At 41.4% G+C, this 243,793-nt stretch overlaps 1 protein-coding gene across 2 annotated transcripts; it reads left to right on the plus strand.

Annotated features, from left to right (window-relative positions):
• Positions 1-29,938: 29,938 nt before the first annotated feature.
• LOC126428239 (plectin) lies at positions 29,939-243,224 on the plus strand. Of its 2 annotated transcripts, none has more exons than XM_050090154.1 (18): positions 29,939-30,098; positions 77,004-77,101; positions 90,887-91,281; positions 96,402-96,699; positions 105,356-105,595; positions 113,701-113,895; positions 128,965-129,117; positions 143,420-144,243; positions 157,083-157,230; positions 164,849-165,136; positions 182,822-182,996; positions 194,976-195,202; positions 199,051-199,365; positions 211,212-211,481; positions 217,130-217,297; positions 228,218-228,684; positions 236,421-236,594; positions 240,803-243,224. In XM_050090154.1, the coding sequence occupies exons 2-18, from the start codon at positions 77,012-77,014 to the stop codon at positions 241,095-241,097; spliced, it is 4,722 nt and encodes a 1,573-aa protein (XP_049946111.1). In that variant the 5' UTR covers positions 29,939-30,098; positions 77,004-77,011; the 3' UTR covers positions 241,098-243,224. The 2 variants fall into 2 exon arrangements, with proteins under 2 accessions (XP_049946111.1, XP_049946112.1); XM_050090155.1 differs by having other exon boundaries at positions 96,405-96,699.
• Positions 243,225-243,793: the final 569 nt, after the last annotated feature.

Below are 243,793 nucleotides of genomic sequence, written 5' to 3' on the forward strand. Positions count from 1 at the left end.
TTGAAAGCTCTGATTTCTATCGCATCTCTTTCTTTAGCATCCCTTTCCCTAGAGAAGTTACTACGAACTTCACTGATGGATATATTAGTGCATGTTGCGCTAATGCTTATTATGTTTTCATCCAAGAACAAATACAGAATTTCTATTTCTGTCTTTTTTATACGAGCTTGCTTGTGTGGTCGAGGCAAATGCGTAATAATATTACAAGATCTGCTTCTAACACTGGTAGGATATTTATTTTTCCTCCGTTTACTTATTCCATCTTTCCCTAAAAGAAATGCATTCTCTTAAGTTACTTCTTCCAGTGACTCAAATCCAACATTCTCTGGCACTTCTTGGCCTGTTCCTGAATCATGACCGCTTTCATGAACACAGTCCTCAGTCTCTGAGTCAGCGCTATCGCTGTGAGCATCTTCATCACTCAGCTCATTGAAGCATTCCAACCATACCCCTTGTGGGCTCTGCCAGAAATATCGACTCTTAGACAATGTGTCTAATAGTGTATTTTAATACGACAGTATGCCATTTCACGCAATTTATAACACTTAAAACACTTGATAATGGCACTTTGAGGCAGAAATCATGATTGTGTAAGTGTAAATGTAACACTGTAAATAACCAACAGTCTAATGGCGGTACTGACTTTCAAGAGATATAAGACAAGTCTCTGGTGCAATTCTTAAATCTGCTACTGCTGCTACAATGACAAGTTATTAACATTTAGGTGAGTTTGTACGTGGTGTTACAGTCGGCGCACGACTGATGGGACACAACATCTCGGAGGTAGCGATGAAGTGGGGATTTTCCAGTGCGACCATTTTACGAGTGTACCGTGAATATCTGGAATCCAGTAAAACTTCAGTTGTGCTATGGCCGAAATAAGACTCTGCAAGAACACGATCAACGAGTACTGAAGAGAGTCGTTCAACAGACAGAAGTGCAACCCTTCCGCAAATTGCTGCAGCTTTCAGTGCTGGGCCATTAACAACTGTCAGTGTGCGCACCATTCAACGAAACATCATCGATATGGGCTTTCGGAGCCGAAGGCCCACTCGTGTACCCTTGATGATTGCACGACACAAAGCTTTACGCCTCGCCTGGGCCCGTCGACGCTGACAATGGATTGTTGGTGACTGGTAACATGTTGCCTGGTCGGGCGAGTCTTATTTCGAATTGTATCGAGCCTATGGACATCTATGGATATGGAGACAACCTCATGACTCCATGAACCCCGCATGTCAGCAGGGGACTGGTAGCTCTGGAATGGTATGGGGCGTGTGCAATTGGGGTGATATGGGATCCCTAAAACCTCAAGATACAGGTGACATGTACGTAAGCATCCTGTCTGATCACCTGCATCCATTCATGTCCATTGTGCATTCCGACGGACTTGGGCAATTCCAGCACGACAATGCGACATCCCACACATCCACGATTGCTTCAGAGCGGCTCGAAGATCACTCTTCCTAGTTTAAACACCTCTGCTGGCCACCAAACTCCCCAGACATGATCGTTATTGGGCATATCTGGGATGTCTTGCATCGTGCTGCACAGAAGAGATCTCCACCCCTCGAGCTCTTACGGATTTATCGTTAGCCCTGCAGGATTTCTTGATGTCAGTTCCCTTCAGCACATTTTCAGACATTAGTCGCGTCCATTCCACGTCGTGTTGTGGCACTTTTGCTTGTACCAGTTTCGTTTCATCTTCAGTGTACAACAAGCATTGCTAAATTACATTCAAAAGAAAACTTACCACTGAATAATTAGTAACTGCCTTGGGACTGAGTGGATCCTTTAGGAAACGTGAACACGTTAACCTTATTTGCTGCTGTGTAATTTACAATGACTTTTGGCGCCCAATGCTTTATAATGGAAACGAAGATGAAACTGCATAAAAATATTGTTGCGTTAAATTCATACTAACACAACAACACACAATATGACTCCTGTGCACTTAAATAACAACCTCGTAACGATCACATCGTACACCAAGTTTTTGTACCCAAACGCGGTGTGATGCACCACAAGACGGCTGTTAACTTTCGCCGCTTCTCGCTAACGCCATAACTTCTCGCAGTTGTTCAGCCTTTACATCTAGGTGGTACTGGTCTCAGCCGATTCCAACTACTGCTTTGCTGGCGGGCCTCGCGCTTCTGTCTATACACTTGTACACACGAACTACCGCGAGTCAGTTGAATTGTTACAAAAATGCACTGAAAATGGCTATTTATAGCCGAAATCTATATTTGCAAGAATAATAAAAGCTAATGGAATTGCGACTGACTGTTGTGTGCCTCTCCTTCCGTTGCTATGATAAATGCTGGAAGGGGACCACAGTAATGTTGCGAGTTGTCCTTCCACTATGTTGTTGTGGTTTTCAGTCCTGAGACTGGTTTGAAGCAGCTCTCCATGCTACTCTAACGTGGCAAGCTTCTTCATCTCCCAGTACCTACTGCAACCTACATCCTTCTAAATCTGCTTAGTGTATTTCTCTCTTGGTCTCCCTCTACTATTTTTACCCTCCACGCTGCCCTCCAGTACTAAATTGGTGATCCCTCGGTGCCTCAGAATATGCCCTACCAACCGATCCCTTCTTCTAGTTAAGTTGTGCCACAAACTTCTCTTCTCCCCAATCCTATTCAATACCTCCTCATTAGTCATATGATCTACCCATCTAATCTTCAGCATCCTTCTGTAGCACCACATTTCGAAAGCTTCTATTCTCTTCTTGTCCAAACTAGTTATCGTCCATGTTTCACTTCCATACATGGCTACGCTCCATACAAATGCTTTCAGAAACGACTTCCTGACACTTAAATCTATACTCGATGTTAACAAATTTCTCTTCTTCAGAAACGCTTTCCTTGTCATTGCCAGTCTACATTTTATATCCTCTCTACTTCGACCATCTTCAGTTATTTTCCTCGCCAAATAGCAAAACTCATTTACTACTCTAAGCGTCTCATTTCCTAATCTAATACCCTCAGAATCACCCGATTTAATTCGACTACATTCCATTATCCTCGTTTAGCTTTTGTTGATGTTCATCTTATATCCTCCTTTCAAGGCACTGTCCATTCTGTTTAGCTGCTCTTCCAGGTGCTTTGCTGTCTCTGACAGAATTACAATGTCATCGGCGAACCTCAAAGTTTTTACTTCTTCTCAATGGATTTTAAATCCTACTCCGAATTTTTCTTTTGTTTCCTTTACTGCTTGCTCAATTACAGATTGAATAACATCAGAGAGAGGCTACAACCCTGTCTTACTCACTTCTCAGCCAATGTTTCCCTTTCATGCCCCTCGACTCTTTATAACTGCCATCTGGTTTCTGTACAAATTGTAAATAGCCTTTCGCTCCCTGTATTTGACCCCTGCCACCTTCAGAATTAGAGTATTCCAGTCAACATTGTCAAAAGCGTTCCCTAAGTCTACTAATGCTAGAAATGTAGGTTTGCCTTTCTTTAATCTATTTTCTAAGATAAGTCGTAGGGTCAATATTGTCTCACGTGTTCCAACATTTCTACGGAATCCAAACTGATATTCCCCGAGGTTGGCTTCTACCAGTTTTCCCATTGGTCTGTAAAGAATTCGTGTTAGTATTTTGCAGCCTTGGCTTATTAAACTTGGGATTAGAATTATTATATTCTTGTTGAAGTCTGAGGGTATTTCGCCTGTCTCATACATCTTGCTCACCAGATGGTAGAGTTTTGTCAGGTCTGGCTCTCCCAAGGCTATCAGTAGTTCTAATGGAATATTGTCTACTCCCGGGGCCTTGTTTCGGCTTACGTCTTTCAGTCCTCTGTCAAACTCGTCACGCAGTATAATATCTCCCATTTCATCTTGATCTACATTCTCTTCCATTTCCATAATATTGTTCTCAAGAACATCTCCCTTGTATAGACCCTCTATATACTCCTTCCACCTTTCTGCTTTCTCTTCTTTGCTTAGAACTGGGTTTCCATCTGAGCTCTTGATATTCATGCAAGTGGTTCTCTTTTCTCCAAAATTCTCTTTTAATTTTCCTGTAGGCAGTATCTATCTTACCCCTAGTGATATGCACCTCTACATCCTTACATCTGTCCTCTAGCCATCCCTGATTAGCTATTTTCACTTCCTGTCGATATCATTTTTGAGGCGTTTGTGTTCCTTTTTGCCTGCTTCATTTACTGCATTTTTATATTTTCTCCTTTCATCAATTAAACGTCATGTTTAGTACATGACGCAATGTTTTGTGGAAATTCACGTCCTGAAGCTGGCGTAACCTGTCGAGCGTTAGCTCATTTGCCGGCGTCTCGGAAGAGTGAAGAATCTCGCCACGGCGGGTGTCAAGCTGTCGGCGAGTGTCGAAAAATAGCCTCCGCGAAACAACCATAAAGCAAGCAGTGGACGTGGCTAGGCGAGCCGTAAGCTGTTAGCTAAAGCGTGGGCAGCATCGTGCCTCAGACAAAGTTCCTGGCCATTAAAATTACACAGCAAATACAGAAAATAATGAAATAAGCCCACCAGACAATAAATTAGTCGCCCCAACAGGATCCATTACATGCGTCATTTAGCACCGTGTAATTTAGCTCCTGGACTTTATAACCGCCTGGATTCAGTTAGGTACAGGGGTTCCAAATCTTTTTTAGTCCATTACCTGTGAGTGCAATGAGACATTAGCTTAGTAACCCCACCCTCCTGCCCCCCTCCCTGCGATCTGAGGTATCCCTCCCCCACATTATCACTAACTTCAGCACCTAATTAAACTGTAGAATGAAAGACTTTTCATGGAACACTGTTATTTTTAAAATGATGAAAGAGGAATGATGTGTGTGTTTGTGTGTGTGTGGGTGTGTGTGTGCCGGCTGCGATGGTCGAGCGGTTCGCGGCGCTTCAGTCCGGAACCACGCGGCTGCTACGATCGCAGTTTCGAATTCTGCCTCGGCCATGGATGTGTGTGATGTCCTTAGGTTAGGTTTAAGTAGAAGACTAGGGGGCTGATGACCTTAGATGTTAAGTCCCATAGTGCTCAGAGCCATGAACCATTTTGCGTGTGCGTGTTAGTATGAAGGAATTCGTGGTGCACTGCAAATGCTATCCACAATTCTTTCTCGGATAAGAACGTTAACTATCCACAGTGAGGGTAGATACTTATTACAAAACATGCTTCTGCCTAATTTCTGTCCATTGCGGCACTTCCTTGACCTACTCACTGCAACCTCATTTAAAATCAAAGAAGGTCAGATGTGTGCATTATACTAACTGTTCGTAAATGATTTGATTGCTGCACTCCTTACTTCTGAACTGGCAGCCAGTAATAGTAATAATATACTGTTTTATTTACTGAGATTTTCCTCTCTACAAAGGTCTTTCTCCAACATAATAAATAACCGAAAATTATTGAATCTGTTACATAGGATCTTAATTTATCTCTTCATGGTGTCTCTCCAGGTGTTCCGATCTTGTATGTCTTCTTCCTCTGCGCCAAGTCTTCGCATTGTCAATCGTACACTTTGGGCCGGGTGGTCACAGAGTGTCCTCTTCTCTTTTTCCCCTTCGGTTCTCATTGCAGGATCATTTTCGGAATTCCGGTTTTCTCCATTCTTCTTACCATTGTAACTTTTACCATTGTAACTTCCTTCTATCCATCACGTCATGTATTCGTTCTCTTACTTCCATTCTCTTTGTTATTTTGTCGTTTCTTACTTTCTCTTTTCCAGAAATTCTTGCTGATATTCTCCTGACGTCTATTTCCACTGCTAGCAGTTTTTTTTTGTGTTTCTGATCAGTAGTCCAAGTCTCCACTCCATACATAACTATGCTGTCTAGTATCGATTTATATATGACTTTTTTGGTTCGTTTTATTACATTTCTGCTCCATAAGACTGAGTTCAGCATCCCAATGACCTACCTGCCACTGCTAATTCTTTTGTCAATTTCTCCCTCTGATTTTCCCTTCATCCCTAAAATGCATCCCAAATAACAGAAAGTATTGACCTTCTTAATTTTCTTTCCCTCTGTGTATGGATCATTAGTGGGGTATTCTGTTTTCTGGTAATTAATCTTCAATCACCCGTTTCTGTACTCCTTTGCTGATTGATTACATATATGATTTGCATCCTCCCCGTCTTGTGCTATAACTACTTGATCATCAGCAAATAGTAGGTGATGTAAATAAACCCCATTTTTAATTTCTAGCCCCATCCCATTGCATTTACCAGACCATGTCTTAAGAATGATGTCTATATAGATTTTAAATAATGTTGGTAACATAGGGCAGCCCAGTAACAGACTCTTGCTTGTTCTAAATTTCTATGAAAGTGTCCTACCAATTTTCGCATGACATCTGTTATCTTTCTATATTTGTTGTATTATTTTAATTAAAGGATCCTTTATGTTTGCCACATGTAATGCTCTCCAAAATAGTTTCCTCGGGACAGTATCATATGATTTTTCTAAAGCTATGAAAATTAATCCTACGTTTTTTGATTTTTGCCTAAGTTTCTCTAACAAGGGAACCTCCCCATCGCACCCCCCTCAGATTTAGTTATAAGTTGGCACAGTGGATAGGCCTTGAAAAACTGAACACAGATAAATTGAGAAAACAGGAAGAAGTTGTGTGGAACTGTGAAAAAATAAGCAAAATATACAAAACGAGTAGTATATTTTGCTAATTTTTTCACAGTTCCACACAACTTCTTCCTGTTTTCTCAATTGATCTGTGTTCAGTTTATCAAGGCCTATCCACTGTGGCAAGTTATAACTAAATCTGACGGGGGTGCGATGGGGAGGTTCCCTTGTAAGATATGTCGTAATGTGAAAATATCTTCCACGCATGATCAACCAGCTGTGAAACCACATTGTTCTTTCTGGGTTTTAAAATTTCTTTCCAACTTATTTTTAATTATTTTCTCAAAATTCTCATTAATGTGTTTATAACACAAATTCCTCGATAGTTCAGGCAGATTTTACGATTCCCTTTCTTAAATATAGTAGTAATATAGCCCAGCAACGTGTACAGCACAATGCTGCCCTTACTTGTGTCGTGCTGTCAGTTAATTCATTTATCTGCTACTGCAGGTACAATCTATACTTGGAAAAGACATTTTCTTGAGATATCTAGCATTTGTTACGTATATGGCTCAATTTATCATCAGCACTCCTGAAAGAAAGGATATTCCGGAGACATGGCTTAGCCACAGCCCGGGGGATGTTTCCAGAATGAGATTTTCACTCTGCAGCAGAGTGTGCGCTGATATGAAACTTCCTGGCAGATCAAAGTTCTGCAAGGTTCGCAGGAGAGCTTCTGTAAAGTTTGGAAGGCAGGGGGCGAGGTACTGGCAGAAGTAAAGCTGTGGGGACGGGGCGTGAGTCGTGCTTGGGTACTCAGTTGGTAGAGCGCTTCCCCGCGAAAGGCAAAGATCCCGAGTTCGAGTCTCGGTCCGGCACACAGTTTTAATCTGCCAGGAAGTTTCATATTACTCCACTGCAGAGTGAAAATCTCATTCTGGATGTTCGACTGCTGCCCTGGCCAGCATGTTTTCCAGATCTCTCACTGATTGAAAAAGTCTGCTCAATGGTGGCCGAGCAACTGGCTCGTCACAATACGCCAGTCACTACTCTTGATGAACTGTAGTATGGTGTTGAAGCTGCGTGGGCAGCTGTACCTGTACACGCCATCCAAGCTCTGCTGACTCAATGCCCAGGTGTATGAAGGCCGTTATTACGGCCAGAGGTGGTTGTTCAGGGTACTGATTTCTCAGGATCTATGCACTCAAACTGCGTGAAAATGTAATCACCTGTCGGTTCTAGTATAATATATTTGTCCAATGAAGTCCGCAGCTCGTGGTCGTGCGGTAGCGTTCTCGCTTCCCGCGCCCGGGTTCGATTCCCGGCGGGGTCAGGGATTTTCTCTGCCTCGTGATGACTGGGTGTTGTGTGATGTCCTTATGTTAGTTAGGTTTAAGTAGTTCTAAGTTCTAGGAGACTGATGACCAAAGAAGTTAAGTCCCATTGCACTCAGAGCTATTTGAACCATTATTTTTGTCCAATGAATACCCGTTTATCATCTACATTTCTTCGTGGTGTAGCAGTTTTAATGGTCAGTAGTGTATATTACGGTGAGGGCACTAGTGAAACGCGCCTCCGGTCTCTCTCAGTCAGGATCTTTTTCCAACCACAATTCTGACATATTCGTGGCCATGCGTGTTACACAACTGCTTGTAGACACGTCAAACAATCCGCCGCGAAACAGCAACAAGTCCAGCAACTTCACACATCGTATGGCCATGGCTACGGCCAAACACGACCGTCGCTTTTTGCCACACTGCCACGTCCTTGCATTTACCCACGTTTACGTACGATGTGCGCTTGAAACATAAATGTGTCGCTGATCTCTACTGCCTTTAAGCTCTTTTACACGAGCGACTTTCTTGTCTCAGTGGACTACACGAGATAAGTGAGTCTATTGCAGGCCCCTGGCGTTTAATTTCTGTACTGAGTCTCTGCTGTTTCGAGTGGTCATTTTCGTTTACAAGTCAGCGCCAAGACAACATGTGGTCTGCTGTGCAGTTTGGCATCTTAACGGCGTAAGTGAGCTTATGAGGGACTATATTTTTTACGAAAAAGTCTAAATATAGGAACAAGCAATATTAATAAGAGTTTATTAATGACAAAATCAGCATTCATAGTGGAAGTTCTAGCCAAGGGCGGTATAAATTCCCTAATTCATGATAAAATGCTACCCTCAATGGTGAGAGGAGGTAAGCACTTTAACTACCACTGACGCTGAGTGAGAAAAATAAAAAGTTTCTCAAGTTCTGACTATAGTTGGAAATTGGTAATAATGAATACCATGGAGCATCTTAACCCTCCGTTACTCGCGCGAAAATTCGTGACATAGTCACTCGCGTGGATGACAGGTGTCATCCACAAAGCAAGCGGTGTATTTGTATACTTTGAACGGTCTTTATGACTGATTTTATGACTGTTTTATTTAATCTAAATATAATACATTTAATATTCGTACACAGGATAATGTATTCTAACGTCTGAAACAGTTCGACCATTCGAAGAACAATATCTTCAGGTGAGTTACTGAGTTTCTTACCGACGTACGGTAGTAAATTCAAAGTGTAAGCTGTTTTCACATCAACCAAAGCAAACACTTTTAACCCAAACTTTTCTGGTTTGCTAGGGATATATTGCCTGAATGGAATGGGCAGTTTCCTCTAAATGCCAAAAGCTGTTCGTCAACAGTAAGATATTCACTAGATGAGAAATATTTTTGGCAGTCGTTCGTGAATAGTTCAAGTACCTCTCTGATAGGAGCCAACTTGTCAGTCTCTCTGCGAACACCTCTATTACGGATATTATCAAGCCTAACACATCTCAACAGAAACCTGAATCAGTTTCCACTTATGCATATATAACATGATTCAAGTCCGTTTCCTTTGAGTTATTCCACAATTTCGATATACCCTTCCTAGAACACCTCAAAGATCCACACAGAAGTAACAAACCAGTGAAAGCACTGATTTCTTTCGCATCTGTTTATTTAGCATCCCTTTCCTGAGAGAAGTTACCCTTCCTGCACTTCACTGATGGATATATTAGTGCATGTTTTCATCCAAGAACAAATTCAGAATTTCTATTTCTGTCTTTTTTATACGAGCCTGATTTTTTGGTCCAGGCAAATGCGTAATAATATTACAAGATCTGCTTCTAACACTGGTAGGATATTTATTTTTCCTCCGTTTCGTTATTCCATCTTTCCCTAAAAGAAATTCATCCTCTTGAGTTACTTCTTCCTGTGACTCATATTCATCGTTCTCTGGCACTTCTTGTTCTGTTCCTGAATCATGACCGCTTTCATGAACACAGTCCTCAGTCTCTGAGTCAGCGCTATCACTGCGAGCATCTTCATCACTCAGCTCATTGGAGCATTCCAACCATACATTAGGATCTCTCCTAAACTCTGTCAGAGGTTTATTTGCTTTTGACATTTCTTCCACAATCTATAAATTATGAGAATACTAGATAACACGGAAGGTAACTGCCGTCAGTTTCAAGAAGTCCAAATTTACGCACATGAAAGATCGATTGAATCTAGGAAAGCACTAAAGTAACACAGACTTACTTCGTGTCAGATTGTGGCAGCAGAGCTCGCGCGGATGACAAATGTCCTCCAGACCAGGCCTTGCCAACGTGTGGTCCGCGGACCTCTTAGGGGTCCGCCCGTTCTTTCTAGAGGGTCCGCGGCCACCTTTCACCAGATCGTGTAAAATAATGAGTAAAATTATTGAATAAAAATGTGAAAATCAAATTCATCACTATTTCTTTCTTTGAAAATCATATGTATAGCACTCGAAAGTTGGCAATAACATTCGATCTTTGGCAATAATATTTGACAGTCGGCAACACAAACCAAAACATTGGTGCGGCTCCCGCTGTCGGAGGTTCGAGTCCTCCCTCGGGCATGTGTGTGTGTGTGTGTGTGTGTGTGTGTGTGTGTGTGTTGCTCCTTACACAACAGTTGCCAAACAGTGGAAGTGAACAGACCACAGGCGGTAGTTTGTCAACAGCTCCAACGTGTGAAATGTCAATTACCAAGTAATATTAATCAGGCTATAGTGTGTTGAACAAAGGGAGTAAATCCACTACTAAGTGTTTGGATACAGTGGGAATTCAAATTGGATCGTTAATTTCAAGTTGTTTTCATTCATCTCTAAACCAAAGACTATTGATACTTCGGGGGGGGGGGGGGGGGGGGGGAAGGGGGGGTCATTGGGAACATCTTATTAAGAAGCTTTCAGTTCCCATGGGTTTTGCTCTGAAATTTAAAGTTACTGTGCTCTTGACTGACGAGGCGACCGCCATGGATAAGGGGTCCACCAGCTGAAAAGGTTGGGAGGCCCTGCTCCAGACTATAATACTGTTTCATAAACAATATATCTTTCGTAACCGAAAGGCAACAATGATTGGAGCTAACTGCTGGAGCGTCAACAGAAAGGTACTGAAAATGGCGCGATCTCAATCCTGCCCTGTCAGACAACACTGAGCAGGAAAGTCATCTGGATGAGGAGTGTCATCCGCGCGAGCGACGGAGGGTTAATAATTTGGGCCTCTGTCATTCACAAGTACGAAGACTAGTGGAACTATAAAATGAAAGTTCACATAATAACTTAGCTGCTCCATATGATGAGATACTCAACTTCGATATCCTCGGCGGTTGTTGCTTCAGAAAGTCCTCGATCCTTGCATCGGGATAGTACTAATTTTGAAACAAAACACGAAGTCTAATACTTACCTGGTCATAAATTGTGACTGATTGCCAAGTACATAGATGGAGTATACACTGGCCGTCTGACAGGCTCCGAAAGACTCTCAAACAGCTTTCGGAAGACAATAATATATATATATATATATATATATATATATATATATATATATATATATATATATATATATATATAAGATTTACAAAACAGTAATTAAAGTCATGAGATAATTTTTGTTACATGCATCAAAAAATGGGCTACATATTGCCAAATGATTTCTGATATATAATTAGGAAAAGTTTATTTAGTTCCACAAGTAGTTACAAACGATTTTAAGTACAATAATATAAATTATATTTTAGTTAGTTACAATCCAATTACTTAGAATAAAATATTACTGACAGTACTTCGGTTTCCTCTCAAGTAGAGCTATAATTTTAGATGATCATAATGGATACACATCGTAGCTTTTCAGAAATAGGAGAGAGCTAAATTTTCAAGAATATGTGGTGCAACAGGTCTGCACAGTTCGTATCACGAAATTTCAAAGTTGGATTATTAACAAACGGTTTATTCCCCTTAGTTGCTAATGTAAGTCGGGTAGTATATTAATGTGAAATTTAACCTGAGATAATAACTCTTTTGTACTAATTTTTTAAAGGACACTTTACTACTGGAACTGGGTATAGACATAACAGTATGAAGTTCAGGAAGTTAAAAATTCGAGTAACCGTGACCTCTTCAGAGGATGCCAACATGAGGAAGGAATTTCAGATAGGAATGAGAAGGTAGTCTCATTTCACTTGGAGCTGATAGAACAGAAAATATGTCATGCAGACAGGTCAGAAGACATAGATATATTTGTTCAGGGAAGTATGTACTTGTAAACACACCAAACAGTGTCTTGAACAAAGTAAACAGCGCAACTTTGGTTCATCGTTTGTATCTTTTTTTCTTGCTAAGTGCCAAATAAGGTCGAAAATTATTTTTCTCGTCAAATAATTGTGACATTTTTCACTGTTGAATTTTAATGGAAGACGTTTATCTATTTACGTTCTTATTTTTGCACAGTGTAGCCCGCTGGTCTGTGGCTTGGGTCGCCGTTACCTCAGTAATGTTTGATCAGATTTCACACATGTTATGTCGCTGAAGACCTCTTCGAGGTATTGAGCCATGCTGCCTCTAGAGCCGTACATAACTGCCAAAATGTTGCCGGTGCAAGATTTTGTGCACAAACAGACTTCTTGATTACGTCCCACAAATGTTCGATGGGATTCATGTCGAGCGATCTGGGTGGCCGAATCATTGCCTCAAATTATCCAGAATGTTTCTCAATTATGTCCTGGTGACATGGCACATTGTCACCCATAAAAATTCCATTGTTATTTGACAACATCAAATCCTTAAATAATTGCAAATGGTCTCCAAGTAGCCGAACATAATCATTTCCATTCACTGCTCGGTTCAGTTGGACCCAATCCATTCCATGTAAACAGCCCACACCATTATGGAGCCACCATAGCTTGCGCATTGCCTTGTTGACAACTTGGGTCCATGGATTCGTGGGACTGTGCCACACACTAACCATACCATCAGCTCTTACCAAATCGTGACTCATCTACATCTACATCCATACTCCGCAAGCCACCTGATGGTGCGTGGCGGAGGGTACCCTGAGTACCTCTATCGGTTCTCCCTTCTATTCCAGTCTCGTATTGTTCGTGGAAAGAAGGATTGTCGGTATGCCGGTGTGTGGGCTCTAATCTCTCTGATTTTATCCTCATGGTCTCTTCGCGAGATATACGTAGGAGGGAGCAATATACTGCTTGACTCCTCGGTGAAGGTATGTTCTCGAAACTTCAACAAAAGCCCGTACCGAGCTACTGAGCGTCTCTCTCGCAGAGTCTTCCACTGGAGTTTATCTATTATCTCCGTACGCTTTCGCGATTACTAAATGATCCTGTAACGAAACGTGCTGCTCTCCGTTGGATCTTCTCTATCTCTTCTATCAACCCTATCTGGTACGATTCCCACACTGGTGAGCAGTATGCAAGCAGTGGGCGAACATGTGTACTGTAACCTACTTCCTTTGTTTTCGGACTGCATTTCCTTAGGATTCTTCCAATGAATCTCAGTCTGGCAATTGCTTTACCGACGATTAATTTTATATGGTCATTCCATTTTAAATCACTCGTAATGCCTAGTCCCAGATAATTTATGGAATTAACTGCTTCCAGTTGCTGACCTGCTATATTGTAGCTAAATGATAAAGGATCTTTCTTTCTATGTATTCGCAGCACATTACACTTGTCTACATTGAGATTCAATTTCCATTCCCTGCACCATACGTCAATTCGTTGCAGATCCTCCTGCATTTCAGTACAATTTTCCATTGTTACAACCTCTCGATATACTACAGCATCATCCGCAAATAGCCTCAGTGAACTTCCGATGTTATCCACAAGGTCATTTACATATATTGTGAATAGCAACGGTCCTACGACATTCTCCTGCAGCACACCTGAAATCATTCTTACTTCGGAAGACTTCTCTCCATTGAGAATGACATGCTGTGTTCTGTTATCTAGGAATTCTTCAATCCAATCACACAATTGGTCTCATAGTCCATATGCTCTTACTTTGTTCATTAAACGACTGTGGGGAACTGTATCAAACGCCTTGCGGAAGTCAAGAAACACGGCATCCACCCGGAAACCCGTATCTATGGCCCTCTGAGTCTCGTGGACGAACAGCGCGAGCTGGGTTTCACACGACCGTCTTTTTCGAAACTCATGCTGATTCCTACAGAGTAGATTTCTAGTCTCCAGAAAAGTCATTACACTCGAACATAATACGTGTTCCAAAATTCTACAACTGATCGACGTTAGAGATATAGGTCTATAGTTCTGCACATCTGTTCGACGTCCCTTCTTGAAAACGGGGATGACCTGTGCCCTTTTGCAATCTTTTGGAACGCTACGCTCTTCTAGAGACCTACAGTACACCGCTGCAAGAAGGGGGGCAATTTCCTTCGTGTACTTTATGTAAAATCGAACTGGTATCGCATCAGGTCCGGCGGCCTTTCCTCTTTTGAGTGATTTTCATTGTTTTTCTATCCCTCTGTCATCTATTTCGATATCTACCATTTTGTCACCCGTGTGACAATCCAGAGAAGGAACTACAGTGCAAAAAAAAAAAAAAAAAAAAAAAGGGTTCAAATGGCTCTGAGCATTATGGGACTTAATATCGGAGGCCATCAGTCCCCTAGACCTTAGAACTACTTAAACCTAACTAACCTAAGGACATCACACACATCCATGCCCGAGGCAGGATTCGAACCTGCGACCGTAGCGGTCTCGCGGTTCCAGACTGAAGCGGCTAGAACCGCTCGGCCACACCGGCCGGCAACTACAGTGCAGTCTTCCTCTGTGAAACAGCTTTGGAAAAAGACATTTAGTATTTCGGCCTGTAGTCTGTCATCCTCTGTTTCAGTACCATTTTGGTCACTGACCAGGCCATGGTTTTCTAGTCGTCAGTGGTCCAACTATGGTCACGAATCTAGGAGCGGCGCTACAGACGATGTCGTGCTGTTAGCAAATCTACTCGCGTCGGTCGTCTGCTGCAACAGCCCATTAACACCAGATTTCACCTCACTTTCCTAATGTTCGTCATACAGCCCACGTTGATTTCTGCGGTTATTTCACTCAGGGTTGCTCGTCTGTTAGCACTGACAACTCTTCGAAACGCCGCTGCTCTCGGTTGTTAAGTGAAGACCGTCGGCCACTGCGTTGTCCGTGGTGAGAGGTAATGCTTGAAATTTATTGTTCTCGGCACATACTTGATACTGTGTATCACGGAATACTGAATTCCTTACCAATTTCTGAAATGGAATATCCGATGTATCTAGCTCCAACTACCATTCCGCGGTCAAAGTCTGATAATTCCCATTGTGCGACCATAACCACGTCGGAAACACTTTCATCACAGGAGTCACCTTAGAACAAATGACAGATCCGCCAATGCACTGCCCTTTTGTACCATTACCTCGAAGAAAACGGTCTATTGACACACAGTCAACATGGGTTTAGAAAAAATCGTTCCTGTGAGACACAACTAGCTCTTCATTCACAAGAAGTGTAGAGTGCTGTTGACAAGGGATTTCAGATCGATTCCGTATTTCTGGATTTCCGGAAGGCTTTTGACACTGTACCACACAAGCGGCTCGTAGTGAAATTGCGTGCTTATGGAATATCGTGTCAGTTATGTGACTGGATTTGTAATTTCCTGTCAGAGAGGACACAGTTCGTAGTAATTGACGGAAAGTCATCGAGTGAAACAGAAGTGATTTCTGGCTTTCCCAAAGATAGTGTTATAGGCCCTTTCCTGTTCCTTATCTATATAAACGATTCTGGAGACAATCTGAGCAGCCATCTTCGGTTGTTTGCAGATGTCGCTCTCGTTTATCGACTAATAAAGTCATCAAAAGATCAAAACAAACTGCAAAATGATTTAGAAAAGATATCTGAATGGTGCGAAGAGTGGCAGATGGCCCTAAATAACGAAAAGTGTGAGGTCATCCACATGTGTGCTAAAAGGAACTCGTTAAACTTCGGTTACACGATAAATCAGTCTAATCTAGAAGCCGTAAATTCAACTAAATACCCAGGTATTACAATTACGAACAACTTAAATTGGAAGGAACACACAGAAAAAGTTTGTGGGGAAGGCTAACCAAAGACTGCGTTTTATTGGCAGAACACTTAGAAAATATAACAGACCTTCTGAGGAGACTGCCTATACTACGCTTGCCCGTCCTCTTAAGGCTACTGCAGCTCGGTGTGGGATCCTTACCAGACAGGACTGACGGAGTACATAGAAAAAGTTCAAAGAAAGGCAGCACGTTTTGTATTATCGCGAAATATGGGAGAGAGTGTCACAGAAATGATACAGGATTTGGGCTGGAAATCATTAAAAGAAAGGCGTTTTTTCGTTGCGACGGAATCTTCTCACGAAATTCCCATCACCAATTTTCTCCTCCGAATGCGAAAATATTTTGTTGGCACCGACCTACATGGGGAGGAACGATCACCACGATAAAATAAAGGAAATCCGAGCTAGTACGGAAAGATATAGGTGTTCATTCTTTCCGCGCGCTATACGATATTGGAATAATAGAGAATTGTGAAGGTGGTTCGATGAACCCTCTGCAGAGTATCCATTTAGATAGATAGATAGAGGTGTACGCGATACTACAGCCATATGTATATGCGTATATTGTATTCCCATGACTCCAGGGACAATTGTTATCCCATGACTCCAGGGACAATTGTTATCCCATGACTCCAGGGGAAATTGCTATCCCATGACTCCAGGAGTAATTGCTATACCTGACTCCAGGGACAACAAAAATTTGAATTTCAATATTTCGAATAATTATTGACCGAAATAAAAATTTTTAAATGGTCATAATCTACTTATTAAATATTATAATCTTAGGTTAAATGTTTAATACAGAACAAGTATTCCAGTTAAAAACTATGTGCACGTCTTGAGGCAATCCAGCTCGCTCCGGGCAAATTACCCACCCCAAGGGCAAGAGAGTGCCCTAAACCTCTGTCTGCTTCTCGTCCACTGAGACAAGGCCGTTGACAGAATGAGGGTGACTTCTTATACAAGATGTCTTCGGCCGCCAATGCTATTACACTACTGGCCACTAAAATTGCTACACCAAGAAGAAATGCAGTGATAAACGGGTATTCATTGCACAAATATATTATACTAGAACTGATATGTGATTACATTTTCACGCAATTTGGGTGCATAGATCCTGAGAAATCAGTACACAGAACAGCCACCTCTGGCCGTAATAACGGCCTTGATACGCCTGGGCATTCAGTCAAACAGAGCTTGGATGGCGTGTACAGGTACAGCTGCTCATGCAGCTTCAACACGACACCACAATTCATCAAGAGTAGTGACTGGCGTGTTGTGACTGGCGTGTTGTGACGAGCCAGTTGCTCGGCCACCATTGACCAGACGTTTTCAATTGGTGAGAGATCTGGAGAATGTGCTGGCCAGGACAGTAGTCGAACATTTTCTGTATCCAGAAAGGCCCGTACAGGACCTGCAACATGCGGTCGTGCATTATCCTGCTGAAATGTAGGGTTTCGCAGGGATCGAATGAAGGATAGAGCCAGGGGTCATAACACATCTCAAATGTAACGTCCACTGTTCAAAGTGGCGTCAAAGCCAACAAGAGGTGACCGAGACGTGTAACCAATGGCACCCCATACCATCACGCCGGGTGATACGCCAGTATGGCGATGACAAATACACGCTCCCAGTGTGCGTTCACCTCGATGTCGACAAACACGGATGTGACCGTCATGATGCTGTGAACAGAACCTGGATTCATCCAAAAAAATAATGTTTTGCCATTCGTGCACCCAGATTCGTCGTTGAGTACACCATTGCAGGCGCTCCTGTCTGTGATGCAGCGTCAAGGGTAACCGCAGCCATGGTCTCCGAGCTGATAGTCCATGCTGCTGCAAACGTCGTCGAACTGTTCGTGCAGATGGTTGTTGTCTTGCAAACGTCCCCATCTGTTGACTCAAGGATCGAGACGTGGCTGCACGATCCGTTACAGCCATGCGGATAAGATACCTGTCATCTCGACTGCTAGTGATACTAGGCCGTTGGGATCCAGCACGGCGTTCCGTATTACCCTCGTGAACCCACCGATTCCATATTGTGCTAACAGTCATTGGATCTCGACCAACGCGAGTAGCAATGTCGCGATACGGTAAACCGCAATCGCGATAGGCTACAATCCGACCTTTATCAAAGTCGGAAACGTGATGGTACGCATTTCTCCTCCTTACACGAGGCATCACAACAACGTTTCACCAGGTAACGGCGGTCAACTGCTATTTGTCTATGAGAAATCGGTTGGAAACTTTCCTTATGTCAGCACGTTGTAGGTGTCGCCACGGGTGCCAACCTTGTGTGAATGCTCTGAAAAGCAAATCATTTGCGTATCACAGCATCTTCTTCCTGGGAGTTAAATTTCGCGTCTGTAGCACATCATCTTGGTGGTGTAGCAATTTTAATGGCTAGTAGTGCAATTCTATTCTCCAGAAAGGACTGTGTGTGTAAATTAGCCTATTTCAACATAACAATTACAACCTTTCTCTCAACACAACTACTACAGTTCGATATCGAGTTAACACAGGCTTCCCTTGATGGTAGCACTATGTAGAGTTGATGCCTAGTAAGTTCGTTCGAGAATGGAATCTTTGAGAGCTAGAAAAAAATTGAGTTGAATGAGAGTGGACAGTGGAATGGAAAAGATAAATCTCAATGTCGATTGCAATTCGCCGTTGGAGTGGAAAGGTTTAAAGTTTGTTGGAAGTTGGTAAATTCTCTCATTTCTTTCTTTCTTTCGCTTACGCCAGTCCCACAGCGATCGCAGTGCCGGCGTGGTTACAATGGATTTGCCAGTGCTAGTGTTAGGGATGGCCGGATGCCCTTCCTGCCACTACCCCGTACCCCCCTAGGACGGGATCAGTGTACCCCAACTGCCTGTGTCTAGTGTAAATCGTGAAATAGTGTGGACGTGTTTCAAATGTCTGCAACGCGTGTAACTGAAGCGGAACGTGGACCAAAACGGTATTCACCTAGTGAGATGTGGAAAACCGCCTAAAAACCACATCCAGGCTGGCCGGCACACTGGCCCTCGTCGTTAATCCGCCGGGTGGATTCAATCCGGAGCCGGCGCGCCTACCCGAGTCCAGGAACCAGTGCATTAGCCTCTCGGCTACCTTGGCGGGTTTTGCTAAGTGCTCTCATTATCTAACATTATTTGAACATAGTCGGGGTGAATCCACCTGTGGTCTAGGGGTGGTTCGGTCAGAGAGCTGGCTTGTCTCTGCAATAAAAAAACTGAGTGAACGGATCAACAACGACCTTCAACGGATGTCATGTGACGTCCGCTACGACCAAATACGATGAACAATAACGAACAAAATGCAGAAAAGGGGGGGGGGAGGAGAGGGGTAGTGTCTTTGATTCATAATCAAAACGTCCTCGGTCCCGGTTTCGAAACCCGCCACCTCTTAAATTTTGATTAAAACATTACTGGCCATTAAAATTGCTACACCACGAAGATGACTTTCTACAGACGCGAAATTTAACCGACAGGAAGAAGATGCTGTGAATGCAAATGATTAGCTTTTCAGAGCATTCACACAAGTATGGCGCCAGTGGCGACACCAACAACGTGCTGACATGAGGAAAGTTTCCAACCGATTACTCATACGCAAATAGCAGTTGACCGCCGTTGCCTGGTGAAACGTTGTTGTGATGCCTCGTGTAAGGAGGAGAAATGCGTACCATCACGTTTCCGACTTTGATGAAGGTCGGATTGTAGCCTATCGCGATTGCGGTTTACCGTATCACGACATTGCTGCTCGCGTTGGTCGAGATCCAATGACTGTTAGCAGAATATGGAATCGGTGGGTTCAGAAGGGTAATACGAAACGCCGCGCTGGATCCCAACGGCCTCGTATCACTAGCAGTCGAGATGACAGGCTTCTTATCCGCATGGCTGTAACGGATCGTGCAGTCACGTCTCGATCCGTGAGTCAACAGATGGGGACGTTTGCAAGACAACAACCATCTGCACGAACAGTTCGACGACGTTTTCAGCAACATGGACTATCAGCTCGGAGACCGTGGCTCCAGTTACCCCTGACGCTGCATCACAGACGAGTTACTCGACGATGAATTGTCAGATTTAAGTGATTTTGAGTCAGATCATACAGAAGTAGAAAAAGATTCCAGTGAAGAAGCGGAAGACAATGAAGAAGAAACTAACCATGCAGGTAACGCTCCAAATAAATATGTTACAAGTTCTCGCAGAGTGTATCTTGCAGAAGCTCCGAGACATAGTAAAAGGGAATTTGGTAACATAGTACGTGAACGTCAAGGAATAACCAGTGCTGGGCAAGTAACAAGCATATGTGAATCATTTTAAAAAAATTTCACTCCTGAATTAGTACGGAAAATACTTGACCATGTAAATGAAGAAGCTGAAAGAGAAAACGTATCTCACGTTATCGATTCTGAAATAAATGCATTGATGGGAATTTTAATTCTAATGGGAGTTTACCAGGACACCAATATTTCTTTATCTGATTTATGGTCAAATTTATTGGGAAGAGCGATTTATAGAGGATCTATGGGTAAGAAAATAGCGTATCAGCTACTGAAAATTCTTCGCTTTCATGATAAAAGACGTGTATGTGACAAATTTGCCGCTGCGTGAAGTATTTGCAGCATTGAATGGAATATTCCCACGGTACTTCAGAAGTGGACCTGACAATACAATTGATGAAATGTTGTGTATTTTCAGAGGTCATTGTCCTTTCAAAGTTTTCCTCAAAGACAAACCTGGAAAATATGGAATATTAGTCAGAATGCTTTGTAGTGCAACTGAACGATACATAATAAAAATGGAAGTGTATGCTGGAAAGGGCAGTAGACCTGCTAGTGAACAAGGTCCTCTTCAGATTGTGAAGAGACTGGTGGAGCCAATAAAGAATACAGGCTACAATGTCACTACTGACCGCTTCTACACTTCTCTATCAAGACTACAAACTTACATCGGTCGGGACACTCAAATCTAACAGAAAACATGTACCGCAGGAACTTACGACGACAGCAGGCAGAGAGCTGTATTCCTCCAGATTCGCATTCACAGACCCATCTTCTAAGAAGCCGCCAGTAACAATTGTCTCTTACATCAAAAAGGAAAAACCAAAGAAAAATCTGTTGATGTTGTCTACACAACATCGTAATGCAGGAGTAGAAGTTGATACACCAAAAAGAAAACACCTGTACTATAATGCAGGCGTAGAAGTTGATACACCAAAAAAGAAAATACCTGTACTGTAATTTCACTAAGGGAGGAGTGGATGCCATAGATCAAATGGTTAGGACATACTCTACAAAAAGGGGTACGAGAGGCTCGCCACTGTCAATGTTCTACAATCTACAGCCTACTTGATGTAGCTGCAGCTAACTCATACACACTGTTCAAGATGAATGCGCCTAAATGGAATGAAGGGAAACCAAACGCCAGAAAACTGTATCTCCATGAATTAGGCCACGAACGTTTGAAACCATACGTAGAAGAGCGAGCGGGCCATAGATTTGCAAGGACTCCAGTTGCCTATTATTTGTACGATGGGGGAGATCCTAGGAAAGAAACTAGAGGTAAACAAAATTGCTACAAATGAAGAACCAACTAGGAAAGCAAGGTGCTACTTATTCTTGAAGAATGCAAGTAACCAGAGAGCAAGAGACAACATCACAAAAACCAAGTTAACATGGGGACGCTGTGGGCACCATCTGTGTAAGACTCATTGAGAATCAACCATTTTGTGTGCAGGAGGTAAATGTCATCTGTAAGCGAAAATATTCTCTCCAAGTGAAAAGTGTTTTCCGAGAGTTTTCAATGTACAATAACATGTATTTTAGCAATTGTTTTCAATTCTGTTTTTGAAACTTTCTCTCAATGACAATGCTGTATCATTCAGTTAATAGATTAAAGAGTGTATAGAAACTTTAGACAGCCTTTGTATTCAATTACAAACCTTCTTATCTTGTTTACACAAACTTTCGTTGACCAAGATTTGACCATTTTTTGTTGTTATATTCACCCTACGAGTGTTAAAAAATTAAGCTTTCAATTATGTTGTCACTATTTCCTGTTAAATTAATATCTCAATGGAAACAGAATTACATAAAATAAATACATATTACAACAAATTACAAGATTTACAACTTATTGTAACATGGGAAAAATTTGCCCTTGGTTGGTGCTCCGTGTAACCTAAAGTACCTTGGTGTTTCTAGGGTTAATGGCCAGTAGTGTAGATTGTAGAGCTTTTAAAGGAATGTCTAAGTGAAAATGAGAGTGACAATGATTATGATGACGATGATATTCATGATGACACTGATTCGTTCGTAAACAATTCGCGTGAAATGATGTTTTGTGTTGCAATGCTTATGTAAATGTATTTGAATGAAAGCACTCTTCCTGTTTCAATATATACCGTAATTGTTGGCGTGGCCTCATTGTTTCCACAAAGAGACTTGCTCATTTGTGTGCCACCACCTGGGCGGCGGCGATTTAAATAAGAGCGTATAGAGATGCCTTATGTCTGCATTACGGAGTGCAAAGTGTTAAACCCAATTTCAAACCAATATGAAACTTTTTCTCGCTGACACCGGCCACATGATGAAGAAAAAAATTTTTATCGGTTACTATGGTACAGTTTGGCTATGTTTGCAGTAAAACTAAAGCATCAGTTATGACGTTTTAATTTACTTCTTTGCAACTAACTCTATTCGCAACACACTTTGCAGGCAGTATCTACTTAAATAATTGACTATACCTGCAATAAGTAGTATATCGTTGTACGACGTATAGTTCAGGAGTTATGGCGTCAATGCGTTGAGATCAAAGAGATAGTGAATACTACCACACAGTCTAATACATAGTCAAGTTGTTATTGTTTGACGACTGGAGCGACAGTAGCGCACCAAGCGGGCAGTCACATGCGTCGTTAGAATGGTGTTTGCTTCTCAATTATCTTCAGTTTAATTAGCAAAATAATAGTGATGTTTCTCTGTTCGGTGCGTTAGTAAATTACCAAGAGATATGAAGTATCGTGAAATACAAGTAAAATAGCCGATCCACACTGATGAAATAACACAAGCTACAACTTATTCGTGAAAAAATTCTTTCGAATTGTGTGTATTTGCAGCTAACTCCGCTGAAAGGAAGACATTATAAACACATATTCCATGCATGGAAAGCATATATTTCTGTTGTTATTACCATTGGCACTTTCCTCGACACTTAATTTTTTTCATTGAGTCTATTGATTACCCCATTATTACACTTCACTCGAGTGTCTGGTACACGCATATTTTTGTAAATGAAATTATTTTTGCCTCAAAAGCGAATGTGTTGAAGATTCTTGCCGTTTGTGTACAGATTTAGCAACAACTGTTTTATTGTTTCTGACGGTTTATCATCACGTCTGTGTTCTTTCCATTTGAGCTGCAGTTGTGGTAGCTTATGTGGTATGTTAAATAATGCAGGCACCACATACTATATAGGTTTCCTACGTCCCACATTCACTGATTTGGCTGAAAGTATAGCGAAAAAAACTCCGTTTTGTTGGGTATATGTACGATGGCTTCCTGCACAAGGTCAGGTTTTCTGGAGTTTATTGGCAATTTCTTACTATTGAAGGAAAACGACATGACTCAATAAATATCTGTACGTTACAAATGAACTGTAAATAAACTGCCCTGTAATGTACCGTTTCATACCTCCCAGGGTGCTTAGGAAACTAAAGGAAGACATTTTGTAGTTATTGTCGATTTTTATGGCACTACATGCACCTGCTATTGTGAAAACTATGTTATAAATAAATATAAACGTTATTACTCGCACTCATCCGACACTGGATTCAGAAATGTCGATTGCTCGCCGGTTGGGGCGCTGCTATTGCAATGGGTAACAAAAACGAGGCGGTTGGTCGTGGCTGTTTTGTTGGATTGTGATACTATATCTATGGTTGAGGTACTTGAAAAGCTAGCTTCTGCGTACAATGTGCGCAGATCTCCCAGACTGTATTCCTGCAGTGTTTCATAATGAAAGCACTTAGCGACTTCCAACGTACTTCATAAATAATTTTAAACCTTTTTGAACTTTTTCTCGCTTGCATACGTAACGTCAGATATTTAAAACAGTAACTCATAAGTAAACTGACGCTTGAAGCTATTCTATAGATCGGAGATAGGAGTTCAATTCTTTAAAGAATCGGGGTTTACTGGTAGATGTTTCCTGCATTCAAACGCGATTCAAATAGAAGAACCCATAACATGTGACTCCATGCTAAGTACATTCTGCAATGTGCTTTGCATGCAGACGTGACCTTTTATACATTACGTTACTATATTTGCGGACGTGTTTGGAGATCTCCGTGTGTTCTAATAAATTACGCAAGTGGCTAAAGAAGTGTCTTGATTGTTTCTTAATTATATCAGCCTTTTTTTGTTATGTGCATGAAATCCACCAAAAATTAGTTATCGACTTTTTGGATTATAAACAGCTGCCTTCTTATACTGACTACTGTATTCCTTTGCACAGGCTTGTGTAACTACTGTATATTTCTATACATTCAGCACTGAACACTCTACAGCACTGACGCGCATCAGCCATTTTAGAATTCAGCGTACTACATTGAACAAACAGCTGACTCAGACACCTTTCTCGCGCCAGATTGGCGGCGATTTCCAGTACACACTCTAACATGTATCTGCGCTGATGTAATTTGCACCCACAGATTTGAGTAATTCATCTCATACCTCCAACTTCAACTTTTAATTTTTCGCACATCTCATACATGTACGCGTAAATTCATTCCGTACACTATAATTTGTCTAGACAAGTATGCTGTGTGCTGGAAAATCGTTGCGTGTGACCAGCCTTCAATGCAAGCTTTCACTGTTATAACACGATTGTTGTCAAACTTCGAAAACTCGTTCTCTTTCTTGGTTGGTCATAATACTAAATAAATGGTTCAAATGGCTCTGAGCACTATAGGACTTAACGTCTGAGGTCCTTAGTCCCCTAGAACTTAGAACTACTTAAACCTAACTAACCTAAGGACATCACACACTTCCATGCCCGAGGCAGGATTCGAACCTGCGATCGTAGCGGTCGCGCGGTTCCAGACAAGCGCCTAGAACTGTTCGGCCACCTAGGCCGGCGGTCATATACTATACTCCAATAACAGCGCAAGAACTGATCAAATTATTTTTTGTTAAGGAAACATGGTGTCAGAGATGAGTTCTTAATTATGTACCTTGCAAAGGCTTTTTAAGGTACTACGAATGTTTACGCTAATGTATCTGTAATTAGTCAGTCAGCCTTTTTTCAAATGGTCTAAAATACAATTATAATACAAGGCGAAATTTTTTTCCCATCCTACCAGTAACGAAAATACCGGGCAAAAAAATATTAATGTGAAGGATTAGACAGATAAAACAAACGCTGTTTCATCTGCATTACCGCAAAGATCACAACATTAAAAAAACTTCTAGGCAACCACACCCTAAAAACAAATCTTGCAATGGTTCCAATATAATGATTAACCAAGAAACCAATACACCGTTAATATTAATTCATCTTAATATATCACAGAATCCAAACAGATGCAGCAAAAATTGACCTTATTCCGCCCGTGTATATATGCCCTATAGTGTAAAATGTCCACCAGCTTTTCAGTAAGCAATTGATCAAATATTTCGTAATGATTTGCACACGTCGTCACGTGGTGTATTCTTGTCCTTGCAGCGTTCCACACTCCTGGATGTTCTCTTTTTTTTATGGTGTTTAGAGAACATGTCTATTGAGAGAGAGAGAGAGAGAGAGAGGGAGGATGTGTGTGTGTGTGTGTGTGTGTGTGAGAGAGAGAGAGAGAGAGAGAGCATGCGTACCTGTGTGATGAGTGGTGTAACCTGATTACGTAATAAATAATAAACTACGCGAGCAGATTAAAGAGATAGTTACAATGCAATGAGAGCTTTTAATGAACAACAAGTGATCAACAGCAATTGTTACATAAACGATTTATATAACCAGACTGCACAATGTGTTTCATTAATACCAAGATACCATAAAAAAAAAAGAAAAGAAAATAATAAGAATAATGGAAGGGGTAGATAATCGGAAATCATGTAGACCATTGTTTCAAAAAAGGATGATCCTGCCACTTCCTTGCATATATATACTTGAAAATATAATGTATTTAAAACAAAACTTACATACAAAAAGACAACTCATCAGTAAAAATCACACAATATACAACTATGATACAAGACAAAAATCAGATGTACATGTTCAAAGTGCCAACACAAAGTTATTTCAAAACAGCCTTATACATCCTAGTATCAAACTATACAATGCCTTACCAGATACCATTAAACACATACAAAACATTGGTCACTTCAAATCTAAACTGAAGTCATACTTGGTTGATCACTGCTTTTACACAGTAAATGAATACCTACAAAACTAAATTTTTGTGTGTTTACCCAATGCAGTCTCATTCAGAAGAACATTTGCATTTTATCTCTCTGTACGTAGCGTAACAACAATTATTTAAGTATTCCTCATTAATTGATATATTATTGTGTGTTATTATGTACAAAGGTATATTATATGTAAAACTGTTAATATTAACAAAAGAATCCAAATATCTCTTGCACATTGTGCAGCTGTATATGAAAATGAATATAATAGAGGGAAACATTCCACATGGGAAAAATATGTATATGTATATGAAAATGGATCAATAAATCAATCAAAAATAATAAAGTAATAGTAAAAATAAAAAATTATGTTTTCGTATAAGTTTCTCAAAAGTGCCTGTAATTAGGATGTTTCACTTATAAAAGTACAGAAAAGGACGTTTCATGAATGTCATCCGAATAGCTATTATTTTTGTTTGCATACAGTCACCAAGCTGTTAACTTATACAAACGCTATAATTAAGTGTAACATTGATTTTAGAGTACTGGTACTCAGGAGATCAGCTTCATCTTATACACTATTAAGACAATGAATTTACAATTACATATTTAAAATTCTTTGAAGAAACACAAGCATTTTAATTCTATTGAGAAAAACTTAAATATAAAATGTAGAAGAAAATGTTATTACAATGTGACCAGCAACTTCTTGTATCATACATGACCATCAGTATATGGTCCTTGCTGTGTTATTTTTAAATTTTTTCAATGGCTGAACAATTTGTCCATACGTCTCATGTTGTAATTATCTGCATCACTGCACGTAATTTGGATATGACCAAGAATGACCAGTTCATACAATAGAAGAAATATCTTGCAGCTCTTCATACTCTACAAAATATTTATAACAAGAGTGTTTCTAAACGCATCAGTCAAATTTTTTCAATGTTTGAATGCTAGACTCCCAGGCTACAGACACAGATTGCAGTAAATGTGCCCATATGTTGAGACAGTGATGGCACTTGAAGGCCCTGATGGTGTGTGCTTTAAAGCCTGAGAGGCTGCTGGCTGTGGTTCACCTTTCCCCACTGCTGGGATGCAGCTATTCTGGTAGCAGAGTGCGGGCTCCAGAAATAGCTGCGGCGTCTGGCAGCTCTCGCCGGCTGTGCACGACGTGTTCCGTCCGTCCAGTGTCGGGGTCTGCACTGACGTCGCTCTGAGTAACGTGACAGAGCATCGGGACAGGCACTGACTCACAGGCACGAGGTCATTTCTTCTGTGACTCGGCATAGCTGCCTTGACTTGAGTTACCACCACCTAATTCACTTGTATAAACAACGTTTTAACCTTTATCTGACTCCTGTTCTACAATTAACTCTCCTCTCATTTACTGTCAGGCTCCCTAACAGCATTTTAACATCTTATTTGCCAGTGTTCTCAGAAATATCAAGCCTTGGTAAACAGTGACCTTAATGTCTCACTGAGATCTTTCTAGAATGTTATTTCTAGTGCTAACTGGCAGCTTCCTGATATGAGATAAATTTTCAGTATTTTCACACTTTTGAGGCTTTCTTTCTTTCTTTTTTTTTTTTTTTTTTTTTTTTTTTTTAAAAAGAAAGACCACACCACCAGGTTTCACTACTTTGAAATACATCTTTTCTGCTGAACAAGTGCTCATAGTTTTTAAGGTGCGCATTTTAGAGCCCATGTTTAGCAGATTCTTTTTCTTCTTTTTTTTGGTCCTTACTACCACCTCTGGAGTTCTGGTTCACCCTGTGTTATCATACCCAATAAATGTACATAGCTATGGAATTTATAATATGGCAATTTGTAATACAATGACCAGCAAGAATAAAAAAATGGAATGTACTCACTTGCTAACGTGACACACGAAAGAAGTTATTGATTATAATTTTCCTGCAGTATTTCATATTATGAAATCTATTCCTTTGAGCTAATTACTTCCAACTTATTATGAAAGGAAAATTCACAAAATGTGTGAATAGCAGTATGTGGTGATCCAGTGTTAACAAACTCTCACATCTTTTTCCGATTTCTTTCCCTCTGTTTATGTTTCAGTTTTTAACGCAGAAAAGTAATAATTTGTTCAAGCATATATACATGTATTATTTAGGGAAATTAATGTTGTTTGTAGCATTGACTATTGTGGTATGGAAGTCATACCTTTACTCATTAATTATGTTCCATAAATTCATTCACAAAGAAAAAATCTTTGAGGATGTAGAAAAGTCAAGCTACGCATTAACAGAAATAAGTAATGATTTGAAATAAACACTGTGCTGCACTGAATTGACAATTAATTATAATTAAACTGGAGTGTTAATTTTGTGCTTTCACAGACTATGAATTGATGTAAAACAATTAACAGGGAACCACTAGTTCTAAAGAAAGCTGCTACTTCATCAGTTATGACAATCAGCTTCTGTTTTTCTCCTACAGCTGGCCTAATGTTTATGTGATTATAGTGATAATTATCAAAGAATAGCTGTTCCGGTTGCTTGAAGAATAGTAGCATTTTAACAATGAGCTTCATTACTTGCTATGTTGTGAATAGAACTTTTCAGTCCTTGTTACTGGACAGTATGATAAAGTGTAGAGAGTAAGATTATAAGATATGTTTCTCGCTTTTTTTGGAACTTGCTAAGGTTTCTAGTTTTTTTTTTTTTTTTGTTTCTGACAGCTGTCAACTTTTTAAAGATAACTGTGATAAAATATTGATATCTCTAGAGATTGATATCTAGATAAGGAGGCAAAGTCTACATGGAGTTCATTTTTTTTTGCCTTGTAGTGTGATTAGTGTAAATAACAGTTAATCTGAAACAGATTTTTTGTTACTAACAAAATATGGAGTAAATGCTCTAAGAACTGAGTAGAAGAATTTCAGGAACTTCAAAGAGCTCTCTACAAGATGTGCAGTTATCTCCTTCAAACAGCATTTTTACTGCTTGCATTTCCTGATTAAATATTTTATCATCATTAAATGTGTTACCCCACCCCCTCCCACCAAAAGGAAAGTAGGTTCTGGAAGTACACAAGAAAGCCATACCCTAGTTTTCAAGACAGCAGTGGTTAGCTACTGCTTCTGAGAGGAAAGTATATCAAAAGATGCTGGACACTAAGGAATTTTATACACAGTGTCTAATTTAGTGCAAGAATATTAATGACTATTTCTGGTTGCAGCTACCTGTACACAGCAAAATACAAGCCGACAGTTTTTGAGAATGTTCATATTTAATTTTCTTCAGTAAATGGTTAAAGCAATAATGTGACCTCAAATATGCCTTTTCACTGAGTAGCAATCTGACAGTATACAGGCATATTCCTAGCTTAATTCTGAATAATTCTGCTAGTAAGTTATGTCATGCAAAATTTGTTTCGTTTCAGAGCTGTTTGAATGAAAGACAAAGCAAGAGCTATAAATATATTAGGAGTGCTGGTGGGAGTAAAAGTGGGGGCACAGCGGTAGGGGGGGGGGGTGGAAGGGTGGGGAATGGGTGGGGGAGGAAGAGAGAAGGACAGGCTGAGAAGTGAGCAAGACAAGAGAGAGACAAGGAGAATGCAGCGGCGAGCTGAGTTCTGTGATGACGTCGTGTTGGCACGGTCGAGTGTAGAGTTGGCTCCACGCTATGACCACCAGTGACCAGCATTTAGCGAGCAAACACGAACGAAGGTTGAACGTGATTTGCTTCTGAAACTCTGTTCACAGTGAGTACTACCACAATTATTAGTTTAGTCAATTTTATGTCATTCAGTTTATTCAGCCTCATGTCTGTCAGTTGAATTTTTAATTTCAAACGAAACAGAAATTTTGATTTCCATGGCATTTTTCTCCTTGAATGAATGTGTTTATCATGGTAATGTACTATTAAGCAGTGTTTCCATGTGTGTTGACTGGTAACTTTTGTGAACGTTTGGTGCAGTGGACATGTTCACAGAAATATCTGCATTTTTATTACATGCTTGAACACCGTTTGATTTGAGATACCAGTGCAGTGAAATCTCCATATTTACATCTGCTTAATGTGTGACCTGACATGCTCAACATAGTGATAAAAAAAGGACAGTTAGAAGTGTTGTACCTGTTGTGCAACTGTACCTTGAACTCTGTCCATTGTTTCAGTGCCAAAACTGTTGATTCTACTGCCCTAGCCTCACACAATTAACAGAATCGTAGTTTCTGTGAGGTTTTTTATTGCAGTGTTGTATTGCTACTCTTTAATCATCTTAAGTACAAGGAACAGCTAGATATGGGACAAATCAGTTACAAAATGATATGCTGAGTTTTTTTGGTGATATTATGGGTACATATTTTATAGTTAAATAACATGAAACACTTTAGAATGATAATACAGTGCATGATATTCAGTTTTAATTAAGTTATTAAACGTACATAAGCACCAGAAAATGGACACCGTATGTCCATTGGATTCGTAAAAATACCGTGAAGTTTGAGACTGTTCAAAAGTCCTTTATTATTTATATGTGTCACTTCCTGAGGAATTCCTCTAGGCTGTAGAAGCAGTGGTCAGTCAAATATACCCTCAATGTTACTTTAAGACATGAGGAGTATCTTACCATTTAATTTTTTGGGCTAAACTGCTGCAAAACTTTCTACCATTATGTAATACTTCTCTCTGACCTAGACTAGTGTTTACTTGTTGAGAACTGAAATTTGTTTTTAGCCATGTGTTATAACAATCTCAGAATTGTACATACAAGGCAGGGGAAGAATTTCTGTTTTACTAAATAGTGTGTTACAGAACTTCCCTTTTCATACTCTTTCCACTATTCTTAAAAATTTTTTTTCAGCCCTAAATATTTTACACTGCATTACCCTAAAATATCGAACCCTATTTTAACACAATGGGCAAAAGCAGGCAGTGTGTGTTACAGCAAGTTCTGCGGATTCTCTCTATATAGCGTTTTGTAATTATATTCGTTGGGACTGTTCAGTGTGTATGTCTCATCTAAAATCATCCTGGAGCTAGATTCCAAGGTATTTTGTGATCTTTACTAATCAAATAGTCTTTTCATTCCACTGTATATTTATATCATACTTATTCTTATTTCTTGAGTCACGGAAATTTAGTGCTATAGTTTTGTTTTCATTCGCAATCAGTTTACTTTTGTTAAACCAGTTCTACATATTACTCACAGCACATTTGAAAGTATTGTAGGGTGTTTCTTCATTATTACCACTGCTTAAAATGCTAATGTACCTGCAACTGGATAATATTTTAAGATGAAACTGGTGTCCTGGCGTGCTTTTTTAAAAACTCAGTACAGTAACAAGGGGCCCAGGAGAACTTTTCAGAAATTCAGATGTATTTATGGACAGTGAAAACTGCTTACAAAATGAGGAAGACCATTAGTGTATTTGAAAATTCTGTAGAGGAAAAATGATGCTTTTAGATAATTGCACTGAAGCACCAAAGAAACTGATATAGGATGAGTATTGAAATACAGAGGTATGTAAACAGGCAGAATATGACCCTGCAGTTGGCAACGCCTTTATAAGACAAGTGTCCACTGCAGTTGTTAGATCGGTTACTTCTGCTAGAATGTCAGGTTATCAAGATTTAATTGAGTTTGAACGTGGTGTTACAGTCAGCGTGTGAGTGATGGGACACAGCATCTCTGAGGTAGCGATGAGGTGGGGATTTTCCCATACGACCATTTCACGACTGTACCATGAATATCAGGAATCTGGTAAAACATCAAATCTCCGACATCACTGCGGCTGGAAAAAGATCCTGCAAGAATGGGACCAACGACAACTGAAGAGACTTGTTCAAAATGACAGAAGTACAACCCTTGCGCAAATTGCTGCAGCTTTCAATGGTGGGCCATCAACAAGTGTCAGCATGTGAACCATTCAACGAAACATCATTGATATGGTCTTTCTGAGCCGAAGGCGCATTCATGAACACTTGATAACTGGATAACACAAAGTTTTATGCCTCTCCTGGGCCCATCAACACTGACGTTGGAATGTTGACAGATGTTGCCTTGTCAGATGAGTCTCAAATTGTATCAAGCAGATGGACTTGTATGGGTATGGAGACAGCCTCATGAATCCATGGACTTTGCATGTCAACAAGGGGCTCTTCAAGCTGGTGGAGGCTCCATAATGGTATGGAGTGAGTGCAGTTGGAGTGATATGGGACCGCTGATATGTCTCAATACGACTTCGACAGGTGACAAGTACGTAAGCATCCTGTCTGATCTCCTGTGTCCATTCATGTCGATTATGCATTTCGACAGACTTGGGCAAATCAGTTGGACAATGCGGCACCCCACATGTCCAGAATTGCTACAGAGTGGCTCCAGGAACACTCTTCTGAGTTTAAACACTTCTGCTGACCACCAAACTCCACAGACATGACCATTAATGAGCAAATCTGCGATAGCGATTTATGGACAGCCCTGCGGGATTCATTGTGTCAATTCCCTCCAGCACTATTTCAGACATTTGTCGCGTCATGCCCCATCATGCTGCAGCACTTCTGCATGCTCGCAGGGCCCCTACATGATATTAGGCAGGTTTACCAGTTTCTTTGGCTTTTCAGTATATTTTAAGAATCCTTTGTGTGGTGGGTAAGACAACAGAATCTGCAACCTGTCTGGATGCACCAGAAAAACACCTGCAATAAAAAATTTCGTTTTTTTTAAGAAAAGTGACACTTTCTGAATTTTTAAAGAATACATCAACAGTTGACTAACATAAAAAAAAAACCATGAGGTCAACTTGTATTTGAAAACACACGAATAAATAAGTAACAGGGTAATGTTTTGGCGCAGACCAAATATTTCATTCTGTGAATTTCAACATGCTTAGTCTATAAGTAGCAATCATTCATCTGTCAAACTGGAATCATGCTGTTCAAATAGGACAGTGTTAATGGGATTATATTAACCCTCTGGTACAGTTGTCCACTGCAGCAGACATCAGTTAATATCTCTTCTTTGGTGTTTTTAATCGGTCCTGAGGCTGCAAATGGACAGAGGGCACAGCACCAATAGCAGTGTCCACCGGAGTGGACTGTGTGCATTTGCAGTGACAGGACTGATAAAAAATGCCAAAGAAGCAACATTAACAGCTGTCCACTGCAGTGGACAACTGTACCACAGAGTTAAGTATTAATTCACCAACAGGAAGTTGAAAATATGTCTTGGTATACTGTTAATGCATTTGAGGGTTTTACAAAGTTCTAAAATATAAGATACATGGGCAAAAAATAAAATATAAAAAAATAAAATGACAGTCACAGTAATACTAATATTTTTTAAATGATAATTGGGACTTTTTGTTTGAATGACTGTAGCAAATAACTTGTGAATTGTTACTATATTTTATGAAAATACATTCTACATTATACTCTGCAAACCACCATGAGGAGCATGGCAAAGGGTTGGTCCCATTGAACCACTTATTAGGGTTTCTTTCTGTTCCATTCACTTAAGGAGCACAGGAAGAATAATTGTTTGAATGCATCTGTGTGTGCAGTAATTATTCTAATCTTATCCTTGTGGTCCCTATGTGAGCGATACATAGGGGGTTGTAGTAATTTAAAGCTGGTTCTTGAAATGTTTAATAGGCTTTTTCAGGGTAGTTTATGTCTATCTTCAAGAGTCTTTCAGGTCAGTTCCTTCAGTATCTCTATAACACTCTCCCATGGAGTAAACAAATCTGTGACCATTCGTGCTGCCCTTCTCTGTATACGTTCAATATCCCTTGTTAGTCCTATCTGGTACAGGTCCCACACATGTGAGCAATATTCTAGAACCAGTCACATGAGCGATTTGTAAGCAATCTCCTTTGTAGACTGATTTCCCTTTCCCGATATTCTACCAATAAAACATTCCAGTTTATATCCCTACTAAGTATTGCACCAGGTATTTGGTTGAGTTAGCTGATTCCAGCAGTGGCTCACTGATATTATGGTCATAGGATACTACATAGTTTCATTTTGTGAAGTGCAAAATTTTACATTTCTGAACATTTAGAGCAAGTTGCCAATCTCTGCGCCACATTGAAATCTGAATAATTATGCAGTTTCTTTCAGATAATAGTTCCTTATAAATAACTGCTTCATCTGCAAAAAGCCTGATGTTACTATTAATATTGTCTGCAAGATCATTAATATGCAACATGAACAGCAAGGGTCCCAACACACTTCCCGGGGTCACACCAGAAATTACTTCTACATCTGACAATGACTCTCCACCCAGGATAACATGCTGTGTCCTCCCTAACGAAAAGTCCTCAGTCCATTCACAAATTTCACTTGGTACCCTATATGATCATACTTTTGACAATAAGTATAGGTGTGGCACTGACTCAAATGCTTTTTGGAAATCAAGAAATACTGCATCTGCCTGGTTGCCTTGATCCACAGCTCTCAGTATGTCATGTGAGAAAAGTGTGAGCTGGGTTTCACATGACTGATGGTTTCGAAATCCTTGCTGGTTGGCACTGAGGAGGTCATTCTGTTCAAGATACCTCATTATGTTTGAACTCAGAATATGTTCTAAAATTCTACAACAAATCAATGTCAAGGATATTGGATGGTAGTTTTGTGGATCACTTCTATTACCCTTCTTGGTTTTTTGTTTGACAAATCTACAATACATTATATGTAGAAGAGGAGCTAACTCAGCTGGAAAGTAATTATAGAATCTAACATGGATTTCATCAGGGTCTGGAGCTTTGTTCAGTTTTAATGATTTCAGCTGTTTCTCAACACCATTGACACTAATATTTATTTCATTCATCTTTTCAGTGGTACGAGGATTGAATTGGGGCAATTCTCCTGGGGGAGCATTTGAAAATAGAGTTAAGCAGTTCAGCTTTTGCTTTGGTACCATAATTTCAGTTCCTGTCTCATTCGCTAGGGACTGGACACTAACTTTGGTGCCACTGACAACCTTTACATACAAACAGAATTTCTTTGAGTTCTGTGAAAGATCATTTGACAATATTCTGTTCTGGTAGTCATTGATGGCATCATTCATTACTCTCCTGACAGTGTGGTTGGGGAACTTATGTACAAGTGACCTGGAGTTTTCTCTAAAGTTTTCAAACCACATTTTCAGATTTATGAATTTATGAATTTAGTATTGTAGCCTAATGTTTTTTCAAGTAGAAAGCAACACATATTTTACAATGGTTTTGTGCAAGACTGATTGTAAAATGCAGAAAAGTTTCAGCATTCACATTCAATTTTAAAATTCGGTTGAGGACTTTCAAAGCACAGTCTGACAAAACTGTGAATTTGTCTCACACTTTAGTTTAGTTATTTGCATATTTTATCCTTTTAAATGTAAATACTTTTTTTGACCAATTCCACATCTATAAGGGCAATTTCATTTGGGCTCTATGGAAGGTGCATTAACATGTCTGTTCTTATTTTGTAAATAATTATTGTGTATTCTTTTTTTCCAACACGTTACACATCCCAGAGGATATCCTCACTAGGGATAAATTGGAATGGAAAGTAAAGCTAATCTAGTCTATCCATAATTGCAACATGTCTCTATGGTGTGGAATGAGTCGGCATTACAATTGTATTACACTAGCTGAGGGAAAAATGTGGCAACATGCTGACCATTTACATGACTGCACACACACACACACACACACACACACACACACACACACACACACACATTATCATTACCCATCCATAAATTCTTCTGTGGAGTAAGATGAGTTGTCAAACAGTTATGATTTCAGTTTGTGTTTGTAGCTCATTTCATTGTCATTAAATTCTTTACCTCACTGGGTAGGTGGTCAAAGTTTTTGTGTCTGCATGCCTCAATTCTTTCTGTGCCACACTAAGACTGAGTGGTGGATAGCATAAATCATATTTAGTTTCAGTATTACATTTCCAAATATTACTCTTGTTTTTGAACTGTAATTGTTTGCAGAGAACAAATTTCGTAATAGAACAAATATACTGTATGGCTGTTGCATGTGTGCCCAAATTTTTAAAGAGCTGTCTACAAAGGTTCGATATTAGACACTTCATGTTTTCCTTATTACACAATTCCATGTAACCAAAATGTTCTTTTACAGTAATGACTCACAACAGAACATGGTGCGATGTGACATTAGTGAATGAAAATGGGAGGAGCAAGTCAACTTTGACATTTTCGTCTCCAAAATCTCATATTTGTGACACAAAAGTTGCAGAGCTTAGATGTTTAAGATGATATAAAACCTGTAACGTTTAGTTCAGATAGTTATATGCTTAAGAATTTTGAATATTTCATTTATCCAGTAGCGTAGTCTGGCCTTTTGAGGTCCATCTTAATTTGATATAAGAAAAAAGTACAATGGTTGGACATGTTGAAGTGGGAGTAATGATCTTGATTATTATCACATTTTATTTATCTCTGAAGTTTTTCATCATTCTGGGATTTATGGGATGCAATGGATGTACATCTGTTGAATAATCCTTGAGACAACTGGATAGTTTGTGTAAAATAATGCTATTCCATTTTTATTCTAATACTGACTAGTTGTTCAAAATACACACATTAAAAAAAGTTTTGCATCACCCCGGTTCCCAGAACTTCTGAAGACAGACGTTGACTGTGGATATTGTATCACCGACACAGTCCCTTTGACTGTTCAGAGAGGTCACTAAACTTGCCAAAAGATGTAAACAACCATGTATGAGCAGTGCCTATTAGACGGAAGGGGTCTGACAGCCGATCAGTTCCAGTCATTCCACCAGGAAGGAGATACACGGCTCGTGTTGTCTGTGGTTCGACTATGCCTAGACAGTCAATACCGTGCTTAGATTGCGTCTGCATTGTTACTTTGTGCCAGGAAGGGCTCTCAAGAAGGGAACTGTCCAGGCATCTTGAAGTGGACCACAGCGATGTTGTTTGCACATGGAGGAGATACAGAGGGACAGGAACTGTCGATACATGCCTTGCCCAGGCCACCTGAGGGCTACTACTGTAGTGGATGACCAACACCTACAGATTATGACTCTGAGGAACCCTGGAAGCAACACCACCATGTTGAATAATGTGTTTTGTGCAGCCACAGGACGTCGTGTTACAACTGAAACTGTGTGCAATAGGCTATATGATGCGTAACTTCACTCCTGACGTCCATGATGATGTCCATCTTTGCAACCATGACACCATGCAGTGCGGTACAGGTGGGCCCAACAACATGCCAAATGGACTGCTCAGGACTGGCATCATGTTCTATTCACTGCTGAGTGTCGCACATGTCTTCAACCAGACAACTGTCGGAGACATGTTTGGAGGCAACCTGGTCATTCCAAACGCCTTAGACACACTGTCCAGCAAGTGCAGCTAGGTGGAGGTTCCCTGCTGTTTTGGGGTGGCATTATGTGGAGCTGACATACACCACTGGTGGTCATGGAAGGTGCCGTAACAGCTGTACGATTTGTAAAAGCCATCCTCCTACCGATATTGCAATCCTTTCGGCAGCACATTGGCAAGGCATTTGTCCTCGTGGACAACAGTTCGTGCCCCCATCATGCACATCTTGTGAATGACTTCCTTCCGGATAATGACATCGCTCAACTAGAATGGCCAGCATGTTCTCCAGACATGAACCCTATCGACCATGCCTGGGATAGATTGAAAAGGGCTGTTTATGGATGACGTGACCCACCAACTACTCTGAGGGATCTACGCCGAATCGCCATTGAGGAGTGGGACAATCTGGACCAACAGTGCCTTGATGAACTTGTGGATAGTGTGCCACGATGAATACAGGCATGCATCAATGCAAGAGGACGTGCTACTGGGTATTAGAGGTACCGGTGTGTACAGCCATGTGGACCACCACGTCTGAAGGTCTCGCTGTATGGTGGTACAACATGCAATGTGTAATTTTCATGAGCAATAAAAAGGGCAGAAATGATGTATATGTTGATCTCTATTCAAATTTTCTGTACAGGTTCTGGAACTCTCAGAACCAAGGTGATGCAAAACATTTTTTTATGTGTGTATATGGCCTCTCTCAAAACTGTCATTGTTATAGGTGTGCATGATAGTTGTATCTCAGTTATGACATTTACTTGATCCTGTGACTGATTGAACATCTCTTGGTTGGCGTGTTCTTAAAAATGAATATGCAGAAATGAGAGATTTTTCATGACTTTGTTTATAATGTCATTCTTTATACAGCCTTGATGAAATTAGCATGTCATGTGTCAAGGAACTCTCATGGGGATATGTGTGATGGTAGAATTTCCTGGCGTGTACCACTGATGTAAAGCACTCGGATTTCCAACTGGGTGGCAATGTCAAGATACTGTGATATTTCAACAAGAGTCAGACTTGTCATCTTCTGGACTTCACCAGAAGATGTGGAGAATGACACTTACCAACACCACAGTATCTGAACACTGTCACCCATTTGAAAACCCTCTCATGCAGATAGCTTGTTCCACTGCTAAAGATGTTTGCCTGTTGCAGATTTTGATTCTTGAAATTTATGAAGTACGTGGGCTGCATTTAAAAGGATCATCCCAGCTAGTGACTTACTGTAGTTGTTATAATTTTCCACTGATATCAATATAATGTGGGCCATGTCATCTGGTTTACATACATTCATTTTCTCAGCGAAAATACTGCTGAATAGTGACTACATGTGTGAGTAATTTTAAAATATATTTACATCTCATTGGGATACTAGGTTGCTCAAAGACATGTCTACAAGAGGCCTGAGGGTGCATCATAGATACAATCTTGTTTATAGTTTCACTTCTTCTCTGGCCTGAAGATAGTCCCCTTTTAGGTCACTTTTCAAAGATGAACAACAGGAAGAATGGCAATGTGCCATAATGTACTATAGACTACTTGAACAAAATACTGCACCCAGTAGCTGAAAGGAAGCACAGATCACACTGTCAACAAGAAGGGTAGCTGAAGCGATGTGTAAGACTGCTGTCCAAATACTTGACATCCATCAGTGGCAGAATCCTATAACATATTCTGAGCTCAAATGTAAGTAGATATCTCAAATAAATGGCCTGCTCCATGCCAGTCAGCATGGACTCTGAAAGCACCAGTAATTGTGAAATCCAGTTCACAGTTTTCTCACATGATGCCTTCAGTAATAGATCGAGGTAATTAGATGCAGTATTTATTTACTCCCAAAAATTATTTAACTCAGTACCATTCCAACACTTATTAATGAAAGTGTTAAACAACATTTGTGTTTGAATTGAGGTGTTCCTGGTAGGCTGTATGCATCATGTTATCTTGGACAGCGAGTCATCGACAGATGTAGAAGTAGCTTAAGGCTTGACTCAAGGAATTATGTTGGGGACCCTTCTGTTCTTGTCACTTATTAATGACTTGACAGACAGTATTAATAACGTCCTCAGAGTTTTTGCAGGAGATACTATTAATTACAATGAAATACTAGCTGAAAAAAATTGTAGGATGATCTTTATAAGATTGCATAGTAGTGCAAAGACTGACAAATTCCTTTAAATAACCAGAACTGCAAAATTGCACTCTTGAAAAGTACAAAAATGTAATACTGATACGCTAAGGAAAGTTCTAGCAGAATGTAAATAATCGAAAGATAAAGGAGACCTTTCAGTCAACAGGTGCACAAGAAACAATGAGAACTTTGCCAACAAACCCTGCAGAGAGCTTGTACACTCACAAACACACACACACACACACACACACACACACACACACACACACACACACACACACACGTGACACCTGTTTTTTTTGTGTGTGTGTGTGTGTGTGTGTGTGTGTGTGTGTGTGTGTGTGTGTGTGTGTGTATGTAGGTGTGCATGCGTGCACTTACACTGTTTGTCCATTTTTTCTGTGCCTGTCAATGACTCAAAGCTTCCATTAATCGGTGAGATATCACCTTTACTCCTAAATTATTTAGAAACATAGTAAATGGTACTCCATGACTACAACATTGATAAGTCAGAGTTGAAATCAGTTGACTCATACAAATATGTGAGGTTCTGTGTTTTTCCACAAGTTTAATAAACAGAACAGATACACATAACAGAGATTTTATTCATCAATAATGTATTCTCCTTTATTATTTACAACAATCTGCCAATGCTGTAGTAACTTGTTGATTCTGTAACTGTAGAAAATCCCATGATTTCGAGGTGAAGAACTCCTCAACACAGGTTTGGAGCACATTCTCATCAGGAAATGAAGTTCCTTGAAGGTTGTTTGACAGAGAGCATGAAAGATGAAAATCTGAGGGCATGAGATCAGGTGCATAAGGTGGTTGTGGAATAACTTTGCAACCCAACTCCTCTATAGTGTCTTTTGTTAGTCTATCAGAATGCGGGTGGGCATTATTGTGGAGTAGCATCACTTTGTGCAGTCTTCATGGTTGTTGTTCTTAGATTGTGTCTGCAAGATGTCACTGTTGTTAACAATAAGTGTTAGCTGTGATGGTTACACCTTAGGGAAGCAATTTTTAGTACACCCCCAGATGCACAACATTATCTTTTGTGGATGTGTGCAAGTTTTTGTACACACAGGCTCTAGTTTGTTTGCACTGGGCCATTCCTTTCATTCCTTATGTTAACATAAAGGAACAGTTTCTTGTCACTGGTAATGATACAGGATGGGAATGGTTGGCATTGATCACGAGCCAATTGATGACGACCAAGCAGAGATGCACATATGGCTACTCTCCATGCATTAGAGCATGTGGTACCAACACACCCAATTTTTTTAACCTTCCCCATTGCTTGCAATTGTTGCATGAAGGTGGAATGATCACAGCTCATCACATTTGTCAGTTCTTGAGTACACTGACATGGATCATTGTGGATTAACGCATTTAAGCAATCTTTATCAATCCATGAAGGTCTTCGTGAATGTGGAAAGTCGCTAATGTCAAAATGATCCTTTTTAAAACAAGAAAACTATTTTCTTGCCTTGATCTGTCTAATGATATTATGCCCATACATGGAACAAATGTTTCTTGCTTCCTCTGCTGCTGTCACCCCTCTGTTGAACTCAAACAGAAGAATATGTCAGAAATGTTCTGAGTTCCCAGTTGGCACTCCCATTTTATAGCACCCACAGCTCCACTCACTACTTCCAAATGACAATATGCAAACTCAAATAGCAACAGTGAACAACAAATAAAAAATGACAATTGACAATTAAAGCCATAGCAACCAGAATACCAACATGCAAAACAGGAATACTACAAACTTATTCACCAACCTAACACAAAGATGGATAGGATAAATGGTCACAGGTTTGTTAGATTCATGGGGTAGTGTTAGGGAAATGCTGAAAAACCAGAATTGGTAATCATGTGCAGACAGACATCAGCTATCCCTCAAAAGCCTACTAAAAAGTTTCAGGAACCATTACTGTGTACAGAATCTATGAATATTCTGCAACCCCCTGTTTATTGCTCCTATAGGAATTGTGAAGATGAGATTAGACTAATTATAAGCAGGACCATTTAAGCAGACATTCTTCCCACTTTCCATAAGTGAATGAACAGAACAAAACCCTAGTAGGTGTCCACTGCCATGCACTTCACAAAATGAAGTATAATTGTTGGAACTAAAATCCAGCAAATGAGTTGGGACTGTAACATACATTTGGGTTTACTCAAAAACTGTGTTTAGGATCATAGTGGAGCATGGTGTAACAGTCATCCTGTGATTATAACTTAGTTGTTTCTAAAGTGTAAGGGACAGCTATTTTCAGACACTGGTGAACAGTCTAATTTTGGGGAACAAATTCACAGTGGAATATCCCTTTGATGCCGAGATAAACAAATATGATGAGATAAGCACCAGCATGAGAAAGTCTTCTGGCCCTTATCATTTTACTTCCTTCAGTCACAGCACTGAAGTCTTCCCTAGGCTAATTTCTGGGTAGTACCCCTAATACAATGTCCTCTTGCCTACAGCGATGTTTTCTGGCACAACTTGATGTGATAAAATTACACAGAGCTGACCAGTACATACTGATGCTAGGTGAAATCCCAGTGCTACCATTAGGCACATACAGGTTGCGGCATGGAAACTTCCTTATTTTAAAAAAAATCATAAAACAGAAAGTATTGGAGATATCAGTTTAATTTAATTTTCTGCATGTAGAGATACATTTAAAGATTTGTTTCATAAGGTTTTGAAAAAGATATCCCATTCTGCTCATAAAGTCAAAATCAGATGTTTCATTCCACTTTGTTCTGCATATCTCTGTCTGTGTTGGCAATAGCAGCACAAATATTGTTTCACATCTCATCCAGGGCTAGTGTGTGGTTGGTATACACTGAGGATTTAAGATAGCCCCATAAGAAAAAGTCCATTAATATATGGAGTGTGGCACAATTTTTAACTTAATTGTTTCTGTGTAATAGCCTAATCTTGTCTTTGTGGGTCCTACAGGTGTGATACATAGAAGGCTGTGTATTTTCCTAGGTTTCACATTCCATACTGGTTCTTGAAACTCTGTGGGTAGGCTTTCATAGGATAGTTGACATCTTCTATCTTAAAGTGTCATCCAGTTCACAGTTTTCAAGATTTATATGAACCCTGTTGTGGGTCAAACAGAATTATATGACCATTCATACAGCACTTTTTTTTATACCATCAGTATCACCTGTTAGTCCTATTTGGTACAGGTACCACACATTTGAGTGGTATTCTAAGATGGGATGTAGTAGAGTGCTCTGTAAGTAATCTTCTTTGTAAGTAGACTGAACTTCCCCAGTTTACTGTCAGTGAAGGAGAGTCTGACATGTGCTTTACTTATAGCTGAAGCTATGTGATCCTTCTGCTTCAAATCCATGCAGACAGAACACCTTGGTATTTGTATGAGTTTACTGATCACAGTTGTGACTTACTGATAATGTGGTCATAGGGTATTATGTTTTTGCATTTGGGAAGTGCACAAATTTATGTTACTGAACATTTAAAGTAAGCTGTCAAATTATGAAACAAGGGCTTGTAGGTTATTGGTCAATGGCTGGGATTATATCAGAATTTTTCCTTTCTGTATTCTCAGTTTGTTGTTGTAAATGCATCTTTCAGGATGGACAAGTTTTCCATTACATGGCATTTACACAAAAGAAGTTTTAAAAGCCAAATAGATGGATACAAACATAATAAAAAAAGAAACAACATTTTGTTGTAAAGTGAAATAGAGTCTTGAGACTACATTTCAACATTTTTGTTATAAGCAGACAACATGCTTTGTATCCCTTTATTGAAGAATAATAACACATGTAATGACAGCCAAGTGATAACAGGTTGTGTGACAGTGCCATTCTCCTGTCATATCTTACCAGCAAAGGAGCTTTCAGTGTAAAACATGAAAAAAAGATAAGACATGGTTGTAGCTGTATGTGGGCCTGTTTCCCAGTGGAGGTTTCTCATGAGTTATTTCATTGAAATGATCATAAATGGCCAAATGTAGTTTTGGATAAAAACAATGATAATCTCTAAACAAGGCACATGGCTCATTTGGAATTGCAGAAAGCAATTGGGATAGATAGGGTGATAGAGATAGCAGTTGTCATTGATTGTTGCACTTCATTCCCAAAAGTCAATCAATAATGCACTTTACATGTCATTAAACATCCTTCTCAGTAACTTTCAAGTGACTGTTCATCGATTTATTCTGTCACACATCATGTTCGATCAATCCTATCATTAAGGTGAACATTTAGGAATGTGGAACAAACCAAGTTATACATTAACAGTTAGAAGCAACCACTGCTGACCTCCTTGGAAACTATACCAACAACAGATTATGACTAGCACTAATCTACACAAACTGGTAATTATAGTAATGACTTCTAGTATTACTGTATATAGGCTGAACCAGAACTCCATTGACAAACTTTCAAAGGTGGTAGTATGGACTGTTGTTGTGGTCTTAAGTCCAGAGACTAGTTTGGTGCAGCTCTCCATGCTACTCTATCCTGTGCAAGCTTCTTCATCTCCCAGTACCTACTGCAACTGACATCATTTTGAATCTGCTTAGTGTATTCATCTATTCATCTCCCTTGCAATTTTTACCCTACAGGAGCCCTCCAATACTAAATTGGTAATCCCTTGATGCCTCAGAACATGTCCTACCAACTGATCCCTTCTTCTAGTCAAGTTGTGCCACAAATTCCTCTCCTCCCCAGTTCAATTCAGTACCTCCTCATTAGTTACATGATCTACTCATCTAATCTTCAGCATTCTTCTGTAGCACCACATTCTTGTTTAAACTATTTATCATCCATGTTTCACTTCAATACGCGACTACACTCCATACAAATACTTTCGGTAAGGGTTTCCTGACACTTAAATCTATACTCAATGCTAACGAACTTTTCTTCTTCAGAAATGCTTTCCTTGCCATTGCCAGCCTACATTTTATATCCTCTCTACTTTGACCATCGTTAGTTATTTTTCTCCCCAAATAGCAAAATTCATTTACTGCTTCAATTGCGTCATTTCATAATCTAATTCCCTCAGCAACACCTAACTTAATTAAACTACATACCATTATCCTCATTTTGCTTTTGTTGATGTTCATCTTATATCCTCCTTTCAAGACACTGTCCATTCTGTTCAACTGCTGTTCCAAGTCCTTTCCTGTCTCTTGACAGAATTACAATGTCATTAGAAAACCTCAAAGTTTTTATTACTTGTCCATGGATTTTAACTCCTACTCCAAATTTTTCTTTTGTTTCCTTTACTGCTTGCTCAATATATAGATTGAATAACATCGGGAATAGGCTACAACCCTGTCTCACTCCATTCCCAACCACTGCTTCCCTTTCATGGCTCTTGACTCTTACAACTGCCATCTCATTTCTGTACAAATTGTAAATAGCGTTTCACTCTCTGTATTTGATCCCTGCCATCTTCAGAATTTGAAAGAGAGTATTCCAGTCAACATTGTCAAAAGCTTTCTCTAAATCTACGAATACCACAAATGTAGGTTTGCCTTTCCTTAATCTATCTTCTAAGATTAGTCATAGGGTCAATATTGCCTCATGTGTTCCAGCATTTCTATGGAATCCACACTGATCTTCCCCAAGGTTGGCTTCTGCCAGATTTTCCATTCATCTGTAAAGAATTTGTGCTATTATTTTGCATGTGACTTATTAATCTGATAGTTCGATAATTTTCAAATCAGTCAATACCTGCTTTCTTTGGAATTGGAATTATTATATTCTTCTTGAAGTCTCAGGGTATTTCGCCTGTCTCATACATCTTGCTCACCAGATGGTAGAGTTTTGTCATGGCTGGCTCTCTCAAGGCTATTAGTAGTTCTAATGGAATGTTGTCTACTCCTGGGACCTTGTTTTGGCTTAGGTCTTTCAGTGCTCTGTCAGAGTCTTCAGGACTAAAACAAGAAAACAAGAAAAAAATGTTTAGTAAACATGGGCTCCAAAGTGAATACCTTAAGCATTATAAGCACTTGCCCATCTTCGATACTGTGACACACATCTCTTCTACTGCAAGCTCTTAGCTTTCCATATTTTGGGAGGAGGTAGTGTGTACCAAAGTATGACAAAAATGTACAGTAAACACAAACTCTGAAATGCATACCTTAAGGGCTATGAGTGTTCATGTCTTACAGTATTTAAAGCAATAGACAACATTTCTTTTACTACCAATAATTACATAGGTGCCCAAGTCATCTTGCAAGGGCCATCAGTGTTTTGCAGTTGTAATGCACCTCTTTCTCCAGGGGACAAATATTAATTATTATCAGTAGTAGTATATTAAGCTACAAATTATCATTTTAAACCTGTGTGATCTCCCTGGTGTGTCTAGTCAACCACAGGTCCCCGTCATGCTATTTGCTCTAACAACAGAGTTCATGCAGGGTTGAAGACATGGAGAAAGAAAGGTATCATCACAATTTGAATTTAGAGTAATATAACTTTCTTACCTTTATCGGTCGTTGTTGCATGCTCGTGGTCCAGTGATGAATCTCGCCATCTGCTGTTTTTTAAATCAATTTGAGGTCCAGGGTGTGTATTCTGCTGCACAAGAACTGACACATATTTAAACTTCCAACTTTTATTTTATGAATGCTGATTGTGACGAAATTCAATAATTTTCAATGTAACAGCTTTTCCAATCAATCATTTCATTCCCTCTATCCTTGACCTTCTCAAAGCAAGCGTATACAAGACGTCTAAACACCAACCGCCCATTATCTCTACACCTGCCAACAACTGGGTCCTGTTCACAGAGCTTATAAACTGTGTAGTACTGCCAACCTGGGTTACACATTGCATGTATACATATATGAAAAACATAGTATGAAAAATGAAAAGTGTTTATAATATAGTTCTATGGCAATATACCTCATGATTGTCCTCAGATTAACAGTTTTGTAACAAAATAATAATATTTCACTTTACGTTTGCGTAGTTAAAGTTCACTTGTTCCTTCAAGTTGATTGACGGCACCGCGCACCTCGCCAGCCGGGGTATCGGTAGTTTCAGTAGTCCGTTACATTACACAGTGCAGTTTTGAACTTCACTCTCACTAGCAAGGATATGAATGAACACGGTAATAGCTGGGTCACCGTTGCTCTTGTACGTGGACCAAAAGTCGATAAAGTAAAAAGGCTAGATAATTTCAATTCATGTGATGTCATCGCTTATCCGACATTTCAGATTTGTGAAGCTTACAACAGAGACAAGGGTTCATTGTATTACATGTCGACTATGCCTTTGGTTCTCAGGACCAGGAATCATCGTAAAATAAATGAATCGGAATCTATCTCAGTGTGGGTGAAAGGTGTTGACAACTGTAAAAAGATTGCACTCGTTGGTGATCAGACTCATTATTATAGAAGAGATGTGTTTTACAGTAGCAGAGATGAACAGCTGCTCATAACTCTTAAGACATGCAATTTACAGCCCATGCTTACTGCATATTTACCTCATTTCAGGGCATCATCCTAGGAAGTCCATTCTGTCTGACATATTGCCCACCACACCTCGAATAGCTTTTTGGCAGACCCACCCACAACCCATCAACCTAAATCTCTGCAATATCCTGATAAGACCCTATGCTCCTTTTGCACCCATTTCCCTACAGTGTGGCCCCTACCCCTGTGACCTTCCCTGCTGTAAGACTTGCCCCATGTAACCTCCTACCACCTCCTGTACTGGTCCTGCAGCTTTGTTCTGCATCATTCGGTCACTTTGCCGATCGGTTCGGTGGGTGAACACACAGAGTGGTAGAGTTACGCAATCGAGCCTGCGTGCAAAATCCGTAAAGCCATTTGGTAGCAAGCCGGCACAGCTTTCAAGGTACAAAGGTGGACCTGTGTCACATTGCCAACTCTCCTCATGCCAGCAAATCAAAGACAAGTGACCACAGCTGCAAACATGACAGCATGCACAACACCCCACATCCAGAGTGGCCTGCTGACTTAACTGCCAGACATGCTATTCCCATTATTGTTTTCAAAAAGTGTGTTTACAATTAATAGTGTGAACAAGATATCATTGGGTGTGGTGGAAGAAAATGAAAAGCTTACTATGTTCAGTTGCAAAGGGATGACTAGTTCTTTGATGAGATCTCATGTACAGCCGCAGCTCCTCAGCCAAATTACAGGCTGCCTTGCTGCTCGGTCAGTTCCTCGACACCAAGTTGCCCTCAGGCATTTCAAAAGGGTTTGTCGCATCCTGCAGCTTAGGTTGGTTAATCACATGGCGCCACATTTCCGCAAACTGCTTGCCTGACTTCTTTGTTCTTGCCCTCTCCTTAACAGTACTGAGTGCACCATGTCCATTTGCATGATTCTCAGTTGAAATGCATGCATTATACAAGGGCTATTCAGAAGGTAGGGAATGTTTTGGCATTAAAAAAATACTAAGTACAAGAAATAATTGTATTATATGCATCTGAATGAGCGACTGACATGCTACGAGGGTCACTCCTATAGAAATGCACACTATTTTTGTAAAAATACAGTTTTAATTCTGCATGTGTGAAAGTTTTACAGTGTGTAGACACATCCTTCCCACTTGTTTTCAAACTTAGTTCAACCTATTCCCGTGAGTGGTGCTGTCACAGCATGTCTTCAAGATGGCTGCTACACTTGACGTTCGTCAGAAGCAACATGCTGTCATAGAATTCCTGTGCTGTGAAAACGAGACAGTGGGAAACATCCACAAGAGGTTGAAAAAGGTATACAGAGATGTGCTGTCGATTGCAGTCAGTCGGCAAGCAGGTTATGTGATGAAAGCAGGCACGGCAAAATTGAGGATTGTCCTCGCAGTGGCAGGCCTCGTACTGCACACACTCCAGACAATGTGCAGAGAGTTAACGAATTGGTGACTGCTGACAGACGCATCACAGTGAACGAATTGTCACGCTATGTTGGGAGAGGGGAAGGAAGTTTTTGCAGAATACTGAAAGTGTTGGCATTAAAAAAAGGTTTGTGCCAGGTGGGTTCCCAGGATGTTGACAGTGGCTCACAAAGAAACAAGAAAAACGGTATGCAGCGAACTTTTGTAACAGTACGAGAATGGTGGAGATGAACTTCTTGGAAGAATTGTGACAGGTGATGAAACATGGCTCCATCATTTTTCACGAGAGATGAAGAAGCAATCAATGGAGTGGCATCATGCAAATTCACACAAGAAAACAAAATTCAAAACCACACCTTCTGCTGGAAAAGTTATGGCTATGGTGTTTTTCGATTCCGAAGGACTCTTGCTTGTGGACATCGTGTCAAGTGGAACCACAATAAATTCTGATGCATATGTGATAACACTGAAGAAACTTCAAGCTCTACTGAGTTGTGTTAGACCACATAGGCAAAAGCAGGATGTTTTGCTGTTGCATGACAATGCACGGCCACATGTCAGTCAAAAAACCATGGAAGTAATCAGAAAACTTGGATGGACAACACTGAAACACCCGCCTTACAGTCCTGACCTGGCTTCATGTGACTATCATCTCTTTGGGAAACTGAAAGACTCTCTTTGTGGAACAAGGTTTGAAGATGATAACTCCCTTGTGCATGCTGCCAAACAGTGGCTCCAACAGGTTGGTCCAGAATTTTACCGTGCGGGTATACAGGCGCTGGTTCCAAGATGGCGTAAGGCAGTTGAGAGGGATGGAAATTATGTGGAGAAATGAAAATATTGCTCCTAAAGGATGTATCTACTCGCTGTAAAACTTTCAAACATGTAGAATAAAAGATGGATTTTTTAAAAAAATTGTGTGTATTTCTTTTGCAGTGACCCTCGTACTTTTCCACATAGCTATAAACACAGTGAGGCACTTATCGTAGTGGTGGACAAGGTTTGAAATACCTTTGTTGTAAAATTCTGCTACCTGAGACTTCAGCAAATGGGTCACGCCTGCCTGGAGTTCCTCGTCATCATCAAAGCGCTGCTTCACAAGCCGGTTCTTCAGCTTGGGAAACAAGTGGAAGTTGCTTGGTGCAAGATAGGGACTGTGGGGCAGGTGAGGGAAATTTTCCCATTTGAATGACTTAAGGAGTTCTTTAGTGCAGTTTACCATGTGAGGCTGGGAACTGTCATGCAAAAACAAAATTTTGGACGTCAGCTTTCCTCGTCATTTGTTTTGAACTGCTCTTCTAAGACTGTGCGAAGTTTCACAGTACTGGGCAGAATTTATGGTTGGTCCACGTTCGAGAAAATCGATAAGAAGCACACCTTGCCTATCCCAAAACACTGTCACCATCAACTTCCTTGCTGACAGGTTTGCAAACATTTTCTATGTTTTTTAGGGGGGGGGGGGGGGGACCTTGTGTGCCCCCACTCCATGGATTGTAATTTTGTCTCGGAATTGACGTGTTTCACCCAAGTCTTGTCAGCGGTTATGATTCAATCCAGTAATGAATCACCATGTTTGTGGTAGGCCTCCAGAGATGTCAATGTTGGCCCCATTCACTGTTCTTGATGGTGCTCTGTAAGTACTTTGGCCACCCACATGCACAAAATTTGGGGTAGCCTAGCTTTCGAGTGACAATTTCAAACAACAAAGTCTGTGAAACTTGCAGAAAAGAAAGTGAAAGCTCTGTTATTGTGAAGCGATGGTTTTCACGAATTGTTTCATCAACTTTTGCGACAAGATCTTCAGTCACAATGCTCGGGTGTCCACTCTTCTGTTCACCAAGAATGTTGGTTCGTCCATTTTTAAACTGAATGCACCATTTCCAGATGGGACATTCACTCATTATTTTGTTTCCATACACTTCGCACAGTTGATGATAAATTTCTATGGGTTTTAGATTTTTTGCCAACAAGAACCATATCACAGACCGAAGCTCACAACTGGCGGGATTTTCAATTGCAGTGCACATTTTAAATTCGAATATCGAAAAAACCAGATGTGCAAAGATGTTCCCACTGTCACAAATGGATGCCAACTGAGCTGCTGAGCATGCACATACCAAAGTATATGTGATTTATTGCAAACAAAGTTACTACTAACTTTTATCCCTTCAGCATACTCCCCTCCCCTATCTATATATGGCTGCATTGTTCAACAGCTCTTCCATTTTGCTTTTAACTCTTCAACAGTCTGAAAGAATGTCCTCTTCAATGCACTTCTCATTTTTGGTAACAGATAAAAGTCACAGGGAGCCAGATCTGCTGAATATGAAGGGTATCCAAAGAGAGAAATGTGCTTGTCCTTAAAAATTGTTTCATAGGTGGGGCATTGTGGACTGGTGTGTTATCCTGATGCACAATCCGTATGTCGTCCTTCCACAGATTCATTTTATTCTTCCTTACTCTTTCCCTTAACTTGGTTAGGACTTCATTGTAGTATTACTGTGTTGAATAATTCGACTCTCAGGCACCCATTCAGTCACAATAACACACATAATATTGGAAAATGGGCAGGGGGGGGGGGGGGGACAAAAACAACAACAATTGACCAGTTTTGACTAGCTCATGTGTGTTTCTTTTCATTCTTGACAATTTGGCAGTCTTCCAGTGCATTGATTGACACTTTGTTTCTTTGTTGTATTGGAAGGTCCATGTTTCATCATATATGATGACATGTGTGTGCAGATCCAGTACTTCATTGAGTTGTCCTAGAATGTTAGAGTGGATGTTCTTCTGATGGCCTTTTTGTTCCTGAGAGAGCTTTTTCGGAACCAGTTTTGTACAAAGTTTTATCATGTTTAATCCCTCATGCAAAATTTTTATTACTGTGTCTTTGTTCTGTTCATCATGTCTGCACTCATCAGAATGCTCAGGTGTCAGTCTTTACACAGTTTTATTAATTTTCTGAATGTTTGCTTCAGTTCGGAAACTTATATATCGACCACGATGTTCATCATCTTCAGTTTCTTCCCAACCTTCTGACAACCATTTGTGCCATTCAAAAACATGTGCAAATGACAAATGAAAACATTCTGTTGGTGACTTTCATAATTTCATAAGGAATTAGAGGTTAATGTGCTGTTCAGTTTTCAAGTTCACTGTGCTCGCAGCACTACTGCAGGACAACATCCTCTACAACTGAGGTGCAAAAGCAAAGTAAAGCAGATAGACAGATGAAACTAACAAAGGGTGCTCTCGAAGGTTCAAGGTCAACTGCAATCCAATAGCAACCTCTCCCTATGTGGCTGCACAATGGGAGATGCACAGTCTTATTATTTGTTTGCCACCTCATATATGCATATTAAGAAAAAATATAGCATCTTTGAAAAAATCCACTATTCCTTCTATTATGCTGTTCAGCTGCTGTTTCTATCTAATATCTCAAACAAAGTGTTCACTTTACAAAGACCGCTATTAACTGTCTGTTTACTGATGGTATCAAGATCTGTTTAATACTGACTTATAACCAAACTAAACTCCACCCAAACGGGCCATGAAGGCCCAACAGTACTGACTGCCCCCATGTCATCCTCAGCCCACAGGCGTCACTGGATATGAATATGGAGGGACAAGGGGTCAGCACATTGCTCTTCCAGCTGTATGTCAGTTTACAAGACCGGAACCGCTACATCTCATTCAAGTAGCTCCTCAGTTTGCCTCACAAGGGCTGAGTGCACCCTCTTTCCCGCAGTGCTTGGCAGACCAGATGGTCACCCACCCAAGTGCTAGCTCAGCCCAACAGCAATTAGATTTTGTGATATGACAAGACATGGAACAGTTTCCAAACTCTCATGCACCCCATCCTAGAATATTGCTCAAATGTGTGGGACCCATATGAAATAGGACTATAGGGATATTGACATATAAAAGGGATGGCAGTGAGAGGGGTAACAGGTTTGTTTGGCACACAGGAGAGTGTTGCAGAATTTCAGGAAAACCTCAGGTGGCAGACACTGTGCCGTGCTGACTATTCTGTGGAAGCCTAGTTACAAAGTTTCAGGAGCCAGTACTACATAAGGAATCTACTATGATCCCCCCCCAGCCCCACTACAAAATTGCTTCCACAGTGACCACAAAGACAAGGTTAGACTAATTACAGTGCACACAGAAGCTTCAAGCAGTCATTCTTCCAGTGGAATGAGAACAAACCCTAATGTGTGCTACAGTTGAAAGTACCCTGTGCCATGCACATATAGTGGTTCGCAGAGTAGAGTGTGGATGTAGATATATATACTTCCCTCATCATAGGCTTCCATACCTCAAAACAGAACCATTATAGCATCACTTTATTGTCCCTGTCTGTCTATCAAGACCCCTTTTTCCCACGAGTGAGTAGAGGTATCAGTTTGATATTTATCTCACATACTTAACGTCAGTGGTTCCAGGGAGGTGTAAAAATTTAAGATTCTGACTCAATGCAGTCAAAAGATACAACCATTTATGTCACATATTTTGATACTTGCAAACTCACTAATCAAAAACCATAGGGTACTTCCCACTGATCTAGAATTATAATATTTGGCGTGAAGCAAGGCTTTACAGTAAAAGAAAAAGAAAAAGATCTGAAAATTGTTAATTTGTAGTTATATCACATAAAAAATTTTCTTGTGCCATTTGTTGTCCACCTGTCCATATGTCTGTCTGCTAAGATCCCTTTTGTTGCAGTAGTGGGTAGATGTATCAACTTGAAATTTATGTAAAATACTAAGATCTAAGGTCCCTTGGCTGTGCAAAAAATTTAAGCTTGTAAGTCAACACAAACAAAAGATACAGCCATTTATAAAGATCCATATTTCTCAAGAACAGGCCAAGGTATCAAGCTGAAAATTATGTCAAATACTATGGTCTACAGGACATTGACAGTTTAAATAAAGTAAGCTTCTAACTTGGTGCACTCAAATTATATGGCCATATATGCCACATATTTTGAGACAAAGTCACACATCAAAACCTATAGATGAACTATCAAAATACGAGGGTTATTCCAAAAGTAAGGTCCGATTCGCCGTAACTATTGAAATTTGATGCCAATGACAAAACACGCATGCGCGCCGACTCCCGGCAAGCCTTGCGCGTCAAACGCCGCCATTCGCTTTGTTACTGTTGCTGAGTGTAGTTCACAGTGTCACTTTACAATGTTTAAGACAATTGATCAGCCCGCCGATTGTGAAGTAAGGGCAGTGATACGGTTTTTGTCTGCAAGAAACAATTCAGCGGCGGAAATCCATCGGCAGATTACTGAAGTGTACGGTCCTAACATAATGAGCGACAGTAAAGTGCGCAAGTGGGTGCGAGCTTTTAATGAAGGACGGGATAATGTGCACAATGAACCACGGTGTGGCCGACCATCAGTGATTTCAGACGATTTGGTCAATGCGGTTGACAAAAAAATTCGTGAAGATCGCCGATTCACTATTACAGACGTAGACATGCATTTTCCGAATGTGAGTAGAACAACTTTGTACAGAATTGTGTCTGAACATTTGAAGTTTCACAAATTGTGTGCCCGTTGGGTTCCCAGGCTGCTTACTGAGCCCCAACGAATGAAAAGAATGGCTTTTGCTCTTGATTTTTTGGAGCGATATCATAAGGAAGGTGACAGTCTTTTAGACAATGTTGTCACAGGGGATGAGACATGGGTTTCTCACATCACTCCAGAGTCTAAACGTCAGTCAATGCAATGGTGTCACACGTCATCGCCAGTCAAGGTCAAGGCAAAGCAGACAATCTCAACACGTAAGGTTATGGCGACTGTGTTCTGGGATAGACGTGGAGTATTGTTAGTCGACTTTATGGAGAGAGGAACAACGATTAATAAAGCCGCCTACTGCGCTACCATGACTAAACTTCGACGTGCAATCCAGAATAAGCGACGTGGTCTTTTGTCGTCTGGAATCTTGTTGTTGCATGACAATGCCAGACCCCACACTGCAAATGAAACGCAAGCTCTGATCAAGAAATTTGGATGGGAACAGATGGACCATCCTCCTTACAGTCCGGACCTGGCGCCAAGTGATTTCCACCTGTTCCGTTACTTAAAGGAGTTTCTCGGCGGCAAGCGCTTCGACACAGATGATGAAGTGAAAGAAGCAGTTAAGGACTGGTTATCGTCACAGGCGGCCGATTTCTATAACATGGGCATTCAAAAGCTTGTTGAACGATGTGACAAATGTTTAAATAAGTATGGAAGTTATGTAGAAAAATAGATAAAGATGTAAGGAATGTAAATAAAACAATTGTTTTGAAAAAACATTTTAGTTTTGATTTTTTTTTATAACCGGACCTTACTTTTGGAATAACCCTCGTATATGGTGGGCCTGATAGCCTACTGGTGCATGGCTCAAGAGTGACAGATCATGGGGTTGAATCTTGGTCAGATTGCGGATTTTTAAGTCTTCATGATGAGAGGAGTTGCCAGAAACAACATATGGTTTGGATTCCACATTAAATTGTAGGTTCCCCTTTCCACAGTTGGAACTTCATCTCTTTAATACCCTCCTGATGCTGTCAGGGAGTCAAGTGCGTCTTCCCTATTGTGCCAGCGGAAGTTTCTCACAAACTCTGTATGCTCTCAAGAAACTAAGTAACTAACCCTCGCTCTTTGTGACTATTTTCATGGTAACACCAGCTGAATGGTATTCAACAACTGAAGAATGCTCGTGAATAATGCCGTATGTCACATTTGTTGGAGATGAGATTTATTGTCGAGTAATGCTGTTTGCAAATAAGATAGATGGAGCAGAGAGATGATCAGAAACAAAAAAGTATACTACCTCTCTTACTCATCATAGTGTTGATGGACGATACAATGACATGTGCAACAGGAGAGGGTGACAGCACTGTCTTTTGCTGGTCATTTCTTGGTGTGGAGTAGCTAAGAGGGTGATGTACAGTAGCAGTTAGATGTTTATAAAGAGGTTGTGCAAGGCCATGGTCTAAAGTTTAATGTAACTAAGTCAGAGTTGGAATTCACAATAAGAAAAAAGGGTAGACTTATAGTGAACATGACAATGGGTCGGGAACAGCTTTTGCAAGTTATATTACATTTCTCATAAGGCTATCAGATTCCCTTTGCATATTCATTTATCACTCTGTTAATTCTTCCATTTACAAGTTTTGATGCTAAAGTCGCATTACATGATACAACCAACTACCTTGTGAAAAACGTAAAGGTTATTAACTACTGATCTGTTTACAATTTTAATAATTGGTCTCAACATTACACAGTGTTTTCCTAGAACTTTCTATTCAGTAATTTTCAACATTCCATTCGAGTGAGTAATTAACTTTCTGGGTTTGAAATTACTGTTTTAAGAGATTGGAAATGTGAATACCAAAATTACAAATTATCCAGCTTTGTAATCGTCAAATGAAGTAGTATATTCATCTTTATATTTAGAGGACATTCAATCATTCCAAATAGAGTTAGATAATGAATATAAATTGGAAATGAATGAACACAATCATAAATATATGATAACATAACAAAAGTTACAACATGTTGAGTAAGTTACTAAACATTGTGTATTGTCTACTCCTGTATGAAATCTAAGATATTTCCATTACAAGTGCAAAAAGATGATTGCTTAAACACCACTGTGTATGCTGTAATTAGTCTAATCATATCATTGTGGCCCATATGGGAACAGTACATTGTTGTATGTAGTAAACTCCTAGATTCTTCACTTAATACTGGTTCTTGAAACTTTGTAATTAGGCTTTTGTGGGATAATTGACATCTATGTTCAAGATTCTATCAATTCAGGTTTTTCAGCATTTCCTTTCCACTCCGCAATTGTTGGTGCAACTATTTTTTGCATATGTTCAATATCCCCTGTTAGTCCTATTTGGTATACTCATCATAGTCTTGACCAATATTCTAAGATTGAGCATACTGGTTACTAGAAGCAATCTCTTTTGTACAAGGTGTACAACTTTGCTTCCGCCATTTTTTCCCCAACATTTGAGGCTGTAATGAAACAAATTGGTTCCACGTGTATCATTCAAAGTATTTTCCATCACTGGCCAGTACTTTCTTCCATCTTTCAGGCAGTGTATGAATCCCACGTCGAAAAAATTGTTCATCCTTTGGAGCGATCCACGAATCGATCCAGTTTGTGACTTCTTCATGAGATCGGAAGTGGTGGTCAGCCAGGCCATGTGTCATTGATCTAAACAGGTGATAGTCAGAGGGAGCAATGTCTGGAGAATATGGCAGGTAGGGTAGGACTTCCGATTTCCAAGTATGTTTTGACCTCTTTTGCAACGTGGGGTCGAGCATTGTCTTGCCGCAAAATCACTTTATCATGCCTCTCACTGCATTGTGGCCATTTGTCTTTTAATGCTCTGCTCAAATGCAGTAATTGCATTCAACAATAAGCACCTGTGATTGTTTCACTTGATTTTAACACCTCATAGTACACGACGCCGAGCTGGTCCCACCAAATGCAGAGCATGATCTTGGAGCCGTGAATATTTAGTTTGGCCATTGACGTGGAAGCATGGCCGCGATATCCCCATGATTTTTTGCATTTAGGGTTATCGTAATGAATCCATTTTTCGTCCCCGGTCACAGTGCGATGCAGAAATCCCTTTCGTTTTTGCCTCTGAAGCAACTGTTCACAAACACACAAATGCCGTTCAACGTCTCTTGGTTTCAGCTCACAAGGGACCCAAGTTCCTCCTTTCTGGATCATGTCCATAGCCTTGAGACATTTTGAAATGGCTTGCTGTGTCACTCCCACTAATTGTGCCAATTCTTCTTGAGTTTGACAAGAGTCTTCACTCAGCAATGTCTCCAGTTCTGCATCTTCGAAAACATTCTCTCTTCTACCACTATATCAGGCTATGACGTTAAATCACCATTCTTGAAGCATTGAAACCACTCACGACATGTTCTTTCAGTTATAGCATCCTTACCATACACACTTGAGAGCATTTGATGAGACTCAGCCCCTGTTTTCTTCATATGAAACAAAACAGTAACACCTGCAAATTATGAGAATTAGACTTGTGAACTGACGTTTTCAATAAAGAACAACTTTATGGTGCAGACACAAATTGGCTAATGTTTGAATGAGATTATGTTGACCAAGGTCCAAGCTAACTGCGTGATATCCATGATCTGTTTCTTTCAACTGCTACTTACCGTTATCGCTCCCTATTGGCAAACGGTAGAAGCAAAGTTGTACACCTTGTAGATGGACTGCGTTTTCCCAGTATCTTACCAAAGAACTGAAGTCTGCATTACCTGTAACTGAGCCCATGTGATCAATCCATTTCATGTTACTTTAAGTTGTTACATCCATGTATTTGCATGAGTTTACTGATTCTGGTTGTGAAAAACTGATATTGACTCTACATTTAGGGCAATATGCTGTGGTCTCACTACACAGAAATTCTCACTCCAGTAACGAATTATATTTGATATCCAGTATAATAAGTTAATAAGTGGTGGTGTGGTATTGAGACAAATGCTTTTTGGGACACGACTCACACTCTGAGTGTTCTGTACAAACTTAATTATGTATAAGCAGTGTGCAGCACTGCCTCCCATTGCAAAACATATGTTTGCAATTTAGCTTAATGGTGTGTACAACCTTGCTGCGTGATGGTGCAAATGTGTGGCACCCTGCACCTTCATCCTCACGCTTGATGATGCTTAAAACAGCAAGGCATTGACACGTGCAAAGAAAAGGCCACAGCTCAGAAGTTCCTGTGAGCTGTAAGGTGGGTTAATGATGTCACATTGGTACCAAATTTCACCATGAATCTGCCCAATGGCACAGTGGATGTGTCAGAATGAAAAGGTCATTGTACACCTTCTTACCTACATTTCACCCCTCCTTTTGATGTCTCAGCAATGGAGGTCAGAACTGCAAGGCCCATGGTTGAAGTGATGCAGTTTCCTGGTGGGTGGGCAAGTTAAACATTCCAGACACACCATCGCTCAAAATTGGCATGAAAAGGCTACAGCGTGTGGCATAAAGGTCATCAGTAAAACTACTTCTTTCCCTGCAGCATTGATTCCCACACATTTTGCAGTTGAAAACAATAGTTCACAGTGCAGTGTGCAACAGGAAGATGTCCTTGACAACCTTCGACCTGCTGACACCATTGAGCATTTCAGTCTTTCTCTAAGGACATTGGGGGGCTGTGTCCCCATTGAACATGATAGCATCCATTTGGAGTACAGCACAATTGCAAATTTTGTTGTCATGTACAGGTTAGAGCTGTTAGGGTCTGTTAGAAACCATTTGACAAAATTTGAACGTGATGTGAAGCAGTAATGGGTGCTTATGCTTTTCCACCTCTCCTGTTTTGTGTCCTCCTGTGGCGTGACCACGGAGGAGGGGGAGGAGGGTGGGTAAGAGGGTGCAACTTAGATACATATGTGAATAAAATGGATGGCAAAGAGTCCCTCTACAACCCCCCACCCCCAACCAGTTTGGAAAAACCCTTGGTGGCACCCACCAACCTTTACTGAGAATTTTAAAAATGAATGCGTACAGAGACAACTAAGGCACCTGCACCTGCAGATAGGCAACCCATTGATGCCCCTGCCATTCCAATTACCACCCCTGTGGCCATTTTGTGCCAATTCTGAATGGAGGTTGTAATCTTCCCCCTCATTTCTTCCTCCATCTATTGTCAACATTAAACAATGTCCAATCCAAGTAATCAATAAGTAGTCTTTTATGAAGCTCTGAGAGGACTGAAGCTTACAGTAAACTTCCAAGTTTACTTAGCTTGTCATGGTGAAATGGCTCCAGTTCTTCTTGTCTAGGGGTCTGATTCTTGAAGCTGAAAATCAGGTCCTCGCAGTTGGTTTGAACTAAATAAATCTGAAGATTGTTGTTGCAGCATTTTCTACATAAATATATTTTCTCACATTTTAGTATATCATACAGCATTTTGATTTTCACATTAGCAAAGCTGAAATTACATTGTTTGCACAAAAATGCAAAAAATATGTCTGATCACATCAGAGGTAAGCTTACGATTCCCACATTCTGCAGAAATAACAATATTCCAAAGGGTTTACAATTTTTCTTAACAAATGTATTTCTAATAGTTCCTGTTACATTATTATTTTTGATTACTATTTCATAAATTAATTCAGAAATAAATATAGTAAACAGCACAGGATTGCGTAATTAATTATAGAAATTTTAAGTGTGCCAATAGTTTGTAATTTCAAATGTTCCTAAAAAGAAACAATTGTAATTCTACATTCAGAACTAGTACTTATTGATTATAACATTGAAACTAAAATATTGTATAAAGTAATTCCTTTTCATAAATTTTAGCTTGAAATATAACATACTGTGTATAAAATTATATGAAAGATTTCAGAAAAGCAACTGAGATAATATTGATGTGTCCAAAATTCGAAAAATAATACTGGTATTGACAACCACTGTTGAGGAAAAGTAATGTTAGGGGAGGATGTCCTGTTACACAGTGCATCTGGAATGTTTTGCTTGGCCATTCATAAGAAAACCATATGATTCCAACCCTGGATGTCACGGTTGTGACTATTGCAGAGATGTCAAATGCAGGTGTGAAATGTCAGTAACCGAGGGTGTGACAACCTTCCCATCATGTGGCATGTACATGGAGGCAATGGGCAGAATTATGGTGAAATTTCATGGCAGTGTGATATCATTAACCTACCTTAGACATCACATGAACTTCTGAACTGTGGGCTTTTTTACACGTATCCACATCTACATCTACATCTACATCCATACTCCGCAAGCCACATGATGGTGTGTGGCGGAGGGTACCTCTATCGGTTCTCCCTTCTACTCCAGTCTCGTATTGTTCGTGGAAAGAAGGATTGTCGGTATGCTTTTTGAAGTGCCATTGATCTGGAGGGTGACATCGCAGGGTGATATACTTTTGCACCCTTACAGATGACCATTGTATGCACCTTTGAGCCAAATTTAGACTTACTTGTCTGAATTAAAGTCAGTTATGGAATTTTGAAAAAGTGATCCGTTAATTCTGTTGTGCAGTGTAGATACTTCATCCCTCTCAATAATTGAGACTGATGATTTTTGCCTGTTATAAATATCTATACTGGTGAGATATTGGTCCTGGAAATTCCAAGACTTTCAAAAATGTTTTAATTTTAAATTTCAATTTTTTGAGTAATTTAACATTTGCTTTTGTAATTCCTGAGCAAAAGAGGTCTCAATAGAAGGACAAAGAGACACTTGAATAACAAATGACAAAAATAAATTTTTTTCATGTGATATAACTACAAATTAATAATTTTCATATTTCTTCCTTTACTGGTGCTGTGAAACCTCGCTGCTTGGCAAATGTCATTAGTCTAGGTCAGTGGAAACTACCCTATAGGGTCTGATGAGGAGTTTGCGAGTATCAAAACATATGACATAAGTGGCTGTATCTATTGACTGCATTAATTTAGAAGATTAAATTATTTACACCGCCAAGGGACTGTAGTCCTTAGTATAAGACATAAATTTGAACTTGATATGTCTACCTGTTCCTGCAAAAAAGTGTTCTTAAAGTCAACAAAGAGACAGACAGACAACAAAGTGATCTTATAGGGCTTCCAAGGTACGGAACTCTAAAAATACTGCATCTACCTGATTTCTCTGATGCATGGATTTCAGTATGTCAAGTGAAGAAAGAGTAACTTGGTTTTTGCACAACTGATGTTTTTGGAATTTGGGGTGGTAGGTGTGGAGGAGTCCATCCTTTTCGAGATACCTCAGTATGTTTAAGCTCAGAATACATTTTAGGATTGTACAAGAGATGCACATCTGTGAGATTAGACTGAAGTTTTGTGTATCATTTCTGTTAGCCTTCTTGTACACACATGTAACCTGTTCTTTGGTATATTATTGTCAAAATGGGAGCTAACTCAGCTGCATATTCTGTTTAGAATCTGACATAGATCCCATTGGGCCCTGGAGCTTTGTTTAATTTTAGTGATTTTAGCTGTTTCTAAATGCTGCTGACACTAATATCTTTGCAGTGGGACTGTATATCTGTTGCTTCATTAGTATGGGAACATTTGAAAGTGAAGTTTGCTTTGTTACCCTCAGTTTCAATTCCTGTGTCATACACAAATGTCTGGACACTAGCTACAGTGTCACATGCAGTCTTTGCATATGACCAGAATTTCTTTGAGTTTTGATTAGATTAGATGTACTTTTGTTCCAAAATATCCATTGTGAGGAGATCCCGCAGGATGTAGAACATGTCAGAAAAGCAAGGATACACTGTGTATTTACAAAGAAAAACAATTATGCTAATGTGCCTTCCATAGATTCCAAGTGAAATGGCCATCATGGATATGCAACAAGCGAAAAAAGAAAGAAAAATTAAAACATCAAATGAAACTGTACGGTTCCAGAGATCTTTTCAAGTTTAAATTGTCTGTGGCATATACATGCAGACTGTGTTTGAGACTTGAAAAGACCTCTGGAACCATATACAGTAGAGTCCTGTTAATCTGATTTAATTGGGACCAGACCTTGTTCGGATTACTGATTTGTTCAGATTAGCCGGAATTACGGTGACGAGCAGATAAGTAGGTACACCATGGTAACAAATGGGAATAAGTGTGGGAACAATGGCTCACTCTCACTCCCTGCCCTTGTTGTTGTGCATTGTTTAGACCTTTGTAGTATCCGAGGGCTTGCAATGTGCTTGGTTATGTTAGTTATTGATTGCTGGAATGTGTAACAGTTGTATTGTATTCGTTCAAGTGTGGTGGTGTACATATTTTCGTCATGAGTAAACGGAAACATACAGCGTTAACAGTCAGAGAACGATTTGAAGCGGATAGACAATGGTGAGAATTTATCTAAACTGGCAATGGAACTGGGTGTTGGTAGAGCAACCATTTGTGATTGGAAGAAGAACTCAGTGAAGCTTGAATAGTCCTGTGCAACGTCTTCGGGAAAACACTCAAAATTCAGCAGACTTTGAAACAGTCCCAGTATGATAAAGTGGATGAAGGTCTTTTCCTTTGGTTTACGCAGTGAAGAGAAATGGGAACTCCTTTGAGTGGAGCACTGGTTCGGGAGAAGGCTGTTTACCTGAATGGGTTAATGAATGGTGATGAGTCTCTTAGTGCGAGAACGGGTTGGTTGGACAGATTCAAAAAATGTCATGGAATCGGTCAGCTAACAATTACTTTAGAGAAGCTTTCTTCTGACCATGATGCAGTGAAGGAATATTTGGGTGAGTTTGAAAAATGATAAGAGAGGGAAAGTATTCTCCCCAACAAATTTATAATGCTGATGAGACTGGCCTTAATTTTAGGGCATTGCCAACACGAAGCCTGGCATCAGAAGCAGACCATGCTCCTGGTTTTAAAATGTGCAAAGATCGTGTGACTTTATTAATGTGCAGCAATGTTGCTGGTAATCGTAAGCTGCCTTTAATGCTGATCAGCAAATCTGATGGATGGTAAGCAGTTCAAAGAATGGTTTCACAGCCAGCTTGTTCCCTCTGTTTGACAGTTTTCTAAGGAAAACCATTTGTCTCCCCATGCAGTCCTTTTCATTGATAATGCACCATCTCACCCCAGCACTGAGGAATTATGTGAGGGAGAAATTGTGGCTAAGTTTTTGCTGCCAAATGTTACACCACTTCTACAGCCAATGGACCAGGACGTACTGCAAACATTAAAAGTGATTTACAGAAAACAATTTTTAAGAATGCTGATCCAAGATGATAGCATTCCTTTAGTGGACAAAATAAGAAAGACCAATGTGAAGGATGTTGTTTATTGGGCTACTGAGGCATGGAAGAATATTTCAGGAAATACTCTGAGACAATGCGTCACAACAGACTGTCTTCATTCCACCAAAAAACAATGACTGAGTTTTTGTCATCAAAAAAGTAGGGATAAAATATCTGTTGTATTTTAGTAAGTTTGACAGCTTTTCTTTCATTGTTATGCCTTGTTTAAACCTAATGTTTTTTGCCAGTTTTTCTAATACATGTTTACTGTACTGTGTAAATTAAAATAGTGTGTATGTACAGCAGTTTACTGCACAGCTTTCCATACTTAGACTAACATTTTTCATGTTCAGATTAACCAAACATTCGAATTCTACATCTACTTTTATACTCTGGAAGCCACCCAATGGTGTGTGGCGGAGGGCACTTTATGTGCCACTGTCATTACCTCCCTTTCCTGTTCCAGTTGCATATGGTTCACGGGAAGAACGACTGCTGGAAAGCCTCCATGCGTGCTCGAATCTCTCTAATTTTACATTCGTGATCTCCAAAAACACACCCTCTTGAAACCTGGACAGCAAACTACACCACAATGCAGACTACATTTTCTAAGGACTCTCCCAATGAATCTCAACCTGGCACCTGCCTTACCAACAATTAATGTTATATGATCATTCCACTTTAAATCATTCCGTACGCATACTCCCAGATATTTTACAGAAGTAACTGCTAGCAGTGTTTGTTCCGCTATCATATAATCATACAATAAAGGATCATTCTTTCTACGTATTCGCAATATATTACATTTGTCTATGTTAAGGGTCAGTTGCCACTCCCTGCACCAAGTGCCTATCCGCTGCAGATCTTCCTGCATTTTGCTGCAATTTTCTAATGCTGCAGCTTCTCTGTATACTACAGCATCATCCACAAAAAGCCCCATGGAACTTCCAACACAATCTGCTAGGTCATTTATATATATATTGTGAAAAGCAATGGTCCCATAACACTCCCCTGTGGCACAACAGAGGTTACTTTAATGTCTGTAGATGTCTCTCCATTGAGAACAACATGCTGTGTTCTGTTTGCTAAAAACTCTTCAATCCAGCCACACAGCTGGTCTGATATTCCGGATTACCAGGTTTTGGATTAGTGTTACTCTGCTGTAGTCCCATTTCGCTGCTATTTTCTAATGCTGCAACTTCTCTGTATACTACAGCATCATCCACAAAAAGCCCCATGGAACTTCCAACACAATCTGCTAGGTCATTTATATATATATTGTGAAAAGCAATGGTCCCATAACACTCCCCTGTGGCACAACAGAGGTTACTTTAATGTCTGTAGAGGTCTCTCCATTGAGAACAACATGCTGTGTTCTGTTTGCTAAAAACTCTTCAATCCAGCCACACAGCTGGTCTGATATTCCGGATTACCAGGTTTTGGATTAGTGTTACTCTGCTGTAGTCCCATTTGATTAAAGCACATTATGCCTGAGTTTCAGGCACGTTCCCCGATTCCATTCTATGCTGAGGTGCTAATCCAGTACTGTTGGAGATCCTCTGCAGTGCTGTTTGAGCTTAGGGGGAGTACTAAGTTAGCTGAGGTGTGAGTGGAAATGTGGGCTGAGGAGGAAGGCGTGCTAAGGTAGTCTATACAGTTGTGCAAAGCCACTGTGCCGGGGTGGCATAGCATTTAATGCATCTGCCTAGTGAGCAGGAGACATGGGTTCAAATCCTGGCCTTGGTTCAAATTTTCATTTTTCTTTTCAGTTTGTAAATGTCCTTCAGTCTTAAACACATTTTCAGATAAAAGGTAATAATTAACTTATCAAAAGACATGTAAATGTTCAGTACAGTCAGGTCCACATGATAATTCATATGCTATTGTAGCCACACATCATCAAATAGAAAAATAATTATATGACACTTATTTACAATTATCACATTGAAACTTCCTGGCAGATTAAAACTGTTTGCCGGACTGAGATTTGAACTCGGGACCTTTGCCTTATGTGGGAAAGTGTTCTACTGACTGAACTACCCAGCATGACTCACTACCCATACTCACAGCTTCAGTTCTGCCAGTACCTCGTCTCCTACCTTTAGTAAGTTTGACAGCTTTTCTTTCATTGTTATGCATTGTTTAAACCTAATGTTTTTGCCAATTTTTCTAATACATGTTTACTGTACCGTGTAAATTAAAATAGTGTGTATGTACAGCAGTTTATCGCACAGTTTTCCATACTTAGACTAACATTTTCATGTTCAGATTAACCAAACAGCAGCTCTTCACAGAAGCTCTTCTGCAAACTTTGCAGAACTAGCACTCCTGGAAGAAAGGAAATTGAAAAGACATGACTTAGCTAGAGCCTGGGGGTGTTTCCACGATGAAATTTCCACTGTGCAGCAGAGTGTGTGCTGACATGTCAATAGAGCACCTTGCCTGTGAAAGGCAAAGGTCCTGAGTTTGAGTTTCGGCCCAGCATACAGTTTTAATCTGCCAGGAAGTTTCATATCAGCGCACACACCACAGCAGAGTAAAAATTTCATTCTGGAAACATCCCTGGGGCTCTGGCTAAGCCATGTCTCAGCAATATCTTTTCTTGCAGGAGTGCTAGTTCTGCAAGTTTCGCAGAAGTGCATCTGTGTCATTTGGAAAGTAGGTGACGAGGTACTGGTGGAACTAAAACTGTGAGGACAGGTCGTAAGTTATGCTTGGGTAGCTCAGTTGTTAGAGCACTTGCCTGCAAAGGCATAGGTCCTGAGTTTGAGTCTCAGTCTGGCACACAGTTTTAATCTGTCAGGAAGTTTCATATCAGCACACACTCCACTGAATAGTGAAAATTTCTTTCTGTAATGATCATATTACAGCACTGAATTTGTACAGAAGTCAGATTTACTACTTATATTATTTGGTATTATTATACACATCAGCTGGTTATACTAAGAAATTCAGTGGTGGAGTAGGAGTTGGCCATAAAGAAATCGTTTACACTCCTCTTATACTGAATAATATGAGAGATCTTAAAATAAGATTATGCTGCGATTGTCACTGAAAGATTTGTGTTGCCCTCTTGACCCACAAACATGATTTATTCAGCATCTATGTATCTACAGCCTTATATTTTGGATTACACCTATTCTGCAAAAATTGTGAGTTCTTTCAAAGATTCTTTACAGTGATTATGCAGAAAGTGCCCCACATCATGGACAATATTACTGAGTACATGTCTATCTAGTTTACGGTCAGATATAGAGCTAATAACTTACAGTAGAGCTAATAACTTACAGAATCCATACATATTATATAATGTATGTTTATATGTACATATCAATTCCTTTCGTCTTCCCCTCTTCTCCCTTTCCTGATGAGGCAACAGTTTGTTGTGAAAGCTTGAATTTTGTGTGTATGTTTGTGTTTGTTTGTGTGTCTATCGACCTGCCGGCGCTTTCGTTCGGTAAGTCACCTCATCTTTGTTTTTTATATGTGGTTTATATGTACATATGTATATATGATCCACATCTCCTCCCAAACCAATGAACTGATTTCAACCAAACTTGGTCACATATCACTTACTGCCTGGAAAGAATCACTGTGAATAAGAACAGCCTACCTATAAAAGGTGTGGGGGTGAAAAAGAAGTGTAGCTCATAACACACGAAGAGCCAGACTATATTCATCCAACATTTGAGAATTAGAGCACTTAATGATTTAAAGTGAACTTTACACATAATTTCAAACATTTAAAAACATTTTCTCACTGGCAATCCCTGAAAAATTATTTATTGCTTACCACGTTCTTGCTCTTCATGCACTAAAACTGCTGTATCAAGCATATCATTTTAATTTATTACTTCTTTATCCCTAACTGCCTTCACAACACATTTTTGCAGGCAGCATTCACATATACCACTGAATGTACCAGCAAAATTATATCATTGTTTGACACATAATTCAGGAGATGTGACATCATAAGTACCAAGATGTGTGAATAACTGTCACATAATGCATTACATGTAAATTTATTACTTCTTGCTGCTAATGCTATTTGCAACACATTTCGCAGACAATATCCACATATGCTACTGAATGTACTTACATAAATGTATCATTGTAAAACAGACAGTTCTGAAGATATGACATCAAATACAGAGATGCATGAATTTTTACTTCTTTACTACTAATTCTTTTTGCAACAAATTTCGTGGACAGTATCCACATATGCTACTGAATGCACCTACAAAAATACAGGGTGTCCCACTCAAAAGAGATCCCACAGATATGTGTACTAATTCCACTGAAATTGCACTGTGTAATTTGTAATGTTTGATGTGGCAACGCTGCACCCTGCAACATCGTTTGATGCAACAGTGTGTTTCCATGCATCACTCTGGTGAGAGCTCAGAATTCAATGTTTAGTGACAATTTATCGCTATTGTGTCGAAGAGTACATGTTTCTTGTGAAACAATACTGGATTACTGGTTCCATTAAGACATGTCAGCAGATGTTTGTTGAACAGTTTGGTGGCGAGCATATACTGTCTAAAGACTGCAGCCAAAAGTTAGTGAACAAGATGGAGAGCAGTGGGACAGTGCTGAATCTTCATAGCGGGGGACGGCTGCCATTATTGGAAGAAAAAATGACTGGCATGAAACAATGATTGTTGGCCTCTCTTGCAAAGTCTGTTGGATGTTTATCTCAGGAACGTGGAGTATCACGAAGCACATGTTACAGAGCTGTGAAGAAAGCCAATATGTATCCATACAGGTTTACAGTTTTTCAGGAACTGAATGTCAATGACAGAGACTAAAACATCATATTTTTCTGTTGCTTTCAGCAATTTATTGCTCAGAGGAAAGAAATATTGCAGTATACATGGTTCAGTGATGAGGCATGGTTCCACCTCACTGGCTGTGTAAACTCTCAGAGTACACATTTCTGGCGTAATGAAAATCGACATGCACTGGTAGAGCAACCTCTGCATTCACAAAAGATTGGCAATATCAAAATTTCGTATCATCAGACCAATTTTTTTTAGTCTGCTTTGACAAGTGCAGTTTACGTTAAAATGTTTTGGGAATTTGTGAAACAGTTGGTTGATGAAGACCTTACCCTTGGCTAGAACCAACAGCATGGCATCACATGCCACATGTCTCGAGTGATCATGGCCGAGGTCAAATCATTTTTCCCTGACAGAGTGATTTCAAAAGCACTGTGGCGACCGAGGTGACCCGATGTAACACCACATGACGTTTTCATCTGGGGTGGCCTAAAAGGCAAGGTCTACAGGAACAAACACAGAGCTTGGAAGACTTATGAGAGAACATCATCTATGAAATCTGCAGCGTCATGTTCAATAGGATTTACAAGTCAACAGTGGCCCCTTCCATCACCTTTTGTGGCTCACCTTTATTTCCCCACGAACAAGGTGTGACATGTTCATTTCATTTCACTTCCTGATTTGTTTGCAAAGCCTTTAAGTGTAATTTAAGCAAATGTTTGTTTGTGGGGCCTCTTTCATGTGGGACACCCTGTATGTCATTCTATGACACATAGATCAAGAGACATGACATCATAAACAGTGAAATGCATGGAAAACTGCCGCAGCATGCTTGATATTTTAATTTATTACTTTTTTCCAAAGTACTGTATTTACATCACATTTTACAGACACTATCCACATATACCACTGAATGTATGTGCAAAATTATGGTGTATGACACATAGTGTAGGAGATATGACATCGTGGACATGTCGTCAAAACCAGCGCCAATAAACTGGTAATGAAATTATAGCTGACAGTAGTATTGAAAGTTGTAATATTCCTATTGGCTGTGGTCCTCTCTTCCCATTTAACAATGATGGATATATTGAATTCATAAACACTGAGCTGTGTGAAACAATACTGGCGGATGATTTTCAACATAGGTACAGGTGAAATATGCATACAGATGTGTGTAAAATATGCTAAATATGTGTGTAATATGAGGTCTGTTCAAAAAACTCTGGAATTTTTGTGCCAGTGATGTGTTTGAATGAAATGGGGTTGGTATCCCTACACACACATGTGTTTAATGTGTAACAGCTGTTTTAAGTTTCGTTGTTGTATGTAGTATGAAAAGGGAAGTTGCTACTCACCATATAGTGGAGATGCTGAGTCTCAGATAGGCGCAATGAAAAGACTGTCGCAAATAAAGCTTTTGGCCAGTAAGACATTTGTCATACACACACACACACACACACACACACACACACACACTCTCATGCAAACAAAACTCACACACATTTGCGTGAGTGTGTGCCTGTCATCTATTTTTGATGAAGGCCTTACCGGCTGAAAGCTTTATTTGTGACAGTCTTTTTGTTGTGCCTATATGCGACACAGCATCTCCATTATTGGTGAGTAGCAACTTTACTTTTCATAATATTATTACATTCCATCCTTGATTTTCCATTGTTTGATTGTTGTATGCATGTTAGTTATTGTTCAGTGCTGCATTAAGTAGAATGATGTATTGCATGGTTTGTAAATTTCTAGATCGCAGAGTTAGAGGAGGAATGCATCTGCATTAAAGTTTGTGTGAAACTCAAGAAAACCTTTACAGAGACACACCAAATGATGCAGGAAGCCTATAGTGATGCCTACTTAAGCCATAGTCAGTGTTACAAATAGTACCCATTGTTTAAAAATGGCTGGTTGGAAGTTAAAGATAGCCCTTGTTCAGGGCGCCCTTTGACATCTACTGACAAAGCTCATGTCAGGAACATCAATGAAATTGTGTGTGCCAATAGAACTGGCTGTCAGGTGTTGCAGAAGAATGTAACATTTCAATTGGATCATGTCACAAAATGTTGACACAGCATCGTGTTGCCACCAAGTTTGTCCCACAGCTCATAAGCCAAGACCAGAGAGACTTTCGCCTTGCGATCTGTGAAGAGCTTTTGGATCGCACAAATGAGAATGAGATGTTTCTTAAGAGAATCATAACTGGTGATGAGATGTGGGTCTATGGTTATGATATTAACACCAAGGTTCAATCTTCACAATGTGTCGGGAAAGGTTCTCCGAGGCCAACAAAAGCTCATCATGTCAGGTTAAATGTCAAAGCTACGATGATAGTTTTTTTTACTTTGAAGGATTAGTTCATCATGAATTTGTGCCACAGGAAAGCTTTTGGATCGCACAAATGAGAATGAGATGTTTCTTAAGAGAAGCATAACTGGTGATGAGACGTGGGTCTACGGTTATGATATTAACACCAAGGTTCAATCTTCACAATGGGTCAGGAAAGGTTCTCCGAGGCCAACAAAAGCTCATCAGGTCAGGTTAAATGTCAAAGCTACGATGATAGTTTTTTTTACTTTGAAGGATTAGTTCATCATGAATTTGTGCCACAGGAAAACTTTGTTAATCAATGGTACTTTCAGGGCATTTTGTGACACCTGCGAGAAAATGTGAGAAGGAAACAACATGAAATGTAGTGAGATAATTCGCAGCTCTTGCATCACCATACTGCTCCGACACATGCATCCCTGTTGGTATATGACTGTTGTACAGAAATCTCTGTGCTGCCTCATCCTGCATACTCTCCAGACCTGTCCACTGTGGACTTTTTTGTATTTACAAAGCTGAAAACCACACTGAAAGAGTGAAGATATGCAATGATAGATGATATAAAAGAAAATTCACAGACGGTGCTTTGTATGATCTGGCGAGAGGCGTTCTGAGACTGCTTTTGGATGTGGAAACGTTATTTACAAAGCTAAAGACCACACTGAAAGAGCAAAGATTTGCAACGATAGATGAGATAAAAGAAAATTCACAGATGGTGCTTTGCATGATCCAGTGAGAGGCGTTCCGAGACTGCTTTAGAATGTGGAAATGGTGTTGAGAGAGGTGTATGAATTGTGGAGCAGAGCATTTTGAAGTAGATTGTGCACAATAAGTAAAAGGTAAATGTAGAAAAATTTAGTGGACAAAGACCCAGAGTTTTTTTAACAGATCTCGTATATGTGACGCATGTGTATGCAGGCGAGGCCCTGAGTAAAAAGCTCCTCCTAAACTACTAGACTGGTATCAACCAAATTTGGTACACATATTACTTACTGCCTGGAAAGAAATGCTGTGGGGTTAAGAATCAGCAGCTTTCTATTGGGGTGGGGGTGATAAGTTGGAGAGAAAAGAGGTGAAGAGGAGATGGACAAACAGAGAGGGGGGAGATGGACAAAGATAGGGGGAGAAGAAGATGGACAGAGAAAGGAAAGAGGAGGAGGTGGACAAGAGAGGGGAGTGGAGGAGATGTGGAAAAGTAGGGAAAGAGGAGGAGATAAACAGGAACAGGTGGAGGAAGAGATGTGTGGAGAGAGGGGCAGGAGGAAATGGACAGTGAGTAGTGGGTAGAGGAGATTCACAGAAGGGGGGGGAGGGGGGTGATGGAGATGGGCTTAGAGGGGAGGGGCAGATGGGCAGGAGGAGGGGAAGGAGAAGATGGGCCAAGAGAGGGGGAAGCAGGAGATGAACTAATAGAAGAGTGGAATAAGTGCATACCCAGGCAGTACTGGGTACTCAGATAGTTGTTGGTAAAACTTAAATAATCACAGCTGAACTTGGAATAATAACTAGTAAGTGATGATGCAGCAACTGGAAGCATTTTATTAGTAGTCAAGAAAATTAGGAAAGTAAAACTTACTGTCACATAAAACAAAAATAGGTTCTGGAAAATTTGGAATTTTAATTTGGAAAGTCAGGAAAATATTTTCATGAAAAAAAGTTGCCACACTGATAAGAGAGAAATTTTTTTGGCAAAAATACACGTAGAATCTATTATTAAGTTCAGTTCTGTCATTTTCTACAGACAGTATGTGCAACAACTTGTTAACAATTGCATTGTAATTACTTTTCAGCACCAGGCATATGTTGCCATTCCTATAAATTTGGTGAAATGCATTGTATCGTGTTATTCACATGTATGCTTCAATTTGCATTCATGAGCACTTATTGTCTAAAGTGTTGATTACACCACATGACCACAGACTCAGTGGGGATTCAAAATAATTGCAGGGAGGTTACGGTACATGGAAAAAATATATTGTACCACCTTCTCTGGCCATAAAAATGACTTTGATGCTCAAGAAAGGGGATGTAAAATTATACTGCAAAGTTCATTTTAATCACATTATTGTAATTACTTTTCAATGCCAGGCATATGTTGCCATTCCTGTACATTTGGTGAAATGCGTTGTTTCGTGTTATCCACATGCATGCTTCAATTTGCCTTCATGAGCACTTATTGTCTAAAGTGTTGACCACACCACATGACCACAAACTCACTGGGGGTTCAGAATAATTGCAGGAATGTTACGGTACATGGAAAAAATATAATGTACCTCCTTCTCTAGCCATAACAATAACTTTGATGCTCAAGAAAGGAAATGTAAAATTGTACTACAAAGTGCATTGTAATTACATTATTGTAATTACTTTTCAGCACCAGGCATATGTTGCCATTCCTGTAAATTTGGTGAAATGCGTTGTATCGTGTTATCCACATGCATGCTTCATTTTGCCTTCATGAGCACTTATTGTCTAAAGTGTTGACCACACCACATGACCACAAACTTGCTGGGGGTTCAGAATAATTGCAGGGATGTTAAAATACATGGAAAAAATATAATGTATCGCCTTCTCTATCCATAACAATAACTTTGATGCTCAAGAAAGCAAATGTAAAATTGTACTGCAAAGTGCATTTTAATCACAGTATTTGCAACATATCTTTGGCACCACATTCACTAGAGGATGTACATTACAATTTTATAATAGCAATTCTTTCCATTTCCAGAAGATGTCAGTAAAGACAGACAAAGAACAATATACTCATCTTAGCCTTTATTAGTGATGGTGCAGAAGTTTTTAAAAAATGAGACAGTTTATAGGTTATTGACGATGCTTATTTCACAATTGTCCCGTCCATCACTGAGGCATCCTACGGTTCCTGAAATGCAGACCTCAGAACCCTTTGCCACATGTCATTATATAAAGTTTTAAAAATCAAATCAGGATAAAGTGTAAACTTTTGTGGTTGGGAATGTCACACTTATTAAAATATTATCTACTGTTGTTCGTTGTTGAATGACTTTCTTGGAGAAACTTGATGTTTTGGCCCCATCTGCAGAGGATATCTTCAGGGGGGTTTTAGATTAGGAGAAGGTCTAGTGCACACACTGACCCATTACTGACTGAAATAAAACTGACTGAAAACATGATACATGATGCTTCTGTGTAGGAAATTTTAGTTTAGTTAGAAGGAAGTCAGGGTGTGAATTGGACCTTCATTTGAGCTACAACCTCCTCGAAAATGGCCTCACATGTGGGCTCAAATCACTGGATTCCCATGAGAAGTTCATTTGATAGCAGCACAATAACCCAGAAATATTGTAATAATTTCGAATCAAGTCATTACATTACACAATTACAAAATCAGTTGCAATTGACTTTAATACACTACAGTAATTTGATGCAGTTCTTCAGATAGCAAATGTTTGTTTAATTCTGGATATCTTACATACATTTTTCTACTGATATTGGACTCCAACAGTTACTCACATTCAAAATGTTGTTTTGTCTCTGTGCAAATTTATTTTACTAAATGTAGCCAGTTTTTTTAATAAAAGATATAGAATTGATGTCTTTAAATAATGGTCTATATATTATTAGTGTAGTATTGTTGGCTGTATACACTCATGCTCATGAATTAAGCATAATACTGATACATCATGAAACAATGCTCTGGTGGGTGGTTTGTGGGTTTAAATCACCTCAGCGTATGACCATGCGGTGCATTTGACCACATATGCAGAGGTTTGTTGGTGCATGTCAGAGTACGGTGCAGCGAGTAACTTTGCAGATGTGCTAATGGTGACTGTGTGTTGAAAATGGCTCAAAGAACACATACAGATGACGTTATGAGGGGTAGAATACTAGGGCGACTGGAGGCTGGTCAAACACAGCAGATCGAAGCACAGGCCCTACGTTTCCCACAAAGTGTGATCTCAAGATTATGGCAATGATTCCCGCAGACAGGAAACGTGTCCAGGCACTACAGTATGGAATGTCCACAGTGTACAACACCACAAGAAGACCCATATCTCACCATCAATGCCTGCAGACGGCCACGGAGTACTGATGGTAGCATTGATCGGGAACTTACCGTAGTCACTGGAACAGTTGTCTCCAGACACACAGTCTACAGACAACTGAACAGACATAGTTTATTCTCCCGGAGACCTGCAAGGTGCATTCCACTGACCTCTGGTCAGAGGAGAGCTCGTAAGGCCTCGTGTCAAGAACACAGTACATGGTCTTTGGAACAGTGGTCCCAGGTTATGTTCACAGATGAATCCATGTATAGTCTGGACAGTGATTCTCACTGGGTTTTCATCTGGTGTGAACCAGGGGCCAGATACCAACCCGTTAATGTCCTTGAAAGAGACCTGTATGGAGGTCATGGTTTTATGGTGTGAGGTGGGATTACAATTGGCGCATGTACACCCCTGCATGTCTTTGACAGAGGAACTGTAACAGGTCAGGTGTATCGGGACGTCATTTTGCACCAGTATGTCTGCCTTTTCAGGGGTGCAGTCGGTCCCACATTTCTCCAGATGGATGATAACGCATGGCCCCACCGAGCTGCCATTGTGGAGGAGTACCTTGAAACAGAAGATATCAAGCGAATGGGGTGGCCTGCCTGTTCTCCAGACCTAAACCCCATCGAGCTGTCTGGGACGCTCTCAGTCAATGTATCACTGCACGTCTTCAAACCCCAATGACACTTCAGGAACTCCGACAGGCACTGGTGCAAGAATGGGAGGCTATACCCCAGCAGTTGCTTGACCACCTGATCCAGAGTATGCCAACCCATTGTGCGGCCTGTGTACGTGTGTATGGTGATCATATACCGTATTGATGTTGGGGTACATAAGCAGGAAGCAGTGGTGTTTTGTAGCATGTGTGTTTTGGGACAGTTTTCTCAACTTACCACAAATACTGTCGACTTACAGACCTGTGTTGTGTGTGTTCCCTATGTGCCTATGCTATTAGCGCCAGTTTTGTGTAGTGCCGTGTTCTGTGGCACCACATTCTGCAATTATCCTTAACACTTAGACGCTGACACCCATAAAAATATGGGCTTGCGCGGCCTGCCCTAAAGTGCGGCGCCCGTAATTTTACGGGCGCGTGTTCTCGTTCTTCCCCTTCCTTCCTTTGTGTGTTCTTATGGCTCCCACTTGCCTGGGAGGTGCTGCATGGACTGTAGTTCGAGTATTGGTCACTAGATGGTGCGGGCATGCTGTGGAAGGGTGTGCTTCCCTTTTCATTTGTTGGGTTTTGTGAGCGGCGATTTTTTCTCGCGCGGTCTCAGTAGTGTCGACATGGTGAAGTGTGGCTTGATGGACGAAGAAACCGCTCGCGAGTTATATTGTGATTTAGAAGAAAGTGACGTTGATTTGTCAGATATACTGTATCCATCATAATTACAATTTTTGTGTAAAATAAAAAAATTTCCTCCTAGAAAATACAGTGAATATACCTTTGACCAATTTTTCCTCTTTTCAAAAACAATGCTATAATAATAATGCTTGTCAAAAGTATGTATTAATTCAAGAGAAAGATATTATATATTGTTTTAAACAAGAAAGTCTAGGTTTTTCAATAAGAGTAATTTTATTGATATCAATATAATAGAAGGAAACATTCCACGTGGGAAAAATTATATATAAAAGCAAAGATGAGGTGACTTACCGAACAAAAGCGCTGGCAGGTCGATAGACACACAAACAAACACAAACATACACACAAAATTCAAGCTTTTGCAACAAACTGTTGCCTCATCAGGAAAGAGGGAAGGAGAGGGGAAGACGAAAGGAAGTGGGTTTTAAGGGAGAGGGTAAGGAGTCATTCCAATCCCGGGAGCGGAAAGACTTACCTTAGGGGGAAAAAAGGACAGGTATACACTCACACACACGCACATATCCATCCACACATACAGACACAAGCAGACATATTTTATTGCTATAACTGAAACCTTTCATGAGTTGTAGTAGTTTAAAATATGTTAAAATCAGCCAGTCTTTATGGCAGACACCTGCGCGCAATGGCTCAGGACTCAAAGTGTTAATTTATGAGCATGAGTGTATATTATGAGAAATGTGTTTTCAGTCCCTAAATCTGACTGATGCTCATTAATTGTCTGGTAATTACTATTTTTAGACATAATACTCTTTCTATGTTTTGCGAAATATGTCTAAAAAAAAGCAATGTTCGTATTATGCGCACTCAAGTATGCAGACTTCACAATACACCAGCATCAAAGGTTTTCTTACTCACTATCACGTCAGTTACATCTGGAAACAAAGGCATCTGTAGCAATCTGTGGGTATCCAGAAAGCAGCCTACAGAAATGAGAACTTTGTGAGTGGTATGCACTGATGGCAGCTGTTCTGGTGGTGTCTGCAGGTGGCGACATGGGAGCCGTGGAGAGCAGCCAGCAGAGGAGGGGGCAGTTTGTGGAGGACCCCTGGTGGAACCCTCCCCCACAGACCGTGAGGCAACAGGTACGTCTGGTGCACGTAGTGATGTTTGCAGTGTTCTGCTTTTAATCCTAGCTATACCAATGCATTTTCCGTAATATATATTACCAACAGAAGGATACTTAAAAAGAACCAAGTTAATTGTTCAAATGGTTCAAATGACTCTGAGCACTATGGGACTTAACATATGTGGTCATCAGTCACCTAGAACTTAGAACTACTTAAACCTAACTAACCTAAGGACATCACACACATCCATGCCTGAGGCAGGATTCGAACCTGCGACCGTAGCAGTCGCGCGGTTCCGGACTGAGTGCCTAGAACCGCTAGACCACCACGGCCGGCAAGTTAATTGTTGTTGATTTATATTAACAACATATTTTAAAGAGGTACTGATGTGCAAGTAGGGCCCAAAAACTGAAAATACCTTTTAGCACACTCTTAACAGTACCAATGTACTTTCAGTAACATGTACTAGTGAGGGAGGGGGTGGGGGGGGGGGGCAGTAATTTTCACTACTGGCCATTAAAATTGCCACACTAAGAAGAAATGCAGATGATAAATGGGTATTCATTGGACAAATATATTATACTAGAACTGACATGTGATTACACTGTCACGCAGTTTGGGTGCATAGATCCTGAGAAATCAGTACCCAGAACAACCACCTCTGGCCGTAATAATGGCCTTGATATGCCTGGGCATTGAGTCAAACAGAGCTTGGATGGCGTGTACAGGTACAGCTGCCCATGCAGGTTCAACACGATACCACAGTTCATTAAGAGTAGTGACTGACATATTGTGATGAGCCAGTTGCTCGGCCACCATTGACCAGACGTTTTCAATTGGTGAGAGATCTGGAGAATGTGCTGGCCAGGGCAGCAGTGGAACATTTTCTGTATCCAAAAAGGCCCGTACAGGACCTGCAACATGTGGTCGTGCATTATCCTGCTGAAATGTAGGGTTTCGCAGGGATCGAATGAAGGGTAGAGCCACGGGTCGTAACACATCTGAAATGTAACGTCCACTGTTCAAAGTGCCATCAGCGCAAACAAAAGGTGACCGAGACGTGTAACCAATGGCACCCCATACCATCACACCGGGTGATACGCCAGTATGGTGATGACGAATACACGCTTCCAATGTGCGTTCAGTGTGATGTCGCCAAACACAGATGCGACCATAATGATGCTGTAAACAGAACCTGCATTCATCCGAAAAAATGACGTTTTGCCATTCGTGCACCCAGATTCGTCGTTGAGCACACCATCACAGGCGCTCCTGTCTGTGAAGCACCATCAAGGGTAACCGCAGCCACGGTCTCCGAGCTGATAGTCCATTCTGTTGCAAACGTCGTCGAACTGTTCATGCAGATGGTTGTCTTGCAAACATCCCCATCTGTTGACTCAGGGATCGATATGTGGCTGCACGATCCATTACAGGCATGCGGATAAGATGCCTGTCATCTCGACTGCTAGTGATACGAGGCCGTTGGGATCCAGCACGGTGTTCCGTATTACCCTCCTGAACCCACTGATTTCATATTCTGCTAACAGTCATTGGATCTCGACCAACGCGAGCAGCAATGTCGCAATATGATAAACCGAAATCGTGATAGGCTACAATCCGGCCTTTATCAAAGACGTAAACGTGATGGTACGCATTTCTCCTCCTTACGTGAGGCATCACAGCAACGTTTCAGCAGGCAATGCCGGTCAACTGCTGTTTGTGTATGGGAAATCGGTTGGAAACTTTCCTCATGTTAGCAGTTTGTAGGTGTCCCCACTGGCACCAACCTTGTGTGAATACTCTGAAAAGCTAATCATTTGCATATCACAGCATCTTCTTCCTGTCGGTTAAATTTCGCGTTTGTAGCACGTCATCTTCGTGGTGTAGCAATTTTAATGGCCAGTAGTGTAGAACAATAACAAAAAATTTCAAAAATAAATATTTCATTAATTGTTGTTGACTTTTATTCACAACATACTTTTTAGAGAGATACTGATTTGTAAGGAGGGTCCGAAACCTGAAAATATTGAATGACATTCATTATCAATGAGTCTCATCACAAGGTGTATTCACCCTACAAACACACGCTGGCTGCCGCACACGGGCTACTGGTACTTCAGTCATATTCCACCACTATCCATAAGAAGATCATAGCCATTGCTGAACGTGTGGACAAGAATAAAAAACAAGCTGGACTTACCAATTCATTTAGAAATTTCATCAGAATCGTAGCGCCTGTGGTCCAGAAAAGCATAATAGCACACAGCAATCAGCCTGCACAGCAGTAACTTTGCAATGCAAGAAACCTGGGATAAACAATGGCAGGAGCAATCTTCCATGATGCAACACTAGTTAATCAAAACTCCCTGGGTGTAACGAGCATGTTTTCATCTACCCTGACAACACTACTGGAAGCTTAATCTGATCACAACAGACAGGGGCAGATGTGCTGCATTGGTGCACCAAATGGGGATGGAAGTTCTCCCTTGAATGTGATTGCAGTGAAGATTTTGACAGCCAAAAGTCCTCAAGTGTTTGCTAATGTGTTCAGGAGATGTCAGGTTGCTCTTACCAAAGAGGAACATCATTTTGAGCACCTACTGTAAATAAAGGTAAGCTTCAGTTACTCAGATGGCAACATTGTTTATGCTTGACTCAGGGGAAGTGTATGTGCGGCTGACTACCAGGAGATTAATGTCCAAGAGTAGGGTGTGGCGGCAACCGTTGGATGTAGTGGTGGTGGGATGTGGTGGTGGTGGTGGCCATGCTGCACAACCCATGGACCCCTCCCAGGCATCTTTCATGAGACATTCTGTATTAAGTAATGCACCACTGAAGGCTTCTTGGTGGCATCACTATGTGGGTGTGTTATATGGCCACACAGTACAGAAGAGCTTTGTAGATGCCAAATTTCTGAAATGAAAATATCCCAAAATGAACATCATCTTGAAGATAGAGCATGAGGTTGGTTACCATTCCTAGATGTATTTGTCTGTAGAAGATCTGACACTACTCTAGCCAGAAAACCAAAAAATATATTTAGGTGACATTTTGCACTGCCATATAGCCCAAAAGCAAGCAGTGCTTTTATTGGGCCTTCCTTATCTGTGACAATAATAGCTTGGTATTAGAGTGGAATTACTTAATTGGCACATTGAATGGCAATGGCTGTGATGGCTTACCCATAGATAGTGATTTCAAATGAAATATTATTTGTTATGCTAATAGAACGTATGCAGAACTGCCTTCTCACTGTGTTAGTTTACTGTTTTTTCTGGAGTTATTGACCACATGAGTAGAATTCTTCACAGAATGGTAAAAATACCACATTTTTCAGTCAGGATAAAATGAAAGACTTTATCTGACGCTAAACATACATACCTAATCAACTATACACTGTGACAGTCTATGAAGTGATGTGAGTCTGTGCCAAAGTATATGTGGACAAAACTGAAAGAACACTAAAAGAGTGTACTAAAGAACATAAATGCCACATATGGCTATAACAAAGAGAGAAATCTACAGTAGGAGAACATCAGTGGATCTGCACCCAAGATATAAATTTCATCAGTGTATGAGCACTAAAGGAAGGCAACATTTTTACAAAGGAATTCTAAGAAGCAGTTGAGACTTCTTAGGACAAAAATAACTGCTATAGAGATGATGACTATATGCTTCCAGCTTCACAGCTTCCCACCATCAAGGAAGTAAGTATGAAACCATGGCACATTAGGAATACAAACAATTACTGGGAAGCTGTCTGTGTGTCATGACAATAATATTTTGATTAACATTCCACATCCCAAATCAACTGTTTCAGTTAGGTTCATTCCTCAATGAGTTTAGTATTATTATTATTGATTTTAAAGGCAACTTCCAATATTTGTTCTGTTAAGTTTTTCCATTCCTTGTTGACGTTTCCCTCCACTGGAGGCAAGCAGTAGAATGTTATCAGCAAACTAAGGGTCAGACATGCCCCATTATCATGTATTGCTTCTCCAGCTTCCTAATTTATAGGGCTAATGCTTTCGTCTAGAGTCTGAGCCTTCTCAGAACAGAGTGGTTAATGTGGAATCTGCTTCATTGACTCATCTTTCAACTCTGAATTTCTCACTATACTAATAAAATCCATTGCAAGATGTACAAGTGACATTCACCTGGTGTTTCAAGTAACATGTGTTTCTCTGTAACTTACTAAATAATAATATAATGGAAGGAAACATTCCACGTAGGAAAAATTATATATAAAAACAAAGATGAGGTGACTTACCGAACAAAAGCGCTGGCAGGTCGATAGACACACAAACAAACACAAACATACACACAAAATTCAAGCTTTCGCAACAAACTGTTGCCTCATCAGGAAAGAGGGAAGGAGAGGGGAAGACGAAAGGAAGTGGGTTTTAAGGGAGAGACATATGTCTGCTTGTGTCTGTACGTGTGGATGGATATGTGCATGTGTGCGAGTGTATACCTGTCCTTTTTTCCCCCTAAGGTAAGTCTTTCCGCTCCCGGGATTGGAATGACTCCTTACCCTCTCCCTTAAAACCCACTTCCTTTCGTCTTCCCCTCTCCTTCCCTCTTTCCTGATGAGGCAACAGTTTGTTGCGAAAGCTTGAATTTTGTGTGTATGTTTGTGTTTGTTTGTGTGTCTATTGACCTGCCAGCGCTTTTGTTCAGTAAGTCACCTCATCTTTGTTTTTATATATAATTACTAAATAATAAGTTACAGGAATATTTATTTAGATAGGTAAAAGTAAGAAACATTACTCTTTCTGCATAGTTATGAACATGATTTATTTAGTTATTTTTGAGGGTTATAGCAACAAGTTATATTTGTTAATAACAAAACATAATTTTCTTTTATCATGTAGTTGAGGTATGAGGGCTGATCTGCATAGACTGACACTGATTTTTTTCAAAGATGTTTATTACACCATTTCATTGTTTTCATGATCTTTTTAAAGTTCTCCCATCCTTTTTAAATGCACTTTTGCACTTTTTGTAGTGTCTCTACCAGTCCTCAAACACATGGTGCTGTCAGGTCCTTGAGAATCACTTCACTTTTCTTGAGCACTGCTTCAGAGTTCTCAGTTTTCTTTCAGGATAATAATGATGCCACCATGACTCATAACCAGTGATAATCAATTCCAGAAATGCATCCACTCTATCAGCAGAGAGATGCAGCACCTCACAACTTGTCTCTATGCACATAGCCTTTTCTTCAGGACTCAACAGACATGGCACCCATTGGACACAAACATGGGTCATATGGTGATGATCGTGCATAATTGCATCTCTTCCCTGTGTTATGTAATGCTCTCCACTGATTCTCACATACAATCACAGCAGCTGTGTTGATGTTGACCTCAGTTACAGCAGAAGCCAAAACACCAGGCCCACCTTGCCTAAAACAAACTATCTGGCCTTCTTTGATGTCCTCCAACAACCTAACTCTGTTGCACAAGGTAGTGCATCTTCACCATATACTTGCTGCAGCTTTTCATAAGTCTTGTAAGTTTGATTTAAACAACTACAGAATGGTACTGCGCCATACTGCTCCTCTCACATCACCTCCATTGTTTGGTATGTAAAATGTAAAGAGTGTCTACAGGATAGAGCATTACTACCAATCTACCAATACAAGAGTGCTGCCACCTTTGGACATTATACATAAGAACTCTCTCTTTTCAATTATTCATGGGACAGATAGGAAACTATCACAGCTACAGGCAAAATTCAGTCTCAGTCTTTGTTGATCAGTGCTCATATTTAAAACAACCATGTACAAATAAATTTAAATCAAATTTCTATCAATTTTAGTTAGGAGCTAGAAACATTGAAAGTTTTGTGTGTGTCTGTAACATGTTGTACATAAATCTGCTGGTGTCACTGACTGACAAGCTTCCTCACTGCACTGTTTGAAGTGAAAGGAGGTTGTGAGTTCAATGAGATAAACATGATTCCTTAGATAGTCCCACAAAAAGAAATCCACTGATGGTAAATTGGGCAACAGTGCAATCCATTCCTGAGGACCAAGGTGTCCTAACCATCTTTCTGGAAATCAAGTGTTCAATTCCTGCACGTGATCATGTGCAATATGGGCTGGGTGACCATCATGCTACATTACCTAATGTCTAAGCTGGCGCTTTTGAGGAGAGGACCTAAATTGTCAATGATAAAAACTATAAAATTTCTCATCAAACATTCTCAGGTTTATATACGTCACACTTTTCTGTACTGATCTCTCCCCTCATATTTAATTTTAATTTAATAATAGGGCTTCAACTGATTTACATTAACTTTCTTCTGCTTATTCCTAGGCATCCATATTGTCACATTTGGTAGATCTGCTGCAATCACTTCATATGGTCTTTGGCATTGTGAATGTATCTTCTTAGAAACACCCCTCCTTACAATCTCATCTCCTATCCTAAATATTTTTGGATTCTCCATCATGTCATATTGAGCCTTACTGATTTCTTTTAGCCCTTATTTTCCTTTACTTGTGTTACTTGGTATGCTTCTTGCATTCTAGTGTGCAACTGATATACTTATTTATCATAATTATACCAAACTTTGTTTTCCTTGTTTACTTTTCTCCCAAACACTAACTCAGTGCTAATATGTGGCTATTGTATTAAAAAGTAAAATATGATATGGTACTCACAGATCACAGTTACTATGGTCCTCTCTTATGAAGTGTCACAAATATTCCACTGGTGTCTTGTAAGTTATCTCGAGTGCCCCTTACATCTGTGGGTGAAACACTGTATCTGGACCTCCGGAACCTTAATAATTTGCATACTTCATTGAACACTTTACATTAAAAATTTGACACCTGGTTTGTCAATAGCACTGATAGAATTCTGCACCTTAACACAATTTCTCTTACAAATTCCTGTCCCACTGTTCCAGTGTTCTGTCTCTTGATGGGCACTGCTAGTGTGAACTTACTCAGGTCATCTTGGAATATCAGGATGTATCAATTGCCACTTGTTGTTTTATCTAATGGCCCTATGATGCCTATGTTACATTTCTTGAATACTGCCATTATTCTATCTGTAATTACTAGAGGTGCCTTTATTCTGCTCTGGATGGAATTTGTTTGTTGCACTTCCTAATCTTTTCTTCTACCTCTCTTTTCATGCTTTCTGGTGCTTATAATTCTCTTTTCAGTCTGAGGTTCTGTGCATCCCTTGATGCAATGGGTTGTAGTGCATTTCCTTCATAATTCTGTCCTTTCCCTCTGTGCCAAATTCCTCATTTTCTTCCTCTTGTTTTTCATTTACCTAACCACTCTCGCACTGAAGTGCAAAAGAAACTGATATAGGCATGTGTATTCACATACAGAGACAAGTAAACAGGAAGAATACAGTGCTGCTGTCAGCAACAGCTATATAATACAACAAGTGTCTGGCTCAGTTGTTAGATCAGTTACTGTTGCTAAAATGGCAGGTTATGAAGATTTAAATGAGTTTGAACATTGTGTTTTAGACTACACATGAATGATGGTACACAGCATCTCTGAGGTAGCGATGAAGTGGGGATTTTCCCATGTGACCATTTCACAAGTGTACCATAAATATAAGTAAACCAGTAAAACATCAACTCTCCAACATTGCTGTGGCTGGAAAAAGATCCTTCAAGAATGGGACCAAAGACAATTGAAGAGAAGTGTTCAGTATGACACAACCTGCAGATTTCAATGCCGGGCCATCAGCGAGTATCAGCGTGTGAATCATTCAACAAAACATCATTGATACGGGCTTTTGGAGCTGCAGGCCCACTCATGTACCCCTGTTGACTGCTTTATTCCTTGCCTGGGCCCATCAACACTGACAGCTGGACTGTTGATGACTGGAAACATGTTGCCTGGTCGGATGAGTTTCATTTCAAATTGTATCGAGCAGATGGACATGTACGGGTATGGAGAGAACTTCATGAATATGTGGACCCTGCATGTTAGCAGGGCACTGTTCAAGCTGGTGGAGGCTCTGTAATGGTGTGAGGCATGTGCAACTGGAGTGATATGAGATGCCTGATACGTCTAGATATGACTGTGACAGGTGACATGCATGTAAGCATCCTGCCTGATCACCTTCATCCAGTCATGTCCTTTGTGCATTCCAATGGACTTGGGCAATTCCAGTAGGACAAAGCAACACCTCACATGTCAAGGATTGCTACAGCATGGCCCCTGGAAACTTTCTAAGTTTAAACAGTTCCACTGGCCACCAAACTCATCAGACATGAATGTTATTGAGCATATCAGGGATGCCTTGCAACATGCTGTTCAGAAGAGATCTCCATCCCCTCATACTCTTATGAATTTGTGGACAGCCTTGCAGAATTCATAGTGTCAGTTCCCTGCAGCACTATTTCAGACATTAGTCGAGTCCTTGGCACATCATGTTGTGGAACATCTGCATGCTCGCGGGGGCTCTACACAATATTAGGCAGCTGTATCAGTTTCTTTGAGTCTTCATTGTATAAGGCCTGTATGTTTAATTATATCATATATATCATCAGACTGCATTCAATTTAATGCACCTGCATTTGTACTGAGTTTTCTTGGTTTACACACAATGCCAGAAGAATACTCCTCTAGTTTCAACTTCCATTTTAGTACAAGTCCACACCAATGACTTATGATCTGTTATTAAGGCGAAATGCCTCTCATAGGCACATTGCCTGAACTGCTTTGTTGTTCACATGATTGCTAAGCATTCTAGCTCAGCTGGAGAATAGTTCCTTTCAACCGTATCAGTGACCTTGAAGCTTAGGTGACTGGTAAATTGGCACCTATCTTCATTTGTCACAGAACTGTTTCCAACACCTCTTCAATTGTGCGTGTTGTTACTATAAACAATTTCTCAAAATCTTGGGAGTTCAATATCTGACGATTTACTAATCTCTCACTCAATTTTTCAAATGCTCCTTGTTGTTGATCTTTCCATTCATATGGCACTTTGGTCTTCTGCAGTTTTACGCAATGGATTTGCAATTTTACTGAACTTTGGAATGAACTGATGGTAATGTCCACCCCAGCCCCATATACTCTTCTTAATTCCTTTGCGTATTGCAGAACTGAGAAGTATTCTACCTGTTCCACTTAACACTTGTCTTGCTCTACACCTTCATCCGGTGTTTCATATGATAAAAATATTACTTCCTTTCTCAGTAATTCAGACTTATCTGGTTGTAACTTTGACCTATGTGCCCTTAAAACATCCAACATTTGCTGCAGCTTTTCATTATGTTCCATTGATGAACCTCTGTAGCAGATAATGTCATCCAAATACACTAAACACATGCAATCCTTCCATGGCTACATTCATTAGTTTCTGGAATGTGCATTCTTTGGCAGCCTTTTATACTCATAGTGCTGACAATTTGCACTATACCCTGTCTTTTCTCTGTCTGTTGGATCTATCAAACTCTGATAGTACCCATTGATTAAATCCAAAACGTCCAATATCTCAATTCTCGTAGAAATGGAAAAGGCTTCCCCGACTGAAATTTTGACCAGTTTTCTATAGTTGGTTGTGAATCTGTATTTCATACTGGCATCTTTTTTTCCCTTATTAATGGTTTCGTTGATTTGCTCCTGTAATACCACCATTTGTCACCTTTTAAATAAAAAAAAAAAGTTGCAGTATGCAATATGAAGTTTGTCCAACTTGTGTTGATCCTTTTTGTTCAAATGATCAGATTGGCTGCTTCTCTAACCTGGGTGATACAATTTCTGTTCAGGTCCAAACCATTTGATACTGTCTGGATTGATGTCACTTTCTCTATTGGTACCCCTAATACTTATGTAGCTCTGAGATCATACCCTGTCTCATTCATATTCAGTACGCTGAGAATACATACCTGTCATTACTTCCTGTTTGGCGGTAGTAACTTATTTTTCATTACAGGAATTTGATCTTGTTTCTATGCATGTCCTTTAATTTTTTTTCTTCCTTAGGGCCGATTCTCATGTCACTTTCTGACACCACACTACCTTGCCTTAAAGATAACTCATCACTTTTTGTCTCACAACTTACCTTTGATTTGCATAGCTTATTTTTTACTTCACCACTTTGTGATGTACGCTGTTTTGTCGTATTTCCCTCACATGTGTGACTTACCTTTTTATTCATAGATTCTTTTAGACATCTACCAAAACTGTTCATTTACACCTTCTTTGCAGTCTGACTCACAGACTGCCACAAAGCTTGCCTTCTTTGATTATGTATCAATTTTATGAGTTATCTTTTAATTTGTTTTCCATTACCTGTGATTGTTACCTGCCCATAGATTTCATAGAAATTTGAAGTGTTACTTCTGTCTCTGCCAGTGTCAGCAGTGGGATATTTTGACCGTGTCTACTAATTGCCCTGTCTCCATAATTAATCAAAATCTTTTGCTTCCTCAAGAATTCACATCCTACTAGACTGCCTAAGGAATATTCAACCTTTTTCATATGACTTGGAACCCGCACTTCACTGGCACTTTCCCTTCTATTAATAAAAGCAGATCTGTAGATCCTAACAGCCCACTGTACTTTTCAATCTATCGACATCTTTCCTGCTATTTAAGGCTCCTTTTGTGAGTCTCTCTTCCTTTATAAGTCTTGTATGTGCTCTGATATCTATTAATAACTTAACTGCCTTCCTAATTCATTAATTAAAACTTCTGGGCTGAATTGCCATGGTCCATATACAAAACTTCTTCTCCTTCCTGACGTTTCGTTGCCTACTATAGGCAACATCTTCCAAGGTGAGTCAGCAACTCACCTCGGAAGATGTTGCCTGCAGTAGGCAACAAAATGTCAGGAAGGAGAAGAAGTTTTATATATGGACCACGGCAATTCAGCCCAGAAGTTTTAATTAATGAAGATGCTGGCCATGAAAGCTTATATGTTATGATTTGCCTTCCTAATTCCTAGTAATATACCATCATAATTTCATTTCATGCTTCACAGTCAGTGACTCTAACTTTTGGCCATTTTGTCATGGTAATGTGCGACTGCATATCCAAACCATTAGTTTCCCTTAATACTTGTTGGTACAGTCCCTAAATTCTCATTGCATTGGGTTCTAATGTGTTATGTGTTTTACGATCCTGTGTTTGATGCTTGTGCCTTTTGCAATTTTCACATATCGTTATCTTTTTACATTCAATGTCAATGTGCCCTTGTTTATCACAGTGATGACAAAAGTTCTGGAAGCTCCTATCGTCTTGCACCTTCACGGCTGTCGCTAGTCAATGTACCCTTGTGCTCCTCTTTGACTTCTCACTATCTCTATCCATGTGACCCCTCTGCCCACAGTTATAACATTGTGTTCCAATTCCTTACAAACTATTCCTGGGAAGTGACCCTTTTCTTCGATGGATAAAACATGCTTTCCTCTTGCAGTGTGCCACCTAAGCAAATTTGTCCACCCTGCTTTCTTCAGTTGTCTGAATGCTGTCACTTGCTAGGCCCTGTATGAAGGAAGACCATCCTAGTGCACATACCAATTCTAGTTCACTGTATGGTTGTGCTGTCTCATACTCTTGATCAGGTGGTCGAGCAGCTGGTGGGGTATAGCCTCCCATTCTTGCACCAGTGCCTGTCAGAGCTCCTGAAGTGTTGTAGGAGTTTGAACACATGCAGCGATACGTCGACCAAGAGCATCCCAGACGTGCTCGATGGAGTTTAGGTCTGGAGAACAGGCAGGCCACTCCATTTGCCTGATATCTTCTGTTTCAAGGTACTCCTCCATGATGGCAGCTCACTGGCGCCATGAGTTATCATCTGTAAGGAGGAAGGTGGGACCCACTGCACCCCTGAAAAGGCGGACACACTGGTGCAAAATGATGTCCTGATACACCTGACCTGTTACAGTTCCTCTGTCAAAGACATGCAGGGGTGTTTGTGCACCTATCATAATCCCACCCCATGCCATAAAACCATGACCTCCATACAGGTCCCTTTCAAGGACATTAAGGGGTTGGTATCTGGTTCACACTAGATGAAATCACTGTTCCGACTATACCTGGACTCGTCTGTGAACATAACCTGGGACCACTGTTCCAATGACCATGTACTGTGTTCTTGACGCCAGGTTTTACGCGCTGTCCTATGACCAGGGGTCAGTGGAATGCACCTTGCATGTCTCCGGGCGAATAAACCATGTCTGTTCAGTCGTCTGTAGTCTGAGTGTCTGGAGACAGCTGTTCCAGTGGCTGCAGTAAGGTCCTGAGCAAGGCAACCTGCAGTACTCAGTGGCTGTCTGCGGGCACTGATGGTGAGATATCGGACTTCTTGTGGTGATGTACACTGTGGACGTCCTGTACTGTAGCGCCTGGACATGTTTAATGTCTGCTGGAATCGTTGCCATAATCGTGATATCACACATTGTTCTATGACCTGCTGTGTTTGACCAGCCTCCAGTCACCCTAGTATTCTATCCCTCATAACATCATCAATATGTGTTCTTTGAGCCATTTTCAACACACAGTCACCATTAGCACATCTGAAAACATCTGAACACTTACTCGCTGCACCATACTTTGACATGCACCAACACACCTTTGTGTATGTGGACTGCTGCCAGCGCCACTGTGTGATGACCGCAGGTCAAATGCACCACATGGTCATACCCTGAGGTGATTTAAACCCACAAACCGCCCACCAGAGTGTTGTTTCATCATGTATCAACATTACCCTTAATTTATGAGCGTGAGTGTATGTTACCTACATAAATGTATTCTGAAAATTTCATATATTAATAATTTTTGGTATTGTGACTTTCTTTCTGTATATGTAACATCACAGTAGTTAATGATAGGCTCAAGATTTGTTGAAGTGAAAGTTCAGCACCCGTAGCTCTACACAGCTCAGATTTTTGGGAATTTATGAATTGTTGCACCACCAGAGCATTGTGCCCTCATGTATATTACTACTACTACGTGATCAGGCCCAGTGGACCGCACGCATCTACAACTTTCCTCCTCCACTGCATTCTGTCCATTGCTGCTATCAGCCATTCGTCCACAGCTATTGACACTTGGTTTAAATCTTCATGGAGTCCATCCCTCCAATGCTTCTTGGGTCTCCCTGGCGGTCTCTTTCCTGTAGGTGTGAAATCCAGGAGCTTCCGAGGCCATCTGTGATCCTCCATCCGGGCCACATGGCCGGCCCAGTGCATTTGTTTGGCTTTGACAGTTCCTGCTGTGTTGGGCTGCTGGTATAGTTCCTCAAGGTCTTGGTTGTATCTGATCCTCCATTCCCCTGCATCTGCATCCAGAACCAGACCGAAGATCTTCTGAAGCACTTTTCTCTCAAAAACAAGGAGCTTATGGAAGTCCTGTTTCTGGATACTCCATGTCTCACAGCCATATAGAACAACAGGCTGGATCAGGGTTTTGTACAGTCGAATCTTGAACTGTCTGGAGAAAGATTTGGACCAAAGCAGTTGTGCTAGGCTGTGGTAAGATCAGTTTCCTGCTTGTATTCTGAAATTTATCTCTGCTTCACATGACGAGTTCTCAGTGAAAAGTGCCCCTAGGTATTTGAATTCTTGCACTCCCTTGTAGGAATGGTTCCCAACCTGCAGTGATTGTAGATGATCAGCAGTCTGACAATGGCCACATGTCATAATGAGGTACTCTGTCTTGGCTTCGTTTATGCTTAGCCCAAATTTGCTGGCAGCCTCCTTTAGTGCTTTGATCATTGCTTACAGATTTATGAAACAGTAGCTGAGCAGCAACTTAGAATACTAAATGTGTATGGAGTGAGATACACTCACATTTACTGCCACGCAGGGTTCCAGTGTAGCAGTGAAGGAGCTACAGGAGAAGCTAGAGGCAGCAGAGGCCGCGCGGAAGAAAGCGGAGGCAGAGCTGTCATCTTCCAGGGCGGAGTCCGCGAGGCTGGAGGAGGAGGTGCACGACCTGGAGCAGCAGCTGGGCGAGGGTGAGGAGGAGAGGGAGCAGTTGGTGCGCAAGTTGGAGCTTGCGGAGCGCGGCCGGCGGGAAGCGGAGGTGGAGCAGCGCCGGCTGCGGCAGCTGCTGCAGGAAGCCGAGGAGCAGCGCCGCCAGATGGAGGCGCGTGTCGCCACCCTGGAGAGGCGACTCACCATGGCGCAGGACAGTGCACCGGCACCACGGGCCGCAGCGGGGGCGTTTGTCACCATGGAGACGAGGGCTGCAGCTGACAGGTGTGTTACTGTACTGGCAGCTACTTGTACCACCACCACTAATACCCTTTGTACTAATATGGATATTAGTAACAAAACACGTAATAAAGAAATACATGACCCCAACACCAGAGATAGAGAGAGACCTCATGATATCTCTCATAGGACAACACTTTGTGAGAAAAGCACTCACTATGGAGGCATAAAACTACTGAATTGCTTCCATCCTCATACCGTATTTACTCAAATCTAAGCCACACTCGAATCTAAGCTGCACCTGAAAAATCAGACTCGAAATCAAGGGAAAAAAAATTTCCCAAATCTAAGCCGCACCTGAAATTTGAGACTCGAAATTCAAGTGGAGAGAAAAGTTTTAGACCGCACCTCCAAATCAAAACAAAGTTGGTCTATTGTAACATGAGATACAATTTAGGTTGAATGGATAAAGATACAGCTACAGTAGTTTGGTTCGAGTCGTAAACTTAGCAGTTAAGCTTTCCAGGTACCCATTGCTACACGTCAGGCGCTTCGTCTGTATTTATACGGGTACCCTTCCTTTTTCATGTGCTTCTTCTGGTTTGAATTGGTTGCTTATTTTGCTTTGATCTGATAACTGCCATTATCTTTGTTATAGGTGTTTACGTCACTCTAAGCTTAAAATGCATTATCGTACTTCTTCATGCATTGTTTGTCGCATTTTGATAATGAGTGTTTAGGACCTGTCACCGCTTGCGGCGCGGCTTGCTTCTGTGTGTGCTACCGCCTCTTACAATAAAAAAAAAAAAAAAAAAAAAAAGAGAAATTGTCTCATTAGTGAAACAATGGCAAGAGACTGCTATTTGTTGTTACTTACAATGCTGCTTTCTTAGATAATGATCAACAAGAACCAAATAATAGACTTCGTATGATGGAAGGTGTTCTGAACGAGAGTTTAGCGAAAATTTTTCTCCGTTTGAAAATCTTTGCAGACGCCTCTTTAGTACGTTATATTCTGCACAGAAATTAGATTCATCTTAGATTTAAAAATCTAGTCATGTGCCGTGCTTCATTTCTGACTGTATCACTGTTCAGCATAAGAATAATACTAATATAAACATGACATGATATGTATATCCTTCCAGGTTTGCTGTTGTCTCACTCTAGTTTTGTAGTTTATTAGGCAGACAGGATTTAAATGAGATAGCAGCAAACGTGAAAGAATACATGGCAAATGTTTACATTCTTCTACCTTTTCTTTTAATTTATTTACTGACGCAGAGGTTTTGGCGCCAGTATTTATCTTTGTGCCTGGAAAGCATGCCTGTATAGCACTACATATAGTTGATGGCAGAAGTTAGTTGTGGCGGCACCTACCAACATTTTTCAGAACTTCTGCTTACTTTGCACGTGATTCTAAGCCGCGGCCAGTTTTTGGATTACAGAAACTGGAAAAAAAGTGTGGCTTAGATTTGAGTAAGTACAGTATCTCCAAATTGCCCATTACAGAAATAAAAAAGAAATTAAAATTATGGCTCCTAAATAATCCTGTGTATTCAGTAGATGAGTTTCTACATTTAGTACACTTGTTTGGTGGAAGACCCTTTTTCTAAAAATATATGTATCTCAGATCATAGACTGTGTCACAAACTGTAAATACATGAATCTCAGATCTGAAGGCTGTGTCACAAACTGTAAATTTCCTAATCTATGTATTGCAATAGCAAGTTAATTTTATATATAGTCCATATATGAAGGGCTTATTTCAGTAGTGGTACAAGTCCATTTTTGTTCATTCTGAGATACAGAGTCCTAAAGTTAAATGAGCATTGAAAAATCTGCAGTTGAGATACCAGAAATATTCAAGCATATGGCTTCTTGCTAGAATGAACCTTTCTTTCTGTTTGTTTGGATCATTAATTTCAGAAGCATTATAGGCAGAAAAGTGGAGGTAATGGACTTGTACCACTATTGAAATAAGCCCTTCATATGTAACATTGTCGTCTCAACTAAATTTAGAAAAAATTGCATAGATAATAATACCAGGCAATAATATGTAACTCTTGTAAGTAAAACTCTGACTTATCCAGAAGACTGGGTGGAAAAAAAAGAAAATTTGCAATCAGTTGATTTTGGATCAAAAATAAATAAATAAATTGTAATAACACTTAATGGCAACAGGAAATGTAATGGGCAGTCAAATGAAAACCAAACACCTATCACAACAGAGCCATGGAATGGTTCCTTTCAAAAGTAATCAACACACATGTTAAGATATTTATCCCTCTGGGGGATGAGATGATAAATGCAGAATGCAGCCAGCTGCTAATGGATCCACAATGTCACCCATTTTTGTTTTCTTTCGTCTGACTGAAACTGATGTCCACACACATCTTTCTTCTGGTCACAAAATATGAGGAAATCCAAAGGTGAAAGATTCAATTTGTATGGAGGATTTTGCATTGTTTCCCAACCAATCACTAAAGTGTAGCCTCCATACAGTTGGCAGTGTGGGGTGGGCATTGTCTTCTAAAAGAATGATTCCGTCTGACAGCATTCCTTGGCATTTTGACTTTATGGCAGGTCACTATACCTGCAAAGTTTCTTAATAGCAGTATGCATTAATTGTGCTCCCACACTCAAGGAACTGTACAAGCAGAGGGCACCTGCAGTTGAAGAAGGAGGTCACCGTAACCTTTACTAGAATGTGCGTGAAGAGCTTTGAATTTCTTTGGCAGAAGATGTGGGATGTTTCCATTGAAGACTTGGGTAAAGCATGTCAACTGCGAAACAAAAAGGCAGTTGATGGAATGGGGTCACACAAACTCCCCTAAGAAACCAAGGAAGTGTTTGCAAATACTGTCAGCAAGAGAGATCATAGCTACTGTGTTTTGGGACTGAATTTTGAGAGTGATTCTCGATGAGTTTGTTGAACATGGCGCAACGATTACCTCAGAGAGGTATTGTCAGACACTGATTAAGTGAAAGTGGGTGATACAAAACAAGCATTGGGGGAAACTTAGCACAAAAGTTTTGTTTTTTCACAACACACATGGCCAATTGTACATGAGAACTCCTATGGGGTTTTGGATGGGAGATGTTTGATTATCCACCAAACAGTCCAGATATGGTGCTGAGTGACTACCACCTCTTCCCAGCAATGAAGGTATGGTTCGTAATATAACACTTTGATACTGACACTGAACAGCATGCTGGTGCAAACCGGTGGTTGCAATTTGCAAGTGGCAGATTTCTACCAAGAAGGTATTCAGAAACTTGTGCCATGGTATTATAAGTATGTCAGTTTGAATAGCAATTATGTAGGAAGTTGTTTAAGAGTATGTCTTTAAAATGTATATAATAAAATTTGGTTTTTGCATACTATTAATTTTTTATTTAAAAATGTCTGTTACTTTCTGGATAGCCCTTCTACGACCATTGAAACATACCATTGCTGACAGGTAGCTATCTCAGTGGGTTACTTCTCTAAGAGATGACGTGCCACTTCTACTACTAGTAATGCTAATACTAATTATAATACAAATATGGTGACCCCTGGCAGCAACAACTAATATAAACACCAAAGGTAGAATGTTGGGCGATGCAGGAATCAAATACTCTTGCAGCTGTAAACATTTAGGCTTTCTGTGATCTTCTAAAATAACTTCACTTAACACCACAGCAGAGGCTCTTTCCCATCCCTATCCATTTGAGTCAGTGCACCATCCTTAATTCACTCATTGTCAGTGAGATGTTAAATATTGATCTGTTAGCTACCTGAATAACTACTAAATATCTACAGCAGTACATTCTACTTTATTTCAGTATTACCCAACTGTGTATGATATCTGAGTGAGATGAGTAGCTTACATTCTTCAACATCTACTAATTGAGATATGTGGCAGGGATGAGGTGAGAAATAGATGTCCAACTCTTTCACACGTAAAACTTGTCTGAGCTGTTTTGTCTCGTTCCAGTCACACTGTCTGTGATGGAATGTTGAAAGATAATCTGCTTCTTTCCTTCCTTCTATATTTTGTACCTCATCATGCTTCTAAATGTTATTGGCTAATTTATATGTTAAAAGGAGATTCGTTGCCTGTAAAATGTAACCTCTGTGGGTACAGCTTTCTCCTGGCTCACCATCTTCTGCTGCTGAGTGAGGTGGCAAAAAGGGTATGCCAGTGGGCTTGTATTTAAGATCTGTAGATTTGAAATTCAGTGGAGTGATCCCAGTCTTTATTTGGAGTCACTTTGGTCAGAATTATTGCTCAACTGTGGCTATCAGTTTATAACTGAGATTTTGTCCAATTTAAAATGTCCTGAATGTTGACAAGGCATCTTTTTAGTCAGTCACTCACTGTTCCTGTAATGAGTGTGCCCTTCTGTAATGGAGTGTATTTTGCGGTCAAGCTTTGTGGTAATCCTCACTATTTCATGTTTTTCATACTTCTTTTCCATATAAATATCACATGATATACATATAGAGTTATGTTCATTTTAATATAAAAGCATTGTTACATAGCAGTTAATATTATTGTTAGCATTATTATTATAGTTACTAAGATGTACTTTTTTCATTAAATGAATATTTACTCGTGAATAAATGACAGTAGCAAAATAACGTATGTGTATGAAGAGTGTCACAGTACTCAGAAATTGCAGATACACAACCAAAATTTGACTTTGTGGAGGCTGGCTGGAGTGGCCGAGTGGTTCTAGGCACTTCAGTCTGGAACCGCCTGACCGCTAGAGTCACAGGTTTGAGTCCTGCCTCAGGCATGGATGTGTGTGATGTCCTTAGGATAGTTAGGTTTAAGTAGCTCTAAGTTCTAGGGGACTGATGATCTCAGACGTTAAGTCCCATAGTGCTCAGAGCCATTTGAACCATTTGACTTTGTGGATCGTGTTCTACGCAAAAGTGGTGGATCAGAATCTGCAAAAAGAAGGGAATCAAATTGTACACTAAACTGAATGTGACACATTATTAAGTTTAATTATACCATGGAAGCTGATGAATGAAATTAAGAGATAGCAGATTGCTGGTGAACTCTGTTGGTGAGCAGCTGTGACAGTGGAAAGGACGTCACTGATGAGTTCATGGTCATTCCATGATTAAATCCCAATCTTTCTCCCACTCTCACCACTACGGACGGTGTTGTCAGCAGCATCAGCCGGTCTCCGTCCCGCGAGGAGGAGTCGCGTGCCAGGCAGAACCGGCCATGGCTGCAGCAGACATCTGTCACGCAACAGGCTGCTCCGTCGCAGAGGTCGCCCCCTGCCGCTGAGGGAGACAGCAGCTCCAGTGGTGACCAGAGGCAGCAGCAGGAGAAAGGACAGCAGCAGGAGAAGGGACAGCAGCGCGAACAGCAGCAGGGACAGCAGCGCGCGGACGGTGTCGCGGACGAGCGCCGCACTCTCAGTGCCAGCAAGGCCGCCGAACTGGAACTCTTCAAGCGTGAGGTGAGATCCCGTGTCGATGTGGAATGTGTGTCCGGGTTCGTGTCTAGTCGAGGCACCCACCTGTGCATTCATTTCAATGTCTTTAATGGTATTAGAAGTTGAAGGAATCCAGAGTGTGCCCACACGGTAACAGCATTTGCAGAATGGGGAAAAAGCACTACAAGTATACAGAGAAGGGTAGCATGAATGGTCACAGGTTTGTTTGATCCATGGTAGAGTTTCACAGAGATTCTGAAGGAACTGAACTGGAAGAATCTTGAAGACAGACATAAACTATCACAAGAGAGTCTATTAATAAAGTTTCAAGAACCAGCTTCAAATGATGATTCTAGGAATATACTATAATCTATGTATCACTCACATAGGGATTGTGAGTATAAGATTAGAATAATTACTACATGCACAGAAGCATTCAGACATTCATTCTTGCTGCACTCTATACGTGAAAGGAACGGAAAGAAACCATAATAATTGGTACAGTGGAATGTACCCTCTGCCGTGCACTTCAGGGTGGTTTGTAGAGTATAGATGAAGATGCAAATGTAGATACTGAAACAAATCTCTTTGACTGCGTGGTCTTTGCTTTCCATGTTTTGGGAAGAGGTAGTACGGACCAAAACAAGAAAAGAATTTCCAGTAAGCATGGCTTTAAAACATTCAACTCAAGAGCTAGTAGCACTTGTCCATTAGAATAAATGTGTTTGACGGCAGTGAAGATGAACAAATGCACATAGCTTTTAAGATATGTGCCTTAGAACATTCTCTTGCTGGCCTTTTTTTTCTATTTTTGGTCTATCCTACCGGATCACAAAATGTGGAAAGCAAAGAGCTTGCTGTAGAAGAGATTTGTTTCACAGTATTGAAAATGAAGAAGTGCTCATAACTCTTAAGGTAAATATTTTAGAGCCCATGTTTACTAGACTTTCTTGCTTTGAATGATTGTTCTTGTCATCTCTCTTAATACTCATCATTCCTCCTGCGACACCATGCACAATTTTATAATAATCACTGTGGTACCTTTAAGTACCACAAACTTGGTCCCAGTTAACTCTATTACATCATAGTGTTTCTACAAAGTTTCTGACCTTACAAATTATTCAGTTTTTTCTATTTGTAATTCATAATATTACCACATCAATGTATACTTCTTGCACTAGTGACATTTTGGATTTCTTTTACACATTTTGTTTCTGATATTGAGCTGTAACATTTGCTCACATTTATACATTACTTACTTAATAAAATGTATTTAGTTTTGCGAGAAACATAAATTTTTGGATAAAACACAGAATTTCATGACATTGAACTATTTCCTACATATTATCAAATCACCATCACTGCAGTTATAAATATGAAATTATGCCCACAGATTTGAAATAGACTAATAAACTCTCATTTATCTATATTTGTCAGCTGCCTAACAACCAATATTCTCAAATGGAATATTGTTTCTCTATTACAGAAAAATCAGTATTTTGAATCAGTCATGTGGGTGGTATCGATCAGTTTATAGTATGTTGGTATTGGCAGTTCATTAACTTCCTATTTCATTAGTTACATCTTAAAGTGTACAAATATATTAATACTGGGTCCTCCTGGTTCTTGTTATATATTAATGATCTACTATCATCCAGCTGATACACTTCCCACCCCACCTCAAACATCTAGAACACCTTTGCCTCTCCTTCACCTCCTGTAAACTTGAATCCCAGTACCCCATAGTCTCCTCCATACTTAAGAGTCTGGCCTATTACTGTGTGCCTAGCAACATGCCCACATTCCCCCCATCTCAAAACGCTCCATGTCCTTTACCTGTGTAATTTCTACTGCCTTCCCCAACCACATTGTCATGTCTACTGTGTTATCTCCGCTTTCTTCCTGCCATGACCTACTCTACCCTACCCATCACATCCCAAATGGTAGCTCCAACCCACATAGACATCCCACATCTTTTCCATATACATACACCCCAGTCACCATCCACAGCTACCAGCAGCATCCCACATACCATCCTCATAACCAATACAGTGCTGAGGGTTGAGAATATGACAGTGTGAAAGCTACAAGACACACAAAGAGAGACATACACTCCTGGAAATTGAAATAAGAACACCGTGAATTCATTGTCCCAGGAAGGGGAAACTTTATTGACACATTCCTGGGGTCAGATACATCACATGATCACACTGACAGAACCACAGGCACATAGACACAGGCAACAGAGCATGCATAATGTCGGCACTAGTACAGTGTATATCCACCTTTCGCAGCAATGCAGGCTGCTATTCTCCCATGGAGACGATCGTAGAGATGCTGGATGTAGTCCTGTGGAACGGCTTGCCATGCCATTTCCACCTGGCGCCTCAGTTGGACCAGCGTTCGTGCTGGACATGCAGACCGCGTGAGACGACGCTTCATCCAGTCACAAACATGCTCAATGGGGGACAGATCCGGAGATCTTGCTGGCCAGGGTAGTTGACGTACACCTTCTAGAGCACGTTGGGTGGCACGGGATACATGCGGACGTGCATTGTCCTGTTGGAACAGCAAGTTCCCTTGCCGGTCTAGGAATGGTAGAACGATGGGTTCGATGACGGTTTGGATGTACCGTGCACTATTCAGTGTCCCCTCGACGATCACCAGTGGTGTACGGCCAGTGTAGGAGATCGCTCCCCACACCATGATGCCGGGTGTTGGCCCTGTGTGCCTCGGTCGTATGCAGTCCTGATTGTGGCGCTCACCTGCACGGTGCCAAACACGCATACGACCATCATTGGCACCAAGGCAGAAGCGACTCTCATCGCTGAAGACGACACGTCTCCATTCGTCCCTCCATTCACGCCTGTCGCGACACCACTGGAGACGGGCTGCACGATGTTGGGGCGTGAGCGGAAGATGGCCTAACGGTGTGCGGGACCGTAGCCCAGCTTCATGGAGACGGTTGCGAATGGTCCTCGCCGATACCCCAGGAGCAACAGTGTCCCTAATTTGCTGGGAAGTGGCGGTGCGGTCCCCTACGGCACTGCGTAGGATCCTACGGTCTTGGCGTGCATCCGTGCGTCGCTGCGGTCCGGTCCCAGGTCGACGGGCACGTGCACCTTCCGCCGACCACTGGCGACAACATCGATGTACTGTGGAGACCTCACGCCCCACGTGTTGAGCAATTCGGCGGTACGTCTACCTGGCCTCCCGCATGCCCACTATACGCCCTCGCTCAAAGTCCGTCAACTGCACATACGGTTCACGTCCACGCTGTCGCGGCATGCTACCAGTGTTAAAGACTGCGATGGAGCTCCGTATGCCACGGCAAACTGGCTGACACTGACTGCGGCGGTGCACAAATGCTGCGCAGCTAGCGCCATTCGACGGCCAACACCGCGGTTCCTGGTGTGTCCGCTGTGCCGTGCGTGTGATCATTGCTTGTACAGCCCTCTCGCAGTGTCCGGAGCAAGTATGGTGGGTCTGACACACCGGTGTCAATGTGTTCTTTTTTCCATTTCCAGGAGTGTAGATCAGTGGACAGAGTAACTCTCCAAGTTTTTAACTTACATTACATATGCACAACATGGACACCATTTGTTTCATGGCAAATGCTGGTATCTGCATGCAGTTAATTGTAGCTGCCTGGGAAGGCATAATGACAGCCCCTCACTTTGGAAATTGTTCATTGAGTTGCCTGTCTGCAGGTGTAAACTACTTTGATGTGACAACATGGAATCAATGATAAGTTTACAGGGGTCCATGAAGCAAGCCATCAATCTTTTGAAAGCTAGAATACCTGGTTCAGTACAACACATGAAGGTAAAAACAGTCTCTGTTCAAGAAATTGAAAGAGTTATTAAATCCCTGAAAAGTAAAAACTCTGCTGGAATTGACAACATTTCTAACAAATTATTAAAATACTGCTCCAGCCATGTAAGTAAAGTCCTTTGCCACATTTTTGATGCGTCACTTAAGCAAGGAATAATTCCTGAGAGCCTTAAGTATGCAGTTGTAAAACTGCTGTATTAGAAGGGGGATAAGACGGATACTGCTCACTATAGGCCAATATCACTACTGACAAGCTTTTCAAAGGTTTTAGAGAAACTAATGCATGCCAGCATAGTTAAGCATCTCAGTGAACACAATACCTTCAGCAAAAGTCAGTTTGGATTTCAGAAAGGTTTGTCAACAGAAGACGCAATATTTGTATTTACTGGCAAACTCTTGGAGTCCATCAACAAAAAACTGAAAGTGATTGGCATATTTTGTGACCTAACAAAAGCATTTGAATGTGTAAATCACCAAATTCTTTTACAAAAAGCTGCACATGTCGGTATAAGTGGTGCAGCAGGGAAATGGCTTGACTCATATCTGTCAAACAGGAAACAAAAAGTTGTAGTAGATAGTCAAGATGGTGTCCCAGTATCTTCAGAATGAGGTACCATCACATGTGGAGTGCCGTAGGGCTCAGTTCTGGGCCCCCTACTTTTTATTATATTTATAAATGATGTCCCTCTCTGTATGGAATATTCTAGATTCACCATTTTTGCTGATGACACTACACTATTTATTGATAATTCAGTAGATAAACTTGAGGTTACAGCAAATAAGGTTTTAAATGAAATGGTGAACTGGTTGAACATTAATGGTCTTTCTTTAAATTACTGTAAAACAAACTACATTCAGTTCCACACAACATCCAAAGATGAGGAAATAGTAGTAAAAATAGGTGAGCAGACAATAACCAGGGTAGATTCCTCAAAATATGTAGGCTTGCATATTGATAGCAAACTGAATAGGTCAAACCACATCCTGGATCTATGCAAAAGACTAAGTTCAGCAACATACACATTGCGCAGTGTTTCTTCTGATAGAAATATGGAAACCATGAAGTCAGCATATTATGGTTACTTTCATGCAATTATGGCATTTGGAATTATATTTTGGGGAAATCAGCCACAGGCTAAAAAAGTACTGTGTGTACAAAAAAGAGCCATAAGGATGATGTGTGGAGTCCATCCTAGAGCCACATGCAGGAATCTTTTTAAGAAGCTTGAAATACTTACATCCACTGTGCAATATATATTCTCTTTGATGTGCTTCGTAAGGAAAGAAAAATCCATCTTTAAGCTGAATAGTGCATATCACAGTCACAATACTAGAATGAAACATGATATCCACTATGAACAGCCAAATCTAAGTATGGTGCAGAAAGGAGTCCATTTCAGTGGCTCTAAGATTTTTAATGTCCTCCCTTCAAGAATTAAGTGTTTGGTAGATGGTGATCTCTTGTTTAAAAAAACCTTAAGGCAGTTCCTATTGCAAGGACCATTTTATACAATAGAAGAGTTCATGAACTACAGTGTTTAACATTTCTTGTATTGTAAATCACAAATGTATGTCCAAATTTGTATTTGTAATACCGAATACTTTTGTTGTAAACATATATTTTGCAATATTTATTTCGGTGTAACACTTATTATTTTGTAACCTTTATCTCTAAAATGTATTTTTTGTAGTGGGACCTAAGTTACTGTTTACTGTTTTTGTTTTGTAATCTCTATCTATCTCTAAAATGTATTTTTTGCAGTGGGACCTAAGTTACTGTTTACTGTTCTTGTTTTGTTTTATGTATTACCATAAATTCTGGCCAAAAGCTTGTAAAATTGACACATTCCATATCCTGTGATAGTGTCACAACATGGATCACTGGAACAAGAGACAAATAAATAATAAAAAAATAAGAAATTAATAAAAATATCTACAAGCTCCAACATGTCTGCCCACTAGTGCTAGTAGAGTATTTTTGCTGGAAAGAACAGATAAGCAGTTGTTGGTATCCCAGTTAGACTCTGAATTGATATCAGCTACAAGGCATATTCCAGAACTAAGGTCCGGTGACCAATTTGTAACTGATGGTAGGTCTGAATGAAGTTTCACTCATGCAGCCCCGTCTGCCGACTCGTTAGGAAACTACTGCTGTGTTATTTTGATTCAGTTGTTTGCCAGTCAGTAAGAGCAGATCACAATGGTTGAGACAATCATAGATCCTACGAGCAGTGAAGTGTGCTGTGTGCTTAGATATTTGCTGGTAAAAGGATCTTCAGCTGCTGAAATCTTTCATGTGTAGTGCCTAATGTATGGACCTGAAATAATGAGTTCAAACAAGTTTGAAAATGGTGTCGAGAATCTCAAAATGGCCGAACAAACATTCACAGTGAATAGTGGAGTGGCACGCCCAGTATTCAGACCGATGACATCATTGATCAGCCAAAAAATTTGAAGTGATTGGCAGTTGACAATTGGTAGTCTGAGTAATGAATTCAAAAATGTTGCTCAAACCCCAATTTACAGGATAGTCACTGAACAGCATGGATATCACAAACTGTGTGCGAGGTGGGTTCCAAAAATGCTTACAGATCAGCACAGGGAGCAAAGAATGCATGCCGTGTGAAAGTTTTTGGAGTGCTATAGACAGGATGGAGATGATTTGTTTTCTCACATTGTTACAGGCAATGAGATGTGGATGTAGTACACCAGCACACAAATCCAAAAAATGGTCAACAGACTGATGCAATTCGAGTTCACCCAACTCAAAAAAGTTTAAGCAATTTCTGTTTGCAAACTGAAAAATGATGGCTACTATTTTTTGGGATGAAAAAGGTGTCCTTTTGTTTGATTTCATGGAGTATGGATTAGCAATTACTGCTGACATATACTGTCAAACACTAACCAAACTGAGATGTGCAGTCCAAAATCAATGCCACAGGAAACTGTCATCTGGCTTAATTCTTCACAAAACCACACACCCTCACATCACTGGCTGCCAAAACTGAGGGGAAGATTCCAGCTTTACAGTGAGAACTTCTTGAGCACCCTCTGTACAGCTTTGATCTTGAACTACATGATTTTTTCGCCGTCTTCCATTTGAAAAAGTCTCTGGGTGGACAATTTCAAAATGATGAACTTAAGACTGTTGTTACCAATTGGTTTAATTCCCAGGTTGCAGACTACTATGCAGAGAGGTTAAAAAAGCTGGTGCAGCATTACAGAAAGTGTATGGATGTGGAAGAGTAAAGCAGATATATAGCAAAATATTACTTTCAATCCTTTCCTCATGGGCTTATTCTTTTTATCACCAAATGGACCTTAGTTTTCGAATACTTCTGGTGGTTCCAGTGTGATGGACTTAGAGAAATTATGGCCGAAGTTTAAAAGTATTGTAAATCGTGTTCTGGAGAAGTATGAGGTGCTGAGTAAGTGGATTAAAGAGGGCAAAGACTCGATGGTTTAACAACAATATTCAGAAAATACTGAGGAATCAAAGACAGGGTTGCACTCTCAGTTCAAAAGAGAATTCGCAAAGACACCCTGGAGGAGCTTATGAATAGCCGTGAACACATCACATCACCCTCATTGTGACATAAGCATCACCACCTATTTTAACTTCTGAAATTATTGCATATTAACACTTTGACAGGTACTGACCCCTTAACTCATGATTCTTCGCTGTTCCCCAGGTGCTGCTGACAAGTTCAAGCGCAGCCTCCAGATTTTGCCTCAGTGCTATTGACTCATTATTTCAGGCCTCCCCGCTGCACCTGAGCACTAATGATGAGTCTAGATGTGCCACCACACAGGAATCTGACTGCCCTTGATGAACTTACATATATGGCAAACTTTTTGCCCCATGTTTTAGTAACACTTCACAGTTCTAACCACTAACTTTTATCAGGAAAATTTATGTCTTGTGAGCCCATTTTGCTGCATTCAACTCTGCTTTTCATTTTCCTGTTCCATAAAGAAAATGAGGAGATGTCACAACTGCACTGAGGAAGAGATTATGGAGATACAAAGGCTGAAAGTGAGGATGAATTACTCAGTGTTGATATAAGTGATAATTTCTCCACAGTCTGAAAGCAGCAATTTGAAGCTGTCTTAAGTCAGCAGGTGTAATATCACACTCTTATGTTTCAACACAATATGTGATTGATAGTTCTTTCACATCTGAAGAATGTGAAAGTGATAGTAACTTCCATTCAAAAACTATTGAAGCAAAAGCTGTCGTTACATCTCTGTGGATTTCTAACAACAGCAAATTCACAGAAAAGCTTCAAAGTCAAAAATTAAATTTTACACCCACTATTATTTACATTTGGTATGCTGACAAATCTTTGATCGACAGAAGGAGATATCACAAGAAGCACTCCACAGCTATTCAGCAGATGGCTAGGGAAGCTGTTTGGCTAAACCCGGGTCAGGTAGAACCCCAAATGCAGCCTACTTAGCACAGGTGGATGTGTTAGGTGATAATGATGCTGTGTTTGGCTGATCATGTTGCAAGCACATCTGCAGCAGACAATGGGTTAAGTCTTAAAGGTGTTTAATCAAAAGGAATCTTAAAGGTGTTTAATTAAAAGGCTGAAGAGCATCAATTTGCCCCTCCACTCTCCCCTCTCCAACCCCCCCCCTCCCCCCCCCCCCCACCTCAACCTTCCCCACCAGTAAGGTGAATGTAAACAATGCTTAAACAAAAATAAGGATGATTCAGACTATTATGCAAACAAAATGTGGTGTGGCACCACATTAGGTAGGCATTCGTATTAGTTTATTTCAGCACCTGTAATTTATATACTTATGAATATTCTGTAGGCTGATGTTTCTTGTGAAACAGGTGAACGTGAAGAGGGAAGCAAGGCACCGCGCCATGGCGGCTGTCTCTGCCGAGCTGGAGCGCCTGCGGCGTGAACTGCAGCGTGAACGACGCGCGAGACAGCGCTTGGAGGTGCGCCTCGGCCAGCACGGCGAAGAGATAGATGCAGACGCAGAGGAACGGAGCCAGGGAGATGAGGACCATGAGGATGAGGAGCTGCCGGAAGGTGACAGTGAAGGGGAGGCCGAGCGGCGCTGCCAGGTGAGTGGGGGCGGTGTGGGCACAGAAAGCGAGCCTACTCGGCTGGAAATGATACAGCTATCAAAATGGTCTGAGCTCCAATCAAATTAATTTTTTTGATACACATAATGTTTCATCCCCATCTGTGGATGGCCTTTTCAGTGGAAGTCATAGCTTTGTTCCACAATATGAGGTGTGATCAAAAAGTAGTTGGAATGTTTTAATTTTGCAAGTTTTATACATCTGATTTACAAACTTTTTTATCTTGTTGGTACACTTGTTCCTGGTGTCTGTTTTGAATATTTGGTTTATTGTTGACAGTTGAAAAGGCTATACATGTTTTCCAGTGCTCAGCGAATTTTTACTTTAAAAAAAGATAGATCAAAGAGTTTATATGAAATTTTGCTTTAAAAATGGATTAACGTGTAGCAACACATTCAAAATATTGGTTTTGGGTTTTTGCAAATCTACCATGAATAAGACAAGAATTCATAAGTGGTAAAAACATTTCAAAGAGGGTCAAGAAGATGTTGAAGACAATGATCACCCTGGATGCCCTAGCATATAAATTACTGACAACAGTGTGGAAGAAGTGAAGAAAATGATTCTGCCAAGCAATTTTTGGGATGTTTTGGGCATGAAATGTGTAGCAGCAAATTTTTTTTCCAATTTTGTTGAATTTCGGCCAAAAATGACATCACAGAGACAACGATTGAGAATTGCTGAATGAAGTCAACAGCAGCCAAGAACTTCTAAAGAACAGGTGATAAAACATGGGTGTGCAGGTATGACATTGAAACTGAAGCCCACACATCCCAATAAAAACTGCCTGAAGAGCCAAGGCTGCAAAAAATTCGACAAGTTTGATCAAATGTGAAGGTTCTTCTCACTGTTTTCTTCGATTGCAATGAGATAGTGCATTATGAGTTCCTGCCTTATGGTCATACAGTCAGTAAAGAATACTACCTGGAAGTTACACACTGTTTGCATGAAACATTACAAAGAAAACAACCAGAATTGTGGCAAAAACAACTGCATCACATTAATGCTCCCACTCACACCTCAATTCTCGTTTGTGATTTTTTGGCAAAAAAGAGAGCAGTTATGTTGCCTCAGTCACTGTTCACCATGTATGACCCCCTGTGGCTTCTTTCTATTTCTGAGACTGAAGAGAACCAGGAAAGGGCATTGTTCTGCTACAATTGAAGAGGTAAAAATGGACTCTCTGAAGCAGACGAACACCATAGCAAAAAGTGAGTTCCAGAAGTGCTTCCAAGATTGTAAAAGGTACTGGCACAGGAGTGTTATATCTGAGGGGGTTACTTTGAAGGGGACAAAGTTAATTTTTATTACACTCCATGTTCAGGGAACACCATACCTGTGAGGGGAATTCCAAAACAGATGCCTCCTACTGTTTTGTTTTGGCTTTGAATGTTTGAGCAAGAATATGTTGAGATAGTTCTAATTTCTGAATCTACTTACTAATGTCCTGTTGGTTTTGCTGTCCTTTAGCAAATACTGGCAGTAAGGGAGCATTTCAAACTGGCATCTGACATCAAGGCCCATGTGTTCCGTTGTTGCAGAATTCCTTATTGCTGAACGTATTGCACTAACTGAAACCTGGCCTGAAAATGATCTACATGACAAGTCCTGCCCCAGTCAACACTGATCAGCTGCCATTCCCTGTAAAGATTAGTGCTTAGATGAACTTGTGTGTGATGATTGGTGGATTATGACTGAACTGCACAGTTGAATGCCAGGTGCAGTGCCTTTGACGAGATGTTATGCGACCTTGAATATTGTCAAGTGTGTGTGAAATAGCTCCAGTGGATGCTTACACAAGACCAGAAAAAAATGTAGAAGAGGAATATGTCTTGATCTGCTGGACCAATATGAGGCTGAACAATACAGTTTTCTGAACTCCATCATCACCAGGAATGAGACACGATGTCACTATTACAATTCAGAACCCAACAGAAAGTTGACAGAGTGGCAACATGTAAATTCTGCAACAAACAAGGAGTTTGAGACATATTCATCTGCAGGCAAAGTGATGTGCACAGTATCCTGAAATGGAAAGGGCATAGTTCTTCAATATTTTGTGTACCGTGGAGCCTAAAGTAACTGTCAGTTCAGAACATTACAAGGTTACACTGACTAGGCGGAAAATGCAAATTTCAAAAGACAGGCCAGTGAAGAAGACAAACTTCTGCTCACAGCCTGACCATACCAAGCCCCACAACACTTTTGCAAGTGTGGAACTCATTGCCAAATTTGGTTGAATTGTCTTATCACATCAAACGTACATTCTTGATTTGACACCATCAGACTTCCTGTGAACGGTGGAGTAGCTGACTCAATATTAGCTTCAAGGCTATAAAAGAGTGACTAGCCTCAGCTGGTTCATGTCCTGATGAGCACAGCATGGAAGCTCTTGTTCATTGTCGTGAAAAGTGGATAACAAAAGGTGGAAACAATGTTGGAAAAGACAGTATGTAGCTGAAATTGTGCTGTATTTAACTGCATTATTGTGCTTTCTGTATCTGCTGTAGTTACCATGAGAGCAAATGGGAGACATTAGCTTTGGGGTGGCTCTCATAATACCGAAAACTGACACAACTGAAAGTATACAATAATAAGTGCAAAAATATTCTGGTAAACATGGCCCAAAAACAAGACATTTGTGAGGTATTTGCAAATGTGTGGTTACAGGTCATCCTATTCCGTAGAAATGTATAAGGGGACATCAAATGAAAACAGGAATGGTAAGAAGAACATAAATAAGCTGTGTATTATTTCAAAAATAATCACCATAACATTGATACATTTATCTCACTGTGAGATGAGACAGATAATACATTCATGGAAAAATGTTTGCAGTTGACTAAAGAAGCACAATCATACCAAGGATTGCACCACTTCACCCAAAACCATCGACAGCCACAAATGTCTTTTTTCAGAGCCCCAAGAATATGGAAACCACACGGGGAAAGATTAGGAATGTATGAAGGATATGTAAGTGCTTCCAAGTGAAAATTCTGCAGCATAGTCGAAACAAACAGGCATACCAGCTGTGGGAAAGTGATGGTGACGTTTCTCTTTGGCTCCAAAACACCCTGCTCATTGACTTTCTGGAACATGGTGCCACAATTAACACACAGCGGTACATGGGCGCTTTGCAAAAGTTGGAGTGTGCTATCAAGTCCAAATACCCAGGAATGTTGATGGATGGCATCATTCCATTGGAAGATAATGCTCATCCATAGGTTGTCAAGATTATTTCAAGTACGCTGCAGAAGCTTCGCTGGGAAGCCCTTACACATCCTCCGTACAGTCCTGATATCTCTCCATGCGATTTTCATATTTTTGGAGCCCTGAAGGAAGATATTCCTGACTGTCAATTTGCTTTGGACAAAGAGGTGCTCACCTGGATACACTCATGGTTCCGTAGGCAACCACAAACATTTTTCTATGATGACATTGATCGTATTATCTCACAGTGAGATAAATGTGTTAACAGTTATGACAATTACTTTTGAAATAATAAACAGTTTACTTGCATTTTTCCATCTGTCTTGTTTTCATTTGACTGCCCCCTATATTACCCATTATCTGTTACCAGTTGCTCATTACCATTTCCCTTTACTTATTACACATTCCTATTACATGTCACCCATTACTAGTTTCCAGTTGCCTCTTTCTCTTTTACTGTTATTGGATATACACTACCTGTAACCTGATCCCTGTTACCCACTTCCTGTTACCTGGTACACATTTTCTTTTTGCCACTACTCAATATGCATTAAACATTACCCATTATCAACTGTCTGTTACTCGTGGGCCATTCTGCATTACCAAATACCTGTTACACATTCTCTTTTACCCGCTTTCCTTTGGCCTCTTACCCATAGCTCATTATCCACTTGTTGCTATCCATAGGTCATTACCCATTTCCCAATTCCCATTACCACTTATCCATAATCTGTTACGCATTACTCATTACATTTGGCATATGTGAAATTCTGTTTGCTATAAGCCATTTGCTGGTAGCCATTTGCTATTTGCTCTTAACACATTAGCTGTTAACTGTTAGCCATTAGACATGTGATATTAGCTATTACATGTTACCATTATGTGTTAAACATTGGCCATGTGCTGTTAGCCATTACATGTTGCTTGTTGTTATGATACATCCAGTTGTCATCACCCTTTCAGTCACTTGTGATATGTCCCACACTGGTGGAGGTGCAATGAGAACACAGCCCAGATAAACAAAGCAGAACAATTTTATTAAAGAATACATAAACAAAAAAGCTCCTTTCTGGAGTGAGTTTTTACAAGAACCGTTCATAAAGTTTTGTTTATCAGTTGATTGATGTAAGTCCGTAACTGGGCAGATATCCATAAATAACAAAGTCCGAGCTCACTTTGGAGTTGAAGAGCTACGAGGATGAGTAAAATGAAAACCTTAAATTTGTAATAACAAATCGAAATTTCACGCCGTTATCCTGTAAGTTGGTAAGCGTGCTACAAACAGCGTGCAGAATGGCCTGTAGGTGGCAGCATAGTGCAGATGCACACATACCGTCACAGTATCAGTATAAAGATGGCTGCCCCACTTGTGACTTGCACCAGGGAAGAACAGCGTTCTGTTATTTGGTTTTTGCATAGTGAAGGTGTGAAACCTATTGAAATTCATCGACAAATGAAGGTTCAGTATGGTGATGCATGTTTGTCACAGCACCAAGTCTACAAATGGAGGAAGTTCGCAAATGGTGTGACTTCAGTGGAAGATACTCCTCGTCCAGGTCAGGCACAATGAGTTGTGACTCCACAGAACATTGCAGTAGTTGAAGCCATAGTGAAGGAAAACTGCTGAGTGACACTGAATGTCATTGCAGTATGTTTACAGATTAGTCATGGGTCAGCACATCGCATTGTACATGATGTGGTCCAGTTTCACAAAGTGTCTGCAGGATGGGTGCCACGGCAGCTGACTCCTGAAATGAGAGAATGACATTTTGATGCTTGTGAAGGACTTTTTTGGTGCTTTGAACGAGAAGGTTATGGCTTCCTTGCAAGAATCGTTACTGGGGACAAAACCTGGGTTCACTTCCATCAACCGGAAATGAAGAGAGCGAGCAAGGGTGGCGCCATTCCTCATCACCAAAACCAAAGAAGTTTCGAACAGAACCATCAGCAGGGAAGGTTATGCTGACTCTCTTTTGGGATGAAAAAGGTGCCATTTTGGAGCATTACATGCCTAGAGGGACCACTGTCACCAGTGAATCATACACAGATCTCTTAAAAAATCATCTGTGGCCTGTGGATTGCTGTCAGCAGGTGTCTTTTTGCAACATGACAGTGCAAGGCCCCACACTGTCCATACAACAGTTGCAACAATCACAGACCTGCATTTTGAGTGTCTTCCTCATCCACCATACTCACCAGACATTGCCTCAAGTGATTTCCATATGTTTGAGCCCACTCAAAGACGCAATGAGAGGAAAGAAGTTCCATTCTGATGAAGAGGTGCACCAGGTGGTGGAGGTGTGGTTGTGTGGACTACCAAAAGAATTTTTTTCTAAAGAAATTTATGCACTTTGTAAGTGCTGGAGGACTTGCATTGAGTGTGGGGGAGATTATGTTGAATAGTGATACAGCTTTGTACCACTTCTGCACAATAAATAATATTTTAAAAAATATTTAAGGTTTTCATTTGAATCACCCTCATACAACACAGAGTAAGGATGATGGGCAGTATTTAAGTCCACTGCAGTCTCCAGCATAGAGGCCACTTCCTGGCAATGCCTGAGTTACCCAATGGTTGCATCACAGGCAGTATCATGGGAGCGGAGATTGAGAGAAGTCTGGACCACTACAGTGGTTGGTTCCTCATCCAGAAGACTCAAAGGAATGAACTGGCCTGGCTCAGCTTGGCACTAGTGGAAATGCCCTACTTGTGGCTGGGTTTATTGATGGCACATGACCCCACAGAAGCAAGCAGCTCCATGAGGCCACTGATCTCTGGTGGCACTAATGTTGATGTCTGTTGGCCCGGCAGGAATTTGAGGTCTTCTGGCTGTCATCCGCAGGTGTGACCCCAGTGGCTCCAATGTGCAGGCCACTTACATGACTGGTAAGGTGGAGATTGTTGGTAACAAAGGTGAATGGCTCATACACAGCAATTCGCTGTGTATCTAATCTGTCAGAGATTATTATGAAAAGAATAGATTGCTGATCACCATATAGAGATGCTGAGTCATAGACAGGCACAACAAAAAGACTGCTTAACATGTGGGCTTTCAGCCAAAAGGCCTTCTTGTAAAGTAGACGAAACACACACACACACACACACACACACACACACACACACACACACACACAAACATATAACCACAACTCACACATACATGACCAGTGTCTCAGATTTTCCATTGTTTAATCTGTCAGAAAGATTAGTAAACATATTACACTACTGGCCATTAAAACTGCAACACCAAGAAGAAATGCCGGTGGTAAATGGGTATTCATTGGACAAATATATTATACTAGAACTGACATGTGATTACATTTTCATGCAATTTGAGTGCACAGATCCTGAGAAATCAGTTCCCAGAACAATCATCTCTGGCTGTAATAATGGCCTTGATATGCCTGGGCATTCAGTCAAACAGAGCTTGGATAGTGTGTACAGGTACAACTGCCCATGCAGCTTCAACACGATACGACAGTTCATCAAGATTAGTGACTGGCCTATTGTGACAAGCCAGTAGCTCGGCCACCATTGACCAGATGTTTTCAATTGGTGAGAGATCTGGAGAATGTACTGGCCAGGGCAGCAGTTGAACATTTTCTGTATCCAGAAAGGCCTGTACAGGACCTGCAACATGCGGTCGTGCATTATCCTGCTGAGATGTAGGATTTCACAGGGATTGAATGAAGGTTACAGCCATGGATCGTAACACATCTGAAATGTAATGTCCACTGTTCAAAGTGCCGTCAATGCGAACAATAGGTGACCGAGACGTGTAACTGATGGCACCCCATACCATCACGCCAGTAGAGCAATGACGAATACACACTTCCAACGTGCATTCACCGCGACGTCACCAAACATGGATGCGACCATCATGATGCTGTAAACAAAACCTGGATTCATCCGAAAAAATGACAGTTTGCCATTCGTGCAACCAGGTTCGTCGTTGAGTACACCATCGCAGGCGCTCCTGTCTGTGATGCAGTGTCAAGGGTAACCGCAGCCACAATCTCCGAGCTGATAGTCCACGCTGCTGCAAACGTCGTCGAACTGTTCATGCAGATGGTTGTTGTCTTGCAAAGGTCCCCATCTGTTGATTCAGTATTCAAGACCTAGCTGCATGATGCGTTACAGCCATGCAGATAAGATGCTTGTCATCTCGACTGCTAGTAATACATGGCCATTGGGATCCAGCACGGCATTCTGTATTACCTTCCTGAACCCACCGATTCCATATTCTGCTAATAGTCATTGGATATCGACCAACATGAGCAGCAATGTCACGATACGATACACCGCAATTGCGATATGCTACAATCCAACCTTTATCAAAGTCGGAAACGTGATGGTACACATTTATCCTCCTTACTTGAGGCATCACAACAACGTTTCACCAGGCAACACTGGTCAACTTCTGTTTACGTATGAGAAATCGGTTGGAAACTTTCCTCATGTCATCATGTTGTAGGTCTCACAACCGGTGCCAACCTTGTGTGAATGCTCTGAAAAGCTAATAATTTGCATATCACAGCATCTTCTTCCTGTTGGTTAAATTTTGCGTCTGTAGCACGTCATCTTCGTGGTGTAGCAATTTTAATGGCCAGTAGTGTATATTACTACCACATTCTGTCTGATGTTGGCTAGGCACTGTGGCTGAGAGGTTCTAGGTGCTTCAGTCTGGAACCGCATGACCGCTATGGTCGCAGGTTTGAATCCTGCCTCGGGCATGGATGTGTGTGATGTCTGTCCTTAGGTTAGTTAGTTTTAAGTAGTTCTAAGTTCTAGGGGACTGATGACCTCAGATGTTAAGTCCCATAGTGCTCAGAGCCATTTGATCCGTTTGTCTGATGTCGTATCTGGTATTTAGGTGTCACTGGAGGAAGACATGCATCTGAAGCTGGAGCAAATGAAGAATGAGCTGGAGACAGAACGTGAGCTGAGGAGGGCTCTGGAGGACTCAGTGGAGCAGCTGAGGTGCCAGCTGGAGGCAGAGGAGCGTCGGAGACTGGAGGCAGAGGAACTCCGTGCAGATCTGGACAGGGAGAGGCAGAGGAGGGCAGAGGTATGGGCAATGCATTAGCTGCTTGGAGCAGGCAGCACTTGTACGAGTGCGGCCTTCTGCCCCTGGAGCATGTTTCATTAGCAATGTCCTGTGCATCAACTGTGTCTTGGGGGTCTCTGTGGTTATTATGTGAGTGATGCTCCAATGCTAAATTTGTGATCCCTTGATGCCTCACAACATGTCCTGCCCACCGGTCCCTTCTTCTTGTCAAGTTGTGCCACAAACTCCTCTTCTCCCCAATTCTGTTCAATACCTCCTCATTAGTTATGTGATCTACCCATCTAATCTTCAGAATTCTTCTGTAGCACCACATTTCAAAAGCTTCTATCCTCTTCTTGTCCAAACTATTTATTGTCCATGTTTCACTTCCATACATGGCTACACTCCATACAAATACTTTCAGAAAAGACTTCCTGACACTGCAGTCCATACTCGATGTTAACAAATTTCTCTTCCTCAGAAACACTTTCCTTGCCATTGCCAGTCTACATTTTATATCCTCTCTACTTCAACCATCATTAGTTATTTTGCTCCCCAAATAGCAAAACTCATTAACTACTTAAGTGACTCATTTCCTAATCTAATTCCCTCAGCATCGCCCGACTTAATTTGACTACATTCCATTATCCTCATTTTGCTTTTGTTGATGTTCATCTTATATCCTCCCTTCAAGACACTGTCCATTCCGTTCAACTGCTCTTCCAAGTCCTTTGCTGTTTCTGACAGAATTACAATGTCATCGGCGAACCTCAAAATTTTTATTTCTTCTCCATGGATTTTAACACCTACTCCGAATTTTTCTTTTGTTTCGTTTACTGCTTGCTCAATATACAGATTGAATAACATTGGGGAGAGGCTACAACCCTGTCTCACTCCCTTCCCAACCACTGCTTCCCTTTCATGCCCCTCGACTCTTATAACTGCCATCTGGTTTCTATACATATTGTAAACAGCCTTTCGCTCCCTGTATTTTACCCCTGCCACCCTTAGAATTTGAAAGAGAGTATTCCAGTCAACATTGTCAAAAGCTTTCTCTAAGTCTACAAATGCTAGAAACATAAGTTTGCCTTTCCTTAATCTATTTTTAAGATAAGTCATAGGGTCAGTATTGCCTCACGTGTTCCAAGATTTCTACGGAATCCAAACTGATCTTCCCCGAGGTCGGCTTCTACCAGTTTTTCCATTCGTCTGTAAAGAATTTGCGTTAGTATTTTGCAGCTGTGACTTATTAAAGTGATAGTTCAGTAATTTTCACATCTGTCAACATCTGCTTTCTTTGGGATTGGAATTATTGTATTCTTCTTGAAGTCTGAGGGTATTTCGCCTGTCTCATACATCTTGCTCACCAGATGGTAGAGTTTTGTCAGGACTGGCTCTCCCAAGGCCATCAGTAATTCCAGTGGAATGTTGTCTACTCCTGGCGCCTTGTTTCGGCTCAGGTCTTTCAGTGCTCTGTCAAACTCTTCACGCAGTATCGTATCTCTCATTTCATCTTCATCTACATCCTCTTCCATTTTCCATAATATTGTCCTCAAGTACATCGCCCTTGTATAGACCCTCTATATACTCCTTCCACCTTTCTACTTTCCCTTCTTTGCTTAGAACTGGGTTTCCATCTGAGCTCTTGATATTCATACAAGTGGCTCTATGTTCCTCAAAGGTCTCTTTAATTTTCCTGTAGGCAGTATCTATCTTACCCCTAGTGAGATAAGCCTCTACATCCTTACATTTGTCCTCTAGCCATCCCTGCTTAGCCATTTTGCACTTCCTGACAATATAATTTTTGAAACGTTTGTACTCCTTTTTATTTTTTATCTACCACAGTTTTTATTTTTTGTTTTTTTAAGCAATAATATTGTTCATTTCAAAGTAGTTCCCTTTGACAGCTATGTACCAGTGGAGTTTTTGTTTCTGGTCTTGGCAGCAGCATTGAGAGGCTTCAATTGGTAGGGCCTTTAACGTGTTGGTTACATTCTTTTGAATGTTCTCCAGAGTCCCAAAACGACATCCTTTTAAGACTTTTTCAATTTTGGGAAAAGAAAAAAGTCATAAAAACTCAGATCAGGTGAATAGGGGGGCTATGGAACAACAGGAATGCCTTTTGAGGTCAAAAATTTCATGATAGAAATGGCCATTTGGCACGTGGTGTTGACATGATGCAGCATCTACTTGTTTGTAATGGTGGGTCTCACTTGATTCACCCTTTTATGAGCCTTTCAAGGACATCTTTATAAAACACTTGGTTTACAGTTTGTCTTGGAGAAGAAAATCCCTTATGCACAATAGCTCTACTGTCAAAAAAACAAATCAGCATTGTTTTGATTTCCTTATTCAAGCATTTTTCAGTCCAGGAGACGCCTCAGTGTGCCACTTCTCGTTTCACCACTTTGCCTCAGGATTGTACTCAGAAATCCAGGATTTGTCACCTGTGATCATACAGCTGAACCATTTGTGGTCATAGGCAATCCTCTCAAGAAGATCAATGCACAGGTTTCTTGTATCATCCTTGTGCTCAGGTGTAAGGTTTTTCAGCACCATTTTGGGACAAATCTCTTGCATATGCAAAGTTCAGTCGAAATTTGATGTAGGTGAAAGTGTTTAACAGGTCACCCATCATCCTTATTATTAAATGTTGATCTGATCAAGCATGCATACATTTGATGCTTTCATCAGTTTTTGAAGTTGGAGGTCTTGCTGAGTGAGGTTCATGTTCAATGTGTTCTCAGGGTTAATCTTCAATGTGTTCTTGGCCTTCGCTCTTCAAAGGTCACATTCACGGATTGTCCAGGTTTAACACAAAACTTGATGGCATAACATTGTTCTGAGTTCTGCTCTTCCATTTTCATAATACACTATGCAAACACAGCTTCAGTGATTTGCTTTCTAAAAAATCGCATTAGGGCTGTATGGAGCTGACACTTGGACTGAGAATCTGGAAGAGATGAACACACCGATCTACACAAATAGAACAGTACAGCATTGCCAAATTGCTCACAGTGTTGCGCGTCATTACTTTTCTCACACACCTCGTATATTCCATTCTTGTCTTGTTCCTCAGAGATTTTCATGTTATTCCACATTTCTGACTGAAACCATTAGCATTTTTCATTGACTCAGTATCTCAATTGGGATTTAAATTGCACCCAAAATGCAAAGATAAATTAAAAAGTATCTGCACAACATGTTTTAATTTATTAAAAAAAATTCTGACCTAGTCCCTCTACTTTTCAATGCACTTGGTCTGTCATAGCACAAACTTTTCAATACTCTCAGAAAAATGTTTTTCAGTTGAGCAGAGAGTCATGAGTGCCTCAGTTCCTTCACCTCTTTTCTCATCTTTAAGTGACCCAAGCAGATCAATATTTGACAGGTGAAATCTGGACTGTACACACAATGCTCCAACACTTTGAAATACATATTCTGAAGAGTTTGAACGGTGTATGTGGTCATATGTGGCCATGCATTCTTATGCAAACAAATTGGCCAAGTGTGAACAGGACTTGTGCACTGAAGGTCCTGTACAAATTTAATTATATATGTAGTTCGCCCATCCTGGAAATCGAGAGTCTCAACAATTTTTGCCTGTTTTTGATACAGATACTGGCAAGATATCGGTCCCAGATATGCCAAAACCATGGAGCAGTTCCTCAGACTAGCCTGAACATACAGAAAGCAGTGCAAAAACATGACTACAAGTTACATTTTATGTTTGCATGTAGTAAAGCTTTTGTCCATTATGCTTTTGATGGGTGATGAATTCAGTGTATGTCCTAATGGCAAAAATATATTTTTTATACGATATTATTACAATTTAACAGTTTTCAGATTTTTTTACCTTACTTGTACAGTGAAACATTGCTTCTTGCTAAATTTAATGATTCTGCATCAACAGGAAAGTACCCTATATGTTTTGATGAATGAGCTTGTGAATATCAAAATATGTGACCTAAGTGGCCATATCTTTTGACTGCATTGACTAAGAAGCTTAAATTTGTTATAGTGCCAAGGAACCATAGACCTTAGTATGTGACATAAATTTGAACTTGATATGCCAATCTGTTCAAGAGAAAGAGGGTGTCATGGGTGACAGACAGAAAAAGGGATGAAAAATGAAACAAAAATTTTCGTGTATATAATTACAAAATAACAATTTTCAGACTTTTTCCTTTGCTTTCCTTTGCTTGTATTGTAAAACCTAGAGTCTTGCCAAATTTCATGATTCTAGATCAACGGGAGGTACCCCGTAGGTTTTGATGAGTGAGTTTTCGATGAACAAAATGTGTGACATAAATTGTCATATCTTTTGACTGTATTGACTTAGAAACTTAAAACACTGCCAAGAGACCATAGTATGTAATGTTAATTTGAATGTGATATGCAAACATGTTGAAGAGAAAATGAGTCTTAACAGACAAACAGACAAATGGATAAAAAATGACAAACAAAATATTTTGTCATGTTATATAATTAGAAATCAACAATTTTAAGGATTTTTTCCTTCACTTGAACTGTAACACCTTGCTTCTTGCCAACTTTCATGATTCTGTGTCAATGGGGAGTACCCTATAGTTTATTATGAGTAAGTTTTGAGTGTATCAAAATATGTAATGTACATGGCAGTATCTTTAGATTGAATTGACATACAAACTTACAATTTGTACACTACCATGGGACCATAGACCTTAATATGTAACATGTCCTCCCATTCTGGAGAAAAAGGGTTCTTAACAGTCTGACAGACAGACAGAATGAGATTTTCACTCTGCAGTGGAGTGTGCGCTGATTTGAAACTTCCTGGCAGATTAAAACTGTGTGCCAGACCAAGACTCGAACTTGGGACCTTTGCCCTTCACAGGTAAGTGCTTTAGCACTTGAAATATCCAAACACGACTCACGCCCCATCCTCACAGCTTTACTTCAACCAGTACCTCATCTCCTACCTTCCAAACTTCACAGACCTGTGGACCTTGCAGAGCACTTGCCCGCAAAAGGCAAAGGTCCTGAGTTCGAGTCTCGGTCTGGCACACAGTTTTAATCTGCCAGGAAGTTTCAGATAGTCAGACAGGTGGAGGGACAAGAAAGCAATCCTCTAAGGGTTCTGTTTTTACTGTTTGAGGCATGGAACCCTAAAAAGGATGCCATTTAACAACAGACCTCAGCATTTGTTTCAAATTGCAGGCTTCAGCTCATTGCGAAGCATATCACTGTAGTATTGAGTATTTACCATTGACCCCGAGAGTTGGCTCTTGAATTTTTTTTTACCAAGGTTGTTTCTGTTTTGTGCTCTGGTGTTTACTTTCTGGTTCCAAGAGATGAACCTGTGTATCACCTCCAGTGATGATCTGTTTCAAAAACATTTCATTTTCATTAGCAAGGTGCAGTACTTGCTGACAGATTATCATATGACTGCACATGTGGTCTCAATCCAATTGTTTTGAGACCTATCTTGCACAAACTTATGAAACATGAGCCTGTTGTGCACAATTTCATGTGCAGAACTGTGACTAATGTGCATCAATAATTAGTCATTGGTTATTCAAAATTGGGTCACAGGCATGCTCAATGTTGGTATCAACAATAGATGTGACAGGATGTTCTGTTATTTCCTTGTTCTACACTCTTGTTTGGTCATTTTTAAATTGTTAAATCTACTGGTAACTGATGTCGATATTGCAATGCATGTGTTGTTAAGAAGAACCAGCCATTATGAAATATATGAAATGTATTCACAGTTGTGAGTATGAACAGCGGTCAGTTGTATAAGGGAATGACGGCAATGAAAATCAGTGCTGGGCCAGGACTCAAACCCAGATTTCCTGCTTTATGCAAACAGTCACCTTAACTGCTCTGCCTATCCATGCATGACATGTGACCAGATCCAAGCTTTCATATGTTGATGTTCCTGTGTTACAACCTGTACTCGTATACACGTTATTTAATTTCTGTACAGGGGAAGATATATTAATTGAAATTTACTGTGTACAAGTACAAGTTGTGATGCAAGAATGATGACATATAGAAGTTTGGGTATGGTCGTGGATTGTTCTCGAATAGCCAGTGTGATTAAGGTGGCTGCTCACATAAAATGGGAAATCTGGGTTCGAGTCCCAACCAGCACAGATTTTCATTGACAGCATTTCCTTATACAGCTGATGGTTGTTTGTATTCACAACTGTGAATACATTCATGTATTTCGTAATGACTGTAGTCACTGCAGTGACTGTTGTTACAGGCATCCATGTCTGAAGGTACATTGCATTATTCTTCTTAATGACACTGTGATATTGTGTTTATCTGCTGATTACAGGCATTAATTTTCAATTGAAATGTCCTCACCTACATGGGAGTTACATAATGTGTGTTCGAGTACAGGTTGTGATGAAGGAATGATGACATATGGAAGTTTTGGTGGGGCCATGGGTTGTGCATTGATAGCCAAAGTGGCTAAGCTAACTGCTTGCGTAAAGTTGGAAATCTGCATTTGAGTGTCAGTCCAGCACAGATTTTCATTTTCATCATTCCATTATACAGCTGAGGGTTTTTGGGTATACATTTCATGTTGCTGGTGAACACTTTCTGTGCTGAAATATTTCCCCTATATTGTGCTGAAAGTCTTCTACAGCTTTGAGTTTCTGGTACCTCTTCAGATCACAAGACATGGATAACATAATGCTGTTGTTCACTGATGCAGATGGAGAGTGGTGCAACAATGTTTATTTCACAAGACGGACAGATGTAACAATGCTGAAATGAGTCACAAGCAAAGAGAATAACGCCATCTGGGGCTACTGGGTGCACTAAGCAGTACTGCCAACTTAAAGACAGTTACAAAATAAGTGCAGAATCTTATTGATTTACCCTCGTATTTGAAGTCCAGCATTCACTCTAGGACACCATCTTTGAGCACTGGTTTTCAAAACTGCATCACTGGATTTGACAAATCACTTCTTTTTCCTGAACATCAATGAATTAATTCTCTTTGCATGGTGATTTCATTTAAATAGAATTATTTTCTCTGAAAAAACTGAAAGCAATTAGAGGCCAATTCTTACAAAAAGTAGAAACAGTGACCGGCCACTGTTAATAATACTATTTATTCAGATCAAATAATGCCATTACAGGTTTAAAACTGACAGTTTGATTGTCAGTCAGCTGTTGACATTTAAAATTACATTTAGGTTATGCTTTACATGTGAAGTTGGCTGTTTTTGAAGTGGGAAAAATTCCTTGGGGTGGTCGTGGCATCAAAATTTCTCTATTATTATATGTCAACAGTGCTGATAAATAATGCAGAATTTTTGGCACCACCACCAGTGCAAGGAATGAAAACAGGAATGTACCACACACCAAACCTTGCAGGTGACAAAACCAAGTTACCCCCTTACGTTTGCGTTTAGTAATATTGGTCTAGTATTTTTGTTACAGAATTTCTAATGGAAAAAAAGAAAAAAAGATTATAGTAGTTTCCACAATAAAACTTTGTGTCGAAACCTGGCAGAAAATCCAAAGAGACTCTGGTTGTATGTGAAATACATTAGCAGCAAGAAACAATCAATGCCTTCTCTGCACGATAGCAATGTAGATACTATCAAAGACAGTGCTGCCAAAGCAGAGTTACTAAGCACAACCTTCCAAAATGCCTTCACAAAATAAGACAAAGTAAATACTCCAGAATTCAATCAAGAACAGCGGCCAACATGAGTACTGTAGAAGTAAATATCCTCGGAGCAGTGAAGCAACTTAACCACTTAATAAAAGCAAGTCTTCTGGTCCAGACTATATACAGTTTAGATTCCCCTCTGAGTATGCTGATGCAATAGCTCCTTACTTAGCAATCATATACAATCGTTCACTCGATGAAAGATCCATACCCAAAGACTGGAAAGTTGCACAGGTCACACCAATATTCAAGAATGGTAGTAGGAGTAATCCACTAAATTACAGACCCACATTATTAATGTCAATATGCAGCAGGATTGTGGAACATATATTGTGTTTAAACATTATGGATTATTTAGAAGAAAACGGTCTATTGACACACAGTCAACATGGATTTAGAATACATCATTCTTGTGAAACACAACTAGCTCTTTACTCGCATGAAGTGTTGAGTGCTATTGACAAGGGATTCCAGATTGATTCCATATTTCTAGATTTCTGGGAGGCTTTTGACACTGTACCACACAAGCGGCTTGTAGTGAAATTGCTTGCTTTTGGAATATCGTCTCAGTTATGTGACTGGATTCGTGATTTCCTGTCAGGGAAGTCACAGTTCGTAGTAATTGACGGAAAGTCATTGAGTAAAACAGAAGTGATTTCTGGTGTTCCTTATCTACACACATCAAAGAAAGTTTTGCATCACCTCGGTTCCGAGGGTCCTGGGACCTGTACAGAAAATTGGAATAGAGATCAACATAAACATCATTTCTGCCCTTTTTATTGCTCAGCAAAACCACACATTGCCCATTGTACCACCATACAGCGAGACCTTCAGAGGTGGTGGTCCAGATTGCTGTACACACCGGTACCTCCAGTACCCAGTAGCACATCCTCTTGCACTGATGCATGCCTGTATTTGTCATGGCATACTATCCACAAGTTCATCAAGGCACTGTTGGTGCAGATTGTCCCACTCCTCAACGGCTATTCGGCATAGATCCCTCAGAGTGGTTGATGAGTCACGTTGTTCATAAACAGCCCTTTTCAATCTATCTCAGGCATGTTCGATAGGGTTCATGTCTGAAGAACATGCTGGCCATTCTAGTCGAGCAATGTCATTATCCTGAAGGAAGTCATTCACAAGATGTGCACAATGGGGGTCCAAACTGTCGTCCATGAAGATGAAAGCCCCGCCAATATGCTGCTAATAAAGTTGCATTATTGGTTGGAGGAGGCATTAACGTATCATACAGCCATGACCATCAGCAGCATATGTCGCACGGAGCAGTCCCTTCGGCATGTTGTTGTGTCCATCTGTACCACACTGCATGGTGTTGTGGCTTGCAAAGATGGACCTCACCATGGACGTCGGGAGTGAAGTTGCACATTATGCAGCCTATTGCATACAGTGTGAATCATAACATAATGTCATGTGGCTGCATGAAAAGCATCATTCAACATGGAGGCATTACTGTCAGGGTTCCTCTGAGCTATAATCCATAGGTAGCGGTCATCCACTGCAGTAGTAACCCTTGGGTGGCCTGAGCGAGACATGTCATTGTCAGTTCCTGTCCCTCTGTATCTCCTCCATGTCTGAAAAACATTGTTTTGGTTCACTCTGAGATGCCTGGAAACTTCCTTTGTTGAGAGCCCTTCCTGGCACAAAGTAACAATGCAGACGTGTTCGACCACAGTATTGACCGTCTAGGCGTGATTGAACTACAGACAACATGAGCCATGTACATCCTTCCTGGTGGATTGACTGGAACTGATTGGCTGTCAGACCCCTCAGTCTAATAGGCGGTGCTCATGCATGGTTGTTTACACCTTTGGGCAGGTTGAGTGACATCTCTGAACAGTCAAAGGGACTGTGTCTGTGATACAATATTCACAGTCAACATCTATCTTCAGGAGTTCCGGAAATCAGGTTGTTGCAAAACTTTTTTTTGATGTGTGTATATAAATGATTTGGGATACAATCTGAGCGGCCATCTTAGGTTGTTTTCAGATGATGTTGTCGTTTGTCAACTAATAAAGTCATCAGAAGATCAAAACAAATTGAAAAATGATTTAGAAAAGATATCTGTGTGATGTGAAGTTGGCAGTTGACTCTGAATAACAAAAAGTTTGAGGTCATCCACATGAGAGCTAAAAGGAATCCACTAAACTTCGGTTGCACTGTAAATCAGTCAAATCTAAAGGCCATAAATTCAACTAAATACCTAGGAAGTACAATTACGAACAACTTAAATTGGAAGGAATACATAGAAAATGTTGTGGGGAAGGCTAACCAATGACTGTAGTTTACTGGCAGGACACTTAGAAAATGCAACAGATGTACAGATCTACTAAGGAGACTGCCTACACTACACTTGTCTGTCCTCTTTTAGAATACTGCTGCTGGTATCCTTACCATATAGGATTGATGGAGTACATCAAGAAAGTTAAAAGAAAGGCAGCACGTTTTGTATTATTGCGAAATAGGGGAGAGAGTGTCACTGAAATGATACAGTATTTGGGGTGGACATCATTAAAACAAAGGTGTTTTTCATTGCAGCAGAATTTCAATCACCAACGTTGTCCTCCAAATGGGAAAATATTTTGTTGACACCATCCTACATAGGGAGAAACAATCACCATGATAATATAAGGGGAATCAGAGCTTGTACAGAAAGATATAGTTGTTTATTCTTTCCACATGCTATACGAGATTGGAATAATAGAGAATTGTAAAAGCGGTTAGATGAACTCTCTGACAGACACTTAAATGTGATTTGCAGGGTATCTATGTAGATGTAGATGTAAATATGTGATATAATTTCAGTGTTTGGAGTTTTTTTTTTTTTTTTACTTGTGGTACGAAACCTTGCTTCTTGCCAAACTTCATGATTCTAGGGTCATCAAGAAGTACCCTATAGGTTGTGATGAGTGATTTTTCAAGTATCAAAATATGTGACATAAATGGTCAATTCTTTTAAATGCATTGATTTAGAAGATTAAACTTTTTATACCACCAAGGGATCATAGACATTAGTAAATGACACAAGTGTCACCTTGATAGATCTGGACAAATTGGTCTTAACAGATAGACAGACAATTACAAATGACAAAGGTTTTTTTGTGTGATATAATACTAATTAACAGTTTTTGGATTTTATTCCTTTACTTGTACTTTGAAACCATGCTTCTTGACAAATTTCATGATTATAATTCAACAGAAAGTTTGATGTAGGTTTTGATGAGTGAGTTTGCGAGCATCAAAATGTGTGAAATAAGTGGCAGTATCTTTTGATTCCATTGACTTAGAAGCTTAAATGTTTTTACATTGTCAAGGTACCACAGACCTCAGTATGTGACATAAATTTAATCTTGATATATGTACACATGTTTGAGAAAAAGGGGTCTTAACAGTCAGAAAGAGAGGCAGACAACAAAGCAATACTGTAAGGGTTCCATTTTTACCGATTGAGTCACAGAACCCTAAGTACCAGTCACGTCCCAATGTTTCTTTCTGCCATTCTGTTACATCATCACATCGACCCATTTGACTGTGCTAGTGATAGTCATTTAGTGTGGCACCATGTCCTGGCGCAAGTCTTCCAATGGGATCCAAAATGAGATTTTCACTTTGCAGCGGAGTGTGCACTGATATGAAACTTCCTGGCAGATTAAAACTGTGTGCCAACCCGAGACTCAAACTCAGGACCTTTGCCTTTCGTGGGCAAGTGCTCTAACCGAGCTACCCAAGCACGACTCACGACCCATGCTCACAGCTTTAATTACGCCAGTACCTCGTCTCCTACCTTCCAAACTTTACAGAAGCTCTCTTGCGAACCTTGCAGAACTAGCACCCCCGAAAGAAAGGATATTGCGGAGACATGGCTTAGCCACAGCCTTGGGGATGTTTGCAGAATGAGATTTTCACTCTGCAGCGGAGTGTGCACAGATATGAAACATCCTGGCATTCGTGCTTGGGTAGCTCAGTTGGTAGAGTACTTGCCCGCAAAAGGCGAAGGTCCTGAGTTCAAGTGTCCATCCGGCACACAGTTTTAATCTGCAAGGAAGTTTCATATCAGTGCACACTCTGCTGCAGAGTGAAAATCTCATTCTGGAAACATCCCCAAGGCTGTGGCTAAGCCATGTCTCCTCAATATCCTTTCTTTCAGGAGTGCTAGTTCTGCAAGGTTCACAGGAGAGCTTCTGTAAAGTTTGGAAGGTAGAAGACAAGGTACTGGTGGAAGTAAAGCTGTGAGGATGGGGCATGATTCGTGCTTGGGTAGCTCAGTTGGTAGAGCACTTGCCCATGAAAGGCAAAGGTCCCGAGTTCGAGTCTCAGTCCGGCACACAGTTTTAATATGCCAGGAAGTTTCCTTCCAATTGGATGCCAATTTGGTGATTAGCATTTCCCTGACCTATGCCAGCTATCCAACTTGGCAGAAAGGGAACCTACAGTTTCAAGTGCAATCTGAATGGATGTCATTTCTGATGAAACTTCACATGACTGAGAGTTGAATTCTAGATAAACAGCTGATTGAAATTTTCCAGGATTTAGCCAAGATTTAGTCCCACAACTTTTCAGTTTCTAGGGACGTGCTTTATCGGTAGGCCACCAGGTCTGATTGATCCTATGCAGTTGACTGGTACATATGTGCATGCGGGCACACACATACACACACAGACACACAGAGTGCAGTGTTACGTGGCTTTATGCTTAATTACAGACTTACTATTTTATCAGTTGATTTGTTTTCATTGTGTAACGCCCGCTGTTTACGTCCTTCTTCATTGCTGAGCGATGTATCACTTTTCGTTCTGACACCACAACTCTTCCTTTCCTATATCTTTATTACTTTTTATCTATATAAATGATGAATTATTGGTTTTGCCGTTTAACAACTTTTTAATAACTGTGTAAGTGTTACAGGCATCAGGTCCCACCTAATGTGTCACCAGCCTATACGTTTTAATGAACCTTTCAAGACTCGATCGATCTGTTTACAAAGAGTAAGCAGAATATCTCTTCCTTTGACGTTGTCCAACAATGTCCTAGGAAGCTCGATGCCCTCGTGGCCCAGGTTCTTCCATGGCTCGCAGTAGTTTGCAGCATTCGTTTTATTCCTTGCCCACTTGCCGCTACGTCGAACTTTCGTGGTGATCGTTGGGCAACGTCTTCCATGTTATCTGCAACATAAATAAACTTTCTTCCCACAGTATATCTGAAAACCCAAATACAAACTTAAAGAACATAATAATAATAACTGTTCTTACAATTAATGATATGAATATAATAGAAAGAAACATTCCACATGGGAAAAATATATTAAAAAAAGGATGCTGTGACTTACCAAACGGGAAAGTGCTGGCAGATAGACACAATAAATGTCTGCTTGTGTCTGTACATGCGTGGATGGATATGTGTGTGTGTGTGTGTGTGTGTGTGTGTGTGTGTGTGTGCGAGTGTATACCTGTCCCTTTTCCCCCCTAAGGTGAGTCTTTCCACTCCCGGGATTGGAGTGACTCCTTACCCTCTCCCTTAAAACCCACATCCTTTCGTCTTTCCCTCTTTCCTGATGAAGCAACCGTGGGTTGCGAAAGCTTGATATTTGTGTGTGTGTTTGTATGTTTTTTGTTGTGTCTATCTACCAGCGCTTTCCCGTTTGGTAAGTCACAGCATTCTTTTTTTTTAAGTCACAGCATTCTTTTTTTTAATATGTTCTTACAATTATTCATATACCGTATTTACTCAAATCTAAGCCGCACTTTTTTTCCTGTTTTTGTAATCCAAAAAACCATCTGCAGCTTAGAATCGAGTGCAAAGCAAGCAGAAGTTCTGTAAAATGTTGGTGGGTGCCGCCACAACTAACTTCTGCCGTCGAATATATGTAGCGCTACACAGGCATGCCTTGTAGGCACAAAGATAAATTCTGGCGCCAAAACCTCTGTGTCAGTAAATAAATTTAAAAAAAGGTGGAAGACGAGCTTTTTTCTCCACCCCGAGTTTCGACCACTGCATTTTCATACATTATCCAACGAAGTAAATACAAATTCTTTATTGTTCATCTTCGAATGTAGCAGCATTTCACTGTACTATGAAAATCTGACTGGCAAGACTGTTTGGGATGTTTGTCAATATGGCCAACTCTACGTTCTGAATTTTTTCCTACCTGTGAGAAGAGATGGTTGCTAATAGGAACTTTTATGAATTGTGAATCACACGCAGCATTCTCTTCACCATAGGAATAATACGAATATAAACATTTTTCCATGTATTGTTTCGTGTTTGCTGCTATCTCATTTAAATCCTGTCTGCCTAATAAACTACGAAACTAGAGTGAGACAACAGCAAATGCGGAAGAATATACATATCATGTCATGTTTATATTCATATAATTCTTATGCCTAATAGTGATACAGTCAGAAATGAAGCACGGCAATTGACTAGATTTTTAAATCTAAGATGACTCTAATTTTTGTGCAGAATGCAATGTACTAAAGAGGCGCCTGCAAAGATTTTCAAACGGAGAAAAATTTTTGCTAAACTCTCGTTCAGAACATCTTCTATCATACGCAGTGTATTATTTGGTTCTTGTTAATCATTATCAAAGAAAGCAGCAGTGTAAGTAACAACAAATAGAAGTCTCTCACCATTGTTCCACTAGTGAGACGATTCCTCTCTTTTTTTTTAAATTGTAAGCAGTGGTAGTGCGCACAAAAGCAAGCCATGCCGCGAACGGTGACAGGCCGTAAACATGCACTGTCAGAATGCGACAAACAATGCGTGACACAGTACAGTAATGGATTTTCAGCTTAGAGTGACATAAACACCTATAACAAAGAAAACGGCGCTTATCAGATCAAAGAAGAATAAGCAATAGTTCAAACCAGAAGAAGCACGTGAAAAAGGAAGGGTACCCGTATAAAAACGGACGGAGTGCCTGGCGCATAGCAATGGCTACCTGGTAAAGCTTAACTGCTAAGCTTACGACTCGAACCAAACTACTGTAGCTGTATCGTCATTCATTCAACATAAATTGTGTCTCATATTACAGTGGACCAACTTCATTTCGAATTTTTTTCCCTTTGATTTCGAGTCTCATTTTTCAGGTGCGGCTTAGATTCGAGTAAATATGGTAAGTCTTGGTCGATTTAATGAGGAGTGGGACAGACCTAAGCCTTGTGACACCACAACACACACACACACACACACACACACACACACACACACACACACACACACACACCACTTCACTGGCATAACTTACGTTGGTGGTGGAGTGTCAACCAGTTCTATGCCATCTGTAGCACTCCAAAGTGACTGGTGTGCAGTTTTAAAGGAGTTCCTATCATTCCCTCACTGGACTGATGAGAGATATCTCTCAACTAACACTGGTTCTTGACACTGTGGTGCAGGTGGAGAGTGAAGTGGAGAAGCTGCGTGCCAAAGCAGCCTCTCCAGCGGATGGAGGAGACCACACGTCCCAGGCAGTGGCGGAGTGCCTGCGGGGCCAGCTGGACGGCGAGCGCAGCGTGCGGAGGCGGCTGGAGCAGCAGCTGCAGGCAATGGTAGGTGCGGGGGCGGCGGCTGTGGCCGGAGCTGGGAGCGTGGCTGTCTCTGGAGCCGGGAGCCGGCCCTGCCGCCATGCCGTGCTCGCCTTCTAGGGCTCCTCTCTGGAGCTCTGCCGTAGTTTGTCGCTTTCTGTCTCCGTGTACGTCCCCGCATCTGTCGCCCGATCAGAGTCGACCTTTTGTGATGGCATAATGAATATGAACGTGTACTGTACTAGCAGCTTCTAGACATGGCCACATCTAGAGATTGTACTTTAGTATTCATTACTTCCTCCCATCTGTACCCTGCCCAGTCTCCCTCCATCAGCTTTTTTTCTTTTTTTAAATGTCCGGAACTTGTAGTTTCCAGTAATACATAGCTCTTACTAGAAATCATGAGCAGCCCACTGTTATGAGTACCAACCGTTATCATTTAAACAAACTGTGCTTAACATCTTAGTCTACTACTCTTTTGTCACTTTTCAGTATGGTCTCCAGCTCTCTGCAGATCGTTAACTATACTTGCTATGATGTATATCTTTAATTATGCTTGTTATATTTATATAACAGCTTTCAAAAATGTTGTGAATGGTTCTGTAAATTGATCAGTGGGGGGGGGGGGGGCTGTGTACATAAGATTTGAAAACAAACATGAAAAAGCGAGCTTCTACCAGAAAATGAAGATATATAACACATCTGGAAACTATAGAAACAGGACATTCACAGTTTCAAAATTTTTGTGATACAAACTAGTAGTTGCAGAACAGTAAAGAATTTTTTTCTGCAGTGGTCTGGAACATCTCTTTTAGTAGTAGTCATGTCAGGCTGCTGAAAGATAGTGACACACGTCTTTCCGGATACCTTCCAGGGCCTCGTAGTGATGGCCTCCCGACTTCACATTTTCGGAAGTGAAAAAATTATAGTGTGTGCTGAGTTGGGACTATAAGGAGGGAAGACATTCCCACCCAAAGATGTGACAGTTTTGTCCACAGTGACGTGGGCAGTGTGATGCTGTGTATTATTGTGCTGCTGATTTGTCTTTATTGGGAGTTTATCATACAGTGCACAGTGGAGCTCCAAAAGTGCCAAGTTGTAGCAGATAGCATTTATGCTTCCTGTAACTTCACTAGCACATTACTCTGCCCTTGCTTCCATTTCTAATGGTGAATCCAAATGGTGCCATTTATTTCAGACTCATAATTACAGTCCCAGCTTTCATCAAAAAGTTGTTATCTTAATCTCAACCCTCATGGGTTCTTTTCTTAATTTTGTGGTCATTGGTCAATAAATGTCAGACCCAACAGGCACAAACATATGATAACTCAAGCTTTGAATCATTTCCTGCGCTTCTTATATCCTGCTGCAAGTTTTATTGTGAATTCAGTCACAGTGAGACTTCTGTCTCTTGTAATACAGTTGACTACTCTTTACTTGTCATGTACTGTGAAGGCAGTTGGAGGGCAACAACAGTGAGGATCACCTCAGATACTTGTTTTTCTATCTTTGGAGTTAATGTTAATAACATCCACTACAGCTGGATTAAGGTACGTTTACTATGTCCAACTGGTATTGTTCAGTGAACATCAGGTGGCACTGCCAATAGTCTTCATGACAAATTCTCACCGAACTGGGCTGATATCATAACTCAAGAAGTCTAATCATCTTACATAAAGTTGTAGGCACATTCTAGTCTAGTGTGCACACCATGCCATATTTCCTGCACTTAACTGTGCTCTGTAGTTCTGCCAGGTTATCAGTGTGTGTGTGTGTATGTGTGTGTGTGTGTGTCATCATGTTCCAGAAAGTGTATTCAATGTTACTTGAGATAATTAGACCTTCCAGGTCATCATATTGGCTCAGTTCTGTGAGAATTTGTTACAAGGACTGTTGACAGTCTATGTTCACTGAATGAAACTGGTTGTGACATAACTGTGATGTTTCTTAATGACATTAATGTGAACTAACTGTGGTGCACAGGATGATTGAGATGATCTATGAACTTTTGCATCCATCTCCTAAGACTATTCGCACACATTCACACATCTCCAAAGGGATATTAACGTCTGAGGTGAATTCCAGCAACAGATTTGTTCTCTTCAGCAACGAATTTAAGACCAAATTGATGTTTACAAGAAACAATTATGTCAGCCATTTTGTAAATTCAGCCTATGGTCACAGCATTAAAGTTAATGAATGACATCACAGTATGTCAACATATAGTGTAAAGTCTGCAGATTATTGTAATGTCATCAGTTTATTAAAACATTTTAACAGCAGTTGTAACAAGAATTGCTCATGATTTTCTTAACAACTCTCGTACTACTTCTCATTTGAACATCAGATCTCTACAAGCCCATCAGAATTACTTTGTTTTCACTTTGCCTGTTTTCTCCTGGATTGCCTGTTCAGTGGCCTTATTTTGTAATAATATGATGGTCACAAGACATTGACTGTTACAGTTTTCTTGTAACTCTTAGACATGGTTGTACTTAGAAATGACACTTAAATTAACCCCCACTGCTGCCAACAAAATGAACATTTATTGATTAGTTTTTAGAAGAACGATGTTACGGTAACCAAGTTGTACAGCTCTCTCATAGGGTACCAGCTCTGGTAACTTGCAGTCCATGGAAGTTCAGCTGATCTGATAGGTGCGCTTTCCAAATATGGATGCTAGATGGCAATAGGTGGTATCAAAATATTCATCCTGAAACACTATATGTGAACCTGTACATATTTTGTCAGTGAGTGATCTCTGTGTTGGGGACATGGTTGCTGCATGTCAAAAGTAATATACACTTTATATGGAACAATAAATATTTCTGCTCCTGAATTCTGCACATTTTATTATTTTTTAGCGGTGGGACATGATGTAGGATATACCACTGTTACCATAGTGCTATTAGACATGCATCATACTTCACAGGGTTTTTGAAGGTGTGCTTGTTTCACACAAGGTGGAAGGGCAGGACATTGCTCATATTCTAGGCACCTATGACGCTGTTATGAAAAGGGCTGTGGAAACGTCATGATGCTTTCCAGATTTATTTTGTGCTTTTTGGCTTTTATTACAAAGTTTCTGCATTTAAATTCTTTCTTTATTTATTTTATCTGGTTGTACAGTCTTGACAATTTGGATTTACAACATTCTTTTGTTCCAAACCATGTGAGATCAATGAAAACATGCAAGCTTTCAACAGAGTTCCTCTCACCCACTGTCATGTGACTGACTACTATGGAATTATATTGATCACAGCTGTCAGTCATGATTAGGTCAGTGATGAAATCGTGCCACCACCATATATGGTCACACTTCTTTATGATTTGTGCTGCATCCTTTTAAAGTCTGCAACACAAAATACAAAACATGGCTGTACTTGATGGTGACATAGTCATTGTCATCAGTGTCATTGGAGTAGCAGTTTGCTTCTGAGCACTGTGAGAATGATGACTGTTATCATATGCCTCTCAATTAGTTGAGACTTTCAGGGAAGAAGTTTGCCTAGATCTCATAGGGGTTAAACTAATATACATGGCCTGCATATTAAGAATGTTTTATAAATTTTTGATTTTTTTACTAGTAAATCTCACAGTAGTTCAAGTTTTTACGTAGGAGAATTTATATTCCTATGCATGAACCTGGCAATTCTTAACCACTGTGAAGAAATAAGTACCATGTTCCTCTATAAAAAAAAATCCCCTCCACCCTCCCTCTGTGGCTTCCGACATCAATGTTAGCAAGTCTGTTAGAGAATAATTAGGCAGAATCAGATTTCAGTAACAATATTTGAAATGTTTTCTCAATTCTTCATATACATTGTTGCTTTCTGTTATTAAAGTGTGTGAGAGTACTTGGACAGGAAGCTTTGGAGATCACATTAGTAGTCTTTATGCTGCAGTAGATATTTCTTAGAACTCTGACCGTAAGAGTTTGTTATTTTTGCACTTTCTGGTCCATTGATTCTCCTCCTTCATCTTCTTGCTGCAAATCTCTCAATATCATGAAATATTTTCTGAATCCATTGTAACTATTGTGCTTCACACTGAGCAGCTACTGAGTTATTAAGAAATATGTGGTCACTGTACATATCAAATTCAGGTTTACTGATGGTGCTAGAAAGTGTTATCGAGCTACATCTGGAATTACATCCCATTTGAGCAAAAGACGTTTAGTGGTCTTAATGTATTAGTAAATACCTTCTGTAGATATGTTAGACATAAACTGATTCTTTAGTAATCCATTATACATTACTACTGTAGATAAATCAGATACAATTGAATACTTTGTTAGTTAATTTATGCATGGCTTTGAAGTAAATAAAGATTTATTACACATCAATGCGTTCATTATTAACACTTCCCTGAACGTACAAAACAATTTTCTAACAAGACTGATTAATTTGAAAAATTGTTTTGGCGTTTAGGTCCCGACCTGCATCCACATTTCCTTTCATCTTTCATCTTTATCATGAGCTCACTGGACAAGTAATTAGACAACATTTCCTTACTAGCTAGCAACAAACTAGTAATGTGAGAGGGTGTTTGTGGCATAGGAATTTCTCCAACATCAAATTCTTTCTGGGGCTCACGAGAAGGTCTGAGGCAGCAGTCATGACACTTGCCACTATTTGCACTGTCCTGGTTACAGGAAAGATCACACAACACATCAAGGACATTATTGGCTTGTTACAGGGTAGTTACTTGTGTGGAAAACCTGGAAGATCAGGACTTTTCAGGGAATTTGAATTTACTGGAAAAGTAATGGAATCTTGAAAGGCTCAGGGAATTCTGAGAGACTCAAGGGGAAATTGAAATGTTAGCTGACAGAATTCCGACTCTCTTTGTAATGAATCACACTGAGATTTGTTGCCTACCTCGGGCTGTTCATTACGTTCCACCGGTTGCCAGGTTCCATGTTTCCCACTGCATGATTGTGTGTGAGAATTTGTCATGCAATTCTAAATTTTTCATTCACACAAAAGAAAATGTGTTTCTTTTTAATTTTATAGAGAGTATAAGTACTGGTCCACTTATGAATGCACATACTTTTTAGACCAGCATTGAATATTCAAGCTTCAGCTCTTTTTCAGTAATTTCAGTGAAATGATATACTTTGCAGATTTACTCCCAGTGTCATGCTTAAGGTCAACAGAGACCAAGTCATGAGGCTTCACCACTACAGATATTACATTTGAGTGACAACAGTTCAAAGTATCTCCCTGTGAGGATTTCTCACACACTTGAGGCTGTTGAAAATGAGATGGCATGGCACAGATTGGTAATGAATGATGGTACTGAAGGAATTTACAGGAGTGTCAGCAGCTTAACACTTACAAAATTATTGGTAAAACAGATTGTTGATCCTACTTGAACTTAGAAATACTACTAAGAAGTGACATGGCAAGTCAAAAAATTTCATTTTGCAGCCTTGAGAACTAGTAAAGTAAAACTTACCTTCGTGTGCAATAGCAACTAGTTTAGGGAAAATCAGGATTTCAGTGTGGAAATTTCAGGAAAATCTTTCGATGAAACAAAGTTGCCACCCTGTGTTGGTAGGTACTACACTTTACAGATGTATTCAGCATGGTCCGCTTCTGACTGTTAATGAATTACTTGACTCGTTATACATCCCTCACCGGTCTCCTTTGCAGCGGAATTTATGATAAACAATCCCTGGATGAAATCAAACAATGGAAATACCATCTTCATATTTTCATGGTGTAAAGACTGCACCATAAAATTTCGGGCATGCAGCTGCATGAATTCAGATTCTTCTTCTAATATTTCAGCTGAATACCGCCCAGCCATCTTCAGAGTGAGCCGAGGTCACTAACGCTCCAGCACTTGCTTCATCCTTTCATACTCGAGGACCGAACCATTGCATATGCGTAAAAGGACAGAGCAACTGCTGGAGCGTTAGTCACCTCAACTCACTCTGAAGATGGATGGATGGTATTCAGCCAAAATATTAGAAGAAGAAATTGAATTTATGCAGCTGCACATGCAAAATTTTACGGAACAATGGAAAGACCAGATTAGAATATCAAAAATTATGGAAAGGATAGATTGCTACTCAACATAAAGTTGAAATGTTGAGTTACGGACAGGCACAGTGAAAAGAACATCATACATTAATCTTTTGGCCACAGCCTTCATCAGAGCAGCCTGAGGTAGCGGTTATGTGTGTGTGTGTCTGACTGATGTAACCTTTGGCCAAAAGCTTAATGTGTAACAATCTTTCATTGTACCTGTCTGTAATTCAACGTTTCATCTTTATGGTGAGCCCTCTAATGAATGAATGAATGAATTTATGTTGTGGCGTTGTGGTGTACTGTTTCCATTCTTGGTGCACGGATTAAGCTGTAGAACTTTTGGGATCAGGTCTTGTATACTGAATTACTTACCGTCGTATACCTCCGTAAATCAGATTCATTGTGAAAAATTATTTTTTTGCTTTCCCCAGTTTATCCAACAGTGACTCTCCTTACCTCTGAATGACCATTCAATCTGTTTCCAAGCACAAATAAAAGTATTTGCCTCTGAATAGATTTATTAATTGCATCAAAATGCAAAAGTAAGAAAATGTAGCATTATAGAATTTGCCATATTTCAGGGTGAAGGGAGATGATGTTTGTGCAGTATTTTTGTATTAGTCAGGTAAAATTAAACAATGGAAAATCTGTGATGAAATAACTACAATGAAGTGGAGAGGTTACCACTCGCCATACAGAGTGGCAGATATACACACAGAAAATTATCTAGCAGTTTTTCTTCAATGTGGCTGCCTACCACTCCACTCCTTCTCTATGTGGTGAGCAGAAATCTTGGTAGAATTCCTAGATTCTAAGAAAATCTTTTATTAAACTGTACTTGAGCCCACCTGGCTAGCTGCGCGGTCTAACATGCTGCTTCCCGAGTGGGAAGGCGAGCTAGTCCCCGGCACGGATCCACTCTGCAGATTAGTGTCGATGTCCAGTGTGCCGGCCAGCCTGTGGATGGTTTTTAAGGCAGTTTTCCATCTGCCTTGGTGAATGCGAGCTGTTTCCCTTTATTCCGCCATAGTTACACTATGTCGGCGATTGCTGTGCAAACACAGTCTCCACGGGTACGCGTACACCATAATTACTCTACCATGCACACATTTAGGGTTACACTCGTCTGGTATGAGACATTCCCAGGGGGGTGTTCACTGGGGCCGAACCGCACAATAACCCTGGGTTCGGTGTGGGGCGGTGGCGGCGTGGGTGGACTGCTGTGGCCTGTTGTTTGGTTGTAAACCACTGAGGGCTATGGTGGGACGAAGCCTCTCTGTCGTTTCTAAGTCCCAGGTTTCATACACATTACACAAACTACCTGCCAATTTGCAGGTTGTCTTGTTGTAAGACAGATTGTCTTGCTGTAAGATACTCCATCACAATTTCGTTTCACATGTACATCCAGATAGTGAACGACTCTCGATATTTTTTTGAAGAATATTGAGAACAAATTCACCAAGCTTAACAACTTAAAATTGCCATGTATTAGGGTGCAATAGGTCTGAATTTAGAAGATATAAGTGTCTAGGAATGATTTTCACATATGGCATATTGTTCCACCCTACCTTAGAGCTTCTCAGTGAATTTTAAAATCCGGGGAATAGAAGCCTATTTGCATATGTGATACAACCCGAATATTTCTTATGGTATATCGAATAACTGAATACATAAAAAAATCTACTCAGCAAGCAGGAGAACACACAATAAAGGTATTTGAATTTGCAAGCTTACAGAGTCAGTGTCTCCTTGTTCTGGCAGAAGAGCTGAAGGTGAAGGAAGAAGGGTGAAGGAAAAGAACCTCCAGTCATGGATAACTTACCAGACAGAGTGATTTTTCATTGTTATAATTTTTTGTTGTGTTTTATTGTTATGATGTATTCCATTTTTGAGATGAAACATCTTTCTTTTTAGTCATTATTCTTATTGCCATTATTCTATCATTGATGTTCCATTATTTGATTTTTTTATTGCAGGCTGCTGACACTGAATGACTGAAATGAAAATTGCAAGTAACTTATGAGTGATCATATGATGCTTCCACATCAGTTTTTGTTTTATGAATTTTAGGCCATGGTCCAAGGCATATTTCTCTGCCTCATGATATATTTTACAGAAGCTGTAAAGATTCAGATAACAGTTTGGAACATAAACATGTAAATATTTTGTCTTGCTGAGCTTGTTCAACTTTGAAGCTGTTATCTGAGTGAGTATAGACTCTTATGAGTCTATAACATTAGAAAATGAAACATTAGGCAGACGAATATGTCTTGGACCACATCCTAATGCCCATAAAACAAAAATTACCAAGGATATAATTTTTGTGTGTTGTATCTCATAAATATAAATCATCAGAGAGTAGACCATACACCAAATTAGAGATGAATGGTTAAAAATTTCATCATGCAACAAAAAGGCAGAAAAATAAACATTTCCTACGACATCACAGCTCAGCTGAAATGTTCACCAAACTAAAAAAGTAGTTTTGTTATCATGTTTCATGAAAATTGTTACTACTAGTGAACTTGTGGACATATCTTCAGAAGAAACATGTTATTTTGATGCATATAGTGTATTCTCCAAAGTAACTTGTGATTCATGAACTGTGGCGTATTGATTTTTGATTTAGTGTAGCAACAAGAAATGTTTGGGTAAAATTTTCAGGATTTTATAAGATGTCAAAGTCATGTGTCTATTCAAATGTATAGCATGGGTTATGAGAAACATCTTACATATGAGCAGAGAACCACATTCTGAAGACATTAGTACCACAAACATGAAGCCACTATGTAAGAGTGGTGCTCAGTGAATTTGAGACTATAAGCAGTATAGATGCATTTTCCCACCTGCAGCGTGGGGGTTCCCAGATTGATGTGGGACACTGTTTATAGGAGCTCAAACATGAAATGGAAGTTGTCAAATCTGAATGAAAATACACTCAAAACTGCTTAATTGTATATGGGAACTGCATTCATGCAATGGTGGTTGCATGTTCAGGTTGATGCTTTGAGACAACCAATTTGACATCATATAATGTCTGTGAGCATTTATAATTTAAAAATGATTTGAAGCAACCAAAAAAAAATATTTCATAAACTGTACAACTGTTATATTGATACGTTAAGATAAAGTAGGCATTCCTTACATTGTCTGCACACATTTTTTACCCCTCTAAGACAAAAAAATTATCTTCACAGGTGTTCCTCATTAAGATGAGTGCAAATAGTAGAACATGGTTGTTTCATGGATTGATGTAATCATTCATCCTCATTAAAGGTACCTTCCCCCCATTTTTTCCTCACTGCCAACCTACAAACTGGTTTGATGCATCACCCCACAACATATTGCCCTGTGCCAACTTCTCAGAGTAGCGTTCACACCCTATGTTCTCAAATATTTGTTGTGCATATTCCAGTCCCTACTTTCACCTACAGTTTTGCTATCTACATCTCCCTCTAGCACCACAGATATTATTCCCTGATGTCTTATTACAAGTCCTACCATGCAGTCCCTTCTTCTTGTCAGTGTTTTCCACACAGCCCTTTCTGCATCGATTCTGTGGAGAACCTCCTCATATCTTATCTCACCAGGCCACTTCATTTTCAACATCTTGTTATAACAACACATCCCAGACTCTTTGATTCTCTTCTTTCCTGGGTTTCCCAATGTCCATGATACCCATTTATTTGACCAAAGCAACCATTTTTACATAAGCAAGAATTTCATTGTCAGTGTGTTGGGCCACAGCTGCCTGTATTACAGGTTCACAGTGTTTAGAAGAGTGGGAAAGTACGCTGAGTTTACCTTAATGATAATCACAATCTGATGATAGTGATTCTAGTAGCAATCTTCTTTCTGCTCATTGTGTTGTATTACGATAGCTATAATTTAATTTCTCCATCATTTATACAGATAAACACCACTTTTGAAGGCAGTCATCTCTATAATGAGCTTTCATGAATCGTTCTTACCTCCACATGAAATTTGCTAATCTGTACTAGGTGAGCAGTCTTAGGTTGATATGATCTGATGTCAGATGTACACATTCCTCCTCAAGGTGCTCTGTAATGTAACAGTTTTTGTGCTCTTTCTTACCTAAGACATCCCTGAACCAAGTGGCCTCTTTGTTGGCAGCAAGCTATAGATTTCATGCCTATTGCCCTCTGTTGACAAAGGCTGCCAACTTTACTGTTTTAATCAATGTTGTGTTACAAGTTTTATTTATCTTAGTTTTGTAATGAATGTCAATAATAAGTCTCACATTAGAACGTGAATATCTTTTTGATATGGTTTTACAAAAGACTTTTGTTTTCATGTTTTATTTACACGATTGGGCATGATTGAAAGTAAGAGGGAAACCCACACATGTGTTTGTGTGTGTCAGCACTCAGCCACTGCCTTTGTGTTTATCTTGAAGGCAGTGGTAACACAGATACATGCATTTCCTTCTTCATTCCAATCATGCCCAATGGTGTAAATAAAACATGGAAGCAAAAGTCTTACCTGATATGACATTAAAAAGATGTTTGTGTTAAGCAAATAACACTTGCAACACAATCTTTATTAAAACACGGATGTTGGCAGAGAACAATACAGAACAGAATACAGAGCTGGCAGATTTCTATAATCTTATCCAGAACAAGTGTATCAGAAATTTACTATGGTTTGATGGCAAATCTGTAACTGCTGTTATCAATCTGTAGATCTATACTTCATAATTTGCAGGATAATGAGTAGCAGAGAGCATGTCAGGATTCAATATATGAGGTACTGTTTGGAAAAATCTACACAAATAGGCAGATCTTGATGAGATTCCAAAGTGGTGCATGACTGGCAACTTCTATAAATGTACAGATATTTTAAACTGTGCACTCCATAAAATGGAAAAAAAGCTTTGTATCCTATGACTACCATATCAACGAGTCACAATTTGAATTGGCTAACTCATAAAATACCCGACTGAACAGTTTTAAAATGTACAAAATAGAATTCTAGTGAATGATTTGGACATGAATCCCTCCAACAATAATGTGACATAATTGAGAGGTCAGTTCACACACAAAATGCTGCACCGACAACACTTTCGCAATTATGGACAGCTATAGAGGCAGCATACGTCAATATTTCTTCCAACAACTTGTTGAGTCCGTGCCATGTCATGTTGCTGCACTACTCTAGGCATAAGGAGGACCAACATGATATTAGGCGGTGTCTTGTGGCTTTTGTTACCTCAGTGTATTTCAGACAGAAGAAACAGGGCAATGAGCGGAAAGACGTGGTAATCAGGTAAGTACTGTCCGTAGACTAAAATATGAGGGAAACAATTTTCTGCATAGATATTGCTGCTAAAGTTTACTTAATGCCCAAGTGTAGCTCACAACTTACTGTGGAATACATTGTGCAAAAACGCTCGTAAGTGTCTGAAAAACTATAAAAAATTTACCTTTTATCACCTGAATGTACAATGGAATGATGTAAAGATTATTTTTAAATAATGTTCTGTTGCCAAAGACACCTAAGGAGCACAAATGTAGTTTACAATTTTGTAATATACATATATATGTATGGCATATAGTACAAATTTTACGTCACACTCATAGATGTTTGAAAATGCACAAAATATAGTGATACACACAAAATGTGATACAGTCAATGAAAGTTTATGGAAAAACGACCTGAACAGTGCAAATATTAGAATCTAGAACTGGATTTACCTGGCGCAGAGGTCGGTTAATAGATGTGCTTAAATGTATGAAATGCATGGATTTTTTTTATGTAGCTGAATTTGTAATATCTTCTACACTAGCAAGCCAAAGATGAACACTATAATGTCAATTAAACACATTCACAATAGAGAAAATTGTGGAGCACCAACAAAGCACATCTTCCACGTGGGGCAACTAACAATGCATACTGATATATTAGTTGGTTGGTTGTTTTGGGGAAGGAGACCAGACAGTGTGGTCATCGGTCTCATTGGATCAGGGAAGGATGGGGAAGGAAGTCAGTCGTGCCCTTTCAGAGGAACCATCCCAGCATTTGCCTGGAGTGATTTAGGGAAATCACGGAAAACCTAAATCAGGATGGCCGGACGCGGGATTGAACCGTCGTCCTCCCGAATGCGAGTCCAGTGTCTAACCACTGCGCCACCTCGCTCGGTAATATATTAGTGATTATATGTGACCACAACATATTATTTTACTTCAAGGCACATGATCAGGATAAGAAAGCATTGTAATTTTACTTTCATTTAATGATTTGTAGCATAGAAATTATTTTATATGGTTTTACTACATACACTGATAAGACAAAACATTATTACCACTGATCTAATACTGATATAGACCCATCCAGGTGACAGCAGAATCACTTGGTGAGGAATGAATGCTAGTCAGACACACTCATGGTGCTGTCCATGTATATAGCGAGGCAGGGGTGCGGTCTATCTGAGTTTGACTGAGATCAGATTTTGGTGGCTCAGAGGCTCAGAACAAGCATTTTGGAAACAGCAAGACTTGTCGAGAGTTCCAGAAGTGCTGCGGTGAGTGTCTTCAAGACCTGGCGAAACCAAGACAAAACCACAAAAAAATGGTTCAAATGGCTCTGAGCATTATGGGACTTGACATCTGAGGTTATAAGTCCCCTAGAACTTAGAACTACTTGAACCTAACTAACCTAAGGACATCGCACACATCCATGCCCGAGGCAGGATTTGAATCTGTGACCATAGCAGCAGCGCAGTTCCATACTGAAGTGTCTAGAACCACTCGGCCACACCGGCCAGCGGTGAAACCACGCCTAGACATTGTGGAATTGGGTGGCCACACCTCATTACGGATGTTGGACATTGTAGGCTGGGGAGACTGCTGAAATAGAACAGGCGGTGAACTGTTGCTATAATAGAACAGGCGGTGAACTGTGGCAGAAGTAATGTCAGACTTTAATGCTGGGCAGAGTACAAGTATGTCTGAACATGAAGTGCACAGAACACTCCTAATGGTGGGAATCTGCAGCTGACATCCCATGCATGTGCCAATGTTAACACCACAACTATGGCTGAAATGGGCATGTGACCATTGGCACTGGACATTGGTGCAGTGGCAAAGCGTTGTATGGTCTGATAAATCCTGGTACTTTCTTTATCATGCCAATTGGAGGGCACAAATCAGTAGTCTTCCAGTGGAACACCTACTTGACACCTGTACTGCAGGATAGCAACAACTGCATTATGCTCTGGGGAACATTCATGTGGGCATCAGTGGGTCTAGCGGATCTCGTGCAAGGCCCCATGACAGCCAAAGAGTATCGTACACTGGTTGCAGACCATGTACACCCGTCCATGACGATTGTTTTCCAGTGACATTGGTATTTTTCAACAAGATAATGCGCCATGTCATAATACCAGCAGTGTTATGGAGTGGTTCGAGCAACATGGAGGATAATTCCAATTGAAGTGCTGCCTCCCAACTCGCCAGATATGAAGCCAATCACTGATTGAACTTGGTGTCAGACCTCATGGTCCCCCTCCCTGAAATTTACGGGAATTACGTTACTCGTATGTGCAGATGTGATGTGAACTCCCTCCAGCAACCTACCCAAAGCCTCATTGCTTCCATGATAACACGTGTTGCCACTGTTATATGTGCCAAAGGTGGTCATACCGGCTATTAGGTAGGTGTTCACAATGTTCTGACTGATCAGTGATTACCTTTACATGTTTGTGACAAACTAAGCTGTTCTATTACTCTGTGAAAACTTAATTACCTCTTTGAGAACCATTTCAATAAGCATCTGTGGGATGAACAACGAATTTTAGTACATTAGTTTTTGTGTAAATTTCTATTTTTTATGATTTTATGAGATCATCTCCAACTATGGATACTGTGTCTCTACACTTTGTGTCTATGGAATGGTTGGTTGGTTGGTTGGTTTGGGGAAGGAGACCAGACAGCGTGGTCATCGGTCTCATCGGATTAGGGAAGGATGGGGAAGGAAGTCGGCCGTGCCCTTTGAGAGGAACCATCCCGGCATTTGCCTGGAGTGATTTAGGGAAATCACGGAAAACCTAAATCATGTCTATGGAATGAATGACATATGTAATCTAACTTAGTATCAATCTAAAGACCATGCTGTTGTTATAGTCTCTTAATTACTAGATACACTATATAAAATATCTTTAAGTAATTACATTTACTCCAAAAGAATCATTCTGTCTGTGAAAAAGATGCCTCTGATTCACTTCTCTGTATATTTTCTCAGCTTATTAATGTTGCTAACCGATTACACAGGTGGAGGGCCAGCTGAAACGTGACCGCAAGGAGGCCACTGGAATCTCCAGGCTGGAGGAGCAGCTGGAGAGAGAGAAGAGTGCACGGCAGGAACTGGAGAGAAAGTTGGCAGCTATGTCGCAAGAGGTCAGTCAGGACAAGGCAGCTGAAAACTGCAGGTTTGAGGAGCAACTGGAGAAAGAGAGGAGTGCACGGCTGGACCTGGAGAGAAAGTTGGCAGCTGTGTCACAAGAGGAACGTCAGAGCAAGGCTGCTGAAAAATCCAGGCTTGAGGAGCAGCTGGAAGCAGAGAAGGGTGCACGACTGGAACTGGAGAGAAAGTTGGCAACTTTATCACAAGAGAATCAGGACAAGGCAGCTGGAATCTCTGGGCTTGAAGAGCAGCTGGAGAAAGAGAAGAGCATACGACTCGAGCTAGAAAAGCAGCTGACAGCAGTGTCCCAAGAAGTGAAGCAGGTTGAGGTGTCCGGAATCTCCAGGCTCAAAGAGCAGCTGGAGGAAGAGAAGAGAACACGTCTCGAGCTGGAACGACAACTGGAGGCGGCTCATCAGGAGGTGAAGCAGGCGGAGGCAGCAGCCGCGCCCAGGCTGAACGAGAGACTGGAGAAGGATAGAGCCAAACGTCCAGAGCCGGAGAGACGACAGGCAGCCGAGGGAGTGGAAGACGTCTCCAAGCTGAAGGAACAACTGGAGAAGGAGAGGAGCACACGTCTGGAGCTGGAACGGCAGCTAGCGGCTGTTCGCCAGGAGGCCAGGAGGGAGGAAGCGGCACTGCTCAGGGACCTGGACCGCTTGCGTGACGAGCTGGACACCGAGAGGGACAGGTGAGTCCAAGACTGCCAGTGCTGCTGGCGTATGGGATGTATCCGCTAAATTAATGGACAGGCTAGACAAACGTGTGGTTCCTGAAGAGGGGCAGCAGCCTTTTCAGTAGTTGCAGGGACAGCAGTCTGGATGACTGACTGATCTGGCCTTGTAACACTGACCAAAACGGCCTTTCTGTGCTGGTACTGCGAACAGCTGAAAGCAAGGGGAAACTACAGCTGTAACTTTTTCCGAGGGCATGCAGCTTTACTATATGGTTAAATGATGATGGCGTCTTCTTGGGTAAAATATTCTAGAGGTAAAACAGTTCCCCATTTGGATCTCCGGGCAGGGACTACTCAGGAGAACGAGACAGGTGAGTCTGAGACTGCCAGAGCTGCTGGCGTATACCATGTGTCCACTAAATTAATAGACAGGCCAGACAAACGTGTGGTTCCTGAAGAGGGGCAGCAGCCATTTCAGTAGCTGCAGGGGCAACAGTCTGGATGATTCACTAATCTGGCCTTGTAACACTAACCAAAACGGCCTTTCTGTGCTGGTACTGCGAACAGCTGAAAGCAAGGGGAAACTACAGCCGCAACTTTTCCCGAGGGCATACAGCTTTACTGTATGGTTAAATGATGATGACGTCTTCTGCACACGCCCCACACCGTTACAGAGTCTCCACCAGCTTGAACAGTTCCCATATGACATGCAGGGTCTATGGATTCATGACGTTGTCTCCACACCAATACACGTCCAACCACTCGATACAATTTGAAACGAAACTCGTCCGACAAGGTAACATGTTTCCAGTCATCAACAGTCTAATGTCGTTCTTGGCGGGCCCAGGCAACGAGTAAAGCTTTGTGTCGTGCAGTTATCAAGGGTACATGAGTGGCTCTTTGGCTCCTAAAGCCCATATCGATGATGTTTCGTTGAATGGTTCTCACGCTGACACTAGTTGATCGCCCATCATTGAAATCTGCAGCAGTTTTAGGAAGTGTTGCACTTCTATCACGCTGAACGATTCTCTTCAGTCGTCGTCGATCCATTTCTTGCAGGATCTTTTTCCGGCCGCAGCGATGTCGGAGATTTGATGTTTTACCGGATTCCTGATATTCACGGTAATCTCGTGAAATATTCGTACGAAAAAATCCACACTTCATCGTTACTGATGTGTCGACAGAAGTGCCGACACAGTGTGATTTGAGGGGACCGCAATGCACGCTATAAACACACGAAGGATGGCGTGAGGTCTGAAACAGGATACGTAATGAATGCTATAAAGAAAAGTACGTAGCTTTTGGAATACTTAACTTTAATCCATTCTTGTTGTATACATCGTTCTTGATGAGACATGCTTTATACGATAAGTATCAATTGCTATGTAAGGCTAATGGCGCCTTGCTAGGTCGTAGCCATGGACTTAGCTGAAGGCTATTCTAACTATCTGCTCGGCAAAGGAGCGAGGCTTCGTACATCTAGTCGCTAGCTACGTCGTCCGTACAACTGGGGCGAGTGCTAGTCCGTATCTCGAGACCTGCCGTGTGGTGGCGCTCGGTCTGCGATCACTAACAGTGGCGACACGCGGGTCCGACATGTACTAATGGACCGCGGCCGATTTAAAACTACGACCTAGCAAGTGTGGTGTCTGGCAGTGACACCACAGTTACCTCGGAAATTCTGTTGTGTACCATCACTGGTGCGCCGATTGTAACACCACCTTCACACTCGCTTAAACCTTAATAACCTGCCATCGTAGCAACAGTAGCCGATCTAACAATTGCGCCAGACACTTGTCTCATATAGGCGTTGCCGACCGCAGCGCCGTATTCTGCCTGTTTACATATCTCTGTATTTGAATATGCATGCCTGCACCAGTTTATTTGGCGCTTCAGTGTAGTAGAGGGATGGGAAAGCCAACCGCTTAAAGCCGATACCGGTATTTTAATTCTAAATAACCGGTGTTTTTCTTTATTTGTTTGGTATCGGCTGTAACAAGTGTTTTTTTATTTTTTGCTAATAACCGAGTAACCGTAATATCAACCAACCATAGCAGCAATGTGATGACTGGGTGTTGTGTGATGTCCTTAGGTTAGTTAGGTTTAAGTAGTTCTAAGTTCTAGGGGACTGATGACCATAGGTGTTAAGTCCCATAGTGCTCAGAGCCGTAGCAGCAATGTTAAAATATAATAACAAAAATAAAAACAAAATAAACTTTTATTTTAAAAAAAGTAGTATTTTTTATTTGTAAAATTTACAATGTTTTGATATATTTCGTTATTTGGGAGATAGGAGTGCTATTTTAATAACAATGTCGACAGAAACGAGCAACAAACACATGGCAGAAGAGGTGTGTAAAGGCCTACACACTCAGACATCCCTGCCAGGCTTCAATAACCCACCACAGTTTTGTTGGATCCCGGTGGAGAAGGAACGGCCTAACTGAAGAGAGCGCAGTGTGCTGGCTTTCAGTTAGGGATGAGAGATGTTGGCGAATCATCAATGCTGATTTCAGTTTGCTGTAGTGTTGTTCGTGTTTAATGTTTTTTTTCACCAGTCGTGCTAGCGCATACATAGGGCGTGAGCGGCGTCATGTGTTGAGTGACTGCTGAGAAGGACACGGGGCTGGCTCGTCCTCGTTTGAGACAGCGTTATCATCACGTGACAGAGTTTGAAAGGGGCCTCGAGGTCGTTCTTCATTTGGCCATCAGACTGATTCGTGAAATATCCACATTTGTGGCCTATTCAGATATTCCAATGTGACAGTCAAGGGTGCCCATATGGTAGTTTGTAGAGATTTGGGGGGGGGGGGGGGGGTGCTGATTTGGGGATATGGAGTACTTTTAATATTTTGATCCAGGGTCGTTCAATAAGTAATGCTCCAAATTTTTAAAGCCATTAATATACAGAGACAAATGTCCTTGTTGGTGCTTCAAATTTGATGTTTGTTCTGTGTCCCGGTGAAGTTTCGAACCGATCTGGCAGATGGCAGAGCCGTAGTACAGTGTCAAAATGGCGTCTAAATACGACTCACGTTACAAGCAGCGTGCTGTTACTGAATTCTTTTGTGCAGAAAAAAAAAGAACCGAGAACACCCATAAACGTCTATGTGCAATGAATGACAATGCTGCAGTTGATAGGATTACAGTTGGGCGATGTTGTAAAGAAAGTTACAGCCTCACGAAATGCAGAAACAGAGCTCGGGACGTCCTGTCACAGCCACTGCTCCAGACATGCTGAATGGTGTGGATGCCATTATTCGTGCCGACCGGCGCATCACAACTCGACAATTGACTGTACAGATGTCGGTCAGCATTGGAAGTGCGTCTGCAATGACAGAGACTCTCGGATATTCAAAGAGGTGCTCACTATGGGTTCCACGAATGCTCAGAGCGGAAAAAAATGGTTCAAATGGCTCTGAGCACTATGGGACTTAACTTCTGAGGTCATCAGTCCCCTAGAACTTAGAACTACTTAAACCTAACTAACCTAAGGACATCACACACATCCATGCCCGAGGCAGGATTCGAACCTGCGACCGAAGTGATCACGCGGTTCCAGACTGAAGCGCCTAGAACAGCTCGTCCACACTGGCCGGCACTACTCTTAAGGTATGCATTTTAGACCTCATGTTTAGTAGACTTTTTCTTGTTTTGGTCCATACTGCCACCTCTGAAAGTTTGTCGGGGGTGCCCTAGTTCAATATTTTTGTGTGATCACGCAGACTGCGTGGCCCGCCGAGAATTCCTTTTCTCTGCCAACCTCACCACCTCAGAGTAGGGCTCGTATCGTGTGTTCTCAATTATTTGTTGGATGTATTCGAATATCTGTCTTCCGCTACAGTTTTTGCATTCTACAACTTCACCTAGTTCCTTAATGCACGCCCTGTCGTCCTGTCTGTCCTTCCTGCCAGTGTTTTCCATATGTTCCTTTCGTCTACGATTCTGCAGAGTACCTTCCCACTCCCTGTCGTATCAATTCACCTGATTTTTAACATCATCTTAACAATTTATGAAGAGCAAATAAAATCTTTTCTTTATTCTATATCATACTACACTGAAGAGACAAAGAAACTGCTACAGCTTACTAATATCGTGTAGGGATCCACCTCCCCCCCCACCCCCCCCCCAGCCGGCTGCTGTGACCGAGCGGTTCTAGGCGCTTCAGTCGGGAGCCGCGCTGCTGCTACGGTCGCAGGTTCGAATCCTGCCTCGGGCATGGATGTCTGTGATGTCTTTACGTTAGTTAAGTTTAAGTAGTTCTAAGTCTAGGGGACTGATGACCTCAGAAGTTAAGTCCCATAGTGCTTAGACCCATTTGAACCATTTTTGACCCCCCCTCCCCCGAGGTCGCAGAAGTGCTGCAACATGACGTGGCATGTACTCGACTAATCCCGTAAGTAGTGCTGGAGAGAACTGACAACTGACACCATGTGTCCTGCAGGACTGACCATAAATCCTTAAGAGTACGAAGGGGTGGTGATCCCTTCTCAACAGCACGTTGCAATGCATTCCAAATATGCCCAATAATGTTCATGTTTGGGAAGTGTTTTAACTCAGAAAAGTGTTCCTGGAGTCATTCTGTAGCAATTCTGGACGTGTGGACCCATTGTCCTGCTGGAATTGCCGAAGTCCGTCGGACGCATGTGATCAGACTGGATGCTTAAGTACGTGTCACCTGTCAGAGTCGTAAATACACGTCTCAGGTGTCCCATATCACTCCAACTGCACACTCCCCACACCATCGCAGAGCCTCCGCTAGCTTGAACTGTCTCCCGCTGACATGCAGGATCCATGGATTAATGCGGTTGTCTCCATACCTGTACACGTCCATCCACTCGATACAATTTGAAATGAGACTCGTCCGACCTGGCAACATGTTTACAGTCATCAACAGTTCATTTTTGTCGATGTTGATGCGCACATGGGAGCCGTAAAGCTTTGTGTCGTGCAGTCATCAAGGGTACATGAGTGGGCCTTCGTCTCCGAAAGCCCACAACGATGTATTTTCGTTGAATGGTTCGCATGCCGCACACTTATTGATGGCCCAGCATTGAAATGTGCAGCAATTTGCGGAAGGTTTGCACTTATGTCACGTTGAACGAGTCTCTTCGATCATAGTTGGTCCCTTGCAGGATCTTTTTCCGGTCACACCGATGTCGGATATTTAATGTTTTACCGGATTCCTGATATTCGCTGTACACTCGTGGAATGGTCTTCCTGGAAAATCCCCACTTCATCGCTACCTCGGAGATGCTGTCTCCCATCGCTTGTGCGCCGCCTATAGCACAAATTTCAAACTGACTCAAATCTTTATAACCCGCCATTGTAGCAGCAGATACTGATCTAACAACTGCCTGGACGCTTCTCTTATACTGGGTGGTCCATTGATAGTGACCGGTCAAAATATCTCACAAAATAAGCATCAAACGAAAAAACTACAAAGAACGAAACTCGTCTAGCTTGAAGGGGGAAACCAGATGGCGCTATGGTTGGCCCGTTAGATGGCGCTGCCATAGGTCAAACGGATATCAACTGCGTTTTCTTAAATAGGAACCCCCATTTTTTATTACATATTCGTGTAGTGCGTAAAGAAATATGAAATTCTTAGTAGCACCACTTTTTTGCTTTGTGATAGATGGCGCTGTAATAGTCACAAACGTATAAGTACGTGGTATCACGTAATATTCCGACAGTGCGGACGGTATTTGCTTCGCGATACATTACCCGTGTTAAAACGGACCGTTTACCAATTGCGGGAAAGGTCGATATCGTGTTGATGTGTGGCTATTGTGATCAAAATGCCCAACGGGCGTGTGCTATCTATGCTGCTCGGTGTCCTGGACGACATCATCCAAGTGTCCGCACCGTTCGCCGGACAGTTACGTTATTTAAGGAAAAAGGAAATGTTCAGCCACATGTGAAACGTCAACCACGACCTGCAACAAATGATGATGCCCAAGTAGGTGTTTTAGCTGCTGCCGCGGCTAATCCGCACATCAGTAGCAGACAAATTGCGTGAGAATCGGGAATCTCAAAAACGTCAGTGTTGAGAATGCTATATCAACATCGATTGCACCCGTACCATATTTCTGTGCACCAGGAATTGCATGGCGATGACTTTGAACGTCGTGTACAGTTCTGCCACTGGGCACAAGAGAAATTACGGGACGATGACAGATTTTTTGCACACATTCTATTTAGCGACGAAGCGTCATTCACCAACAGCGGTAACGTAAACCGGCATAATATGCACTATTGGGCAACGGAAAATCCACGATGGCTGCGACAAGTGGAACATGAGCGACCTTGGCGAGTTAATGTATAGTGCGGCGTTATGGGAGGAAGGATAATTGGCCCCATTTTAGCGATGGCAATCTAAATGGTGCAATGTATGCTGATTTACTACGTAATGTTCTACCGATGTTACTACAAGATGTTTCACTGCATGACAGAATGACGATGCACTTCCAACATGATGGATGTCCGGCACATAGCTCGCGTGCGGTTGAAGCGCTATTGAATAGCGTATTTCATGACAGGTGGATTGGTCGTCGAAGCACCATACCGTGGCCCGCACGTTCACCGGATCTGACGTCCCCGGATTTCTTTCTGTGGGGAAAGTTGAAGGATATTTGATTTCATGATCCACCGACAACGCCTGACAACATGCGTCAGCGCATTGTCAGTGCGTGTGCAAACATTACGGAAGGCGAACTACTCGCTGTCGAGAGGAATGTCGTTACACGTATTGCCAAATGCACTGAGGTTGATGGACATCATTTTGAGCATTTATTGCATTAATGTGGTATTTACAGGTAATGACGCTGCAACAGCATGCGTTCTCAGAAATGATAAGTTCGCAAAGGTACATGTATCACATTGGAACAACAGAAGTAAAATGTTCAAAAGTACCTACGTTCTGTATTTTAATTTAAAAAACCTACCTGTTACCAACTGTTCGTCTGAAATTGTGAGCCATATGTTTGTGGCTATTACAGAGCCATCTATCACAAAGCGAAAAAAGTGGTCCAACTTAGACATTCATATTTCTTTACGTACTACACGAATATGTAATAAAAATGGGGGTTCCTATTTAAAAAAAAAACGCAGTTGATATCCGTTTGACCTATGGCAGCGCCATCTAGCGTGCCAACCATAGCGCCATCTGGTTTCCCCCTTTCAAGCTAGACGAGTTTCGTTCTTTGTAGTTTTTTTGTTTGACGCTTATTTCGTGAGATATTTGGCCCGGTCATGATGAATGAACAACCCTGTGTAGGCATTGCCGAGCGCTGCGCATCATTCTGCCTGTTTACATATCTCTGTATTTGAATATGCATGCCTAGACCAGTTTTTTTGGCGCTTCAGCGTAACACCAACGTGCAGTAGCTGCCATAAACAGTTTTTTATAAAGTTTATATAATGTGTAATTTTTGTCTTACAACATTAAGTTTCACCACGCGACCGCTACAGTCGCTGGTTCGAATCCTGCCTCGGGCATGGATGTGTGTGCTGTCCTTAGGCTACTTAGGTTTAAGTAGTTCTAAGTTCTAGGGGACTGATGACCTCAGATGTTAAGTTCCATAGTGCTTAGAGCCATTGTTTTATAAGTTTCATTTGTTGTTTACAATTTTTTTCGTCAATATATAAGGGGCGATCAAATGAAAAGTGAACACCTGCCACAACAGAACCATGGAACGGTTCCATTCAAAAGTAATCGCCACACGTGTTAATACATTTATCTACACCTACATACATACTCCGCAATCCACCATACGGTGCGTGGCGCACGGTACCTCGTAACACAACTACCATCTTCTCTCTCTGTTCCACTCCCAAACAGAACGAGGGAAAATGACTGCCTATATGCCTGTACGAGCCCTAATCTCTCTTATCTTTGTGGTCTTTCCGCGAAGTTGGCGGCAGTAAAATTGTACTGCAGTCAGCCTCAAATGCTGGTTCTCTAAATTTCTTCAGTAGAGATTCACGAAAAGAACGCCTCCTTTCCTCCAGAGACTCCCACCCGAGTTCCCGAAGCATTTCCGTAACACTCGCGTGATGATGAAACCTACCAGTAAAAAATCTAGCAGCCCGCCTCTGAACTGCTTCTATGTCCTCCCTCAATCCGACCAAATAGGGATCCCAAACGCTCGAGCAGTACTCAAGAATAGGTCGTATTAGTGTTTTATAAGCAGTCTCCTTTACAGATGAACCACATCTTCCCTAAATTCTACCAATGAACCGAAGACGACTATCCGCCTTCCCCACAACTGCCATTACATGCTTGTCCCACTTCATGTCGCCCTGCAGTGTTACGCCCAAATATTTAATCGACGTGACTGTGTCAAGCGCTACACTACTAATGGAGTATTCAAACATTACGGGATTCTTTTTCCTATTCATCTGCATTAATTTACGTTTATCTATATTTAGAGTGAGCTGCCATTCTTTACACCAATCACAAATCCTGTCCAAGTCGTCTTGTATGCTCCTTCAGTCACTCAACGACGACACCTTCCCGTACACGACAGCATCAGCAAACAGCCGCACATTGCTATCCACCCTATCCAAAAGATAATTTATGTAGATAGAAAACAACAGTGGACCTCACTGGGAGACAAGCTGAGCAATTCCTGTTTCGCAGAACGCGATGAGCCGCTGAGGAATCCACATCTGCAAACACTCTGTCACTTCCCCATCCAGTCGGAACTGATGTCCACGCACCTCTTTCTTCACGTCGCCAAAGATGTGACAGCATTCCTAGGCGATTTAACTTTATGGCATGTCTCAGTTTTTGCAAAGAGTTTTCATAGTGCTGCGCATTGATTGTGATTCCACGCTCAATGAACTCGACTGGCAGAGGGCCCCTGAAGTTGAAGAAGAAAACGAAGGCTACACTTCAGCGATTTGTTTGGAAAGTACTGTAACATTCTCCATAGTGCCCGGATCCTTCACCGTGTGACTTTGACATCTTTGGTGACCTGAAGAAAGGGATGCGTGGAGATCGGTTTCAGTCGGACGAGGAAGTGACAGACTGGTTGCCATTGTGGATTACGTTCTCGAAACAGGAACTGATCGTCTTAACGTGTGTGGAGATTACTTTTGAATGGAACCATTCCACAGTTCTCCTGTTGCGGGTGTTGGGTTTTCATTTGATTGCGCCTCATAGTTCATTTAAGTAATACGAGGGGCGTTTTGTAAGTAATGCAATACTTTTTTCTCGGCAAATTTCGGTTGAAAAATGTGTTAGTTATAGAAAGACACTAGTATTTTTCAAAAATGCTTCCATCTTGTTAAAGCTACACACAAGATAATGAAATTTGCTGAATTTACGTGGAAATAAATGCCACAGCGTAGTTTTTTTGGGGGGGAGGGCGGGGAAACGGGAGGTGGGGGAAGGAGTTTAGATGTTCCGCCAGGGGAACAGCATCACGTCGGTGTGGCTCTGTACGTCACACCTTACGTTTTTCCCTCTCTTCCTTTTTTTTTCCTTTATTGAATTTCGATTCCCCCCGAAGGGGGCGGGCTGGCAGCAGCTTGGTACGCTGCTCTTCAGCATACAGAATTTTTAAAACATAAGAAGATAAGAAACAATAGAAGCAGGCGATAAAGCGATGACTTAAATTGTAAAACGGCGGAAAATTGTGGAAAGTTAAAACATAAAACTAAGGGTGGGCGATGCTAATAAAATACACAGGAAGCAGACAGCTAAAGTCGTAGACAGACAATTAAAAAACACAGTGACAGTCTGGTTTCTGTTCGCAAGAGATATAAAAATCACACCCAGCAACAGTATGATGTCCGTTCACAACACTTCGGAAAAGACGCACAACACTTAACAAGCACTGGAAACACTGCACTAAAAAGTCGGCACGAAGATGACACACCACAGGGCAGATGGGGGAGGGGGGGGACCTGGACAGATGAGGGGAAAAAAAGGGGGGAGGAGAGGAAAAACGAAAGGGGTGGGGGCCGACGGAGGGAGAGGACTAATAAGAGGGGGGGAGGGCAGATGCGAGAGGGAATGGGGAAAGGCAGAGGAGGGAAATGCAAAAGGACTTGGTGGAGAGAAGGATGGCAGAGAGAGGGTAGGCAGGGAAAAAAAACAGGATGGAATGGGGAGAGGCAGCCCGGGAAAAGGACTGAGGAAAGGGGGGGGAGGTGAGGATCAGAGTTGATAGGAGGGATAAATGGAGGGAGAGAGGGCATCATCCGAGAGGGGGAGTTGACGGAAGTGACCTTGGGAAAGGAGATGAAGGGTGTAGATATGGAGGGTAGGGGGGACACAACAGTGAAGGCGCGGCAGAGGGCGGGAGTTGATAGGAGCAACCAGGGGATGAGAGGGACCAAGGGATGGGAGGTGTAGAGTATGTGGATATGTTCAAGGATTTTTCCCTCTCCTTTTCCTTACTCTCTAATAATGCACTTAAAGCAAGGCTTTTGCGAGCGCGTGTTCATCGCTGGGGGACTTGACAACAGATGATCTTGCCTGCTTGTTAGCCAGGGTTGAGTTGAAGGTACTGTGTCGTCCGAATGAGACGCAGCCAGTGCAAAAGCACTACAGGCATAAAGATGTGAACTGGTGACAGCGTCATGGACACTCGTCACTTGCGCGAGCTCCAGCAGTGGCACAGGTGGTGCTGAGGATGAAGATATCGACTTCGCCTTGACCAGTTGCCGGCTGAGTACAATCTGCCAGTGACCGGACGACAACAGACAGAAGCCTGCGCGGAAGACAGAAGAGCAGCTTTTTATTTTATTTATTTTTTTACTTTATTGAGTTTCAATTCCCCCTGAAGGGGGCGGGCTGGCAGCAGCTTAGTATGCCGCTCTTCAGCCTACAGAATTTGTTTTAAAAAGATGAAGATAATAAATAATAAAAGTTGGCAATAAAATCGGTGACTTAAAGCTAAAATGGCGGAAAATTGTGAAACTTAAAAAGAGCAGCCCTCGCCCACTTGGTTGTAGATCATCATCCAGAGCTGACTGAGACAGGGAATGTCGCATAGTGAACTCTTAGAAGTGAACAGACAGTTGTAATTGCATTTGCTATGTAGTGCGAAGTTTACCTACAATTATTTGCACTTAACCATTGAGGGCCTTTTTTGTGTTATACAGGGTGTCCCAAAAAGAATGGCCCAATTTTAACTTGTAATAATATTGAGACAAATGTCACTAGGTAACTGAAACAGCGCTAAATGTAATCAGCATGGTCTAGAGTTTCAGAAAAAATCCGCTAGATGTCGCTACGAGCGCTGACCTGGAGTGTGCAGCCAGTCTCGCGCAATATGGCGTCCGCGCAACAGAACGTGTATTGTGTTATTGAATTTAGTCGTACTCAATCAGTGATGGCAGTTCAACGGGCGTTTCATATTCGATTTCGTGCTAAACCACCATCCCCAAGGAACATTCAACGGTGGTATAAACAGTTTGAAGAAACAGGGTTCCTCTGTAAAGGCAAAAGTCCTGGCCGGCCATGCATTGCTGAACAAACAGTTGAACAAATCCGACGAGCATTTGAGCGGAGCCCCTGCAAGTCTACGCGTCTTGCTTGTGGAGAACTTAAGTTACCGCGCATGATATTGTGGCGTGTGTTATGACGTCGTTTAGTCCTCAAACCAAACACATTACAACTGGTACAAGCTGTTTGAGATACTGACAAAGTGAAGTGAGTGGACTTTATCAATGCTATTCTAGAGGACATGGAAGATGACACTTTTATGTCACGTTTGATATTCAGCAATGAGGCAACTTTCCATATTAGTGGTAAGGTTCACTGTCATAATGTGCGTATATGGGGGCTCGAAAATCCTCACAAAACAATTGAACACGAACGTGATTCACCAAAAGTGAATGTTTTTTCTGCTGTTTCACAAAGCATGTTTTATGGACCCTACTTTTTTGAGGAAGAAACCGTAACAGGACAATCATATCTTGCAATGCTACAGAACTGGTTATTTCCACAACTTGACTCTGACAATTTCATCTGTCAGCAAGATGGAGCACTACCGCACCGACACAACAACGTGTGCAGTTTCCTCAGTGCCAACGTGTCTCAACGTAGGATAGGGCGTACGGGACTGCGAGACCAGGCTTTACACTCTTGGCCTCCTAGGTCCGCTGACTTAAACGCCACGCGATTTCTTCCTGGGGGGATATGTTACACAATGTGTTTACGTTCCTCCATTACCTCGTGACATTAATGATCTAAAAACCAGAATATCAGCTGCTGTAGCTTCAGTGACAGAAGACACCTTACGCTCAGCTTGAGATGAATTCGGCTATTGGCTAGATGTCGTCCGTACATCCCATGAAAAACATGTTGAACATTTATGATGGATTTTCATAAACTTCTATCTTTTCTGAGTATTTTAGTATGCAATTTGTTGCTGTTAAGCGCTTCTTCCTAATAAATAATTCCATTTAAAATCGGTTCATTGTTTTTGGGACACCCTGTATTACAAGCAGTGTTGTAGACTCATGTTTCAACAGGTCACAAAGATAAGTAAACCTTTTTAACTCATTTGTAAGACTTTTTTACTAATTTGTTGGAGTGTTGTAGAACTTTCATTCTCCTATCCTGTTACCTGACCATGGGGCGTAGCTGTGTAATAGTGGCAGGGAGAAACTGTCTTAACAGTGTACTGCACCAGAAGCCGTTTTACGAACTCACAAACTCGGCCTCCACAGCAGTAGCGACGAGGCTTTTAGAAAACTGGTGACGAGGGCTTATGAGGCAAGGTGTATGGCATTTCCAGTCCATGCTGCCGCCGTTCTTCTGCAGGATTTTTGAAGTCTAACTGATGGTCTGTCGCAGCGCGCGTGGGGGTGTTAACGTGGGTGTCATCTTTCAGAGGGTGCCGGGCCTCCGCTGAAGCAGAGGCGGAGCGTGGGCGGGCGGAAGCCGGCGAGGAGGAGAGGAGGCGCCTCAAGGACCAGGTGGCGGCGCTCAAGGACGTGGCGGCCGTGGGTCGGCAGCTGCTGCAGCTGCGCGAGGAGCAGGTGGGTGCAGCTGGCGGCGGCTCGCAGCTCAGCCAGCAGGTGTTGAGGTCTCACTGCCCGACAAAGAGAAGTGAAGCACCGAGAAGGAGAGGTGAAAGGAGGGTATGTCATGTTATTTTAGTAATCACAAATTCGAGTCAGGTATACGAAAGACTTGGCACTATGATCCCACTTATCAGTAGGATGTTCATCCAGATGGGGAGGGTATCATAAAGCTGTCGTTTTCCCTCATGAGGCTACTGGCCAACAACCACTACACCTGGTCCTCGAGATCTTGAGTATTAGCACTGCGATGCAGCTGACAACCATGTTGTCCTACACATAATATGCAGGGTCGTCCATTGATCGTGACCAGGCCAAATATCTCACGAAATAAGCGTCAAACGAAAAAACTACAAAGAACGAAACTTGTCTAGCTTGAAGGGGGAAGCCAGATGGAGCTATGGTTGGATCGATAGATCGCGCTACCATGTGTCAAACGGAATCAACTGCTTTTCCTTAAATAGGAACCCCAATTATTGCACACGAGGTAACACATGAGGATGCAGGATGTGCATAACTTACAACTGGTGACCTGGACTCGTACCTGATGACTCCCCACAGAATGACGCAGGAGTAACACCGCAGTGCCTCTCCGAAACATTGAAGGAATGGGACTTCTCTCTAGATTGCTGCCATACTCGCTGATGAGCGTCACCTTGGGTGGTGCAGAAGAGTGATTCATCACTGAACGCGGTGCTCATCAGCAACCTGTGCTTCCTGCTCGCAGCACTACTCCAAACACAATCGTTTGTGTTGTGATGTTACCAGCAGGTTACACATGGAATGGTAAAACCTTAGTCTGTCTGCTGCTAGTTTCTTATTGATGGTGCCTGGTTGACACAGAGGTTTGGAGGGAGTCCACTAGTTCTTCTAAGAGGCCAGGTGCAGATCTGAACAGGTCACAATGTGGTTGGTGCACAGACAGTGATCCTACCTTGTGGTCATCAGATGCAGTCCACCTGAACCTTGACAGCGAGTGTAGTTGCCCTCAAATTCCAACGATATCCAACGTCGGGCTCCACAAATCTGAATATTGCACAATTTGACCAGCCGGCCAAATGGATATCCACCAATGGGTCCTTTCAAACTCAGTCAGTTGCTGATAATGCTGTTTTGCACTAGTGCACGGCATTTCCCTGTCCTTTATGGTGATCACTCGAGATCTGATGCTGTTCATATCCCTGTACAGGCTGAGTTAAAAACGATTTCAGAAATTTGGAATGGTATAGAAATTTATTGAGATAACTTGCAATCGGTATAGATTATTTTGTAGCAAACAAAGGAGCGCAGTGTAGTGCATAGTTTAAATGTTTGCTATCACTAGAATGGAGCGTACTCACTGTGTATTTTGATTTCGTGAAAATAACCCTGGCGCAGATTTCGTACCTGATATGCTAAGGAATCTCGAAGCAGGCCTACAATTTACTAAACGTCAAATGTGCGTGAATTTCTAAGGGACCAAACTGCTGAGGCCATCGGCCCATAGACTTACACATTACTTAAATTCACACAACCATGCCTGAGGGAGGACTCGAACCTCTGGCGAGAGGGGCCGCGCAGTCCGTGACATGGCGCCTCAAACCATTCGGCTACAATTTACTCCTGGCACAATAACTTTCTTGACATTAGCTGTTCATTGCGACATGATAAATTAGCAGGTCGTGAAGGGCCAATCACATGGCCAACTCGCTCCCCAGACTTGACACCACTGGATTTGTTTCCCTGGGGTTTCATTGAAGCCCATGTTCATGTTCCTCTCATACCAAACAATTTGCCGACCTGACAAATCGAATCTACACTGTCGCTGCACAAGTTACGCCTGATTGCTGCAACAAGTGTGGGAAGAAATTGATTACTGGTGGGATGTTTGCCGCATCACAAATGGTAGTCACATAGAACCAAAATAATCCTTGTTATGTGAACTTGAGGTTGTTTGCTGCATAATGACACATCTACCAAGTCTGCTAAGTTATCTCAATAACATTCTTCACCATTCTAAAGTTGTAAAGTCCTTCTCCATTCACCCTGTATACCCTACCGTGCCTGGTATTAATGTTAAACATGAACAACATTAAAGCATCCTAGTGTGCATTCTACTGTCACAGAGAGTTGAAACTCTAATCATTTACATACACTGATGAGTCAAAACATTATGACCACCTGCTTAATAGGTTGCTTGTGCGTCTTTGGAGCGAAATATAGTACATCAGTGATTCTGGGTATCTGGGATCTGACAGTATGTTGTTCAGTTTGGGGAGGTATGTGGTATTAGATGTCTACTCGCATGTCATGTAATTCGCGTAAATAACGGACCACTGCATATGCAGTGATGGGGCCCAGTAGTGACCCAGACGGATTGTGTAGGATCTACATCAGGTGAATTTGGTCGCCGAGACATCAACGTGAGCTCACTATAATAATCCTCAAGACACTGTAGCATGGTTCTAGCTCTGAGACATGGAGAAGTATACTGCTTCAAGATGACATCGCCATCGTGAAAGACATGTAGCATGAAGGCATGCGGGTGATCCACACCTGTGTCTTTGATTACTACTACAGGTCCCTTGCAAGCGCAGGAGGATGTCTCCCATAGCGTAATACTGCTCCTGCCAGCCTGTATCCGTGGTGCGCTGCACGTTTAGAGCTGCCGTTCACCTCCATGACGGCGTTTCTGGAGATGACCATCAACCTAGTGTAGGAAAAATGTGATTCATCTGAAGAGCCGACACGTTTCGATTTATCCACGGTCGAATCCCTGTGCTCCCGTACCCACTGCAAGCGTAATTGACAATGTTATTGGGTCAACATGTGAACATGTGTGGGTGGTCTGCTGCAGAGTTCCACATTCAACAATTTATGAAGAATGGTGTGGTCCTAAACACTTGTGCATGCACCAGCGTTGTGCTCTTTCAACATAGATGCACAGATCACCGTCTGTCCTACTTTACAGAGCACACAAGCCTCCGAACCCCACGTTCTGTGAAGAGTCGTGGACGTCCAACCATTCAGTGCCTAGTGGTAATTTCACTGTCCTTCTACCTCTTTCTGTAGATGCTCAAGACCAGGCGCGGCTCGTAATTAAAGGCTCTGAGGCGGAGCCGCCCCAAAATATATGTTAAAGTAAATTTCGCAAGAACGTATTACATAATTTAAATTATCAGGACGAATTTTGCATATTTCCCATTCCGATTAAAATTACGACGGTCAACGTTTTTGGAACTGTTTGTATCGATAGATGTTTTCCGAACGGTTAGTAGTGTTTAGGCTGCGCCTTGGAACGTCCGTAAGCTGCATGTAGTAGCGGTTTGGGGGCGTGGCTTCTACATAGTACTGCTCTTTATGGGCGACCCGAAGGCTCAGAGCTTGCAGCCTAAGGGTGTCATACCAACCGCCACACATTTTTCAGGTTCCACTATCTATGTAATAAAGGAATGTAGAGTGGCCGAAACTTCGCTATCCAATCTCTGTCTCTGCACATCTCTACTACGCTTCGACGCGTCATTAATCGACGTTTAGTATTATTGTTTTGATAATTTTTACACAGTTGTTTTGTTTCTGCCATTGGCTATTTTATCCTCATTTAGAATAAGTTTGCAAATATCCCGCCAGAGTGCACTACACTACAGTAACATACCAGTACTGCCATCTAGCGAGAGTTTCATAAGTGGTTAGAGGACAAAGCGCACGAAATTTGTCCCGTTACTTTACTTTCCTTGCTTGCTGATGCTGACTGCATTTGTTGATAAAGTGTGATATTAGCAAGTTACTTTTTTGGAGTATATTTTGCAAGATTTTAGTGAGTTTTACTTGCTGGTGAATATCTGCGACATACCGCGAGTGTGAAACAAGCGCAGTATGAATTCAGTGTGCAATTTAATAGGTAAAAACTTGGAACACGGCCATAGGATGAAAGTGAAAGAACTTGGTGCATCCAGACCCGCATTAAAGATCTCTCCGAAAATATCTTTTCATATGATTTGCTGCACAGTGTCAGAAAATGTAATGATGACGTATAAAAACACTAACCAAAGATTTTAACTCGAAGTTAGCTTCTAACGATATTTAATACCTGATTATAGAAGATACAGTACGTAAAATTATGGGCAGAGAGTGATCTGCTCACCCCCTCCCCCTGAATTCTTAGTTGTTTATGTCAGACTAATCTGTAGCGTAACCCGAGGTCTATGTTGGCTCCGATCGATAAATGCCGCAGCCTTCCCCAGTATAGAAACCACGAGCCGCGCCTGCTCAAGACAGTAGCATGCGAACATTCGACGAACTTCGCCGTTTTAGGGATACTCGTTCGCAGGTTCTCTGCAATATTAATCTGCCCTTTGTCACTTATCTCAATGGATTTCCCCATTTGCAGCCCATATCTTCGCTAGGGTGTTTCCCCATCCGTGTCTTCTCTGCTTACATGCTTTTGCTACCGCGTCACATGCTCGCTATGCTATCCAGTGCTGCAATGGGCAGGGGTCATAATGTTATGGTTTATCATTGTATACTGCCAACTATGTGTACATGTTTGCAGTTACATTGACATCTGGCCATGCCTTCTGCACGCTTCACTGTTTTGTAAGGCAGTGTATGATGGTGGATTATTTACATATATTCTGCTGTAGTGGTCAGTCCAAGGATTGATTTACAACAGCTATAATGGCAGCTTGTCTCCATTCCGTGCGTCTTTCAGCTTTTCTCTTCATTTCTTTATATGTGTTACATCCCACATCTTTCACGATTTGATCCACGTATCTCAGTCGTGGTCTTCCGCTTGGTCTTTTTCCCTCGACATATCCCTCTATGATTGTGTTCAGGGGTCCTTTATGTCTTAATAGATTGCCTGTAAATTGCACTCTTCTTTTAACAATGAAACTCCAGAAGCTTCTCTTCTCACCTGCTCTTTCCAGAACCACTTCGTTTGTGACCTTGTCGATACATTTTATTTTGAGCATGCGTCTATAGCACCACATTTCAAAAGAATTTAGCTTCTGGTCTTCCTCTGTCCCGAGAGTCCATGTTTCACACCCATAGCATGCCACACTCCACACATATGATTTCAAAAATCTTTTCCTGATTTAAAGTCTGATGCTCTTAGATGTTAAGATGTTTTTCTTCTTGTTAAAAGCAACCTTTGCTTGAGCAACTCTACTTCTCACTTCTGCCTTGCTCCTTCCATCCCTGGTAATATTACTGCCCAGATAAGTAAATTTATTAACTAGTTCAAGCAGTTCATTGCCTACATGAACTTGGACTTTCACTTGATCTTTTTTTTTGCATGCCATTACTTTTGTTTTTGCATTATTAATTCTCACATTACATTCTTCCTTCATAACTTTATCCATTCTATTCAGTAGGACTACAAGATCTTCTCCACTTTCAGCTAGGACAGCTAAATCATCGGCAGATCTTATCACATCTATTCGTTGGCCATGAATTACTACACCCGTCTGTGAATTTTCCCTTACGTTTTTCAGCGCCTCTTCAATGTAGGTTGAAGGTAACAGGGGCTAGTGCGCAACCTTGTCGGACACCTTTCCGTATCTGCACCCCTTTTTGTTTTGTCCGTCCACAGATAACTGCTGTCTCGTTTTTGTACAGGTTACATATTATTTTACTATCTTTATAGTCTATTCCTACTTTTTTGAGTACTCCAAACATCCCATTTAACATTATCAAAGGCTTTCTCTACATCTACGAAAGCTATGTATGTTGTCAGGTTCGTATGTAGTCGTTTCTCTATTGTCAGTTTTAGAGCAAATATTGCTTTTCTGGTTCCTCTATCTTTCCGGAATCCAGACTGCTCTTCAGGGAGTGTAGCTTAGACTTTTTGTTCTATGCCTTTTAAGATAATTGAGGTTACTATTTTAGAGGCGTGAGTAACTAGGCTGAGCGTCCTATAATTTTCACATCTTGTAGCATTTGCCTTCTTTGGAATGGTGATAATAATGTTTTTCTCAAAGTCTGTAGGAATTTTACCCTGCTCGTACATGTTAAAAACAAAATTATGCAACTCCTGATTCAGTTTTGCTCCTCCAGATTTCAGAAGTTCGGCTGGGATATTGTCTATACCAGGCGATTTGTTGTTTTTCAGTTTTTTCAGAGCTAGTTCAAACTCTTCCTTTAATATAGGTTCACCTATGTTGTGTGGATCTACTTCTGTTCCTTCTTCCATGTTTTCAGACAGTTCTGGTTCGCTGTACAGTTTTCCTATATACTGTTTCCATCTTCTTGCAGCTTCATCATCGTCATCCAACATATTGCCATTTTCATCCATCACAGCCCTACACTTGAATGAGATTTTCACTCTGCAGCGGAGTGTGCGGTGATATGAAACTTCCTGGCAGATTAAAACTGTGTGCCCGACCGAGACTCGAACTAAGGACCTTTGCCTTTCGCGGGCAAGTGCTCTACCAACCGAGCTACCCAAGCACGACTCACGCCCCATCCTCACAGCTTTACTTCCGCCAGTATCTCGTCCCCTACCATCCAACCTTTACAGAAGTTCTCCTGCGAACCTCGCAGAACTAGCAGTCCTGAAAGAAAGGATATTTCGGAGACATGGCTTAGCCACAGCCTAGGGGATGTTTCCAGAATGAGATTTTCACTCTGCAGCGGAGTGCGTGCTGATATGAAACTTCCTGGCAGATTAAAACTGTGTGCCGGATCGAGACTCGAACTAAGGACCTTTGCCTTTCCGGGCAAGTGGTTCGCAGGAGAGTTTCTGTAAAGTTTGGAAGGTAGGAGACGAGGTACTGGCAGAAGTAAAGCTGTGAGGAGGGGGCGTGAGTCGTGCTTGGGTAGCTCATTGGTAGAGCACTTGCCCGTGAAAGGCAAAGGTGCTTAGTTCGAGTCTCGATCCGGCACACAGTTTTAATCTGCCAGGAAATTTTATATCAGCGCACACTCCGCTGCAGAGTGATAATCTCATTCTGGAAACATCCCCCAGGATGTGGCTAAGCCATGTCTCTGAATTATCATTTCTTCCAGGAGTGCCAGTTCTGCAAGGTTCGCAGGAGATCGTCTGTAAAGTTTGGAATGTAGGAGACGAGGTACTGGCAGAAGTAAAGCTGTGAGGAGGGGGCGTGAGTCGTGCTTGGGTAGCTCATTGGTAGAGCACTTGCCCGTGAAAGGCAAAGGTGCTTAGTTCGAGTCTCGATCCGGCACACAGTTTTAATCTGCCAGGAAATTTTATATCAGCGCACACTCCGCTGCAGAGTGATAATCTCATTCTGGAAACATCCCCCAGGATGTGGCTAAGCCATGTCTCCGAATTATCATTTCTTCCAGGAGTGCCAGTTCTGCAAGGTTCGCAGGAGATCGTCTGTAAAGTTTGGAATGTAGGAGACGAGGTACTGGCAGAAGTAAAGCTGTGAGGAGGGGGCGTGAGTCGTGCTTGGGTAGCTCAATTGGTAGAGCACTTGCCCACGAAAGGCAAAGGTCCCGAGTTCGAGTCTTGGTCCGGCACACAGTTTTAATCTGCCACGAAGTTTCAGCCCTACACTTGTTTCTTCTGTCTCAAAAGAACATATAATAAGAACAATATGTTGTGGTCTGGAACATGCATTTTCCTGTGCAGGTGGAGCGGCTCGAGGCGCGCTTGCGCGCTTCGGAGGCGGTGGCAGCGGCGACGGCGGCTGCCCCCGAGGCCGGGTCTGTGGAGGCGAGGCTGCCCGCCGCCGTGGAGGCGGTCGTGGGCGACCTGCGCGCCGAGTACGGCCGCCAGCTGCGCGCCATGGCCACGCTGCGCCAGCTGTACGACGAGCGCGCAGCTGCCGCAGCTGCAGAGGCGGAGGCCCGCGAGGGGCGGCTGCGCGTCGAGGAGCAGGCGCGCAGGGACGCCGACGCCAGGTGTCTCAAGCTGCAGGTGGGGCCCACCCTCCCTGACACCCTCACCGTGCCTGCAACTCCTGAAATCTTTGTTCACAGTCTAACGTCTCCATACAAGCAAGCTCACAGGGCAGAACATCAGTCGCCCGTCAGAAGAGCACACTGGTTGTTTTGGACCGCTGTAGGCAATGTTGAAATGGAGGTGCATTAGGAGGCAGACTGACTTGTGGTCTGCTGATTGGCTAAAGAGCAGTACGGCTGGGCCGATTCTGGGACAGCCTGCATTGTTGCCAGATTCCCCCCTCCCCCATGATGCCTTTGATGCTATACTGTGTGATAAAAAAGTCAGTATAAATTTGAAGACTTAATAAACCACGGAATAATGTAGATAGAGAGGTAAAAATTGACACACATGCTTGGAATGACATGGGGTTTTATTAGAACAAAAAAAACAAAGTTCACAAAATGTCCGACAGATGGCACTGGACAGCGAAACGTCAGTGACTGCGCATTACAATCGTGTATAAAAGGAGCTGTAATGAGAGAGAGAATCAGATGCGGCAGCAGTCGCAGCATGTTGACGTTACCTGAAAAGGCACTTTTAGTGAAGCTGTATTATCAGAATGTGGAATGTGCTAGTTCAGCATTACGATCCTATCGCCACAGGAAGGGGATTCGAATGGGTAAAGGTCCATTGACAAATGCAGCTGTGGCGAGAATGATTTCGTAGTTCGAAGCCACGGTTTGTTTCACGATAGACCCTGTGGTGGCCCACCGAGCACAAAGCGTAATGCTGCTGAGACAGTTCAGGAAGAAATGGAGACTGTAGCGGGTTCGTCTATGCATGGGGAAGTCATTGCTGGTGCAGTCGCGCATCACACCGGCAATCCATACACTGCTGTTTGGTTGGCACTGAGGCGTACCCTCCGATGCTATCCGTACAAAATCCATCGGCATCATGAACTGTTACCTGGCGATTTAGTGAAGCGTAGGGCATTTGCAGTGTGGGCGTTTCAAAAGATGGCGGAAGATGACGATTGGTTGAGTAACGTGTTGTGGATCGACAAGGCTCATTTCACGCTCCAATCGTCTGTCAATGCCCACAAATGCAGAATTTGGGCTACCGAATGTCCTACAACTGTCGTGGAAACTCCATTGCATGACGAGAAAGTCACGGTATGGGTTGGATTTACCACATCTACCGTTATCGGGCCTTTTTTCTTCGAGGAAATGCGTGATTCTGGTTTTGTAACTGCTACTGTGATGGGTGAGAGGTACGCCGATATGTTACAGAATCGCATCATCCCCAGCCTGGCTGATAAACACCTGCTGGAATGTACGATGTTTATGCAGGATGCCACTCCACCCCACATTGCTAGACGCGTGAAAGATCTCTTGTGCACATCATTTGGTGGTGATCGTGTGCTCAGCCGCCACTTTCGTCATGCTTGGCCTCCCAGGTTCCCAGACCTCAGTCCGTGCGATTATTGGCTTTGGGGTTACCTGAAATCGCAAGTGTATCATCATCGACCGACATCTCTAGGGATGCTGAAAGACAACATCTGATACCGATGCCTCATCACAACTTCGGACATGCTTTACAGTGCTGTTCACAACATTATTCCTCGACTACAGATATTGAGCATTTCCTGTAAAGAACATCATCTTTGCTGTGTCTTACTTTGTTCTGCTAATTATTGCTATTCTGATCAGATGAAGTGCCATCTGTTCGACATTTTTTGAACTTTGGTATTTTTTTTATTCTAATAAAACCTCATGTCATCCCAAGCACGTGTGTCAATTTGTACCTCTCTATCTACATTATTCCGTGATTTATTCAGTTTTCAAATTTATACTGACTTTTTGACCAGCCGGTACATTGTTCCCAGATCTCTCTCCCTCCCCTAACCCTCTCCATAACAATGCCAGGGACATTGGATCACTATAGAGACAGAGAATCTGAAATTGGAAACTGCAGCATTCAACATCACGGAGGAGCCAAAGTGAAAAAGAAACTAATTCCAAGTTTGTAATGCGGCATTCACTAACAGCTAATAAGGGCCTACAAAATAGATTTCTTACAAAACTCTCGTGCATTTCGTCTTTGAATATTTCTCAAGCATGTAGAACTAATAGATGACGCCAACCTACCCTTAGAGCTGGCTTGTCTACATCTACATCTGCATTTATACTCCGCAAGCCACCCAACGGTGTATGGCGGAGGGCACTTTACTTGCCACTGTCATTACCTCCCTTTCCTGTTCCAGTCGCGTATGGTTCGTGGGAAGAACGACTGCTGGAAAGCCTCTGTGCGTGCTCGAATCTCTCTAATTTTACATTCGTGATCTCCTCGTGAGGTATAAGTAGGGGGAAGCAATATATTCGATACCTCATCCAGAAACGCCCCCTCGCGAAACCTGGACAACAAGCTACACCGCGATGCAGAGCGCCTCTCTTGCAGAGTCTGCCACTTGAGTTTGCTAAACATCTCCGTAACGCTATCACACTTACCAGATAACCCTGTGACGAAACGCGCCGCTCTTTTTTGGATCTTCTCTATCTCCTCTGTCAACCCGACCTGGTACGGATCCCACAATGATGAGCAATACTCAAGTATAGGTTGAACGAGTTTTTTGTAAGCCACCTCCTTTGCTGATGGACTACATCAACTACATTTAACGTGGACTCTTCACAACAGTGCGATTTCGCATTTTTCACAGTAACATACACATCCAGAGGTGAAAGACCCTATAAATCACAGCATCAATATGAGACTGAGTCCCAGACCTCTAGGACAGTAGTTCAACATTCACTGAATGAGTCGCCAGATTCCATAGATACCAGAGGTCAAACATGCACATACACTTGAATCTGTTTCTTTATATAAAACGCATGTAAAGGCCATTCAAAACGATCAAACAATTTCTCAGGCTTCACGTGTTTATCAAATTATTTGGCAGTGTGCTGCTTTGTTTGACATGATTGTCAAACATAATCTGAGCCTATGTGTTTGAGAGACATTTTAATAAAGCCTGATCTCTCAAACAAGTTAGACTGTTGATGCATGCATTTGTCAAACAACAACCAGTGGCTTGCCAGACTATGATCTATAACTTTGATGCGTCTCGAAACTGGAGCGGATTTTTGCGATTTAATGTATGTATCCTGTATTGCACCTCGTACATTGTCCACTAGTGTAAAAATACTTCGTGACATGATACTCACAGCATGGCAGTTGTTTGAAAAGTAAGATTAAATTTGACAAAATTGTTCTATACGTCCGCCCAGTAGTCAAAAAATAGCGTGAAATTAAAAATAGCTCTATTCTGCTGTTATACGTAGAAAATGGCGGGAAATTGAAAAATCGAATACAGCCTTTCACGTCGAACTCTCTCACGGATTGTAATATTGTGTGCTCTTTGGTTTATTTATTCTCTTTGTAGCAACACATTTACGAAAAGAGTTACGTGAAATACTTTTAGCAATGCTGTGCTTTGCTTTTCTTTATCATCATTACCTTTTAGCGGAATAAAATGTATATATGGAAGTCTTATTGTTCTGTATCTGGCCTACAATTTAAGGAACGATTTTTCATAACTGCAACTCATGCTAAGAATCAATATATCTTCCCTACTTCATAGTGATTAAAAGTTAAAATTACTTTGTTATGAACACTGATGTTACAGTTCGTGTGATCGTTCAAAAACACAAGTTCGCAGTGGATTTTATTTCTCGTTAAAATGCTATTTCATACCACGACTAGCCCAAGAACATGAGACTCTCATTAAAAAATACGTTGTCACTATAAAGTTTGCCAGATCAGAACGGAGCACAGCAAGATTACTATCAGATTCTGAAGGTACATTAAATTATTTGCACTGTAAATTATATCCTATCAGCAGCCCGCGTCAATCTGCAACACATCATAAAATCTGCTGATCTTCACTGCCAGTCTGGGAGCTAAAAGAAATAATATTATTTTACTATTATTTTACCGCTTCCTTGCGGTATGCTCGACTATATTGTATGTAAGTCGTTTAAATACGCCGCGGCAGCGGCTCTTCGTTCTCCACGCAGCTCAGCACCACAGATAATATTTATATAACTGAAAAATGTCTCAACAGGATGGGATAATATGCAAGCAAGCTTAACAATAAATAATACAAGTTTTCATTTAAACACCTCTATTAAAACCTTTAAATATCTCAGTGATTACAGACCTTTGTGAATTCACACGTAATGGCGTACATTGCTTAGTCTCGACAAAAGAATGCTACATTGGCGTTCTCTACGACAACAACAGGAGATCTTACTCGCACAACTTCCAAATTAAGACGACAAAGACATTCATATTCAACACGTATTATATACTAGTTCCTTTTTTAATCTCTGTTTAACATTTATCTTCTGTGTCGGTTTTATTACTCGCCGACGCAGACGTTTTCAGAAATAAATAATAAAAAAATACATAATTTTATACAATGACACAATATGATACATCTAATTCTCTAATTACTACATACTATATTGTTTTTGTTTCTCTAGACGTTACAAGCCCATTACGCTTGTAGCGTGAAATTCAAAAATCCGAGATGGCGATGGCGATGGAAGATGGCTGTGAGGATACTAGGAAACCCTGCACGGTTGTCAAATTTCCCCCAGCCCCATGACATCAGAATCCAAGATGGCCATCCAAGGTGGTGAGCTGGGCAGTTTGCATGATGGCACAGTCTAACACTGTCAAGCATTACAATTTTGTGAGATTTTTGTGACAGTGAGTTGGTTTGTTTGATATATCTGTCAAACATACACTGAAGTGGCCAAAGTAACGACGAATACAGGCATGCATCAATGCAAGAGGACGTCCTGCTGGGTATTAGAGGTACCGGTGTGTCTGAACCACCACCTCTGAAGGTCTCACTGTATGGTGGTACAACATGCAATGTGTGGTTTTCATGAGCAGTAAAAAAGTCGGAAATGATGTTTATGTTAATCACTATTCCAGTTTTCTGTATAGGTTTCGGAACTGAGGGGATGCAAAACTTCTTTTGATGTGTGTATTATTGGTGCAAGTTAATTACTGTTTTTTACTACAAAGTTTCATACGAAAGCATCCAGAAGTTCACCAGTGTGACCTGATTGATTTCAACATTTTGTACAGCCACTGACCCACAGATACCTGCTAGCTGCTACATCAAATCGTTCAATGAGCTTGTTAAAAATAAGAAGAACTCAAATGCTCTGAGAAGTCACGAAACGGTTCACATGGAGTTTGAAATATGACAAGAAAGTTCACTCAAAAATAACTTCCGAACAAAGTTAATTAAAATTTCCAAATGTTCATAAAAAGGTTTAATACTGTAGGCGTTTCACAAGCCCCTTAAAAGATCTGACAGAATGTACGATTTTTTTCACCTTAAAAAAAAATTGTGTGGCGCTGTTGTCAGAACTGCCGAGGCCCTCCGACACTGTAATAGCATCACAGCTTTGTACAAAATGGGAAAATCGCGCCTGTAGGTTATCCATTGATATGCTGGAATTACATTACAGGGGATGGGTGAAGGTGTGTTAGGGACGTCACTGGAATACTTTAAACCTTGCAGGGGTAGTAACCATGTTGTTATGGTTGTGTAGTGGGTAGCGTCTGTGCGTAATAAGTAGAAGACCTGGGTTCAAGTCCTGGTTGTTGCTCAAATTTTAATTCATTCAGCTTCTTTGCTTATCGGAGATGAAGTTGCGACTCATATATCTCCAGCAAAATGTAATTCTGCCAGAGGAATATGACCAACGTGTACCATTGTTGAGTACTGCACTAGCTTGGACATAAGTTTAAATTAAAAGATGGCCACTCTTTCTTGAGTGTCCAAAACGTCTAATTATCGGAAGTAGTCGGTGAGGCGTGTGGTTGCGAGGTTCCTATTGTATAGAAACAGTGATTAACACTCTGCGTGCGAAGTCCAGCTCCATACCGAGACTATGACGAGATAGGCCGCACAGAGGGAGCGCAAATGCTGACCGAAACAAAATGAAAGAAGGTGGTTTAAGAATTATCCATGAGATATACGTAATTTCTCCTACCCCTCGTGCGCCGATCTTCTGCCTGCGAGAACAAGCCTTTCGCTTGGCCTACGATTGTAAACGTATACTGTTGTCAAAGCATCAGTTCGTCCATGTAGAATCATAGCCAGGTGATTACTACCTAACAGGCGTCACGTAGGTTATGTGTCAAGAGTGCATTGAAGAGATGACTGACAGTCCTCGCCTTAATTATGTTTGTGCAGTATCTGTTATTTCGTACATTAAGGCGAGAATGGCTAATGATCTCTCAGTACAGGTGCACACCGGGCTCTATCTCTTACGGGAATCGTCGAAATGCCGCGAGTAATGAGAATAATCGGCATTAGTAGTGTATGGATAAGTTGAGAATTTGAGTCTAACGACAGGCGTGCTAGGATAGTCCGTGTCGTTGCAATGATCGCTGTGTGTGGATGGCTCAGTGGTCACAGCACCAACTTATTAAGCAGAAGTCCTAAGTTCGAATCCCGTCCTAGCCCAAATTTTCACCGCTCCCAATTGATTTAAACCAATGCTCACTCGCCGCGTGTGTCTGTAATTCCTTTGTGTCTTAATTCACAGAATAACCAAAGGGGAAGTTCACCATTTCCTAGCAGAAGTTTAATCGATCTAGCAGTGGAAAAAGACACGAATGAATCGGAAATGCGTAAAGTGAGTCGCGATTAAGTACTGCCCCATCTGAATTTAGTTAAGTGGAAGCAAACTTTTTTTCACTCGTGAGATCACTATAACACTTACAACGTAGGACTTTAAGATGGCTGATCGGAACAACCGCACGAAAACAATCGAAAGGTCGTTTGCAGCTTGACGTATCGGTTGAATTATTCATTCTTTCTTTTGAGGGAAACAAGTCTATGGGAACTACCGAACGGAAACAATGGAATCAGTCAGTTACGTATCGGTTGTATTACTGTTCATTCATTTCTTTCGCTTGGAACCAGTCTCTAGGAGCAACTAAATGAAAACAGTCGGCACATACCGGTAGTGTTTTGCGTACTGAGTTATGCATTCTTCGATGTCAAGTGAAACCATTCTTTAGTTTTATGTCGGTAGAAGTATTTATTTATTCATTCATTCAACTAAAGCCACTCTCCAATGGTTTAGTTGTCTGAGTTATCCATTTATTCTTCTGAGGGAAAGCAGTGTGTTGTACTTTCATTAGGTGAAATTAAACACGGTTCTAGGCGCTTCAGTCCGGAACCGCGCTGCTGCTACGGGACTGATGACCTCAGATGTTAAGTCCCATTTTGAAGTAAAACAATAGTATGCTATGGGGTCCAAATTTCGTCATCGTAATACGTTAGGATCTGTGTAATCCTTTTTCCATAATCTTTCCGGAGTTACACAGATCCTAATGTATTACGATGACGAAATTTCGACCCCCTAGCTTACCATTGTTATACATATATCCTGAATTTATTTTCCACTTGAAGCCAAGTTACGATTAAATTACTGTAACTTACTACAATCAATATCCGACATAATCGTTAACACTGCAAAAACGGAAATAGGAGAAAGGTGTTCGTAATTTCGTCCCCCACAAAAACTCTCCCAAGCACAATTAATTTTTATGTATTTTTCGTTTCTAACACTGCCAGGCAGTTTCACTACTATGGATCACTTGAATCTCATGAATAAACAATCTTTTCCAGTTCTTTCAGCCTTCCAAAGATGTGTACCGTATGAATTCGTACGTGTGTGTAGATGAAGAGATGTTTCGTGCTAACAAACTAAGCGTTTCGTGCAACGAATCCATTTCTCTCCGCCTGCGTTTCTCCATATCAAAAAAAGTAAAATAATCTTATAAACAGTAAATAAAATCAGTGTTAAATGTACGGAGGAAGAAGTGACGAATATCCTCAGAGTTATTAATGTTGGCGAGTCAACAACTGTCTCATTACCCTGTGAACTTCGTGCAACCATTCGTCGTGTTGTGGGTGTAGCAGAACCAAGACTAGAAGTTGTGGAACGTTTGGAAAACCGCAAAACATGCGCCACCTGACCCAAAAAAAAAAGAGAATGGCGACTATATTTGTCATTGTTGCAAGAAGCCACTCTAACTTCATTTTCTCTAGAAAAAATTCCAGTGAGTGCAAAGGAGGAAAATTAAAAACCTGAAAAGTACTAATGTAATTTTCAGTTTTTGAATGTTTTATGGGAGCTTTTATGTTTTTATTGTTAAATGTATAATATTAAAAAATAAAACTAAAGCAAAAAGGAAACTTTAGCGTGCAGGATGTTTGAGATTTCGTAGCTTTATTATTATCATGTAATATGATGTGTTCATTTGTGCAGTTTTTTGTTTAGATGCATTTTTTCGTAAAAATAAACTTTAAAATTTGTTTTGATATATTTTACAAACAAATGTTTCACTGTAATTGGTGAATGCAATTTTTGTGATACAAAAATATCCTGGGAAGTAAGGAAGGGTTAATTTAATTTAATTAGCTGAGCCAATTAATAAATAAATTAAAAAGGTCTCTCGTACGCTCTAAGTTCTCGCAGCGTCTTCTTGCGGCCACGGACAGGGAAGCAGCTGGTGCGAGGAGGTAGCCATTCGCCGCTAGCTGGGTCGCAGTGGCCACCGCGCCACCTCCTCGCAGCGGCTGTTGCCCTGGCCCTGGCAGGAGTAGGACGAGCCGATGAACGGCTCTATCTGTTAGATTATCCTACAGAGGTGTTAAAATTACTAGACTCAAGGTTGTTTTTGATAAAATGAACACATTTTTTTTCAGTTTAGAAGCATTTATTCACCAAATGAGAATGCATGATTAATACTTAACGTGCATGTCTTTTTATTCCTAATGAGCAATTCAACATGTCTTGGCATTGCTCCTGTGAGTCTTAAGCGAGAATTTTTGACTGTTTCATCATGATGCCCCCCTTCTTGCAGCGGTGTACCGTAGGTCTCTAGAAGAGCGTAGCGTTCCAAAGGATTGGAAAAGGGCACATCCCGGTTTTCAAGAAGGGACGTCGAACAGATGTGCAGAACTATAGACCTAACGTCGATCAGTTGTAGAATTTTGGAACACGTGTTATGTTCGAGTATAATGACTTTTCTGGAGACTAGAAAATCTACTCTGTAGGAATCAGCACGGGTTTCGAAAAAGACGATCATTCTGTTTTATGGAAGACGGGAGTTTAAAAACCCAAATTTAACTTGCAAACTCGACAAATAAACGTCAACACCTTCCAGGTCCAGCAAGATGAATATCTCAAAATTTGACGAGAGCTCCAAAACAGGCTCGCGCTATTCGTCCACGCGACTCAGAGGGGTTCACAGGTAGATGCCGTGTTTCTTGGCTTCAGCGAGGCGTTTGATACAGTTCCCCACAGTCGTTTAATGAACAAAGTAAGAGCATATGGACTATCAGACCATTTGTGTGAGTGGATTGAAGAGTTCCTAGATAACAGAACGCAGCATGTCATTCTGAATGGAGTGAAGTCTTCCGAAGTAAGAGTGATTTCAGGTGTGCCGCAGGAGAGCGTCGTAGGATCGTTGCTATTCACAATATACATAAATGACCTTGTGGATAACATCAGAAGTTCACTGAGGCTTTTTGCGGTTGATGCTGTAGTATATCGAGAGGTTGTAGCAATGGAAAATTGTTCCGAACTGCAGGAGGATCTGCAACGAATTGACGCATGGTGCAGCAATGGCAGTTGAATCTCAATGTTGACAAGTGTAATGTGCTGCGAATACATAGAAAGAAAGATCCTTTATCATTTAGCTACAATATAGCAGGTCAGCAACTGGGAGCAATTAATTCCATAAATTATGTGGGAGTAGGCATTAGGAGTGATTTAAAATGGAATGATCATATAAAGTTGATCGTCGGTAAAGCAGATACCAGACTGAGATTCATTGGAAGAATCCTAAGGAAATGCAATCCGAAAACAAAGAAAGTAAGTTACAGCACACTTGTTCGCCCACTGCTTGAGTATTGCTCACCAGTGTTGGATCCGTATCAGATAGGGTTGATAGACGACACAGAGAAGATCCAACGGAGAGCAGCGCGCTTCATTACAGGATCATTTAGTAATCGCGAAAGTGTTACGCATATGATAGATAAACTCCAGTGGAAGACTCTGCAGGAGAGACACTCAGTAGCTCTGTACGGGCTTTTGTTGAAGTTTCGAGAACATACCTTCACCGAGGATAAAATCAGAAAGATTAGAGCCCACACAGAGCATACCGACTATCTTTCTTCCCACGAACAATATAAGACTGGAATAGAAGGGAGAACCGATAGAGGTACTCAAAGTACTCTCCACCACACACCGTCAGGTGGCTTGCGGAGTATGGATGTAGTAGTAGATGCCATATTTGAATCAGTCGCTTTAGGTTTCACGTCTGGACTATTTCCAGGCCGTGGCACAATTTTTGCATTGTTTTTAGCTAAGAACTGTGCAACAGACTTGGCTTTATGGCAAGCATGCATGTTGGGAAACCATTCCTTCGCCTGAGGTGCCTCTTTTCCAGAACTTTACTATACTGAGTTTGATTCATTGTGCCTTCCACAGTGTAGAGTCAGCCCGTAGTGCACTTTGCTGACATGACTCTCCACACCAAAGCAGACGTGGGATGTTTTACAGCTTGCGCTGAACAAAACTCAGGAAACTGTTCTTTACCCATTCTTCGGACATGCTGGCTGCTTTCTTCACATATGGAGAATATAGACTAGTCAGAAAAGCAAACCTGAAAGGAATAAAAAAACAGTTTAATCATAAAAAGTCCATAACTGCAGATGCTTGTATGAACAGAAGGAAAAAAAAAAAGAAAATTTCTCCTTGTCTGTTTTCAATATTTTGTTGAAAACAAATATTCATCTTCCAAAAGAAATTTTCACAAACGGATTCACAGTTGGCTTGAATAAAGTTTATTTACCTTGCTCCAGTCTGATTTCTAGCTTCATGAGCCCATTGAAATCTCTTTGCACTCATTGCACAGTAAGGTTTGCTATTTTTGCGTGGACGATGAGCTGGGAGCCCTGCACTAATAAGCTTTCTGCGGACTGTGGAGCTACAAACACAAACTCCAAAGCTCTCCAAAGCCGTGTTCAAATCCTGACTGATAGCTCTGCTGTTGGGTTTTGGCATCTGGACAAATTTGCATTGAGTCCTAGGAGACAGTTTGATCTTGCGTCTACGGTTCCCTCGATGTGCAAGACAGTATTTAAGACCATCTTTCGCTGTCTGGCAAATGCTGCTTACAGATTTTTGTGAAATTTGGAACCTGTTTGCCATTTCTCGCTGTGAATACTGTTTTTCTTCGAGTAACAGCTTTGTAGTACCGTAAATCGGGTATACTTTGACTGATTTTCAGATTCAAATGTGATTATCATGACTATTTTTTAACTGATATGATGTTTAAGTTTCTCAATTTGGGGGCATGTATGAAAGGATTACACAGTGATCAGTACAACACGTTTTATAAAATACAGAGGTAGTTATGGGGAAAATTGTTGGTGGTCAAAGTTAACATGGGTTCAGGGTTACAATGACTGGCGTCTATCTCCGCCACAACTGTCAACTACAATTCCATCTGTGGTGAAAATTTCAACAACATAGTGAAACTTTGACCACTCAGAAATAAATACATTGGTCTAAATTTATATTAAGTGCTTTATTAAGCTTTATTAAAAGAGAAAACATAGTGAGGTACATAAATGAAACAGTGTGATCCATCATCAGAATTATAAAAATAATGAAAGTTACCAGGATGGAGTACTATAGCCCCAAAATTAGTTCAGCATAATACCCTCAATTTCATCCAATTTAAAATATAGCTTTCCCAAATATCGCAAGTCTTGCACATTAAAAGGAAAACCCCATTGACTAACTGCCAAAGCATAATGAACAAATGTTTCTTCTTCTTCATTTGTAAATACACTTGTTCTTCCACCTTTTGCAGTACTGTATTTCTTTGATGTTGCATTCATTGAAATTGTGCCACTTTTAATTGCGTCTAAGGCAATCTGCATTTCTTCTTCACTGTGTTACACTGTCTTGCACTAGGCACCTTTCTATGGCTTCTCGGCATATTGTGCCTGTGTAGGAGAACAATAGAAGCATAAGAATACAATGACAAGAGTGAAGAGTGTATCTGTAAGCCGGGGGTAACACTGACCGGCGGTCAAAGTAACCCTGAAACAGAGACGTCATGCACGTGACCTCAAAAAAAGTAATATACTGGTCAATGTATACATTTGAAAAAAAAATAATCATTGGTCTATTATGAGAATTAATCGAGCAATATACTTGATGTAGTTTAAAACACTGATGGCTTTGTTGTTATGAGATGTTGGTGGATTTTGCACAACTAACTTTAAACACACTTTTTCATAAACAACTTAAAGTTTCAACAGGTTCGCCAACTGCTGCGTAAGAAAATCGGCACTACATGTGCGACATCTAGCGTATATTGATGGAACTTTTCCACCAAATAGTATTCACAAAAGACGCAACTGAGAGCCAGTAGAGAGACATAAAACTTTTCGTGCTTGAGTGGTCAAAGTAACCACAGCGGTCAAAGTATACCCAGTTAGCAAATTTTCTTGATGACAGATCACTCTTCAGTTCCATAACCAACAAATATCTGAAAAACCAGAAGAATTATTCATACTAGTGAAAATACTTGTGTTTCATGGCTAGATCCAAGTAGGGATACTCACAAATTATTGTTTGATAATACATTAAACATAAAACGCATCTGAAGTACGACCTATATGAGTTAAACTGTCTCCAAAACAGTTGCAGCCATGCAATTTCTGCCTCAGCAACAACAATTGACTGTTTAGGGAGTACCGCCAAAATTGTTACTGGCGCAGCTCTGCCAATAGCAAAGGCAAATGTTGCCATATAGAAGAAGTTGCGTGAAAGTACCAATATCACATGGCTGGATAATTCCCGAGTGAGAGAAACTAGAAAATATCAAACTTTTCGTTTTGAGTCTAATAATTTACACATCTCTGTATAGCACGATTAAAATTACTTGGCAGTTGACATTTGTCACTAGCCGCCACAGTGTTGCCGCATCTGCGGGCGGGTACTGCTCAGTTTAAGGCGATACGCAAACACTGCGTATCACTTCACAAGTGCTATTAATATGTAACGTTGAGCAATGTTGGAAGCAGTCGCTGTAAGATGTGACAGAAATGGGAGATCCTCTGTCGGCAACTGATTTTAAGCAACTAATGGCTGTGGAAGACGATGCGTTTCGTAGCCCTTAATTTAAAGTCATGCCCTAAGCTGACCACAACCTCGTGATGTGCAGTGTATCCGAGAAAACGGCGATCAGCAATCTGTGGCAGAACTAAAATCATGATCGCTTTGTTCACAGCGTTTAGGCTAACTCCTACGAGCAAACTTAAGACAGAAAAAATTCATGATATGTTTGTTTGCGTAGACATGTTTCGCAGCAAAATTTCAGTTTTTGCGGTAAAAGTAAACTGTAATTTCTCGCTGCCAATGGTTGCCTGAAACTATCCTCACGAGATGCCGCATTACCAAGCCGATACAAGCAGATTCCAAACGAAAAAAGAATGACAAGAAGAAAAATAAGGGCAAATAAAAAAGTCAACACAATGATGAAAACGACGCAGCAAAGTATTAGAAATAAAAAAAAACAGTAAACTAATTAAGTTGAAAAAAGCGATGATTCAAGTATTTTGATTAGGTTCAGAAAAATTAAAATAGCTTCAAATTTAACGAGGTTTGAATGCTCGACGTACAGCATACCATCTTTACCATACCCACTTCGCCATGCTGTTATTTTCGAGATCTCGGTTGTATTTGTAACTCTATTGTTCCACTCGCAATGATTAATTGACAGCCTTCATAATTTCGGCTTCATGCAATGTCGATGGAAGCTTATTTAATGAAACAATGGAAAATCCGGGATGGAATGTAGCAATGCCAGAGAAGGAAAGTTGCTACTCACCACATAGAGACGCTGAGTCACATAGGCACAAAAAAAAAAAGAAAAAGATTCACACACTCAGCTCTCGGAGACTGCAGACGTGTTTGCAAGTTGCGTTTGCGTGAGTGTGTGTGTGTGTGTGTGTGTGTGTGTGTCTACTGCTGACAAAGGCCTTAATGGCCGAAAGCTATGGGTGTGTGAATCTTTCTATTGTGCCTATCGCGACTCAGTGTCTCCACTAATGAGGTGAGTAGCAGCTTTCCTTCTCTGATATTGAAGCTTATCTAATGAGAGCCAATGTCTGTGTTTATAATAACTGTATAAATGAGACTGAATCGTGTCTTATGAAGAAGGATCCAGTGTGTATGAAACGAGTATATTTCATAAGCATCATCTTCGTGTGTCTGTATGTTTTGTTTTTGGTGTGGTTATCATTTGTGATGAAATGCGAAATAAAAGGGCTGGGGATCCAAACAATGCTGGACAAGAAATTGGAAGCGAACTGACCAATTGTTGTAGCACTTTGGCAACAGGGATCAGTTCGGGCGTGACGTTGAGCGCTATGATTGGAGGAAACCAGCTAAGTGCATCATTTGTCAGCTGTCAAGGTATTTTAATCGGACTATAGTAGCATGAATCTTAAGGTTAGGTATGTACGATAGAGTGCAACCAAACTGAAATATGAAGTGGGGAACGGAGGAAATTTTTCGGTTTTTGCATACCTGTGTTTGTGGTATTTCAGTGATGCTGATTACAAAAACATGCAGTGACGTGTTGCTGCACTTGAGACCTCCATACGTAATTTGAACATGGATGGGTTGACAAGTGTGAGTTATAGATCAAAATTCAGTCAATCAGGAGTGCACATACAAACGAATAACGAAAAATACACGCCTGCAAAACATCTGGCTATGAAACAGCCCACTTGTACAAAGCTAAAATTCTGTGCTTTGCGCTGGCCGATTCTTTCATAAGGAAAATTTTTGGCACGAGGAAAGGCTATACAGATCTTAAAAGCTGAATTCTTTATTCAATATTCATTTATTTAAAAGTCGCAGCAGGGCTTCCCATTTGGAAATTGTAGTACTTATGATTAAACTTTGAAATGTTGCCACTGTAATTCATAGTTTACAAACCATTTTCTCTTCAGTATGGCTTGCTTCAAATAATTTTTTTCATCTTTGCATTTATGCTTCCCATTCTTCATTGCTGGAAATCTCCGTTGTCGACATGCTCGGGTCTATTGCCTATGGTTGTAGATATTGTTGGGAAGCTGTTTTTCTCTGCCGGCTATGAATTGCACTATTTTTGGGCAAAGTGGGATTGGCTTTTCATACCAGCAAAATTTGGAAACCAAAATTTCAAACACATTTACCACAACACGGTGAGTTATATTCTTTCACTGAAACTCAGTGGACCATGTGTTGGAAAAGACTCAGCTAAACGTGGTGTTAATATAAATGAGTCACCACAACTAACACTGCACCTTGTAGCAGGACGAGAGTTGTGGACTCCATATTGCACGCAATGTGATTTGTAATGCCAGTTTTGGCGACAAACGTCACGTATCAAAATATTTTTCTTTCGTGTTGTCTCCATCAACTCTATTTAAAAGAAGCGCAAATTGCTCTGGTGGCATTCAAAGACAATTAAAGTAACTTGTAGGCTCCTCCACTGCAATGTCTTTCAGAAGATCGCTGAGCAAACGAGCCGACGTCTTATCTTTATTTGGTCACGAACCCAGACACGTTTCACATTTCAATTACTATGCAGCGACTTCACGCAAACAGGTATTAACTCCGCCACAACTCTTGCAACTGCCGAAACTTTTCAGTTTAGACGCGATTATGGCACTTACAAAACTACGAAACTGAGGTCTACACTATTGTCGCCGTGTATACAGTCATACCAGCCGGCCGCTGCTCGGATGTTAAGTCCCATAGTGCTTAGACCGGTATTACACTATCAAATTTCTTTGTCAAAGATTTGATCAAAGATGTGATCAAATATTCCGTCAAATATATTTGACAAAGATCTTTGACGTAGCGCTAGAAGGGGCATTACACTGTCATCATATTTTTCGTCAAAGTTGAAGATGGCTGACAACAACAACTTGTTATTAACCGCAGCAGTTGCATGTACCACAATTGCATTGTGTGCACATGCGTAAGAGAAGTCGGGGGAAAAAAGGAACCATACATACGAGGTTCACAGTCTTAAATTCCTGGGATTACAACTTGATAATAAACTCAGTTGGGAGGAGCACACCACAGAACTGCAGAAACCCCTTAATAAATCAGTATTTGCAATTCGAGTGTTAGCAGACAGAGGCCACAAAAAAATGAAAAAGCTTGCATACTTCGCCTACTTTCTTTCCATAATGTCATATGGTATAATATTTTGGGGTAACTCTTCAAGTCAAACTAAAGTTTTCAGAGTCCAAAAGCGTGTAATACGTATTATTTGTGGAGTAAATTCATGGACGTCCTGTAGAAACCTCTTCAAAGAACTGGGTATACTATACTAACTACTGCCTCTCAGTATATTTACTCCTTAATGAAATTTGTTCTAAATAATATATCTCTTTTTCCAACAAATAACTCAGTTCATACATACAATACCAGGAACAAAAATGATCTGCACAAGGACTTAAAAGCACGTACTTTAGTTCAAAAACGGGTCCACTACTCAAGAACACTCATCTTCAATAATTTGCCAGCAAACATAAAAAATTTAGCTACAAATAAAGATCAGTTTAAAAGGAGCCTGAAAGACTTACTAGTGGCCAACTCCTTCTACTCCACTGACGCAATTTTTAATAGAAACTAATGATGTTTTGTATATATTCATACTATTAGTATTGTTATTTCAGCTTTAAAAAAATTGACATGTTTCACATCCATGAGGATCTCCTCAGCACGGATCTATGAAATGAAAACTAATCTAATCTAATCTGGGTGAAGCCGTGGGTTTTACGATGACACGATAAAAGCATTCAACAAAACTTGTTATGAGAGCTTATAGAGGAGGACGTCGTACATCAATTATTTAAGAAAGGATGAGCATACATTTCTGTATGTGCTCAGTGATGTGTATCCTCATATCACAAAGCACAGTATTCACTGAAGAACTGCTACATCTGCCGAAGACAGGCTCACTGTAATACTCCTTGGTACAGGAGAGGGTTATGTTATGTTAGGTTAGGTCAGGTCTCCAATCTTCTTAATCTATTTTGGTATTCCGGGTGCCTCATGTTGTAAAGCGCCTCATCTGCTTCATACATCTCTATTAATTTTGTAGTTGTCGGCACACACCAGTTGTATTTACCGGTAATGTTTATAAAAACACTACAGACGACAGCATGCTGCAGCGATGCTAGCGCTCCATGCGGTAACATGTCACATTGCAGTGAACAGAAGACAAGCGACTTCTTTGATCAAATCTACAGCGAGGCCCTAGATTCCATCAAATATTGGACGACATTTGACAAAGTTCCCTATTACACCATCAAATATCTTTGACAAAGATATTGGTCAAACATATTTGACAAAGAAATTTGATAGTGTAATACTGGCCTTAGAGCCATTTGAGCCATTTGATTCTAGCATTGTCGCTAAACCCTCACTGTTGAGTTCTAAATTGCTTATTCGGAGCTAAAATACCGGTATCGGTTTTAACCGACCAGTTCTTCCCATCGCCAGGCTGAGGCCAGACTTGTTCCCGCAGGAGCAGGCGTCGCGGTCCAGCGAGGAAGCGGCGGCCCTGCGGGAGGAGGTGTCTCAGATCCACGCCGCCTTCGCCCGACTGCTGGAGGCAGCCTCCGCCCCCGCCATCGACGCTCTGGCGCGTCGCCTCCACCAGAACAGGGACCTGCTGGCCGACATCGCCGCCGAGGGCGATGGTGAGTCACTCCTAACAGCAGTGTCAGCGAGAACCTGGTGCTACGAGTAAGGTCCAAATGGGAAACCAAGCTGAAAGGTAGAAGGAGTATAGAGGGTGGTGCATTGATCGTGACCGAGCCAAATATCTCACGAAATAAGCGTCAAACGAAAAAACTACAAAGAAAGAAACTTGTCTAGCTTGAAGGGGGAAACCAGATGGCGCTATGGTTGGCCAGCTAGATGGCGCTGCCATGTGTCACACGGATATGAACTGCGTTTTTTTTAAAAATAGGAACACCCATTTTTTATTACATACTCGTGTAGTACGCAAACAAATATGAATGTTTTAGTTGGACCACTTTTTTCGCTTTGTGATAGATGGCGCTGTAATAGTCACAAACATATGGCTCACAATTTTAGACGAACAGTTGGTAACAGATAGGTTTCTTTATGCTAAAATACATAACGTAGGTACCTTTGAACATTTTATTTCCGTTGTTTCAATGTGGTACATGTACCTTTGTGAATTTATCATTTCTGTGAACGCATGCTGTTACATCGTGATTACCTGTAAATACCGCATTAATGCAATAAATGCTCAGAGTGATGTCCGTCAACCTCAATGCATTTGGCAATACGTGTAACGACCTTCCTCTCAACAGCGAGTAGTTCGCCTTCCGTAATGTTGGCACATGCATTGGCAACGCGCTGACGCATGTTGTCAGGCGTTGTCGGTGGATCACGATAGCAAATATCCTTCAACTTTCCCCCACAGAAAGAAATCTGGGGACGTCAGATCCGGTGAACGCGCGGGCGATGGTATGGTGCTTCGACGACCAATCCATCTGTCATGAAATATGCTATTCAATACCGCTTCAACTGCATGTGAGCTTTATGCCAGACATCCATCATGCTGGAAGTACATCGCCATTCTGTCATGCAGTGAAACATCTTGTAGTAACATCGGTAGAACATTACGCAGGAAATCAGCATACATTGCACCATTTAGATTGCCATCGATAAAACGGGGGCCAATTATCCTTCCTCCCATTAACCCGCCAAGGTCACTGATGTTCCACTTGTCGCAGCCATCGTGGATTTTCCGTTGTCCAAGAGTGGATATTATGCCGCTTTACGTTACCGCTGTTAGTGAATGACGCTTATTCGGTAAATACTATGCATGCGTAACATCTCTCATCGTCCCGTAATTTCTCTTGTGTCCAGTGGCAGAACTGTACACGACGTTCAAAGTCGTCACCATGCAATTCCTGGTGCATAGAAATATGGTACAGGTGCAATCGATGTTGATGTAGCATTCTCAACACCGACATTTTTGAGATTCACGATTCGCTGGAGCTGTTGGGCTGTTTTAGGGAAGGAGACCAGACAACGAGGTCATCGGTCTCATCCGTTTAGGGAAGGACGGGGAAGGAAGTCGGCCGTGCCCTTTCAAAGGAACCATCCTGGCATTTGCCTGGAGCGATTTAGGGAAATCACGGAAAACCTAAATCAGGATGGCCGGACGCGGGATTGAACCGTCGTCCTCCCGAATGCGAGTCCAGTGTGCTAGCCACTGCGTCACCTCGCTCGGTCTCCCGATTCGCAATTTGTCTGCTACTGATGTGCGGATTAGCCGCGACAGCAGCTAAAACACCTACTTGGGCACCATAATTTGTTGCAGGTCGTGGTTGACGTTTCACATGTGGCTGAACACTTCCTGTTTCCTTAAATAACGTAACTATCCGGCGAATGGTCCGGACACATGGACGATGTCGTCCAGGATACCGAGCAGCATACATAGCACACGCTCGTTGGCCATTTTGATCACAATAGCCATACATCAACACGATATCGATCTTTTCCGCAATTGGTAAACGGTCCCTTTTAACACGGGTAATGTATCACGAAGCAAATACCGTCCGCACTGACGGAATGTTACGTTATACCACGTACTTATACGTTTGTGACTATTACAGCGCCATCTATGACAAAGCGAAAAAAGTGGTCCAACTAAAACATTCATATTTCTTTACGTACTACACGAATATGTAATAAAAAATGGGAGTTCCTATTTTAAAAAAAACGCAGTTGATATCCTTTTGACCTATGGCAGCGCCATCTAGTGGGCCAACCACAGCGCCATCTGTTTTCCCCCTTCAAGCTAGACGAGTTTCGTTCTTTGTAGTTTTTCGTTTGATGCTTATTTCGTGAGATATTTGGCCCGGTCACTATCAATGGACCACCCTGTTTAGGTTGTCTGCAAGGAGATCATTAATAAAACCGACAAACTACAGGGATTGGTTCCTGACTGGAAATAGAGGAAAAAAGGTCCTATGTACATGTGTCCAGAAATGCATAGCTACCATGGTAGACGGCGCTGACGAATGAAAGTTCCTCTGACCACGTGCCGTGTGTTCTTCGTGTGTTGCAGGTTGTGATATTGACGCAGTATACTGTAAGCAACAGTATGGCTCGTCGGTAAAGAGGACTGATGACACAAATTACATAATTGTCGAAAAACCATCGACAAAGCCCTTCCTGTAGAGGAAAATCTGCTGTGATAATCCCTGCACTCATTGTACGTGACAGAGATAGTAGCGGTTGCCATACAGGATACACATAATCGTACTTTGGCTTACTACATGCTGGCAGGCTCCTTGCCTGGAACTTGTACTAGGGTTCGCTTCAATATCCTGTAGAACCCGGTCCTCCAAATCTTGTGTATGAACAGTGCGTTGCCACCCTGCACGTTCATCTGCCTGAGAGGGCCCATGATCACACAGACGCTCAAAGAGGGCTTGAAATGCCGTGTGATGCGGTTGGTGTCTGTGGGGGTACTTGTTTTGGTATAGTTATTAATGTTCACCCCGATAGCTGAATGGTCAGCGTGACGGACTGCCGAAGGGGCCCGGGTTCGATTCCCAGATGGGTCGGGTATTTCCTCCGCTCAGGGACTGGGTGTTGTGGTGTCTTCATCATCATTTCATCCCCATCCTTCGAGCAGATCGCCCAATGTGGCGTCGAATGTAATAAGACCTGATCCAAGGTGGCCGGGCCTGTCCCGTAAGGGGCCTCCCGGCCCATGACGCCAAGTGCTCATTTCCAGTTTTACACTGTATGTTGTTGTTGTTGTTGTAGTGGTCTTCAGTCCTGAGACTGGTTTGATGCAGCTTTCCATGCTACTCTATACTGTCCAAGCTTCTTCATCTCCCAGTACCTACTGCAACCTACATCCTTCTGAGTCTGCGAGTGTATTCGTCTCTTGGTCTCCCTATATGATTTTTACCCTCCACGCTGCTCTCCAATACTACATTGTTGATCCCTTGATGCCGCAGAACATGTCCTACCAACCGATCCCTTCTTCTAGTCAAGATGTTTCAGTTCCATATATGGCTACACTCCATACAAATACTTTCCGAAACGACTTCCTCACACTTAAATCTATACTCGATGTTAACAAATTTCTCTTCTTCAGAAGCGCTTTCCATTGCCATTGCCAGTCTACATTTTATATCTTCTCTACTTCGACCATCATCAGTTATTTTGCTCCCCAAATAGCAAAACCCATTTACTACTTTAAGTGTCTCATTTCCTAATCTAGTTCCCTCAGCATCACCCGACTTAATTCGACTACATTCCATTATCCTCGTTTTGCTTTTGTTGATATTCATCTTATATCCTCCTTTCAAGACACTGTCCATTGCGTTCAACTGCTCTTCCAACTCCTTTGCTGTCTCTGACAGCATTACAATGTCATCGGCGAACCTCAAAATTTTAATTTCTTCTCCATGGATTTTAATACATACTCCGAATTTTTCTTTTGTTTCTTTTACCGCTTTCTCAATATACAGATTGAATAGCATCGTGGAGAGGCTACAACCCTGTATCACTCCCTTCCCAACCACTGCTTCCCTTTCATGCCCCTCGACTCTTATAACTGCCATGTGGTTCGTGTACAAATTGTAAATAGCCTTTCGCTCCCTGTATTTTACCCTTGCCACCTTCTGTATTTGAAAGAGAGTATTCCAGCCAACATTGTCAAAAGCTTTCTCTAAGTCTACAAATGCTAGAAACGTACATTTGCCTTTCCTTAATCTATCTTTTAAGATAAGTTATAGGGTCAGTATTGCCTCACGTGTTCCAACATTTCTACAGAATCCAAACTGATCTTCTCCGAGGTCAGCTTCTACCAGTTTTTCCATTCGTCTGTAAAGAATTCGTCTTAGTATTTTGCAACCATGACTTATTAATCTGATAGTTCGGTAACTTTCACATCTGTCAACACGTGCTTTCTTTGGGACTGGAATTCTTATATTCTTCTTGAAGTCTGAGGGTATTTCGCCTGTCTCATACATCTTGCTCACCAGATGGTAGAGTTTTGTCGGGGCTGGCTCTCCCAAGGCTATCGGTAGTTCTAATGGAACGTTGTCTACTCCTGGGGGAGGGAGATGAACTTGAAGGCTGTATTATAGAAATGGAGGAGCACCTAGGTGAGAATGATATGAGAGATATTACTGCGAGAAGAATTTGACAGAGCACTCAAAGACCTAAGTTCAAACAGAGCCCCTGGAGTAGGCGACACTGTCAGAACTACTGATAGCCTTGGGAGAACCGACCATCACAAAACTCTTCCATGTGGTACACAAGATGTATGAGACAGGCGAAATACCCCACACTTCAAGAAGAATATAATAATTTCATTTCCAAAGAAAGCAGATGATGTCAGGTGCAAAAATTACAGAACTATCATTTTAGTAACTTATGGTTACAAAATACTAACACGAAATATTTATAGAATGGAAAAACTGTTAGAAGCCTGACGTCAGGGGAGATTGCGGGACAAATATAGGAACACGCAACACGATACTGGCACTATGACCTATATTAGAAGAAAGGTCAAGGAAACGCAAACCTACATCCATAACTTTTGTAGATTTAGATGACGATTTTGACACAGTTGACTGGAATACTATCTTTGAATTTTTGAAGATAGCAGGGGTAAAATACAGGGATTGAAAGGCTATTTACAACTTGTACAGAAACCAGACAGCAGTTATAAGAGTCGAGGGGCATGAAAAGGAAGCAGTGGCTGGGAAGGGAGTGAGACAGGACTGTAGCCTATCCCTGATGTTATTCAATCTTTATATTGAGCAAGCAGTGAAGAAAACAAAAGAAAAATTCGGAGTAGGTATTAAAATCCATGGAGAAGTAATAAAAACTTTGAGGTTTGCTGATGACATTGTAACTCTGTCAGAGACATCAAAGGACTTGGATGAGCAGTTGAATGGAATGGACAGTATCTTGAAAGGAGGGTGTAACATGAATATCAACAAAAAGAGGAGAAGGTTAATTGAATGTAGTCGAATTAAATCAGGTGATGCTTAGGGAATTATAATAGGAAATGAGATTCTTAAAGTAGTAGATAGTATTCGGGCAGGAAAATAACTGATGATGGCTGAAGTAGAGAGGATATAAAATGTACACTGGCAATGGCAAGAAAAGCGTTTCTGAAGGAGGAAATTTGTTAACATTGAACATAGATTTAAGTGTTAGAAGGTCTTTTCTGAAGGTATTTGTCGGAAGGGTAGCCATGTATGGAAGTGAAACGTGGACGATAAACAGTTTAGACAAGAAGATTTTGCAATGTGGTCCTACAGAATGATGCTGAAGATTAGATGGGTAGATCACGGAACTAATGAGCAAGTACTGAATAGAACTAATGAGAAAAGAAATTTGTGGCACAACCTGATTAGAAGATGCGCTTGGTTGATAGGACGCATTCTGAGAGGTCAATGGATTACGAATTTAGTTATGGAGGGAAGTGTGGGGGGTTTGGTAGCGGGCGACCAAGAGACGAATCCAGTAAGAAGATTCAACAGGATGTCGGTTGCAGTAATTATTTGGAGATGAAGAGCCTTGCACAGGATAGAGTGGCATAGAGAGCTGCAGCAAACCAGTTTTCGAACTGAAGACAACAACAACAACAAGCTGCAAATCGGCATAGCTAATCGACCGTCCCACAAACAATGAAACGCGCGTGCGTACCTACTCCCGACATGCGTTCCTCGTCAAACAGCGCCTCTGGATTGATATTGTTACAGTCTGCTGTTTACAGAGTCAGTTGAAAATGTTTAAAACAACTGAGGGATGAGAGTATAAGCAGTACAAGTGCTTTCTTAAGGGAACTGGATAACTGACTGTTATAGTTAAGTGGCTATTTATAAGTTATGTGAGTTACTACTGAAGATTAGATGGTTAGATCACATAACTAATGAGGAGGTATTGAATAGAATTGGGGAGGAGTTTGTGGCACAACTTGACTAGAAGAGGGGACCGGTTGGTAGGACATGTAGGCATCAGGGGATCAAAAATTTAGCATTGGAGGGCAGCGTGAAGGGTAAAAATCGTAGAGGGAGACCAAGAGATGAATACACTAAGCAGATGTAGGTTGCAGTAAGTACTGGGAGATGAAGAAGCTTGCACAGGATAGGGTAGCATGGAGAGCTGCATCAAACCAGTCTCAGGACCGAAGACCACAACAACAACAACAATTAAATTATCAGATATTTTTTCCTAATGGTCAGTTAGTCTGTGTATAGGTGTAGATATGGTCGGAGATTGTAGGGCCCCTGCATTATTTTTTATAATATATTAAAATACTTATACCCCTTATATCTTAAAACATGTTACAGTAAAACAGGCACAAGTACAAAAACATTTTATTTATCGTACCATATTTTGAAGATTTTTTGGTATAACAACCATGACATACATAGTACAGGATGTCTCCAAGAAAGTTTACATTTGATTCGCCAAAATAAAACAGGGTTTAAAGTCTATTGGCAAAATCTTTATTTATTAATGAAACGTACAGTTTAGGAATTTACTTCTTAAAAACAATGCTATCTAAATACAATCCGGCACACCTAAAGAACTCATTTAAACGACGAAATTTTGCTTGACGACTCGACGTGTAGGCACTAGAATGCCTGCCACTTCACTATGGATATTTTCTTTCAGTTGTTCCAGAGAAGTCGGATTATTGACATGTACTTTAGGTTTGACATATCCCCATAAGAGAAAATCATGGGACTCAAGTGTGGACTGTATGGGAAACAAATTATGTCACCCCTCTTTGAGATCAATTTGCCAAGTAACATTTCACGAACTCATTGCAAAGACGCACTGGACGTGTGTACTGCGACTCTGTCTTGTTGAAACCATGTTCCCTGGTTATAACGAGGAAAGTTTTGCAATTCAGAAACCGAAGAATCATTTAGCATCGTAACATAACGTTCCAGCTTCACTGTAACTGTATGTCTACTCTCGTCTTCGAAAATGTATGAGCCAATTATTCTTCGAGCCAACATCACAGCTCATAGTGTAACTTTTGGCGAATGAAGGCATTTCTCATGCTTCTGTTTAGCATTCGTTGCATTCCAGTAGCGGCAATTTCGCTTATGAACGTGACCATCCGGGTGAAAATGAGTCTCATCAAAAAACAAGTTATTGTTAAATGAAGGGGACTCTGTCCCATCAATAACAAACTGGGGACTATGTCTGACATCCTGAGACTTTAGTTCTTGCACCCATTGCCTTTTGTAAGGGTGCAGTTTAAAGCTTATTTGCAGGATTCAGTGCAGTGATGGTCTATCCACATTTCGAGAACTTGCTGTTATGCAAATGGAGGGCTCAGGATCGTCACGAACAGACTGGTCTACAGTCTCTACAGATCCGCCCATTCTTGATGACTTTGATCGCCCGGATTTCGGGTTGGCCAGCGTTGAAGCGGTCTCCTCAAGCGTTTTGATGCATTTGCTGGTAAGCCGAACACTAAGAGCATCATTTACATAATGCAAATCCACGATCACTGCAACATTTCCTCCGTGTTACAGTCGCCCAATCATCTCGCACACAGAACGCCCCCCCCCCCCCCCGCCCACTCCCACGCCGCAGTTCTCCTCCGAGTTGTTGTGCATGCGCAGATACCTTTTCAAATATAAACTTTGTTTTGAGACACACTGTACAACACATGTTCATTATAAAACAAGGATATGTGAGTAATTAAAGCCAAATGTCTGTAACAAGCTGAAAATAATAGGTAAATAGCAAGTAAAATTAAAACACCGAAACAAAAATAAGTTGGTGCAGCTCCAACACATACGAGACATTATTGATAGCCACTTTCTATAATCCACAATCCACTCATAGTCAGTGTCTATTGAATCATAATAATTTCCTATTGTTGGATATCTCTTGAAGAATGTCTTTCCTGTGCCACACTCCTGATGCCGTACCATTGCGTCGTACATTTTTCAGTCTTCCTCGCCCTTTCTTTGACAATGTCCTGTTCTTTCTCCACTCCTCTTCTTATTACACCCATAGTAACTCCTGTCTTAAGAACGAGACGGATTGCTATAGAACTCACGATAAGGTGGACGAGTGTTGCTCTTCATCTCCTACAGATTTTTCGATTTCTCAAATTTTATTTCAAACTCATCTTCATCCAAAGGCTGTGGAGAGCTGTTGATGGGGAAATAATACCGGACCTCGTAAAATTTACTTCTGTAAACACAAGATTATGACTTAGTGAATAACTGAACTGCATTGTCAAAGGATTTTCTTCGCTGATTCAGATTCGCGTAGTACTCCTCTGTTCCAGTTTGTTTACTTCTGCTTCTTAAGGAACTTTATCCTTTGCTGTGGCATCAGTGGCTATAATTGAAAGTTTTCTGCTTCCATTTCGACCAAAGAAAATTTTCTCTTGGCTTTCTTTACTACTTCTATCATGCCTTGGGGAACAAATACATGTTTGAAGTGTTTCTTTGCTTTTCAGACAGACCAAAATCTTTATATGTCGATTTTGCCTCATTTCAGAATATGGCCTATTTAAACATGCATTAAGTATTACTATAACTTAAGTCATCTTAAAAGCATAAACATAAGGCTATTGCTGTGTATAATACCTGAACCTTTATAACAGATAGCAGTAATTTCGCTTTCTGTCCACCATTTGACTTATACTAGTTGCTTGCAAAATGCAGTGCAGAATACAGCACTATTCAGGAAATCACTTGTAATTCTTTTACCCAGAAGAGATCCACACTTTAGTTTTCCAAATGGGCTTTTAGATAATTATCTTGTGAAATGTCACTTGTTCCACTTCTGCTCTCAGCACACCAGTTGACCAGCCTGCCACAAGTGAAATAGATGTGTGGGCCCAATGCGATAAATGACTGCAGAGTGCGTAAGTGGGTGAGAACGTTCGAGGAGAGCAGGGAAAATGTTCGTGATGAACCGTAATCAAGCCGGCCATCAGTGATCTCAGAAGACTTGCTCAAAGCTGTGAACGATAAGATTTGTGAAGACTGGCGATTCACAATTACAACTTTAGCCTTGGAACGTCAGAATATGACTAGAACAACTTTACACAAAATTGTCTCTGAGAAGTTGCAGTTTTGCAATTTGTGTGCACGTTGGCTTCGCAGGCTGCTTAATGATGACTACAAAACAGATAGAGTGGCTGACGCCCTTGATTTTTTGGACTGGTATCATAAGGAAAGTGACCAGTTTTCATTGTCACAGGGGACGAGACGTGGATTTGTTGCGTGATTCCAGAGTCTAAACGTCACTCAATGCAATGGTGTCACATGACTTCTCCAGTCAATGTCAAGGCCAAGCATACAGTCTCAGCATGCAAGGTGATGGCAGTTGTCTTTTGAGATGGACATGGAATCTCGTCAGACATCATCATGCAGAGAGGGACAACAGCAAACACAGCCGCGTACTGCGCTATGCCAGTTAAACTTTGACTTGCAATGCAGAATAAGAGACATGATCTTCTGGAGTGTGGAGTTTTGTTGTTGCATGACAATGCCAGACCCCATTCTGCCATTCACACCCAAAATCTGATCCGATCTTTTGGACGGCAGCAGATTGTCCACGCACCATACAGTGCAGACTTGATGCTGAGCTATTTTCACTCGGTCCAGTACTTAAAGGAGTTTCCCTGCGACAAGCGATTCGCAACAGATGAGAATGTGGAAGATGCAGTTAAAGACTGGTTATCCACAAAGGTGGCAGACATCTAGGGATACGAAAGCTTGTAGAACGTTATGACAAATGTTTAAACAAATATGGAAACTATGTAGAGAAATTGAGAAACATGTAAGGAATTAAATGTTTTAAAACTCAGACTTTCTGAATACCCTCGTATTTGCACTTACAGTGACTGGAGTTTAACACTATCTCTCCCACGAATTTCTTCCGTGGACCAGATTGAAAACAATCACAAGCCGGATCCGAACCGCAGGCTGCCAATTGCCCACTCATGATTTAAGCAATACTGGGTTCTATTAGTCAAATATCCATTAGTAGGGGGACAACCTTCGTGCGGGTGCATTTGTTATTGCAGGTTGCCTACATCAGGGGCAGGCATGCACTCAGGGGCAAACCTATTGTTCTCCTTTGAGTGATAGGTACTTAACCTACTGTTCTCCTCTGACTGACAGGTCCTTAGCCTATTGCTCTGTTAAGTGATTTTCCATGTCACCACATTTAACCTATTGTTCCCCACCCCCTTCCTGAAGAGAACAATAGGTGAAGTAACTGTAAGTCAAAGGCGAACAATAGGTTTGCCCCTGAATGCATACCTGCCCATGATGTAGGCAACCCACACTAACAAAAAGCACCCGTACAAAGGTTGTCCACCAACTTCCATTCACTACCAACAACAAGACGCATGCACAAAACCCATGTCCCACCTGCTTGCAGAAAGTGTCAGACACAAACGAGGTGTGTGAGAAAACTAATGAGTCTGATTTCTTACCTATCAAAGCTTTTATTTTTTTTTTTTCAAAGAACAGTATTGTCCCCTTCAAAGTAGTCCCCTTCGGTAGCTAAACATTGGTGGAGTCATTGTTCCCGGTCTTTGCAGCAACACTGAAAGGCTTCAACTGCTAGGGCTTTTATGTATGTCAAGCACACTCATTTGAATGTCCTCCAGAGTCCCAAAATGACATTCTTTTAAGACATTTTCCAGTTTTGAGAAATAAATGTCACAAAAACTCATATCAGGTGAACAGGTTGTCTGCGGGACAACAGGGATGGCATTTGGTGTAAGAAATTCCGCGATGGACGTGGCTGAGTGACGTGGGGCATTGTCATGATGGAGCATCCACTTGTCCGCATTGTTCAATCTCGGTCGATTCACCATCTTCTTGAACGTTTCAAGGACATTTTTGTAATACATTTGGTAGACAGTTTGTCCTGGAGAAACATTCTGAGAAGAGCACATAGACAGTCGAAGTTTTATTTGGTTTTTAAAGTTGAAAGTCTCCCTGAACGAGATTCAAAAATGGTTCAAATGGCTCTGAGCACTATGGGACTCAACTGCTGAGGTCATTAGTCCCCTAGAACTTAGAACTAGTTAAACCTAACTAACCTAAGGACATCACAAACATCCATGCCCGAGGCAGGATTCGAACCTGCGACCGTAGCGGTCTTGCGGTTCCAGACTGCAGCGCCTTTAACCGCACGGCCACTTCGGCCGGCGAACGAGATTCATCTTCAACACGTTCTCGGCTTTCCAAATATGATTTGTGCGAACGAAAAATTTATGCTCTTGTTAAGGAATGTTCACCATAGGTCTGTTTCAACTTTTCACATGTCACACTCGTGGATTTCGTAAGTTCAACACAGAACTTGATGGCAAAACGTTGGTCTAAATTCCACTGTTCCATTTCCGTAACATGCAACAAAAACACAACGTCACCGAGGGTGCACTCAAAAATCGCTTGATGGCTGTAGGGAGTGGAAACTCAGACTGAGCGTCTGGAAGGGACGAACACACCAGTCTACTAGTTGAACAGCACAGAGTTTCCAGATCGCTCGCAGTGTTGTCTGTCTCATTACTTTTCTCACACACCTTGTGTGCCAAGTTTGAGAGGAAAAAGCACTGTGCGGACACCCTGTGGAGACGGTTTGCTTTTGTGCCACAGGGGCAGCAGCGCTGTCTCGCACGCTGATGGAGCTCGCAGCACAGGCGGAAGCTGCAGACGCAGTGGTGCCCGAGCCGACAGTGGACGCTGACCCTGCAGACACAGACGTAGACGCCACAGCAGCGCCGGCCACATCAGCCGCTGGCAACAGTGACGATGCTCCCACCAGCGTTGCACCCACAATGGATCGCACGGAGATCGTCACCAATCTGCCGAAGGTCTGGAAGGTGAGTACCGCAGCTCCTCAAAGTGGAGAACAATGGAGCCAGTCACACTTAACGAAATATCCTGGGCTATTAGTTCTTGGTCAGATGAATTTCTTGTTGTCGCTCACGTTTCGTCCTCATCTCCAGAAGACAACTCCAGGGGATTGGATTGGATTGTTTGGGGGAAGACACCAAACAGTGAGGTCATCGGTGTCATTGGATTAGGGAAGGATGGGGAAGGAAGTCGGCCGTGCCCTTTCAAAGGAACCATCCCGGCATTTGCCTGGAGCGATTTAGAGAAATCACAGAAAACCTAAGTGAGGATGACCGGACGTGGGATTGAACTGTCGTCCTCCCGAATACGAGTCCAGTGTGCTAACCACTGCGCCACCTTGCTCGGTGGTAACTCCAGGGGTGGCTGTGGCTTTTCTTTACACATAACGACATGGTTGATAGAAAATAAAAAATATATTTAACAGATTAATTGTTTTCTGGAATGGAAAGCTTTTCCACGATAAATTTCGTAATCGTTTTAACTCCTAACATTAAACAATGGAGAATCCAGGATGGAATGTAACAATACCAGAGAAGGAAAGTTGCTACTCACCATATAGCGGAGATGCTGAGTTGCGATAGGCACAACAAAGAGATTCACACAATTATAGCTTTCGGCCATTAAGTCCTTTGTCAGCAGTAGACACAAACACACACACACACACACACACACACACACACACACACACACACACACACACACGCAAACGCAACTTGCACACACGTTTGCAGTCTCAGAGAAATGAAACCACAGTTCTCTGAGACTGTAGACGTGTGTGCAAGTTGCGTTTGCGTGAGTGTGTGTGTGCGTGTCTGTATGTGTGTCCACTGCTGACAAAGGCCAAAAGCTATAATTGTGTGAATCTCTTTGTTGTACCTATTGCGACTCAACAACTCCGCTATATGGTTAGTAGCAACTTCCCTTCTCTGGTATTGTAATTCTTAATATTAATAGTTAATATTAATTTTCTAGAAATAAGTTTCCGCTATTTCACTGTTAATTGTTCATTTATTGTACACAATCTTGAGTTCGGCTTTGTAGCCATTCTCAAGTACACGACGAACTGAAAAATATCACAATATGTCTGACCTGTCTGTGACATGTCATCGTCATGAACACGTTTCTTGTCTTATTGACCACTTGTCGTATTATAGGATACGAGTACCAATCCAAGATATGAAATATGGCTGACGTTGTGCACCATTAGAAATCCTTATGGGGGAACGACGGGGTGACGGTCAAAAAGCTCGAAACTTTTCTATTATGGAATTCGGATGTATATACCCTGAAGAATTATTCCCCAAAATATTATGGGGGAACTCCAAAAAATAATTTACTGAGGGTTGTATTGTATACTGCTATATGTGAACCTGGTCTATTACACAGAGGGGTCGAAAAAAATGTATCCATTGTTTAAAAGTCCATAACTGCCAAACTAATTGAGGGAGTTGTCTCATCTTTGGTAGTGTAATAGTTTGTAGTTCCGGCAATTGCCACACAAGCGTTGTATTGCATTGTTTTGTTTTGTCAGATGACAGTCGCCAAATAGTTAGCGTTTTGTTCTTAGTTGCATCTAGTTACTCGAGTAAACATGGCTGGTGCAAGACTTACATTCGATGAAAGGAAGTCAGTTTTGAAGTGGTATTTTAAGTACGAAAACATTAATGAGGTTCAATGGCAATGGCGAAATGAGTATCAAACAGAGCCACCGACACATTTAACGATTCGTCGCATTTGAGGCAAATTTGAGGCCGAAGGCTGTGTTAAAGATGTACACAAACAACGATATGGATCACCTGTAACAGTAACAAGTCCGGCTAACTCCTGTCGTGTGTTACAACAATTCACTCGCTCACCACAGAGCTGCTCAACTGCTCAGCGAATTTTGAAGACAACAAAGTGGAAGTGCTACATCCCACGATTTCTACACGCAGTGAATGAGGACGACCCAGATCGTAGACTGGAGTACTGCGAGTGGTTTACTAACATGGTGCGCAACGATGAAGAGTTTGCAGAGATGATTGTGTGGTCTTATTAGGCACAGTTCAAACTCAAAGCTACAGTAAATCGCCACAATTGCATGTACTGGGCCGCCGAAAATCCGAACGTCCATGTAGACAAAGCCGTGAATTTGCCAGGAGTAAATGTGTGGTATGGGTTGTCTTACCGGGGCTCGATTGGGCCATTCTTCTTTGACGGTACAGTTACCGGTGAGGTGTACCGTCAGAAGGTTCAGACATCCATTTTACCTGCCATCCGAGACTTGTATGGAGACGGAAGAATTTATTTTCAACAAGATGGTGGCCCAGCCCCCTACCAAAATCGTGTTAGGGCGTATCTCGACGAAAATCTACCAGGAAGACTGATAGGCCGTAGAGGTGCTGTGGAGTATCCACCACGCTCCCGAGACCTAACTCCTCTGGGCGTTTATCTGTGGGGAACACTAAAGGACGTCGTTTATCGACAAAAGCCACACACAATGGATGAACTTCGAGAATCCATCGTACATTCATGTGCAAATATCCAACTGAACACGTTGCAGTCAGTGGTTCATACTGAAGTTCGGTGGCATCACTTGTGTGTGGATGTTAATGGTGACCATTTCGAACACCTACAATGATATCTTTAAGTTGGACTTTAAACTACACTTTCACCAAAAATGAGACAACTCCGTCAATTAGGTTGCAAATTATGGACTTTTAAACAGAGAATACATTTTTTTGGACCCCCTATGTATTACACATGAGCTCTATGAATGCCCAATGACATCTACATCTACATCTACATCTATACTCCGCGAGCCACCTTACGGTGTGTGGCGGAGGGTACTTATTGTACCACTATCTGATCCCCCCTTCCCTGTTCCATTCACGAATTGTGCGTGGAAAGAACGACTGCTTGTAAGTCTCCGTATTTGCTCTAATTTCTCGGATCTTTTCGTTGTGATCATTACGCGAGATATATGTGGGCGGTAGTAATATGTTGCCCATCTCTTCCCGGAATGTGCTCTCTCGTAATTTCGATAATAAACCTCTCCGTATTGCGTAACGCCTTTCTTGAAGTGTCCGCCACTGGAGCTTGTTCAGCATCTCCGTAACGCTCTCGCGCTGACTAAATGTCCCCATGACGAATCGCGCTGCTTTTCGCTGGATCATGTCTATCTCTTCTATTAATCCAACCTGGTAAGGGTCCCATACTGATGAGCAATACTCAAGAATCGGACGAACAAGCGTTTTGTAAGCTACTTCTTTCGTCGATGAGTCACATTTTCTTAGAATTCTTCCTATGAATCTCAACCTGGCGCCTGCTTTTCCCACTATTTGTTTTATGTGATCATTCCACTTCAGATCGCTCCGGATAGTAACTCCTAAGTATTTTACGGTCGTTACCGCTTCCAATGATTTACCACCTATGGCATAATCGTACTGGAATGGATTTCTGCCCCTATGTATGCGCATTATATTACATTTATCTACGTTTAGGGAAAGCTGCCAGCTGTCGCACCATGCATTAATCCTCTGCAGGTCCTCCTGGAGTACGTACGAGTCTTCTGATGTTGCTACTTTCTTGTAGACAACCGTGTCATCTGCAAATAGCCTCACGGAGCTACCGATGTTGTCAACTAAGTCATTTATGTATATTGTAAACAATAAAGGTCCTATCACGCTTCCCTGCGGTACTCCCGAAATTACCTCTACATCTGCAGATTTTGAACCGTTAAGAATGAACATCTGAGTTGGGGATCTACTGTGCAGACCGTCTACTGCGGCAGCGCGGACTGATGAGGTGTCTTGTTCTCGTGCTGTGCCTGCAGGTGCTGATGGAGTTGCTGAGCCAGCAGCAGGCCGCAGGCGAGGCGGGGGATTCCCCGGCCGACGCCGACCGCGACCCCGCAGTGGATGACGTGAAGAGCCACTGCTACAAGAGCGTCGACACGCCGTACGGCCCACGGCTGGTGATCAGCGTCAGCCAGACCTTCCTGCGCCTCAAGGAGCTCATCCTGGAGAAGAAGAGCCTCCAGCGGGAGCTGTCGCGCCTCCAGCAGCTCAACGGCCACCTGGAGACGGAGCTGGGCCGCCAGCAGCAGCGCCTGTCGCTCGTCTCCTCAGAGCTGCGCAAGACCTGGGGGGTGAGAGAGGCTTCGTACACTTTGTAAAACTGGGCAGTTATGATCGTGGCGCAACGCTGTGCTGTCGTTTGTTCTCGTGTCTTCGCTGTTTTTGAAAGAAATTGATTTTTAGTCTCTGCTGTGTATGGGAAACAAACTACTGTAACGTCTGTTTCGATGAACATTGTAAGATTTAGTGGCTCTGTCAACTTTTTTTTTTTGGCTTCAATAATTTTTTAATATTCGATTATTTCTCGTGGTCCCCATTACAGCTGTAGTGCCTTCTTTCACGACACTTTGTCTGTTTACTTTCCGATAGTCATTTATTGTTGTAACAGACTCTAAGACACGAAAAAACCCGCCAGGTTAGCTGAGAGCACTAATGCGCTGCTTCCTGGACTCGGGTAGGCGAGCCGGCTCCACCCGGCAGATTAACAACAGAGGCGGGAGTGCCGGCCAACCTGGATGTGGTTTTTACGCGGTTTTCCACATCCCACTGGGTTAACACCGGGCTGGTCCCCACATCCCGCCTCAGTTACACAGCTCGCAGATGTCTGAACACACTCACACTATTCCATGGATTACAATAGACACGGACAGTTGGGGTGCATTAATTCCGTCTTGGGGGGTATGGGGTGGCGGCAGGAGGTGCATCCGGCCACCCCTTAAATTAACCTTGCCAAATCTGATTCACCATGCCGACCCTGCGTCACTGCGGGAATAAGGTACAAGCAAAAGAAAAAACTCTAAGACACAAAAAAATAACACGCCACAAAGGAATCATCCGGATGTGATGGAAATCGGTACATGTAATGTACATGTACAAATAAAAAAAGGATTAAAATTTCAGAAAAATTGAATGATTTTTTTCAAGAGAAAGAGCTTCACAAATTGAGCAAGTCAACAACACGTTGGTCCACGTCTGGCCCTTATGCAAGGAGTTACTCGGTTTGGTGTCAATTTATAGAGTTGTTGGATGTCCTCCTAACTGATATCCTGGCAAATTCTGCCCATTTGGTGCATTAGATCATCAAAATCTGGAGCTGGTTGGAGGCCCTGCCCATAATGCTCAAAACGTTCTGAATTGGGGAGAGATCGAGCGACCTTGTCGGCCAGGGGAGGGATGCAGCGACCTTGTTTGGCCAAGGGAGGGTTCAGCAAGCATGAAGACAAGCAGTAGAAACTCTCGCCGTGTGTGGACAGGCATTATCTTGCTGAAATGTAAGCACAGGATGGTTTGCCACGATGGGCAAGAAAACGGGGCGTAGAATGTAAGAATGCAGAGTCTCATAGCAGTAACACTGAATAAAAAGTTCTCAGGTCTCCAGTTCCATCAAATGATTAAAATTTTATGAGCTTTTTGAGACGCCCAGCTAAACCGGCAGGACAGGACAGGCAGTTTAAGTTGTGGAAAGGGGCCAAAATACGCGGCTATCAGTTATACTCGAACATACTACCTTTTATTTGATCAAACATTACAAGAGGCAAGAAATTAAAAAAAAAAAGAAACACAGTTTTACTTTTGGGAACTTAATTAGCAGCTGAATGTGGCGTAAAATATCATGCCGCGAGGACAAGACTACTTTAATTTAAAAACCGCTGAAAGCCAATAACTTAAAGCTCAACCAAAATCAGAAATTTAAAAGGCAAAGCCTTATCTTAAAACAGTTCCTTAACTAGGCTGAAGGCCCACAGAATCTGACACTTTATTAAGGCTCAATAACATTAATTTTAAAAATGACAAAGACTTTACATAAAACAGTTCTTAAATTAGTCTGAAGGGCCAAACCATTTGCCGCCTTAAGGGCAAAACAACCTTAATCTAAAAATCGGCTAGAAGGCATACAAGTACAAACAACAAGAACAAACAAGAGAAGGCAGTATGTCCAACGGCGCTCGTAAGTTCTGAGGGTCAGCCTGGAATTCAAACACTAACGCTCGCTTAGGTGAGACACGCAGTCGGCCCAACCGTTGCGATCCGACAACAACCCAACCGACAGACAGTCAACGGACCCACCGACAAGTTAACCTCTGCTTCACCCAACCAGTACACAACAGGGAGTTCAATGGAACAACGTAGAAGGTATGAGTGCCCACAATCAGTTATACATTGAGCTGTCAAACTACACACTAGCTGGACAGCGACAACACGATGAGGAAAATACACTGCCTGAATTTACATCAATGGCCAGGGCAGGTAACTGGAACATTAACGGCCACAAGGCAGAAGATTCCGCTGGTGCACTTCAATTCAAAGAAGAAAGTACATTTAAACTCCACTGGAGGGTGGCTAAAATTTGCCAACTTGAAAACACACATTGTTGCTTGTGGGTATATCCCAACAGCCTACAACAAACTCCAAACGACACAATGTGAACAATTGTGACTTGCTGGTAGATTAAGTTAAAACTCAACTTTCATGTCGAGCATCGGTGAGCCACGAACCTCATAGCAATGGGAACAGCACCATACACTCTGGCACCGCATAGAGGCCGCCAGTGGGCCCGGCCAAAGTACATGCCGCAGAGATTTCCTCGCTACTCCACGCCAACCGACCAACTGCCCAGGCCCAGAAACAGTGAAAGGACCAAGTATATGTTGGCCCATGAGATGACCAATCGAACGACCAACCAACTGTTGTCCTGCTCCAATCTCCCTCTGTCGGACAGTTCGTGTGTGTCGCCAGCGTTCGGCGAGCACTAGCTGTCGGCGCCTCACGAGTGCTCTGTCCCCCAACTTCACTGCTGCTGTGTCCCGACTGCAGTGCTGGTCCATCACAAACTGACTGCCAGACACACGATGACCCGGGAATACTATAGGTCGCTCCAGATATGTTACGACAGTGCACTTATTGATATGCACTGCTGCTGCCACTCACGAGCAAGTAAGGCAGGAAGTTAGTGACTACAGTAAGTGGAATAAGAAAACGAGGCAGCAGTATTGTAATAGAAGATGACAAACAATAAATGGGATAAACGCGTGCCGTGCACGACTCACTTTTGGCCAAGTACTCTTTGGCTATTTTCAAGTGGTACGACTGCCGGTGGGCTGTGTGTATGCCCCTCATATACACTATCTGCTGGCTGTGATGTCGCTGGTATCCGCATCATTGCCACTGATACTGATACCACGTGACAATGGCCAAGGAGTGTTTGGACAAAATTTCAGGTAATTTTAGTCCCTTAGTAGGGCTTAGAATACCATCAGCATACCACTGTGCTGTAAGGGTGCCGCAGATGACTACCAAAAAGAAATGGAACCTCCAGACAATCACTTTTGGTTGTCAGGCTGTGTGGCAGGTGACAGGTTGTATCCTACTGCTGTTTAAGTCATACCCAGACATGCCTTTGCTGGGCATCAGGGCTCAGTTTGAAGCAGGACTCATCTCTGAAGGCAATGCTACTTTAGTCAATGAGATTCCAGGTGCAAGATGTGTGTGGAGATGCACAGGACATCAGCGGGTACCAATCTGATTGTTGCCCACCATATGGCCTGACTACCACGAGTGATGGTCTGCAGTGCCATATCTCTTCATAGCAGGAACCCTTTGGTAGTCATCCACAGCGCCCTTACAGCACAACAGTACATTGACCATTGGCTACACATTTTTTGGTTGCCCTTCACAGTAAGCCATCCTGTGCTTACATTTCAGCACAATAATGCCTGCCCATAAATGACGAGAGTTTTTATTGCTTGTCTTCGTGCTTGCCAGTCCCTACCTTCGCCAGTAAGGTTGTGGGATCCCTCCCCAATTGAGAATGTTAGGTGCATTATGGGTAGAGCCCTGCATCCTGTTCTGATATTTGACAATCAGATGTGCCAATTGGACAGAATTTTGCACAGTATCCCTCAGGATAGGTTTTAAGCGGTTTCCATAAATCACTTATTCAGAAAAGTTAATAGGCCTTTTGATAAAGGAGACAGGCTTCTTCCCTGACTGCAATAGGCTTGTACACCAGCCTTTATCTACACTCATGCTCATAAATTAAGGATAATGCTGATACCTGGTGAAACAGCCCTCTGGTGGGCAGTTTGCGGGTTTAAAGTACCTCGGGGTATGACCGTGCGGTGCATTTGAGCTGCGGTCGTCACACGGTGGCGCTGGCAGCAGTCCACATACGCAGGGGTGTGTTGGTGCATGTCAGAGTATGGTGCAGCGAGTAAGTGTGGAGACGTTTTCGGACATGCTAATGGTGACTGTGTTTTGAAAATGGCTCACAGAACACATATTGATGACGTTATGAGGGGTAAAATACTAGGGCGACTGGAGGCTGGTCAAACACAGCAAGTCGTAGCACAGGCCCTCCGTGTGCCACTAAGTGTGATCTCAAGATTATGGCAACGATTCCAGCAGACAGGAAAAGTGTCCACATGCTACAGTACACAGCGGCCACAGTGTACAACACCACAAGAAGACCGATATCTCACCATAAGTGCCCGCAGACAGCCACGGAGTACTGCAGGTAGCCTTGCTCGGGACCTTACTGCAACCACTGGAACAGTTGTCTCCAGATGCACAGTCTACAGACGACTGAGCAGACATGGTTTATTCGCCTGGAGACCTACAAGGTGCGTTCCACTGAACCTTGGCCACAGGAGAGGCTGTAAAGCCTGGTGTCAAGAACACAGTACACGGTCATTGGAACAGTGGTCCCAGGTTATGTTCACGGATGAGTCCAGGTATAGGCTGATCAGTGATTCTCGCCCAGTTCCAACAAACCTTACACATAATTTCAAACGTTTTCCAAACTTTTTCTCACTGATGACCACACAAAATGACAAAAGGGAAAAAGTTTATCACTTACTACATTTTTGCTTTTTGTGCAGTAATACTTCAACATCAGGCACGTTGTTTTAATTTATTATTTCTTTACTACTAACTCTATTCACAATGTATTTTGCAGACTGTATCCACATATACACTGAACATAACTGCAAAATTATATCATTGTTGTTCAGGAGATATGGTGTCATAAAAATTGGGATGTATGAAAAACTAGCTTTTGTTTGAAATGGAGTGCAAATCATCCACACTATGCTCATCCAGGGTCTGATAACGAAAACACTTAGTGACTCTCAACAAATTTTAAATATAATTTTAAACCTTTCTAAACTTTTTCTTGCTTATAGTCTTGACATCAGATATTTAACACACTACCTCTTTTGTAATCAGATGTTTAGAGATGTTTTCTACATTGGAGTCAGATTCTCTAAAGACTTGGGGATTAACTGGATGACTTCACTAATATTTCTTTAACAGTATATCTTAATATAAATTTTCATTGATGATCCCATATGAACATCTAATGTTCTGTTCCAGAATGATGGGTCCTTTTACTTTGTTGCATTGTTTTACACTGCAATGATGGGAGCATTTCATAATGCTGCAATTGTTTTCAATCAGCCAATCTTCTGCATCTTCTGACTGTCAATAGCTAAAAAGAGGAAACAAAAAATCATCATATAATCTGTAAAACTGCATGTCTACAGGACAATAAATGATCGATAAAAATGTATGTAATGGCAAATGTTGCATGTGAATATCTGTTTTGTAACCAACAATATTGAAGATAAGAGTCAACCTCTTACTTCTTGTAATGCGCACCATATGAACTTTTCGTGTTCATCACGTCCTGTCAAGGACGTAGCCAAATGGGGGGTCCAGGGGATCTAGACCCCCTTTAACCTAAATCAAATTACACACGACCTAATTTCCATGTAGTGAAATTGAAAGGTATTTTTATTTTCAATCACACAGTGAGAAAGGGATACAATCTATTTATAGTGAACAAAGCCGTCAACAGATTTAAACCAGTGCTTGATTTGTCGTGATACACTGTAACAGTATCTCTGATTTTTTTTAAAAAAAAAAAAAAAAAAAATAATATATATATATATAAAAACAAAGATGAGGTGACTTACCGAACAAAAGCGCTGGCAGGTCGATAGACACACAAACAAACACAAACATACACACAAAATTCAAGCTTTCGCAACAAACTGTTGCCTCATCAGGAAAGAGGGAAGGAGAGGGGAAGACGAAAGGAAGTGGGTTTTAAGGGAGAGGGTAAGGAGTCATTCCAATTCCGGGAGCGGAAAGACTTACCTTAGGGGGAAAAAAGGACAGGTATACACTCGCACACACGCACATATCCATCCACACATACAGACACAAGCAGACATTTCCCCCTAAGGTAAGTCTTTCCGCTCCCGGGATTGGAATGACTCCTTACCCTCTCCCTTAAAACCCACTTCCTTTCGTCTTCCCCTCTCCTTCCCTCTTTCCTGATGAGGCAACAGTTTGTTGCGAAAGCTTGAATTTTGTGTGTATGTTTGTGTTTGTTTGTGTGTCTATCGACCTGCCAGTGCTTTTGTTCGGTAAGTCACCTCATCTTTGTTTTTATATATAATTTTTCCCACGTGGAATGTTTCCTTCTATTTATATATATATATATATATATATATATATATATATATATATATATATATATATATATATATATATAGTGTTTTAAGACGACTAAATGTGACTAAAAACACCCCCATCTCTCCCTCCCCTGCCCTCTCTCAGAAGGTCACAGTACCGGGACCTCTTTTTTTTTTTATTATTATTACAAATAAAGCACTGATTTAAACTATCTATACAGCCATAGCACTAGTGGCTGTTGCCCATCCCTATTTTACCCAAGACCAGTTGTTGGCCTTACTTGAGCTCAGTTGTTGTTTTGTTAACCAGTTCATTTCTTACCTGCAGCTGAATTTAATGTAAGTACAGCAGTTTATTGTTTTTGTCCTAAAAGCTGTTATGATAGTTTCTAATGGATAAGTTTGTAACCAGAAAGAAGAGGGAAACTGATTTTGATCCACCCACTATCATCATGTTAAGTTAATAATATGTGTGCACTACTATAATAACATAATTACATATCCATAGCAGTTTAATGTTAGCCCTGGAGTCATTATCTGGAGGCTGGTAGAACTTTGGGGTTGCAATATATCAGTATTTCACAAGGCAGTGGAGCAGTGTACATCATTATAAATAACAGTACTTTAAAATCAGTGCATAAAAATATACTAGGATTTGCTTGTGTTGCACAAAAATCACGTTGATCAGCAAAAATATTGCCCAACAATGGTTGCATTTCTTTAACAAAAAATTGCTCAAAATTCTATCTTTAGTTACCCAAATGGTAAAATAATAACCAGTCTGGTCATGCAGTTGGTAATCTTCTCAGTTATGAAAATCAGTTTGATACAGAATGACAGGGAGGGATTTGTGGAGAGCAGGTGGTGTATACGATAACAGCACATCTGATAGTTTGATTTGTTTCCAAAAGATTTTTTTCAGTGGGCTGTTCAATTTCATCTGAGCCGAGTGTGCTTTGGAGGAGGAGGAGGAGGATATTAGTGTTTAACGTCCCGTCGACAACGAGGTCATTAGAGACGGAGCACAAGCTCGGGTGAGGGAGGGATGGGGAAGGAAATCGGCCGTGCCTTTTCAAAGGAACCATCCCGGCATTTGCCTGAAGCGATTTAGGGAAATCACGGAAAACCTAATCAGGATGGCCGGAGACGGGATTGAACCGTCGTCCTCCCGAATGCGAGTCCAGTGTGCTAACCACTGCGCCACCTCACTCGGTATTGAGTGTGCTTTGCATCCCTCTTGTAAGACTAAAGGAATTCTGTGCACAATTAAATCTTAAAATATGCCTGCATTCAAGCATTATTAGATGATCAAATATGCAAAATTAAAAATGAAATATGCACGTGATGCATTTTATTTTATTTTAAAACAGTGTACAACCACCAGTTTTTCCGAATTCGCCATTGACTGGGTTAGCTCTGTTCATTGAACCACTGAGCTAGCAATCTACGGATTTGAGAGATGAGGTGGTTCGAATCTATCTGCTGGCAACCTCGAAAATGGTTCTCTGTGGTTTTCCATTTTCAGTTTAGGCAAGTGCTGGGGTTGTTCTCTCTTACTATAGGCTACAGGCAGTGCCTTCCAAATTCCTTTCTTTCTTGAGAGATTCCAGTTCCCTTAAAGATGCAGCTCCTCAGCTTAAATGAAAAGAGCTGCATTTAAGGCACACTGAACATCCTTCAGAGACTCCCGGCACCAGAAGCCATACAATAAATAAATAGTAATCCAAATTTTTCTTGTTTAGGCTCGTGTGCTTATCTGCTGGGACATTCTTCAATGCAAAAGTGACAGATGTATACTTAAATGAGGAAATTTGGGAAAGTGTAAAGTTGAATAATTCCAGATTCTTTACATTTTTGCCACAAAAATTGTTCTAACTTCTCTTCTACATCTACAAACATACTCTGCAAGCCACAGTATGGTGCAAGGCAGAAGGGACCCTGTACCACTTGTCAATTCCTTTCCTGTTCCACTCGCAAATGGAGTGAGGGAAAAACAATTTTCTATATGCCTCCATATCAGCCCTAATTTTTAGTTTCTTATTTTTGTGGTCCTTACGTGCAATGTATGTTGGTGGCAGTAGAATCATTCGGCAGTCAGGTTCACATGCCAGCTCTCTAAATTTTCTCAATAGTGTTTCTTGAAAGGAATGTCGCCTTCCCCCCAGGGATTCCCATTTGAGTTCCTGAAGCATCTCCATAACACTTACATATTGTTTGAACCTACCAGTAAGAAATCTAGCAGCATGCCTCTGAATTGCTTTGATGTCTTCCTTCAGTCCAGCTTGGTACAGGTCCCAAGCACTCGAGCAGTACTCAAGAATACGTTGCACCAGCATCCTATGTGTGGTTTCCTTTACAGGTGAACCACTCTTTCCTAAAATTCTCTCATTAAAGTGAAGCTGACCATTCACCTTCGCTATCATACTTCTCACATGCTCGTTCCATCCCATATTGATTTGCAATGTTACACCCAGATATATTTCCATGGCACTTTTGGTAACAACACAGCATCCCAAAAAATTCATATGAGTCCATTCCTGATCACTTCCTAAGCTCAAATCCAGATTGAAAGACTATCCATCTCATGAAAGTATCTTACAATGTGGATATAGATTTTTGGCTACCAGGGCAGGTTTGTGACAGTTTTGGGAAGAGGAATTCCGAATTTAACTGTTTCCTTCTAGAATTTAGTACACTTAATAGCACGTCTTGAACAACTGAGGATTACATGATTTAGATCTACTAATTCTGAGGGGTGGCTTTTGCAATACAGAGAGGTTAAAACTCTTATTCTGTAGTGATGTGCAGGATAACACCAATATCTGTTTCACATTCTTATGATTGATGTTGTATGTCATTGTGAAACATCTAGCTTTGAATACCATATTTTTTGGCAATCCATTTTTGACTCCTTACAAAGTTTTGTTCTTTTATCATCTAAGAGGTTTCTGAGAATCAGCAGGGGAGGTAGAGGTAAAATAGTCACTCTATGGCAATTGACAGAAGCTACCACTTACTTATTTTGAATCAACGTGTTATAAGGTATCACACCATATGTTGCTTGTGAAAAAGTAAATAATATATAGGAACTATATGAGTTTTTCTGAAGGCTTATGTATTGCAGGGTTTGCCTACCTGCGAGGGGTAATGTGGCCAGTGTCTTCACAACAGCATCTCGTGTTTGTTGTTCTAATTTTTGGACATATTTTCTGTGTATTTTGATGCCCTATCATCTGAAACAATACCACACAGCTGGAACAGACAGTTTTCAATGAGATTTTTGTGTTATGCCAAATATAACAGAACATATACTTCTATAAATAATATAAATTAAATAATTCAAAATTGACACAAAGGGGCAGAATGGTGGGTGGTAACTTTTTATATGAAAGGATTTAGAAGTCAGTCTGATTTGTAGTATTGTGGATGATATATGGAAGTAACTAACCCTTGTTGTTGTTGTTGTTGTTGTTGTGGTCTTCAGTCCTGAGACTAGTTTGATGTAGGTCTCCATGCTATCCTATCCTGTCCAAGGTTCTTCATCTCCCAGTACTTACTGCAACCTACATCCTTCTGAGTCTGCTTAGTGTATTCATCTCTTTGTCTCCCTCTACGATTTTTACCCTCCACGCTGCCCTCCAATACTACATTGGTGATCCCTTGATGCCTCAGAACATGTTCTACGAACCAATCCCTTCTTCTAGTCAAGTTGTGCCACAAACTCCTCTTCTCCCTGATTCTATTCGATACCTCCTCATTAGTTACGTGATCTACCCATCTAATATTCAGCATTCTTCTGTAGCACCACATTTCGAAAGCTTCTATTCTCTTCTTGTCCAAACAATTTATCGTGCATGTTTCACTTCCATACATGGCTACACTCCATACAAATACTTTCAGAAACGACATCTTCACACTTAAATCTATACTCAATGTTAACAAATTTCTCTTCTTCAGAAACGCTTTCCTTGCCATTGCCAGTCTCCATTTCATATCCTCGCTACTTCAACCATTATCAGTTATTTTGCTCCCCAAATAGCAAAACTCCTTTACTACTTTAAGTGTCTCATTTCCTAATCTAACTCCCTCAGCATCACCCAATTTAATTCAACTACATTCCATTATCCTCGTTTTGCTTTTGTTGATGTTCATCTTATATCTTCCTTTCAAGACACTGTCCATTCTGCTCAACTGCTCTTCCAAGTCCTTTGCTGTCTCTGACAGAATTACAATGTCATCAGCGAATGTCAAAGTTTTTATTTCTTCTCCATGGATTTTAATTCCAATTCCAAATTTTTCTTTTGTTTCCTTTACTGCTTGCACAATATACAGATTGAATAACATCAGGGATAGGCTACAACCCTGTCTCACTCCCTTCCCAACCACTGCTTCCCTTTCATGCCCCTTGGACCGAGCGAGGTGGCGCAGTGGTTAGCACACTGGACTCGCATTCGGGAGGACGACGGTTCAATCCCATCTCCGGCCATCCTGATGTAGGTTTTCCATGATTTCCCTAAATCATTTCAGGCAAATGCCGGGATGGTTCCTTTGAAAGGGCACGGCCGATTTCCTTCCCAATCCTTCCCTAACCCGAGCTTGCGCTCCGTCTCTAATGACCTCGTTGTCGACGAGACATTAAACACTACCCACCACCACCATGCCCCTCGACTCTTATAACTGCCATCTGGTTTCTGTACAAATTGTAAATAGCCTTTTGCTCCATGTATTTTACCCCTGCCACCTTTAGAATTTGGAAGAGAGTATTCCAGTCAACATTATCAAAAGCTTTCTCTAAGTCTACAAATGCTAGAAATGTAGGTTTGCCTTTCCTTAATCTTTCTTCTAAGATAAGTCGTAAGGTCAGTATTGCCTCACATGTTCCAAAACCCTTACTGGACCATTTTACCTGATAAGTTGTGGGGCCAGTTTTCCCACTCAAACATCATGTCGGCATTAGCGGTTCACAATACAAATAACCAAAGTGAAAGAAACAACAAGAAACTGCATTTGTGTAGGCCAAAAGACATTGTTTAAGAGTTGACATGATAAAAAGTATTACTCTGTACATAAGTGGGGTAACAAGAATAATATAAATTGCTTACATTATACAAGGTAACTGAAAATTAGGAAAGTTTCTGCTAAAAAATAATGGAACAAGTTTCGTTTCTCAAACTCGCTGACAACAAGGATAGTGTATATTAAAATTGGGCTGACCACTGTTTAGGGCAAGAAATAACCAATGGCCACTTTTCCCTTCCTGGCCACTTTACACCACTTTCCTCTACCAATCATCAAACGCATCTTTCGTCACAGTTATTATGAAGACTGTATATGGTAGATTTACAAGGAAATTTATTCCTTCCATGATGCCACTCTTTGCTAGTTGGTTAACAGTTTCATTGTCTTTAACACCAGAATGTTTGTGTACGTGCATGTGGCAGGTGGTGGGACGGATGCGGGCACAGCACCGACAACTGCACACTCACGAGACGCTGCTGCGGCACGAGCTGCAGCACAAGCGGGAGATGCTCCGCGAGTTGCGGGACGAGCTGTCACTGTGCCGCGAGACCTGGCAGCGTGCCAGGCAGAAGAGCTCCCAGTCCGAGGTCGAGTGGCGCGCGCTGCGCTCCGAGTTCGCCGAACGCCGCCGCCAGCGCGATGCCGGCTCTGCCGAGAGTGGCTGCTTCTCTGACAGCGGTGACGATGCCAAGGTAACGCAGCTGGATATAATTATGAGGGAAAAGCTTTATTAATTTGAATTTTCCGTAAAAGAGAGAAATCTAACAGTTATAATTCTGTTGTATAATTTCTAGTTTACATCTAACAAGGAGATGGCACGACCGTGGGGTTGGGGATTTGTCCGAAATTTTGTGTGGTGAAAGAAGACCCCTAACACCTCATGTGGTTAAAATATTAGGACGCACTACTCAGAAAATACAGAGAAAAATTGATTCAAAGTTTCTTAGGTGCCTTATGAGTATATAATGATAGTCCATTGCCGAGCTGCCATCTGGCCTAGAAGGTTAGGGCTCAGACTCGGACTTTTACACCAGAACTCTCGGGTTCGATTTCTCCTCTGGCACTTTTTTTTCTTCTGTTTCATTTTCTTTTGTTATTCCACCAATTATTCAAAAAGTTTCCCAAACCTACATTATTCTTAAAACATTCTTTAGCTGAAGAACAGAAAGTTTTTCATTCACTGAAAAATATTCGAGCTCATGCTCGTTGATATTTTACATCAGTAAAAACATTTTGTACGCGGAAAACATATATTTACCTGTTTGGTCAGTATTTATCACATAATCCTCATGGTATTGAGGGATTAAACGGCACGTCTGCCGACGAAAGTTTTCTGCAGTCGCCTGGATGTCCTGCATTGACACCGCTTCTTTCTTCGAAACCAGTTTCATGATCTTGCGTTGTGTGCTTCTGTGACCCATCGATCAGATACCTTGAATTTGAAATCGACGAATTGTGAAGCCGCAGCTAATGCCCATTGCTGTAAATTTCTTGTTGTGACTTGCTAATATTGCTGTCTCGCTTCCACGAAATGGTCGTAGGTGCACGAATCTATCTCCTCAAATTTATCCATTCGCGTATGACCACTTTTAATATCTTTCTCCCATTGTGAAAGATATTCTTTTCTCTTCAATTGGCGACATCCTTTTTTTGCAATTAAATTATTTTTCGTCAAAGCTTTCCATAATACACCACTGCGTCTTTCAATCGTGATTTTGATAGATCACTACAAATGGATTCTTCAGGAATTTCTTCTCCTATTCCAGATGAGCCAGCAACTTCTTCAGTCGACATGTTTAACCTCAGATCGGAATAACATGTTCAAATTTGAAACAGGCACATCTGTTCACGACGAAATTGAAAAACAAACTTCCATTTACTTCTCACAGCTCGCGCACAGTCCTATGCACAGATGACTGTTATAATCCCAAGGGGACCCTTACAAAGCCCCATTAAACCTTGAAACCCCATAAAACGAAATAGAACAACGAGCAAGATTATTTTTCATTGAATGAAAAACTTTACGTTCTTTAGCTAAAATAATGTAGGTTTGGGAAACTTTTTGAATAATTAGTGGAATGACAAAAGAAAGTGAAACAGAAGGAAAAAAGTACCAGAGGAGGAATCAAACCCGAGACCTCTGGCGGAAGAGTCCGAGTCTGAGCCCTAACCATCTAGGCCAGACAGCAGCTCAGCAATGGACTAACATTTTATACTTATAAGGCACCTAAGAAACTTTGGATCAATTTTTCTCAGGATTTTCTGAGTAGTGCATCCTAATATTTTAACCACGTGAGGGTCTTCTTTCACCACACAAAATTTCGGACAAATCCCTGACTCCATGCTCGTGCCATCTCCTTGTAACAACTATATAAACAGTACAGGGCTATTACAAATGATTGAAGCGATTTCATAAATTCACTGTAGCTCCATCCATTGACATATGGTCACGACACACTACAGACACGTAGAAAAACTCATAAAGTTTTGTTCGGCTGAAGCCGCACTTCAGGTTTCTACCACCAGAGTGCTCGAGAGCGCAGTGAGACAAAATGGCGACAGGAGCCGAGAAAGCGTATGTTGTGCTTGAAATGCACTCACATCAGTCAGTCATAACAGTGCAACGACACTTCAGGACGAAGATCCACCAACTGCTAACTCCATTCGGCGATGGTATGCGCAGTTTAAAGCTTCTGGATGCCTCTGTAAGGGGAAATCAACGGGTCGGCCTGCAGTGAGCGAAGAAACGGTTGAACGCGTGTGGGCAAGTTTCACGCATAGCCTGCGGAAGTCGACGAATAAAGCAAGCAGGGAGCTAAATGTACCACAGCCGACGGTTTGGAAAATCTTACGGAAAAGGCTAAAGCAGAAGCCTTACCATTTACAATTGCTACAAGCCCTGACACCCGATGACAAAGTCAAACGCTTTGAATTTTCAGCGCGGTTGCAACAGCTCATGGAAGAGGATGCGTTCAGTGCGAAACTTGTTTTCAGTGATGAAGCAACATTTTTTCTTAACGGTGAAGTGAACAGACACAATGTGCGAATCTGGGCGCTAGAGAATCCTCACGCATTCGTGCAGCAAATTCGCAATTCACCAAAAGTTAACGTGTTTTGTGCAATCTCACGGTTTAAAGTTTACGGCCCCTTTTTCTTCTGCGAAAAAAACGTTACAGGACACGTGTATCTGGACATGCTGGAAAATTGGCTCATGCCTCAACTGAAGACCGTCAGCGCTGACTTCATCTTTCAACAGTATGGTGCTCCACCGCACTTCCATCACGATGTTCGGCATTTCTTAAACAGGAGATTGGAAAACCGATGGATCGGTCGTGGTGGAGATCACGATCAGCAATTCATGTCATGGCCTCCACGCTTTCCTGACTTAACCCCATGCGATTTCTTTCTGTGGGGTTATGTGAAAGATTCAGTGTTTAAACCTCCTCTACCAAGAAATGTGCCAGAACTGCGAGCTCGCATCAACGATGCTTTTGAACTCATTGACGGGGACATACTGCGCCGAGTGTGGGAGGAACTTGATTATTGGCTTGATGTATCCTGAATCACTAAAGGGGCACATATCAAACATTTATGAATGCCTAAAAAAACTTTTTGAGTTTTTGTATGTGTGTGCAAAGCATTGTGAAAATATCTCAAATAATAAAGTTATTGTAGATCTGTGAAATCGCTTCAATCATTTGTAATAACCCTGTATAATAAAACAGCATAAAGAAAACATTGTGCTAGGAAAACTTAAAAACAATTTATGTTTTTTATTAAAAGAAAATGTTCTTGTGGGTACATAATGTAAACTGCTATAATCAGCTATTTGTATGGTCCTGCCAGATTAATAAGAGCACCTGTCAAAACCATGAATAACCACCACGTACAATTCAGACACACAGTAAATTGACGAGGTTCTGGAAGGTACTGACAGAGACACAGAGCCTGTCAATTCCAGTGCCGTGGCCACCGGTGCTAGGTTTCGTGGCGCAAACGCCCCGATCGAAGTTGTCCCACAGATTATTGACTGAGTTTAAATGGCTCAGATGGTTCAAATGGCTCTGAGCACTATGGGACTTAACTTCTAAGGTCATCAGTCCCCTAGAACATAGAACTACTTAAACCTAACTAACCTAAGGACACCACACACATCCATGCCCGAGGCAGGATTCGAACCTGCGACCGTAGCGGTCGCGCGGTTCCAGACAGTAGCGCCTAGAACCGCTCGGCCACCCCCGCCGGCTGAGTTTAAATCTGGAGACTTTAGTGGCCAGGGGAGTACAGTAATCTCATCCTGGTTCTCTTTGAACCACACTTATACACTGCAAGCTGTGTGACAAGTTGCATTGTCCTGCAGGTAGATGCCATTGTGCCGAGGAAAAACAAACTGCATGTAAGGATGAACCTCATCCCCAAGGATAGATGCATACTTGTGTTGATCTACTGTGCTTTTCAGAATGACGATATCACCCAGGGAATGCCACAAAAACATACCCCAGTCCATAATGCTACCTCCTCCGACCTGGACCCTTACGACTATTGTTGCACTGCCCTAAACACCAACAGCCATTTTTCCAATGGAGCATAAAACATGATTCATCTGGAAAGACCATCTGGTGTGATTCATTAGATGTCCAGTTGTTAACGTGTGAATTCCAGCTTTTGTTGCTGATGAACAAAATCAGCACGGGTGCACAAACCAGGTACCTGCTTCGGAGGCTAATACACAGCAACGTTGCTGAACATTTCTTGAGGACACACTGTTGGTAGCCCCTCGGTTCATCTATGAGGTCAGCTGCTCAACAGTTCCACATCTATTTTCCCGACACATCTCCGCAGGTGTTGTTCACCCCTGCCATTTGTGTGAAATCTTATGGGACTCAACTGCTAAGGTCATCAGTCCCTAAGCTTACACACTACTTAACCTAAATTATCCTAAGGACAAACACACACACCCATGCTCGAGGGAGGACTCAAACCTCCGCCGGGACCAGCTGCACAGACAATGACTGCAGCACCTTAGACCGCTCGACTAATCCTGTGCCATTTGTGGCTTGTGGTGTGCTACAGTTGCCTCAGCACTGGTTTTGGATAGGACCATTTTCCCACACATGATATACTGGAGGCAAGTGAACAGTTTACAAACTTAAGTCATTTTAGGAATGCTTCCACCTTTGGCCTGAAAGCCAATAATTGTGCCCTTTTGGATGTCAAATTAATTGCATTACGGCAATGACTGCACTGTTTCCTGTGTTCCTCTGAAACACTTTATATACCCCCCACTGCTAGTGCTGCCCCTGCCATCTGTGAGTAGATATTGCAAGTTCACAGTGAAGATAGGTGGTGGTCACATTAATGTGACTGGACCGTATATTATCTCTGATATTAAATTCTTGATTAATGTAAATAATTTAAAGGATAGATTAATAATGGTTAAACTGTGCATCAACATTTATATGGTGTTGTAATTCAGTGCATTTCAGTGTGATGGAAGATTTAAAAAAAAAAAAAAAAAAAATAGTGGAGGAATAAAGTCATTTTGTTATTATGCTGAAGATTGTGGGTTTGAATCCTAGTGAGCAAGATATAATTTTTTTACATCGTTATCGAAATGACAGTGCTCATTACTTTTATTCAGTTAACTGATTTAAATTTTTTGTTTAATTTCTAATCCTTTGAACATAATTTTAAACACTGTACTACAATTGTAATTTGCTTTCATTCTTCCTCATTTTATTCTTTTTTCATTTGGAATCTTCGAACATGTATATTGTATACAGGATGGTCCATTGATCATGACCGGGCCAAACATCTCACGAAATAAGCATCAAACGAAAAAACTACAAAGAACGAAACTTGTCTAGCTTGAAGGGGGAAACCAGATGGCGCTATGGTTGGCAGCTAGATAGCGCTGCCATAGGTCAAACGGATATCAACAGTGTTTTTTTAAAATAGGAACCCCCATTTTTTATTACATATTCGTGTAGTACGTAAAGAAATATGAATGTTTTAGTTGGACCACTTTTTTGTTTGATGCTTATTTTACGAGATATTTGGCCCGGTCACTATCAATGGACCACCCTGTATACTACATACACCACATATGCTACAACCATGTGAAAAACGAGCAAAATTTGTGATCTGTTCGGTACATGCTTCCTTTGTCTTTTCACTTTAGTTCTGAGAAGGATTGTCCCTGAGATACGCATCAGCTGTGAATCAGAGCTATGTACCACAGACCACACACACAATACGAGAACCGTCTCAGACAGCTGAGGCAGCCCTCATTTCAGTCTATGCGACCAGCACTGAGCAGCAAACCTGGTGCAATTTGCAGGAGACGCCGTCCGGAGGTAGCTGCTCGCCTGTGGCTGAGGAGTGCACACCACTGGAGGTGGAGGTGGGGGTGGAGGAAGAAGACGTGGAGGACCCCAGCAGCGGCCCCACCCACAGCGAGGGGGACGGTGACGATGACGACCCCGACAGCTGTGCCACCGTCTCCATGGTAGGCACCACCTGCCACTCACATCTCTCTGTCACAGAACTGTCTCCTCTCAGCCGTCCTGAAACTACTGTCCTCACAATCTTGTTCAGACATTGTCTGCCCCAATTTCCACTATAAAAATAACCTCTATTGGCACAGAGACTGAGAGATGAAAACTCACTTACACTACTGGCCATTAAAATTGCTACACCAAGAAGAAATGCAGATGATAAACGGGTATTCATTGGACAAATATATTATACTAGAACTGACATGTGATTACATTTCCACGCAATTTGAAAGCATAGATCCTGAGAAATCAGTACCCAGAACAACCACCTCTGGCCGTAATAATGGCCTTGATACGTCTGGGCATTGAGTCAAACAGAGCTTGGATGGCATGTACAAGTACAGTTGCCCATGCAGCTTCAACACGATACCACAGTTCATCAAGACTAGTGACTGGCGTATTGTGAGGAGCCAGTTGCTCGGCCACCATTGACCAGACGTTTTCAATTGGTGAGAGATCTGGAGAATGTGCTGGCGAGGGCAGTAGTCAAACATTTTCTGTATCCAGAAAGGCCTGTACAGGACCTGCAATATGCGGCCGTGCATTATCCTGCTGAAATGTAGCATTTCGCAGGGATCGAATGAAGGGTAGAGCCACGGGTCATAACACATCTGAAATGTACATCTACATCTACATCTACATTGATACTCCGCAAGCCACCCAACGGTGTGTGGCGGAGGGCACTTTACGTGCCACTGTCATTACCTCCCTTTCCTGTTCCAGTCGCGTATGGTTCGCGGGAAGAACGACTGTCTGAAAGCCTCCGTGCGCGCTCTAATCTCTCTAATTTTACATTCGTGATCTCCTCGGGAAGTATAAGTAGGGGGAAGCAGTATATTCGATACCTCATCCAGAAATGCACCCTCTCGAAACCTGGCGAGCAAGCTACACCGCGATGCAGAGCGCCTCTCTTGCAGAGTCTGCCACTTGAGTTTATTAAACATCTCCGTAACGCTATCACGGTTACCAAATAACTCGGTGACGAAACGCGCCGCTCTTCTTTGGATCTTCTCTATCTCCTCCGTCAACCCGCCCTGGTACGGATCCCACACTGATGAGCAATACTCAAGTATAGGTCGAACGAGTGTTTTGTAAGCCACCTCCTTTGTTGATGGACTACATTTTCTAAGCACTCTCCCAATGAATCTCAACCTGGTACCCGCCTTACCAACAATTAATTTTATATGATCATTCCACTTCAAATCGTTCCGTACGCATACTCCCAGATATTTTACAGAAGTAACTGCTACCAGTGTTTGTTCCGCTATCATATAATCATACAATAAAGGATCCTTCTTTCTATGTATTCGCAATACATTACATTTGTCTATGTTAAGGGTCAGTTGCCACTCCCTGCACCAAGTGCCTATCCGCTGCAGATCTTCCTGTATTTCACTACAATTTTCTAATGCAGCAACTTCTCTTTATACTACAGCATCATCCGCGAAAAGCCGCATGGAACTTCCGACACTATCTACTAAGTCATTTATATATATTGTGAAAAGCAATGGTCCCATAACACTCCCCTGTGGCACGCCAGAGGTTACTTTAACGTCTGTAGACGTCTCTCCATTGATAACAACATGCTGTGTTCTGTTTGCTAAAAACTCTTCAATCCAGCCACACAGCTGGTCTGATATTCCGTAGGCTCTTACTTTGTTTATCAGGCGACAGTGCGGAACTGTATCGAACGCCTTCCGGAAGTCAAGAAAAATAGCATCTACCTGGGAGCCTGTATCTAATATTTTCTGGGTCTCATGAACAAATAAGGCGAGTTGGGTCTCACACGATCGCTGTTTCCGGAATCCATGTTGATTCCTACATAGTAGATTCTGGGTTTCCAGAAATGACATGATACGCGAGCAAAAAACATGTTCTAAAATTCTACAAGAGATCGACGTAAGAGATATAGGTCTATAGTTTTGCGCATCTGCTCGACGACCCTTCTTGAAGACTGGGACTATCTGTGCTCTTTTCCAATCATTTGGAACCCTCCGTTCCTCTAGAGACTTGCGGTACACGGCTGTTAGAAGGGGGGCAAGTTCTTTCGCGTACTCTGTGTAGAATCGAATTGGTATCCCGTCAGGTCCAGTGGACTTTCCTCTATTGAGTGATTCCAGTTGCTTTTCTATTCCTTGGACACTTATTTCGATGTCAGCCATTTTTTCGTTTGTGCGAGGATTTAGAGAAGGAACTGCAGTGCGGTCTTCCTCTGTGAAACAGCTTTGGAAAAAGGTGTTTAGTATTTCAGCTTTACGCATGTCATCCTCTGTTTCAATGCCATCATCATTCCGTAGTGTCTGGATATGCTGTTTCGAGCCACTTACTGATTTAACGTAAGACCAGAACTTCCTAGGATTCTCTGTCAAGTCGGTACATAGAATTTTACTTTCGAATTCAATGAACGCTTCACACATAGCCCTCCTTACGCTAACTTTAACATCGTTTAGCTTCTGTTTGTCTGAGAGGTTTTGGCTGCATTTAAACTTGGAGTGGAGCTCTCTCTGCTTTCGCAGTAGTTTCCTAACTTTGTTGTTGTACCACAGTGGGTTTTTCCCGTCCCTCACAGTTTTACTCGGCACATACCTGTCTAAAACGCATTTTACGATTGCCTTGAACTTTTTCCATAAACACTCAACATTGTCAGTGTCGGAACAGAAATTTTCGTTTTGATCTGTTAGGTAGTCTGAAATCTGCCTTCTATTACTCTTGCTAAACAGATAAACCTTCCTCCCTTTTTTTATATTCCTATTAACTTCCATATTCAGGGATGCTGCAACGGCCTTATGATCACTGATTCCCTGTTCTGTACATACAGAGTCGAAAAGTTCGGGTCTGTTTGTTATCAGTAGGTCCAATATGTTATCTCCACGAGTCGGTTCTCTGTTTAATTGCTCGAGGTAATTTTCGGATAGTGCTCTCAGTATAATGTCACTCGATGCTCTGTCCCTACCACCCGTCCTAAACATCTGAGTGTCCCAGTCTATGTCTGGTAAATTGAAATCTCCACCTAAGACTATAACATGCTGAGAAAATTTATGTGAAATGTATTCCAAATTTTCTCTCAGTTGTTCTGCCACTAATGCTGCTGAGTCGGGAGGTCGGTAAAAGGAGCCAATTATTAACCTAGTTCGGTTGTTTAGTGTAACCTCCACCCATAATAATTCACAGGAACTATCCACTTCTACTTCACTACAGGATAAACTACTACTAACAGCGATGAACACTCCACCACCGGTTGCATGCAATCTATCCTTTCTAAACACCGTCTGTACCTTTGTAAAAATTTCGGCAGAATTTATCTCTGGCTTAAGCCAGCTTTCTGTACCTATAACGATTTCAGCTTCGGTGCTTTCTATCAGCGCTTGAAGTTCCGGTACTTTACCAACGCAGCTTCGACAGTTGACAATTACAATACCGATTGCTGCTTGGTCCCCGCATGTTCTGACTTTGCCCCGCACCCGTTGAGGCTGTTGCCCTTTCTGTACTTGCCCAAGGCCATCTAACCTAAAAAACCGCCCAGCCCACGCCACACAACCCCAGCTACCTGTGTAGCCGCTTGTTGCGTGTAGTGGACTCCTGACCTATCCAGCGGAACCCGAAACCCCACCACCCTATGGCGCAAGTCGAGGAATCTGCAGCCCACACGGTCGCAGAACCGTCTCAGCCTCTGATTCAGACCCTCCACTCGGCTCTGTATCAAAGGTCCGCAGTCAGTCCTGTCGACGATGCTGCAGATGGTGAGCTCTGCTTTCATCCCGCTAGCGAGACTGGCAGTCTTCACCAAATCAGATAGCCGCCGGAAGCCAGAGAGGATTTCCTCCGATCCATAGCGACACACATCATTGGTGCCGACATGAGCGACCACCTGCAGATGGGTGCACCCTGTACCCTTCATGGCATCCGGAAGGACCCTTTCCACATCTGGAATGACTCCCCCGGTATGCACACGGAGTGCACATTGGTTTTCTTCCCCTCTCTTGCTGCCATTTCCCTAAGGGGCCCCATTACGCGCCTGACGTTGGAGCTCCCAACTACCAGTAAGCCCACCCTCTGCGACTGCCCGGATCTTGCAGACTGAGGGGCAACCTCTGGAACAGGACAAGCAGCCATGGCAGGCCGAAGATCAGTATCAGCCTGAGACAGAGCCTGAAACCGGTTCATCAGACAAACTGGAGAGGCTTTCCGTTCAGCCCTCCGGAATGTCTTTCGCCCCCTGCCACACCTTGAAACGACCTCCCACTCTACCACAGGTGAGGGATCAGCCTCAATGCGGGCAGTATCCCGGGCAACCACAGTCGTAGTCCGATCAGGGGATGCGTGGGAAGAGCTGGCCGTCCCCGACAAACCCCCATCCGGACCCCCACAGTGATGCCCATTGGCAACAGCCTCAAGCTGTGTGACCGAAGCCAACACTGCCTGAAGCTGGGAGCGAAGGGATGCCAACTCAGCCTGCATCCGAACACAGCAGTTGCAGTCCCTATCCATGCTAAAAACTGTTTTGCAAAGAACGTCTGAACTAATCTACAGAGAGCGCAAACAAATCGACAAAATTTAAACGGTTATTAAAATACAAGATTGCCTAGTAAATGCAGTAATGCTGCTACTTGCGCACTGCTGACACTGCTCGGCGGCGGAAGGAGACTAAGCGAAATTACACTATTCAGGTACTAAAACACGATGCTACACTCTGAAATACTATAATACGCCCGAAATTTATGAATTAAACAATGCAAGAACCAAAAACACGCAAAGAAATTAAGACTTAAACTATGTAACAAATGAGTGAGCTAGGAGTATACGACTTGCTGCTCAGCTGCTTATCCAACGGCGGCAGGGAGCACACTGTTCAATGTAAAGTGCCGTCAATGTGAAGAAGAGGTGACCGAGACGTGTAACCAATGTCACCCCATACCATCACCGCTGGGTGATACGCCAGTATGGCGAAGACGAATACATGCTTCCAATGTGCATTCACTGGGATGACGCCAAACACGGATGCGACCACCATGATGCTGAAAACAGAACCTGGATTCATCCGAAAAAGTGACGTTTTGCCACTTGTGCACCCAGGTTCGTCATTGAGTACACCATTGCAGGCACTCCTGTCTGTGATGCAGCATCAAGTGTAACCGCAGCCATGGTCTCCGAGCTGATAGTCCATGCTGTTGCAAACATCATCGAACTGTTTGTGCAGATGGTTGTTGTCTTGCAAATGTCCCCATCTGTTGACTCAGGGATCGAGACGTGGCTGCACGATCTGTTACAGCCATGCGGATAAGATTCCTGTAATCTCAACTGCTAGTGATACGAGGCTGTTGGGCTCCAGCACGGCGTTCCGTATTACCCTCCTGAACCCACCGATTCCATATTCTGCTAACAGTCATTGGATCTCGAACAACGCGAGCAGCAATGACACGATACGATAAACCGCAATCGCGATAGGCTACAATCCGACCTGTATCAAAGTCGGAAACATGATGGTACGCATTCTCCTCCTTACACGAGGCATCACAACAACATTTCACCAGGCAATGCCGGTCAACTGCTGTTTGTGTATGAGAAATCGGAAACTTTCCTCATATCAGCACGTTGTAGGTGTCGCCACCAGTGCCAACCTTGTGTAAATGCTCTGAAAAGCTATTCATTTGCATATCACAGCATCTTCTTCCTGTCGTTTAAATTTCACGTTTGTAGCATGTCATCTTTGTGGTGTCACAATTTTAATGGCCAGTAGTGTATTTATTTAGTTTCTCTCTGCCCTCACGAGCAGTCCTCTTTTGCCCTTGTGATGGTGAATGCAAATGTCATGTGGCATCCGAAAGATTGACTGGGAACTGTCCAGATTCGTGGCTGCTCAGTTAGAAGGAAGGAACTAGGATTTGGGTATGACATGCAGTCAATGACTGCATCACTGGAGATAGAGCACATATTCCGATTGAGGCATCCTAGTATTGTCCACCCCCATTAGCTGAGTCGTCAGCGCGACTGAATGTCAATCCGAAGGGCCCGGGTTCGATTTCCGGCTGGGTCGGAGATTTTCTCCGCTCAGGGACTGGGTGTTGTGTTGTCCTAATCATCGTCATTTCATCCCCATCAACGTACAAGTCGCCAAAGTGACGTCAGATCCAAAGACTTGCACCCGGAGAATTGTCTACCAAACGGGAGGCCCTAGTCACATGACATTTACATTTATCCTAGTATTCATCTCAACTGACTAACAGAAACTGGGGAAGATGTCAAGAGAAACTGTGGAAGACCTCGCTGTATGGATGGGGGTGGGTGTTCATCTCAACTGACTAACAGAAACTGGGGAAGATGTCAAGAGAAACTGTGGAAGACCTCGCTGTATGGATGGGGGTGGGTGTTGTGGATCATGCTGCTGCAATATGCAACTCCAGTGTCTTAACTACCCCACCAGCTCACTCAGTATGGTTAACTGTCACTTGCAGCTCAATGAGATTGGTCAGATCTGAATATAAGACTTGTACAACTCATTCTGTGATGTCTCTCATTTATGTCTACATGACTCCCATGCAATTTACACTTCAGTGCTAGGCAGAGGATTCATCGAACCACCTCCAGAGTATTACTGTACAGTGACACACTTAAGCAGTGCATGGGAAAAATGATCATTTAAACCTTTGTGTGTGTGTTCCAGTTTCTCTGATTTTATTATGATAATCATACCTCCCTACACAGGAAGGTGTCAACAAAACATTTTTGCACTTGGAGGAAAAAGTTGGTGATTGGAATTTTGAGAAAAGATCTTGCCACAGCAGAAAAATGCCTTTCTTTTAATGATTTCCACCCCAGCTTATGTATTATATCTGTGACTCTCACATATGTGCTCAGTAGCATGGAGATCAGGTGACTTGGGGACAGTGGAAGAGCAGCTGTTTCTGTAAAACATAAAACAGTCCATTCCAACACAATTGAGGACTCCTGGGGTGGTGTCTTGATGACGATACAAGTTGCCTTATATCCTGCAGGCAAACAAACAGATCTTGTGGTTGGGAAGTAGTTTGTATACTTACATTTACATGTACTCTGAAAACAGCTTTGAAATACGTGACAGATGGTAGTTCTCATTATACCATTATACATTCGAATATATGTCATATGAATGACTGCTTAGATGGTTCCTGCATCATTAGCCCACAAGAGATGATGGGAGTCTTAGCGGGAGCCTCATATCAGCCTATGTTAACATCCTGCACATGAGAATGCCTTCTTGAACAGTTACCTGACGAAGAGCAAGATGACTCATTGGTTTTTGATGAGCTCGCACCTCGTTTTTGTCACATGCTGATATGGCTGCGACTTATGTGTCCAGGAGACTTTTTACATTCTTTAAGTGTTGATTGCTTGTGCTCCTGTTCTGATGATAATCTCTATGCCTAAAGATGTGTGGTGAGCATGTAATGGTTAAACCATTGACCATGTGATTGCATGCCAATGAATTTTGGAAGCAAGGTTGTCAGTTCCAAATACTGCTGAATCAAAATGGAGAAACATATACAACTCTACTGAGAATAGCAATGACAAATTATTTAACTTCTAGTTTCAATGTATAAGTTAAAATCCATCCAAAATATCTATCTTTATTCACATAGAAGACATAATATTTTAAGGTGAGATTATGTAGTATTAGTGGATGTAAAGAAGATGGTGGTTATGGCACAGGGGTACATGATCATGTCTGTTATAAAATTGGATAGCTCTCCACTGCATGTAGTCGACAAATTCTGCTACCTAAGTTCTCTAGTGTTAGATCTCTCTCTGGATGATGAGATAAACATGAGAAATGGCAAAGTGGCCAACACTTCCAGGATGCTCCACACTAGAGTTCAAGACAACAATCACCTCATGGTACCACAAAAATAATTGTTTATCAAGTATGTAAACTGAGCACCCTCTTTTATGGAGCCAAGATTTGGACATCATATGCTAAATGAGACTGTAAGTCCAATAACTTTCATCTGTGTTGCTTATGAAATGTTCCAGGCGTAATGTGGAGGGACTGTAATACTGAAAAGGTATTAACACTCTCAATGAATTCTGGCTATAGCTCAGGCACTTACAATGTATGGACAACTCCTGTCTTTCCCAACGTATGTTACTTAGTGAGGTAGGACTTGCCAAGACACTGGCTGGAGAAGCTGAACTGCTTTAAAGAGCAGTTCAGCTTCTCCAGCCAGTCTCTTGGCAAGTCCTACCTCACTAAGTAACATACGTTGGGAAAGACAGGAGTTGTCCATACATTTTTCCCATGCACTGCTTAAGTGTGTCACTGTACAGAAATACTCTGGAGGTGGTTCGATGAATCCTCTGCCTAGCACTGAAGTGTAAATTGCATGGGAGTCATGTAGACATAAATGAGAGACATCACAGAATGAGTTGTACAAGTCTTATATTCAGATCTGACCAAGCATGACAGGATCAAGACCCTTGGACAATGTGTCTAATAGTATATTTGAAATACGACAGTATGCCATCTTACGCACTGTACGACATTAAAACACTTAATAATGGCATTTTAAGCCAAAATCATGATCATGCAAATGTAACACTGCAAATAAAAAACAGTCTAATGGCAGTACTGACTTTAAACAAATATATTATGACTGTGGCCCCACATTATGAAAAAATCCTTGACATCCATTTGCTGTAGAATTTTAGAACATATTCTGAGCTCAAACATAATGAGGTATCTCAAACTAAATGTTCTCCTACATGTCAACCAGAATGGATTCTGATAATATCAGTCATGTGGAAATCAACATGTGCTTTTTTGGGATGAAACAGTGAAAGCCTTGGGTTGAGACAGTTGGGTAGATGCAGTACTTCTTGACTTCTGAAAAACATTTGACTCAGTACTATACATACAACTATTACTGAAGGTACAATAATATTGTTGATCACATGAAATTTGTGACTGAATTGAGTGTTTCTTGGAAGGAAGGATGCAACATATTATCTTGGATGGATAGTCATTGACAGATATACAAGTAACTTCAGGCGTGCACCAGAGAAGTGTTTTGGGACCCTTGCTGTTCCTGTTGTTTGTTAATCCTCAGTATTTTGTAGATGATACAAATATTTATAATGAAGTTCTATCTGAAAAAGGTGCACAAACATTCAATCAGATCTTGTTAAGATTACAAAGTTGTGCAATGACAGGTAACTTACTTTCAGTGTTCAGAAATGTAAAATTGTGCACTGCACAAAAGAAGTAATATCCTATTACTACAGTATCAATGAGTCGCAAATGGAATTGGTCAAGTCATACAAACATCTGTGTGTACAATTCTGTAGGGGTAAAAAACTGAACTATCACATAGATCCTCTGTAGGTAAATAAGGTGACTGACTTTAGTTCATTTGTCTACAAAAGAGTTAGCTTGAAAAATATTCATGTGACCCATCCCAGAATATTGGTGCAGTGTGTTGAAATTGTATCAAGTAGGAATAGGTAATATGGAATGTATACAAAGGAGGACAGCTTGAATGGACATAGATTTGTTTATATAACAATTTGTTATGTCAGGTTCATCTAATTACAATGGGCATACACTTTACTGGCTTCAGCAAATTATTGCCACCATCAGATGTTATATAAATCCACATCAGTATTTGGTGGTGTAACAAAACCAATTACATGCGCACTGAACATTATGAAAACAGTATAAAATGTTCCCAAAATATGAGATTCATACTTGACAATATATCAGTTCTTTTTTTTTAAGAAAAGGATTTGTTTCATACTCTGGAAATCATCCTGGAGATGCTAAATAACTCAACTGGGAGACACTTGAAAACAGACACAAACTACCCCATGAAGGTCTACTTACAAAGTTTCAGGAAGTGAAAAATCTAGGAAATTGCTGCTTCCCTCTTGTATGGCTGCCATATGTATTATAAATACAAGGCTGGACAAACTAAAGTGTGTACAGACACATTTAATCAATCATTCTTCCCACACTCCAAACATGAATGGATGAGATGAAGCTCTAATAACTTTTACAATGGGGAGTACCCTCTTCCATGTGCTTTAGTATTATTTGCAGAGTATAGATGTAGATATAGAAATTGAGTATATGCTCCATTATCACTGTCATTTTGACAGAGAGTAGCACATATATGCATTGTTGTTGTTGTTGTTGTTGTTGTGGTCTTCAGTCCTGAGATTGGTTTCTGCAGCTCTCCATGCTACTCTATCAGGTGCAAGCTTCTTCATCTCCCAATACGTACTGCCGCCTACATCCTTCTGAACCTGCTTAGTGTATTCATCTCTTGGTCTCCCTCTACGATTTCTACCCTCCACGCTGCCCTCCAATACTAAATAGGTGATCCCTTGATGTCTCAGAACATGTCCTACCAACCGATCCCTTCTTCTAGTCAAGTTGTGCCACAAGCTCCTCTTCTCCCCAATTCTATTCAATACCTCCTCATTAGTTATGTGATCTACCCATCTAATCTTCAGCATTCCTCTGTAGCATCATATTTCGAAAGCTTCTATTCTCTTCTTGTCCAAACTATTTATCATCCACGTTTCACTTCCATACATGGCTACACTCCATACAAATGCTTTCAGAAACGACATCTTCACACTTAAATTTATACTCGATGTTAACAAATTTCTCTTCTTCAGAAACGCTTTCCTTGCCATTGCCAGTCTACATTTTATATCCTCTCTACTTCGGCCATCATCAGTTATTTTGCTCCCCAAATAGCAAAACTCCTTTACTACTTTAAGTGTCTCATTTCCTAATCTAATTCCCTCAGCATCACCCGACTTAATTCGACAACATTCCATTATCCCTGTATATGCATACCACTGTAATAAACAAACACTTGTCATCTCTGCAGGTGAAGAAGCTGAAGGAACAGCTGGCGTGGTTCAGCCGTAGCTTGGAGTCGGTAGCCAGGGGTGATGAGGAGGCTCTGCACTCCATCTTCTCACTGCCCCCCATCACCATCCCAGAGGCGGTGTACCGCAAGCTCGGCTGGGCCGATCACAGCGGTGGCCGCGGTGACGAAGTTGTGGACTGCCAGGTGGGAGTGGGGGTGGTGTCAGACGAGGGGTCACCCAAAGAACGGGAGGAGCAAGATATGCCGATCTGTGGTGCCGACACAGTGGAAACGCAGAGAGAGGAGGTGGCAGTTGGCTCTGGGGACGAGTCGGTGGCATCCGAGGTGACGGCAGGGGTGGAAGTGGACACGGAGGCGGAAGCGGAGGCGCAGCGGCGCAAGAGGCGCGAAGGTGCCTACCGGAGGTTGGCCGCCTGCCTGGAGGCTCCGGCTGCTGTCCTGGAAGATGACTACCTCCTGACCAGGTAATGATGAGCACCGGGAGAAAATTACCCAATTTCTACAGGGAAAAGAAACTCTGCAATCGGCCCTTGTAAGTGTACCATTATCTTAGCCAGAGGCAGTGCACCCTTCTTCTGCTTTTCATCCTCTTTGACTGCAACATGCCTTAAAGATTTCTATTTGATACTGAACCACGCTTTCTATGTGTAAGACTTTAACTTTTCCTGGTGAATTGAATGTTCAAATAACTTGCGGGTTTGCTGCCGGGTGACGTTGTTGACCACCGCCAATATTTCGACAGGAGCCCACCCTCCCATTCTCAACGCACAAATACAAGGAGGAAGCAATGTGCAAGGGAATTTAATACCTCGGTTCACAGAGGAGAAACAAGGAAGATACCACACAAAGAAAAAGTAACTGCAGAGTCAACACACAACCAAAGAAAACCAACATCAGAAATATCGATAGTGACTATTAATCAACAGGTGAAGTAGCACTAATTCTGTCCCTCTGTTTTTTTATGAATCTGGTTCTGTCTCTCATCAAAAAACAGAGGGACAGAATTAGTGCTACCTCACCTGTTGATTAATAGTCACTATCGATATTTCTGATGTTAGTTTTCTTTGGTTGTGTGTTGACTCTGCGGTTACTTGTTCTGTGTGTGGTATCTTCCTTGTTTCTCCTCTGTGAACTGAGGTATTAAATTCCGTTGCACATTGCTTACTCCTTGCATTTGTGCCTTGAGGATGGCAGGGTGTGCTCCTGTTGAAATATTGGCGGTGGTCGGAGACGTCACCCGGCAGCAAAAAATCGCACTTTCTATGTGTATATTGGCAGCAACGCTCCAAATTAGGAAACTTCATGAAAGTATGGACATAGGAGACCATTGAACATCTTTAGTAATGCATCTTCATTTACTCCGTTGTTGGGATTTTTTTTTGACTCATCAGTCTTATGACTGGTTTTATGATGACTGCCATGAATTTCTCTCCTGTATCAGCCCTTTCATTGCAGAGTAGAACTTGCACTCTATGTCCTCATTTGTTTGTTGGTCATATTACAATATATACCTTTCCCTACAGTTTTTACCCTCTACAGCTCCCTCTGGTACCATGGAAGCTATTGCCTGATGTCTCAGCACATATCATGACCCTTCTTTTGATCAGTGTGTTCCATATGGTCCTTTTTTATCTTAATTTGGCATAAAGCCATTCATCATCTTATTTGTCCACTGAATTTTCAACATTCTTCTGTAGAACCATATTTCAAATGCTTAAATTATTTTCACTTCATATTTTCCCCCAGTTCATAATCCACTGCCATACATACATTCTCAGAAATATCTTTCTCAAATTAAGAACCATGTTTGATACCAGTTGACTCCTTTTAGTCAGAAATTCCCTCTTTGCATGTGCGAGTCTGCTTTTTATGTCCTCCGTGCTTCACAGATCATCTGTTATTTTGCTTCCAAGATGGCTGAATTCCTTCACTTCATTTGCTTCATAATCAACAATTTTGATGTTAAGGTTATTGCTAATCTTATTTCAGGTACTTATTACTTTTATCTTTCTTCAGTTTACTCTCAATCCATGTTCTGTACTCATTAGACTTTTTCATTCAGCAGATCCTGCACTTCTTCTTCACTTTCACTGAGGATAGCAATGTCATCATTGATATCCATCATTGATATCCATCCACACTGAAATTTAATCCCATTCTTGAACCGTTCTTTTTTTTTTCTGTCATTGCATCTTCAATGTGTAGGCTGATCAATAGGAGCAAAAAGACATCATTTCTGTCTTGCAGCATTTTTCATTCCAGAACTTCATTCTCGGTTCCTTATTTTTGTTGTTCACTCTTGGTTCTTTTACATACTGTATATCATGCATCTCTCCCTAAACCTTACTCCTATTTTTCTCATGATTTTGATCATTGTATATCATTTTACATCATCAGATACTGTTTTCAGGTCAAAATATCCAATGAATGTGTCTTGATTTTTCTAAATTCTTGCTTCCATTATTAGTCACAATATAAAGCTGCCTCTCTCATACCATTACCTTTCCAAAAGCCAAACTGATTGTCATCTAACAGAACCTCAGTTTTTTCCCATTCCTCTGCATATTACGCTTGTTCAGGAAGTCTGATCCATAAGCCATTAAGCTCACTATGCAGTATTTCTTGCACTTATCTGCCCTTTCTATCTTCAGGATTGTGTGGATGATATTTTTCCAAAAGTTTGGTGGATGTCTCCAGACTCTCATATTCCTCACACAGTTGAAGAGTTGCTTGCTTGCTACTTCCCGTAATGATTTCAGAAATTCTAATGTAATGTTATCTATCCCTTCTGTGTTATATCATCCCAAATCTTCCAAAGCTCTATTAAACTCTCACTCTATACTGCCTCCACTATGTCTTCCATATCAACACTCATTTCTTCTTCAGTCACATTGTCAAACAAGTCTTCCCATCTCAGAGAGGCAATGAGTGTACGGTTCCCACCTTCTGCTCTCTTCTCTGTGCTTAACACTAGAACTCCTGTTGATCTCTTAATGATGATGTCTCACTTTTAATTTCAGTGAAAATTGTTTCCACTTTTCTATATGCTAAATCAGTCCTTCCAACGACCATTACTGTTCCAGTTTCTTCACATCTTTCTTGCAGCCATTTCACTGTGACCTTCCTGCACTTCCTATTTATTTCATTTCTACATGACTTTTGTTTTTGCATTCCTGAATTTCCACGAACATTTTTTTACTTCCTTCTTTCATTGATTAACTGAAGTATTTCTTCTGCTATCCAACATTTCCTGACAGTTACTTTCCCTGTACCTATGTTTTCTATCCAACTTCTGTGACTGCCCTTTTTAGAGATTCCCATTCCTCTTCAAGTGAACTGCTTACTGTGATATTTATTACTGCAGTATCAATAGTCATAGAGAACTTCGCAAACAAATCTCATCATTCCTCAGTAGTTCAGTGTCCCACTTCTTTGCAGAGTGATTCTTCTGGGAGAACATCTTAAACTTCAGCCTGTTCTTCATCATTACTAAATTGTGATCCGAGTCTTATATCTGCTTCTGGGTACACCTTACAATACAATATCTGATTAGGAATATATCTGAGCTAATTTCTGGACATAAATTATCTTTGTGGTGTCTGCCTGCTTAACTTGGTAATAACGTGCTCTCGTCCCATGCAGTGGGCCCAGATTCATTTCTCACCTGGGTCGGAGATTTTCTCCGCTCGTGGAATGGGTGTCATGTTGTTCTCATCGTCATTTTCATCCTCATCACTAGTGCGCAAGTTGCTCAATGTGGCATCAATTGCAATAAGACTTGCACTTGGCAGCCAAAGTTCCCCGGCTGGGGCCTATCGGCCAACAGTGACACACGCTCATTTCAGTTTTTCCATCTTTGTGGTTTCCACAAGATAAATACTTGTCTACTAATGCACCAAGGAACTTGTAACTGCTTGTCTAATGCAGGTCTCTGTTCTCATCGTGAAGGTATGGACCTGAATGTACATCATTTTTGTTCCATTCATGAACAAATTTTTTACTACTAAAATACTGGGTTGCATTGTCTCTGGGCAGACCATTGAGCCACTACTTCTCATTTGAATAGTTCTTCAATTAGCACCACAAGGCTGAATGTACCCCATTACAGCCCTCCCACTGAGACAAAATTGCTTGTAGTTTCAGCAACTGAATTGACTGTGGTCACAAACTATTTGTCACTTTCACAGCTATAATAATGTTGCAGATGCTAATAAACAATTGCCTGGTCAGATCTGGAGCACATCAACACTGATATTTTCACTTCTTCATGTCAGTACTCCTCTCACAACTGCAGAATCAGTATTGATGATTGAGACAGTGACAGAAATTTCACAAATTTCCCTGTTGCATTTACAATCGGTCTCTGGTCCCATTATGGCAACTATTTGTTTTCTGCTTTAACCAACTGGTCATCAGTACCTTCTTTCATGCAACTTTTCTACTTTAGTAAAGACTGAGTTGGTTGAACAAGCAATAGGTCCCTGTCAGATACCTTTTTTCATCATAAATCTAAGCTAAAATTCTGTGTTCAGAATGAATGAGTGAATTAATTCAAAATTTCTACATGAATATTTCATAGAGTAGCAACAGTTGGAGCACTCCTTTTACTAACACTTCAAGTGATTACTACTGTAGTATGTGGTTCTTATAGCTAAATTTTAATTAAATATGTACTAACAAAGGTAAGTTTTACTTTAGTTGGCCCATTAAAATTGTGTAAGTTGAGGCTTTACAGTGATATAAACAAATGGGTCAGGAAACTTCCTGGCAGTTTAAAACTGTGTGACGGACCTTTGCCTTTCATGGGCAAGCGTTCTAGACTTGAAAGTTTTGCAAGTGAGCTTCTGTGGAGTTTGAGAGGTAGGAGACAAGGTATTGGCAGAAGTAAAGCTGTGAGGATCATTTGTGAGCCATGCTCAGGTAGCTCTGTCAATGAGCACTTGCCTGCAAAAGGCAAAGATACCGAGTTTGAGTCTCATGTCCGGCACACAGTTTTAATCTGCCAGGAAGTTTCAGCACACATATTGTTCACTTGGCTGCACATGATTATCTGCCATATCTCTTACCTTGGGTCAGGAGATAGTGTTCTTTGCATCAAAGAGTACCCTCAGAGACAGTGCAGTAATGTCTGGGGCACCACAGACTATCATCGAGATGACCATTGTCGTGGCTTTGCTTGACATGGCAGCAGAGAGCGGCGAGCAGTCAGTGGTGCACCCAGCAACAACCCTTGGTATAGGAGTGGCACTGTGTTGTCCTTTCAGATGGGTCCGAGTTCTGTGAACAGCACACAATGTGTATCTGTGTGTAGAGCCTCCAAGGAGAATCAGACCAGCATCTGGTGTAGTGGTATAGGTAGGGACAAGAAAAAATCATTTTATTTTATGGCCGAAGTTGGTGTTATTTTTTCCCCAAAACTGGTGTTTTGTTGCTAAATTCATTGTTAATTTTTGGAAATTCAGTTTTTTTGTTGGAAAAATTGGGATTATTTTCTACCTAATTCAGTATCGGCCTGGGGCAAATTCAGTGTTGTTGTTTTTGCCAAATTCGGTGTTATTTTGTCAAATTTCATGCTATTTTTTGTAAAATTTGGCATTTTTTCACCAAATTCGGGTTTTTGTGTTTTTGGTGTTATTTTTATTACCAAATTCCATTGTTGTGCATAGGGAAGTGTTTTTTTTTGCAAATATGATGTTTTGCACATTTTTTTGCTAAATTCATTTTCTGCCAAGTTTAATGTTATATTTTGTTAAAATCGGTATGGCTTTTTTTTTTTTTTTTTTTGCCAAATTCGGAGCTATTCCCATCCTCACATCAAAGTTTCTTACATGGAAACTACACCATTATTTCAGGATTTTACAAGAACCTCAGCCTTGAGGATGTTAGAAGACCAGATGCAATTTTAGCATTCAATAACTGTCAGTTACAAATATTACAAAACTAATGTCCTCAGAATTATAACACTTTTGTACAGCAAAAGAATAGATTTCAGAATATCTTACAAAAATTGCCAATTTCACACTGTTTCACTAAAAACTGATAATCTGGCATTATTTCTAGTACTATAGTTTTTGCAAAATTTACATATGCTTAGGTATAGAGTCTCACTGCTAACACAACACAATCAGCTCTGGCTTGCATAATTAATAACGTCAAGAGCAGGTGTTACATTCTTGTGTGTTAAGGCCAATGGCTGTGGCCTCTCTTTCATTTCTCTGTGACGTTATCTTCCAACTGGATAATGTAGGATCACACGCTGCCTGTTCTTTTGAGACCCACCTCACTACAGAGGGTGTGAGACAGTTGCCCTGGTCAGCACATTCTCCAGATCTCTCACCCTTTGAAAACATCTGGTCATGGTTTGCCTAGAGATGGGCACGCTACCAACCTGCCAGCCACTACGATTGACAAACTCTAGGATAGAATTGCAGCAGCACAGAATGTCGTATCCGTATCTGTTATCTGAGCTCAGTTCAACTTGATGCCCAGAGAGATTAGAGCCAACATTGCTGCCGGAAGTGACAGTTGTGTGTGCTAAATTTTACACTTTGTGTACGTCCAATTCATGTATGAAATTTAGTATGTATTCTTCCTAATATACTGTATGCGCACAATAAGTAAAATTTACTTCATTTGCCATCCTTTGTGGTGCTTGAACGGACAGCAGGATACATACATGGTCCAGTCTCGTTAATGTGACCACCACCTATGTTTGACATCAATGTGCAATAACACCACAGATGGCAGAAGGCAGCACTAGCAGTGAAGGGTATATAAAGCAGGTCAGAGGGGTAAGGAAAACAGTGCGATGGTTGTCGAAATGCGGAAACAGAGTGATTTATCTGATGCAGATAAGGCATGGTCTTTGGGTTTTGGGCCAAGGGTGGAAGCATTTCCAAAATATCTAAGTCTGTAAACTGTTTGCAAGCTGCCTTGGTTAAAGTATAACATATATGGCAAAATGGCATTATGCAACACTGGTGCTGAGGCAACAGTGGTGCACTGTGGGCCACAGATGACAAGGGTGGACAACAGCTGTGGAGATATACGGGGGCAAATAGACTTGCAACTGTTGCGCAACTGACTGACCCAAATAAACCAAGTGGCTACCGACAGTGTCTCTGTAATGGTCGTTCACTGAACACTGCTGCATATTGGCCTCCGCAACACGCACCTCTTTCATGCACCCATGCTGAATGCTAATCATCCATGACAGAGGCTGGAGTGTTCGCACCATACAGCAAATGGGCATCAACTGAGTGGCAACAGGTGGCCTTTTCAAATTAATCATGTTTAATGCTCCATTGGCGTGTATGGTGTGAAATGTATGAAAACAATTACCCTGCAACAGTCATCAAAACGGTTAGTGTCTGTGGAATGTTTTTGTGGTGATATCATCATTTTCCGGAAGGCACAATGGGTCAACACACGCACGCATCTATCTTTAGGGACCACGTCCACCCCTACATGCACTTTATGTTTCCTCGGCACTATGGCATCTACCAACAAGACACTGCTACATGTTGCACAGCTCACAGAGTATATGTATGGTTTGAAGAACACCATGACAAGTTTACTTTACTCCTCTGGCCACTCAACTCCCAGCATTTAAACACAATCAAAAAGGATTATGTCAAGAGCTCAAGTTTTTCATTGCCATAAAATGTTTAGTGAAGGCAGAACGAATGTTGAAGATGAAGACCGCAGTGGACAACCATCAACCTCACGGACGGATGTCAAGTTGGCCAGGGTGCGTGAACTCGTACGATCTTATCGAAGATTATCTGTGAAAATGATTGCAGAAGAACTGAACATCAACTGGACCACCTCGACTGGGCTCTTTGCACCACAGCTTCTCAACCATGAAACCCAGGGCAATCGGCTGAGGAACTGGAGTCAGCACGGCTCCACAACTCTGTCAGTGCCTTCCAGTACCTCATTAATTGTCTTTTTGCATGTCTTGTAGCAGTCTATGCTGTGAAAGAGGATTTTTCGGGCTTTTCACGAGTCGTTCACATTAATGTGACTGTACAGTTTATACGTGCGTAGTGTCATTACATTACCGGCATGGTAGTCATAAACTCTAATACACTTACAAATTAACTGCATCCGCTGACCAGTTCTAGAGTATATAGTTCCAGAGCAGAGGATTGAAGATGCTGCCGAGCTGACGGTTCCCCGTGGGTTCTGTGCTGCACAGGAATGAGGCTGCCACGAAACCTGAGCTGTCGACGCAGATACCTGCTGTAGCACCGCTGGACGAGACGGCGCTGGAGGCACGTGCGCAGCGGCTGCGCAGGCTGGAGGAGCAGTGCCAGCAGCTGGTGCGTCGCGTCACCAGGACGGCACACCGCAGCGACCGCCTCAGCAGCAGGTGGGTGCCATCTTCCCCCCCAGCTCTGCTACATATGTACTCCACAGACCACTCTGCAGTGCACGCCAGAAGGAACTTTGTACCAGTATTATTCCATTTTCATACTGTATGAAAGAAGAATGACTGTGTGCGATGGATAGTGACAAAGCTTTAACTATCCCCTTCTGACATAATATCAGTTGTTATTTCGTCTATGCAATACTCAGTCATACAATTTTATGAAAAGTTTCGTTTGACAGATTACGAGGTGCGACAATAAAGTAATGAGACTGTATTTTTTTTGCGAGGTGTGGCAACCCTGCAGGCTCGCGTAGGCACAATATCTCTGACTTTGGTCTATAAGCTCCTTCAGGTTCACATCGATGCAACTGCTCAGTTGAGTTGTGCTGTAATAACTTGACACGTGTTTGTGTCTCTTGTCACGGAAATGGAACCGCATAATATTGCACAAAGGTATGCCATTACTTTTTGCATTAAATTGGGTGAAAACAGGACGACAAGTTACGGTAAGCTTCAGAAGGCTTTTGGAAAGGAGGTTATGTCAAGAGCTCAAGTTCTTCGTTGGCATAAAATGTTTAGTGAAGGCAGAACGAATGTTGAAGATGAAGACCGCAGTGGACGACCATCAACCTCACGGATGGACGTCAACTTGGCCAGAGTGTGTGAACTCGTACGATCTGATCGAAGATTATCCATGAAAATGACTGCAGAAGAACTGAACAGCAATCGAGAAACAGTTCATCTAATAATAACTGAAGATCTTGGTCTGAGAAAGATTTGTGCAAAAATGGTCCCGAAAAATCTCACACCAGAACAGCGAGAAACACGGAAAAATGTGGCAGCCAAACTGTTAGAGCAAATGGGAATCAATCCAGAATTGTGGAGCCGTGTTATCACTGGTGATGAAAGTTGGTTTTTTCAGTACGATCCAGAGACAAAACGCCAAAGTTCGCAATGGTGCTCAAAGGGATTACCCAGACCTAAAAAAAGCTCGCATGTCAAAGTCAAAAGTGAAATGCATGCTTGTGTGCTTCTTTGATGCCAAGAGAATTGTTTATAAAGAGTGGGTGCCTCCTGGACAAACAGTTAACCAATATTACTACAAAGAAATTTTAGAAAAATTTCGTAAAAGAGTTCTTCGTGTCCGTGCCAACATTGCTGATAATTGGATTCCGCATCAGGACAATGCGCCATCCCATACTGCTCTGTCAGTACAGCAATTTTTGACCTCAAAACAAATTTCAGTACTACCACAGCCACCTTATTCACCAGATATTGCTCCATGCGACTTTTTTCTATTTCCAAGAGTCAAAATGGCAGTCAAGGGACACCATTTTTAAACAACACAAGATGTCCAAAAAGCCGTGATGAGGATCTTGGAGGATATTACAGAAGATGAGTTCCAGAAATGTTACCATCAATGGCAGAAGCGCTGGAAAAAGTGTGTGCAGTCAGAAGAGAACTACTCTGAAGGAGACAACACAAAACTTGACTAAAATGGTAAGCAATATTTTTTTTTCACATCAGTGTCATTACTTTACTGTCGCACCTCGTATGTTGTTGCCAAGACAGTCTAAAACACCTCACCAAATGCCAGCAAAAAATGGATATAATTATAGCAATAATAAAAAATATGCCTAAATTTTATCCTGAATAAACAGGCCCAGGGTTCTTAATTTTTTAAAAAAGTAGCTTGACTCAGAAATTGTAAATCTCTCAGTTTCATCACTCCAGCTATGACAAATAAATTCAGATCTTTATTTCTTGAAGTTTTCCCAGTGGACTGAATATTCTGTCATTTCTGGGAAGTGCAGCCAAGATATTATTAACTCTGGTACCAACATGAACATTTCCAACATAACATTGCCATCTTTATAATAGATACCAACAAAAGGCCTGGCCATGATTTGCGCTCCGTCATCGCAGCCAAGTATGCTGAGCACTCCCGCTTCTCCCATCACTGTGCTATTCCAAGCAGTTGTGTGAGTGAGATGGCTATACACTGAAGGCTGCACACATGGGAAACATAGGAAGATGTGTTTGAAGCACAGTACAACTATTTCTCAGAGCAAAAATTGCAGCACACCTTTTTTAAGCAGAATTTTATTTTTCTACCAAAGCAGTAATTTTTATTGCGTAATTAAAGAAGTACATTAGACAGTACTAATATGGTGAGCAGAACTACAGAAAGCTTCATGTACAGGCATTTAACATTAAGTTGTGATGTTTATAAATTTATACACATTTCAATTTTACAACATATAATGCATACAGAATTATGCTTCATGATACAGTCAAACATATGGAATTATGCAGATTAAAGTCTGTCACACCTGTAAGATGGTGTGACATTGTCAATTTCATAAAAGAAAAAAAAAAAATTGCACAGATGTGTCAAAATGAACATTGAAATAACTTTAGCATCTTTTCTATGCTGCTGAGGATATTGCTCTTGGGGAGATGTTTAAGTCTTGCAAATACCTGTTCCGGACAAACAGGTTGTTGAGCTGATGCTAAAATGTACGTCTCTCAGCCCAAGTTTAAAGTAATGGGGTGCATTAGCAGTCAGAAGCGAGAATGATCTGACAAATAAAGTGAAATCCATCTTGAGTCATCAAAGTCTTGGAATCTCTTTGAGAAATCATGCTGAAATGTTTCAATTACTTAAAAATAGACAGTCATGTCTGGTCCACAAATGACTGCCTTCACTTATAGGCAATGTTCCATGTTGTACCTGAGACTGATTTTTTCATAGGACTACTTTTTATTTGATGACATCAATTTGTCTGCCATATGTTACCAAACGATTCTCCCCTTGCATTAAGACACTTAATGAATTCAAATAATGCGTGATGTTGACCACAAAAGATTTTGTCACTTACCCTTAATTCAGTTTTTCCTTCAGCTCAACCAGCTTTCACTGCAGTTCATCAGAAGACAATTGAATTATATTGTCATTGTGTCCGGTGTTGTAATGACGTTTCAGTAAGCATTTTCCAGCCATCAGTAATGTGATGGCACGTTAGGCATTTTACGTAGCCTTTAAACGATATGAAAAATAAGCCAGTTCCCATTTGGCACTGATGATCTTTCAGATAATATTAATAGTAGAATCAGGCTTTTTGCAGATGATGCATTTATCTATAATGAAGTGCTCTCTAAAAGAAGCTGCATAAATATTCAGTCAGATCTTGATAAGATTTCAACATGGTACGGAGATTAGGAACTTACTATAAATGTTCAGAAACGTAAAATTGTGCACCTCACAAAATGAAAAAATGTAGTAACTTGTAACTGTAATATTAATGAGTCACTCTTGAAAATCGACCAACTCGTACAACTCATACGACCTGGGTGTAACACTTTGTAGGGATATGAAATGGAATGATCACATAGGTTCAGTTGTGGGTAAAGCACATGGTAGACTTCTTTGGTTTATTGGTAGAATACTGGGGAAGTGCAATCAGCTTACAGAAGAGAATGCTTACAAATCTCTCGTGCGACCCATCCTAGAACATTCCTCAGGTTTGTGGGAACCATACCAGATAGGACTAACAGGGGATATTGAATGTATAGAGAGAAGGGCAGCACGAATGGTCACTGGTTGTTTAATCTGTGGGAGAGTGCCACAGAGATACTGTATGAACTGAAATGGCAGACTTTTGAGGACAGGCATAAATTATCCCGAGAAAGTCTGTTAACAAAGTTTCAAGACCCAGCTTTAAATGATTACACTACAGATATACTACAACCCCCTACATATCGCTCACACACAGAGGCATTCAAGGAATCATTCTTGCTGCGCTCCATACATGAATGGAACAGGAAAAAACCCTAATATCTGGTGCAACGGGATGTACCCTCTGTGATGCACCTCACGGTGGTTTGCAGGGTATAGATGTAGATGTAGATGTAGAACAATATGCCTTCTCCACTTTTTACTTTTTAGACAACTGTGTGGACATCACAGTATTTCTAATGTAGAATATAAATCTAGTTTAATGCAAGTAGTACTGTCAGCAAACTGCTTAGCGTCTGACAGAGTGAATGCTTTGCTCAAGTGGCGTATGGCTGTAGCATTCATTTTTCTTTCCCTCCTCACCCCTCAGCACTTGCCACTTCATAGGAGTGCCAGCAGAGTGCTCACTTAGCACCGTTTGGCCAGGCCTGTGCTAGGAGATCGGGAACTGATGTGCATTCTTTTTCAGGCTGGAGGAGTTGCACGAGCAATACGGCTCATCTTCATCACCAGAGTCGAGCCCCGCGGTGCCAGCATCACCAGTCGCGAGACGGCGCAGTCGGCTCCCACCCCCACCGCCCCCACTGCCGGCAGATCTGCCCCGCATACCTGCACCACCCCACATGCCCGCCGAGCTGCCAGTTCGCAGGTTGCCCACCGCCTCCGACACCGACTCCACCCGCGGCCACCACCCACCGCTGCTACCCTCACAGCCGCCGGCTGCTGACGACACGAGCGGTGGTGACGACACGGCCGAGGGCTGAGCCCGTCGGGACTCCCCGAGCTCTCTCTGCGGCTGCCACCGGGACTCCCCTGCCTCCCAGCACTGAGCACCTGCAGTGTCCAGCTCCTACACTTGAGAGAGAGAGAGAGAGAGAGAGAGAGAGAGAGATTTATTCATTTGCAGCACTGGGAGGTCCTGCCCGGTAGGCAACAAGTACCAACATCACAATTTCAGAAATATTTCCCTCGGTTCGACACTCAACTTAAAGCTCAGTACCAGGGATTTTTGCAAACGGTGCTTAACCGTGCGACGTTTCTGCGTCTCACCCCCCCACCGAGTGGGGTCAGAAATATAAACGCTGGCACAGTTAACTCGTCAGATTTTATGAATGACAACTAGTATGACAACTTGTGCTTAGGTAACTTGGGTGTTAAAAGTCCTGTACACTGTTATTCTATTGAACAGTTCTGTGATGATCATTCACAGTCAATACATCTTGTTTCTCTACAACAAGAATACTCGGGATGAAATGCGGATTTTTTCCCCTTTTTTACCATCTACATTTGAGATTCTACTATGGAGTACCTGTGACAGAGCACTGGAAACAAAGATAAAATCTTATAGGTTTTTTCTGTCAACCTGTAATCAAATTTCTATTCTCAACAGATAGGGCCTTCGGCAAGACATCAGTTATGGCTCCTACTTCTGAAGCCTTCATAAATATATTAAAAGGCTTTATTTGATAGGTGATATGAATACCAGTTCCATTCAGATAACTTCAACTGTGGCTAAAACAGCCAAACATAAATACCCTGTAATGAAAATGACACTGCAGGAAAAAGAGAGGAATCTGAGGGGTCTATAATTAGATGTACTTACCATCAACACTTTTCCAGATGTCAAGATATTGGAAAATAATAATTTTATATGCATAGCTTTAAATGACCATGTTCAAACAGAATGTGTACTGTTACGCTAGAACACAGCACAAAATATGATGAGTCGAATTACTGAAATGACCTCAAATGCGCCAAGTGCCCGAGACCAAATACATAGCTCATATGTCGGGCTCAGAAATTTAAAAAGATGTATACATTGTGTACAGGCAAAGGAAACACTGAGAACTATGCAGAGAGAAAACATTATAAGACACCATTGTGCATACGAGTTTCACAATACATGACCGCCTGAGCGAGACTTTGTAAATGCAAATGTGGTAATGTTCCATGAAACTAAATGGCGTAAAGTAGTAAGATTTAAGTAACTGGAGGAAAGTACAGAATATAATTTTGAGCTATGACCTACAGTTAGCCACCAGAAGTAAAATAATTCTCTGGCTGTTTGTGGTTCTGTCCCAGATCTTAGCAAGCAATTGAGCTATTATGCTCTCTCACTGCACGTGGAACTCTCACAAACTGATGGAGAAATAGTGTGTGGTGGCTGCTTTTAGTTATGTAGAACTATCAACTTTGAAATAATGCATCTGACAAGTTGGTGTTACTCAGGAGTGAGCAAATTCATGTTTATTGATGCGGAAATGGCACGACTGCTGAGAGAAGGGGAACGGCTGGAAAACTCTTGTTTCGAAATGTTGTTGACGCTTGTCGAAATGTCACTGCACTTATTGTACTTATGCTAAGTCACTAGCATTGATGCACTTATTACCAGCAATAGTGGCTATATGCATTATCACCCTTGCAGGTAATAGAAACCATTGTTTACTATATCACGGCCTTCAGTACGTATAAAATATATACCTGCAGTACATGCAAGATACATACATGAAGCTTTTGGAGAAGGCCATCTCCCCGTCACAGTTTGTATGGTTAGCTCCCATTCCTGCCACCTATACAGATTATTTAGACACATTATAACAAATGCGACATTTATGTAAGATTGGCGTGTCTTCGACATATATTACTGTGCCGTCATAGTCTGCTCATCTTGAATTGTGGCATGCACCCTATGTAAGCTTCCGCTCAGGAGTTGACCCTACACATAGATGGCACAGAAACATATTTATTATATATAATGTATTATGAGAGGAATATCTTTGTGTAATCGGAAAGTTTTATGAATTAAAGAAAAAATTGTGCATGTCTTCCGATGATCTGTTTATACAATAAATCTATCCTTTTAGCTATCAAATAAAGATTGTTCTATTTTATACCTTCTTTATTGTTCTACTGAAATTTTTGTTGTTTTGCTTCACTAAGGTATGATAAAGTAAAGCTGTCATTCAACCTGGAAATTGGTTTTGAACACCAAACTGTTTTTCTACTCACAGTCCTATCACATGTGGTATGCTGTTGCCTTCTTCTGACCTTTCCACTTAATTATCTAGTTAGAGGCAACCTACAGTTTATGTGGGCATCACACCACAGCACAACTCACAGTTTTCACAATAACAAAATTGCACTTTTGTGGAATAAATGGTGAGTGACGGAAACACCTACTGGGGATCGAATTTCAGGCCTTTAAATTCTTAGCCTGGCATCTTTCCATTTAGTCACCAAGTTGCTTTATTCACTAGCATAGCAATAGTTGTACGCAGATTTACAGCTGATAGAACTCTCCATATTGGATGAATTATGGACATTGCTGCACAACATGAGAACTCTTATGTTTCCTGTGAGTAGAGACGCACAAGTTGGAAACATGAAGACATGGGCGATTTCTTCCTATCATAAACACCGGAAATGTCTTGCAATTACTCAAGAGCTGGTACTCTAATTT

This window comes from Schistocerca serialis, chromosome 12 (assembly GCF_023864345.2).
Source record: "Schistocerca serialis cubense isolate TAMUIC-IGC-003099 chromosome 12, iqSchSeri2.2, whole genome shotgun sequence".
NCBI classification, from domain to species: domain Eukaryota; kingdom Metazoa; phylum Arthropoda; class Insecta; order Orthoptera; family Acrididae; genus Schistocerca; species Schistocerca serialis.

Bases quoted from the DNA above. Each gene is read 5' to 3' on its own strand.
- LOC126428239 (XM_050090154.1), top strand. From the start codon at position 77,012: ATGGGAGCCGTGGAGAGCAGCCAGCAGAGGAGGGGGCAGTTTGTGGAG. The intron at 91,282-96,401 runs GTGTGTTACTGT...CGGTGTTGTCAG, and splicing joins ACGAGGGCTGCAGCTGACAG to CAGCATCAGCCGGTCTCCGT. The intron at 165,137-182,821 runs GTGGGGCCCACC...TTGTTCCCGCAG, and splicing joins CCAGGTGTCTCAAGCTGCAG to GAGCAGGCGTCGCGGTCCAG.